Source organism: Gracilinanus agilis, chromosome 2 (genome assembly GCF_016433145.1).
Source record: "Gracilinanus agilis isolate LMUSP501 chromosome 2, AgileGrace, whole genome shotgun sequence".
Taxonomy (NCBI): domain Eukaryota; kingdom Metazoa; phylum Chordata; class Mammalia; order Didelphimorphia; family Didelphidae; genus Gracilinanus; species Gracilinanus agilis.
In genome coordinates this window covers 419083974-419346689 of record NC_058131.1, presented here as the reverse complement: position 1 = coordinate 419346689, position 262716 = coordinate 419083974, and the positions used below count along the sequence as shown (strand labels likewise).

Below are 262716 nucleotides of genomic sequence, written 5' to 3'. Positions count from 1 at the left end.
AGGGTATGTCCTTCAATTGGGGAATGGCTGAACAAACTGTGGTATATGCGGGTGATGGAATACTATTGTGCTAAAAGGAATAATAAACTGGAGAAGTTCCAGGTGAACTGGAGAGACCTCCGGGAACTGATGCAGAGCGAAAGGAGCAGAGCCAGAAGAACTCTATACACAGAGACTGACATTCTGTGGTAAAATCGAATGTAATGGACCTCTGAACCAGCAGCAATACAATGACCCCGGACAATTCTGAGGGATTTATGGTAAAGAAAGCTACCCACATTCAGAGGAAGGACTGCAGGAGAGGAAACATAAAAGAAAAACAACTGCTTGAACGCACGGGTCGGGGTGGACATGATTGAGGGTGTGGACTCGAAACTACCACACCAATGCAACTACCAACAATTTGGAAATTGGTCTTGATCAAGGACACATGACAAAACTAGTGGAAATGCGCATTGGCCATGTGTGGGGGGGTGTAGGAGGGGGGGTTGAAGGGGAAAGGTGGAGCATGAATCATGTAACCATGTTAAAAATGAATATTAATAAATGTTAAAAAAAAAAAAAGAAAGTGAAAGGGAGAGTAAAGAAAATCCAAAAGAAGGAGGAAGAAGTTGTGCTTCAATCTCTCAGTAATGAGACAAGCAAGGGAGACTTTGGCTCCAGATTGCAAGGGAGGGGCCTTTGTGGAGTCTCTGAGGTTAAGAAGGAAGCCCCTTACCAGCTCCTCCAGTCAGGTAGGAGAACACTTGAGTAGAAAACGTGGACATCATTGTTGATGAAGGGGCCAGAGCACTGTGGGGCTCATCAGATATCCTAGAGGATGAAGTGGAAGATGATTTGCAGAAGCAACCAGAGAAGGGCATAGGCTGAAAAACAGTGATGAGAAGGTAATTGAGATTGTAAGAAACACAGCCAAAGAGGATAGAGCACAATAGGAGAGCCCCACTTATTGGCTAGCAATTGAGAGGACCAAGAAGTGCTCATGGACTTTAAAATGAAGTAAGTTCTGTCAATAGTGGCTCAGAATCCTGTGGGGAGGAGAATATCAGCTAAAGTAACATCAGCCTGGATAGAAAAGCAGCAACAGAATTTCTTTACTTCTGTTACCATTCTAGATGAAAAACCCATTGTTAATAGAGAGAGCAAAGGGCTGCTGGAGACAGTGGTGCAGAAAGTGATTTGGGTGAAGGCTCCCAACAAGTCTTTGCCTTCTGCCGTGTACTGCATCAAGGACAAGATGACTGTTGAAGACAAGTACAGTTGGAGGGAATAGTATCTGGGCTTTATGCAGGATTTCAAAGAGAAAGACAGCCAAAAGCCTGATGTCGAGATCTATTATGTAGACCTGATGGGGGAGAAAGCTCACATCCAAGGAAACCTTCTGGCAGCTGTCCTACTGGTTTCATGGAAAGTGTAATGCAAGATTTCTTGCATTTGCAATATTACCCTAGGCAATCCTGTCAGTTAGCAAAATGGAACTCTGGCCTGGCAGATGCCATCCCAGTTGCCAACTGACAGTTGGTCTGTAACTATATAAGGCCCTGCAACCCAACCTTGGGGTTCTGATTTCCTTGACCTCACCCAGAAACCCAGCTCACCTGATCTTCCCCTTGGGGACCCTGGGAGGGTTTGAAGGGAGGTGGGTTGTGGAATGTGGGCAGGATTTAGTTTAGTGTAGCCTAGTGATTTAGGGACACCTCTAGAACAACTTAACATCATCATCTGTTTAGCTGGTGGAACAAATAACATCAAGCCAGAGTCTAGTTATTTCTGGCTGAGGGCTGGTTCCCTCAGCATGACCAGGCCTTCCTGGCCCATTGCCAACACTTGGCAGTTGCCTCTAGCAACAGCTTAACAAGACCTTAAACCCTCTTACCTTAATTTTCCCTTTCCAGTTTAAATAAATCCCTTAGCCTAAATCTGTGAGTCCCTGTAATTCCTTCAATTTCATCAAGGCCAAGGGGACTAAGGAGAGGAGAGAATATTGAGGAATTGAGGTTACTGTGAAGTGGAAGCTAATCCTCCATTGTAGCCAGGAAGCAGAGTCCCATTTCCTGCTGGGTTCTGCTCTCACCCAATAGGAAGACAGTAACTTCCGCAGGGAGGGGCCACCCACTCAACACCTTAAAGGAGCCTACAGTTGGCAGTGGAGATTCACTGGGCACCTCAGCTGAGGTTGCTCATTTCTCTTATCAACTAACTCCAAATTTCCTGCTAGTTTTAGTTACTGGCTCCCAGAGCCCTGGTGACTCACTTTTATTATCAGTATCATATTATCCATTACATTATTTTCCATTACAAAAGGGCTTAGGCAAAATGAAGACTTGAGTGGCAAATGAAGAAGCTTGATGAGGAAGCTCTCTTAAAGAAAATTCGTTCTAGTGATTGTTCCCTCTTTTAGTGGCCTTGCTTCAGGAGAAGCAGAAAACCCAGAAGACCTTAGTGACAGTGGGAAGAGTGTAACCCATAATACTATCACAAAAGTGAAGAAATTCCTTTCCTCTGGTACTGTAATATTAAAGAAAATTTCCTTCTGTTTTTTTTTCTTAAAAAATTAAAATAATAGGGGGCAGCTGGGTAGCTCAGTGGAATGAGAGCCAGGCCTAGAGCTGGGAGGTCCTAGGTTCAAATCTGGCCTCAGACACTTCCCAGCTGTGTGACCCTGGGCAAGTCACTTGACCCCCATTGCCCACCCTTACCACTCTTTCGCCTATGAGCCAATACACAGAAGTTAAGGGTTTAAAAAAAATTAAAATAATAGAAATAAGTGGTTCTTTCCCTAATATCATAAACCATATCGATCAAGAACCAAGAGCAAACAATATCTTTTAAGGCTTTCCCGTAAGATAAGGGACAAAGCAAAAATGTCTGTTACTACCATCATTTTCTGATATAGTGCTAGAAATGTTTATTATAGCAATAACTTAAAGATATGAAGTTGATGGAATGTGTCATGATGCCATGATAATCTGATTTTACTCATCATGATAATCTATTTGAAGAACACCAGAGATTCAACTAAAATTTAGTTGAAACAATAACTTTAGCAAAATAGGATATGTCAATCATTCCCTGTCCTGTGTATTATCAACAAAATAAGAGAACAAGAAGAGAAATTAAGTTCAAAATAATTATGAAATGTATAAAATACCAAAACACACAAGAATTATATGAATACACCTTTTACATGAAAATTCTCCAAAATGATTAGAGAGATAGTAATTGCTCCTGGTTACTATGATTGAAGCAGTATTTCCAAGGTCCTGCCATCTGGCTCTGGGGGCTTTGGCAACTAAGTAAAAGAAATAGCCAGAACTTGAGGACCCTATCACTCTGCTGGCTGTCGTCCTTCCTTTCTGAGATTTGTGGGTCCTTTTCTTCATTGCTACAGTCCTCAGTTCTATCTCATTGCTCCTCTCGTTTGCAATATCTCTCAAATACTCTCCTCTGACACTACAACCACTCTGGTACAACCCTATCAACTAACACTTGGACTACTACAAAAGTCTGCTGGTGTATCTACCTGTCTTAAGTCTCTCCCCACTCCTGTGCATCCTCCACTCTTGTCACCAAAATGATTTTCCTAAAATCATGTCACTCCCTTGATCAATAAACTCCAGTGGCTCCCTATCACTTCCAGTATCAAATACAAAATGCTCTGTTTGGTATTAAAAGTCCTTTATAACCCCTTCCCCTGTTGTATACACCTTGCCCATACAACCTTATACTTTCTTAACATCTGGCCTTCTGAGTGTTCTACTCAGGTCCAAGAATTTTTTCTGGCTATCCCTCTTGCCTAGAATGCTCTCCCTCTGCATCTCTGGCTAATAACTTCCTTGTCTTCCTTCTCAGATAAAAATCTTACTTTCTAGTAGTAGCTTTTTCTAATCTCAATTCTAATGCTTTCCTTCTGCTATTTCCTATTTATCCTGTATATAGCTTGTTTGTACATATTTATTTGCTTACTGTGTTCCTCTTAGATTATGAGCTCCTAGAGGACAGAGACTTTCTTTTGTATTTTCCTACATCTCAGTTTTGTATTTTCCTGTATCTCAGACACCAATTTAGTCTGGTTTCTTGCACATAATAGATGCTTAAGAAATGCTTACTGACTGACTCCAATTTTTGGCTCTCCTCCTAAAAATCCAGAGAGCTCTTAAGCAGATAGGTTCAAGGGATTACCCTAGAGACCTCAGCTGTGTTTCCAAGGTCTTCAGTGTCTCTGGTATATTTTAAATTTCTATTTTACACCCACACTCTATAACGCCACACTGCTCCCAAAAGGTCTCTTTTAGTTGTGGAAACTATTCTTGTTTTTTATTTTTGTTTGTTTTTCAAATTGATGCCTTCCTCTCACTCCCCCTCTCCCCCTTCCAAGACAGTTTAGGACAAGTAGACAGCTGCTTATTTCCACTATTCCCCTTAGCCTAGACAGCGTGCCACTATTCCTATCAGCCCCTCCCAAAGCATCTCTTAGATTTCATAACATTACTCATGTAATCTTTCTTTTTGTCTTTCCAGCTCTGCATTCTTCTTTCAGAGCTGGATGAGGTTATGTAAATTACCCCTGGATAGTTTCTCAAAGACCTCCAACAAGGAGTAGATGGGGGAGAGGGGCAAGGAATAGAGTCCAAGTAAAAGTAGCTCTTTGTTCTAAATGTATATGCAGAAAGACAATACAAAAGAGAAAGTGCATTACCAACACACACAAGATGTTATGAGAATTTTCAGAAGGTATATATCCCATGGGGAGGATTAGAAAGGAATCATATGAACTAGTTTGTTTTTTTAAACCCTTACCTTCCATCTTAGACTCAATACTGTGTATTGGTGCTAAGGCAGAAGAGTGGGAAGGGTTGGGCAATGGGGATTAAGTGTCTTGCCCAGGACCACAGAGCTAGGAAGTGTCTGAGGTCATTTGAACTCAGGACCTCCTATCTCTGGACCTGGCTCTGAATCCACTGAGCCACCTAGCTGCCCCTTTCCCTGGTTCTTGAAGGCTGGCTGGGATTGACTTTGTAAGGATATTCTATGGTGCTCTGTGAAGAAATATCGTTGTAACTTCTAGCACCTTTCTGCCAATGGGGTTTTTTTTCCCCCCTTGGGACCACTACCCTAGCCTTCGATTTAGAAGAACCCTATCTAATTTCCATTAGCCCCAGATGAGAGTATCATTGAATCCTTTTTCTCTTAACTCCCTGGAGAAAAGATTCAAGTCAAAAAGCTTCATTAATGAATTGAGGGAAAGAGAAACAGACAAAACAATTCCTTTTTCTAGGAAGAACAGACAAAGGGAACGTGATTGACAAGACGTGTCTTCCTTGGATTTTAGTATCCTTAAAACAGATCAAACTACAGCCAAAGGGATAAATCCGGCCACAGCTAAAGACGTTAAAAACATTTTTAGCTCACGGGCTGCACAAAAACAAGTGTCAGGCCAGGTTTGGTTTGTATAGCACCTGAAATGCCAAGCTGAGGAGTTCGTATTTTATCCTAATGGTCAGAAGAAACCAGGATCTATGAAGAGGTGAGTCACCGGGTCACACCTGTGCCTTGGGAAGAAGCGCGGATGATGCTGTTTGCACGCCGACTCCCCCATTAAACTGCGCTCTCTTTGAGTCTGGTCTATAGTAAGAGCTTAATAAATTCCTGTTGACTGACAATTATATCCACTCTCCAAAATGTCAATCTTTAACTATTTTGAACTTGTCTCCTCAGCAGAGGAAAGGCAGGTGGCAGTTTTTTTAGACAAAATATTATGCAAAAACAGCAGAGCTGGCGATACTCGCGGGTGATGTTTACGGCCTCCGGTCGAGATAGCGGGGTTGGTGATGTTCCTAGGCTGCCTCCCTCCCCACGTTCCTGCAGGGGCTCCCAAGCTCCCTCATGTCCCTGCCGCGAGCGACACTGAGCTCCAGTGTCTTTTTCCATTATCCGGGTCAGAGTTGCGGCTTCTTTTCCGAATGAATCTTGAGGGATACTAAGATTATATTTTAAAACAACAAATAACACCTTTAAAAAAAAAAGAAAAAACGAAACTCTCCAGTTACGGAAGCTTGAAGATTCTATTAGAGACCAAAGAGACGAGTTCACGAGCAGTGGCCGGTTAGCTCAGTTGGTTAGAGCGTGGTGCTAATAACGCCAAGGTCGCGGGTTCGATCCCCGTACGGGCCACAAAAACGGAAAAATTGATTTTTTTTTCTCCCCATTAAAAAAAGATTTTCCAGAACGCTACGAAAGGAAAAATGAACAACAAAAAGAAAATCTAAGGTATGTAGCGAACTTTAATTTAGAAGCAAAANGCTTAAAACCCTGCTGTCTTTTCCAGAATGATCTCCTCCAGTTCTAGCTTTGGACCCCTAGCCCGGGACCCAGATATAGGACTTACTTGCCCAGAGTTGCCTAAGTGTTCTCCTTTCTCAAAATCAGGGTGGGGTTCCTTGGTTAGATGAGAAGCCCAAACACACACGCACACAGACACGCACGCACACGCACACGCACACACACTACCCTCTCCCCCACCCCCGTGGTCATACTCTTGCAAAATCCAAATAATCCCGCTATGCAGGTATATTTTTCCCTAGAAATACCAGAATCAGAAAAAAGGATTTTTTTTAGAAAGGTATCAAGTCAGCAAGCATCTATTAAGTGACTGCTGTGTGCCAGACACTATGTTCCCAGTGCTAGGGATACAGAGAAAGGCAATAGACAGTCCCTGCTCTCAACACCGAGTTTTTCTTATACTTATCTTGTTTGTATGTAGTTGTTTGCATGTTGTCTCTCATTGATTGTAAGCTCTTTGAAGGCAGGGAATGTGTTTTACCCCTTTTTATGTCCCTAGAGCTTAGCACATAGTAGTCACTTAATAAAGATTGATTGATTTTATTAAAATCGTTACCTTCTGTCTTAGAATCAATACTGTATAGTGGTTCCAAGGCAGAAGAGAGGTAAGGACTGGGCAATGGGGCTTAAGTGACTTGCCCAAAGTTATGCAGCCAAGGTCACATTTGAACCCATGACTTCCCATCTGGCCTGGCTCTCTATCCACGGAATGCACTTGCTCTTCACACCCAGGAAATTGGCAAAGATGACAAAGTAAAGGAATACTTAATGTTGGAGAAGTTGAGGAAATTCAGGCATGCTGTGCATTGTTGGTGCAGCTGTGAATTGGTACAACCATTCTCTAGAATGCGGTTTGGAATTATGCAAATAAAGTCGCTATGCAAATAAAGGGGTGAAACTATACTCTTTGGCTCAGATATTATTACGTCGTTGTTAGGAATGTATTTTAAGGAGATCACTGACCAAAACTAGGTTCAGTATCCACCAAAAAATGTTTGTTCATAGGAGAATTTTTTTTTTGGTGGCATTAAAGAACTAGAAAAATTGCAGATACCCATCAGTTGGGGAAATGACAAAACAAATTATGGTACATGAGAGCCATCAAGGTGTTGGGAAATGGTAAATTTAACAGTTTCTTACGGGAGAAATGTATGCATATATGTATATTTTTTAATCTGCATTATTAACACTTTTTTAACTCTGAACTATTAACAAAACAGCCATGACTGGTAGTGTAGGATTCCTAAGGTGTAAATGCTCCAAATAAAAATTTAACAATCAGGGGCAGCTGGGTAGCTCAGTGGATTGAGAGCCAGGCCTAGAGACGGGAGGTCCTAGGTCCTAGGTTCAAATCTGGCCTCAGACACTTCCCAGCTGTGTGACCTTGGGCAAGTCACTTGACCCCCATTGCCTACCCTTACCCTCTTCCACCTATAAGTCAATACACACAAGTTAAGGGTTTAAAAAAAAAAATTTAACAATCAGCTCTTGCAGGCCTATTAGAACTGGCTCCATCATACCCTTGAATGTAAAGGAATATTATTGCGCTATAGGAAACCACTAGCATAATGAACAGAGAATCAACATACTACAGGAAACTGGTGCAGTGACATAAGCAGAGTCAGAAAAACAAAATATATAATGACTACTACAATGTAAATCCAAAGAACAACCACCACAAAGCAATTTTTTAAAATGAATGTTAGGAGTGGTGAGTAAAAAAAACATAAATGTTGAAAAATTATAAAGAAAAAGCTTGATATCAAAGAAGAGATATAAAAAGACACCTCCTGCATCTTTGTAGAGGTCTAGGTCTAAGGATGTGGAACACTGTATCACCTTTTTTCAATGTGTTGATCAGTTTTGTTTATTTTTTAAAAGTTTCTTTTTTTTTTTTAAATTTAGTTATTAGGGATATAGCTAAGAGGAGAAAGAAGGAGAAAAGGAATGGAGAGAAGTCTACGTGATAAATTAAATCAATAAAAATCTATTAAAATGTGTTTTCCTATATAGGAAATGTAGATATACTTTTAGATATAGGAAATATAGATGTACTTTTAGAAAGCTACTTCTTTTAAAAAGTACTGGTACTTTTTACAAGTAGCTTTCTAAAAGTAACTCTGTAAGTCCCTTTTAGAAATAAGTACCTTTATTTCTCCTACATCCCAATTATGAGAAGTAGAAAATTCTATTCCCATTTTTCTTTCTATACTAACATTTTTATATATTATATAAAATATAAATATAAATAATATAATTTTTTTAACATTACATCATCATACAGCTTCTTTTAATTACTCAAATAAATTTAACTTTCTAGATTTCTCTGGACTTTAGTTTTTGATTATCGGCATGCACTCAGATTTCCAGTCTTTTCTTCAGAAATACTTGAAGGTCTTCTATTCCATTAATGATCCCCCTTCCCTGTATATTATATCTAATTTTGCAGGGTTAGCTATTATAAGCCTATCTAATTTGGCTAGAATATTGCATTTCAAGACCTCCTTTGGTTTTTAGTAGAAACTTTCAGATCTTGTGTACCTGACATTGATCCCATGGTATATTAGCCATTTCTTTCTGAATGTTTATAGTATTTTTTCATTGATGTGATAGTTCTCTGTTTGTCTTTATTATTCCTGGAACTTTTCCTTTTGAAAGATTATTGATAGAATTTTTCTATCTTTACTTTGCCTTCTGATTCTAATAGATTTGGGCAGTTTTCATTTATGGTTTCTTGAAATACAATGGTCAAGCTTTTTATTTTAAAATCATGGTTTTCAGGGGTTCCAATGTTCTATTTTTGACCTGCTTTCTAGGTCAATTGTTTTTTATGTCAGATATCTGACGTTTTATCCTGTCTTCAATGTTTTTATTTTGTTCGATTATTTCTTGATGTCTTATGCGGCATCACTGATCTATGATTTGTCTATTCGAGTTTTCAGAGATTGCATTATTTGGATAAGGTTCACTTCTTTCTAAGTTACTTATTCTTCTCGTTTTGTCCTTCGGAGCTTTTTGTTTCATATTTTATATCCTGCTTCATTTCTTCTAGTTATTCATGTAATCTTTGTGGAAAATCCATGTCTTTGCTAACAGTTATTAGGGAGTTAAATTTGTAATAATTTCTGATACTCTTTGGTGTTTTCTTTGATTTACTTATATTTCCAACTTTAATTCTAGTTCCTCAATTGAGGCTTTTTGCCAGGGCCAAATTCTTCCCCTTCATACTTCCTTATACATTTCAGTAGGATGCTAAGTCTTAGTCTTGTCCTTGCCCCTGAGTGCTTGTTCTGATTTCTACCTCTTGGTACTGTGTTCCCTGGATCTCTTAGGTTTGGCATGATAAATCTTCAGGTTTTTCTGTAAAGTAAGGGGATAGGGAACTTTTCTTCTCTGTAGTCTTTAAAGTCAACAAGGATGAAGTTGATTTGAGAAAAGGCCATTAGTTTTGACAGCTAAGAGACTGTTAACTCTAACACCTGCCAGATTGGCTAATATGACAGAATAGGAAAATGACAATATTAGAGGGGATGTAGAAAAATCGTGACACTAATATACTGTTGGTAAAATTTGTGAACTGATCAAATGATTCTGGAGGACATTTTGGAATTATGCCCAAAGGACTATAAAACAGTCTATATCATTTACCCAGTAATATTTGTATTCCAGAAAGATTTTTTTGAAGGGGAAAAGGATCTATATGTACAAAAATTCTTTTTGTGGTGTCAAAGAATTGGAAATTGAGGAGATGTTCATTTAGGGAATGGCTGAACAAGTTGTTGTGGTATATGATTGTGATGGAAGACTATTGTGCTATAAAAATAATATATATAATTTCAGAAAAAAACTAGGAAGACTTATAAGAACTAATAGAGAGGCAGCTAGATAGCACAGTGGGAGCTCCAGGTCTAGAATCAGAAGGATCTCTGTTCAAATCTTGCCTCAGATACTTCCTAACTGTGTGACTGGGCAAGTCACTTAACCCCAATTGCCTATCTCCTACTGCTCTTCTGTCTTAGAATTGATATTTAGTGCTTAGACAGAAGGTGAAAGGTTAAAAAAGAAGAAGAAAAAACTAATACAAAGTAAAATGAGCAGAACCAGGAGAACATTGTACACAGTTACAATAATGTTATACAATGATCTACTGTGAATGATTCAGCTATTCTCAGCAATACAATAATCCAAGACAATTCCAAATAATTTATTATGAAAAATGCTATCCAGAGAGAGTACTGATGGAGTATGATTGCAAATCAAAACATACTTTTACAAATTTTCTTTATTTTTCTTGTTTTGAGGTTTGTTTTTTGGTAGGCTTTCTATTGTAACATAGCTAATAAAAAATGTTTTGTATGACTGAACATATATAATCTACATCAAACTGCTTGCCTTCTCAAGAAAGGAGGAGGAAGAGAAGAGAGAATTTGAAACTCAAAATCTGAAAAAAATGAATGTTAAAAATTGTTATTACATGTAATTGGAAAAAGTATCAAAACATTTTCATTTAAAAAAAAGAAATTTAGTAACTCTGGAGTATAAAGATTAAAAATAATAAAGACTGATATAATAATATAAATTAGTATTTTAATTAAAGCCATGCTAATAGATAAAGTCATTAGACCACACGCTTGTAAAAATTCAAAACTGCCGCCCCAGCCATTATTGTTACCTCCCGTCTCTTCCTGAGTCTGCTGGCCAAGAGCCGTAGCTAAAAGAAAGGAAGTTCCTCCTCACCCCGGGAGATTTAAACTGTCCTCTGCGTGGAGACATAGACGTCCCCACACCCAAAGAACAGGAAACGGAAACCCGTTGGAGCACGGGAAATGTAGTTTGATAGTTCCCAAGTGTCCATAGAAAATATATATATACTTTTAGATGGCATCTCCTAAATTTCACTTTTACAGGAGGGAGCAATTTCAGGTGAATGATGAGGTCAGAAACTAAATTGTAGAGAGTTAAGAAACAATTGAGGAGGCCGCTAAGTAGCCTTATTATCTTTTTGGGGTAAAAACCCAGAAGTGATATGACTGGATCAAAGGGCAGGAAGTCTTTTAAAGCCCTTTGGGCATAATTCCAAATTGCCATCCAGAATGGTTGGATCAATTCACAACTCCACCAGCAATGCAATTTTGCCACATCCCCTCCAACATTCATTACTCTTCCCTGCTGTCATTTTAGCTAATCTGTTAGGTGTGAAGTGGTACCTCAGAGTTGTTNAAATATAAATATAAATAATATAATTTTTTTAACATTACATCATCATACAGCTTCTTTTAATTACTCAAATAAATTTAACTTTCTAGATTTCTCTGGACTTTAGTTTTTGATTATCGGCATGCACTCAGATTTCCAGTCTTTTCTTCAGAAATACTTGAAGGTCTTCTATTCCATTAATGATCCCCCTTCCCTGTATATTATATCTAATTTTGCAGGGTTAGCTATTATAAGCCTATCTAATTTGGCTAGAATATTGCATTTCAAGACCTCCTTTGGTTTTTAGTAGAAACTTTCAGATCTTGTGTACCTGACATTGATCCCATGGTATATTAGCCATTTCTTTCTGAATGTTTATAGTATTTTTTCATTGATGTGATAGTTCTCTGTTTGTCTTTATTATTCCTGGAACTTTTCCTTTTGAAAGATTATTGATAGAATTTTTCTATCTTTACTTTGCCTTCTGATTCTAATAGATTTGGGCAGTTTTCATTTATGGTTTCTTGAAATACAATGGTCAAGCTTTTTATTTTAAAATCATGGTTTTCAGGGGTTCCAATGTTCTATTTTTGACCTGCTTTCTAGGTCAATTGTTTTTTATGTCAGATATCTGACGTTTTATCCTGTCTTCAATGTTTTTATTTTGTTCGATTATTTCTTGATGTCTTATGCGGCATCACTGATCTATGATTTGTCTATTCGAGTTTTCAGAGATTGCATTATTTGGATAAGGTTCACTTCTTTCTAAGTTACTTATTCTTCTCGTTTTGTCCTTCGGAGCTTTTTGTTTCATATTTTATATCCTGCTTCATTTCTTCTAGTTATTCATGTAATCTTTGTGGAAAATCCATGTCTTTGCTAACAGTTATTAGGGAGTTAAATTTGTAATAATTTCTGATACTCTTTGGTGTTTTCTTTGATTTACTTATATTTCCAACTTTAATTCTAGTTCCTCAATTGAGGCTTTTTGCCAGGGCCAAATTCTTCCCCTTCATACTTCCTTATACATTTCAGTAGGATGCTAAGTCTTAGTCTTGTCCTTGCCCCTGAGTGCTTGTTCTGATTTCTACCTCTTGGTACTGTGTTCCCTGGATCTCTTAGGTTTGGCATGATAAATCTTCAGGTTTTTCTGTAAAGTAAGGGGATAGGGAACTTTTCTTCTCTGTAGTCTTTAAAGTCAACAAGGATGAAGTTGATTTGAGAAAAGGCCATTAGTTTTGACAGCTAAGAGACTGTTAACTCTAACACCTGCCAGATTGGCTAATATGACAGAATAGGAAAATGACAATATTAGAGGGGATGTAGAAAAATCGTGACACTAATATACTGTTGGTAAAATTTGTGAACTGATCAAATGATTCTGGAGGACATTTTGGAATTATGCCCAAAGGACTATAAAACAGTCTATATCATTTACCCAGTAATATTTGTATTCCAGAAAGATTTTTTTGAAGGGGAAAAGGATCTATATGTACAAAAATTCTTTTTGTGGTGTCAAAGAATTGGAAATTGAGGAGATGTTCATTTAGGGAATGGCTGAACAAGTTGTTGTGGTATATGATTGTGATGGAAGACTATTGTGCTATAAAAATAATATATATAATTTCAGAAAAAAACTAGGAAGACTTATAAGAACTAATAGAGAGGCAGCTAGATAGCACAGTGGGAGCTCCAGGTCTAGAATCAGAAGGATCTCTGTTCAAATCTTGCCTCAGATACTTCCTAACTGTGTGACTGGGCAAGTCACTTAACCCCAATTGCCTATCTCCTACTGCTCTTCTGTCTTAGAATTGATATTTAGTGCTTAGACAGAAGGTGAAAGGTTAAAAAAGAAGAAGAAAAAACTAATACAAAGTAAAATGAGCAGAACCAGGAGAACATTGTACACAGTTACAATAATGTTATACAATGATCTACTGTGAATGATTCAGCTATTCTCAGCAATACAATAATCCAAGACAATTCCAAATAATTTATTATGAAAAATGCTATCCAGAGAGAGTACTGATGGAGTATGATTGCAAATCAAAACATACTTTTACAAATTTTCTTTATTTTTCTTGTTTTGAGGTTTGTTTTTTGGTAGGCTTTCTATTGTAACATAGCTAATAAAAAATGTTTTGTATGACTGAACATATATAATCTACATCAAACTGCTTGCCTTCTCAAGAAAGGAGGAGGAAGAGAAGAGAGAATTTGAAACTCAAAATCTGAAAAAAATGAATGTTAAAAATTGTTATTACATGTAATTGGAAAAAGTATCAAAACATTTTCATTTAAAAAAAAGAAATTTAGTAACTCTGGAGTATAAAGATTAAAAATAATAAAGACTGATATAATAATATAAATTAGTATTTTAATTAAAGCCATGCTAATAGATAAAGTCATTAGACCACACGCTTGTAAAAATTCAAAACTGCCGCCCCAGCCATTATTGTTACCTCCCGTCTCTTCCTGAGTCTGCTGGCCAAGAGCCGTAGCTAAAAGAAAGGAAGTTCCTCCTCACCCCGGGAGATTTAAACTGTCCTCTGCGTGGAGACATAGACGTCCCCACACCCAAAGAACAGGAAACGGAAACCCGTTGGAGCACGGGAAATGTAGTTTGATAGTTCCCAAGTGTCCATAGAAAATATATATATACTTTTAGATGGCATCTCCTAAATTTCACTTTTACAGGAGGGAGCAATTTCAGGTGAATGATGAGGTCAGAAACTAAATTGTAGAGAGTTAAGAAACAATTGAGGAGGCCGCTAAGTAGCCTTATTATCTTTTTGGGGTAAAAACCCAGAAGTGATATGACTGGATCAAAGGGCAGGAAGTCTTTTAAAGCCCTTTGGGCATAATTCCAAATTGCCATCCAGAATGGTTGGATCAATTCACAACTCCACCAGCAATGCAATTTTGCCACATCCCCTCCAACATTCATTACTCTTCCCTGCTGTCATTTTAGCTAATCTGTTAGGTGTGAAGTGGTACCTCAGAGTTGTTTTTATTTGCATTTCTCTAATTATGAGAGATTTAGAACACTTTTTCATGTGCTGATTGGTAGTTTTCTTATGGTTGCATTTTCTTATGGTTGCCTATTCATGTCCCTTGCCTATTTATCAATTGGGGAATGGTTTACTTTTTTGTACAATTGATTTAGCTCCTTATAAATTTGGGTAATTAGACCTTTGTCAGAGGTTTTTGGTATAAAGATTTTTTTCCCAAATTGTTGCTTCCCTTCTAATTTTGATTACATTCATTTTGTTTGTACAAACCCTTTTTAATTTAACATAATCAAAATTATTTATTTTGCATTTTGTAATATTTTCTAACTCTTGCTTGGTCTTAAAATCTTTCTTTCCCATAGATCTGACAAGTATACTATTCTATGTTCACCTAATTTGCTTATAGTTTCCTTCTTTATATTCAAGCCATTCATCCATTCTCAATTTATCTTGGTGTGGGGTGTGAGATGTTGATCTAAACCTAATCTCTCCCATACTGTTTTCCAATTTTCCCAGAAGTTTTTGTCAAATAGTGGATTTTTGTCCAAAAAGCTGGGCTCTTTGGGTTTATCATATACTGCCTTGCTAAGGTCATTTACCCTAAGTCTATTCCACTAATCCTCCCTTCTGTCTCTTAGCCAGTATCATATTGTCTTAATGACCACTGCTTGATAGTACAGTTTAAGATCTGGTACTGCTGGCTCCCCTCCACATTTTTTTTCATTATTTCTCTTGATATTCTTGATCTTTTGTTCTTCCAAATGAACTTTGTTATAGTTTTTTCTAATTCAGTAGAAAAGTTTCTTGGTAGTTTGATAGGTATGGCACTAAATAAGTAAATTAATTTGGGTAGGATTGTCATTTGTATAATGTTAGCTTGTTCTACCCATTTATTTTTCTCCATATATTTTTAACTCCAATTTTCCCAAGATTTCATTCACCCCTCTTACCTCTTTCTTATTTATTTTTTGTTTTGATTTATCTAGATCTGATAGAGGAAGGCTCAGGTCTCCCACTAGTAGAGTTTTATCATCTATTTTCTCCTTAAGCTCCTCCAATTTCTACTTTAGAAATTTGGATACTATACTATTTGGTGCATACATGTTGAGTACTGATATTTCCTCATTTTCTATAATGCCTTTTATCAGGATGTAATAACTTCCCTATCATCCGGAACCAGCCAGATCCAACTATGGGGTGTTTCGGGAAACAGCCACCTGAGAGACCATAGGGGGAGGGAGGGGAACCATGCACGCAAGAAGACAAGGAAGTCTAATGGAACATGGCCCGTTTATTGCTGGTAAAGGACAAGAATATATATGTTCAGAGTGAGGGGGTTGACGGTCGGGATGAAAGGAGAAAGGGACAAGTAGGTACGAAGCAGGAGCGTGGAAAAAGAACACGCAGTTATGTGGAAAATCTGGAGGACGTTTTGCAGCTATGCCTCCGCCCATGCGGGGCTCATAATCCATATCGTTCTAGAAGGGTTACTATTTTTATTTTATAGTCTTGGCTCCTAACACCCTATCTCTTTTTTTTTTTTTTAACATTTTTTTTAAACCCTTAACTTCTGTGTATTGACTCCTTGGTGGAAGAGTGGTAAGGGTGGGCAATGGGGGTCAAGTGACTTGCCCAGGGTCACACAACTGGGAAGTGTCTGAGGCCAGATTTGAACCTAGGACCTCCCATCTCTATGCCTGGCTCTCAATCCACTGAGCTACCCAGCTTCTCCTTCCCTATCTTTTTAAACTAGATCTATTTTTACTTTGGCTTTGTCAGATATCATGATTGCAATTCCTGCCTTCTTTTTCTCAGTTGATGTCCAATAGATTTTGTTCTAGCCTTTACTCTGTGTGTGTCTACCTGCCTCATGTGTGTTTCTTGTAGACAATGTATGGTAGGATTTTGATTTCTAATCCATTCTGCTATTTGCTTCTGTTTTATGGGTGAGTTTGTCCTATTCACATTCAGATTTATTATTACCAGCTGTGTATTCCCCAACATTTTGATTTCTTCTCCTTGTCCTGCCCTTTCTTCTTTCACTATTTCCTTCTAAAACAGTGTTTTGTTTTTAATCAGTCCTCCTAATCCCCACACTTATTTTACTTCCCTTTTTCACCCCTCCCTTCTTATTCACCTCTTATTTTTCTTTAGGGTCTTTTTGAGTTACCCCACACACACACACACACACTCTCCCTCCCTAATATTGCTTCCCTCCCCACCAGTTCATTTGTTACCCTTCTACTTCTCTATAGGGCACAAATCAATTCTCTGCCTCAATAGATCTTATTGTTCTTTCCTCTTTGAGTCAATTTCAATGCACATAAGACTTAAGTATTTCTTGTCTCCAACCTCTTTGCCCTTCTAGTGTATTGGTCTTCTCCCCTGCTCCCACCATGCACTTTTTTATGAAATATAAGTTTACCCCATTTTGTCTCTTTTCCCATTTCTCTTAATATTATCCTCTCTTTGTATCTCTAGTTTTATATATATTTATACATACATGTATATATCTTGACATTTCATCCTATATGGTTTGTCACTGTTCCCTCTAAGTATACTTCTTCTAGCTATCCTGATGATGATAATTTTTAAGAGTTATCAGTATCATCTTTCCTTATAGGAATACAAATCATTTGAACTTATTGGGTCCCTTAAAAAAAGTTTTGATATTTTTTGTTTTTTTCCCCCCCTCTCTTAATTAACTTTTGGTGATTCTCTTGAATTCTGTGTTTGGACATCATATTTTCTGTTTAAGTCCAGTCTTTTCTTTATGAATGCTTGGAAGTCATCTATTTTATTAAATAACCATACTTTCCCTTGCAAGAATATAGTCAGTTTTGCTGGGTAGTTGATTCTTGATGAGTTCTTGGGGTCTTCTTGCTCTTCATGCTTGGCTCTGGATTTTTGAGCTCTTCATGCTTAGCACATTCTTGGGCTTTTTATTCTTGGGCTTATTCTTAGTAGTTGTGGCTTTATGTGCGCTGAAGGTTCTCGGTGGTTTTTCAGCATCTATGGCTCTTCTGATTTTGGCTTCCTGATCCAGATTTTGGATTATGGTGAGATTCGAATTAGGATTCACATTCATGGTTTGAAGGCTCTAGTATTAGGTCTTAGGGTATTTTTAGCTAGGTGATAATTTTCTGCCTCCTTTCTATATTTCCCACTTTAATATCTCTATCTTGCTGTAAATAAAACTACTAATCAGCCTCATGGCTTGAGTTAATTTTATAAACAGCAACCACAACAATTTTTTCTAGCCATTATTACCTTTTTCAAACAAAATTTTTAATTATTACATTTGGCCACCCAATTTTAATTATTACAGATCATAAATGAAAAACAATGCCAAGAACTGATAAAATGTTACTGAAAAGTAAACTAATAAAACCTCATCAAACATATAAAGACTTTTAGAGGAATTGACAGATAGAAAGACTGCTATTGATTTCCTTATACGGAAGGATAAAGTGTCTTAAGTTGGAAGAAGAATGAGAATATCAGAAAAACAAACAAGCAAAAAACCCAACTATTCAACAATTTTCTGAAGGGAAAAATATCTACTTCTAACAGGTAAGACGCTAGTGCCATCAACTTGCTCACATCATCCTACCTGGTGATGATTGAAAAGACTAAAGAACTTTAAAGAACTTCTCCCCAAAATTTGAGGAGCAAATATTGGAGACAAATTGGTTTTTCTGGGTTGGATCTGATTTGAGTAAGTCTCTTAGTAATTTATCTTTAATATAAGAGCAAAATAAGACACCGGCGAGCTATTCAACAATTAGCAAAAGGAGATTTCTTTAGCAATAGTAGGATGATATAGTCAACAAAATATCCATTAAAGACATCTTAATGTGATTTGAGAAAGCAAAACTCCTTTACTTTTAATTTTCTGCTAGCCAAGTATTGGTGAGCATGCTTGGCCTTGTGGTTATTTTGTGCTCAAACAACCAGAAAGTGATGTCAACATTCTGAGCCTTTAGTCTTGAGCCAGTGAAGTCTTGAGACGATTTCAATACATTTTAAGGAAAAACTAGCCTAACTTGCATGCTAGAATGAGTTAAAATATTACTTCTACCACATAAGTCAATGGAGCATGGGAGAGCAAGGTCATTTTGACCAGTGACCAGATTAACTTGTGATTTCTCAGGGGAAAATAGAGAAATGGCTATCTATCTATCTATCTATATCTGACAATAATGTTAATGTTTTCTAATGTAATGTGTGCCTTGTCTGTAATTACCAATATTCATTGATTCATTTGCTAATTATAACATATTTTAAGTATGCTTATGTTTTCATCTTTTCTCATGTTCATGTTTATTTGATTTTATATTTGTATCGTATTGGTATTTTAGCTACGTTAGTCTATTAATTATCCACAATTTATTTGTGCATGTGTCACTGTTTCTACATATTTTTTTCATTTTGTTGGCCTAATGGTGCTAACTTTTGCATATTGTGACATATATATATATATATATATTTATATATATATATATATTTTAAATGAGTAAACAAAAATGTATTTATTAGGGGCAGCTGGGTAGCTCAGTGGAGTGAGAGTCAGACCTAGAGACAGGAGGTCCTAGGTTCAAATTTGGCCTCAGCCATTTCCCAGCTGTGTGACCCTGGGCAAGTCACTTGACCCCCCATTGCCCACCCTTACCAATCTTCCACCTATGAGACAATACACCGAAGTACAAGGGTTTAAAAAAAATGTATTTATTAAATTTATTTATTAAACAATTACTATGTTCAAGGCCTACATTCCATTCTTCAGTGATTTCTTAGGAAGTGAGTTTCCTTTTACTTAAGGTCTTTATTTTATATTTTATTTTCCTAATTACATATAATAACAATTTTCAGCATATGTTTTCCAAATTATAAGATTAAAATTGTCTCTCTCCCTCCCTTCCCTCCATCCTTTTGAAGATAGCAAGCAATTTGATCTGTTATGTATATTTGTTATGTTCCATGGATATGCTGATACCTTTGCATATATTATGTTCTGCATATAATTTAGACCTGTAGTCACCAAGTAGCTTGTCAAGCAACCTTTAATTGTGCTGTGTCTTTTGCATACATTGCTGAAGTACCTTTGCTGAGAATGGCATCTATGATAATAACCTTTACTCCCTTCTACATAATCTGTGGTCCTGCCACACCGACCTTCTGGCTGTTTTTCATACAAGTTTTTTCTCCTGACTTCTGCCTCCCATACCCAGAATTCTCTCCTTCCTTACTCCTGCCTCCTGGTTTAACTGTTTTTTTTTAAGATTCAGCTCAAAACCTACCTTCTGCAAGGAGCCTTTCCTGTCCCCAAACACTGTAGGTATCTTCTTCTCTGAGAGAAACTCTTGTTTATTATGTTTTATATTTATATATATATGTGTGTGTGTATATATATGTATATGTGTGTACATATATGTGTATATACACACATGTATGTTATATAAGTACACATGGTTATATATGGTTATATAAAGTATTTATATATTTTTTAATATATTTATTCAGTTGCTAATTATATATATATATCTTATATATATATATATATACATATATATATATATTTATGTATAGTTCAAGGCCTGAAGTCAGGAAGACTTAACCTCAAACACTAAACTAGCTGTGTGACCTGGGCAACCTTGTTTGCCTCAGTTTCCTTATTTGTAAAATGAGTTGGAGAAGGAAATAGAAAAGCACTCCAGTATCATTGCCAAGAAAACCTCAGATGGGGTCATGAAGAGTTGGACATAACAAACATCTGAACAAAAACAAAATATATGTGCTTGCATATAGTTGCTTTATGCTGTCTCCTTCTTTACAGCGTTAGCTTCTTTGTTTAGTTCTTTTTGGATTTTTTAAATTAAAATTAAAAATATTTTTCCATGCTTACATATTTCATTTTCTTTCACTCCCCCTGTCCTGGATCCAATAAGCATTTCCAATGGGTTATACAAATGTCATGACTTATTTCCATATTAATCATTTTTGCAATAGAGCAATCTTTTAAAACCAAAACCCCAAAACACATATATCCGTATAAACAAATAAGTCATTTGTTTTTCTTCTGTGTTTCTATTCCCACAGTTCTTTCTCTTGTTGTGGATATCAGAATGTTAGTTTCTTAATTGTATTCCCAAGAGTATAGCTCAGTGTATGACATGCAGTAGGTGCTTAATACATGCTTTGTGATTGGCTTATTATTACCTGGCCACTCCCCTCCCCTTCTCTGCACTTGCTGAGGACATTCCTCACTTTACCCAGCCCTCCTCCCAGCAGCCTAATGAGAGAGCTTCCTCTCTCCTCTGTGTGGGATAAGAGGGGATGGGGCGTGCTTTGCACTTGGTGTGGGGGAAGGGCCCATCACTTGGTTGGGGGTTAGGGGCAAGCATGGCAGTTGGTATGTGGAGTGGGGTGGGGAACCAGGCCTGGCACTCTGTCTCTAAAAGGTTCGCCATCACTGAGATAGAACAATAAGAGGCTGAAGAGATGCGGTCAGTGCTGAGAACTCTTGAAAATGATGAAGTTCCTATTGCTCTTCCATATTCTTTCAAAGAAGGCAGATGTTAAATCCAACATTTTTTAAAACATTATTCATTTTAACCACAATTAATAATTGTCTACTTGAAATAAAGATTTGCTTAATTTTGGTTTCATTATCATATAGAATGGGAATCCAGAGAAAAGGTTATCTGTGACATGCAGGTATACAAAAAAAAAGTAAAAGGGACAGACATTTTGATCTATCTAAATTGTAGGGATCCTATATCTATTGGGTGTTCAAGAACTACAAAAACAAGACTACGATTGAGTTTTAAACTATTTTTATAAATTCTCCAACAGAGTAACAAACCACAAGATCCTAAACTTCTTAATGCCCACCCCGACACAAATGAATTAAAACTAGTGTCACTGAGGCAGCTGGGTGGCTTAGTGGATAAAATCAGACCTAGAGTTGGGAAGACCTGGCTTCAAATCTTGCATCAGATACATTTTAGCTGTGTGACCTTGGGCAAGTCTCTTAACCCCCATTGCCTAGCCCTTACCCTTCTTCTGCCTTAGAACCAATACATAGTAGTGATTCTAAGAAAGAAGGTAAGGGTTTAAAAAAAAAAGAAAGAAAGAAAAGAAAACACTAGTGGCATTAGGGGAAAGAGGGTGGATAAATATAAGAATGCTTTAGGCAAGTTTATTTTGTCCTATTTTTCCTCTGCCAAACCCTATTTTGGAGCAAGGGGTACAGTGAATTAACTTAGAAAAAATCATGACCCAGAGCCATTTGAAGGGTGGAGTTGAAAAGGATATCATTTAGGATAGAACAGCTAGTTTTCTGCTAATCTAAACATTTCTTACCCCATAATCTATTAAAGTTTAGTATTTTATTCTATATTTTAGACAGAATTCAGTCTATATATCCATTATCCATCCCCAGGATGAAGGGGCTGGGACTCTTTCCAGGACACCAAAATTCAGAGGGCACAAAAGTGTCCTTCAGGGATGACTTCTGCTCTCTCCCAGTTGACCTCACTGACCAAACCTGCCCTAGGAGACAAAGGCCTTCCTTCTCCTTCCAGAAGCCTCTAGTAATTTCTCTCCTCTCTTAGTCCTCTTCTTTTCTCTCAACAACTGATATCTTTCCACATAGAAGCAGATTTTGAAATAACTGCAGCATCAAATAAACATTTTTTTCATCTATTATTCATTATTCTCTATGTTCCCAAGGGTTCAGAAGTCATTTGTAGCACCTCCTGACACTTCTCTTGAAAAAAATAGTTATGAGGATAGTCTTTTTATTTACCTGTATTTGTCTCATATTTTCATTTTATTACAGAAAAGGTAGCTGAGTTCCTGAGGTTGTGACCTTAGGCAAAGATCATATGAAAAGAATTTTATATTTCATCGTTTTTTTTCAGGCATTTTCAGCAGTGTTTTTGTGACCCTACTTGGGGGTTTTCTTGGTAAAGAAACTGGAGTAGTTTTCCCATTTCTTTCTCTAGCTCATTTTACAGATGAGGAAACTCAGGCAAATAGAGTTAAGTGAATTGCACAGGGTCACAGAACTAGTAAGTGTCTGAGGTCAGATTTGAATTCAGAAAAATGAGTCTTACTATTTCTCCGCCCAGCACTTTAATCCACTGAGCCACCTAGCTACCTGAATTAGTATTTATATATAGTCTAAGAATCATATCATTCTTGAGTACCTTCTGACCTCTGACTTCTTTTATGCAACACTACCACTTTTACTGAAGGACTGGTGATCCAATGGGGCAACAGATCATTTTGAACTTATAATCTGTTTGATAGGAGTAGAAGAAATTTTTAAGTAATGGTACTCAAGAATCAGAAAGGACTTTATAGGTAAATCTAGTCCAGTTTCCTCATTTTTCAGAAGAAGAAAGTAAAATGTGACTGTCTTGATGTGTGACTATCAGGGAGGCAAGAATAGATAACTCTAGTGTCTTCTCCTTGACCTTTCTCCAAAGAAAACTTTAGTTCTTGCCAGGAGAGAAACCAGAAGTGAGGCCAGAGGCTGGACACTTTGCTCTCCTCTAAGAGAGGACATACTAGGTTAGAAGCATATCTTTCTGATATATATTTTTTAATGTTTACATGTATATTGTCTTAATGCACAGTTTTACAGATTTCCTTATGCAAAGGTTTTGGGTTCATTTTCTTGGAAGCTCTGAAAGAAACTAAGAATACAGCTGACAGGGTATCATCATTTTACTTCAAACAGCATTTTTCATCAAATCTATGATTTCTAAAAAGTACACAAAAATTTGTACATAAAAGAAAAAGCCCCAAACAACCATAATGCATAATGTTTGATATGTGCAAATATTTTAAGGTGTTCTAAAGCATTTATAAGGTACTACTTTGTAATAATTATGGAATGTATTGCATTCCAAATAATTCAATGATTTAAAAAAAATTACAGTCTATGAAACTAATAGGCACACTCAATGCTGATGCTAGTGTGTATCTTGTGGTCTTTAAAATCCAGACTTAGATAGTTATTAGAAATAAACAACTGCTACCCTAATATTTAATCATTTTATAACCAGCCCACTTCCAGAATTTTGGCAAAATATCACACTGATATATATAAAATGAGAGTATGGCTAGGGTAGATCATTCACAAACCTAAGAGAGCAGAGCTCTACTGTTCTAATATCACTGGGGAAAAAAATCTCTTCTTTCAATGTCGTTTGCTCTCTTGTTCAAGAAATTCAAGGCAGTTTTCTTAGATAATTTCTTGTAATATGATGTCTAGGTTTATTTTATTTATTTATTTATTTGTTTTTGGTCATGGCTTTCAGGTAGTTCAGCAATTCTCAAATTTTCTCTCCTGGATCTATTTCCCAGGTCAGTTTTTTTTAATGAGAAATTTCATATTTTCTTCTATTTTTATATTTGTTTGATTTTGCTTTATTATTTCTTGATGTCTTGTGAAATCATTAGCTTCTACTTGCCCAATTCTAGTCTGGTTTTCATCCATGATCTTTTGATTCTCCTTTCTGATTTGGTCTATTCTACTTTTCATGGCACTCTTTTCATCATTGGACTTCTTTGCCTGTTCTTCCAGCAGGACAATTCTGGTTTTTATTCTCCTTATTACTTCATTTGATTTTTGTGTCTCTTTTTCCAGTTGGCCAATTTTGCCTTTGAAGCTGTTATTTTCTTTTTGCATTACTTTCATTTCTTTTTCCCACTTTTTTCCTATTTTTCTTCTGTCTTACTTGGTTCTTCAACTCCTTTTAGAATTCCTCCAGAGCTTGTAACCAGTCTCCTTTTTTTAGAGTTTGCATGTATTTGCTTGTTTCTCACCCTCTCCTGTTGTTTCTGGGTTTTTTTGCTCTTTTTCGCCATAGGAATTTTCCAAGGTCAAGAGCTTTCTTTGCTGCTGTTTACTTATTTTCCCACTTAAGTACTGGGAGTCCTGCAAGTTGCTCTTAGCAAAAAGAATTGACAATGGTAAGAAAACATTTTTTCCCTTTAATATTATTGGCAGCATAAAAATAGCAAAAAACATTGGATTTGGAAGTCTGAGGACCTGGTTTCAAATTCTGGTTTCAATATTTATTAATTGCATGATCTTGGGTAAGTCATTTATCCTCAGTTTCTTCACTTGAAGAATGAACTCGATTTGAAAAAGAATCCAAAAGAGAGGGTTGTATTGACTATCTTTTATATTTTAAAAATAATTTTATTTTTTTGTTTTGAATTTGATAAACATAAAAAAATTTGAACATTCCCATATACAAATTTAGCAGGAGAATGTCTGGTGACTGCCTGCCCTAGGAGCAAGTAAATTTGGAGAACCTACCTTTGGAAATAATTGATGACAGCCTCCTGGCTATTCTGCCAACAAGAGACTCTGTCTTCAGTCCTGGCACACCCTCTGGCTGTCTCCTACACCTAGAATACTTTCCTTCCTCCACTCTGCTCCAATTTCTGACCTTCCTGGCTTTCAAGTCCTACCTAAAAATCCCATTTTCTACAAGAAACCATCTTGCTTTGTATATGTGTTTCCATGTTGTCTTCCCAATTAAATTATAAGCTTCTTGAGAGCAGGGACTGTCTTTTCCTCTTTTTGTGTACCCAGCACTTAACACAGGACCTGGAACATTTCATTGTAGGCATTTAATAAGTTTTTATTCATTGATGGATTAATTGAATGGAGGAGTTTGACTCTATTCTTCAGAGAAGATATTTAATAACTAAACTTCATGTTTGAAGAAATGCCTTTTGACTGGCAGCTGACTCTGTACTGTAAAAAGTGGGATGGTTCTGATAATTTTGGAGCAAGGGACTTATAAGAAAACTGATGTTTTAAGAAAATTTGGAAATGTGTAGTATAGTTTGGAGAAGTAAGAAACCAGAGGCAAGGAATTCAGTTAGAGAGTTTTAAAAATCAAAGTATGAGATAATGAGGGTTTGGATTAGGGTAGTGGCAGTAGTTGTGAACCAGAAAGGTTAAATGCAAGAGACCTTTGGAGGACTAGAACCAACAGGACTTGGGATAGATAGGGAAGCAATTGGTTTTGAATTTGGCATGATGTGTTACTATAAAAGAAATAATTAAGTTGGGAGGGGTTATTCCTTCAAAGGGTAGTAAAATTTTTCCAAGAGCTATTTTAAGATTGAATAAGGTGTGAGCAAGGACCAAGCCTCATTCATCTTTGTATTTACCTCCTGACTTTGCACAGGTGGTGGATCTCTAATAAATTGATGCTTGTTGAATTGCTATTATCTTCAAAGTTCCTGGAAATCCTATAGGAGTTATCTGGGTTGAACATAAAAACCCAAAGTAACTATCTCCTTCACACTTCCACCTCCACACATGTCAGTAATTTCAGAATAAAACTCCACACAGGGTTGCTTATACAGGTAAATATTCCTGACGGCTGTGTTTTGTGTTTCTTTTGCTTTCTATCTTCCACAAGAAATTTTATCTTACTCTTCCATGTACATAAATATACAGAACATGTGCAATGTTATATACATAATTTATATGAATAAGTGTATAAATGAGTTATCGCTCTTAAAAGTCCTGGGGGAAAGGGTGTCAAATCTCTGGTCTGCCACCCACTAGCTGTATCATTGTGTTTCTCACTAACTTCTCGGAACTTCAGTTTCCTCATCTACAAAATGAACTAGATGGCAACGAGGCCCCTTCTTCCTCCAGAGTTAATTCTTTTAAGGGCCGATTGAAATTACCGACATTGATTGGTTAGCTGACCTGGCTAATTACATTTATGAGATGCACAAGATGTGATAAATATCCAACAGAGCCTCAGAGCAGCTACAAGAGGCCGTAACTACGAAGGCCTAGCGAATGGAGTGGAAAGCGACCCCCTCTTCCCCCCGCTATTCAGGGAACCTAGAAACCCAGGAACGCTCTAAAGAGACAGGTGCTTAGCAACAGAGAAAGAGTGGAGCCAACAGTCTGTAATGTGACTGCGCCTGGAAAGGCAGAAGCTGGGTGGGGCCACAATGAAGTCAAGCGTAGAGGGCGGGGGAGCAGAAAGGCTTGCGGGAGCGCAGAGATTGTGCGCGCGTGCGCAACTACCCTCCCGCCCTGCCGCCAGTCGATGGAAGCTGGGACCTTGGTGGTTGCCAGGGTGACAGCGATACAACATGGCGGCGGGACCTTGAGGCTCTCTACTGTAGGGGCTGTAGCTGAGGGTCGGCTTTTGGGGGATTGTGCCTCAGGGGACTCAGAAAGTGGAGAAGTCATCCTTCCCTCTCCACTTCCTCTTCTCTTTTTCCGCCTCCGCCTCTTTTCGGCGTGTGGTCCCCGGGCTATCTCAGCTTAATCCAACCTAGCCCAGCCCGGACTGGCTCGGCTCGGCCTGGCCCGGCCGAAGCTGAAGATGAAAAGTGAGTAAATGGAGCCTGGCGGTCGTGGGTGGGTGGTGTTGTTGCCGGGCCCGAGGAGGAGGCGGTCGGCAGGGCGCAGGTGTTCCGTGAGGGGCGAAGGCCCCGCTCCGCCTGACCAGGGGGTCCCGACTGATAGAGAAGACCAGCCACGGGGAGGCGCTAGGGTAAAAGGGGTGGGTGGGATGTGGAGCAGGTGAGGAGGTAGGGGTGGTGAGGCAGCCTTAATGGTATATTCCCATTAATTCAACCTTCACCCATTCTCTAAGTTCATGAAATTTAGAGCTGGAAGGGTCTCCCAAGATCGTTCTTGTCCAGTCCTCATTTTTTCTGATAGTGGGATCATGAAATTACAGATGAGGGGATTGAGGCCCGGAGAGGGCGAAGTGACGCGGCTGAGGGTGCTTGTGGCAGTAAATGCATAGCAGAGACATGATTCAAACCTGGTTCTCTTGATTTTGCTGTTTTTTCCACAACATATTTTTTTAAATTAAAGCCTACTATTTGCTGGTGCTGGGCTTGGTGCTGAAGGCAAATAGAAAAAATTCGACACAGCCTCTCCCTAATTGGGAGTTGCTAATCTTATATTTCTTGTTAAGGAATGACCCTTAAAAAGAATCTTTTAAAAAAAAAAACAGACCTCCCCCGCGCCCCCCATTTGTGGTGGTTTTAGGATTGGGTTCAGATTGGAGTGCATTGCATTTTCATCTAGTGGATAGAGGTGAGATGGAGAAGCTACCTAGGATGATTTTTGTTTTTGTTTTAATTTGTAAAACAATAGGCTTTTAGAACTGGAAGATTTCTAACAAATCATCTTTCCACCAACCATAAACTTTCTTTTCTTTCAACTTTGAACAACCCCCTTCCCTTCAGCTCTCTTTGAGTTAAATCTTTGTGTGTATCTGAAAGAGCCCTAGATGAACTTCAAAATTTCATAGAGGGAGAAACTGAACTGTCTATTAATTTTCTTTGACATTTTGTTTCTCTATATAGACTTATACAGAATGCTCTTGGAACATACAGAAATGTTAGTCATTTTATAAAGTGAAATCTCATTTTGAATTTTAATATATCTGTATAGTTTACTCTAGATTTCCATAGTACTTAATAAATGTTAATTGCTGCTATTTCATAGAAATAAGATTAAATTGTCAGCGTGGTTATACTTATTTAAATTTTTTTAAAAATCAGGTTCTTTGAAAATTTGTCATGGTATATGATATAACCTGAGTATTGAGTCAGATCATTCCATTCTTCAATCATAAAGGGGAAATGACTGTAGTTTTTTCCCCCCTTGGTTGTATATTGTTTACATCCTTCCTTTTAATACAATTAATTTCCATAGAGTATTTTATAATTTGTGGATCCAAAGTACTGGCACTCCTTCCACCAAAATAGTATTACAACATTAAGTTTCATAATAATAATAGCTGCCATTTATATAATGCTTCGTCTTCTGCAAATTACTTTGAATAAAAGTCATGATGCTTATTAAGATGATACTTTAAGGTTTATAAAGTCCTCAATGTACATTACTTAATTTGAGTCTTAGAACAACTTTGAGAAACAGATACTGTTGTTTCCATTTTTTACAGATGAGGAAATTGACTGCCAGAGATGATCACAGAATCAAATAATTTTAGAGTTAGAAGGAACTTGAGTAACTATCTTATTTCAATCTATACGTTTAAGGAGTCCCTGCTTTAAGACAAGTGAGAAATGTTCTTCTAGCCTCTGTTTAAAAATCTCTAGTGAAGGTGTACCTACTACCTCTCAAGGCAGCCCATTCCACTTATGGGACAACTGTTAGCATTAGGAGGTTTTTCCTGACATCAAACCTAAATTTTGCCCCTTTGTGACTTCCACCCCTTATTACTAGTTCTGCCTTTTTGAATCAGATAGAACAAGTCTAGTCCCTCTTATATGAAAACATCTCATATGCTTAAAGACAGCTATCTTGTGCAATATGAGTCTTCTTTTCTTTAGGTAATATAGTTATCCTCTTCAACTAATGCTTATATGGCATGAATTTGAAGTCCTTCACCATTCTGGTAGCCTCCCTTTGGATGCTTTTTAGCTTATCAAGTACCTTTTATATATTATAGTTCCCCAAACTGATCACACTATTCTAGATAAGGTTGCACCAGGGAAGAGTACAGAGGGCTATTATCTTATTTCTGAAAGCTAATGCTGGAGAATTCTCTTGATTGAGAGGAATAGGGGTCCAATGATTGTTAGTCAGATAGGGAGCTAAACCGAAAGCAATTTATTAGCATGCTATGGAAGGCTACTCTCTGAAAAGCAGCTTCGGTTTTTTAGGGGACAGAGTTTTTAATCTTTCATGTGCACTTTGAATACTTAGCCAATTGGCACCATTCTGCAGCAAATTATGGTAGATAAAGTGTTTCACAGGGAGTAGAGATAGTGGGGGGCAGTCAAGGAGAAAAGGGAAATGTTTGGAATGCAACTGGCTAGATTTATCAGAATAAGAAAATGGTTTTTGTTTAAGAGTTGGAGACAAATAGAAGCGATCAAAGACTTTTACAACAGTGTAAGTCCTTTTAGGACTTTTTTTTAGGACTTTTAGGAAACTGCAGAGTTTCTTATCCAAGACAAGTAATTTTTGTAGCAATGGATGGCTCTGTCTCCTTTACCATGGTTTGTTCCATTATATTTCTCCTTCATAGGAATTTGTAACTTTCTAACATAAGACTACCAGGTCATATAGTCAGAAAGTGTCTGAAGTCTGATTTGAACCCAGGTCCTTCTATTTCTAGGCCTGGCTCTCAATCTACTAAGCCACCTAGCTATCCCCTAAATTACATTTTTAGCAAACTGAATATTTCTTAGAAAATTAGAATATATGTTTTAATGTAAGAAACCACTGGTATGCCTCCCTTTGAGAACAACCAATGTTATTAAGCCACACTTTTCAAAGACATCATAAATGAGAGGGAAATTATTTAGATTTTAAAGGGATTCGACAAAAAGTTTCATGATTACTCAGGAACTTGGAGGGTTCTCACTGGGATATCCTTGTATAGTGGAAAAATCAATGATTCTGGAATCTCAAGATTTGAATTCAAATACCATCTTGGATACTTACAATTTGTATGTCTATAGGCAAATCACATAGCCTCCCTGAGCCTCAGTTTCCTTATCTGTAAAATTGTTTGAGTGGGGGGGGTTGGTTGGACTTGATGGCCTTTTTTGTCAAGGTATGGAAGATGTTGAAGAGGAAAAGCTGACAAAACTTGACTAATTGCATATGGGGGGAAGTGAAAAAGCGGAGAGTTGAGAGTGACAAGGATTGCAAACCTGGATGACTGGGATAATTGTGGTGTCTTTAAGGGAGAGGGAAGGTAGGATGAGAGGTAGATTTATTTATTTATTTATTGTGTTTTTTTTTTCCCCACTTTATTTATTTTAAAATATTTATGTTTACATGATTCATTTTCTTTCCCTCCTGTCTTCCCTACCAGAGCCAACAAGCAGCAATTCCACTTGTATAAATGGTGTCACTTAATATACCTATTTCCATATTATTAATTTTTGCTGTAGAATAATTTTTAAAAAACCTAGTCTCCAAATTACATACCCATACATACATCTGATAAGTGATGTCATGTTTTGCTTTTGCATTTCTTCTCCCATAGTTCTTTCTTTCAATGTAGATAGCATTCTTTTACATAAGTCTTTCAGGAGTATGCTGGCTTGTTGCATTGCTACTAGGAGCAAAATCCATTACATTGGTTTTTTCCACAATGTTTTACTTTCTGTGTATAATGTTCTTCTGGTTCTGCTTGTTTCATTTTGCATCAGTTCATTGAAGTTCTCCCAGTTCATATAAAAAGCTTCCAGATCATCAATCCTTATAGCACAATAGTATTCCATCACCATCATATACCACAATTTGTTCAGCCATTCCCCAATCGATTGACACCCCCCCCATTTTCCATTTTTTTGCCAGCACAATGAGTGCAGCTTTGAATATTTTTGTACAAGTATTTTTCCTTATTATCTCTTTGGGGTACAAACCCAGCAGTGGTATTGCTGGATCAAAGGGTATGCATTCTTTTAAAATTGCCTTCTAGAATGGCTGGATTAATTCAAACTCCACCAGCAATGCATTAGTGTCCCAATTTTGCCACACCCCCTCCAACATTTATTATTTTCCTTTACTGTCATATTGGCCAATTGGATAGGTGTGAGGTGGTGCCTCAGTGTTGTTTTGATTTGCATTTCTCTAATTATGAGAGATTTAGAACACTTTCATGTGCTTATTGATAATTTCTATTTCTTTATCTGAAAATTGCCTATTCATATCCCTTGGCCATTTGTCAATTGGGGAATGGCTAGATTTTTGTACAATTGATTTAGTTCCTTATAAATTTGAGAAATGAGGCCTTTGTCAGGTTTTGTTATAAAATTTTTTCCTCAGTTTGTTGATTCCCTTCTAATTTTGGTTATATTGGTTTTGTTTATACAGAAGCTTTTTAACTTAATATAATCAAAATTATTCATTTTACATTTTTTAGTGTTTTCTATCTCCTGGTTGGTCTTAAATTCCTTCCTTTCCCATAGATCTGACAGATAGACTATTCTATGTTCATCTAATTTATTTATGATTTCCCTCTTAATATTTAAGTCAATTACTTACTCTGAGTTAATCTTAGTTTAGGGTATAAGATATTGATCTAAGCCCAGTTTCTAGCAAACTGTTTTCCAATTTTCCCAGCAGTTTTTGTCAAATAGTGGGTTCTTGTCCCCAAAGCTGGGATCTTTGGGTTTATCAAACATGATCTTAATACTAGTCTATTCCATTGATCCTTCCTTCTATCTCTAAGCCAGTACCATATAGTTTTGTATAGTTTTGTATAGTTTGATATCTGGTAAAGCTAGGCCTCCATCTTTCACATTTTTTTTTCATTATTTCCCTTGATAATCTTGATCTTTTGATCTTCCAGATGAACTTTGTAATAATTTTTTCTAATTCTATAAAAAAGTGTTTTGGCATAAAAAGTTTGAATAGGTATAGCACTGAATAAATAAATTAATTTAGGTAGGATTGTCATTTTTATTATATTAGCTCATCCTCCCCATGAGCAATTAATATTTTCCAATTGTTTAGTACTAGTTTTATTTGTGTGAAGAGTGTTTTGTAGTTGTGTTCATATAATTCCTGAATTTGTCTTGGCAAGTAGATTCCCAGATATTTTATCTTGTCTAGAGTAATTTTAAATGTAGTTTCTCTTTTTAACTCTTTCTGCCACATTTTGTTGGAAACATAGGAGTGCTGATGATTTATGTGTGTTTATTTTGTACCTGCAACTTTGCTAAAGTTATCAATTGTTTCTACTAGTTTTTTAGTTGATTTTCTTAGATTCTCTAGATCATGTCATCTTGTCATCTGCAAAAAGTTTTGTTTTCTTATAGCCAACTTTGATCCCTTTAATTTCTTTTTCTTCTCTAATTGCTATTGTTAGCATTTCTAGTACAGTATTAAACAGTAGTGGTGATAATGGGCATCCTTGCTTCATTCCTGATCTTACAGGGAAGGCATCTAAATTATCCCCATTGCAGATGGTTTTAAATAAATACTGTTTATTATTTTGAGGAAAGGCCCTTCTATTCCTATACTTTCTGGTGTTTCAATAGGAATGGGTGTTGTATTTTGCCAAAGTCTATTGAGATAATCATGTGATTTCTATTTAGTTTGGTGGTTGATATAGTCAATTATGCAGATGGTTCATTAAAGATATTGATCTATAGTTTTCCTTCTCTGTTTTTGGTCTTTCTGGCTTGGGAATCAGTACCATATTTATATCATAAAAAGAATTTGGTAAGACTCCATCCTTGCCTATTTTGTCAAATAGTTTGTAGAGTATTGGGATTAATTGATCTTTAAATGTTTGATAGAATTCATTTGTAAACCCACCTGGCCCTGATGATTTTTTTCTTAGGGAGTTCTTTGATGGCTTGTTCAATTTTTTTTCTGATATGGGATTATTTAAGTATTCTATTTCCTCTTCTGTTAATCTAGGCAATTTATAGTTTTGTAAATATTTATCCATTTCACCTAGATTGCCATGTAATTGGGCAAAATAGTTCTTAATAATTACTTTAATTTCCTTTTCATTAGAGCTGAGATCACCCTTTTCATTCATGATACTGTTAATTTGGTTTGAGAGGTAGATTTAGAGGTAATTAATTCTTTTTTTTTTTTGTACATGTTGAGTTTGAGATTCTTATGAGATGTTGAACAGGGATTTGGTGATTCGGGATTAGTGCTTAGGAGAAAGATCAGGGCTCATTGTGTAGAGAAAGCAGTGCTCTTAGCTCTTCATGACTAATGGACCCATGGAGGCAAGAGCTGCCAATGCTGTGAAAAATGTTTGCCATAGCTTTGGTTCCTATTGTAATTGTGTTGAAAAGGAGCAGTGGAGTGAAATGGCTAGGCACTGTGGCCTTCATTTCCCCAAACTTTCTGGTCACCATGACTGTTGACCCTCCCAGCCCCTCTTAAAGATTTTGATGAAGAGTGAAGGGTGATGGCTACCTTAGCATGATACTGCCCAATATTTTTGCCACTTGATCCTATTCCGAACAACTATAGAAACATGATTTACTGGTACTTTCCTTTTTATGATTAGCAAACTTTTGTTCTCCTAATATTTGTGATTTATGATTGAGTTTCTACTGAAGTGAAATACTTTTTCCTTGCTGTTGTAGTTCAATTGTGTCAATTGGCTCCTAGGCAGAAGAGTGGTAAGGGTAGGCAATGGGGGTCAAGTGACTTGCCCAGGGTCACATAGCTGGGACCTCTCATCTCTAGGCCTGACTCTCAATTCACTGAGCTACCCAGCTGCCCCCTGTGTCTGACTCTTCATGAGATACTGGAATGTTTTGCCATTTCCTTCTCCAGGTTATTTTTACAGATGAGGGACTGAGGCAGGCAGGGTTAAGTAATTTTGTCCAAGGTCACACAGCTGGGTCTGAGGACAAATTTGAACTAAGGATGATAAGCCTGCCTAACTCTAGGTCTGTTGCTCTTGTTCACTGTAGCATCTTGATGTTTATTAAATATTTATTGAATTTCTTCAATTTTTACTTTAGGCTTTAAAAATATTTTTCCTTCAATTACATGTAAGATTTTTTAACATTCATTTAAAAAATTTTTGAGTTTCAAGTTCTCTCCCTTTGTGCCCTTCACCTTCCCTGAGATGGTAAGCAATTTTGATATCAGTTATACATATGAAATCTTGTAAAACTTATTTCTATATAGGTCATTTTGTGGAAGAAAACCAAAATTTTAAAAAATGACGAGAATGAAAGATATTATGTTTCAGTATGCATTCAGGCATCATAATTTCTTTCCCTAGAGGTAAATAACATTTTTCAACAAGGGTCTTTTGGAATTGTCTTGGATAACTGTATGGTTGAGAATAGCTAATTCATTCAAGGTTGATCAAACATTTGCTCTTACTGTATATAATGTTCTCTTGGTTTTGCTCACTTCATTTTGCATCCTTTCCAGGTTTTTCTGAAAGCATCCTGCTCATCATTTCTTATAGTGCAATAATATTCTATTATGACCATATACTACAACTTATTCAGCTTTTCTCTAATTGATGGACATCTCATCAGTTTCTTTGAACAAATATTCCCTCCCCCATTCCCTTTAAAAAAGTCTCTTTGGGATATAGACCTAATAGTGGTATTGTTGTATCAAAGGATATGCACAGTTTTATTGTTCTCCACAATGGTTGAATCAGTTCACAACTCCACCAACAGTTCATCAGTGTCCCAGTTTTCCCACATCCTCTCCAACATTTATCATTCCCTTTTCTGTCATATTAGTCAATCATATAAATGTGAAATAGTACCTCAGAGTTGTTTTAATTTGCATTTCTCTAATTAGTAGTTATTTAGAACATTTTTCATATGACTATAGATAGCTTTGATTTCTTCATCTAAAAACTTCCTGATCATATCCTTTCATCATTTATCAATTGGGGAATGATTTGTATTCTTATAAATTTGATTCATTTCTCTATTTATTTGAGAAATAAGGCTTTTATCAGAGAAATTTGTTATAAAATTTCTCCCCTCAGTTTTATTATGAAACTTGTCCACATATGATGGACATCTCCTCAGTTTCCAATTCTTTGCTACCATAGAGCTGCTATAAATATCTTTGAACAAATATGTCCTCCCCTGCTGTTCCCTCTAAAAAATACTTGATAGATGGATATCATCCCATCAAATTCAACTTACTCCCGGCCCTGTATCCATGTCCACCCCTTCCTGCCAGTATTAGTGATAAAATTCTTAAGTATCTTAAGTGCCTTAAGTATGTTAAATACCTTAAGTATCTCTTATAGATCTCTTAAGTATCCTAGTTATCACCTTCCCATGTAAGAATGTAATTAGTTTAACCATATCTTAAACATTAAATTCTTTTCTGTTTACCTTTTTATGTTTCTTTTGAGTTTTGAATTTGATTATTGAATTATCTTTTTAACTCTGCTCTTTTCCTCAGGAATGCCTGAAACAACTCCTATATTTCATTAAATGTCTATTGCTGTAGTATTATGCTTAGTTCCACTGAGTATGAATTCTTGATTGTAATCCTAGACCCTTTGCTTTGAAGAATATTATATTCCGTGCCGCCCTGTCCTTTAATGTAGAAGCTGCTATATCTAGTGTAATCCTAATTGTGGCTTCATGGTATTTGAATTTATTTTTCCTGACTACTTGCAATATTTTGTCCTTAGCCTGGGAGTTCTCAAATTTGGCTATAATAAATAGTCCTGGGAGTTTTAATTTTAGATCTCTTTCAGGAGGCGATTGATGGATTCTTTCAATTTCTATTTCCCCCTTTTTTTCAAGGGTAGTTCTCCCTGATAATTTTTTGTAATTTGTTGTCCAGGATCTTCTTTTGATTATGGCTTTCAGCTAGTCCAATAATTCTCTCTCTCCTGGATCTGTTTTTCACTTCATTTGTTTTTCCAATGAGATATTTCAAATTTTCTTCTTTTTTTTTGCTTCTTTTGACTTTGATTGTTCCTGATTCTTATGGAGTCATTAGTTTCCATTTGCCCAATTCTAATTTTTAGAGAGTTATTTTCTTAATTGAACTTTTGTAGTTGTTTTTCCATTTGACCAATTATATTTTTTAAGAAGTTGCTTTCTTCATTGGATTTTTGTGCCTCCTTTTTCATGGACCAATTCTAGTTTTTTGGGAGTTACTTTCTTCATTGAGTTTTAAAAATATCTTTTACCAGACTGTTGACGCTCTCATTTCTTTTTTCAGTTTCTCTTCTACCTCTCTTATTTGATTTTTTTTTTAAAACCCTTACCTTCTGTCTTGGAGCCAAGACAGAAGAGTGGTGAGGGTAGGCAGTGGGGGTCAAGTGACCCAGGGTCACACAGCTGGGAAGTGTCTGAGGTCAGATTTGAACCTAGGACCTCCTGTCTCTAGGCCTGGCTCTCAATCCACTGAGCTATCCAGCTGCTCCCTCTTATTTGATTTTTAAACTTCTTTTCAAAGTCTTTCTGGAGTTCTTTTTTGGGCCCAATACCCTTTTTGCACTTTCTGTAAAGGCTTTACATGTTTTTGTTTTGGCACTATTGCCCTCTTCTGAGTTTGTGTTTTCATCTTTCCTGTCATTAATGTAACTTTGTATGGTCAAATTTGTCCTTTATCTTTTGCTCATTTTTCCAGCTCCTCCCTTCCCCCCTTACCTCCAAAGACCTTGCCTCTCTTTTTGAAGTTCAGCTCTGTTCTTGGGGTGGGGAGGCTTTCCTTAGGTATTCCATGCATTGGATTGAGTTGGATTCTGTTCCCCAGCTTGCCAGTTTCCCTGAATGTACTTGTACTGGGCTGTTGTGGGATTATTTCCTGCATACTAACTATAACTGTTAGAATACTATGCTTCAGGGAACTTCAGTTCATCAGTGTGGGTTATTCTTCCACCAGTGTAGAACTTAACTTTTCTTATCACTTAGGAGATAGCCTTTGAGAGTTATTGTGGTCAAAAATTCATCTCTCTATGTTCAACTTAGCAATGAACTTTTGAACTTCGTGAGACTGGTCCTTAGGCCACAGGTACACCATTTTCCACCTAGATGGAGGCAGTATACTATATTTAAAGAGTAATGGATTTATATAGTTAGATGACCTGAGCTCAAATACCCTCTCTCATGTGACTTTGGGCAAATCTCTGTGGGTTTTGATTTTCTTATCTACAAAAAGGAGCAGTTTGTCCCCTATAAGCTATAAGGAAACTATATGAGGTCTCTTATACTTCCAAAGCTATGATTTTTAGAATGGGCTACTTTGGGAAATAGAATACTCCGCCCTGATTGTAAGTCTTTAAGCAAAAGCTCTAAGACCACTGGTCAGGAATAATGTTGTAGTTGGAATTCTTTTTTTAGGTATGGATTCAAGTAGGTGACCTTGAGGTGTCCCCATTAACTCTGAGATTTTATGACTCTGAGACTATGCTCAAAGCCTTTGCAGATTGGGAGGCCCTGCCAGACTTGGATTCTCAATTTACGGTTTTCAAGTGCTCAGGGTCACTTCCATGCTAGAATGAAACACCATTAGAGCAAGACTTTAGTGGAAAATGGAAAGATCTATCTAGATATATGTGTATGTGATTATCTAGTGTGAATATGCATTTTTATATATAGGTATCCCTTCCACATCATGACTTTCCCCATTGCAGTTTCAATATATTTTGGTTTGGCATAAGAAATTAAATGGGGGTGGGGTGGGGTGTATGAAGCTAAGATGGAAGAGAAGGTACATAAACTCACCTGATCTCTATTAAATTACCCTCCAAAAATTATGATAAAATGCCTCAAAATGAATTTTGGAGCAATACAACTCACAAAAGGTGGAGTGAAATATTTTTTTAGCCCAAAACAACTTAGAAGGCTGGCATGAAAGATCTAGTGCATTGGGGTAGAAGTGGAGTATAAAACAGCATATCAAGGCAGGTCCCACCATGGTAACAGGCCTTTCAGGTAGCTGAATCAGCAGCAAGGGCTTCTGGAGCTCTTAGCCACAGATGGTAGGAAGGATTGGACAATTGCTTTGAAGGAGATTACAGGGGTCTCTTTGGTGGCCCTGGTTCAAGATTCTTGTTACGTTGGCCAGATTGTAGTTTTAGGGTATGGTCTCAGGGTGAGGAGGATCACTAGCACACACCAGTACTTGTGGCCACAGGGAAGCAGGCGACTCAGGTCACAGTTCCAAGAGGGAAAAGAGTGGTTATGGTGGCTCACAGACCAGAGCACAGGTCAAGAGAATATTAAACACACCTCTCCTTTCTACTACTTTGGATGAACTGAAAGCAGATAGATTCCCACAGCCAGCTCTGAAGGCAGCTGTACAAAGAACCTGAAGCATGGAACGGTGCACCTTTCACCAGAGTTATAGAGCTCAACTCGAAGTTTTTTAAGTTAAAAGACAATAAAAAGACTGATAAATGAGCAAACAACAAAAAAAGAAGCTCAATATAGAAGTTGATGACAGGGAAGGCACAAACACAAACTCAGAACAAAGACAATCTTGTTACATCCAAAGCATCAAAAAACAATAGTAATGGTCTAAAGCCCCCCCAAAATTAATGGAGGAACTCAAAAAAGATTTTAAAACATCAAATAAAAGAAATAGAAGAAAAATTGAGAAAAGAAATGAGAATAATGTAGGAAAATCATGAAAAAAGTCAACAGCTTGGAAAAGGAGTCACAAAATACTGAAGCAATTAATACCTTAAAAACAAAATAGGTCAGTTGCTAAAAGGGGCACAAAAATACAGTGAAGAGAAGCACTTCTTAAGAAGCAGAATTGGCCAACTAGAAGAAGATATACAAAATACACTAGAAAAAAGGGTACAAAAACTCACTGAGGAAAAGAACCTTTTAAAAAGCAGAACTGGTCAAATGGAAAAAAGGTGGTAAAAAAGCTCACTCAAGAAAATCATGTCTTAAAAATTAGAACTAGACAAATGAAAGCTAATGATTCCTTGAAACATCAAGACAAATAGAGTCAAAAGAATGAAAAAATAGGAGAAAATGTGAAATATTTCTTTGGACAAACAACTGACCAGGAGATAAATAAATAAATAAATCCAGGAGAGATAATCTAAGAATTATTGGACTACCTGAAAGCCATGATCAAAAGCCATCACTTAAGACATCATCTTTTAAGAAATTATCAAGGAAAACTGCCTTCATATTCTAGAATCAGAAGGTAAAATAGAAATTTAAAGAATCCATTGATCACTTCCTAAAAGAGATCCCAAAATGAAAACTCCCAGGAATATTATAGTCAAATTCCAGAACTCTCAGGTCAAGTAGAAAATATTGCAAGCAGCCAAAAAAAGAAACAATTCAAATATCATTGAGCCACAGTTAGGATAACTCATTTAGCGGCTTCTACATGAAAGGATTGGATGGCCTGGAATATGATATTCCAGAGGGCAAAAGAGCTAGGTCTTAAGCCAATTATCACTTACCTATCAAAACTGAGCGTATACTAATAACATTGCAAACATCCAGGATTATTCTGAGGGACTTATGAGAAAGAATGCTATTCACATTTAGAGAAAGAACTGTGGGAACAGAAATGCAGAAGAAAATATGATTTATCACTTGTTTATATGGATATATGATTTGGGGTTTTGGTTTTAAAAGATTATTACAAAAATGAATAATAAGGAAGTAGGTTTTGAGTGATTATATATATATATATATATATATATATATATATATATATATATATATCTCCCAGTGGAATTGCTTGTCAACTTCGGGAGGGAGACTATGAATCATGTAACCATGGCTTTTTTTCTGTGTGACCTTGGGAAAGTCACTTAACCCTAATGGTCTAACCTTTATGCTGGTCTGCCTTGGAACCAATACTTAGTATCAATTCAAAGACAGAAGATAAGGGTTAAAAAAAAACATAAAACAATCAAAATGGCATTTTCCCATTAAAATATTCTTTAGGTTAAAAAAACTAAGATATTTGGATCAATGTTATAAGTTTATGTTGACAAATATGAAAAATCAATACTTCAACAGTGGTTTACATATCAATTTATTTTTGTTTGTAGAATATAAAGCAGTTGGCAAAATAGGAGAGGGAACATTTTCTGAAGTTATAAAGATGCAGAACATAAAAGATGGAAATTATTACGCATGTAAGCAGATGAAACAGCATTTTGAAAGGTAAGCAAAAATCAGAAAGTTCAAATAACTGTAAAGTAATGTCCAATGCATTTTATTGGAAAGCAAACATTTGTATTTGGTGATAGATAGCCAGATTCTTCAGGCAATGTAGAGTATGAGCTAATTTTGTTTTTATGATATATTAGATTTGTCACCCAGTTGGAGTATAGCAACTCTAATTTAAGAAGATAGACTCTTCAGAACATAAGGTATAACTCATTTTATGTAATAGATTTCTTCCTGAAAATCTCTGTGTAAGCTTTCTTTTGCAAATCAAATCTTTTCTGAAATACTTTTAGGAGTGTTTCCAGTTGAAAAGAACTCTATTATGAGCTCTTTCACAATTTGAAGAACCACAATAGGAATGGGGAATTACTTGTCTATGGATCAGATTTAGTCCATGACTTACTCTTATTTAGTTTATAAGTTGTAGCCCCGAGAATATTTCCCCACCGGTGCCATTATATCTCAGTTAGATGAAAACGCTAGATTTGATTGGGGGAGGGAAAAATGACTTTTAGATTAATTAAATACTTGTTTCATTGACACTTTTAAACATTTGTGAGAGGAGATAGTTTTAATTTCTCAACAAAGCTGTGGAAACTTTGATGCCTTTTTGATATTAAAGGGACTTTTAGGTCTAGGTAGTCAATTGAATATCTTTCCAAAGCTCCAAAATTAATTTCTGAAATTTAAGTGCTATCTTTATATTCTGGACAAATAAAATTTCAGAAGTCTAAGGAATATTAAACCTAAAAGGAGGAAAACAATTTCTTAATTCACAAGGAAAATATAGGATGGGTAAAATGGATACTTCAAAGCATAATAATAACTAACTGTCCATTTTCCAAATAAAAGATTACCTAATACTAATAAGTGTTAGTACTCAGCCTTTCTCTGTGACTTTCCTTCTTGTCTCTCTTGATATATATTTTTCTCTATATATCTTCTGTTTTTGTCATTCTTCTAGACTTCTCTCAACTGATCATAATACAGGGCTAAAGAACAGTAATGCTTTCTAGTCACCTAGAGTTCAGACTTTTTGAAACTTTAGCCATACCAGGCACAGCTCCAAGTAAGAAGAAAGAAAAAACAACTGAGAATCAAATTGTCAAAATATCTGTCTATTTTGTTGCTCATGTGAGGCCCTGAGTCAGCCATCCTGAGATCCTTAACCTATTGACTTAGAATTGTACATAAAATAAGATACAAAATGAAAGCAGGTGGTTACAGATACTAGCAAGTAGTGTCAGTCAGACATAGAACTATAAAAAGCAGAGAGAACTAAAAAAAGCACAGCACTCTGAGGCCATATAATAGTCTATAAATAGTGTTATATGTGTCACTCCTTCCCCAGTGCAAAAGACCCTGCCAACCTTCTAAGTTATCTTGGCTTGAAAAATTATTTCACCTCATCTTTTTTGTGGACTCTTACTCCAGTATTCAATTTGAGATGGCATATCAAAGTTGTTTGGAGCATAATTTGTTAGAAATTGAGCAGGTCAGTGTATATATGCCATCATGGTTGCCTCCCCCCAAATATCTAGACATATTTGGATATCTAGATATCTTTATGTCACATCTTGTACCTTGAATCCTTCACTTCTCCATCAGGAGATAGAGACCATGTATCTTCTGGAATTATGAGTGGGCATTATGTTGATTAGAATTCCTAGGTCTTTGAAAATTGTTTTTTTAAGGTATTTGTCGTAATTGCATAAATTGTTCTAGTTCTGTTCGCTTTATTCAATAAAAATTCATTTAAGCCTTCCTTGGTTTCTTAGAAGCTATCCCCTTTATAATTTCCTACAGTCCAATAGTATTTCATCATATTTGTATAGCATAACATGTTCATCCATTTCCCAATTGACATGCATCCCTTCATATTCCTATTCTTTACTAACTCAAAAGGAGATATACTTTTGCATACCCTTAGGTTTTTTGGCTTAGGATTAATCTATCTCTTAATGTACCTCACCTTGACTTTCCCCTTTTCTCCTTTCCCGACTATTTCTCTGTTGAATGAAATGTATTTCTGTGTCTGACTCTTGTGTGTGTGTGTGTGTGTGTGTGTGTGTGTGTGTGTGTGTGTATTCTTTGACCAGTTCAGATGAGAATGAGGTTGTATGGTTCAGAGGTCAGCTACCAACCTTTTCCTCCTTATTTGGATATACTTCTAATTGCACACTCCAATGATATAATTTTTTAAACTTTTCTTAACTTCTTCTCTCCCACCATTTGTTAATCTTCCCCTTTTTTTCCTTTCTTATTTTAAGATCATCAAAACATAACAACTATTCCCAGGCCTTCTGTCTAATTAGACTCCCTCTAATTACATCTCTGATGATCACAGGGTTCTGAGAGGACATTTGTATCATATCTCCATATTAGAATATAAATAATTTAGCTATGTTTAGTGGCTTATGATTGTTTTTATTTACCTTTTTATGTTTCTCTTAACCTAATGTGTTTGAACTTCAAAGCTTTTGCACATCTGGCCTTTTCATCAGGAACACTTAGAAGTCCTCTATTTCATTAAGGATTTATATTAAATTTTGCTGGATAGGTTATTCTTGGTTGTAAATCTATGTCTTTTCCCTTCTGGGAAATGTGGAGCCAGGATGGCAGAGTAAAGGCAGTGATTTGCCTGAGCACTCCCAAATTCCCCTTCAAATAACATTGAAGTAACATTTCAAAATGAATTCTGGAGCAACAGAACCAACAAAAGGATGGAGTGAAACAATGTTCTTTTCCAAGATAACTTAGAAGGAAAGATCTCTCTCACTGGGGTGAGAGTTAAAGTGCAGACCAGGCTGTGCCCTGGCAAACCAGCAGCAGGCCTTGAGAGCAACTAAATTGGTGGCAGGGGCAGCAGCTTCCATAGCTTTTATCCTATAGATGATAAAGGGGGTTGGAGAACTGATCAGAAGGGAACTTTGCTGGTACTGGGAACAATTTCTTTGTCGTACTGCCCATACTTAGCTCAGGGTTGCAGGGATAAGGCTAAACACTAGCCAGAATGGGGACCTTGGTCACAGTTCCATGGTGGAAAAGAGTACTTGTGGTCAATAATAAACGAGGGCATAGGCCAGGAGAGGAGTGAACACACTTCTTTTTAGATCATACCGCATTGGAAGAACTAAAAGCTTACAGACTCCTAGAACTAACTCAGAAAACAGCAGCATGAAAAATCTGGAGTTTGTGATAGTGTCCCCACCATGTTGGGAGTAGAGCCCAACTATCAAGAAATAGGCTGGAAAAAAATGAGCAAATAACAAAAAAAGTACCTGACTATGGGAATAGGGAAGATAAAAAATAAACTCAGAAGAAGACAACAGTATCAAAATAGCTACATGCAAAGCCTCAAAGAATAATGAAAATTGGCCTCAGGACCTGGAAGAGCTCATAATGAATTTTAAAAATTAATAAAAAAATTAATAAAAAATGTGAAAGAAGGTGGCTTAGCTTTTTCAGATCTCAAACAGTATTGGAAAGTGGTAATCATCAAAACAATCTGATGGCCTCAGACACTTAGTTGTGTAACCCCCAGTCGTCTAGCTTTTATCACTCTTCTGTTTGTATACCAATGCATAGTATGGATTCTAACTTGGAAGATAAGGGTTTAAACAAATAAATAAAATAACAACCAATCTGGTACTGGCTAAGAAATAGAGTAATGGATCAGTGGAGTAGATTAGGTATACAATACATAGTAGTAAATGATCAAAGTAATCTATTACATGATAAATGCAAAGATCTAAGTTTTTAAAATGCTGGGAAAACTGGAAAATAGTGTAGCAAAAATTAGATATAGACCAATATCTCAAAATTTAAAAGACAACCAGGTCAAAAAGGGTACACGACTAGATAACAAAGGGTTATACTATAAGCAAATTAGGCAGCATGGAATATATTTATCTGTCAAATATATGGAAAAAGGAGGAATTTAGGACCAAACAAGAGATAGAAAGCATTATATGATGTAAAATGAACAATTTTGATTGTTAAATTAGAAGGCGTGTGAGGGGGGTTATCAGATATATGAGGTGTGCTCTGGTGACCCCCACCTGACTGGAATATGTGGGCCAAAACTACTCACTCCCCCCTCCTACTGGGAAGATCTTTGGGGGTATAATTAGTAAGGGGGCTCCCCAAAATGGAAGGGTTGTTGAGGAGATGATAAAGGAATGTGTTAGGAGTTGTTTGAGACCTACATGGACTTTGTCCAGTACCCAGAGTCACTGATATAAGCTAAAGCCCTCCCAGTCCCTCCAAACAGTTCTCTCTCCAAGCTGGAATAAAATGTTCTTTTCCATCCTTCAGCCACCCAATACACCACCCACTCCCAAGTCACTGCTCCAAACTTTGACTAAAGTGACTAAACAGGGATTTATTTGAAGATAACAATATTCGGGATTCAGAGAAAGGGTTTGGGATTCAGGATGGAGGGTAAGGGTCAAGCTTCTTTATCTAGGCGAGTTTTTCTGGGGAGAGCAGTACTGGTTCTTTTCTGGTAGCTTTATCCATTAACTGCCTCAAGCCCCAATAACTCCTATCCACTAAACTAATTAACTAAACTGAGTTCCCTCATAACAGGGTTATGGATCAAGCAGGTTCTGGAAGGTCCCATGAGCCCGCTCCCCCCAGGAGTCCAGACTCTTTAGCTAAGACGGAATAACTGCTATATCAAAATCCTCTCAGTTGGTGAATGAAGTAGGCAGATCAGTTGTAGCAGTTGTAACATTCAAGGAAAGCCTCTATTTTGGGGGTTCAGGAGCACCAGATTCTCACTGGATCAATACCACCTACCTCCCTCACCCAACCAAGGTTAAGAGAGAAGTGTGTGGCAGTTGGAATCTCCTTCAGAATTCTCCTCTTCACTCTGGCCCCTCCCTAACGCTTATTTCTTCAAGATTCTTCTAGGCTTGTTCTGATTCCACCTCAGAGATACATGGCTTGCTTGGCTTTCTTTGCTTAAATTCAATCCATCTGTTACAAAGGTTTTTGCATAAATAAAACCAATGCAGCCAAGATGAGAAGGAAAGCAGAAAACTGGGCAGGGGGAGATAATTATAGCAAGTTTCTTTGATAAAGGCTTCATTTCTCAAATATATAGAGAAATGAGTCATATTTGTAAGAATACGAGTCAGTTGGTCAAAAGTTATGAATAGGCAGTTTTTGGACAAAGAAATCAAAGCTATCAGTAGTTATGTGAAGGAAATACTCTAAATCACTATTGGTTAGGGAAATACAAATTAAAACCAATTGAGGTACCAGATTGACTAATATGACAGAAAAGGAAATGGTGGAGGGAATATGAGAAAGTTGAGACACTAATACACTGTTGGTCAAATTGTAAAACTGATCCAGTCATTCTGGAGAGCAATTTGGAAACATGGCCAACTATACTACTCTTACCCAGCAATAGTACTCTGTGGTCTGTATCCCAAAGAGGTTTAAAAAAAAGGGTCTATTTTGTACAAAAATATTATAGAAGCTCTTTTTTGTGGTGGCAAAGAATTTTAAGTTGAGGGGATGCTCATCATTGGGGAATGCTTAAATAAATGTGGCATATGATTGTGATAGAATATGATAAGCTGAGGATTTTAGAAAAACCTGAAAAAGCTTATATGAACTGATGCAAAGTGAAGTGAGCAGAACCATTAAAACATTGTACATATTAGCAGTAATATTGCATGATTATGAATTGCGAATGACTAATTTCAATGATACAGGAATCAATGATACAGGGATACAATGATCAGGGACAGTCCCAAAGGAATCATGTTGAAAAATGTCATTTGCCTTAGAGAAAGAACTGATGGAGTCTGAATGAAGGTCAAAGCATATTTTAAAAATTTTCCTGTTTTTGCCTGTTTTCTTTCTTTCACGTCTAAAATGAAAATGTTTTCTTTAATTGCACTTGTATAACCTATATCAAATTACTTGTCTTCTCAATGATGGGGGAGGGAGAGAGGAAGAGAATTTGGAACTCAAAAAAAATTTTTTAAGTTAAAAAATGTTTTCATCCAATTGGAAAAAAATTTTTAAAAATAAAAGATAATAGATGTCTTGAAATATCATATCTAGACTTTTTTTGGTCATGGCGATCAGGTATTCTAATGATTCTCAATTTTTTTTCTCTTTGATCTGTTTTCCAAGTTATTGATTTATTTTTGCTATGAAATGCCCTCCATTTTTTCTTCCATCTTATAAAGTTATTGGCTTCTAATTGGTCCATCCTAGTTTTCAAGGAGTTTATTGCTTGGGCAACATTTTGTACCACTTATGCCACTTCTTTTCTGGTTCTTCCTTACCTCTTGTTTTTCATCCAGTCTTCTCCACTCCCTCCACTGGTCTCATATCCTTTATTAAAAAAAAAAACAAAACTTTTAACTCTTAAAAAATGAAAGCTTCTTGCTTAATTTCCTCTAGGAATTCTAATTGAATTCAGCCAACCTGTTTTCCTTTGAACCTTTGCATATAGATGTTTTAGTTATTCTCTTCTGTATTTGTGTCTTAGTGTTCCTGTTTTAATAATTTTTTATAGTAGGATTCTTTTTTGGTTTATTCATTATTCCATTTTACTTCATGACTTCAGACTTTATGTTATGATTGGGCTCTTTGTACTTCTGGAACTTGCTCCTTACTTGATACACAGACCAAGGCATCAGACCACTCCTCATTGTAGAATGCCACCTTTGGGTACTGGTCCCCTTCTCAGTACACCCAGAATCTGTTACCCAGGACTGGGTAGTGAGTGACAAAGCTGGAGGTTGACATTTGTTTCTGCACCCTTCATGAGGTCATGGTGCCCTGGTAGGGTTCTGGGACTTTGTCTTGCTCTGGTTCCTAGCTGCTTCTTGCACTACAGTATTCTATATGGCCTGCTTCTGGACAGACCACAAACTTGGCCAAGTGTCTACCAACTTCTTTTTCTGTCTCACTGTGCTGACCTGGTCTAGGAAAATAACTCACTGTGACTTTTTCTTGGACTTCCTGATCAGGATTCAGTCTGGAGCATTTTCTAGCATTTGGAGGTATTTGGTGGAGAGCTCACTGTAATAATAATACCTGTTATTTCACCACTTGGCTCCCAACTCTTAACATATCATTGTCTGATATTGAGTCATTTGATAGTGCCAAGGATCTGTTACGATTAAAAATGATAAAGACTGATATAAATATAGAAATTAGTATTTTAATTAAAGCCATGCTGAAAGGGATAAAGTCATTAGACCATGTGCTGGTAAGAATTAAAAACTGCCACCTCCATTTTGTTACCTTTCGTCTCTCCCCGAACCTGCTAGCTCAAGAGGACTTACTTTTGATTCTCCTCCCATTTAAACTGTCCTCTGCGTGGTGACGCAGGCATTCCCACGCCCAAAGAACCAGAACCGGAAACCTGTTGGACCACGGGAAATGTAGTTTGATAGTTCCCACATGTCCATAGAAAATATATATATACTTTTAAATGGCATCTCCCAAATTCCAATTACACAGATCTGAGTGGTAAGAATTTTCATTTCTGGTTCTTTAGTAGCTACATTGCTGAAGAGGTAGGGGCTGAAGCACATACAGAGGAAGTTCTCCATGGAGACACCAGCATGGCTGGTAATGGGGCGGGGTTTGGGTTGTTGCCCTTATGGTTCTTGTGTTTACTTGCCATTTGGTGGCAGTGGCTGGTGTTGGTGATAATGGGAACAGTGAACTTCTTTACCATAAAGAATGCTTATCTTGATGGCCAGAAAACAGAGGTCTAGTTGGAAAGTTCAGTTGGTGGTCTAGGGGGCACTGCTACAACAATAACAATCATCTCCTTCCCCTACCCCCCACCTTAGTTCCTGGGCAAAGGGGCTTAAATGTAAAATAACTGTTACAAACATTCATGTAGTCAAGTCATTTTCAGATGTTGCATAGCCATTGAAACAGGTCCCTATGCAGGACAGATAGTAGTAGTTGCTGGGCTTCGTTCCCACAATTTGCTGCTTGGTGCTGTGCATTTTATTGGACTGCTATTAATGCCAATGGGGAACTCCATAACTTCCAAACTTTTAAGGCCATCAACTGGACATTGGTGGAGAAAGGGATAGTAGAGAGAAAACTTGATCCTCTTTTCTGCTTCCATCCCCTGTCAAGCTCCTTCTCAGTAGTCCACCACTTGCTCTGACCACCAGCTTGACTGGGCTACTATTGGATTCTGTGACGATGAATTGGCTTTCTGGATTACATAGGTCCTGAGCTGTCATCCCAATACAATATATTTCCTGTTTGGCATCAGCTACTTCCAATGACCAGTGATAACTTTCAAATCGAAAAAGGATTTTAAATGGAATAATTTGAGATTGAAATTCAAATTGAAAATTGAAAAAATTATTCATACCTAATTTACTTTTCATTGACTCAATCAAGATATCTGGGTCTTCTGGTGATTAAATAGATCTGGTTTAGACTCTTACCTTTATACTTTCTAATTCAAAGATTATTCTGTTTGGAAGGGAAAACCAAAGCAAAATTGGAGTTGAACAGTTTAACTTTTCACTATTACAAATCATATATTAACATTAAATCCTCTGAAATTGTTTTTTTCTTACTAAATATTATGTTGTGGGATCTTACTCATTCTTTTTCTAGTCTTTTATTCTCTTAAAACTCAGAGCACATCAAATTATTCCTGATATTCCTTTCCTCTTATTTTTTATCACAAATTTCATGATGTTGTGGTCACTTGTCTCTAAAGTTCCCATTATTTCTTCTTCATCAGCCAATTCCTACTTTGTGGCATAGGATCATAGATTTAGAAGTAGTAGAAGGGATCTTAGAGGTGATTTAGGTCAGTGTTCTTATTTTGCACATAAGGAAACCAAGGCCCCAGAGAGGTTGATTAACTTGTCCAAGGTCACACATGACAGAATCACTATTTGAACCCAAAGCTCCAGACTCTAAATCACATCATTCTTTCTATTGTTAGGATATTGCAGAAGATATCTTTTTTTGTCTTGGAAGGGACTGAACTAGATTAGCTTTGAGATCCTATCCAGTTCTAAGCATGTATGACTCTTTCATCACCATAGGTTGTAAATTATATATAATATATATGTGTATGTTTTTAATATATATAATATGTATAGATATGTGTATATTATATACAATATGCACATGTGTATATGTGTGGGTACCTATCTATATACACACTTGTACATACATACATGTATATAAATAACATATATATGTGAACCTCCTTATCATAAAGAATACTTGTCTTGATGGCCAGAAAGCAGAGATCTAGCTGGAAGTTAAGAGTTGTTGTGGTCAAGAAATTCATCATTCTGTAGTGAACCTGGTAATGAACCAAACAACTAGTTTGGTTCTCAGCTAGCAGGTATACTGTCCATCACTGAGACCACTTTTACCCCTGCCTTTTTAGTTTGGTTTGCTGTGCTTTAGCTTGTATTCTACAAGTTAAGGCCATATTTTCACTAGGATTTTAGTTGAAGGAGAATATTGGTTTATAGAAAGATGGACTTTTGTGCCAAGGAGTAAATTACCATGTGCTTATTTTTGTATACATTTATGTATATTATGTATTGTTTCTTCCATAAATAATGTAAGCTCCTTGAGGACAGAGATTATTATTTAAAAATTTTTTAATGCAACTTTATTTTCACAATTACAGAGTATTCTTATTAACTATATACTAGTACAAAACTACTTGCCAGAAGTCTGGGAAGTGACAGTTTGATTCCATATCACAATTCGAGTTTTCTTAGGGACTGTTATGACATCTTTCTCTGGATAGAGAAATTCAAAAGGGCAAAGTGGTCCTACAACTCATTCAGAAGGATTTTTATGTGTGTTCTCACGCAACTTTATGTGTTTTCTCAGTATGTAGCAGTGTGTCTGATACACGTTAGGCACTTAACAAATGCTTGTTAGTTTTTAAAATCAATTTACTTTGCCCCTTTTACTACCCCTTTTCTTTCTTTGCTTAAGTAAGTGATTCAAAAATCTTCCCCTCCAATTTCCTAAGTAGCTTTCTTTTTTTTTCTTTTCCAAGAAGGTTTTCTTTGCTTTGCGTCTTTATTTCTCTTCACTTTCAGTTTATTTCTGAATTGTTTTCTGACTCATGGACTGCTATGTCCCTTCTTTATTTTCTGTTTCCTTATGAGAGCAAAGCCTTATAAGTACTAGATGTAAGAAATGAATTTAGGTCAGAGGTAAGAATCCTTAGTGAAGAATTAAAAAAACACAAACAATAGAGTAGAAAAACTAAATAGATGATGTAGGATCTCTTCAAAGAATTAGAAGCTATGACAGAGAAAATAGCAGATAGAAAAGTCCTGAAAAGGAAAACAATTTGACAGAAGTGAAGCAAAAGACAGTAATATTATTAAAAGAATATATGAAATTAAAAGAATATATGAATTCCATGCAGCTCAAAACAACTTAAATATTTTTTTTCTGAATTGAAGATAGTTTATTTTATTTTTTATTAATTAATTAATTTAGAATATTTTTCCATAGTTACATGATTCATGCTCTTTCCCTCCCCTTTTCCCTCCCCCCGCCTAGAGCCAAGGAGCAATTCCCACTGGGTTATACATGTATCATTGTTAAAAACCTATTTCCATATTATTAATATTTACAATAAGTGATTATTTAAAGTCAAAATCCCTGATCATATGCCTATCGAACCATGTGATCAATCATATAAAATAACTTATCTTGAAGACAGGATTTTCAGAGTTAAATTGAAGGTCATAGATTTCCCAGAAATTGACATGTTAAAAATCTTGAGTAGGAAATAACACAAGAAAACTGTCTATCTCTTCTATACCTTAAAAAAAAAAAAGCCATCTAGAACTTGAGTACTTAACTGACCAAAACAAAATCAGAAAAAAACCCAAACCTCTATGCTTCACATTTCAAGGTCTGTAGGGTTAAACTTCATAATTTCAATGACAAACTTTACAAATAGCCAGGAAAAAAAAACTTTCAAATATGAAGAAAAGGCCAGTTTGAATAATATTGAATTATTTTATATCTTTGAGAAATTGCAGGAGAAAGAAGACTGATAGTCCAAAAAAAAAGAGATAACTCAAAATGATGTATTTTGGAAACCTGGGCCTAATCATCAATGAAAAAAATGGATTATCAATAAAAGAGAGGCTTTTGATACATTTTTTAAATAAATAAAGTTGAATAATTTATTTAACTTTTAAATACCCAAACAATAGAAACACGAGAAAGTACAAGTAGCTTGATAAGGCTAAATTATGAAACCAATACTCTCATATTTATAGGTTATTGGTTTTGTTTCATTTTTTAAAAGGTTGATCTGTGGGGTAAAAGAAACAACAAAAGGAGATCATCAAGGGATCAAAAGGACCTCAGGGTTTAAAGATTTAAATGGAATTTAAAGGATCAAGAGAAGGAAAGGCAGAAGAGTTGAATTAGTTATCTTAGGGCTAAAACCTCTGAAGCCTTCCCTGTAAGTGAATCATGATCTTTTTTGGGGGAGGGGATAATAGAGAAGTAAGTTGCATTAATGGGGAGAGAGGAGGTACAATAATGTTCCCCTACCAGGTCCATAGAAAAACAGACATTCAGGGGTTAATAATTCCTATAGTCCAGTGTTGGGGAACATTTTTGAGACCAAGTGCCCAAAGTGCAACCTCAAGCAGTCTGAAGTTCCCCCTCCTCCACCCTTGCTTTACTCCAGACAGTGGAGGGAGGAAGTACTCACATTGGGTGGCTAGAAAGAAGGGCGTGGGATGCAGACAAAAAATGTCCTTTGCCAACATGGCTATATCGCTCAAAAAGTGGGAGAGTTGGGAAAACTGGGAGAATGTGGAATAAAAAGGGAAAGGAATTTTCTTATTCCACAAAGGGAAAGGAAAAAGTGTTACTATAGAACATTTCTATGGTAGTAATATATTTCTTCCATTGAGAGAGGGACATTATAAAGGTTTTGTCTGTGGAGTAATTTGCATATGAAAAATTGTGTCTGTATTGCCCTAAGAGAAAGGAAGAAAGGATTTTCAGGGATAGCCATCATCCAAAGGAGAGAGAGAGACAGATAGACATACAGACAGAGAGGAGGAGAGACAGAGAGAGAATGTGTATATGTGTATATGTGTGTGTGTGTGACATTCAGCCAAATCTGATAACATGGCTTTAGGAATGGAGTCACAGTCAGGGCAGGGGGCAGGGGTTAGGACTGGTCCTCAAAATGTGGAACTCTTGCCATACAACAATACTTCTATTCAATACAGTTTATTTCATGAATTGATATTTCTAAGAGTGAGGCATAGTAAAAGTTAGAGATAACTTCTCTATATAGATAACAGGCAATAACAGGTGAGATAGAAGTATGATGTGGACTGACAGTAGTCAGTAAGGGGTAGTTATAGGAACCAGACCCTGAAACTCTGAAATCTTGCATTTCTCACTAGTTAATACTGGTTAAACATCCGTGACAAAATCTGTAGTTTCATTATTAGTCAAGCATGAATTGTAGATTGTTCAATTATCTATTCTGTGTACTAAATCTGTAACATTCTATACTAGGCATCAGCTTTGTGTTCTTAGAAATAATTAACTATAGTGATCCTCCAATGTACCACATTCCATCTTCCCATCCCCATGTTCCCACTCTAGAAGGGGGCAGCAAGACCTCTCCCATGTTGACAAATGATGGCAAGGTGGACAATGGAGGAACACAGAACCTGCGCACTGGGGACTCTGGTATTCCAGAGAATCCCCCAATCTTGCTCGTGCTCCTTATTCTCTATGGCAACAAACCTCAAAACATACCTCCACCTGGGTTTGGAAAGGGAGATGCTAAGTTACTAGACCCCAGTAAATATGCCAACCCTGATCCATACGGTGTGGAAGCTGCCACTCCTTGCTGGAAGCTGTCATTCTACAATGGAAGCTGCCACTTTAGGGTAGAAGCTCCACTCCTTGGAGAAACCTGCCCACCCTACAGAGGAGCTACTACTATCAGGTCCAAAGAGGCTACTCTACTAGCCCCTGGGCTTGTCCATCAGTCCTAAGGCTACCTGATTAGCCCCCAGACTATTTCATCTGCTATTAGGCTATTATACCACCAAAAACCACTTCTACTTCAAATAAAATTCTTTTCTTACTTCTGGACTGAATGGAATTTGAATTTCCCATTCTTGGGTGAGACCCTGCTACAAACTTGGTTGTGTTTCTCCCACATCAAGTAGGTCACACTTGGTTCTTATGAGACTTTCTCCTCATGAGGGACATAAAGAGAAGAAAGAAACAAGTAGCCCATGGTTTGGAATATGAAATTCAGAATAGACTGGAAGAGAAGAGAAATATCAAGGAGAACATGAAACAGCAAAATAAAGTCACTTTAAAAGTTTAGTGGGAAAGCAAAGAAGAAAGATTTTTAATCATTTGTTCAACTCGACAGGGAAGAAGGGTCAGAAGAGAGGGAACAATTGATCTTACAGTTGACCCTTGCTATATCATGGTTCACTTACAATGGCTTCACTGTATCGCAGGTTTAAAAAAAAATCTTAATTCTGTATCATGGAGTTTTTGCTATATCGCAGAAATTTGTAGATGAATACTATACTATACACAATGGAAAAGCAGTACACCACTACTGCTTGTGCCAGTTTGCTAACATGAGATTGTACATGGCAAACTATTGGCTGATGGAGTGAAAGGTGACCAACCACAACATTATGTTCTGTATCCTGGGCGCTGATTGGCTCAGTGACTTTAGCATTGGTCTGTTTGCTCTCTTGCACCGTGCCCATATTTTCAGAAAGTGTTTAAGAGCATATGAAGTGTTTATAAGAGTGTGGGAAAGGTTAATAAGAATGTGGAAAAGGTTTATAGGCAAGTAGGAAGGGTTTTAAAAGCCTTAAAATATATATAAATAATAAAATAAATATAACTCCGCTACTTTGTGGATTTTCAGATTTTTCACCCATAGTGGGGATCTCTGGGATGTAACTTCTGTGATAGGTGAGGGACCACTGTATTTATCTTTTAGTAAACATTTTTTAAGCATCTCCTATGTACTAAGCACTCTATTAACTGCTGTGGATACAAAGATATAAGTGAAACAGTCTTTTCCCTCAAGGATCTTGCAATTTGAAGGAGATGACATATATTTCAAGATAGTTTTGATGGAGAAGGCCCTTGTTGCTGAGCAAGTAAACAAAGGATTCATATAGAAGATTTTACTTGAGTTAAGACTAGAAGTGATAATTAGGATTATAAGTGGCAAAGGTTAGGAAAGAATGCATTCCGGTTAGTGAAAAGGCATGGAGATGAGAGATGGAGTATTATAAAGAACAAGAAGAATGCCAATTTGAGTGGATCATAGTATGCATGAAGGGGAGTAATAAGTAATAATGCCAGGCAGCATGTTGGGGCTAGTTTGTGAGGGGTTTTAAATGTCAAACTGAAAAGTTTATATTTGATTCTAGGAGCAATAGGGAGTCACGAATATTTGAGTGCATCATGAGATCTGAGCTTTAGGATTGTTTCTTTTGCAGCTGAGGGAAGATGGCTTGGAGGGAAGAGAGAGGGCCTTTTGAGGCAGGATACCAGTTAAGAGACTATTGGAATAGTATAAGTGAGAGGTCACTTAATGAGCCTATAAACATTTATTAAGCACTGTTTTCCAGGCACTATGATACACTCTGGGAATACAAAGTAAGGTAAAAAAGACATTCCTTGCTCTCAGGGAACTGAGTTTAATGGGGGAAACAAGATGCAAACAACTCTGTCCAAACAAGCTACCTATGGATTAAATTGGAAATAATCAACAGAGAAAAGGACTGGCATTGAGAGATCAGGCAAGGCTTCTTGTAAAAGTTGGGTTCATAGCTGGACTATAAAGAAATATATAAAGGAATCTAAGAAACCCAGGAATCTGAGATGAGGAGGGAGAGCATTCCAGGCACTGGGGACAGCCAGTGAAAATGTCCCCTTGAGGTATAGAGAGTCTTGTTCAAGAGATAGTAAGGAGGCCAGTGCTACTGGATTGAAGAGTACATTTTGAGGAAATATGTATAAGAAAACTGGGAAGGAGTGAAGGCAGGTTCTGCTGGAAATTCTGAAGGTCTTTGCGTGCCACAGAAAGGATTTTATATTTGATCCTTTGGAGAGCCACTGGAGTTTATTGAATAGAGGAATAGGAGATTAAAATGATCAGACTTGAATTTTAGGAAGATCACCCCTGGCAGCGAGATCAATCTGCCAAACCAAGCTGCAATAGACATGAGGTGTGATAAGGGCTGGAAATAGGGTGGAGTCTGTGTCCCTGGAGACAAAGGGATTAAGTGTGATAAATATTTAGAGGTATAAGTAATAATATTTGTAACTGGTTGGATTTGTAGTATGAAGGAGAGTGAGACAAATAATTAAGGGTGAAAGAAAGAGAAATGAACAACTTTGGTCAATTCAAAAAACTTGGGATAAAGGCAGGTAAATGGGAGTGAGTGTAGGAAGAGCATCTGAGTACTAACATCAAAGAAATGGAAACTAATTGAAGTATAACCTTTATAATGAAAAATGGAATGAAAATTGAAAAAATGCTCAACATCACTAATAGAGGTGCAAATTAATGCAATTGGCACCTTTGAGCTGGGTTTGTACCCCAAAGAGATCATAGATAAAAAGACTTGTACAAAAATATTTATAGCTGCGCTCTTTGTGGTGGCAAAAAACTGGAAAACAAGGATATGTCCTTCAGTTGGGGAATGTCTGAACAAATTGTGATATATGCTGGTGATGGAATACTATTGTGCTCAAAGGAATAATAAACTGGAGGAATTCCATGGGAACTGGAAAGACCTCCAGGAATTGATGCAGAGTGAAAGTAGCAGAACTAGGAGAACATTGTACACAGAGACTGATATACTGTGGTACAATCGAATGTAATGGACTTCTATACTAGCAGTAATGCAATTACCCAGGACAATCTGGAGGGATTTATGGAAAAGAACGCTACCCACATTCAAAGGAAGAACTAAAAAAGTGGAAACACAGAAGAAAAACAACCGCTTTAACACATGGGTTGATGCGGACATGATTGGGGATGTAGATGAAACAATCACATCAATGTAACTATCAATAGTATGGAAATAAGTCTTGATTGATGACACATGTTAAAACCAGTGGAAATGTGCATTGGATGGGGGGGGCGCAAAGGGTGGGGTGAAGGGGAAAGTAAAAACATGAATCATGTAACCATGGAAAATTTTTCCCCCCCAAAAATAATAATTAAATAATTAAAAAACAACAACAACAAACAATTGGCACAAATAAAGTCAAGGAAATAGAATGTTTGGTTTTTTTTGGAGGATTATGGAGTTTTCCACTACTGGTGGAATAGAAAACTTGTGAGATTGTAGTATGCATGCAAATAAATGTCACAGGTACAAACATATGATCCAATAATTCCACTCTTGAGAAGTGCTAATAAAAACAGAAGAAGTGCTTGAAGATTTTCAGAGTACTGTTCAATGTAGATACCAAAAAAGGGTAAATAATCTAAGTGGAGAAATGATTGTATAAATTGTGTTATATTGATGTAATGGAAAACTGAAATCTAATTAAGGTGAACAAGTATTGAGGACCATGAGTAATTCTGGAAAAACCTTTATGAAATAATTCAAAGCAAAATATAAGCAGAAAAATAAAGTAAATATTATATCTGATTATATGGTGAAAAAGTAAATGAGAAAGGACAAAAAAACTCTGATGCAGCTTTACAGAGACTGATATTTTAAAATTGTATTATATCTTATATCTTATATATTTTATTTGAAATTGTATTATATCATATATAACTTTAATGGTCATTAAGTAAGCTTAATTTATTACTGATGTTCAGTCTCAAGTTTTAAATAAAACATTAGAGAATTCTAAAATAGAACAAAGAACTAATCCTTAGGAAATGCCTCTATCTCTCTTTTTCTCTCTGTCTTGGGTTCTTTTGTGCAACAAAAGCCCCCAAATTCTTCTGTGTAACCAAGGATAAACTTTAGTGTTTATCCAAAGCTCCATCAGTCTTAGTTTTCAGAGGTTAATGGTGAAAATAGGTGCATTTAACCATTCTTTAACTACAGTTGCCCTGTTATAGAAGAATTTAGAAGATAGTAATTGTGCCAGAAATAGCTCTTTTAAAAGAAGTTATGATCCTGTATATTTAATTATTCTTTAACAATATTATTTTAAAATATAAATCTAAGTTGTAAATTGTAGTGTTGTTTTTTTTTTTTTACCCACAAAATAGCATTGAGCAAGTGAACAATCTACGAGAAATACAAGCATTGAGGCGGCTGAATCCACACCCAAATATTCTTACATTGCATGAAGTTGTCTTGTAAGTATAATTGGTTTTATTTTTTCAGCTTTTTCTGTATTTTGATGCTTATAATTTAATCCTTCTTTAGCAGAAAGTAAATGTCAAGATTTTAAACTTGTTTGTTTGCTTAGAAAAACAATCATGCCTTTTTAAAAAACTCATACTCTTATTTAATTTGGACATTTAATGTGTACAACAGATGTCTGACTTCCGGAGCTGGATTTCACTTTATTAGGCAAACATATTCAACAACAACAACAAAAACCCCAAGGGAAATAACTAGTTTACTTAGAAAAAAATGTAGACCAGCAGTTGAAAATCCAGGAGACCCTAAGAATGACTTTGGAACTTAGGAACATGTTTTGAAATTGAATTTATACATTTACTTATTCATATGAGAAATATTAAGGGCCTGCTATGTGCAGAAATACTACTTGGCTTGGAAGTGATAAGAAGACTCTCTATATAAAACACAAACAAAAATACTTCCTGAACTCATGTAGTTTATGATCTAGTAATTCAATTGACAACTTAGTGGGAAAACATTATTGATTTATTTTAAAGATAAGACCTTTCCATTTCCTTTATGCAATTTGTTTACTGCATTAATGTTGTATAACAAAGCCCTTTAATTTCAAGGGAATTTTTATTCAATTCTAATTATGAGATGATGGTTTTAAAGTTTACCTGGTAGCCTAACATGCAGTGTAAAACATCTTTTTAGGAGGTCTGATAGGTCCAAATGTATTTCTAGGCACAAATATGACTTAAAGAAATTTGACTTCAATTTTCTGTTATCTACTTCAGTAAATGCATTGATAGAAAGTAGTCATAAATTCAGAGGCCAGGCTCCAACTAACTCTACCAAAATCTTGGCCCTTAAAACCTAGAAGGAATGCAAAGAAAATTTACCACCAAATTAGAGATCATTTTAAAGTGACATTTACCCTCTGGCTAACAACTTTGAAATAAGTTAGTTTTCTTGGGCAGTTTCATTATCCTTTGGCTGACAATGGACCACTCTAAGGGGTCCTTTTATAAAATATATATATATGCATATATATATATATATATATATATATATATATATATTTAAAGCTAAAATGTCCCTAAAGTAGGTTTAGGGTAATCCAGAAAAAATTAGTTTGAATATCTCCATCTATCCACTTTGAGGAAAATTGGAATTAAGGTGAAGTCAGGCAGTATTGAGTCATTATTGTGTTGCTCATAATTTTGCTGTGGCTGATACATGATTCCATTCTTTTCTCATTTTTCAAAACAATTTTATAGGTAAATTTTGATAGTGAAACCATAGTAAAACTCTTCTCTCTGTGTATACATTTATAACATTGATAGCTTATATTTGTCTTGTGTCTTAGAGTTCATAAAGTGTCTTCCTTACACTGTGCAGTAGGCAGATAGGTATTCTCACCATTTGACCAGAAAAGGAGAAGGACACTTGAAGCCAGGTTGTTTTTTTTTCCTGTTACAAGTCCAGTGCTCTATTCACTTCATCCTGTCCAAAAGCTGGTATTTTGAATTGGAATGGATTTTTGTTTCTTTCATTCTCCTCACTTAGTGCAGATGCTTCCTATTGGGGTTTTCTTTTCATTCTGCATTCTTGCTAATTTTATTTTTTTAAGATACAGCCTAACTATATGCCTTTTAGATATCCTCAAGGTTTTATGTCATTTTTTTAAACAGACTTTTAGAATTCTGCCTTGAACTAATAATCTCTTATTAGCATTTCAACTTAATTTTGTCTGCTTATGAATATTGGTTTAAAACAAAATCTTCCCTTTTAATCACTAAGCTGTTGTCTTTGTACAATGTGTAGGAGTGCCTTATGTTTACAAACTATGTTTAGAAATGAAATGAAGATTTGATTATACTTCCTGATGAGGAGAAAACAGAATAAAAAATGCTTTTTTCTTCAGTGACAGAAAAACTGGTTCTCTTGCACTAATATGTGAACTTATGGACATGAATATTTATGAGCTAATACGAGGTATGTTGACTAACTTGAAAGCCAATCTAAAGTCCTATTTTAAAGTATAGAGTTGTTAGACTAATTTAATGCTCTGGTTTTAAAAAAATCTTTATTTTGTAATGGTAGTGGTAACTAATGTTCAGTGCAGTGACATTGTACTCACTAACTCACTAGTGATTTCTCACTTGACAACTTGAGATGCTGTGATGATCATTTCAAAGCAAAGAAGCAAATAAACCATTAGAGAATCCCAGACAGATGTTAAAAAAAACCATGACATCCTAGGAGAGCTCTTAGACTTACAGAGTATATACTTGCTCTCATTTTTATTTTTATTTTATTATTTTTTAAAACCCTTACCTTCCATCTTGGAGTCAATGGGGTTAAGTGACTTGCCCAGGGTCACACAGTTAGGAAGTGTCTGAGGCCAGATTTGAACCCAGGACCTCCCATCTCTAGGCCTGACTCTCAATTCACTGAGCTACCCAGTCTGCCCCCTTTGCTCTTATTTTTAACAAGCTTGGTTATTGGTTTGTTTGTTTGTTTGTTTGTTTGTTTTTTTGGTTCATTAGAACCAGGAAAGGAAGGTTATTTGTAGAACCAGGCACAAATATAGGGAGTGACCACTGACTGCCCAATATTAAGACTAAAAAAAAAAAAAATTAAACCATTTTGGTATAAGAGACCAATGACTTAACTTAGCTCAGTGTCCTCTGAGATCATCACTGTGGTAAAATATAGAAATTAATATTTATAATAATGATTATCACCAAAAAAGATTATGTTCAACATGCTCTGTTTAAGAAGGTAGGAAAACAGGGAAGAAGTTTAAGAAGATTTTCATTTAAAATAATTTAAATTATAAAATGTTTTATGCTTAAAGGAGTAAGCCATATTTTATTTGAAAGTCTGCTTATGTGGAACACCTCTTTTCTTAGAAATGTCAGAAAAGTTAGGTGTTATAATACATTGCATTGAAACAAATCACACATGCCATTCAGAATATTTCTGTACATTTTGTCTGATATAAAATAGAATGAAGCATACAATCAATTTAAAAACACTCAATTTTATTTTCTTAGTTTGAATTACTTTTTATTATTCTCCTAGCTTATTGATAGTCTGCATTTCTGAAGCACACACTTTTAATAGTCAATTCTCAAAACTCAGATAGGAGGGAGAATTTCTGTGAAAATATATATACAGATATTCAAAGCAAATTAATTTTGAATTAAAAATCTTTTAACTCCCAAGAGCAAGAGAATGTACCTAATTGGAGAAATCGAATTTGAACCATCTCTCTACAGTCAGACATACTTGTAGAAAATGGAGAATTTTATAGCTTGGCATTCATCCTCTCTGCTTGTCTCTAAGTCCAGCCCCTCCTTCAAGGCCCTGTTGTTCAAGTCTTATTTCCTCCATGAAGCCTTCCTTGGCCATCCCAGTGCTTGATGATTACTCCTTTCTCTGAACTCCTCCTATAGCACTTACTGTCTCTGCCACTCATTTGATACTTAGCATTTCTGACCTTGCATTATCATTAATCTTTTTATGTATGTAGCCTATCTCCCTAACTGGATTGCAAGTACTTTTAAGGCAGGCACCATGCCTAATACCTCTTTTTGTAACTGCAGTGACTGATAGGTAATAGATCTTCATTATGTTTATTGATGTTGATGTCATATTGTAACGAGTCACTCCCTGCTGTCTTACAACAAATAGTTATTCTCTTATGTTTCTTTACAGCCTCTTAGATTATTGGATATGTTGGATGGTAAAGGATAAGTTAATTCTGAAATGGGAGAACAGTCACTCAATAAGTAAAGTATCTAGTAATATGTTTAATAGCATAGGAATATAAAGAATATAAAGAAAGTATAAGACTAGATTCTTGCTCTTAATGTATTTATAATCCTTGTTGAGGCAAAACTAAAATAAGGTGAAATAATAGACAGTTGCACTTGTGATGTAGAGGTAAGAGCACTTAGTTCAGTCAGGAGGCCTGATAAAACCAGCTTTGTCACTCGTTTGCTTTACTTGGGTAAGAATACATCTTTCAGTATCTTAGATTCTCAAACTATAAAATCAAGGAGTTCTGTTAGATGATCTGGAGGACCCTTCCAGCCCTGATTCTAATTGCTAAGCTTTGTGGTGCTAGCAATGAATACAATACAAGTTTGGAGGAACAAGAGAACATTTTGTGAATCTCAGTAGATGGAGAAGGTTTCCTAGAGGAGCAGGCATCTTGAGCTTGGGCCTTGAAAAAGGTGTTGCTTGATAAGGGAAAGAAGGGAAGAATGACATTCCAAGGGCTAGGAGAATAGCATTACTTTGGTAGGAATTTTGAGCTTTTATATGTCTTTCTTGAAAATCGAGAATGTAACAATCTAATTTCTTAAAATAAATATACCTTTCTGTGTTTGGATCTTTAATAAGATCTTTGTTAATTTGTAATGCCATTTCATTGCAAAACTCTCAATTTTCAGATAATTGTTCTTTTATATAATATTTTCCCCACACTTAGCTCCAAAAAGAATTATAATTGTATTATCTATATATTTGGGTTAACCTGGTTTCTTGCCTTTTGCAGCTCATATCAACTTTTGGAATCTGTCTTTGTATTATCCTCTTCTTCAACTTCCTTATGATCAGAAATCTCTAAAAATGGGATGGGTTGATCTGTAAACAGAGAGATGTTGTAAAGAAAATGCTTTGAGTAGATTTGAAACTAGGCCACCTCTGAGCCCCTTACTAGCTCTGATCATCTGTGACTTTAGGTCTTGGCTCTTAGCTAGCCTACACTAGTTTTCTAGCCTAAACTGGCTAAGAAACCCTTGGAATTGATTGGTGGTGGCTTTATAATGAGTCATATTACCCGAGTTCAATACTAGCTATCTTGTCCTGACTCATTTATAATTGACTCTTGCTGAGAATTTTCTTAGTCCTGCTTTACCAATTTACATATACTCTTTGCATAAGTTCCTAACCTAATATTATGTTCCTCCACAAAATTAATATAAGCAATACAGAAAGCCTAACAATCATAGGTCCTGTTATTTCTGGAATGAATAGCTCATAATTTTTTAGTATTTTATATTTTACAAAGCACTTTCCCTGCAACAATCCTTTGAGGATAGGTAATGAACATATTGCTTTTTTTTGGCTCCTAGATGCCAACAGATTATGTGTATTATCTGTAGTTTAAGTACACTGAGCCTCAACAAGTTTGTGATCTTTTCAACATCATACAGTTTGGGGGGCAGCTGGGTAGCTCATTGGATTGAGAGCCAGCCAGGCCTAGAGATGGGAGGTCCTAGGTTCAAATCTGACCTCAGACACTTCCTAGCTGTGTGACTCTGGGCAAGTCACTTAGCCCCTATTGCTTATCCCTTACCACTCTTCTGCCTTGGCACCAATAAATAGTATTGATTCTAAGATGGAAGGTAAGGGTTTAAAAAAAAAAGTTTAGCAAGTTAGCAAGTAGTGGAGCCAGGACTGAAGCCCAAGTCTTCTGACTTAAAAGTTCAATGATCGTTCTTCTACAGCTTGCTGCTTTTTACTGAAATTGCTCCCTCCAAAGTTATCAGTGATATCTCCTGCTAAGCTAATGACCTTTTCTTAGACCTCATCTTTCTTGACCTTTCACCCTCTTCTCCTTGACTTTTCTCTCTAGGTTTCCTGATCAGGATAAGATCAGGACAGAGAACTGATCTGTCCTGGTTCTCTTCCTACATGTACAATTGCTTCTTCTCAGTCTCCTTTGCTTGATCTTCATATAGGTCATACCTGCCCAGGGTGGGTATCCATCAAGACTCCATCCTGGTCTTTCTTCTCTCTCTAAGCTATTTTACATAATCATCTCCTCAGCTTCCATGGAATCCATTATTATCTTTTTGCAAATGATTTCTCAGATCTATATGCCCAGCACTAATCTCTTTCTAACCTCCAGGCTCAAAAGTATCCAGCTATCTATTAGACTTCTCAACTTGGATTTTGTATAGAATCAGGCTAAACCTAATTTCTGTTAGACTGCTTCCCAGAAGTTTTTGTCTGATAGTGAATGCTTACCGTATTAGGTGAGATCTTGGGGTTATCAAATATTAATCCTACTAGGTTATTTTGTCTCTGTGTGTGTTTTCCTGATTTATCCTATTAATCATCCTTTTGTTTTTTTAACAAGTACCAAATAATATTGATGATTAATAATAATTAATTAGCATTTACAAAGTGCTTTACAATATTATCTCATTTGATCCTCACAACAACCCTGGAAAGTAAGTGCTATTTATTTTTACCCCCATTTTATAGAAGAGGAAACTGAGGCAGGCAGAGGTGAAGTGACTTGCCCAGGGTCATTCAGCTGGTCAGTATTAGAAGCAAAATTTGAACTCAGGTCTTTGCCCACTCCAACTGTGCACTGTGCCATTTAGTTTCTTGATAATATAGTTTGCAATCTAGTACTGCTTGGCCCTTTTCCTTCCCATTTTTTTCATTATTCCCTTTGAGATGCTTGACTCTAAATGAAGTTTAGTTACCTTTTAAAAAACATTATTAAAAAACATTATTATTTTTTTTTAAACCCTTACCTTACATCTAAGAATAAATACTACGTATTGGCAGAAAGAAGAACAGAAAGGACTAGCCAATGGGGGTTAAGTGACTCGTCCAGAGTCACACAGCTGGGAAGTGTCTGAGGCTAGATTTGAACCCAGGACCTCCTGTCTCTAGGCCTGGCTCTTAATCCACTGAGTCACCCAGATGCTCCCTAGCTACCTTTTTAAAAGCTTTCATAATCCCCTGTTGAGATTCTCTCCATTTTATCTGGCATATGTCTTGTTTGTACATAGGTGTTTGCATATTGTCTCCTTCTATTATGAGGAGCTCCTTGAGAGCAGCCATGGTTTTTTCCTTTCTTTGTATCACAAGCACTTAGCACAGCACCTGGCATATAGTAGGTGCTTAATAATGCTTGTCGACTTGACCTTACAGAATGTACTATAGTTATATGACTATTTTAATAAATGGTAATGGTTCCAGAATTATTTGACTTTGAAAATTATTAGGCGATGATACTAGTGAGATCAATATCTTGTATTCATCTTTATATCTATCAGTGAGTATTGCTGTGGTTCATGTCCATGCAGATCATTCCTAATCTTGATCAGTTCTCTACCCAAGGATTGCTGCTTGTCATTGGAGTATGGTTGAAATAATAATAAATTGATCTCCACCATGGAAAAACAACTTAAAGTTCTGTCTTGGTGACATTGTGTCATTATTGATATCTTTGTATGTGTACATACAGTTCTGGGATGTAGGCCATAAAAGTAGTTTTTAATCATATATATATACTAAAAAGCATCAGTGGATGATACTATTTTCAAGTGGGCTTCTTTATGTTGTTGATCTGATTTAAAAAACACTGTGGAATACTTTTAATGCAAATTTTTTGCTGTAAAGTAACATCTGTAGCCACAAATAAATTAGCAGGGACAAGAGCTGATTGCATCTAAGTATTAGAACTAAAACATTTCATAATGGTACTATATTTTATTTGTTCCTGAATCCTCAAAATAGGGTTCTTCTATTATAGAAAGCTTGGTCCTTATTTTAGAAAAACTAACCAGGGAGTATTTGGACTGGAAAAGTGAGAATTTAGGGGAAACGGATTTCTCGTATTAAAATATCTAAAGAGAGAATGGAAGAGAACAAATATTCTGTGTAACCCAGTGAAGAACTAGTGGGTAGATGTTACAAGGAAGCACTTTGGGGTTCAACATAACGAAGAATCCTGTGAAATCAGAACTGAACAAGAGTAGAATGGGCAATTTTGCAGTTAGGGAAGACCACTTGAAGCTGAGGTTGGTAGAAGGGATGCACTGGTAAAAGTTGGACTGGATGACCTCTGAGAGTCTGATTCTAATCTAATAGTCAATAACTTGACCAGATGAGTTCCTTGAATATTTTATCCCCATTATAAATCTTCTTTATAACAGCTTGCTTTTCAAACCTCCATTTAGTTTTAATGGAGGAAATGAAGAGAAATACCCAAATGTAGTGCTTCTTCACCAATTATTAAAAACTAAAGGATGAAGAATTTGGCTTTTCTATTTCTTTCATAAAGATATAGTTTGTATAGCTAAAAAAGCTTTGATTTCTCTTTTAACTTTCTTTTTTATTCTGAATTTGACAGCACCAACAATTTCCAAATACAAAGAATAAAAAAAGTGGATTGTACATGAAACTGAATCTTCATTAACAGTCTTTTAAATATATATTACCATGTTAATTACAAAACTGTCTATTGCATTTTGCTTTGAACCTCCTATTCTTTTCTCTGGATTTTGAAGTGTTTCACTGGGGTTCTTATCATCTTGCTATTTTTAATATCTTTCTTCTATCAGTTGTTCCTACCTTTTTTCCAAAAACTAAACAACTTGTAAAAAATGTGTAGGTAAACAAAAATATGTGTAGGTAAAAAAAAATGACTCGTGTTCAAAAATATATTTGCCTCAATTTCATTACTTCTCTATCAAGATGTGGGAAATACATTTCACTGTAATAAGTCCTTTGACATTATAGTTGGTCATTGCATTGATTAAAATCTTTTTTCCAATATTAAAGTTATTGTCTAAATTGTTCTCTTCATTCTTCTCACTTCACTTTCCATTAGTTCATACAATTTTTCTCAGATTTCTCCAAATTTATCACTGTCATAATTTTTTATGTCATAACAATATTCTATGATCATAATTTGTTTAACTTCTCTCCACTTAATGGGATAGTGCTACTTCAAGTATTTTTGTATATGAGTCTTTCCCCTCTTTCTTTGATCTCTTTGAGGAGGTATATTCCTAGTAGTGGTATCTCTGGGTCAAAGAGTATGTGCAATTTAATGACTTTTTAGGTATTGTTTCAAATTTTTGTCTGTATTGGCACAACCAATTTATAATTCTAACTTTGGTGTGCTTGTCCTCCCACAACTCCTTCCATAATTTATAAATTTCCTTTCATTGGTAATTAAAAAAATAATTGGATGAATGTGAGGTATACTTCTAGTTGTTTTAGTGTGGATTTCTCCAATCATTAGTGATTTGTTGCATTTTTTTCCTTATAGTTATTGGTAGCTCAGATTTCATCCTTTGAGAATTGACTTCATATCCTTTGATCATTATCTATTGGGGAAAGATTCTTATTCATTTGCTTCATTTCTTTATCTTGACTATTATAACTTTATCAGATAAGCTTGCTGCAAAGATTTTTTCCCACAGCTAATTGTTTTACTTCTAATTAAAAAAATTTTTTTATTTGTGCAAAGTTTTTTCATTTCTGTAAAATTGTTTATTGCCTTTGATTTTCTCTATCCTTTATTTGATCAAGAACTCTTCCCCTACACATAGTTGTTAAAAAGTATTTCTTTTGGGGACAGGTAGGTGGTTCAATGGATTGAGAGTCTGGCCTGGAGATGGGAGGTCCTGAGTTCAAATATGAGCTTAGACACTTCTTAGCTGGGTGACCTGGGCAAGTCATTTAATTTTAATTCCCTAGCCTTTAGCACTCTTTTTTCTTGGAAATGATACTTAATATTGATTCTAAAAAAAAGGTAGTAATATCTTTGCTCTGGTCCTCTAATTTTTGATGTGATATTTTATTTCTAGGTGTATTCATGACTAATTTTCGATGTAATATTTTATACCTGGGTATATATACATGTGGATTTAAAAATTAATATTCAATAACTAAGTATCATATTTTTATAAAGTTTTATTAATAATAAACTAACATAAAAAGCTAACTAAAAGGGTACTAACCAGCCCGCTCCCAAGAGCAAAAGAGAAAGAACAAGTATAGCCTCAGAACTTATACAAAACGTGACCAGGCAAACATAGACAAAAGGAAAAGCATTATAGGTAATACAGAAAGGACGTTTGGGTAATGCAGTTTTAAGGGATTCAAGATATTTCTAACTATATATGCATTTAGGCTAACTTTGGTATATGTTGTGAGATGCTAATCTAAATCAATTTTATGCCTTACTAATTTACAAAAATTATTAAAGAATTTTTAGTTGAATCTTTAGGGCTAAGTAGGCCATGATATCATCTGCAGTTTATGAAATCATTATTTTTTTCCTTTGCCCATGTTTATTCCCTTAGTTTCTATTTTTGTCTTATTGCCATAGCTAACATTTCTAGCATTATTTAAAATAATACTGGTGATAATGGACATAATTGCTTTACCCTTGATTTTATTGGACAGATCTCTAGGATTTTTCTCTTACATATAATGCTCATGGTCTTGGTTTTAAATAGACACTATTCATTAGGGAAAGGTCTTTTCAGTCCTATGGTTTTTAGTGTTCTTAACAGAAATTTGTTCTATTTTGACAAAAGCTTTTTCTGTAACTGTTGAGATAATAAAATTTTTATTTTTGTTGTTATTATGGTCGGTTATGTGGATAGTTTTCCTTTTGAACCAACCAGTATCCATGGTATAAATTCAATATAGTGTATAATCTTTTAAAATGTTATTGTTGCCTCTTTGCTCATATTTTTTTAATATTTTTGTGTTGATATTTATTAGTGATTTTGGTCATTGTTTTTTCTTTCTCCATACTTCCTTTCTCTGATAGAGGGAACAAGAACTTATTTATATCATGGAAGGATACCTTTTTATATTTTTTTGTAAGGAGTTTATATAATATTGGAATTAATTACTCTTTGAATGCTTAATAGAATTCAGTTATAAATCCTTCTTGTCCTGGGAGGGTTTTTGTTTTTTATTTTTCCCGTGGCTTTAATTTATGGCTCCTTTGCTTTCTGTTTTTGTGATTGGGTTAAAGAAATTACTTTTTGTACTATTAATTTATTTTGTAGTTTTATAAATATTGATACATTTCTTTAATGTTACTCAGTTGCATATAGTTGGGCAGAGTAATATTTTCCTTCATTTCTTCATCATTTGTTGAGTTAATTTTTGATATTGCTAATTTGATTTTTCTCAGATTTGCTAATCAATTATCTTATCTATTTTAGTTTTTTACCAATTTTTCTATTTTGCTTTTAATTTTGCTAATCTTTTTGATTTTTTTAATTTCTATTTTGGTGATTTGTTATCGTAGTCGGTTTTATAAATTTGTTGCTCTTCTACTTTTAGTTGCATGAATAGTTTATTGATCTGATTTTGTTTTGTTTTGTTTTGTTTTATTTTGTTTTTGCTGACAAAAGTGATTAAAGGTTTAAATTTTCCCCATTGATTTGCGTTGTCTGCATCCAAGAAGTTAGTATATTGTCTCATTGTTGTCCTTTCATTGATGAAATAATATTTTGTTAATATGAATTGTTCTTTAACCTAACAATTCTTTATGATTAAATTATTTACTCCATTAAAATGTGAGTCCTTTCTTCTGTTGCAATTGAAATTAAGATAAACTGAAGCAATAAAGTTCCAAGCATGCTCATTTTATTGACAAGGCCAGCAAATGGGGTCTTTAGCTTCTCAACAAGCAAAAGACTGAAATGAGGATTGACTATTTTTATGGGTAACAGAGGAACATCCAAAAACTAGAAGGTGGCATGATAGATGAGGAAAACAGTATGATTTGTTACAAAGTTAGAATCGATGTGGGGGGCAATGTGATTGGCTGGAAATTTGGAATGCAAGGCTAGCAAAAGCTTCCTTTAATCACTCCCTGGTGGTGATCACTTGTCTGGCTACTTAGTGTCATAGAAATAACAGACTTGGCTTTCTTCACGGACAGCCAGTGTTGCAGAAATAACAGACCAGACTCCCTGGTATCCACATGCATCCTTCAAAGATAATAGATTTCCTTGACATTAGAATAGGAAAAATGATTAGTGAGTAAACTCAACTTCTAAACTTAACTCAGAGACAAATGAAATCTGACTTAAATAATTACACAAAATGTTGGTAGTGTGATAGAAAATGAAATCAATTATAGAATAAAATCAATTTGATTTTCTCAATTTTTGCTTCACAGGGCCTTTGCTAGTTGTGATATTTATTATGTTATTGCTAGCAAAGGGAATGTTTAGTATTTTTGCTTTGCTATAATTTGTCTAAGAGATTTTTATATCTTAGAACCTAGTTAATTTTCATAAAAGTTTTATACCTGGAAATATGATAAATGTGTGTGTTTATTTCACTTCCCATTTGGTAATTACTAAGAGATATCATTTCTAGTTTTTCTAAAGTTCTGTTCAGGTCCTTATCTCTTGTATTATTCATCTTTGTTAAATTTGTGTAGGCCTGAAAGAGAAACATTGAAGTAACTTAAAGTTTTGAAGGCTATTTATCTTGAAATTTAATTAACGTTTCTTTTAAGTACTTAGATGCTGTGTCAATGAAAAAATATAGTATTGCTATTACTTAATTACTTATGATGTCTTCAAGCATAGTATCACCTTTGTATTTGTTACTTTCAGTTGTCTGTTTTTATTATTACCTTGTCTGACATTATGATTACTACCTGCTTTTTTTTTTTTCAATTCATCTGTGCATAATAAATTCTGAGCCAGGCCCTCATTTTTAACTCTGTGTGAAACTGTTTTATGTATGTTTTTTTTAAATCTGCTCTTAGATTATTTTTCTTATCCCTTCCATCCTTTTTTATAGATGAGTTCCTCCCATTCATATTCATGGTTATAAGGGCTAATTGTGTATTTCTCTCTCTCATATCTTCCTATACTCTCCCCTCTCTTTGACTCCCTTCTCCTGACAGAGAAGAAGGTAGTAAAAGAGAAGGTGTGATTAGCACTACTAGGGATGCAAAGTTGATGTGATCTTCTCCACTTCCCCTCTTCTTTTTTTACCTTTACCCAAACCCATATCACTGGTTATTACCTTTCAGTCACCAGTTATGGCCCACCCTTTGAAGTTTACATTTATTTTGCTTATAATTATTGCCTCATTATTCTACTCTCCTTAAATCCTTAGCTTCTCTTTCATTGTCTCTAACTATTTCCCTGTTGTGTTTCATGTATTACTTCACCAAACTGTGTATATGTATTTGATTTTCCTTTTTTAGGTTCAGAAAAGAGTGATGCTCCCCATGTGGTTTCTGTTCCACATACCCCTTTATTTTTGTTGTCTTTTAGCACATCTCGATTATGAGAAATTTATAGTAAGTTTCCCCTTATTGCTTTAGAGTATTCTCTTTTCCTTTCTTTCCCTTTTAAAAAAATACTGTTTGAAAGAAAAATTTATTATCAGTACAGTTGAAAATGATAATGCTCAGAAAGTCAAGATACTATGAAATGCCAAGGGGAAAAAACCATGTATTCTCAAAGAGTGATCAAGTGCAAAGACAATAATATGTGGTCCCTCAAAAAACCTCTGAGTGGGATAAAATAAAAGCCTAAAAATTCTCCACTTATGAAAATAAACTGGAGTCAGAAAGCAAGAGTGAAGGAAGGTAGCAGTTTTTATTCCTTTCATGAAAATCTCTTTTCATGACAGCAAATGCAAATGCCTGGGTGCAAGAACAGATCTTTTATAGAAATCCTAATGCAAGACTTCCCCTTCCCTCCTCTGTCCAGCTTCCTTGTCTGGAGGTAAGACTTACATACTAATCGTGTAGGCTAGGCTCAAAGTACAGTGAAGTGAAATACCACAATATACACAAGGAGCGTTAACATCTCCAACACTCTCATGAGATAAGTAACTGAACTGCTAATTGCCCTTAAATCAGAAGCCTCTGTACTTTCTCAGGCTTGCCCTGGAATCCTCTAATTAAACTGTCAACAAACTACTCCTCCATATCCCCCTCTCAGCTGGGGTGCCAACTGGGTACCTTTACCCTGAGAATATGGGTTTGCAAGCTGAATATCATTCTGAAAATAATATATTCAATTCTTTCTCACTTACCTCCAAGCCTCCGAACATAATCCGATTATTGCAAATAGCTTCTCTGAATAAGTTGAAGATATTGCAATCAAATGTGGTCATTATGCCTTTCTTCAGGAATTGGGGTGGGGTGGAAAGCGCACTACTGGAGGGAGATTAGGACTGAAGATCTATTCAGAAGATAATTTTGACCTCTTTGCTAGTCTTAGGGTTAAGGTCACACAGCTAAGCCACATGAGCCCAATCAGTGCCCTGAGAAGTCTTCAACATTACAAAAACTTCTTTAGCTGCCCTCTTACTTACTTTGTTGTTTTGTTTTGTTTTTGGCTCTTCATCTTGCCTTGCCTATCATCTCTCCAATTCTTGTATTTTTCTTTCTGTTCCTGCTTTTGTGAATTAGCATCAAGGACTTTTATGTATTACATTTGTGCTTTTTGTCACTTACAGACTCTCTCTGTTTCTGACTATCCGTTTGTAAAATAGTTGTAAAACTATCTATTGGATCATAATTCTCGTAGTATTCTCCATTCATAATTCTATCCATGGCATCTGACATGCTTACCTTCCTCCTTTTTGCTCCTCACTCCCTTTGCTGGGAGGTAGACATGCTACAGATATGGAGGGTGCTAAAGTGCTCATCATTTTTGAAGCCTAAAATTCCCACCTCTTATATTTAGCTAAGAAGGCTGTGGCCAGATCATCCTTGCTACAGCAATAGCTGTTCTCCTGTGACTCATGGTGGGACTGCCAAGGGCAGGAGCCAGGGCATAAGTTATGCCAAATAGTTTTACCTCAACCATGGTACAACAAAGCCATAGTCTTCTCTACCCTACTCCTCTTATTTATCTTCTCTCCCTGTTAGAACATATAAACCTTTCATCATCTAGCTCAGTGATGGTATACCTTTTAGAGACCTTAGAGACTGAGTGCTCAAACTGTAACTTTCACACCTTATGTGAGGCCCCCACTTTACCCCAGACAGGGGAGGGAGGAAGCACTCCCCTAGGTTGCTGGGCAGAGGGGTGGGCCATAAGAGAAATATCCTCAGGCTCACATAGAGAGGGGGAAGGGAGCAGCCCCCTCCAGCATGTGTGCCATAGGTTCACCAACATGGATCTAGCCCCTTTCACCTGGTTTTATGTATTTACCTTTATCCATTCCTCTTGACTTTTTATATTTCAAAGTTTCTACTCAATTTAGTGCTTCATCAGGAATGCTTGAAAGTCTACTATTCCAGCAAAGGATTGGTTTCGTTTTTCTTCTCTCTCTATTTAGTTTTATAGGCCAAGTTTTTCTTGGTTATAAGTCTTTATCTTTTCCCACCTGGGATACTGTATTTCAGTATTTTCTCTCTTTTATATTAGCAACATAAGTCTTGTATGATCCTTGGAACTGGGTCTCTTTCTCTAGCTGCTTGCTGTATTTTTAATTTGACTAGAAGTTCTTGATTTAGACAAGGACATTTTTGGTAGTTTTTGTTTTTGGGTGGGTAGATTCTTTTCTTTTTTCACTTTGCTTTTTAGTCCTAATAAAGCTAGGAAATTTTATTTTATGATTTCTTGAAATATGGTATCTAAGATTTTTTTTGTTATGATTTTCAAAAAAATCCAAGGATTCATAAGCCAGTCTCTCCTTAACCTATTTGTACATACTATGTTCCAGGCACAATTTTTGAATTGTATTCTAATATTTCTTGTCTCAAGTTTTCTCTATTCATTTCAGGGAGCCTGCTATTTAGGTAAGGTTTTCTCATTTCTCTGCAAAACTATTCTCCTTCTAGTTCTTTCCTCAAGAGCTCTTATTTTATTTATAATTCTGCTTTTTATTTCTTGCGTAATTTCTTCCAGATACTCTTTGTGATCAAGCTATTTTTATTTTTTCTTCTTCTGAAACTTTTGCTTATAGGTATTGTGGGGTTGCTATTTTGTTCTGGATTTTTCTATTAGCATTTATAAAATTAAGAGTTCTTTATTTAAGTATTGTTAGTTTTCTGGTTTTATCAGGCTCATTTCATGATTTTGGACTGTGCCAGGGCTAGGGATCACTGTTCCCAAACTCTTAAATGTGGTGGTTGGGTCCTGACCTCTTACCTGGGTACTTGCCTTACCCTTTTGACCCGATTTCTCTTTCATAGATACTTGCCTTTAGCTTCCAGTTCCTCTAGCACCCCTGATTAGGATTCTGCATTGACTCAGTGGGCACTGCCATGGTCTTTCATTACCCCCAGGACTTCTATTCTTCTGTGATTTTTTCCAGTTGGAGTGCTACCCTGGGCTTTTGGTTTATTTACCTGGCTTCTGTTGGCTTCTGTACAACAGGGCCCTTCTTCCAGTTTTTGTAGTTTCAGGGATGGATTGAGGATCTTACTGATATTTCTCTTTGGATCTCTTGGACAGTATTCAATCCCCTGCTCGTTTTAGTTAATTGTTGGAGTAAAAGGAGAGAGCTGTGCTCTCTGCAACTTTTGACTTCACCAAAGTAAAAAGTGCTGTCTTTTTACTTTTTAATAGATTATTGCGATCTGGGGGTCCCACATTGGGACTGAGGGGTAGGATAGTATGAAGGGAGAAGAGATTGCCACACTGGCAAGCTTATAACAATTTAGATTTATTCCACCATGTTCCTCTATTAGGCTTCTGCTGTTCCAGTCTCTCAGCCAGAAGCAATGTGCATATTTACCTACTCTACCAAAGTAGCTCATTAAGAGAAGCAAATGGTCAACAATTTTGACTAGAGCAGTGATTCCCAAAGTGGGCGCCACCGCCCCCAGGTGGGTGCTGCAGCAATCCAGGGGAGCAGCGATGGCCACAAGTGCATTTGGGGGCGGTGAATAACTCTAAGGGGGCAGTGATAATATGTGACAGGGGGCGCTAAGTAATATTTTTTCTGGAAAGGGGGCTGTAGGCCAAAAAAATTGGGAACCACTGGACTAGAGCCTGGCCTCTGGACCCAGGGAGGAGATTTCTCTCTGCTTTCACATCATTATACTCAAAGTTACTCTTTCTCGCAGTTGTGCCCTTTTCATGACCTTTTTACAGGAATGTCAGGAGAAGAGGGGAAAAGAGTTTGGGGGGATTTAACCCCTTGGTTCCCATAGTCCCTCATAATAGATATTTTCAAATTTTTGAGACTACCATAATATGAAGAGTGTTGGTTTAATTCTTAACTAGTTTTCATATAAATTCTGGAAATATATTACAAGTAATTTGAAATACAGACATAGTATCACATTCAAATTAGTTACTGATGTTTTAAAATATTTAAATCATTTGTTAATGTTTTTTATGATCATTACTACTATTTTAATTATGCAAGAAAAAACAGAATCATTTAATACCAAAATAAGTTACAAACCAAAAATTCAGATTAACTAACATTTATTTGTACATGACCATGTTGGAATTAAAAAAATGAATACAAAACAGAACCCACATTCAAGGAGTTTATTACTTAAAGGGGGAAAATATGTAGACAATTAACATGAAGATGACTATAAAACTTTTACTTAGAGAGAACATGACATTTAGAATTCTCAGGTTAAAAATAGCTTTTTTTGTAGACATGGTACATTAATGACATGAATAATGTAACATTTCTTAAAGTAACAAGGAACCACACTCGTAAGTAGAACTTTATGTCAAAAAAGCTCATTTCAACTTTTGGACAAGACACTTTGAGCACTGCTGTTCTAAGGCACTGGTCCCATGATGATTAAAAACAAAACAAAAATAACTACTAAAGGATTAAACATTACAGTTGTTTTTATATCAGTTAAAACCCCTTTAATATAGATTATCAAACCTAAGTGAAAATACATTAAAAAAATGCAAATAAACATTTTAAATTTTTCATGATTTGGCGGGTTAAGAAATGAAAGATGGGATATGTGCTCTGATTTAAGATAAGCTAAACTGTTAGTGTCATAAATATCATTATTAATTAGAAGTCATGACTGAAAAATTGAAGTAAATACATTTGAATTTTAAATAACTTTGCCTAAATTTTACCTGTATTTTTGTTGTAAAGTTTACATAGCTTATATACTACACATAAATGCACAAAAATATGTTCTTTTGGAAGGAGGATGGATTTTTATTTAATATTCCTTCAAATTGTAAGCTCTTATTCTTATTTCAATAAAGATGTAATCATGTTGCTATGTTATGTCTCTTCTGCATAGGGAGAAGGCGTCCACTGTCAGAAAAGAAAATAATGAACTATATGTACCAGCTGTGTAAGTCTCTTGATCACATGCATAAGTAAGTGACTCAATTTACAAATATATTCACAAAAAAATTTTTTTATTCTTTTTTATTTGAACATTTTTATTTAATTAATTGATTTAGAATATTTTTCCATGGTTACATGATTTATGTTCTTTCCCTCCCCTTTTTCCATCCCCCTCCCGTAGCCAATGAGCAGTGCCACTGGGTTTTGTGTCGTTTTGCAAAAATTTTTATCATTCATTAAAAATATTTTAGATATTTGGATTAATTCTGTTTTCCCTTTTGTGTTGATACAGAAATGGAATATTTCACAGAGATGTGAAACCAGAAAACATATTAATAAAGGTAAGATGTTTTGTGTAAGAAAACTGTATTGGACTTGACAAAGAATTCAGACTTCTGTGTGTTATAGCCCAAAGTAATTGCTGGTGTATTCAATTTTCAGAAAATTTTAAATCTGAGAGAATTGAGCATTTAGATCTAGTTCAGTTCAGCAGCCTTTTACTAAGTGTCCATTATGTGTGGCAAGCAAATATTGGAGTAATGTAGAAATTTAAATATGGTACCTTACCACAAATAGCTTACAATCTAACAGGGTAGTAAGATACACAAAATTATATACTTGAATAGATTTATTATTTCATTGGTAGTATTAGTCCCTCCATACCTTCTCACCCTTTGCTATTTCATGGGTCACTCTGGCCAAAAAATTCTCTTGATGATCCATTCAGTATTTAGCCAGACTCATCCTTTGGCAGCAGATAGGCCTCTGTTCTCTAGTGTCTTCCCTTTTTAGATTATTTCTTATTTATCCTGAATTAGATGGAAGGTAAGGATTAAAAAAAAAGAAACCCAGAAGTCACTACTGAAATTTCTGCCAAGCATTCAAGATCACAGAAAACAGATAGCTGGAGGACTTTTTAATGATGTTGCTGCATAAAAAGTTAAAACAGCAACAAAAACAGTTCTGTGCTTGCCTAGTAGAATGCTACTAGGTACTAGATTTAGATAAAGTTTTGTCTTACCTAAGAGACCATGTCATCTTGAAGGTTATAGGCGGAGAATAGATTCTTTATTAGGAGTAGAAAATATAGGCGTTTACTACTAAGGCATACCAACTGATGAAAAACTTTTAATGTTAATTTGTATTATTGCATATATTTTTAGTTCGAGGCACTATATAGTGTATAGTAGATGAGCTGACTTCAGATCCAGAAAGAGCTAGGTTCAAGGCTGTGAAGAAGCTCATTAGTCAGATCTCCCTAAGTTACGGAGACTGTGCCAGCCTGCATTGGTAGGGAGAGTGACTTCATCTGGGCATTACCTACATTAATAAAATCATAGGTCCAGTCAATATCTCTAGTCTGAATGCCAGAAAAATCTCACTGTTTGGGACACATTAAAAATTTGTCTTGTGAATCACTTTGTATATGTTGCTGTGACATTTAAAAACTTTCAGTGGGTAATAACACCAAGTTGTGAGGGAAGTGAGGTGATTGTTGACTATTGGGTAGAGAGCCCAGTTTTCAAACCTGGCCTACAGTGTACAGATACCTTGTTGAAGTTATGAGGGAATCTATTGTTTTTGTGTGTATTTCATTGTTAGCATTCTAGGATGACTTTAAATATTTTAAAGATTGGAGGGTAATTGTAAATATCTATTTATAAGTCTGACAAATATAAACCCTATGTCATCAGTCAATAATAACAAGGTCAGTGACTTACAGTTGGCTTTTTTTAAGCCCTTACCTTCCATCTTGGTTCCAAGGCAGAAGAGTGGGTAAGGGCTAGGCATGGGAGTTAAATGACTTGCCCAGGGTCATTTGTAAGTGTCTAAGGTCAGATTTGAACTCAGGACCTTATTCCTCTAGGCCTGGCTCTCAATCTACTGAGCCACTTGGCTGCCCCTGTGATTTTTTTTTGGAATAAGTTTACATCTCAATAATTTTCACATTAATACATATTTGAAGATATTTTCATTAAAGAAGCTACAGAATAAGATATATTTCATTTGGGCTTTAAACGTTTATTTTTTCCTTGCAGCAGGATCTTCTGAAATTAGGTGACTTTGGGTCATGTAGAAGTGTTTATTCTAAGCAGCCATATACAGAATATATTTCTACTCGTTGGTACCGGGCCCCTGAGTGTCTCCTTACAGATGGATACTATAGCTACAAGATGGATATGTGGAGTGCTGGCTGTGTGTTTTATGAAATCATGAGGTAAAAATAATCAGATATAGTGTTTAAAAAGTAAAAAAAATTGCTGAACTAAAATAAAAATAATGCTAATAACATTTCTAATCCTTACAAAGTTTAGTTATATAATCAAAGGCTTGAACTAAGATGATCCTATCAAGCTCCTAAAATTCTGTGATTTTTAAATAAGCTAAATTTTAAGAACCTGGGTTAATTTTTGTAATTTGATTTCACTTTTTCTTTAGAAATGAATTTAAAATCAATTCTGTAGCTTGTTTTTGTTCTACACCAAACTAAAAATTTCCTTCTTTATTTTTCATCATTTTGATTCTTAAATACTAATCACTGATTTGCTTCCAAAAGGAAAATCACAGTTTGGGAGTTTATTTTTCTGTTGTTGGTTGCAGCTCTATCAAAGTGGCTCTGATTAATTTGATGCTCTGATTATTTTTTCTCAGGGGTAAGGAACCAGGTAAAGTAGTGAGTAGCCCCTGGTGTCAGAACTGGGTTGTCTGTGCCCATTAGCCATTGTGGGTTAACTCTTAGCCCCTGAGTCATCAGGACTGCTTTGGTTTGTATGTAGAGGGTTAGAAGTGATAAACAGAGAGAAGATAATAATATATTAGTACCCAAATGAGCCCAGATGCCCCTCAACCCCTCATTCCATTAAGGCTCTAAAATCATACCAGAAGGAACAGTGATAAAGAAAATGAGAATTTTCCATCCAGTTCAGACTGTACAAAGATAATCAGGATCCTGTGATCACCCTGAGAAAAAGACAAGCCAGGGCAGACATAAAGCAAAGAGCAAAAGTGCCCCCAACCCAGAAAAAAGGCAGGGCCAGACTGATCAATCAATCAATAAACATTGATTAAGTGCCTACCATGTGCCAGGCGCTCTGTTAAGCCCCAAAGGATACAAAAAGAGGCAAAATACAATCTGCCTTCATAGAGCTTACAATTTTAATGGGGAAGACAATATGCAAACTATATATAAAGCAAGCTACATAGAAGAGAAAGGAGAAATAATGAGAGAAGGCACTAGAATTGAGAGGTTAAAAAAAGGCTTCCTGTATAAGATGGGATTTTAGTTGGGATTTAAAGGAAGCCAGGGAGGACAGTATTTGGAGGGAAGAAAGGAGAACATTCCAGGCATGGAAGCAGCCAGAGGGACAGAGTATATTGTTTATGGAACACCCAGGAGGCTAGTGTCACTGAAGGGAAGAGTATGTGGGAAGGAGAAAGGAATAAGAAGCCTGGAATAGTATGAAGGATCTGGGGTTATGAATGGTTTTGTGAATGCCAAGTATTTGCTTCTGGAGATAATAGGAAGCCAATGGGGGTGGGGAGAAGAGGGGAGAGGAGAGGAGTCACATGGTCAGGTCTGTGTTTTAGAAAAATCACTTTAGTGGCTTAATAGAGGATAGATTGGAGTGGAGAGAGGTAAGAAAAGCTAACTCACTAGCAGGCTACTGCAGTACTCTGGATGTGATGTGATGGGAGTCTGTACTGGAGTGGTGGCTGTGTTAGAGAAGAAAAAGAAGCATATTTGAGAGATGTTGCCAAGGTGAAATTGACAGGCCTTGCTTGGCAACAGCTGGTAAGAGACTGAAGAATCCAGGATGAATTCTAGTTTGAGAGTCTGAGGGACTGGGGAAGATGGTTTGCCCTTTACAGTAATAGGGAAGGTAAAGGGGTGGGAGGGTTAGGTGGAAGCTAGTGATTTCAATTTTGGACTTTGGAGTTTTAGATGTTCTCTGCACGTCCAGCTCAAGATGTCTGGAAGGAGGCTGGAATATGAGATTGGAGGTCAGCAGAGAAGTTGGGGCAGGTTAGATAGGTTTGAGGATTATTAGTATAGAGATGGTAATTAAATCTGTGGGAGCTGATGAGATCAACAAGTGAAATAGTATAGAGGGAGAAGTGAAGAGGGCCCAGAAGAAAACTCTGAGGGACACCTATGGTAAGGGGGTATGATCTGGAGAAAGATCTAACAAAGGAGACAGAAGCAGTGGTCAAATAGGTAGGAGGAAAACCAAAAGAGAATGGTGCCTTGAAAACCTAGAGCAAAGAGAGTATCAAGGAGGAAAAGGCCACAGAAAGGTAAAAGAATGAGGATTGAGAAAAGGCCATTAGATTTGGCAGCTAAGATATCATTTAGTAATTTTGAAGAGAGCAGTTTCTGTGGAATGATAAGGTTGGAAGGATTCAAAAGAGAGAGAGAGACAAGAAGTACTTTTTATAGATGGCCTTTTCAAGAAGTTTAGCTACAGAGAGTAGAAGAGTTATATGGTGATAGTTAGCAAGGATAAAAGGATCAACCAAGGGATTTTTAGGATAGGGGAGATATAAAATATGAAACTTAGAGGAAGACAGATTACTTGGTGATAGTGGAAGGAGGAGAATGTGGAAGTGGCAGTGGGAAGCAAGGAGCATTCCAATTTCTACACCTTGACTGATGAGTGGAGGCGGATGAGTGGAGGTGCAGCCAGTGCTGGAAAAGGGTGGCCAGGGAGTTTATGTCATCAGGGAAAGCCAGGTTTCAGTGAGACATAATAGAAGGAAGGAGTGAGAGAGAGGAATAGATTTAAGATGAAGGGAAATTTGTTGACTATGGAACAGGCATTCCACAGAGCACAGTGGAAGGGCTGTAGAGTTAGGATCAAACTTTGGGGTGGAAGGGTTGAGGGGCATAGGAGTGAGCAGTTAGGTGGGAAGAGATGTGGAACAGGGTTCAGATAATGATTTACAGGAGTTCAGTGTCTCTGGAATGTGAATGACTTGACCAGGTTTGAGAAGGTTCACCAGTGAGCAGAGAGCACCACTCTTCCACCCTCAAAGGACAAACACAGCAAGAGATGGGAACCTTGATGTGAAAGGGAGGGTTGCTCTTTTTAGCTCTAGAAGTTCTAGTCATCCCAGTTAGGGGATTCAGCTGGCAGAAGGTAAAAAATGCCTTTTGCTGCTACAGATGGAAGTAGTTGCTTTGGGGTAGATGGAACATGCCCAGTCTGCTTTTCCTCAAGGGACACATGGCTTTCATCTGAACATGGAAGGTTCAGGGTGCTAGTTCACTTGTGGTCTGAGGTCTTCTCACCTGAGGAAACTGGCTGTGAGGCAGAAGCAGGAAGTGCCTGGTCTGGTCCCTGGCAGCCTTTTCTTCTGCTGGCAGGAGGAAACAAAGCACAATCGTGCTCAGGCAGCCTGCACTCAAGGCACAGAAGAAACGAGCCAGGGCAAGGTAGCCAATTAAAAAAGTGTACTCAATAGCTCTGTTTGGGGCCTGTCAGGTTTAGAACCAGCTCAGAGTTCAGAGCTATGCAAAGGAGCTAAGTCAAAACCCATGCTGAGCCATCAGAAGATGGGGCCACTTGGGACCAAGCAGGACCTGCAAATACCATCCTAGCATATGGGAAGAAGCAGAGTTTGACTCCCGCACAAAGCTCTAATTCAGAAACTGAGGCTAAAAATAGGAATAAGCAGAAGAAAATGCCAAATACATTGAAGAAGCATGGTGGCCTAGGGAAGGCCCAAAAGATAAGTCAAGAAAAGATAGTAAATCCCAAATAAAACAGGGAAAAGAATGTCTTGGACACAAGTACTCTTAAGAGTACCTAGAAGAGATGGAAGTAAAAAATACAAAATGTTATGTCATATAAGATGATAAGTAAGGAGAGAAGAATGACAAAGGGAATTAATGGCTTACGTTAGTTGGTAGTAAAGGATTGAAGAATCAAACTCTCAGAAGTTGAATTGGTCATACAGAAACTGTTTCAATAAGACAAGAAGAAATATTAAAACAAAATAAAAAGATTGGGACAAAAACCAAGAACATTTAAGATACTTAACTCTCTAAAAACAACTGTCCTGGGAAGTAGATTAAGGTGAGATCATCTAAGAGTCATCAGACTATCTGAAAATCATGACCACAGACAGAAACAGGGAGAAGAGAGGAAGAGGTGAGTAGAAGATAGTGATAAAGAGAAGATAAGATGGGGAAGGTACTTAACTTTAGGGAAGTTTGTACCCATTCAGAAGTTTGGTAATAGAATTACATAGTGGAATATAAGAACTATCATTTGTTAGTAGATTTTAAGATAATAGTTTCATATTTAGCAATCCAGAATTTAAAATGAGCATACCTTTTTAACCAAGAAAAACCAAAAAACCTCTGAAAAGCATAAACATTTGATTCTAAGCTATGCTTGTTTTGAGAATTAATTTCCCCTTTATTTTGGGGTTTTCTGACATTTTGCAGTCCAAATCCTTTCCCTCTCTCCTTCTGTACATTTTTAAAATGCTTCAGTGGCCCTTTTTTGTTGTTGTTGGCGACAGTATTGTTTGCTTTCTTCTCTGAAACTTGAAATAAGAAAAGACAATCCTCATAACAAGTAAGCTTAGGCAAGCAACATCTTTATGAGCCTTCACTTTTTGTTTGTATCCCCAGTGATACATAGTAAATTTTTTTTTTTATCCTGGGACTCCATTCTAGGAGCATAGGGCCACAACCAGTAGGCAATGGGACACACAGTCGCTCAGGGTCACCCAGCTGGGAAGTGTCTGAGCCCAGACTTGAACCTAGGACCTTTCGTCTCTAGGCCTGGCTCTCAATCCACTGAGCTAGCCCAGCTGCCCCTACTTTAGGTTGCAGTTTCTTTAGCAGATGTAGTTTTTACAGGGTGGGGTTGCTAGCCCCACGCCCAACCCTCCTCCTTTTTTCATCCGGGCTAGGGACCCCCCAACCCTCCTCCTTTTTTCATCCGGGCTAGGGACCGTCCTTGGCCGGACTTGAACCTAGGACCTCCAGTCTCTAGGCCTGGCTCTCAATCCACTGAGCCACTCAGCTGCCCCGATACATAGTAAATACTTAATGCTTTTTCTTTCATTGATTCATTCATTTGTCATAGAAACAGAGAAATAGGAAAATGTTTGTGTTCCTCCCAGCAGTCCAACTATAAGGAACACAGTGATTGTCATAGTGAGACAGGAATAGATTTGACTCTGGACCAACGCTGTATTTTAGTCAACTCACTTCTTACCTTTAAGAGGTAAGAGATTTGGGCTGGACACGATCAGTTACTGGAGAGACTGTGGCTTATTGATCTCTTGAGCCCTGGAGTTCTGAGCTGCAGTAGGCTATGCTGATTGGGTTTTCAAGCTAAGTTCAGTGTCACTAGTGAAGTTTCAGGATTGGGGACGAGGGGAGTACCTTATTGCCTGAGGAGGGTTGAGCTCACCCTCGTCAGAAATAAAATGAGCCAAAGTTTTTAGGTGGCAGGACTAGGCCCTCTGTATTTCCTGCCTAGGTGAGATAGAGAAACTCAGACTTAAAAAAACAACCCCCTTTTTTTTTTTTTTTTTTTTTTTTTAAATTTTTAAAAAGAGGCCTTAGATTTTTAGTTAGGGGATTTTTAGTCAAATCTGGGCTTTTATATTCTGAATACCTATGTGAACTTGGAAAAGTCACTAAGTTCCTTGAGTCTCAGTTTCTTCATCACCAGCAGACTGCTCCCCAATCACCTCCTTTCTTCATTCTTTCCCTATTTACCTAAGTTTCCACTATCTTCAAAAATCTACTACATTCCACTAGCACCTAAAATGACTGTCATGTCTCTTTTCCCTTTTTCAACCAATGACTTAGAAGGATCATTTATACTTGTTCCACTTCCTCTCGTACTCATTTCCATCTCTTTGCAATCCAATCTTATTATTCATTTTCAGAAATGATCAATTTGTGGATCTGTTTATATTTATGATACTGATTTGTTACAAAGGGGACAACTCAGTTTTTTTGGGTGAAGGAAAAGAGGTGTGGGGGAGAGGAATAATGATTGGTATGCTGAAAAGAAAGAAAAGAGCATTAAGAAACACAGAAGTGAGGTGTGAAGGAAGTTCAGAAAAAGATAGACACAGGACAGTTTGGGAACTGTCAAATTGAACTGTTAAATTTAAATCGAACTGTTAAATTTGCATATACAGTCCTATTTTTCTGTTTTTCTTTGTGTGTAAATATTCATGTTTGTCAAATTTGTAGTAATTGGAAAGAATTTTTTAAAAAAGGAACTCTTTCCCTCAAACCTCCCCCAACCCTCCCATCCTTCTAGTGATTATAAGCCTGGTACTTCTGGGAAACTAATTGTCCAGACAGCTTCTGGAGCTCTCTGCCAAAAATAAGTAATTAATTTTTCTTTTTTAAAAAGAGCTTATATTCTTAGATTCAAATTTAGTGGGTATATAGAAATAACATTTATCAAAGATTTTTCTGACTCCTTATTCTCAAGTCAGTGTGAGGATGGATTTCTTTAGATTTTATTCCTTGAAGATATCATCTGAAGATGGGAAGAACATACTTTCATTCTCCCTGATCCTATACTTGTGATCCTTTTTTTTCTTGAATCTAAATATAATATTATACTTATCACTATTAAATTTTGTCTTGTTTTAACCCAGTACTCTAGCTCATCAAGCAAAGCCTTTCTGGATCCTGACATTGTCATTCAGTGTTTTAGCTGTCTCTCACAGCTTTATGTTATTGGTTATTTTCTTTAAGTTAAAACATCATATATGTCCTCTACTCAGTAAACTCCAATAGCTCCTTTCAGGGATCAAATATAAACTTCTTTGTTTAAAATTTGGAGCCCTTCACAGCATAGTCTCATTTTATTTTTTCCAACTTTATTACGCTCCCCTTCAGGTATACTATGGGTCTAGCCAGGGATGTGATGATAATATTTGAACCAGCTCTCTGGGAGAAAAAAATAGGTGCGCAACACATTTTTAGCTTAACTTGCATTATAAGCATTTTCTCTATCCCTTTCCTAAGCCTAGATCATCAACAAAATAATAAATCAAGTCCTGATTTGTATTGTTTGCCAATTTCTGAGATATCAGAATACATGGAGAATTTAACTATTGGTGTTTTTTCTTTTAACCCTTACCTTCCATCTAAAGTAGAAGAGTGGTAAGGGTTATGCATTGGGGGTTAAGTGACTTGCCCAGAGTCATACAACTAGGAAATCTGAGGTCAGATTTTAACCTAGAACCTCCCATCTCTAGGCCTGGCTCTCAAGCCTTTGAGCCAACTAGCCACCTCTGAAAATTTAACCATTGGTTTTTGCAAGCAGGTATGAAAAGGTTCCAGCATCACCCTGAGTCCAGCCAGGCTGTCCTTACTATTCTTCATTCCAGTATACTACATCTCCTATTTCTGTACTTCTGCCTTGACTACTCTCCCTGTCTCTAATGCTCTCTTTTTCACTTTTGGCTCTTAGAATCCTTAGTTTTCCTCAAAACTTATCTCAAGTGCCACCTCCTATATGAAGCCTTTCTCCTTCAAAATTATCCTGTATCTATTTTGTATTTACCTGTGTGTGTGTACATACTGTCTCCTCTGGCTAGACTTTAAGGATTTCAAGGGCAAGAACTGGCTCATTTTTGTCTTTGTATCACTGGTATCTAATGTAGTGCATGACACATAGTAAGAGTTTAATAATTACTTGTTTATTGACTGTTCCTCATGCTTGAAATGTACTCTTTTCTTAACTCAGCCTCTTAGTCAGCAGGCATTTAAGCACTTATTTTGTACCAGACTCTATGCTTAGTATCACTAGTTTCTTTCAATTCTCTAGCTTCTTTTCAAGCTACTTCTCTTATGAGACCTTTCCTTTCCTGATTTCCCCAACTATTAGTGACTCCCTCCCACATATTAAATTACCGTGTATTTATTCTATAATATGTTTTGTATATTCTTAAGTGTGTACACATTATCCTCCTCAATAGAATATAAAATGTAAGATCCTTGAGGATAGTAACTGATTTTTTGTCCTTGTGTCTGTAAGGATTAAAATTTAATGGTTTGATGGGGGCAGCTGGGTAGCTCAGTGGAGTGAGAGTCAGGCCTAGAGAGAGGAGGTCCTAGGTTCAAACCCGGCCTCAGCCACTTCCCAGCTGTGTGACCCTGGGCAAGTCACTTGACCCCCATTGCCCACCCTTACCAATCTTCCACCTATGAGACAATACACCGAAGTACAAGGGTTTAAAAAAAATTTAATGGTTTGGCTAAAATATATGAACATTATAAATAATAGTGGTGGTTGCTGATTCAAAGTATTATTGCTCAAAGTTGAAATGGACTTTAATAGCTTTTATTTATAAAAGAAATGGAAAGAGTAAAAGCAGAGAAATACAAAAGGGTAGAGAAGACATTACCCTATCTAACTAAATATTGCTCTGGTGCTCTACTCAGCCAGGACTTGTTGACCTTCAACAGGAATTAAACTCTTTCCTGAAGACAGGAAGAGAAAGCCAGCTATCCATTCACCCAAGCTCCCTCTAAGAGGCAGGTCAAGACAATGACTCAAAGGAAGGTGACTCCTGAGGCCTACTTTCTTCCCTGAGCTGACCTTCTTAAAGCTGACTTTCCTCCTGAAGGCCAACTCCTTCTTGAAACTGACTTCCTTCCCTAGCCCCAAATTTAAGGCCTTTTATAGTGGGTTCTAGTCTCTTCCCCTTTTCACAGGGGCCAATCACAGCTTCCAAATTAACTAGCACTGTGTTTGTGGGAACCAGTTCTCACCTTGTGGAGGGATGAATACTCATCAAAAGGGTTCACAGATTCCTAGCTGATTGCGTTTCTGAGGGTTTGAATTCTCTAAGTGGTTTGTGAGCTCCTCTACCTAGTTCAAGCTTTTGTTTATTCAATCAAAAAGTAGACAAAGGAAAGTTAATCCTGTCTTCACAATCTAGTCAGGTACTAAATAGGAGTACTTAAGTTATTTTTAACCAAAGTGTTAGCTCCAACTAGGCAAAAAGAATAAGGGATTCCCTTTCACAAGTGTAAACTGAGAACAAAGAATTCCCTTTTACATGTCTCCCCAAAAGCACAGTCTATCACATCACTTGGCATGTAGCAAGTATTTAATAAGAGGCTTTTTTTCTTAATTTACACATTTAATGAATATGCCAGTTGTGCCTTTATTTAAGTCATTGATAAAAATATTACACAGCTTAAGGCCAAGCACAGAGCCCTTAAACCCTACACTATAAATCTTTTGTCAGGGGGCAGCTGGGAGGTTCAGTGGATTGAGAGCCAGACCTACAGACTGGAGGTTTAAACCTGGCCTCAGACACTTCCTAGCTATGTGACCCTGGGCAAGTCACTTAACCCCCATTGCCTATCCCTTACCACTCTTCTGCCTTGGAGCCCCAATACACAGTATTGACCCCAAGACGGAAGGTAAGGGTTTAAAAAAAAATTAAAAATCTTTTGCCAATTTGACATTGAACCCTAAGGATAACTCTTTGAATGTTCTTCATGAAGTAACACTTTTGTTAATTTTCTTTTACATTATTGTGAGGAAAACACTTATGTAAACCTTAAAGGCCAGTAGAGAAATGATAATTGGTTTTATTACTGATAACAGTGATAACATTTTATTCTATATTATCCTTGTCACTTGCAAATTGATTTTCTGGCAGAAGTCTTTAGACTAGACCCAAGCTGAATCTGCCCCTCAAAGAAAGAAAGCAGGGAATATTGGGGCAAGTGACAAAGATCACTATGGTGGTCTTCAAGCTGGTGAGGGGATACTGGGAAAAACTAGACCTAAGAATGCCCCAAATTACCTCTCTTGGTAATCCTTTTAGCAATTGAACATTGGGTGGCATGGAAGCATGGTAGAGTTTCAACTTTGGAATTGGGTTTCTTGGTGAGGGCCTTTATCACTTTGGTAAATAAACAAGATGAATTTGAGTGGAAGATGAGGGGACAGAATAACAGACAACTGTATGAAGATGGAAATTAAGGAAAATAAAAGGATGATTAAATGATTATTAAGAAATGGAGATTAAGGGAATATTAACTAGGGCTATTTTCTTAAGAAACGTATAAACAATAGTTATACTTTCTCTTGAACTTTGTTAGAGTTTGCCAAGTATGCTTTCATATGCTTTTATGTAATTTGATCTGAATAACAACCCTGTTGGGGGCAGCTGAGTGGCTCAGTGGATTGAGAGCCAGGCCTAGAGACTGGAGGTCCTAGGTTCAAGTCTGGCCTCGGACACTTCTAGCTGTGTGACCTTGGGCAAGTCACTTGACCCCTACTGCCCACCCTTACCACTCCTGGGCCAAGGACGGTCCCTAGCCCGGATGAAAAAAGGAGGAGGGTTGGGCGTGGGGCTAGCAACCCCACCCTGTAAAAAAACAAAAAAAACAAAAAAAACTACATCTGCTAAAGAAATTGCAACCTAAAGTAGGGGCGGCTGGGCTAGCTCAGTGGATTGAGAGTCAGGCCTAGAGACGAAAGGTCCTAGGTTCAAATCCGGCCTCAGATACTTCCCAGCTGGGTGACCCTGAGTGACTGTGTGACCCATTGCCTACTGGTTGTGGCCCTATGCTCCTAGAATGGAGTCCCAGGATAAAAAAAAAAAAAAAAAACCTGTTAGGTGATGTAGCAGGGTGGCCAAAGAACTGCCCCTCCAGCCAAGAATTTTTGGGTTCAGGCCCAGCCTCTGATACCTATTGCTTCTGTAACCCTTGGGAAGTCCTTTGACCTCTCTAAGATTATAAATTGCAGACCATCACTGGTAGAGGAAGTTTCCTTATTTTAAGAGTCCTCTATACTAATGAAATCTTAAGTCCTATTTAATAATTCCATGACACTAAACAACTGATTTTTATAGAGTACATAATGTTTTAACATTTTCTCTTTTTTGATCTTCACAACCTTTAAGTCTGGCAGTACAATCAAATGCTTGCTTTTTATATAAGGAGATTGAGGCTTAGTAATTAAGTGACTGTCATTGAAATTTAGTGTCAGACTGAGTTAAAATCCTAACTCTTCCATCTATTTGTGCAACCTTGTGCAAGTCAATTCTCTTTTCTGAGCTTTAGTTTTCTCATCCTTAAAATGAGACAGTTGACAATGTGGAATGAAATGAGCAGAACCAGGAGAGCATTGTACACAGTAACTGAAACAATGTGGCATGAGCAGATGTAATATATTTTGCTATTAATAGCAATGCAATGATCCAGGACAATTCTGTGGGACTTATGAGAAAGAACGCTATCCACATTGAGAGAAAGAATTGTGGGAGTAGAAATGCAGAAGAAAAACATATGCTTGATCACTTGTTTATTTGGGTATATGATTTGGGTTTTTGGTTTTAAAAGATTTAAAATGAATAATGTGGAAATAGGTATTGAGTGACATGTATAACCCAGTGGAATTGCTTGTCAGCTCAGGGAAGGGGGAGGGGGAGGGAAGAGGAGAAGGAAAGGACATGAATCATGTAACAATGGAAAAATATTTTTAAAATAAAATATTTTAAAAATTAGACAGTCAAATTTGATCAGGAATACTTAATTTGCGGTTCATTTAAAGAGGGAGTTAGATGAGTTTGCAATGGATGCTAGTTAATAGACATACCTATAAGGTCTATTCTTTTTCAGCATACAGAATTTGCAATTATTTAAAGAAACCAATTTTAAATGAAATTAAAGAGGAATTCTTTATTTAATGTAATTTCAGTGTTTCTCCTATTCTAGCAACAATACTATTTTGTTATATTCTTTCAGTTTGCAGCCTCTATTTCCTGGAGCTAATGAACTGGACCAAATCTCCAAAATCCATGATATTATTGGCACACCTCCTCAGAAAACTCTTAGCAAATTCAAACAGTAAGCATATGGTACCTTTTGCTTATGAACTTGTACATTAGATTTTTGAATTAAAAGCCTAATGTTATCAACTTCTATTCCTAGCACATTTCTTAGCTTTGCCCTAAGAGGAACGTGTAGAGGCAAAGAATCTCTTTGTTAATTTGCTTTTAGCTTTTTGATATATCCATTTTGTTGCTCTTACTATTACCAATGTTTTATAAAGACAACAATTCCTACTTATATAGGCATAGTTACTACATAGACTCTGTAATTTTAAGGGGTACACTAAAGGAAAGACTGACCAGTTTGGATGATAAGCATATTATTGAGGATTTTGGTTTATCAGGGGGGCCTTTGAAAGTCAGGGCCCTGTGTTTAAATGGTCTCCAGTGAATATTGTACTTTGAGACCCTCTCATGGAAATTGTTATATACATTCCAGTTATAAATATATGTCAACTTCGTGGAGTCTCTAGAAATAAACAATATTGAACATCTCAGCTTTACAAAACTTTAGAGCTACAAAAAATCTTAGATATCATCTTGTTCAACCTCCTCATTTTACAAAGGAGGAAACCAGAGGAACTTGAGAGACATTTATTCCTGAGGCTGATGAACCAAGATAATTATGGCTTAGGTAGCTACAGTTCTTTACCATGTTCAGTGGGCTTTCTTTACAACTTCGGGGCACAGAAGCTCAGGGGTGAGAGTGGGAGGGTAGGGAGAGAGGCAGAGCTAAAATTGGAAACCGGCTTATGATTCCTGTTTACTCTATAGTTGGTTCATTAAGCTGGATTACCATTGCATTTTGTGAAAGAGTGTGCCAGCATTTGATTAAAAATTATCTTTATAATTCCTTGACATCCTCAATATTATGATTCTAGTACAGTAAGAAGTTCTTGAGGGCAATGACCCATCCCTCAGTGTTTAGGATAGTGCTTGTTACATAATAAATACTTTAAAAATTGATCAAACAATGAATAGGCATTTATTAAGTGCTTACATCTTCCTTCAAAACAACTTAAAACTTGTTTTTGGATTGGGCCTTCAGCACTAGGATGGGAGCTAGACCTGTGTTTGAATTCTAATTCTGTTACAGATATGCTATGTGAACTAAAGTGCCTTTCCCTCTCTCTGCCACAATTTCTCTGTTTTGTAAAACAAGAGGGTTGGACTCGGTGATCTTTAATGTTCCTTCTAGTCTTATAACCTATAATTCTAATCTTTGCTGCCATGTTAAACCAATGCATTTATGAAGCTTCGACCATCTCTTGGGAGATGTGATAGCTTATCAGCTGAATCCTCTCAATGATGACACTGTTGTTTATTATCATTGGGCTTTTAACACAGGTCAAGAGCTATGAGTTTTGATTTTCCTTTTAAAAAGGGATCAGGAATCTCTCTGCTGACATCGACTTTGTCCCCTCAGAGCCTTTCTTTGATCTATGCAATGGTAGAATATGACCCAGATGAAAGAATCAGTGCCCACCAGGCACTGCAGCATTCTTACTTCCGAGAACAAAGGTAGGTATTTTCTTGGATACTGGGTCTGACTCCATTTATGGACCACTGCTGTGTTGCAGGGCCAGCAACCTTCAGGGGAGGGATGGTAGAGGATCGCAGATTAGCGATGATAGGGAGGGCGTACCATGAGTTGGACTAGAGTTCTCAGAGGTTCCTCCAACCTCTATGATTTTATTATTGGATTCCTGAGAATCAATGATTCTTTTGAGAGAAGCTATTAATGCAACTCATTTTAAGGGGACAAATGACCGCTCTGGATTTATTTGAGCATGATATTTCCTAAACACTTTTATTACACCTGACATTTGATATGCTTACTTGAAGCCTTTAAAAAATCTTACTCTGCCTCTCTTCAGGTAAACTAATCCCCAGAGCAGTGATGTGAATGTAAAGGGGCAGGGTATTTTCTGTGAGGCAAAAAGTTCTCTTGTTTCATATTGAATTAAATGACTTGGTGATTTTCTTCAATGGGTAGCAGAATGATATAACAAATACAAAAATGATGGAAACATACCTATTCCTAAAACTTTAGAAATACATTTGTTTTAGACAGTAGAAGGATGCTTCACATGTTTTAATTCTTATTTTAGATTACAATATACAAACTTTTAGCAACCTATAGCTTATTAATTTGCAGGTGGAAGCCAGTCTGTCATTAGCAACTTGTAGCAAATCCACATGTAGATAATAATTAGAGTTGAATGTGTTAGCTTAGAAAAAATTAATTATATATGTGTAGCATGACTCTGAAGTAATGATATTTCTTCTACCAGCAAAGGTGAAAGTCAGTTTCATCTTTTTGTCTACACTACACACGGATGCTTATCTAAGGTGTTATGTAATTGTATGGTGACCCACCTGAATGCGTTAACTTTCCTAGGGATACCTGAGCACATACATATATTATTATTAGATCTCTAATTCCATGGGTCAGACTATCACACTAAAATTGATGAATTGGGGAAAAATGATCTCTTAACAGTTGCTGACAGCAGGTAATTGAGGCAAAAATCTTAAGACAGGGAGAGCATTTAACCATGTTATCTATGTACACTGTTATGTAATAGAGGAACATTACCTTTTTATTCATCATAGGGTGGCAGAGAAGCAAGCTCTTGCAGCCCGCAGGAAAGCAGGAATGACAGAGCATACAGGAGAAGCGGAATCATTCAAGAACGTTTGGCAGATTACAAAGGAAGGTAAAAAGCAGGTAACACATTTTGTCATGTCTGATTGTTTAGATTCCTTCCTCCCCAATTAAGTCTTACCTTCTTGTCTTAGAATCAATACTAAATATCAGTTCCAAGAAAGAAGAGTAGTGGGGGCTAGACAACCGGGGTTAAATAACTTGCCCAGAATCATACAGCCAGTTTATATCTGAGACCAGATTTGATTCTAGGAACTCCGATGCTCTCTAGGCCCTGAGCCACCTAGCTTCCCAGAAGGATTTGTTTCTAATACATGTCTCTTCCCTGGGACCTAAGGATCTGGACTTGATGACTATTTCAATTTTTATTTTATTTTGAATATTTTCCTATAGTTACATATTTCATGTTCTTTCCCTCTCCCCCAAGTTCCCCTAGCCCCCCTGTAGCCGACACACAATTCCACTGGGTTTTACATGTATCATTGATCAAGACCTAATTCCATATTATTGATAGTTGGACTAGAGTTATTGTTTAGTGTCTACATCCCCATTAATATCCCCATCAGCCCATGTGTTCAAGCAGTTGTTTTTCTTCTGTGTTTCTCCTCCCACAGTTCTTCTTCTGAATGTGCCTAGTTTTCTTTCTCATAAGTCCCTCAGCCTTGCTCTGGATATTTGCATTGCTGCTAGTAGAGAAGTCCGTTATGTTCGATTGTACCACAGTGTATCTGTGTAGAATGTTCTCCTGGATCTGCTCCTTTCACTCTGCATCAGTTACTGGAGGTCATTCTAGTTCACATGGAATTCCTCCAGTTCTTTATTCCGTTGAGCACAGTAGTATTCCTTGATGACTATTTCAGAGATTAGTTGGGAGCAGGGCATATATGTAAATGAAGTGTTGGCTAAGGCAGCCAGCCTCTTTCTAATTAAGAGAAGTTTGACAGTTGTTATACCTGAATGATAGAGAACCATCATGCTACTAGGAGAGATGTTTCCAAGTTGCAAAGAAGAGGATGTTCAATTTGATCATCATTGCTGCTGAAAGTCCATCTGTTCAGTGGTTTTAATTCTCCTCTAGACTCTTCTGAAAGGAGCTTGCTTTGGCAGTATATGAATGAAAGCATTTATCTCCATCTTACCTCTTACAAAGTATTGTACTGTATGAACTCATATATAGTAGATGTGTAGCCACTAACATGAGTTTTTAATTTAGAAATATTGAAAGACTAAATTTGCAATGTGCTGAGTTTTACTATTGCCTGTAAGTGGCTTTAGCAAATGATGCTTCATATAATAGCTCATTTCTCTAGGCTTACAAAATGTTTTTTTTCCCAACAACACAGTGAAATAGTTGGTAACAAGTGTTATTATCCTTATTTCATAGGTGAGGAGACTGAAACCTAGAGGGGTAAAGACTTGGCCACAGACGAGATAAATGTTGGAGCTGAGATTCAGACATGGGACCCCCAATTTCAAGCACATCACTCTTTATATCATATTCTTTAATATTTTGCTGCCATTTCTGTTGTTTGCTCAATTTTAATAGCTCAGTAGCTCTGGCTTTTTTTTGTGAGCAAATATTCATGTTTGGTTAGTGGATATGTCCTTCCTCAGTCAGCTTTTTTAGAAACACAGAAACCCATGTTTGGAGTAGAGATCTAGAGGATGCAGTGGACTGAAAATTCAATATGACTTAACAATGTTTAGGGAAAAGCAGCAAAAAATGCTCCCAAATCTGGTAGTCCTTTCTGGAGATATAGGCCTGTATTTTCATGCTCATAAGGAGCTCTCAAGGAAACTGCTCCCAATGCAGATTAGCCCTTATTCTTTAACTTAGTCTTTTTTTTTTAAATCCTTACCTTCTGTCTTGGAATCAATATTGTGTATGGTTTCCAAGGCAGAAGAGTGGTAAGAGTTAGGCAATGGGTGTCGAGTGACTTGCCCAGGGTCACACAGCTAGGAAGTATCTGAGACAAGATTTGAATCTAGAACCTCTCATCTCTGAGCCTGGCTCTCAATCAGCCACCTGCCTGCCCCTCTTTTACTGAGTCCTAGAGAGCTGCCTACAGCTCTGAAAGGTTAAGGGACTTGCCCAGGGTCACACAATCAGTACTGCTCAGAAGCAGGACCCCCGACATATTGAGGCCATATCTAAGTATTAGCTACGCTGCTTTTTATAATCTGAGACTGTTCATAAATAGAGGCCTGTATAAAAGTGGTGATAACCCTGCTGTGCCCACCTTAGAGTGCATTTAAAGTATAATATTGGAGTCTGAATGCCTCATTTTAAGGAGAATATTGACAAAGTAGAGTATGACATGAATAAAGCAATGAAGATGGTGAATGGAGACCATGCACACTCCTTGTGCAATGCCTCTTTGCTTATTCTCCAACCCATGCCTTCCCATCTTGTGCTTATAATCGAGTTTTTGAAAGAGAAGACCGTGTTGACTTGATGACAGAATGTAGGAAGAAGCGAGGGGGAGGGAACAAGCACTTTTTGAGCAACTACTTTGTTCCAGGTGCTATGCTAAGTCCTTTACAAATACTTTCTTATTTCATTGTCACAACCACTGAGCTTCAAGCTTGCTTGTCAGTTTACTGGACAGCCCAGGTTGGTGTTCTTAATTCATTTTTCACCTACTCTAACCCTTCTTCCACACAGTTACCAAAGGGCAGTCCCAACCATATCCCTGTCTTATTCAGTAAACTCCACTGGCTCCCTATTACCACTCACATCAAATACAAACTATTCTCTATAGCTTTTAAAGCCATTTACAACCTGGTCCAACTTAGCTATCCAATATCACTATGCAATACACTCCTTCCTAGGCAGCTCAGAGGATAGAGCCCTGGGTCTGGAGTCAGGAAGGCCTGAGATCAAATCCAGTCTTAGACACCAATTGTGACCCTGGGGCAAGTCACTTATCTTCTGTTTACCTCAGTTTCTTCAGTGGTAAAATGTGAGTAGAGGTAAAATGGCTCAAGGCCTTGAAGCTAATTTGTAGTAGGGCTGGGCCTTGACTGCAGATCTTTTTCCTTCTAGTCCAGTGCTTTTGCTTTTAATTTTTTTATTCTAAATTTGACAGATACTAGTAAACATGAAAATTCCATACAAAGGACAAAGAGTACTATTATGAAAACTTTTTAAAAAGTATATAATAAATTCAACATGATTTCAGAGCTTATCTCCCTCTGAACCTCCTTCTGTTTTCTTCTGTGCATTTAAAAAAATACTTAAATGACCCTCTTTTATTTTGATATTTTTTCTTGGCATCATTATTATTCACCCTCTCTCTTCCCAAATAAAAATAAAATCCTCTGGTAACAAATAATTATAATTAAGGAAAACAAGTCCATACATTGACCATGTCTAAAAATGCCTATCTCCTTCTGTACCTCTAGTCCATTAAATCTCCTGTTAGGTAGCATGCCCCATTCTTAGCCCTCTCGAATCATAGTTGATTGTTGCATTGATTATAGTTCTTAAGTCTTTTAAAGTTGTTTTTTTTTTCCAAAAAGCTCTATTGTATAAAATTCTGGCTCTACTCACTGTACTCTGTGTTAGTTCATACATTACAAAACTTTCAGAGTTCTCTGAATTAATTGATTTCCATCTTTTTTACAGTACAATAATACTCTATTATATTCATATACAGAAAATTCTTGCTTTATGTATATAATAAAACCATTTTTACATGATGTGAATTTTCACATGGACATGGGGAAGGGAGAGAAGCAGGAAGAGGACAGTGTGGTGCACACAATTCAAGGAAATGAGGGGGAGAATTAGGAGGAAGAATATTAAGTGGGAGACAGAAACTTTGAGGGCTGGACATGAAGACAGACAGGAAAGAATGGGTGGCATGTAGGGGCCAAGGACAGACATGCAGTACCTGGGGTGGACTGACAGAAGAGACATATGGGTCTGACACAAGAGTGGACAGGTGGGCCGAATGAGGTAGGGCTCTCCTTTCTAGCACTAATGGTATTAAGCTAAGTCCTAGATCAGGCAGGGACCAAGATCTCTTATTCTTCTACTTTTGCTTGGAGGGTTGTTTTGTTGTTTTTTGTTTTGGTGGCAGAGTGGGAGATTGTAGAGTGGTAAGCCAAGGGGCAGGAGTGGAAAGAGAGAGAGCACAATACTATAAAATTAATATTAGGTGAGCTTTTTGGAGTGTGTATTTCTTTCAGAATTCTTTATGTAAAGTCAGATTTGTGTAATGCAAATTTATATAAAGTGAAATATATTCTATTTTGTATTTTTTCATTCTTTTGATTTTGTTTTATTGTTTCTTGTTGTCTCGTGAAGGCATTAGCTTCTATTTGCCCAATTCTAATGTTTAAATAATGAATTTCTTACATGATCTTTTGATCCTCTTTTTCCATTTGGTCCATTCTAGTTTTCATGGAACTCTTTTCTTCAATGGATTTTTATGCCTCTTTTTCCAGTTGATCAATTTTTCTTTTTAAATTATTATTTTCTTTTGCATTACTTTCATTTAATTTCCCCATTTTTCTTCAACCTATCTTTTATGAAATCTTTCAGCGCTTGAGACCAATTTCCTTTTTTTTTTTTTAGTTTTGCATGTTGTTGCTCGGATCTCACTGATCCCCATTGACTCTGTGTTTCACTGTCACCATTGAAATTTTCTAGGATTAGTGTTTTGCTCATTTTCCCTGCCTTTTTTTGTCCATTGAATAGGATTCTGAAAGCTGATGATTCTTCTATTATGCTGGCTTGTAGGGTTAGGCACATTTTGCCCTGGGGCTAGGTCTTCACCTGTGCAGCTTGAAAGGGCCCAGTGCTATGGACTTCTGGGCCTCACTGTAGGGTAGTGCCATGGCCTGGGACTTCAAGGGTTGTGTCTGGGGTGTGGGGTGCTCTGTTTCTGGTGTAGATTTGGTCCTAGGATCCTTAAGTTGGTCTATGCCTAGGTTTAGAACCTGGCACAGTAGGTGGGGGAAAGTGGTTATTCAGCACTCCTCTGTATGCAATTTTGCTTTCAGTTCCCCCTTATCCCATGAAAATCTCTGCCTACCTTTCAAGTTGTATTCAGTGTAAGAGCTCCCTTACTCTATCTTGCTATTGATTTTTAACTCATGTTATTTTGAGGTGCTTTTAAAAAAAAGATTGGTTTAGAAGGATCGTCAGAGCAGTTTCAGCTTTTGCTGCTACTAAGCTGCCATCTTCCATATTCTATTTTGTTCAGCTGTTCACAGGTGGGCATCCCCTTAGTTTCTAGTTCTTTGCTACAACAGAAGCTCATTTTTGTACAATGGAGTCCTTTCCTTCTTTCTTTGATCTCTGGGGGTAGAAACCTAATAGTGGTATTACTATAGTTTAATGATATTGGAATTATAGTTCAAAATTGCTTTTCACAATGGTTGGACCAATTCCCTACTCCCACAACAGTACAGTAGTATACTGTTCTTCAATAGTTGTCATTTCCCCTTTTTTGGATCATCTTTGCTAAGCTAATGGAGGCTAAATGGAAACCTCAGTTGTTTTAATTTGCATTTCTCTTATTGTTATAGTAATTTAGAGCATTTTTTCATTATTGTTGATAGCTTGCTTTCTTTTGGAAAATGACCTTTTCATATGCTTTGACTAGCTATTAAGGAATGACTCATAAATTTTACATATGCATATATCTGTCTATATACATATTTATTTATAAATCAGACCTTTTATCAAAAAAACTTGGTTCAAATATTTCCTCCCCAGTTTACTTCTGATTCTGATATTAACTGCATTGATTTTATTTGCACAGAATAGAAATACGTATATTCTTTTCTCATTCACTAATTGCCAGAGATCTGTCATTTCTAAATTTTCTAAAATCTCATTCAGGTCCTTAACTTCTTTCTTGTTTATTTTTTTGTTAGATTGAGCTAGGTCTAAAAGGAGTTGGTTGAGGGTCTGACCCAAACTATTATCATTTTTCTATTCCAGTAATTCAATTAATGTTTCCTTTATACATGCCATTTGGTAATATATTTTATTTCTTTCTTTATTTTTATAAAGCCCTTACCTTCCCATCTTGGAATCAATACTGTGTATTAGTTCCAAGGCAGAAGAGCAGTAAAGGCTAGGCAATGGGGATCAAGTGACTTGCTCAGGGTCACACACTTAGGAAGTATTTGAGGCCAGATTTGAATCTAGGATGTCCCATCTCTAGGCCTGGCTTTCAGTCCACTGAGCTAACCAGCTGCCCTGGTAATAAATTTTAAGTACTAATATTTATTTCTCACTTTCTATGGTTCCTTTTAGGACAATGTAGTTTCCCTGTTTATTTTTTCAATTCTGTTTTTATATTATTGCTTTATCTGACATCACAATAACTTCTCCTGCTTTTTAAAATTCACCTGGAGAACAGATTCTTTTCCAGAACCTTTTTTTTTAATGCAGTTTGTATCTCTAGGTTTCAAGTCTGTTTCTTGTAAACAATATATCTTCATTCTGCTCTTCTTATTTGTTTCATAGGTGAGTTCATCACATTCAAGTTCAGGGTTATGAATGTTAATTGGATTTGCTACATCATTTTCTTCTTAGATTTTTTTCCCTCTTTGACACTAGCTACCTCTATAGAAAAACAGGAAATGAAAAGAATGTGATCAATACTGGCGATCTACCACTGAAGCAATATATCTACATTCTACTGCTCTTCTTCTCTACCTCATCCTGATCCTGATCCCTACTTATTACTATTTCTTTCTTTCCTCCTAAGTCTCTCCTTCACAATCAACTTCTGAGGTTGAAATTTTATTTTGCTTGTGACTATTCCCTCTCTGGCTCTCCCCTCTTCTCCCTGTCCTCCCCATTTCTGTCTAATCTGTTTCAACATCAAACTCTTTGTGTATCTGTCTTATATTTCTGTTTTATTTCCTTTATCAGATTTGAGTGAGTTCCCCTACTTCCTGCTCTTTCCTTCATGTTGTACACTGTGAGCTCCTTGAGGGCAGAAACTATCTTTTGCTTCTTTTTTGTATCCTCTGCACTTAACACAGTGCACTTAATAAATGTTTACTTTGTATTGTATATTTTTCTTACATACCTCAGTTATAAAAAATAGTATATTCCACCCCTTTCTTTCTTCCCAAATGTATTCCTTCTTTTCTATGAAGTCCATTAAACAGGATAAACACATCCCCCTCCCCCCCAAGGAATCCCTTCATTGTCTTATTTTACTCTCTTTGGCAATCCTTGAGACATTAAGGTATGGAAGGGAGGGTACTTACTTCTCATTTTAAAGAGACAAGTTGGATAGGTATGAAAAGATAAGTTATACATAACAGATTTGTGGTTTTATATGTACAGTCCATTCTGTTTTGTGTTTCAAAATGCTAGTTGTTTTTGGTGGTTAAGTTCAGAATAAAGTGGGAAACCTCCCCAAAGTTTTACTCAGCTCTGGTCTTTTCATTAAGAATGAAAGTTCTGCGTTCCATTAAGGGTCCATTTCCCCTACCTCAGTCTTTCATGGTAAATTATTCTTGGTTTTAAGCCTTTATTATTCTCCTTTTTTTGAATATTATATTTCAAGATTTCCTCTTCATAGTTGTAGTTGTCAGGTCTTAGTGTGATTCTGACTGAGGTTACTTGGTATTTGAACTTTTTGTGGATTTTAGCATGGACATTCCTGGGAGTTTTCATTTGAGTTTTCTTTTTAGAAGGTGCCTATTTTATTCTTCCTTTTTTCACTTTGATTCTAGTCAATCTGGGCAAATTTTCATTTAAGATTTCTTGAAATATGGTAGTTAGTGGGTAGGGGTAGCATTTAAGCCATGATTTTAAGAATTTAATGATTGTTAAATTATTTCTTATTTTAATAACCATAACACATTTTCATGATTGGTTGTTTTTGATAATAGATATCTTAGGGTTTTTTGCTTGTTATTTTCATTCTTTTGATTTTGCCCTACTCTTATTGTCCAATGATGTCATTGATTTGTTTGATGTAGTCTAATTTATAGGAAGTCTATTACTTGGGTAAGAATTTCTACCTTTTTTTCTAAGTTATTTATTCTCCTTCAAGTTCTTTCTTATAGACCTCTTAATAAACAATTTCATTTTTTATCTCTTGCTTCATTTTTCTCAGACACTCTTATTGTTGCCAGGCCATTTTCATATTCTCTGAGGCTTGTAGTAGTTGTGGAATTACTTTCTTCTTCTGGGTTTTTCTCTGGGCTTAAAATATTATTTCTTCAGTGTTCTATATGTTATTCTGTTTACTCCTATCTCTAGTCTCAGTACCTGTTTTGGATTTCTTGCTAGAGCAAAGTCCTAACTATTCCAGCATTCTTCTATGTGATGGTCTGATACTATTTAGGTTTTTTTTTAAATTTTAAACATTTATTAATATTCATTTTTAACATGGTTACATGATTCATGCTCCTACTTTCCCCTTCACCCCTCGCATTCCCCCCACCCATGGCCGACACACATTTCCACTGGTTTTATCCTGTGTCCTTGATCAAGACCTATTTCCAAATTGTTGGTAGTTGCATTGGTGTGATAGTTTCGAGTCCACATCCTCAATCATGTCCACCCTGACCCTTGCGTTCAAGCAGCTATTTTTCTTATATGTTTCCTCTCCTGCAGTCCTTCCTCTGGATGTGGGTAGCGTTCTTTACCATAAATCCCTCAGAATTGTCCTGGGTTTTTGTATTGCTGCTGGTACAGAGGTCCATTACATTCGATTTTACCATAATATATCAGTCTCTGTGTACAGTGTTCTTCTGGCTCTGTTCCTTTCACTCTGCATCAGTTCCTGGAGGTCTTTCCAGTTCACCTGGAATTCCTCCAGTTTATTATTCCTTTTAGCACAATAGTATTCCATCACCAGCATATACCACAGTTTGTTCAGCCATTCCCCAATTGAAGGACATACCCTCCTTTTCCAGTTCTTCGCCACCACAAAAAGTGCAGCTATAAATATTTTCGTACAAGTCTGTTTATCTATGATCTCTTTGGGGTACAAACCCAACAATGGTATGGCTAAATCAAAGGGCAGGCATTCTTTTATAGCCCTTTGAACATAGCTCCAAATTGCTAGCCAGAATGGTTGGATCAGTTCACAACTCCACCAGCAATGCATCAATGTCCCAATTTTGCCACATCCCCTCCAGCATTCATTACTCTCCCCTTCTTTCATTTTAGCCAATCTGCTAGGTGTGAGGTGATACCTCAGAGTTGTTTTGATTTGCATTTCTCTAATTATTAGAGATTTAGAGCACTTTCTCATGTGCTTATTGATACTATTGATTTCTTTACCTGAAAATGGCCTATTCATGTCTCTTGCCCATTTATCAATTGGGGAATGGCTTGATTTTTTATACAATTGATTTAACTCCTTGTATATTTGAATAATTAGACCCCTGTCAGAGTTTTTTGTTATAAAGATTTTTTCCCAATTTGTTGTTTCCCTTCTGATTTTGACTATATTGTTTTTGTACAAAAGCTTTTTAGCTTAATATAATCAAAACCATTTAATTTACATTTTGTAATTTTCTCTAACTCTTGCTTGGTTTTAAATTCTTTCCTTTCCCAAAGATCTGACAAGTATACTATTCTGTGTTCACTTAATTTATTTATAGTTTCCCTCTTTATATTCAAGTCATTCACCCATTCTGAATTTATCTTGGTGTAAGGTGTGAGATGTTGATCTAAACCTAATCTCTCCCATATTGTTTTCCAATTTTCCCAACAGTTTTTGTCAAATAGTGGATTCATGTCCCAAAAGTTGGGCTCTTTGGGTTTATCATACACTGTCTTGCTGATGTCATTTACCCCAAGTCTATTCCACTGATCCTCCTCTCTGTCTCTTAGCCAGTACCATATTGTTTTGATGACTGCTGCTTTATAGTATAGTTTAATATCTGGTACTGCTAGGCCCCCTTCCTTCACATTTTTTTTCATTATTTCCCTTGATATTCTTGACCAAATGAAATTTGTTATAGTTTTTTCTAATTCAGTAAAGAAGTTTTTTGGTAGCTTGATAGGTATGGCGCTAAATAGGTAAATTAATTTGGGTAGAATGTTCATTTTTATTATGTTATGATACTATTTAGTTTTGATCCCAATCTTCTGGATTGCTCTTCCTAGCTTCCTCTTCCCCTGGCATGCCTTTATTCAGTGTGCTGACAGGTTTCAGGACTGTGGTCTTTAGGGCTCTTTGATGTGCATTATTTAGTAGTGCTGCAGACTTTTGGTGAATCAGTAAGCTAATAAGCTTACTGATTAAAGCTTTTACTTACTATGTGCCAGGCATTGTGCTAAGCATTGAAGACACAAGTAAAAACAAAAATAATCCCTGCCTGCAAGGAGCTTACATTCTTTTTTTTTTTTTTTTTTTTTTTAACTTTTAACCTTCTATCTTAGAAGGGTTCCAAAGCAGAAGAGCAACAAGGGCTAGGCAAGTGGGGTTAAGAGACTTGCCCAGGGTCATAGATCTAGGAAATGTCTGAGTTCAAATTTGCATCCAAGACCTCCCATCTCCAGGCCTGGCTTTCTATCCACAGAGCTACTTAGTTGCCCCTAAAAATTTTACATTTTAATGGGAGAAGACAACATATAAAAAGAATGCTGAAAAGTGTAGTGGTCAGAGGAGGCTGAGGAAGATACTCAGCACAGGGGCATGATGGAGAAGTCCAGATTGCAGCCTAATGAGAAATGAAGAGATATTTAGCTTGGCTGCCATCTTTAAATGGAAGTTCTGGGAGATGTTATCTATTCAGAAGGGAGGGACTACAGGAAGAAGGGTAATTCTAGGGCTGAAGTGATCTTTTAGGATTAAGAGTTTTCTGTTCTCAGGCATGATAAGAAGTTTGGATAGCAGCCAGTGGCAAGGGGGCAGCCTGGTCTGAGTATTGCCAACTCCTGATATGTGGTCAGAGAATTTTTGGTTTCTGACTTCCCTCTTTCCTCTTTGACCTTAGTCACAGGAGCACTCGAGGCTTTCTGTACTAGGTATAGAGCATCGTAAGCTTCAGCTGTGTTAGGACCGTGGTGGCAAACCTATGGCATGCATGCCAGAGAGGGCACATGCCCCAGCACAGAGTTCATTATTAGAAAGCCAGAGGGATGCGGGGCTGGGTCATTCCCCTCCCCTTCTCCATGCGTGCCTGAAGACATTTCTTTCATCATTCTCCCCTCTAAAAGGTTCGCCATCACTGCCCTACAAGGATCTGAGAACTGGTAAACATCTGACTTATTTACCTGTGCTCCCCTTGGCTTTTCTGGGAGAACCTCTCTGAGCCTGCAAGGTTTAGTGCTTATCATTTGTGATGTCCTGGGCTAGATGAAGATGCATAGTGTAGGCTGTCTTTGGATTTATTGATCTTTCATTGGTCTAGAATATGTGGGAGAGCAAGCTGCTTCTCTGACCATTCCCACAGCCCTCTTAAGTGTAAGTCCCAGAGCTTTTCCCATCATATTGTACTGTCTCATCTCATCTAGATATACAGATATTTTGGTTTAATGGTCAGTCATAGTCCATTTATAGACCCATCTGGCTTGAGTATATAAAAAAAAAAATCCTTACCTTCATCTTAAAATCAATACTGTGTATTGGTTTGAAGGTCAAAGAGCAGTAAGAACTAGGCAATGGGGGTTAAGTGATTTTCCCAGGGTCATACAGCTAGGAAGTGTCTGAGGCTAGATTTTGAACTCAGGACGTCCCACCTCTGGGCCTGGCTCTCTATCCACTGAGTCACCCCGCTGCTTCCCCTGCCTATGGGTATTTTTATTGAAACTAGGTATAAGACAAGTTAAAATAAAGGGCTCCATAATACTTCTAAAAAAGAAGGAACCAGTTATTTCATGGAACTATAAGATGTTACAACTTAAAAAGAAGGATCTTAGCAATAGATCATCTAGTTGAGTCCTTTCATTCTACAGACAAGGAAACTGCAGCTCAGAGACCAGAAGAGACTTGCCCAAGGCCACACAGCTAGTAAACAGTGGAAGAGTCAGGATTGAAATCCAGATTTCTTGATTCTTTCCAGGTCTCTTTTGCCCAAATTGTAGTAAAATGACTTTGTGTGTGTGTGTGTGTGTGTGTGTGTGTGTGTGTGTGTGTGTTTTTTAAACAGTATCTAAAGCAAGCTGAAGAGCACCCAGAAAGGCAGGGATCTACTTATCCTGTGGAACTACCCAAACTGAAGGTGCCTGGAGTAACCAACCTCTCATCCTACTCCAGCCCTACACTGCATGCTGTCCTTAGTGGCTCTGGGACAAATGGAAAAGTGCCTGTCTTAAAGCCTCTGAAATATATTGGAACAAACAAGAAGGTACTAGTTCTGACTTGCTCTTAACAAACTGTTCTCAGAGCCTGTGAGAGTTTTCACTTGAACATGTCTATAATTTCTTTAACAGACAGATACACAGAAGGACATTAAGTCTAACATGAAACAATACCATTTGCCCACGATAGAAAGGAAAAGTGGAGGATACTGAACAGCTTGTCTTATTTCCAGATACTTGGATTATAAAACCAGGCATGAATGGAAGCAGAGAAATGGAATCAACTATGCTTCTGGATGTAACAGAGGGGCTTTGGGGAGCAGACAAGTGACAGTGCCTTACCTGGAGGCTCCCTGAAGTGCTCTAGGACCTTCACGAGATAGGCACGAGATGGTTAAGGGTTATGTCTAGTCAGCACTTGTAGCTTTCCTGAAAAGACGTCAAATGTTTAGCAGATCAGAAATGCACTTTGTATTTTCACCTTCTAAATGCATGTATTGTATTTTCCACTTGAATGGATTTGTGAAAAGCACCAAATTCTAGGGGTTTTATTTCATTTTAGGGGGGGTTAAGACTTTTTTTGGAGGGAGGAGGGCATTTTGTAAACTTTTTATACAAAGTCAAAACAGGTAAAAAACGTTTTATATTGTTATTTATATCTTGGTTTTCTTGAATTGTGAGCTCTGTGCATTTCATAACTTCAGTCTGTTTGAAAATGTTATGTTATTAGAACATTACCAACAGGAAGAACTGAATAACTACAAAGCACTTGTGTGAATGTTTTATGGATTATGTTCTTGGAAATAACTGATTGTGATATTAAAGAATAAGCTATCCTATTTTTTAATTCTAAAGATAAACCTGTGTCCTTGTGAATCCCTTCAACCTTATTTTGTAGCTTCTGGTAACACAAAGTAATGAAAAGTGCCAGTCACAAGGACTTCCACAATGCTTCATTTTGTTTTATTTGATACATTCAAGGAAAAAACAAAACTTTCTCATGGAAATATGCATTGTTTCCTACTAAGGACTCAATCTGGCAACAATCGAGGTAAGTGCAATCATATAATCATTAAAAATGAATGTAGGTCTTCTTTCTGAAGATGCCCTAGTCCTCCAGCTTTGTCTGAGCACAACAGAATGGGCTTTTTCACACTGACCCTAAAAGCACACTCCCCCCCCTCCAAACAAAGGTAAAATACTTTGGTTCTTTCTTTAAAAACAAACCATAACTCAGGCAAACCAAGGCTCTGGCTTCCATGAAAGCGTGCTGTTATGATGAGGCCCAAGTGGGCTTCTGCTCAGGGGGGTAATCTGGGATGCAGGACAAAGAATCGTTGGGTGTTTCAGTTGAGTAGCTGAATGATGTTGCTTTTTGGTTATAATGTGTCAGTGACATTGTGGTGAAATTATGTTAGAGGGGGCAACACCATATGGTTTGTGCTTCTTCCTTGCTTCTCAACTAACTTGGTGGAAGCCAATACTTGGATGGCCATTTTTTTACATTTCAGCAGTGTTAGGCACGAAATGAAGCCTGGCACAAAATTTTCTCCCTTCTCATGCATGTCGAGAGCTCCACTGTAAAAAATACCAGTACCTTGTTATAATAATAGTACCTCTGATTTCTAGAACAGCAGTTTAGGGTTTACAAAGCACTTTCCTCAAAACTACGAGATGAGGTAAGTGGTACAAACATTTTATCCCCTTATCTAAGGAAAATGAGGCTGTGATCACTGAAATAACATAGAATTGGGACCTAAACATAGACCTTTTGACTGTATTTCCCACCTCACCAGAGCGACTGTTTTGCCCAAATTCCCAGATAAGAAATGGGATAGTTGATCCAGTTATCTTCTGACGTTTTTCTTAATAGAAATACTTAACTTGTATGCTGTTGGGATGTGGGAATGATTTCTTGGTCACAAATATTTTTTAAAATCTAAAACCTCTTAGGTCATTGTCTCCAGTTGTGCATCTTCACTTCCTGGGTTCTCTATGTTAATCCAAATCAAATACATACTTTTTCATAGTACCTTGAAACCTAGTCCATGGAAAATAATGCTTATTTGGAGATTCTCTATAGATTAAAACACTGGGAAGGAAGTTTGATAATCGTTGGATATAAATTACATTAAAAGAAAGAAATCAGTTCAGACAGATATGAATTAGAAGTTAGTTTTAACCCATCTTAGATTAATGCTCATTTCTACATAACACAAAAAGTTTTCTTATCTGGTTAATTGAAGGCAGAAGGTCAATAAAACAGGATAATTCATTGTGTTGTCTCATGCTCTGCAGGGCAAAAACTTGGGTTAACTTTGCTTTAAGGACAAGGATTCCCACAATGGTCCATTGTGCTGCTTTAGGTTTTGCTAAAACTTCAAACTACTAGGCAGGAAAACTTTTAGTGAATGTTGAAAAGGAACCAAATCATATACAAAAGAACCAAATATGCCATCAGCAGAAATTAAAAACTATTACAGGCTCCACATCCCAGAGCAGCATGAATTGTATTTAAATCATATGTGAAGAGGAGCTGATTGAAAATGTGATTTTAAAAAAAAAATCCCCTTTTAATTTGGATTGAAATATAAATTCATTTTTTCTATAACATTTATTTGAAATTTAGCAATAATGGTGGGGGAGCCTTAGAATAGAATTTCTGAAAATGTAGCTACAGGGGCCAAATATCCTTCACTGAAAACTCAGGATACTCAAGAATGAACATGGTGCATGGCATGGTGGATGAAGGGCTGGGCTTTGAGAACCTGGATTTGAATCTAGCCTCTGACATGTAATATAGTGTATATGTATGTGTTTTATAATTGTAGTGAAATTTGTTCCATTAAACAATTTAGGATGCTTTGAAGCTTATATGCATTTGGGAAGCGCAGGGCCCCCTTTTCTAGAACATAGAATCAGAACAAGAAATAGCCCTTTCACTTAGTAGTATTACAGTCATTAACTGTTTTCTCTGGTGAGACAATGAGACATGAGGGGATAGAGGAGACAGACAGGAACCATCTTTTTTTTAAGGCCCTCATGATATTCCCACCCATATATACATAATATATGTATATATAATATATAATAAAAGGGAAAATCTCAGTAATCTTTTCCATAAATTCTTGTTAGCTGATTAATAATAATAGCTACCACTTTAAGGTGTACCAAAATGCTTTACAAATGTATCATTTGATCCTCATGACAACCCTGGGATATAAGTGCTTTTATAATCCTTATTTTACAGTTGAGGAAACAGAGGCAATCAAGCTTGTGACTTGCCTGGGGTCACACAAGAAGGATCTTAAGGCATATTTGAACTGAAGGTCTTCTTCTCAACTCCAGTCCAGTAGTTCTTTTGTACCACCCAAATGCCTGATTGATCTCTCAAGGTTTATAAAGTACTTTCTTCATGCCCCTGTAAACCTATTAGCAGCACACCTATTAGCATCTTTATTTTACAGATTAGTAAAATGAGGAATAGAGTTAAAGAGTCACATAGGTAATCTGTCAGTGAAGGGACTCAAATACTTGATCATCTGACTCTTACTTTACTGTCTGTCCTTCATTACCTGGTCAGAGCTAGTCACTTTAATTAGAATGTCTAAGTCTTGGACTGTCTTGTGTGGGGAGAGGGGGGAAGTTTGAAGAATTCATTAGTTATGGATCCTGACCAGGCGTAGGCAGGGACATTACCTAGAGGTTCTTAGCTGGAAGGGCCTTCAGAGGCCACCTACTCTAGTCCCCTCATTTTACAGATGAAGAAATTGGGGCCCAGAAAGCCTAAATGACTTAATTGACCATTGTCATTTCACTACTAGGTGTTCTAATCAGGATTTGAACCCAAGTCCTCTCCAAATCCATATTGCCTTGAACCTGACAACAGCTGAATTCTTTAGGAAGTGGTTTAGGTTAATTTATTCTATGTTGGTCACTATCTAAAAATGTCATTTGAAATATTCACATTAGGTTTACTAAACCAGAGCCTAAGCACAGTGTCTGGCACATGGGAGGTGCTTAATAAACACTTGATTAGGAAAATTCTTATCCTTTGATATAAATGATATAAATCAAGAGTTCTTAATCTGGGGTCCACAGTGGGTCCATAAACTTTGTTGGGAAAAAATACTTTTATTTTCACTAACCTTTAATGGAAACATTTCCTTCAATGATTTGAAAACGTTATTCTGAGAAGGGGGCCACTGGGCTTCACCAGACTGCACAGTGGGATACATGATGCACAGAAAAGTTTAAAAATCCCTGATATAAGGAATGGTGTACAAAATCTTTATAAAAGATCTGTCACACTGTTAGAGAGATCCAATCAAAATGTTGTTAATTTGCAGGTGCTGGTATTCAAGAAACAGGCTTGACTGAAACCTGTCTACTGTTAGTTTTCAACAGACAAACTAGTTTCTGGGAAAAAAATGGCAGAGGGATGTACAAGAATTGCTCCCTGCGAGAGGCAACTCCTAAAGCTGTAGAAGGTAAACATTAGTTGTTATCCTTGACAGGTCCATTAAGATACCTTCTATATCTGATATTAGATCAAGGTTATCTTGTATGATAAAATGCTCCTCCAGATGAGAAGGTACCAGGTACTGGCATGAGGTGAAGAAAACGCCAGCTCTTCCCCAGGTAGGTGGATGTTGCCTTACTCATTCTGGCTCAACAACTGTCCTAGACACTTGCTAGCAGTAGGTCCATTTCCAGTTTGTAGTGACAAACAGCAACTACCTACAGCATCACCAGGTAGCAAAATTCGGTTGGCTACCCTTGGTCAAAACAGGTGTTCTCCTCCTGCTCACTGAATTCTATTGGTGCCTTCAGAGTAGCTAATGTGAGTTCTTCTGTGGACTTAGGATTACGAGATTTATAAATGGAAGCAACATCTAGTACTAAGCCCTCAGTTTGGAAGAAAATGAGGTCTAGAGATGTGGAATAATAACTTAGCCAAAGTAACAGCTGAGCTGGGTTCTTTCCCCTGTGATACTGCCCATATTCCATTATGGAATAAGCAGACCCCCAAATTTGTGATGTTTGTTAAGTCTGGAAGAAATCTTGCAAATCATCTCATTTTGCCCTCTCACTTGAGAGGTAGAGAAAATGAGGCAAAAAGAGAGGGAAATGACTTCTCCAGGGTTGCAGTGAGTGAATGAATAGCTGTCCAGGAACAGAACCCAGTATTTTTCCCACTACATTGCTTTCAAGTTCAATTCCACATCACTTACCCTCACTACTTCCTTTCACTTAACCTATTTTCAGAAACAGGACGGATTTCAGTGAGATCAGAGGGGTTTTGCCTAGTTCCAAATGAGAGATTTTATTTTTTAAAATTTCATTTTTAAACCCTGATCTTCTGTTTTAGCATTAATACTGTGTTTCAGTTCTAAGGCAGAACAATAAGGGCTAGGCAATGGAGGTTAAGTGACTTGCCCAGGGTCACATAGCCAGGTAGTATCTGAGGCCACATTTGAACCCAGGACTTCCTGTCTCTAGGCCTGGCCCTCAATCCACTGAGCCACCCAGCTGTTCTTAGAGAGATTTTAAATAAGAAAAATGGAAGAGTTTGCCCCTTGGGAAGAGTCCACTTAAAATAGTGGACTATAAATTATTTATAAACATTCCTGACCAACAAGATTCTAAAGGCATGTATTAGGTGTTTTATTCTAAAGCAATTCAAACTTGAGTCTGAAAGATCAAAAGAAAAGTTTTTTAAAAAAATAGGTCTCTTTCCCTCAGTCTCAGGCCTTTTCTTCCTATATCCTATTCTGATTTCCATAGCTTTACATCTAGATGTAAGCAATTTATTTATAAGACTGTTTATGCCTTTTACTGACCAAGAGTAATTATTTTTTCTCTCTGTGCTCAAAATGACTAAAATTTGTTTAGGTTAGATTTACTGTTGCAGGCATGTGACCTACTGTTGTAAAAACAGTGGTGCAGTATTTAGAGTGTTGGGTCTGGAGTCAAGAAGCCATGGTTTTAAATACAGCTCTGAAATGTACTTGTTATGACTCTGGACAAGTCATTTAACAACTCTGCCTTAGTTTCCTCAACTATAAAATGGACACCTACCTCCCAGGGTGGTTGAGAGAATCAAATATGATAATATATAAAATGCTTAGAATAGGGCCTGGCATATTAGTCACTTAAACAAATGTTATCCCCTTCTCCTTTTAAAATTGTAAGTACCAGGATGATAATATATAAGAAAGTTAAATGGCTGTATAAAAGAGGTTGGGATTAGATTTGTTTTGCAGCAGGGGCCAGAATTAGGACTGTCCCTTGGTGCAGTGGAATGGATATGAACTTTAGCTTAGTACTTTCCAGCATGAGAACTATCCCTCAATGGAAAAGGCTGAACTTCATGGTGGTCTATTATGAAACACTGAGACACACATCATGTTTTCAGCCTAACACTGTACATACTTACCTAGAAAGCTGCTTTTAAAGTTTTTACTGGTATGAACTGCAGCTCTCTTGGGACAGGGAGCAGTTTTATGAATAGAGAACTAGAAAATAGAGACTTGAACTAGTTGTTTCCAAAGGAAACTGATATGTTAACATTTTCAATCTGAATATGGTCTGTGGCAAGTAATATGCCACATCCTTCATCACCCAGAAGGAACTGTTTGTCATGATGCTGTACACTAGAGGCTTCAAATACAGGGCCAGCCTACAACACTTCTAAGTGCAGCTCAAATGGATTAAAATGTAATTGGGAAATATTTAACAAAATACATACAAATACAATAGAATATAGAGAATATCATACTTTAAAACTAAGCCAGTGTGCTGCAGCCTGCAGGAATCCTTATAGGAATCAATGGTCTCCATTTCTGAGTTTGACCCCGCTGCTGTATTATACTTAACCTACATAGTTTTCTCAAGAATATAATTTAAATAATTAGTGTTCATAAAACCACACAGTTAGCCAAAAGTTTCTTTAGTATTTAATATGCATGATTGTTGTCCTGGATGTCATTCGATTTCCACCTGTAATTTCCTACAAACGGACAGGAAATAATATGACAGAGATCCAAAATCCATCTAAGACATCATTCTGCTTGGTAGTTGAAAAACTTGAGTTGAGCAAGGGTTTTTTTTGGGGGGAGCGGGAAAGGGGCATACTTAAGATTTTCTTTAAATCGTTGGCAATCTTACGCTTCTTAAAATGGTGGTGTTGCTTGTGTCAAAGGACATCAAAGATGATTTGTCACATGGTACAAGCTACAAAATACCAAATAACCCAGGAGACATTCTTCTATTCCTCTTGTCTTTCATAGTAGCTCTTTACTAATGTATAGTAAAAATACTGTAATAGCCAGAAGCCAACTGTAATTGCCCTCCATCTGTAAAATAAACCCTGCAATACTTTGACTAAAAATGTCACACGCATTAAATTCTTACATAGCCTTCATTCCAATGTTTGGTTAGTAACGATGCTAAAATTTTGATGCTCTTCATTTTTAGCCTTGGATCTTCAGTAAGACAACAACAGTCGACTTTTTGCAGAAGTCCTAGGACTAAGAGTGACCAGTTTACCCACCCTGGAATGGAAGTCCAAGTTCCCACACAGGTGAGGGAGAACAGTAGGATGAGCTTGTTCAGTCACTATTTGGTCTATACACTTCTCCTTGAAGAGAAAGGGAGATTTAGGCAAATCTTTGGACTTTTGATCCATTAAGAGCAGTAGCGTACTTAGTTGTTAAAGGGAAACTTGAAATCCATCATCCCACACCCTTAAGAAGAGTGGCACTGATACAGTCACAAAGGCCTTTGCCCTGTTCCAAATTTTAAGGAATACAGTGTAGCACCACACATCCTGTATTTTTAATTCATGAAAATCCTTATTTCTTCTAGGTTATTTTCTTTTACTTAGGGTGATAAATGATCTTACTAACATCTAATCAAATACATGTTTCATAAGTTTTGTTGCTTTATGGTCTATGTTTTCACCAAATAAACACCCAAAAAGGTATAATTGTATAATGACTTTTTTTAATGAGAAATATTTTTCTACTTGGCAGTTGCTGGAGTGACAATATTTTTCTGGTGTATATCTTAAAAATATATTTGGAGAGAACCTGAGATAAAGGGTCACTTGTATCCAATTTAATTGGCTTAACAGAAAAAAAAAATTAGACCTGAGAAAGAACTAGACATCTTAGATCATATTATACTTAATCAGTATGAAAAGCACCTTTATCCTTAATCCTTAATCATGTTTAGATTTCTGTAAGATTTCTAAATGCAAATTGTCCTTATAGTTGTGATCTAATTTTTGATCTCATGAGACGTATGTAGATCTTTGCACATAAGGATTTATGTCAGAGGAATTGAATGGTGAGCTTAAAAAAAATACCACAAAGTCTGTGAAGATTCTATGTCATAACACACACAGAGTCATCCTGGTAGAAAAGGACAGAAGGAAGGTAGAGACTGAGATCTAGAGAATAAAGTCAGTATAGAATTAGTAGTTTTCATGAAAAGCTACAGTAAAATGGAAATGTAAAGGTCTGGAGAGGACATGGTGTTCAGGGAATAAAATAATTTTTAACCAAACATTTAATTCAACAAAAGTCTGGTTACATCAAAATTGAGTTAATTTAACAGAAAATAAACAGGCTGCATATTTAAAATAGTTTAATATTAATGTTTTTTCTGAGTTAGAAATATGATAATGAAAATTACTAGGTGAAAGCCATTCCCCCCAATCACTAAATTACATTTATACATATAATACAGAGATGATTGCAATTAGAAACATTATTATTAAAATAAAGGTTTAATAGATACAAAGGATTTCTTATCTCCACATCTTAGCATTGCTGGGAAGTCCATTTACCCATATTGAAAGTACTCTACTATCATTAAACTATTTTAAGTGCAATTTTAAAACAAATCTATGATTGCAGCATCCATCTTCCTGAATTATATACTGAAGTCAGAAAAATGACTCTCTGAGTGCATTCCAGGCTGTCTTCTTACCACCTCAAGTATAAAAAAAATCAGTGCAAAAAAACAAACAATGGTTAAGTACTATCTGATAACAATTGAACTCGAGGATATTTCTGTCCAAGAAACATTTTATTTTACACTATGTATATATATTATATATGTGTGTATATATATATAATATATATGTGTGTTTTAATTACATTGAACTTTAAGCAAGAAAACCTAGTTTCTCATTTTAACTGCATCGCCAAAGAATTGCTTTAAAACAGAAAATTCTCTGGGTAAGCAGCCAAGGAAATGACACTGGAAAAAAGGACCTATGATATTCCTCTTCTGTACCACACTATTATTCCCAGAATTCCAGGTTTACATTCGGCCATTTTAGAAATGTCGATGCTCTGTGGCTGAAGAGAGCAGCTCTTGGTGCCCTTGTCATTACTCCTTGTCCTGGGGTGGGTTTTGTTCGTAGAAGAGGGATGACTATACTACTGTTCCACTTGGAGAATTGGCCTGGTTTTGGGATGACAATAAACCCTGCAAACAAAGCAGTTTACATTAATCCAGCAAAAGTACCCAGCATTGAAGAACAAATTTACACTAGGATATTTTTCCAACTTCTTAATTAGCAGGTCAATTTTATATCAGTAACCACCATTTTATCAAATAATTCCATTTTTTTCATCAAGTTACATATTCCTTCACAGATCTTTAAATTCATAATTACTAAGTAACAAAACAAAATTTAACAAGCTCCCAAATCTATACATATCTAATACTTTTGATATAATTTTCCTGGGGAAAAGGAAAGAAATTGCTCATCTTTTGGGAGAAATTAAGATTAAGGCCCATGAAAGAGATAGCTGTCTTACAACAAAACTATCTGCTTTTTGTTCTCCAAAATAAGCCATTTCCTTCCTCTTCACCAGTAAGTGAACTGTTCACCAGTGAAATGAGATACGGGAGTAAATAGTTCACAACTGACCTCACAATTGAATGGGTAAAATGGAATAGAGGCAATCCCAGACATGTATTAATTGTAACTGTTTTCTCTTTTGAGAAGGAAAACACCATTCAAGCACATTTCAGAGTGTTTAGCAAATAACTGTGGATTTTTTTGACAGGGGAGGCAGATATAGAGGGTTTGTTTAATAGAGAACAAGCCAGTGGTTCTTCTTGGATAAAATAGGTTTTGGTGAATGTAAAAATAGGGCAATGAGTTCAAAAGCCAGTGCGAACCACTGAAGCATTAAGGGTTAGAACAGAAGATGGGCTTTTTGAAATAAAACTAATGGGATGGGATGCCCGAAACTCTTGCAAACCAATGGGACTGTGTGGCTCCAACTGTTCCAACACTAATCATGTTAATTTATAACAAACAGGGAGAAAACGAGACCCATGTTAAATTTCTCTAACTTCAGGTAGGTATCATTTTAGATAAACTTAAGCTTGTTAATCTCTCCCAAAATAAATGGCTACTACACTATTTTGGTATATGATGTACAGTTAGATCTTGATCTTTCACTTACTGAATTTAATGCTTTACTTTTTTAAGAGCATAGCACTCAAGTTGTATATTTTCCATTTTAGGCACATAAACTTAAGTGATTCTTAAATCCGGTCTGAAAAGTACTAAAGTAGTGTTTATAAGCTAAGACATTTTAAAGTGCACAGTACTTATTTCCCACATTTGGGATTTGTAGCAGATAAAAGGGCTAACTAAACCTGAACAACATTCATTGACAAAGTTACATGCACCTTATTCTAGGTAACCAGTGGGACTATAGTTATGCTACCACTTAAGTAATTTTATGTACAGATCATTTCTTACCTGAAAGTTAGGTTCCTGTAACTTAGAGATCCTTTAATCTAGACAAGACCAGGAAGCAAATACCAATTGGAATGTAGAATTTGACACCTCTTCAGAATCTATAGGAGCTCTTTTCCTCTCAGATCCAAGAACCCAGGAACCACTACTGAGAAAAGGAAAGAACCCTGTTCTGACTTCTAAACCAAAAGAACACATTTCTGGATTGGTGGTAGTGAGTCTCAAAACCTAGCCCAACTAAATTCTCTCCTGCTAACTCAGATCCACCAAGTCAGATGTGATGAAATCTATCAGGATAGGTGGATAAAGAAAGCTGCATTTTCTAGTTTCCCAACAAGCCTGGAGAAGGCTGGCTGGCTTCTAGAGGTGATGCAGAGAACATGGCTTTCTGAATTCTAACTACAGGAAGGTAATATATATATATATATGAAATGTACATTTAAGATAAAAAAATCTCCTCTATGAATCTCAGCACAGGAAGAGATCTTGGTCAATAGAAGGTGGAGGAAAAATGGTTTTAAGTGATCAGTGCAACCAAATCAAAGAACTGCATATATGCCCAAACAAAATAGCCTCAAGCAAGCCCCAAAGTAAACATCTGGCCAAGAATTTCCACAATAAAATGTTTCTGAAATAAGGAATACCTTAAGGAAATAATAAATTACATGTTCTTAGAGAATCTCTTGAGGATTTTAAGAAACATTTACTCAGAATATGGTATGGGAATTGTAGGATGTTTCCTGTTTGTGTACATATACATACATTTATACATGCAGGTGTGTATGTACATACACATACATATGTATGTAAAATTAAGGTCTTATGCTTGAAAGAAAAATGAATACACTATCAAAAATAGAGTTGTTTTAGAGATACTCTTATAAAGGAGAAGTGAGCCACTAGGCTAAAGGCAGACAGAAGCCTCCCTCCTTCAGCTGTTTAAGTTGTACTTGTAGCTGGCCTCCTCCCCCATCAGCATCCCTTTTCAAAGCAAGCTAAATCTGTTAAGCGCTTCAGGAAGAAGTGGATAAATCTATGTTAAGAGACACTCTGCTTCTGGGAAGAGAATTCTTTGAGAAAGGTGCCACCTAGCTGCCCACCCAGCACAAGAAGAGTACTCCCGAGTCAGCATTCTCCATTACAAGACATTACTATGCACCACTCCCAGGTCTCTTCCATTCTTGGAGCCCTGTTTGGTATCTACCTTCAATGCAGCTTATACCTTTTTCCTCAGAAACTAAAGTATTTTTGCATATCTCGTCACTTATCCTTATTGTTCTGTGAGAAAAATGTACAGAGGAGACAGACAGGCACCCAGGGACAGGATGGGCTGCATCTCCCATCCCCTTGGAATTTAGGAATGAGGAGACCAGGGTTTAAATTCTACCTCTGGGGAGCTGGTTGGTGCAGTGGAGAGTGAGGGCTGGACTTGAAGTCAGGAAGACCCTGAGGTCAAGTCCAGCCTCAGCCACTACTTACTAGCTAAGTGCCTCTGGGCAAATCACATGAGGCTATTAGCCTCATAAACAAACAAGCAAACAAACTAATTGATTCTGCCTCCTTATTTGTGAGCAAATTACTTAGCAAGTTAACCTCTCTCAGCCTCATTTCCCACCACTATAAAATAGGGATGTAAGTTACACATCATATGCATAGCAAAGTACCATCAAAGTGAGTTACTGCAAAAGGTAATCTAGGGATGACGATGAGAGCATTTATAGTGTTGCAAAGTGCTTTACACAGTCTCTCATTTGATCCTCGCCACTTCAGGGAGGCAGGAGCTATTAACTCATTTTACAGATGAAAACAAGGCTGAGAGTAGGTCTGTGTCTTACCAAGGCTCACATGGCTACGAAGTGTCGCTGGCAGAATTTGAACTCTGTATGCCACCCTGGACAGAACAGGATCTTCTAAGGCTTAGCCCTGCAAAGGACTTGAGAGATTCAGCCCAAGCTCTGACTCGAATGAGGCCCAAAGGCTTAAAAGGACGCACAGCCCAGGAGAAGAGGGAGTTTGTCCTAATTCCATTGACTTCTCTACACTAATAGATATTGACAAGAATTCATTTTTATAATACTTCAGTTTACTAGTGCTTTTCATTTCATCTCTTTAACAATGTCATGAAGGAAGGGGGGAGGACAGGATAGTTGGTCCCAATTTAGGACAGATGAAGAAACTGAGGCTCAAGAGATGAAATTACTTGCCTGAGGTCACCAAGCAATATCGTAATTAAGGTGCCATTAGCTAACTCCATTACCTGGTGCTTGACAGCCCTTCTCCTGCTACCTATCTTTCAAGAATTAGAATTCCTAGTGAATGTCAATTAGCAGAAGAGATTTTCTGGATAGGTGAGGATTATCCCGTGTTAAATAGGCAATGTGGTTCATTTTTAGAATGTACCTGTCTTTCATCTGCATATAATGTAACCCTGTAGTGTAATACAATTTCTATAAAAGATACAAGAGAGTGATAAGACTTAATTAAATCTTTGATATCAATAGGTAATTTTCTTCCTAAAGCCTTCTAATTGGTTAGCAGGTCAGAGAGAAACAAACACAAATAAACTTTATCTTTAATTTTAGTTGTTGCTGAGAGAAAAAATCCTAAACTCAAAATAAGATCCTGGATGCTTAAATCATTGAAGATAATAATAGCAATAATTATAATACTGTGCTCATCCTGTTTTAGCACAAATAATTTGATATAGTACTTTGAATAATAATTTAGTTTTGGTCCAGACCTAGTGATCTCCTTTGGAGGAGGAACATGCAGAAACAACTTTCATGAATGCAGACCAAGATCAGTAATGTCTGTGAATTAGTCTTTTAGAGAATTACCCAGGGAACTAACTGGTCACAGGATTACAGATTTAGAGTTGGAAAAGTTTTAGAGAGAACTGATTCCACCCCCACCCCATTTTAGAGATTAGGAAATTTGGGAAGGTCAAGGGTCAAGGTCACATGGCTATAATCTGAGATGGGAATTTGAACTGAGGTCTTCCTGGCTCTTCCTCTGGCACTGCACCAGTCTTCCCACAGCTCCTTTCAAGTTTCCATGGGTATAAGACTAAGAACTGATCACAATTACCATGAAGTAGGTGGCACAAATATTATTCCTATTTTACACATGAGGAAATGGGTTTAAAAAGGTTTAGATGCCCACAGACATAAGTGAATATTGCCAAGACATGAACACACACACTCAGAAGTCAATGCTCTTCTCACCATTTTGCTTTCATAGTATGCATATAATGGCAATATCCTTGGTTTTTTACTTTATTTTATTTAACCCTTACCTTCTGTCTTAGAATCAGTACTGTGTTCCAAGGCAGAAAAGCAGTAAGGGCTAGACGATGGGGGAGGTGGGGGTTAAGTGACTTGCCCAGGGTCACACAGCTGGGAAGTGTCTGGGGCCGGATTTGAACCTAGGACCTCCCATCTCTAGGCCTGGCTCTCAATCCACTGAGCCATCCAGCTGCCACCTCTTTTTTTTTTTTTTTTAAATCTTTGGTATTTTCATTACTGAAAGTTTTCAAAATAGAAGCTAAAGTCATCTTGTATAGGTTGAATTAGATGGTCTTTGAGATTCTCCGATTCTTTGATTTTAAAGTTTAGAACATTACTTATGTATATGTGGTATCTATTTCTTCACAGCATATATATATGTATATATGTGTATATACATACCCCTAGCAATTCCTAAAAAAAAGCACATACATTCTGAATATAAGAGCAAGTAAACAAAGGAATTGTGACAGTCACTAGTACTGTTCATGATACTAATCCTAAAGAATAAAAAAGTAGAAATTCAAAATGGCATAATTTTACCTGATGTTCAAGCAATGTCTATGGATTTTAAGGTGCCTATTGAAAACAAAAAGTGTTACCTAAAAGGGAAAGACCATGAGGATATGATGGTGAAACTGAACCCCCAACATGATTTCAAGATTAATCAGTGATAGTAAAGCTAGAGACAAGCCATCAAGATTACGAATCCCCCTGAAGATGGCATATTTCTTCCCTTTTTTCCTGCCCAATTTGTCATTTGTCTCAAGCATGCATATTATATCAGCTGATGATACAGCGATAATTTTCAGGAAAAACATTCATTATTGTCATGTATATACAAATTGGTTTAGGTCTTAGGGAATTAGGGGAGGATTGTGGAGAAGGCAGAAGAGTATAAAGACAAGAAAGAATGCTTCTCCTCCCAACAGTGCCTCTTATAAATTATGTGACCCTGGGCAGGTCACTTCTCTCTCTGAGCTTCAGAGTCTAAGTTCCTGCTGGCCATTTTTATATCTGAATCTCCATTCTCCAGCACTTAAAGCAAAGATCACTTACTAGATACTTGCTGATTAATACTAAGCTGCACCAAGTTAAATGTTTAACAAAGAGCTATGAAACTTTATAGGTAAAGATAATAGCTGTTAAGAGCAGAAAGAAAATGTATAAAGTACATCACTTAAAACATATACATCTATTTAACAATTCTTTTGCACGTCTACAAAATGTCAAACCCATTGGTACTACAAGGGATGCCTAGGAATGGTTTCTGCCTGCCTCACCCCCACCCCCACCCAACGACGTAGTCTTTTATATGTGCTTAGATATGCACAACAGTATGGTGAACAAGGAAGGTCCTTGAGTGCAGGGCCAGTTTAATTTTTGTCTTCATAGCCTAGGGTCTAGCCAAGTGCCTGGTGCATAGTAGGCACACACTTAATAAAATGATTGCTAACTGAATTGCACAATGGTATAGCACACACTGGATCTAGTCAGAATTGGATTGCAGTCTTGTCCCAGGATTTATTGTCTGGTGGCTACCTCCTTACCCCTTTCTGAAGATCAAATGAGAATACATTTGGTAAACTAGAAAACTGTTGGGCCAAGCTAAATCATTTGGGAAAAAGGACATAAAAAGGGGAGGTCATGCAAAGTACTTATTACAAATTCAACCAGTTTAACTAAGGAATAAAGTAACCAATATAAGACTTTTAAAGTACTCTGTATTTTGGGGGAGGGAATGTTACCAGAAACTTCATTTTAGATCACATTTTTAGTTTATATTAGTTTATATGAAAAGAACTTGATTTTGAGGCATGCTTAGCCATTAGCAACCAAATACTATATGAGAACATGGTAAATTTTAATTTTTCCAAATTTTAAAAGAAATAAAAAGAATTAGAAGACGCTAGAGTGAGCAACACATTTATAATTTTTGCCATAAATCAGATGTTGGGCATAATTTCTGTTTTCATTTCCCCTCTCTTCATTTGGACTACAAACCAAAAGTTTTGTGTTCTAGTACTCGCTCCACCAATATACTGCCTCAGTTTCCTCACCTGTAAAATAAGAACTAGATACTTTCTTAAAATCTTTCCCACTTTTGCCATTTTATGGGGCCTTTTCTAATTGTAGAAATGTTTAAATAATGTAAATATATCTTGATAGAGCTTCTGAGCCCAGAAATTTTATTTAAAAACAAATGCTAAAATGACTTAAATATTAATTTTACTGAATTCATACAATTTAAGATGTTAAGCTTATATATATAGTAAACTCTCAACCAAAATGCTACAGGAATGGGATGTTCTGTTTATTGAAGGTTAGGCAAAGGATTTCCTTGCTAAAAATCTTTTTAAAAAATGTGTTAGTCACAATGATGCCTTAGGAGAAAATACTTGGAACACTGGAAATCTAATCATGTGTCCTCATTTTGAGATGAGAAGCATGAGGCCCAGAGAAATTAGGCCACTCACCCACATGGTGTCCTATAATGTATTAGTGACAACAGGAGGAGAGGAGTGCACCTCCTAATTCACTACCCACATTATGTATCTCTGTGGAACTCTAATGCCTGGCATGTCATCTTTCTTGTAATATTTAAGGATCTTGCAGAACCTCAAAGTTATCCATCTAAACCAGTGGTTCTTTAAGCTTTTTAGCTCTTAGGGCAGCTGGGTGGCTCAGTAGATTGAGAGCCAGGCCTACAGACGGGAGGTCCTAGGTTCAAATATAGCCTCAGACCATTCTTAGCTGTGTGACCCTGGGCAAGTCACTTAACCCCCATTGCCTAGCCCCTACCACTTGGAACTAATACACAGTATTGATTCTAAGATGGAAGGTAAGGGTTTTTAAAAAAAAAAGATTTTTAGCTCTTAACAAAGATAGAATATTCTTTGTCACAAGGTACTATGGAACATTAAATGTTTAAGTTGGCAACAAAGAGTCCCAGTCAGTTTGTTATCACTACTTGGCCCTTGGGATGCCTCTGCTTTTTTTCCTTTCTCTTCACCCCTCAACCTCTTCTTGACTACCCTGGGGATCACAATGTCCACAGTGGCTTGGCACCTCCCCACAGAAGCTGGGTGGAGCAGGGGTTGGAGATTGAAGATTATGGAAATTGCACAGTGTGGGAGGAGCAGTTGTACACTCAGCAGAACTTGTGGCCCATCCTTTGAGAACCACTATGCCACCTGCAATGCCCATTGCACTTTATGTAGTTAAAAAAACAAAACACAAGAGGTTAGGATGAATTTATACACTCTAGGAGTCCTAGTCTGGTTTTATTTGCTTTCTGATAAATATGTTCTCATTTTCTTACTCTTGCTTGTTGGCAAATAGTGCCTCTATTCTGAAATTCTGAGTGTTCAGAGACAGTCAAAATTCTAAACATTTAAATTGTAGAATATTCAAACCCCTTAGGTATTAAATAGCTCTATAACCTCATTTTATGGAGGGAGAAAATGGGATCCTGATAGGGGCAGTAATATACCAGAACTAGAATCCAGGTTTCACAATTGGAATGAATACTTTGTTCTTTACATCTAAATTAGAATGAATGATAAATATGTACAAATCTGATAAAACATGATGCCATTTGCAAAACTCAATGTCACCTTGTATTTAAGTACTAAAAAAAAAAAAAAAAAACCCCACAAACTCTTTACCCTGTGCTGATATATACTAAAAACAAAACAAAAAACTCTTACCTTCTGTCTAAGAATCAATACTGTGTATTGGCTCTAAGGCAGAAGAGCAATCAGGGCTAGGTAATGGGGGTTAAGTGACTTGCCCAGGGTCACACAGCTAGGAAGTGGCTGAGGCCACATTTGAACCCAGGACCTCCGATCTCGAGGCCTAGATCTCAATCCACTGATTCACCTAGCTGCCTCCTAAAAATATATTTTTTTCAGGATAAAAAAAAACAACAACACACACACACACAAAAACTAATCGCATGGAACTTAAGTCACCTAAACAGAAAATGCTTTTATAAAAACCAGTAATCATAAGACAAATTTTGGACAAAACAAACATCTAAACACTAAAGCAGCTCTGATCACACTCCTCGCAATTCAGTGTTTATTAGGGATTATTATAAGCAAGGCCCCTTTGGTTACTGGTTTGGGGATAGACCCCAAACTGAAAAAGAATAGTCCTTGCTCTTGAGCTTATATTGTAATGAGGGAGGAATATGATACACAGTGTGATTGGGGAAAGGAAGCTTAAAATAAGTGCTTGAGGTAAATCTAATTTCAGGCTGGGCTGTTGTGGAAAGATTTCAAGGTTTTCTGAGAGCTAGAATTCTCAAAGATCCCCACTAACCAAAGAAGTATAGTCCTCTCTGCCATGGCCCCAAACCTATCTCCCCTCCCCTGTCTCATCTGACTGTTCTTATTAATATCCATACCACTTTATATCTTTCTTCTGACCTTACAGTAAGGTCACACTTTATTCCTGACTTCTGGATTTTAATATCCTGGAGGTATGGGCCATATCTTGATTATCTTTTATGTTATCCATATCACCCAGTAAACTAAACTGTACATTGAAGGCTAAATTGCCAACATGGCAAATAAATGAGCAATTTTAGAAGTTGTGCTAAGTTATGTAATACACCATGCCAAAACCAAAATTTATGGGGAAGTGCTTGGCAAAGGTACAGGGTATATATTTACCAACTGATGAGTAACCTTTCCATAGAACTATCTACAGCTCACCAAGGCCATACATAACAACAATGTAGGGTTTTAACTTTTACAAAGTGCTTTCTTCACATTAGTCTTAGGTGGGATAGATATCCTCATTTTACAGAAGAAACTAAAGCTCAGTTATTAAGTGGTGCTATTCCATTTTTCTCACCTTGCCTTTCACATGTCTAACTTAACCCTACTAGGTAAGAGGACCAGTATGGATTCAGTCTATTGTCCAAAGAGATCTGTGCTCCCAAATGAAACAAATTAAGCTAATTACCTAAATGCTTTGATTCCCTACTTTCCCTTGAGCAGATACAGTGAGAAACTAGGTAGCAATATTAGAAGGCTATTTCAAGAAATAGTTTTGTAACAAAACTTAAGTGTCACCCAAATCTTACCTCTGAACAGAGAGTTGCCAGCCTTTTTTTAGGAACTAATTTTTTAAGGATCTGAAAAAATTCTTTCCTCCATGGTCAAAAAACTCAGATGAACCTCTTCCCACTTAGGAAGTCTAAGCACCAAAACAGGGTGCAAATACAGTTATCTGTATTTTCATCTTCTCAAACCATTTCCAAATAGAATTGCTTTAGGGATTTCCAAAGCAGTTTTGTTCAGGTTTGATCTTTCCTCACAGTCCTACCAGAGCAGTGATCCTATATTTTCTAAGACTATGGCAGTGGAATTCAAGTCAAGTTGGGAAAGCTTTTAGCTTTAAGTCTAGTAGTGAACAGCATTTACCAAGGAAAGTCTTGAGGTTGGCTATAGGGTGACGAGTCTTTTGGCCACTGCAGTTCTTAAAGATCCAATAATAAGATATATTAGTTTATCAGTGTCTGCGAAATGAGGGTGCTAGTGGGGAGATCAAAACCAATGCAATTACAGATTCTTGAACTAAACCTATAAGTTAAGTGCTATTGGGTAGGGGGACAGATGTTTAAAAACACCTTACAGGCAACAAGCTGGCTATTCTAGACTCAGTATATCCAACTACAAACACTGCTGTCAGTGACTGGAATGCTGAAAAGAAAATAAGATGTGGGAACTTGAATATCTGAGCTTAAATCTGTATGGAACCAGAATGATAGGACTGTACCTATGGATTAGGTAAGACCTACCCTTAGAGGAGCTATGTACCTGAGAATATTTTTTCTGGTCTAAGATCTCCCAGGAAGACAATAAGAGATGGGCCACAACAGAAACTGGGCTGAATACTACTATTTAAATGAGCTTCTCAAGTTTATGATAAATGCTATGGTTTTAGATCACAAGGAGAAAAAACATTTCACCCCCGAGGATGGGGCAAACTTGGATTTTGCCACTTTTCCAAAGAAACAGGTCTTGAGACAGAAATAGAAGAGAGATTACAGCTGCCAAGTTTGAACCCAGTGTTATAGGAATTTTATGAAACTGAATAATGAAAATAAGGCGGAAATTTTATTTCCATGAAAGGTCATTCTTCTCTCCATGCTAGCCTTCCCTTACCTCAGTGGAATCTTTGATGGTGACTTGTGTGAGTGTAGGCCTGGAACTCCTGCATTGAAGCATTCAGGGATGGAGGTCCCAGGGTGCTGCCCAGTTCAATTATGTCTGTTGAGAGTGAGTGGACAACATTTCATAGCAAGATAACAGAAATAACTGTCTACAGTTTATTAAAACCATGAAAATGGGAATTCTCTCTTTACCCTATCTACACATTGGCTTCTAAAATAGAAATGTTTTCTAGTTTTTTTTAGGCAGTGGCTGCTTCTACTATAGTATGTATCTTGAAAAAAAGTGTCAAGCAAATTTAATTCAAGGCCATGTGAGAAGGAAAATAGAAGGAAATCCTCATAGGAAAAGAGCTCCTATAGAGTTAAAACCATCAAAATGTCCCCATTTCAGCTTTTGCGTGGCTGAAGAGAACCTAACCAACCATGCTTGGATTTGTAAAATCAAATACCAACACTGAACTTAGAACACAAGGTTATATATAGTTCAGGCTATAATCATGACAATTAAATTTAATATAACAGTTAAAAACATTGTAAGTAAAATAGATTTTTCTCTATTTGATTTCCACTGATAAAGGCACAAAAAAAACTTTGATACAATTTTGACAAGTTTTTTTTAAAGTAAATATATTAAAAAAATTCTAAATCAAACTAGGTGGTAGCAATGCTTGTGCCTATTTTTTTTATTGAACTCATAAGGGCTTTCATTTTACCTAGTGTGAAAAATTTTGGTTTTTTTTGGGGGGGGTTATGGGGAGGCTTACTCAGATTTTCAAGCTCAGATAGGAAAATGACTTGAAAATTATCTACATTTACAATTCATTCACACATTTTATTTAATGTCATAATACAGTGGACAACCCCAAAGTATTCTGTAATTATCAAGTATTTAGTAAGGTTCTTTAGCTGTAATAAAGACAGTTGAACAGCTAAAAAACAAAGCTGTGTGAAACAGAAACATGATTTTTTTTAAAAACTAAAAAAGTACCAACAATACTAGTATTATTAAAGCTTCATTAATTATTGCAACAGTTAAGAACTTAATTTACCAATATCTTATGTTAGAAAGGCTCTTTATGAAATTTATTCAAGTTGTCAAGAAATTGGATGAAAATGTAAAAAAAAAAAAGGAAATACATCTGAATGTACTTTTGATTTTCACTGTAAATATTAATACAGGTTTTATACAGTATCTCCATTAGCAGTCTTGAACAAACTCAAGAATACAGAAAAAAAATGCAGGAAGAATTTTGTATGTTAGATTCACATTCAAGCTGTGAGACAGCAATTTAGCGATGACCTGGATTTCATTTAACATATGCATTGAATAAAATATTCACAACACCAATTTAATAGCTTTCTCCTATGGCAGGGGCAAAGCATACAGTTTTAAAATAGGTTACCAAGTTTCAAAGGTCACAGTTGAATATAGGGGGAAATTCTGTAATTGCTGAGAGCCGGTGAGGTTATTAACCCTCCATCATCCTTTATCTATACCACAAGATCATGCTGTATTTTTGGTTTTAATTGAAGCAATACGTGTTTTACTCTGACACACATGATCATTATCAGTCCTGATTTAGCCTGATATGAAGGGTGTGAGGAAGGCATTGGCTTTTCTTCCCCCTCCCAATTATGTACACAAGGCTGCAGAAGTTCCAATTTTTTGTCACCAGATCATATGACAATGATTCATTTTAATTGTATTATGCCTAGGGCTTATACTGAAAATCTTATGTTGAGAAATAAAAATGACAACTAGGAATTTGAAATACCAACACTGAAAACATCACCTGTCAGGGAGAAATGCCCTTTTATAATAGAAAAACAGGCAAATTGCTCTTTCAAATTCACCAACAACACTTGTAGCATGAGGTACTTGGATATGGTTTAAGCACTTTGAGCAAAAACTCATACTGAAACATGATACTGTACCACATGCACCTTAAATCTGAAAACCTTGGAGTTCAAAAAGGTTGCTTATAGTTTTTCTCTGGATAATCCAACATTGTTTCATTTACAGAGTTCTGAAAGGAAGTTTATTTCTGCAGGTTTCCAGCCTGCCTTAATTAGCCCTTTGGCATTTTTCTGGTGATACTTGAAGCTTGCCTCAACATAGAAACCAAACCTATTTTTTCTTCCCAAAGTCAAGAGAGATCACAGGAAGTTGTGAACAGGAGAAAACTTCAATATCATTATAAATAAATGATGCTAATCAACTTGAGAGCAAATTCTCAAGGTTTTACTACATGCCGCAAGGAGCCAAATAGTTATTCCCTATCTCGGGCATTTTCTGCTAGACAACAGAAAGTAATTTAAATGAATTGCAAACATTTTCCTAGTATGAATTGTAGGTACATGTTTGTGTCAGTACACCCACAGAAAATTTATGCCCCCCCCCCTTATTTCTCAAAGGTGTTTGAGTTTTATTCTAAAGTGAAAAGTATGGGAAATCTTTGCTACAGCTTCCTATCCATCTTTTTTCTTCTTCTGAGCATCCTCTTAGTCCCAAGCAAAAGCTTCAAGGGGCAGTACTTATGTAATTTCTCTCCTTTAAAAAATGTCAAATTCTAATGCATATACAAAAACACATGGAAAGAAAGTGAAAAAACTTTCCCAAAAGTTTTAGTAAAATTGCAATTAAAATTGTTTTAAAATACTATTTTGCTATTCCTTTCAATGTCTTTTGGTTTTCCTTTCAAAACAAACTGAGGGAGATAAGGTGATGGAAACTTTTAATTTCCCTATTCCTTGCCATAAGAACCAAAGAGGATGGTTTAAGTTTTAATTGAACATAATACAGCCCAACTTCCAAGAAATCAGTCTTGCCAAATGTGCATGGTAAAAATCAGCATTAAGCTGGGATTATGGAAATAGTCAAATCACTCAAAAAAAATGAGACAAACGAAATGCCAAATTACTTCAAAAGTACCATTACTACTGGCCAGATATTGCTCCAAGCTCTAACGGACAATTTGTGGTTTTCTTACTTGGGGTTCACTCTTAGGTTAGAAACAAGCCATATTATCCTTATTTAAACTTAGTATTTCACTTAATTACCTGTGTTTTATTACCTCTTTGTATTTATAATCTGATCAGAAAAAAATGCCAACTGAACATGCTTTTCAACTGATTTCCTTCCTCTTTGCCAACTTGTGTTTTCATTTTCATATTTCAATCTAAAGAGATGTTCTAGGTCGTTAATGTGAAAGCCTTTGGGAAAATATCCAGTAAGGAAGCTCAAGGTTTAAAAACCTAGTAAAAAATTCACGAAAGCTACATAACATTCAATGTCTCCTAAGATTTAGGATCTACTCTGGCCCCTTAATGCTTTTGCAAACACTTTGAAAATGGTTAAAGGGTCACTCATTGCTTCTGTACAATTTGCAGAGCCAAATTAGTTCTGATCCTGGAGAATATTTTGTATTCTATCCTCCTTATTGGAGGAGTCATGCTTTAATAACTGTCAAAAAAATGGGGGCTACAAGTCAGAGGGAAAGGTTAGGACCACTTTGTGACCTTGTTATCTATCCACTATATTTGTTTCTCTTTGTAACCCCAGTGGCTGGTTCATAGTGTTTAATAAATACTTGCTGAATGACCCATTAAGAATCTACACTCCTGAGTCAGTTAGATTTATGCATAATAGAGAGGATCAGCCCACTATCCCTTTTCCTTCACTCTTATCCAGCCTACTAAAAGCACAAAGGAGGGAGAAAAGGTGATAGAGATTAAAACACAGTACACACAAGCTAGGTTGTTGAAGTTATTGCAATTTAAAGATATGCTTACTGGCAAAAAGGGAAGAAAACTTACAGAAGTAAAACTCCAAAATCCAAACACTCTATGGTAATGTATTTGAAAATTATGATTAAATTGAAATTTTAAGTGCTTTTTCTTTTTTTTGGAACATTCTCAGCCTGTTCCTTCTGGTATACATTCCTGGCAAAAGTCCTCTGCTCTGCCTGTGCCCTCATTCCTTATTCCCAAGGAGTAAAAATCCTGTTTATGTGCTAATGTTAGTTTTATTGCAGAGAAATAGAGCTTAAATGTCAATCTCCTTGAAGGTATAATCTAAATTATGCTAAGGATATATGCTATATTTATATCAATGTGCAATAATATGTTAGAATTTGAAAGACCAAGATAACTTCAGTATGAATAGGACTTACCTGTAATTAACAACTTTCCATAGTGAACAAATTACCCCAATCTTGAATTTTGAAACTGCATACTCAATGTCTCAGAAGCATTTGAAACAGGATTTCTAAGAATGTCTGTGCACAAAACTGCACACACGTGATATTTTTTCACATGATGTTATTAACTTACTTTTCTAACAACAAAATTTAGACTGATCTAAAGTTGAAGATCTGCTAAAATGTCTGTCGTTAGTTACCTACAAGGATCAGTTAACATTTAGGAACAAAGGACCATATTTTAAACAGGTAAGGCATTGATATTCCTCTCTTTCCTGGAACAACCATTCTGAGATGTGTAACAAAACAAAATACAATTGAAAAAGTGCTTTGTGGCTTTAATACAAAAGAATTACGTTTACTGTTTTAATTTTTGTTACATTTTTTTCTATTACAAAGTAATAGAAACAGACTTTTCATTAAGGAGTTTCATAAATATAAAGTTAATGGATCCAGCCATTTTGTGTGCAGAAAACTAGGCCTGGATGAAACATGATTCCAGCAAATTCTTTTAGAGTTGCAGGCAGCATCAGTGTAATGGCTACGACACATCATTCAGTTATATCTTGACTAAATAATTGAGATACAAATCATTAGATTTTTCACTTTTTGTAATTTCATTTGCTGTTTTAACTCTGGACTCATATACATTCTCATAATCTAGAGATTTAATGAAGTAGATCATACTATAACCACAAACCTTAATGCCAAGAATAAAAATTATCAAGGAGGAAGTTGTCATTTTGACAAAATATAATCAAAAAAGTCAAATTTTACCACTCTGAATATTGGGAGAGAAATACTTTAAGTAACTAATAAGGTACATCGTAAATTACAACCAAATACTATAGATTAAAGCAACACTTGGGTCCATTGTCTTCAGCATCAGAATTTTTATAAGAAAAATCTACCTAGCAACTATCCCCCCCTTATATTCATCAGTCAGTCAATTAATCAATCAATCAATCATATGAGCTCCAACATGGTAGTTCTGTTTATTTAGAAACAATATTAAAATGAGAGTCCTGAGAACTAATCTACTCACCAGTGTATAACACTCCTCTGGGTATCATAATATATAATAATTTAAAATAAACAGCCAAAACATCCCAAACCACAAATGACCTCAAATTCTGCCTGTTGCCTTTGGGTGTAAAAGCAAAATCCAAACGAGTTCAAAGTCAGTACTTTTAAGCCTTTGGGAGTATATTATTTTTTATAAAAACAAAGCTAAGAAGCTTGCCTGAGGCCTCTAAGTCTATGCTGGAGTTTCACCAAAAATACTTGCTTCTCCCTTTTTCCTCAGTTCCATCCTCCCACCCCCCCACCCCCACCCCCAAAAGAGCAGAGTATTGGGTACAAATTATCTTGGCTTATATGACAAAGAGGCACTTTTGATGACTGCCAGACTTCCTTGGGTCTATGATTCCTTTCACCTTACAGGCTCTTAAGTAGTACAGGATGCATACTTAGACCACCACTCTTTTCAGAATCTCAAGCAAAGTGCTACAAACCACTTCTTTGAAAAGATGTTTATTAAACAACTTTAATTCTGTCATAAAATGACTAAGATGGGTTTTAAAAATTAAGGCTCTTGTCTTTGGATGGATTGCCATAACAATGTAAAAAGAATATCAACACTGCTCAACGCTTTGTTCCTAAAGTTAAATTTTAGATAGATTCATAAACCACATTCAAGATCAAGTTGAAAAAAATTTGACTATAAATGACAATTAGTGACTTTGAAATGAACACACATTCTCTCATTAAGTGCATAATAGCCTAGTCAGTGAGTTTAAGCAAAACTACTTCAGTCAAAGCAGAAACTTTCAATTTAGCATTTTAAAATCACTGTTTTTCCACATTGCTGTGATTTTCCTAAAATCAAGAGTCTAATATAGGAACACTAACTGATCCGTAGGGCTCTATGTACTCCCAACAGGATAACTGTCTTGGCTGGTAATTTGTATATATTTTCCTTTTTTAATGTACTATGGTGAGATGTCAAATGATTCAGAATTACATGGCATGCAGTATCCAAAATTATGGCTCTGATGCATTTAGCTTTACATTAAGCATAAAGAAGTGTCATTCAACATTCATTTTATACCCCATCCCTCCCACAAGGGGGAAAAAAATCACTACCTATTCAAGTTCTAGATCTTGATGCAGCATTAAGGATTAAAACTTACCACTTTACCAGGCCTTGCCCATGTGCAAATAAATCCCTCCTGACAAGCAGTGACTATACAGTCTTCAAGAAAAATTAACACAGTCAGTCTTTCATGTGCTATCTTTTTACAGATAAGAGGCTCTAATAAGGGAACATCTTCCATTCGGGGGCACAGAGAAGTTCCCAAAGTTTTAGCTGGGTCCGTTTTGGTTTTAGTAACTAGGTTCAGTTTGTCACTACTCTTGCTAGATATATGTCCCATACTATGATTTCGCTTGTGATCTTTGTCATGGTGTCTTTCTTTCCGGTCATGTAGTGAGAGAGTTGCGAATTTGCTGACACCAGAGGCAATGGCACCGTCTAGGACGCTGCTTTTACTGCCAGCATTTGAGACCGCAGAGTGTGGAAGGCTGTTGGACCGTGGAAGAGGCGGGGGCACAGAATTTCCAGGCATTGTGATGCTGTTTCCATTGCTTCCTGGGTTGGTTCCACCACTTCCTGCAGGCGGACTCGTGGCATTCATGACATTTGTATGTGTCCTTGCTCTGGAGAGGGGTTGGTGGGGAAAAAGAATGTCTTCTGTAAGGTCCCATAAACAGAGTTGTGTATCTTGTCCTACTGAGCCAAACCTATATGTAACACTTACTGGGCGACTATCTGTAGAGTTCCTTTTTGATAACCTAGATTGCGTACTATTTGCTCGATCTCTGCCAAAATGAAGGAGGTCTTGGAAATCCTCATCGCTGCCACTAAATTCCATTGGGTCACTTTCTTCTACACTAGTAGTATATGGGTCAAATGCTACAACACTGACCCATGATTTATGTCCATGGCCTCTAGCTATTACTCGACAGTCCACAAAAGACCAAACTGTCACCAAGTCATCCTCTCCACCTGTTACAATATATTTTCCATCTGGGCTCCAACAAACACATAGTAGTCCTCCAAAGTAGCTTTTCATTGTACCGTGCAACTCCACTGAATCAAAGTTAAACACCCGGAGAAAGCCATCCTGGCTCACACATGCTAAGAACTTCCCGTCGGGGGAAAAAGCAAACTCATTCAGGGCACCTTCTCCCACTGTCCACTTAAGGAGAGGGTTTCTTGTGGACTTGCTCTTGCAAGTGTGTACTGCAAAGTTTTCTCCTTGCTTAAGTAGCTGGTAGTGTGGAGCTGTGGTACCACAAGTGTGTTCCACATTATATAAGTACATATTACCACTGGAATGAGCTACTAGGAAAAGGCTTTCCGAACCTGGCACCCATTTTACACAGGTTACTCTGGATTTGTCTATTAGTCTCTGTGAAAATAAAGCAGAAAACAAATGGCTATCAAAATGAGGAAATTTTAAACTTCAAAACTGTCTATTAAGAAAATGCATTTAAGATGCTCTGATATTAAAATAAGGTAAGACTTGAGTTTTTCCTCTTCCAAACAGGGAAACATTTCCCTTAGGTTAAAATCCTTCATTTAGACATTGTTATGACTTATACTACGAGTACATATATTATGGAGTACAATTTAATGACAATTTTACTCGCTTGCCTCATATGGATGGCAAGGAGCCACTTTGAACAACCCTGTTATCAAAAATATGAGGAACGGTGCAAAAGATTCATTACTTACTGGCTAAAGGACTTATCCTTTTCTTTTGACACTGTAACACTAAAAAATGTTATTGTCTCTTCTGTGCCACTAGTTCTTAAAATGATCAAATCTTAAGGTCAGTTGTTTTGATCAGGAGACCCATCAAGTCTCCAGCAATTTCCAAGCCACACATTCTTGTAACTAGTTGGAATTTCACAAATGCCATCTTGAGAATCTTGTGTTCTTGGAGTAAAGTTAGCACTCTGATCCTTGAGCTTTGGTTCTTTTGACCTTTTCAAATAAATGTCTGTCTACATTTTCACTAAGATGAAGAAGTAATTTGTTGTTCAATAAGTCTTTTTGGAAATGAAAACTGATCAATCAGCTATGATATTCTTTTGACCCTTTCAAATAAATGTCTGCATTTTTACTGAGATTAAGTAATTTCTTGTTCAATAGTTCTTTTTAGCTATTAAAATTAATTAATGGGTTATGGTGCAAGCTGCCAATAATAACAATCTGGCAAGGCAGATTTCTAAATTGATCATTCATTACATAACTGCAGGAAGTCTGAGAAAAGTCAATCTATACAGCAGGTTCCCTACCAACAGATGGTCTGAAGTTATGAAACAACATATATATTTCAAAATTGGGTTTGAACTACGATGTTCAAACATTCAATTTAAAATATGGAAATAAGAATGCATATTATCAACCTATGCACTAATAAAAAAAGACTCACAGAATGGTAAAAACCAGAGAAACCCTCAAGCACATTAACTCCAACCCTTTCATTTTACCGATGAGGAAATTGAGGCCATTAAACATGACTTTGAAATGATGGAGACACTTCTGACTCAGTACCTGTGATTCTTTGAGGACAGAAACTTAAAATTACATTGGAAAACAACACAACAGGAATCACATCATTCATTTTTAAAGGGATAAAGAAAAATAAAATACTAAACTAATAAGAAAAGTAGATATTACTTAATCTAGAACTCCTGTTGGAAGTTTTAGATTGATTTATGTGGGACAAAGTTCAACTGGTCTTCACCATATTGAGATCTTTTAATAGAAAACATTTTTAAGACTTAAAATGCCAAGGGTCTTCTGCTTCTTTCTACCAAGATCCATTATATTTATTCTCAACATTTAGGATAGAATCCATCAACAGAAATTCATACAATAAATATGACAATTAATAATTAGCTTAGGAAAATGTGAATTTTCAAATGCCACTGGGCCAATGAACACTGGATGGGGCCTTCTTATAACATCTGGTAATGTTACTTTTTTTTTTTTTTTAAACCCTTACCTTCCTTCCTGGAGTCAATACTGTGTATTGGCTCCAAGGCAGAAGAGTGGTAAGGGTAGGCAATGGGGGTCAAGTGACTTGCCCAGGGTCACATGGCTGGGAAGTGTCTGAGGCTAGATTTGAACCTAGGACCTCCCGTCTCTAGGCCTGGTTCTCAATCCACTGAGCTACCCAGCTGCCCCCGTAATGTTACTTTTTGCAGTCAATAAAAATATAAGCAGACAGTTTCAATATTTGCTCAGTGGGGAAAAAAGTTAATGTAGATAGATAAAAATAGTGAAAGGGTTTTCACAATTACTTCTAATAGGTTTGACTTTTCCTTTAGGAAATGTTAACTTCAAAGCTCCTGAAAAAAAAGCAGTATCTGTCATTTGACTCAACATTATTACTTCAAGTGATCATTATGGACATTTTTACTTTTATAGGAATAACAATGAAAACAACAGCAGAAAATTATAATAAATTTGCTTCCAGAAGCCCTTATCAGGTAACTCATTCATCTCTAAACTGGTCCTCTCATAGGACTTGGTAAGACATAGCAAATCAGAGCCTGCCCAATGTACCTGATGCCATAGGCCCTTAGGGATGCCACTGTTGGGGAAGATGACTCTATCAGATGATCTTGAAAGACTTGAGATTTATATTTATCTCTCTCTCTCTCTTTTTTTTTTTAAAGCCTTGCCTTCTGTCTTAGAACCAAGATAGAAAAGCAGTAAAGGCTAGGCAATAGGAAGTATCTGAGGTCGAATTTGAACCCAGGACTCCCATCTCTAGGCCTGGCTCTCAATCCACTGAGCTACTCAGCTGCCCCCTATATTTACCTCATTTCAGAACTTAACCTTATCTTAATTTGCCATGGGCAGCTAGGTGGCACAGAGGGTTGAGTGCCAAGTCTGGAGTCAGGAAGACTCATCTTTCTGGATGAGGAATGTCTTCCAGGAAGACAATCACTGGCAGTTTGACCTATGCAAGTCATTCCTCTGTTTCCCTTAATATACTAGAAAAGGAAATGGCAAATTACTCCAGTATTTTTGCCAAGAATAACTCTAATAGGGTCATGAAGATTCAGATATGACTGAAATGAATGAATAACAACTCTCTGTACTTTTTTGCTATAATGACTTCCCTTATCTACCCTTATTCTTACAGGTTATCTCATGTATTCTGGCTCTCCCTTGTCTCCCTCAATAACTAGACTTCATTGGCCTTATTTTTAAGAATGACTTTTCTTTTTCCTGCCCCATCTATCCCCAAATCTTTACCATTCTCAACCTTTGATTCCTCATCTCTAGAAGAACCTGATTATTTATTCCTCCATTCTTATTCTAGGGCTATTAGGTATCAATGGAAGGGGAAAAATATGTACAAAACCTGATTTTATTCACCACAATAATGTTAATCAACCTTAATTGGCCCTTACCACTAACAATCTGAGCCTACCCTTATTAATTTCTTCATTCCCTACATCTATTCCTAGTCTCTTTCCTCTTGTTCTCTCCCTCATATATATAGGATATTATTTACCTTCCTACTTCACTGAGCTGATGAGGCCATATTACATGATGGCCTTAGTACTTCTTCCATTCTTCAGAAAATTTCAAACTTATTTACCAACTCTCCTTTTCCTTGATCCCATCTCCTCTTTTTTTTTTTTTTTCAAATTTCACTGGAGCAGTAATCATTCCTCTTCCCTACTTCTAGTCCCAACTTTTTTATCAGTCTTCATTCTCCTCTAGCTCCTTTCTTATCTACCTAGGAACATTAAGCTTTCCCAGTTTTTATTTTTATCTTAATGGAAGCAATCCTTTGACTTTTCCAACTCATTCAACTACTATCCTCTCTTCCCCTTCAGAGCTGAACTCCTTGTAGCAATTGTCCATAGCTGATAACTCCATTGCCTTACTTCATTCTGCCTATTCAATCCATTAAAAGTCTGGTTACCTGGCCACCTGAAACCACTCTCAAAGGTCACCATTAGTCTTCTAATTACCAATCCAAGAGGTCATTCTTTAGTCCTTATTCCCTCTGATCCCTCTGGAGCTTTTGATACCAAAGTCCATTTTTACCTACTGGATTGTTTTTCTTCCTGCATATTAGAAACATCATATTTTCCTGGTTCTACTAATTCTTTTACTATTCCTTCTCTGGTAGGAGGAGAAAAGTAGTTCAGTGAACCGATCACTGAACCTCAAATTAGGAAGCCCTAAGTTCAAATTCAGTTTCAGGTGCTTACTACTGATTGTGTGACCTGAGGCAAGATTTGTATTTCCTCATCTGTAAAATGGGGATAATAACATCTACTTCCCAGAGTTATTGTGAAGCTCAAATGAGATAATATTTGTAAAGTGCCTTGTAAACCTTGAAGTACAGAGATGATGATCATCACCATCATAATATTGCTCATCTTCTCAAAAACCTTCTGAGGTTCCCTACTTCTTGATATTTAAGGCCCTCTGAAGTTTTGTCCCACTTTTTCTCAGCTTTATATTATTAATCTTTCTGTATATTATTACGCACTCAAGCCAAACTACACCTGTCTTTCAATTTTCAGAACCATGCTCACATTATTCTCTGTCTGAAGTTTTCTCCCTTTTCCCAAGCCTTTGAATTTCTGATATTGGCCCTAAAAGTGGAGTTACAACATATACCATCTAATTACCCAATCCATCTATTTTTTATTTCACTACTGAATTCCTAAAGCTACAGTTGTACCTTGCTATATCACAGTTCACTTATCATGGCTTCACTGTACTGCAGGTTTTAAAAAAATACACATCTAATTCTATATGGTGGAGTTTTCACTCTATCACAGAATTTTGTGGATGAATACCATACTGCATACAATGGAAATGTGGTACACCACTACTACTTGTGCAAGTTTGCCAATGTGAGATTGTACATGGCATACTAATGGCTGATGAAAGATGACCAACCACAGCACAGTGTTCTGTATCATGGACGCTGATTGGCTCAGTGGCATCAGTCTGTTTGCTCTCCTGCTACTTCACAGATTGTCACCTATTGCGGGGGATGTCTGGAACATAATTCCCATGCTAGGTGAGGGATCACTGTATTATTAAAATAAAAAGCTACTTCATGTAGAAACCTCCTTGCTAAATATGTTTGTACCTCTATTATTTACCATCTTTTAGGTAACCAAACTTGAGATTATAGTTGAAGCTTCCCTTTCTTCCATCTATGGTGTATATAGGAAACATTTTCCTAGAACCTCACCTGGGACCTTCTTCTCCCACTTATTTTCCTAATTATTTTATAATCTAATTATTTGTTTTATATACTATAACTAGATTAAATTGAACTCTCCTTGAGGGCAGAGGTCACATGTTCTCTAAACTTATGGAACCCAATGTCTACCATAATACCCTGTACAAAGCTGATGCTTAATAAATGTTTTTTAAGTTGAATGGCTCTGGGGGGTAGTTAAGGATCACAATTTTATAAGGATCAAAAGGGTCCTTTTATAAGAACCTAAAGGTTAATGACTTACTAAAGGTATAAAATTCAATTAAATTTCATAAAAGGAAAAGGGAAGGAAATAAGCATTTATGTAGCACTTAATATGGGCCAAGGACTGAGTTAAGTGCTTTTTAGAAATATCTCATTTGATTCTCACAGCTCTAAGAGGCAGATAAATTATTTTCCCTCCTTGTTTTACAGTTGAAGAAACCGAGGCAAATGGAATTTTAAGTATTTAAGGCCAGATATGAACTCAGGTTTTCCTGATTCCAAGTCCAGCACGCTATCCACTATGCTACCTTGTTGCCTCTTATGAGTTTTTATTTACTATGTGCAAGGCATTGTATTAGACGCTGAGAAAAAAAGGAAAAAATAAAAGAATCCCTGGCTTAGAGGAGTTTATATTCTAGGGCAGTGATGGGAAAACTTTTTAAAGAGCGAGGCGAAAGGAAAGGAAATGCTCATCTGTCAGTCTGTTTCTAAGGCAACTCTTTCAAAGTTTCATTGTATTGTATCCTACTCATTGTACTCATCAGATATGGAATAATGTCACCCAGCAAGATAGAACATTTTGGGGGGCTGCATTTGGCCCACAGACTGTAGTTTGCCCATCACTGGTCTAGAGGATTGATAGGAAATAATAGCAAGTATAAGGAAAAGTATATAAAACAAGGGAACATAAGAAGTAGATATGAAAGAGGAAGGGAAAATCAGGCAAGTGTTGAAAAGGGGTGGCATCTAGGTTGAACTTAAAAAAATAATTTCTGAAAGGCAGAGTTTACATAAAAGTAGTGTGTGCTAGGCCTGTGTGTGTATGGAGGGAAAACAACTAATTGTAAATATATTCAACAGAAAGAAGGAATATCAAATCAAGACTGTCTTGAACACAGAATTTCATAAAGGAGAAGCATATGAGATGACTGGAAAGGCACATAAGATTATTTAAAGTCTTAATGTCAAGTTAAAGAAGTATACTTGATCCTATAATCAATGATGAAGCCTCTCAAAGTTTTTGAGCAAGGGAGTGAAATAATTAGACCAATGCCTAAGAAAGATTATTTTGGCAACTATGTGGAGGATGGATTAGAAAGGAAAAGAGACTACAGTTGGCCTAATTAGGAATTCTATAATAATAATGAGAAGAAATAATGAAAGCTTAAGTTAAAATGCTGTCTGTATGAGTGAAGAGAAGGGGAAATAGATCTATTTCCCCCCCAATAAATCACAATATTATTCTAGGATCTTTTAATCATTAATTTATATGCCAGTGTGGCAGTTTGTTCTTCCCTATGCTAATTTTTGTACAATTAATCTAAGATTAAAAATATATAGGGTTTTTTTTATTATTAAAGGAGTGGTCTATTGTGGGTAGACGAGACTAGGAAATGTGGAATAAACCACAAAAACTTTCCATAAAAAAATTTTAATTAGCATAAATTAATACAGTAATTATGAGATGCTATAGCTACTATATATTAATATTTTAAATTATAGTTATTTTAAAATATTATAGTTAACCAAGTCAGTTGCTTGAGATTTTAGCCACTATTAGATTTTTTGCTAATTATAGCTTTTATCTCAAAATAAACAAATGTCAGTTTTAAAAGGTTAAATAATGTCTCAAAAATGAGTTATAAAAGTATGAACACTTATCACAAACCGCTGTCCTTCAAAGTAATCTTTTTAAGGAATCACATTACATAATGTACCCACTAACTGTTTAAAAACTGTATACCAAAGCATTTTTTATGTAAAGTTCATTTAGTCATGTTCAAGGCTGTAATAACATAGGGTATGTTATAACTATCACTTCCTTTTCCAGAAGTGTGTTGTTACAATAAGTTGAAGAGATATTTTTCCAGAGGTTGAGACTATGATAAAATTATAGATAGAAATTAGATATTTTTGGGGCTGGGGTTTATGCCTGTGATTTCATTGGTATAGGATCACAGTAAAGAGAATCCTTCACCTAATTTAGATTGGCCCCTGCTCTGCAGTTTATAATCCCTGAGAGAAATTATGTGATTTGCCCAGGATTGGAGAACTAGTACATAGAAAGTAAGACTTGAATCCAGGTCTTCCATATTTTGAAGACAGCTTCATTCATTATAATATCACACTATATCTCAGGTATTTTTGAAATATCCAAAACAGACTATAACAATTTCTATGCTGAGAAAGGATCAAGTACTTAGGAGTTTCTTTGGTTTGGCATCAGTTAAAAACTGAGTCATAATTTGATGATGATGATGATGATAACTGATAAGGTGATGATGAATGACACTTTAGCTCTTTTCTTGGAGGGTGGGGGGGGGGGGAATGACATTTATCTAAATCCTGACTCTAGACCTTATTCTAATATATAGGTTCCTAAATGGAATTCTAAAATTTACCCATACACACAAGGGAGCCTGAAAGTTCCCCAGACCAAAGAATGCATGCCCTGTGATGGAGTTTTTCCCCAGCAGCTTAATGATTTTTATTTTAGAAGAAAAAAAAGTTTTGACCTCCTTTTCATCCTCTATGGCCAAAAAAAAGTACATCTCTTAAGCTACTTTTCAGTTTTTTTTAAATCTTCATGAAAAAGATATTTTAAAACTGAAAGGAAGAACCCAAAGGTTTATCTTGTTTGAGGATTCTTGAGTATTATTTGCTGCTCAGTTTCCCAAGGAATAAGCCCACAGCAATAATTAGAGGGTAATACTATAAGGCAGATGTCATTCTTGAGATATCTCTATGCTACTTGTGAATATCTAATCAAAAATTTCAAGTGTCTTCAGCTAAATGGAAGAGCCAAGAAAGAAATTGAGGAAATGTTAAGAGAACCAAGCTGCATCCCTTACAGGGATGGTCCTTTGAGAGAAAGGCAAAACTCCATGTTGTGGCCAAGGTGGTTTGCAAGGAAGTTAGTTTTCCATTTTTTCTTGGAAAGAGAGAACTCTGAAAAGAACATTTCTGAGATTTGCTTCAATTCCTTGGTTAGGAATATCATGAGCCCAGTTCTTCCACCAGGGCCTTAGAGAAGATGTTTTCTTTCTGATGTCTTTTTGTGAAACTTACACACAGGGGAACCTAAATGTTCGCCTAATTAAAGACTGAATGTCCTGTGACTTATTTTTGACACTAAGTTTAAAACTGTGTTTGTGGTTGGGTTGTTGGTTTAATAATGCAATTTGTTGACAAGTTTCAAACCTTGTTGCCAAACCCCACTGATAGAATGGTGTCGAGTCTGATGTTCAACCTAAGGGTGACATCTACTGGCTATGGATGGCGAGCATGAGCCAATATTACAGCAGTTGCATGTTCACTAGTCTATGGGTAAAAAAAATTATTTACCTCTGATCAAAAACCTTTCCTATATAGACTGTGTAAACATGCCTGCTCTAAATGCTGATGAAAGATAGGGCTGTGGCAAGAAATTCTCCTATAAGGAAAATAAAGAACTCTATTGGTGCTTTAAGAGGTAATGGGACCTTTGGCAGAATGAGTCAGGACTAGATGACCTGCCAGACAAGGTCTAATAGGCAACTTAGGCAGGGGATAAGTTTAGTCAGGGATGCCTGTTAAGGAAGAGGAGGACAAGCAAGTGTAAATAGGTTTAGTTAGGCAAGGTAGAAAGTGAATGTGGTTAAAAGGCACTCAGAAGAAGAACTAATAAATGGTAACACTCAAGCTAATCTCTGCTCTTCTGGCAGGCAGTCCATTTTCTGTGGAATTTTATTTCCTTCTGAGTTAGGCAGTTCTAAATTAAAGATATTTCCTTGCTTTTGCTTCAATTTCATCCTCTATATAATGTGTATGTGCGCGCACGTGCACAAACACACACTCTTATCAACTTCATAAGATTCTTGTGAAAATCAAATAAGGTACACTTGAAAGTGCCTTAAAAAAAAATATAAAGCCTTTAAATCCCTGGATTTGGAGTCACAGGTCTTGGGTTTGAATCCTGGTTCTGCCACTTACTACCTGGGTAGTGACGCCCTGCTCTGAGGGGGTTGGATTAGATGACTTCTGAGGTCTCTTCTAGCTACAAAAATCTATGCAAAGGAATATTTTTTAGCATTCTTTAAACACCTTGCTGATTCTGTAACTCACAGTAATAAAAGCTAAATAAAATATTCCATTTTAAGTTATAACTGTCAAACTGGTATTGTCATAGGGAAACACATGGAATTTTGAAGAGTCACATCTCAAGTAGAGGCAGCAAGGTATAGTGGAGAGAACTAGTCATGGGAATAAGACTTGGAAAAATCACCTAAACTCTCAGGGCTACACGCAATTTTCTAAAACTATAAACTGCAGTGAAGGTACAGAACTGCACTGATATCCAGATTTGGACCAATATATTATCTGAAGTCTTCATCTAGGACTTTTCCTATTTCAATAAAATCAGATGTCTAGTTCAAATAGGCCCTTTGTGTAACAGTACATTTATAAAATCGTATGCATAAAATGAAATTTAGTAACCACTCTAGACTAGAGAAGGGTCTGCTTGATAAAGACCTATGTCGCTATACCCAAAATCATCTAAACTCTTTGCCCTTCAAAACTCTTTGTATCCCCTTATCCCTAACTATACAGATCCTTTATTTTTCTCTAAGGGTAAAATAAGAAACTCTTTAATTCACTGAGGAAGCAACCACCAGAGAAGACTTATTAAGAAGTTTTACAGGTTCTCCCTACTCACTATTGTACTTTATGACTCTACTTATTTCTATGAAATCACTTAAAATTTAAAACAATCTATTACGACTCAGAGTTGTCATGTCTCCCCAGAATGTATTTTACACATTTCTAGAAAGCCTGTTTCTTTAATGTTTTCTTCCCAGGCAATGAGACTTTCTTAACTGAGTCAGGTTGAGCCATTCATAAAAAAAACAAACAAACAAAAAAAAACACCTATATCTATATCTAAAAATTGCCCTTTATTGCTAATTAATGGATATAAGATGTATAAAATTAGAATTTCAATATTGCTGAATACCATGTATATACCACAAAAACTATAGGAAAAAAGTGTTGAAAGGGCTATTTTTATTGGAATCTTTTTCTAAACAAGCATGTGTGTGCTTGTGTGTTTTACTTTTTTTTTTTTTTTGGAACAAGAATATGTATTCTGGATAATCAATGTATATGTGTATCAATATATTTATTGTATTTATATTAAATATACAAGGATTTTTAAAAATGCTTAATTGATAATGTACTTTTCTTCCAAGGAATATGAGTATTATCACTGTCTCTCCTATTATTCCCCCCCCCCCCAGAGAAGCGATAAAAAACATGATTTAATTAAGTGTCTTCCCCAATGCACATCTCATGTGTCAGAAACAGGAAATAGAAAACACGAGGTTCCTGGTTTTTTCATCACTCAAGCTTACCTTACTTTTTCATTTGGCAGTGAAACTAGGTGAAAAGGGCAAAGAGAAGAAAGTAAAATAGTTAAAATATATATAATCATGCTATTTCATAAAACCTTAGAGTTGGACAGAAGTTTGAGATCATCTAGTCCAATCCCTATCTGAAGTACAATTTTTTTCTGATGGGGGTAAGGCAAGAATAGTCGAAATAACTCCTCCATAAAATTTGTAGATGATTAGTAAATCTGATTGCTAACTTCAACCTACTATAATTCATGAGCCCTAAGACATGTTTCTGGATTGACTACACAAGCATATCGAATTCTTTTCAAAACACAATTTAACATATTGTCATAATATTAGTAAAAGTTGTCATGTGATCTAATTAAAATTGCCAGAATTTCTAACCTTGCCAAAAGCAATATGTTAACAGTGTTTTCAGGAGTAGGGCCATACAACTTTGGGTCAGTTAATGCCAGTCTAAGGTATAGCATTTAAACAGCCTAAGGCAAAAGTCATCAAAATCTTTATTATCCTCTAAAAATTTCCAATAATATGAATAATTCCAATTTTCAATATTCTAAGTAAATATTTTCTTAAGTAAACGAATTTAAAATGTATGATGACTGAATTTTTTTTCTTGAAGCAAGAGACCCATAAAAACAAATAAAATACCATTAACCAAAAAAATAGGCAAGACTCAAGAATGTAATTTAAAATATAAATGTTGGTATTTCTATGGTAAATCAGCTCACAAAGTATAAAGAGACCCCTCCAAAAAATAAAAAAAGGAATGAGTTCTTTAAAGATGTTCTTATAAGCTGAAACAGAGTAGTTACTTACTTCCTCATTAAATAGTTTGCTAGTTTCTTTTTTGATTGGGTCTATGAGCTGCACTTGGCCTGCAGAAAAGCCCACCAGTAGAGAGACACTTTCTGCTGTGGCTGTTAGATGGTTGAAGTCATGACACGTAGGCTGTGTTCCTTTGTATATCCTTTTATCTATTGGTTTACTCAAGTCAGCAGCCTGAGAAAGAAAAAGAAAAACACATAAGATAAACATCAAATTGAAGTGCAACTGTCAAGTTACAATAGTCAACTAACATTTATTAAGTGATTGTAATGTGTGAAGCACTCTATAGATAAAGGTCCTTGCCCTCTAAAATTCTGCCAGATTTTTCTTTTTTTTTAATCCTTACCTTCTGTCTTAGAAGCCATACTAAGTGCTGGTTCCAAGGCAAGAAAGTGATAAGGGTTAGGTGACTGGGATTAAGTGACTTGCCCAGGATGACAAAGCTAGGAAGTGTTTGAGTCCACTAAGATACCACAGTGTCTGCACATTTTCTCTCTCTCTCTCTCTCTCTCTCTCTCTCTCTCTCTCTCTCTCTCTCTCTCTCTCTCTTTCTCTCTCTCTCTAAATTGATGTATGTATGTATGTATTTTAAGCTAGGATATTACTTGCATAAAGTTTAAACTTTAAAAATACATGATCAACCTTTGATTATCCAAATGTGAATTATATTATAGCTGCAAATTTTAAATCTATACTGGGCTCTTTTATCATTTGTCAGTGAGTATATTCAAGGAATTAATTCATTTTAACAGCCTAAGCAAAATATGCTTAAGGAGTTTAAACTATTGCAAAAATTTCTTTCACTAATTCAAACTTGGTGAATTAAATCTCTACATGTATGGGTTATTTTCATCTTAACCATTTTTCAAAGTCCAAGTAAAAATCTAGCTCTCCATGAAGCTTTCTTTAATTGAAGTCGTCAATAAAGACCTTCCTACCTTGAAGATCTCATTTAGAACTTGTTATGAAATTGTTTAATGCACTTTATACAATTCTGTAACAGTTATACCCTTCTTATCCAACTACTAGAACCATTAAGCTACCTATGGTCTTACCTTTGTTCCTTCTTCAGTGCGTAACACAATGTTGCACAGTCTGCATTTCATAAATGCACGGAAAAATCTATTAAGCACCCTCTTAATGTGCATACCCTAGAAGTCAAATATGATGGTCCTGACCCCCTAAAACATACTTGTGTGAAGAATCAAATACTCCCTTTAAATTTTAATTATTCCACCTATCTTTTCCCTACCATTTAAACAAGTATGAATCCAAAGAAACACTGAAGTGTATCAAACTTATAGAATACTATGACCAAGGATGCCCAGTAATCAGAATGTAGACATCAAAAGGAATCAGATCCTTCTACTTAAGAGTTTACATTCTATCAGGAGGAATAAGCCCTGAAGAAAGTTAAGCATACTACAAGGTTTGGAATGACTGATGCAAAAGAAGGGATAAAGTACTCTAGGAATGTGTATGGTGGGAAAGAAAGCTTGGGATAGGGAATGGAAAACAAGGAAATGCCAAGCAGGTCTGGAAGAAGTGGTGTGAGAGCAGAGCATTGAAGGAAGAAAGTATCAGAAAAACTGAACAGGCTATTTATAAATTCTCATTAAAAAAAAAAAACCAACTACTTGGACCACATGGACTCAAAAATGAATTAATTACATAAAATTTTTTTGATCAAAAACCAAGTTAATAGGGACAGCTAGGATGCTCAGTGAATAGAAAGCCAGCCTGGGGATGGGAGGTCTTGGGTTCAAATGTGACCTCACTTCCAAGCTGTTTGACTCTAAGCAAATCACTTAACCCCAATTGCCTACCCTTACTATACTTCTGCCTTGGAAATATTTAGTATTAATTCTAAGACAGAAGGTATGGTTTAAAAAAACAAGTAATCCAATGCTATAAAAACCTTTTAAAAAGAGAAAAAAATACTCTCTACAAAACAGATCCATATGGGCTAATTCCTCAATCCAGAGAAAGACAAAGCAGAATTTGGAGAAACTTAGAACCACAGACTAGTTCATCTCTCTGACTCTTGGTTTCCTAATTTACAAAATGAGGTAATTATACTTATCCTACCTTTGTAACAAGAAAGGTTTGAAGAAAGTGCTTTGTGAATTAAAAAGCGCCAGAATTGTGATTCATGCTTTACCACATCTTACAATGTTTACAGGTATAATTTGTTCAATACTTCAACAGATCTGTGATTTCAGTAACAAAGGGTACTTCCTCCAAAAATGGAGCTCTCAACCTGTCTATGCATGCCTTCTCAATCCTAAATGACTATTGTTCACATCTTAATCCTGTAATCTCAAAGTGCTGAGGGCCTTCCTCCAGTTTTATTAATGTTTCATGAATATTAAATGAAGCATATAGACTGCCATATCAGTTATCCCTGCCACAGGGAGACCAAAAGAGTCCAGGAAATTTTCAAACATTTAACTTTCTACCAAATCAAGAGAGATGACTTCTAAGGGCACATGGACCCAGTCTAAAAAAATCTTACCAAAAAGTAGTAAATTATGATGAGCAACATTATATCATAAAGCAAAAAGAAGTAGCAAAGGCTAAAACTGTTTCTAAAGAAACTTGGCAATTCCAACTAAGCAAAGTCATCTCAAGGGCACTTGATGACAACTGTAGGCTAACATCCTAAAAATTGGCAAAGATGAAAAGATGGGAAGATGGAAAGATTATGGGAAGACAGACACAGTGGTCCACTTTTAGTAGAACTCTGAATCAGTATAAATACAGAGGAAAGCAATTTAGAATTATTCAAATAAAGTGACTAAAATGTCTATATCCTTTGACCCTGAGATTTTGCTACTAGGTTTAGACCTTGAAGAACTCTCTGAAATTTTCCATATATACTCAAATATGTAGGGCAGCAGTTTTGGTGATTGCAAAGAACTGGAAACAAAGTAAATAACCACCGATTGGAAAATGGCTAAACGAATTGTGGCACGTGAACAGAATGTTATAAAAAGTAGAGAAGTATGGAAAGAAGCTATACATGAACTAATGCAGAGAGAAGTAAGCAGACCCAAGAAAACAATATACACAATGATTCTAAATATAAATATAAGCAGAAAGAACCACAGTTAAAAAATTAAGTGAATGTGGCAAAATAACAAAGAACAAGCATGACACCAAAGAAAATATGTGGGAAAATAACCCACCCCATACAGAAGTGAAAGGCCCATGAGTGCTGCAGTAGGTTACAAGTATTTTTAAACTTTTAAAATATATTATCAGTTATGCAGATCTCCCCATTTTTTATTTTAAACATTTTAATACACTTTTCTCCATTAAGAATTGTGTGAAATCATCACATTTTTTCCCCTGACATCACAGTCTATGATAAGGCGATTTAAAGAGGAAGCAGAAAAACAAAAATGAGGAAGGAGCTTGATTGGCAATTATTTATTTATGTGGGGTGGGGGTAGATATGTGCTAAAGTTGATACAATTGTGAAGGCACTGAGAGACCAATCAATGTACCAGATATCTGAAAAGGGAGGAAGATACTTAAATTGTGGGGAAACTTTGCATTTAATTACTGAAGATAAAGGTGTCTCACATAGAACATTCCTGACTACCAACATATATGCCTACTCTCATTTAGACAAAATATTTAGTAGTTTCACCTATACATGCAATTGAGGACAACCCGAAGTACAGACATTAGTAGGTAATATGGTCTTTCACAAACAATAGTTGACAATGGATTACAACTTTAATATCTTAAAATTAACAGAAAGATTATAGAGAAGATCCTATTGTATTTATTTGTTGAATATGAAAAAAAAACCATTAGATTTTACAAGATGCCTCCCATCCATATATAAAAAAAATTCAAGATTCCCAGAAAAAAATCCTTTCAATGACCATATGACAAATAAGCATCAGGCAAGGCATAAAAACAAATGTATGTTTGCCAAAATTATTCAGCACTGAGATGAAGCAGATTCAGAAATTAGTCCAAGATTCCCTTTGGATGCCAGGGTTCTCTATATCCTCCTATTATGGATGACATTATGTTGACTGCATCAAACTCCCATTTTTTTTTAACATTTTTCAATGTTTTATTATTCACATGCCTGAATTTTAAAGAAAAATTATTGATATATTAGGTTGATAATGTTGATTTTAGTCATAGAAAATTGTATTTTGATTTTAGCACCATTGTTAACTTTGCTTCTAATACAGGAGAAGAGATTAATTTTTGTTAAGAATTATTACTAAGGCACTGTTTTCAGCTGCAGGTCTTTTAATCAATCTGTCTCTAAAATGGCAATGACATTTCTAATCCTATGCTGGTTCCACCCACACAATCCCTTCTTCACTCAATTTCCTCAGTTCAAAATAGCTGCATCTAGAATTTGCTTAATAGGCATTAGATATATTTAAAACAAGCTAACACTTATAAAAAAGATAGGATATGTAAAAATCTAAGGTGTGATATATTTGCTAAGCAGAACAGAGTGAGCAAGAAAACCATTTCATGTTACAAATTAAAACAACAGGAACAAGAAAAACACTAGAACAAACCATGTTTAATGAAATTATAATAAAGGCTTTTCTGACAATAGAGGGACTTGGAGTTGTCAGGATGCTAATAAGAACTGAAGCTGAATTAGATGAGTTCTAAGATCTCCATATTATAAGGAGGGTGTATGTGTGTCCCCTCCCCCAATGAGTGGAGAGAAATATGGGAAGAGAAGCAAGGGTAGATAGTGATAGTCATGTCAAAAAAAAAAAGAGCAAGCACCATGAAGCATTTTAAAAATCAAGCTCAAAGGAATACAAACAAGCATGGTAGTGTTTAGACCAGTGATGGGCAAGCTTTTTAAAGAGGGGGCCAAAGGAAAGGAAACGCTCATCTGTCAGTCTGTTTCTAAGGCAACTCTTTCAAAGTTTCATTGTATTGTACCCTACTCAATGTATTCATCAGATTAAGAATAATGCCATGCGGCCGGATAGAACATTTCAGGCCCCCCCCCAATCTGGCCCGCGGGCCGTAGTTTGCCCATCACTGGTTTAGACCATCATATTGAGCATAATATATACTTTTTATGACCTTTGTAGAAGATTCAATTTCATATGAAAATGTTGTAGCAGAATAGCAGTACTAATTTTTAAAAGTTGCCAAAAATTTATTCTAATTTTTTAAAAAAAGATCCCTTCCAAATATAAGAACCTATTGATTACTATCTATTATACTTGGATCACAATGTCAAAGGCCTAATAGTATACAATCAAAAACATAAATAAAAGTTTTTGGGGGGGAGGAGGACAAAAATAGATGTTAATTTTTCTTCTCTTTCTATGACTAAAATCTACATTATTAACCTAGTATATATATCAACAATTTTTCTTTAAAATTCAGGTATGTGAATAATAAAACATTGAAATCTGTTAAAAATGGGAGTTTGATGCAGTCAACATAATATCATCCATAAGAGGAGGATGCCATCCAAAGGGAATCTTGGACTAATTTCTGAGTCTGCTTCATCTCAGTGCTGAATAATTTGGGCGCTTTCCAAATGTGAGAGGGGAAAATTGGGAAGTATTATGGTTGGACTAGATATTTAAGGTTTGGTCACCAGAAATTGATTAACTCGATTTTGAAATAAAACAGACCCAAGTTAGGATGACTTTTATGGTGGTTTATTTACAATTAGAAGGTTGAAGGTAGGGAAAATAGCTAAAAATAGTAGGGAAATTGAGAGAAACTCTGGCCTGAACCAGAGGCCCAAACCAGGTAGGGATTCAGAGGCCCCAAAAGAGGGGCACAGAGGTTAATTAAACAAGGCTTCTAGCCTCAAGGCCTCCTCTAAGAAGAGAGGCCTTCCTAAGGCTAGAGCCTCTAGAAATGCCAAGGGAAGAGAGAGTCATCCCAACTTACCCATATGACAATTCAAAGGGAAGCAGTCTGAGGTCTCACCAGAGCTCCTTCAATACCAACTTCAAAGCACCACCAGCTCTCCACAGGAAGATTCCATCATATTTAAAAGATAGCATCTTTCGTCACTTCCTGTGTCCACCCTCCAGTTTCATGTGGATATGTCATTTACTATCACATGTAGGTCACAGACAGACCTCCCCCTCCTCACTTAATTCTAAGTTGGGTGGGGTGACATTATTTCTGGTGGCTAAAAGTCTAAAGAATGAATGAGAGCAAACTAATTCCATTTACACACAAAGAATATGCCAGATTGTTTAATTTATAAAATGGGACTAATGCCCACCTACTTCACAGTTATTTTATTAGCAATAAACAAATATTTAAACACCCACTTGCCAGGTAGAGTGTAGGCTCTGGAGATAACAAAAGAAAAAATTCAATAGCCTTTGCCTTCAAAGGGCTTACATTATATACAGGACATGTACATATACGAGGATATACATGGAATAAATACAAAATAAATGTAAGGTAGCTTTAAAGTACAAAGAAGAAGGGCACAAACAGCTAAGTATGGGGAAAATGAGGAAAGGCTTCAAAGAGAAGATACAGACCTTGAACTGAGGAAATTGGGAATCTATAGTGATATACAAATTTCCTAGGACAAATATTTTGAACTATTTTCATTTTATAACATCGGTAGTTATGTCTATACTTCTGTGCACACTAGGCTGACATCTGATCTAAAACAAGACAGTGGATTGTATTAATTCTGTCACAATTATGAGTTCTCTGTCAACTGAGTGCGAGATTTTGTGCTATACACAACTGTTGTGTTATTCTCTTAACACTGTATTTTTAACTTTAATTAATTAAAAGTTGTGACAAACATCAATGACCATTAGAGATACTGCAGCAGCTAGTGGTTTCAGTAAGTCAAGTGTTCCCACAATGAAACAGGATCAAGGGAAAGTATGGTCAAAAATGAAAAATAGCACTAATACCTGACAAACTATTACTGAAAAATCAAACAAGTAAAGACATTCAGAGAGATCTTGCAACTGGAGGGTTTGTTACTGATTTCTCTACAAGGAGGTGAAGGCTTAGTTAAGTTGAAAGAACAGCAAGAGGGCACTGTTTAAAAAATTACTATCTATTGATATGAAGAAAAACACTTGTTTTTCTAGGCTTTTTCTATAGAGTACTGACAATTGGAAAAAAGAACATTTTACTTGATGAAGCTCATTTTTTCACTCAAGGATATACTAAAGCTGTTACCAGAAAAAGTCTAGGCAAACCTATACAATCTTTACCCTAAAAAAATTGTAGAATATCAAATTCCCCAAAATGTTTTTGGTATTTTGGGATTTTAGTGGGCCTCAATGTCATTCTCTATTGATGAATAGAAAATATGCTGATATATTGAGGAGTAGAATTATTCTGTAATTATACAAATTCCTTAAAGGAGACATAAAACATAGTAGCACAGTCTAGTAGTATGACATGCCACAAAAGGTTAATAATTGTATACAAGAGAACTCGAAGCTCATTATCTTTTCCCCTAAATCCTCCCCCAGGGCACTACCACCTTGCCAGTCTCTAGAAGCTTGCAACCTAAGTGTCATCTTGAACTATCTCACGGCCTATCCCTCCCCATATCCAATTTGTTGCCAAGGCCTGTCAATTTCACCTTTACAACATCTCTCAAATATAACTTCTCTGAAATAGCTTGCTGGTAGGCCAGCCTGCCTCAAGTCTCCCCCCACTCTAATCCATTCTCCATTCAGCCACTAATGGTATTTTCCTAAAAAACAGGTTCACTCAAGTCATTTTCCTTCCCCACTCCACGTCCAAATACAGTCTGATCCAGTGACATAGTCCACCCAGTGGTTTCAAGAAAGACACCCCACTTCCATTCTAGACATTTGTTACTGTCCCCCAGACCTGGAATACTCTTCCTCCTATTTCTATCTCCTGGTTTCCTCCAAGTCCTTATTAAATCCCATCTTCTATCCAAAGATTTTCCAAACCCCTCTTGATTCTAGTTAATTATTTTTAATTATTTTTAAATTTTATTTTTATTTTTAATTTTTAAAATTCTCTTCATAGTTTATAAACTTTTGCTTATTGCTTCTCCCTTTAGATCAGGGGTCAGCAACATATGGCTCTTTTGAGGACCAGATATGGCTCTTTCTGCAGGAGCCAGAAAGTCAATTTTTTTTCAGGCGCTGTTACAGAAACGCACACTGTGAGCACTGTACAGCCCTCACGAAATTACATTTTAAAAAATGTGGCATTTATGGCTCTCACGGCCAAAAAGGTTGCCGACCCCTCCTTTAGATTGTGATCTCCTTAGGGGATGGAGCTGTCTTCTGCCTCTCTTTGTATCCTCAGGGCTTATTATACAAAGCAGCATATAGTAGATGCTTAATGTTTACTGACTGGTCCATCCTTAAGCAAAATAACTTTGGCTATGTGGATAATGGGTTGGAGTGGGGGAAAATCTGGGGCAGGAAACGAAAGTGTGTAGCTGTTGCAATAGTCCAGTCAAGAAGTGATGAGGACCTGAACACTAAGGCTGCAGCTATATGACCTGTGAGAGATGGTATGAAGGTAAAAAAAAAAAAAAGTTCTAACACCCAAAAAAGAAACAAAGTGTTTAGAATGGAGGACCCCAAAATTGTGAGCCTCAGTAACTAGAAGTAAAGTGGTGTAGTATCTTCTTCAACAAGAAATTCAGGTAGTTCAGAAAAAAATGGGTTTGGAAAGGAAAAATCTATTTTGGAAATATTCAATCTGAGATATCCACGGCTAGTGTGAAATGTTCAAAAGGCAGTTATATATAGAGAGATCTGGGAATCCTCTACGTAGAAATGTCAAATCTGTTAGATGAATAAAAATTACATAAATTGTAATACACCATACATAAGGTATTATATGACATTCAAAAGTAACATTAAATAATTTCCACAACTGAAAAAACTGCATAGTACTTAGCCTTAGCCTACCTTAGAGACTTGTCAAAAGTCACAACAGGAATTGTGCTTCCAAGATTTTGTTTTAAAGCACTAGAAAACATCTTTTCCCACCTGGATTCCATTACCAAATAGTGATCTCCCCCCTACTCCCATACATAGAAGCATAGGATGTCAGAGCTGGTAGGGATCTTAAGGATTTGCTAGTCCAAACCTATCATTTAATAAAAGAGGAAAACGAGGACCAGAAAGGAGATTTATCTGAGTTTGCATAAAGTGGAGAAATTAGTAATAAAACCCAATTTCATCATACTCACATCATCTGAGTCCTATTCCAACTTTTTCTGTAAAAAGGAATTCTTTATTCCTTTTTTAATTTAATGGGGGACCTGGAAGTCCTCTTAACATAGAGATGTATAGGGAATAACAAGCCCATAGTGACAGGAAGTAGGAACTGGGCCCCTGCTGGGCCAGTGTGAGTTGGTTGGCCTGTCAGCTGCTGACAGTTGGGGGGGTGAGAATGGGGGGAAGTTGCTGACAGTTAGGGCTGGAAGTTGCAGGTAAATTGGCTGATGGGGGTGAGTTGTTGGGGGGGGGGGTCGGTTGTTGTTGGTGATTAGTTGGTGGTCAGCATTTAGTTGCTGAAATATAAAGGCGGGCCTGAGATTACTGAGAAGATTTTGGTTTTAGCCTTTAGAGGGCTTTTTGACTTTTGGTTTTGGCTGTTAGGTTTTTTCCCTCTTCCTTGAACTTTTTTGAAGGTCTTCATTGACAGACCTAGTTGGGGTTGGATTAAACACTTTGATTGGGCTGGATTGGGTTGGAACTTTGTGGAGTGGTTGTTATTAGCAGTAGTTACAGGTAGTTATGGGTAGTTTTAAAATAACTAGTATAGAAATTAGGACATTTCTTTCTCTACCTCTTTCCTATATTTCCCTCCTTTACTATATTCATTTTACTTATTATATTATTTTACTATCTCTGTTTTACTAAAACTAAATTGTTAATTGTTAAAAGCTGCTAGAAGTTTTTGTTTCTCTGGCTTAAAGGGATATTAATTTACAATTCTACTATATTCTCATTAACACTTAAATTATTAAAAGCTACTCTCTTATTTTGTCAAAAACCCCTATTTTAACCCTTACATTTCCACTATATCATACTGTATTTCATGGATAAGGTATGGACGGGGCAGCTATAATTCTAAACTCCTTAAAGGAAATTTCCAAAGACAATATCTTCTTTTCAGAAACATTTATGAGAGATTTAATAAAAAAAGATCTCTCTGTTGATTCTTTATTTTCATACGCAATGCATAGCCCAAACTTGTACTGGGCATACCAGACATGCCCCTGTCTTTGCTAAGGTAAACAAATACTTAGGGTGTAGCTCCTTATCACACTTCTGATATTTGCAACTGGACCCAATTCCCTGTCACCTATATTATAGAGCTTCTCTCATTTTTAAGGTAGGAGTAATATTGTTAAAGAAAACTCATGAGAAGAAAGAAATTTTCTCTGGCAATAATCAAGAAAGAGCTTTCATCACAATATGTAAAATTAATTACACACTGGAAAAAGTGATTTAAGACAGTTTTTAATTTAAAAAGAGGGGGAAAAGACTATCTCTCTTGGAAATTCTAATTCCAGTTCTCAAAGATTCTTTGATATTTTAAATTTTTAATTATATTGTTTCAGCAATTTTTATAAAGGGGAAGGGGAAGAGCTTTTACATAGAGCCTTCTGTGTGCCAGACACTGTGGTAAATATTTTACAAATATTATCTCATTTGATCCTCATGACAACTCTCTGAGGCAGATGTTGTTATCCCTGTTTTACAATTTAGGAAACCAAGATAAATAAATGTTAAATGGTTTGCCCAGGGACATAGAGCTATAAGGTGTCTGAAGCCAGATTTGAACACAGGTCTTTTTCAATCCAGGTCAAGCACTCTATCCACTGTGCAAACTAGCAGTAAGAAAACATTATAACATGAACTTATAGAACCTTTGCTCTACTTATTTAATCAACAAGTATTTAAGTACCTACTATGTGCCAGTCACTGGGGATTCAAGTATAGAGAACAAAATAATCTCCCCTTTCAAGAAGCTTTCATGAGGGAGATGTGTGTGTGTGTGTCCAACAAATACATAAAGAATAAAATTAGAGTAGGGAACAAAAATAAATATGAAGTAGTTAAATACAAGATCCTTTTGAGAAGAACATTAGCAACTTGTTAAGAAAGGTTTCATTTGGAAGATGGTATCAGTTATAATTTGATAGAAAAGAAGTTATAACTTGAGAGAAGTCTGAGGCAACGGTGAGGGTAACGTCTTCAAGCATCAAGCATGGAGATAGAATATCATTAATGTTCAACGAGGCTGGAAAGATAGGTTGGGGCAAGCTTGTGAAGGGGCTTAAAAGCTAGCAAAGGAAGTTTATATTTGAAGCCAATGGAGTCTGAGTAGGGGGCTGACATGGTAAGATCTGGACTTAAAGGGGTCCGTTAGGCTTCAGTACAATGCATGGACTCCCAAATTTTAAACCAAAGACCTATCTTTTTCCTTCTTTTGACATATATATCTATCCATTAAAATGAGGACAGAATAGATCTGGGTCTAGGGGTAGGTAGACATTTGTGGTACAAATATGCCAGGGGACAGAAAAAAAGTATCTCAGAATATTAAAAAATATAAATTTGTGTAATTCTTAAAATTTTTTCCTTTTTTAAACTTCTAGTCAAGATGGAAATGTGAAATGAAATATACTACCTAAATACCTACTTAAATAAAAAACTGAAATTCACATGATAGTAATTATGAAACTACCTCCTCCAACTCTATATTTGAATCCTCTTTAATAATAATAATGTGGAAAATAAATAAATAAAGGAAAATAATAAATGTTGGAGGGGATGTGGCAAAATTGGGATACTAATGCATTGCTGGTGGAGTTGTGAACTGATCCAACCATTCCAGAGGGCAATGAAATAAGCAGAACCAGAAAAAACTTTGTACAAAGTAACAATAATATTGTGGAATGACCAAATGAGATAGACTTAGCTAATCTCAACAATACAATGATCCAGGGCAATTAGGAGGGACTTATGAAAAAGAATACTATCCACCTCCAGAGAAAGAACTGTTGGAGTAGGAATGCAGATGAAAGAATATGATTTTTTACTTGAAAGAAAATGATTTTCCACTTGCTTATTTGGGTATATGTTTTAGGTTTTGCTTTTATAAGATTATTCACTTATGTTTTGCATGATAATACATATACAACACAGACTGAATTGTTTGCCAGCTCCAAGAGAGGGGAAGAAGGGAGACAATTTGGATTATATAATTTTAGAAAACTTGGAAATTTGTTATTACATGTAATTGGTAATAAATAAGTAAATAATTTTTAAAGCCCATTAATAGAATGGAGGACTTTCAAGTATTTCTGATAAAAAAAAAAAGTTGAGAGTTGAATAGGCTTGAAGTATATACAAGATAGCCCAGAATAGGAATTCTTAACGTTTTTTGTGTCATAGCCCTGTAGCAGGTTGGAGTAGTCTTTGGAAAAGCATGTTTTTAATGTATAAAATTCAAAGGATTACAAAGGAAACAAATTACAACAAAAAAAAAATTTTTAAATACTTTTTTTTGGGCGGCAGCACCATGAAGGCCTCGGGCACCCTGAGAGAGTATAAGGTAGTTGGACGATGCCTCCCTACTCCCAAGAGCCCAGTGCCGCCTCTTTATCGAATGCGGATCTTTGCTCCTAATCATGTGGTAGCAAAGTCCAGGTTCTGGTACTTTGTTTCCCAGCTGAAGAAGATGAAGAAGTCTTCTGGAGAAATCGTTTATTGTGGACAGGTCTTCGAAGAAAAGTCCCCTCTTAGGGTGAAAAACTTTGGCATCTGGTTGCGCTATGATTCCAGGAGTGGGACCCACAACATGTACAGGGAGTACAGGGACCTGACCACTGCTGGTGCTGTCACTCAATGCTATCGAGATATAGGAGCCCGTCACCGTGCCCGGGCCCACTCCATCCAGATCATGAAAGTGGAAGAAATTCCTGCCCGCAAGTGCCGCCGACCTGCGGTCAAGCAGTTCCACGACTCCAAAATCAAGTTCCCTCTGCCCCACAGAGTCCTGCGCCGCCAGCACAAACCACGTTTTACTACCAAGAGGCCCAACACTTTCTTCTAAATGCAGAGACAAGGAGCTACATGTTTTATTTGACTCGTTTAAATAAATTTCTCAATTGGAAACCCCCCCCCAAAATACTTTTTTTTAAAAACAACCTTAGTCCAGAGAAACCTAAAAGGGAGAATTTATTTTGAATAATTGGAATAAGCTGTATGACAGTATAGTGCTAACACTCTCGTGGAGGAAAAATAATTGTCCCTTTAGAATCATAATATCTTCAAATGATACTGAGGGAGTTAAATAAGAAAAACAGAGACCTTTGAAGTGGAGTTTCAATAATAGAGGCTTTTTTTTAATTATAAAGAAAATTTAATCAGTGTGTAGGTTTTTAGGGTATTGTATATTAATTTTTTTTAAATAATTTAAATTTAAATAATTTTTTTTAAATTTATTTTTACTGTTATGCAAAACACTTCCATATTGGTCATTGTTGTAACAGCAAACACATCCATAATTAAAACTCTAAAATAAAACATTAAATACACTGATGTGAAAGACAACCCCCAACAATTCTTTCTCTGAAGTGGATACCATTTCCTCATCATAAGTCTTTCAGAATTGTCCGAGATCATTGTACTGCTAAAAGAAGCCACATTTTCACAGATAATTGTACAATATTGCTGTTATTGTGTACAATGTTCTCCCAGATCTGCTTATTTCATTCTACATCAGCTCCTGCAAATTTTTCCAGCTTTTTCTGAACTCAATTTGCTTATAATTTCTTATAGTACAACAGTATTCCATTACCAACATGTACCACAATTTGTTCAGCCATTCCCCAACTGATGGAAATCCCCTCAATTTCCAATTCTTTGCCACTACAAAGAGTTGCTATATTTTTGTATAAGTAGGCCCTCCCCCCTCCTTTTTTTAATCTCTTTGAGATACAGACCCAGTAAGCATTATGCCCTTTGGGCATAGTTCCAAACTGCCTTCCAGAGTGGTTGGATCAGTTTACAACCCCACCAACAATGTATTAGTGCCCCAATTCTGCCATAACATTTGCCACTTTCCTTTATTGCCATATTGACTAACCTGATGGTGTGAGGTGGTACCTCAGTGTTGTTTTAATGTGCATTTCTCTAAGAGTGATTTAGAACATTTTTTCATATAATTATGACTGATTTCTTCATCTGAAAATTGCTTGTTCATATCATTTGTCAATTGGGGAATGGCTTTATACTAGAGGTTTTAAAATGGGCAAGAAAAGGGAGGGTAAAAGGAATATACTACTATAAAAAGGAAGAAGGAAGTACCTAAGAAAAATAATATTTGAGGAAAGCATGGTGGGAGACAATGAAGAATGAAATTCATCTGAAACAAAGGAAGGTTGATAACATAATTTGATTTGTAAACACATACAATTCAACAGAGAAACAAGCAGAGCTGGGGATACGGGGTGTGCCAAGAAGGAAAAGCCAGAAACAAAAGAAACTTCATGATGCTGAAAAGACTAAAAGGGGGGAAAGGAAAGTAAAAAAAAAATTGCACCAATGTTCTCTTACATGAGATTCACAGTCACCTGAGAGATCAACCTAGCAATCAACAGAGGAGAAAAACCAAATGAAGAAATCTGAATGCTTATTATCAAAGACCATGACATGTTAGTTAAAAAGCAATCTATTAAATCAATACCATTTTCCAAAATGTAGGGCACTGCCTCATATCCTAAATAGCACTGAGAGGATGCTGAGAGGGAGAAGGCAAGAATGATGCAATAGCTATAATTACTAGATATTTAAAAGTATAATTTCTGTACTTTTTTCCAATAAAAAACAAAGTTTCATAAACATAAGACTAATCGTGCTAAGAAAATTATCAGTTCTTTTGTGAGAAGTATATTGGCTACAGAACAACTTTTTTGTTGTTATTTAAAAAGCAGGTGAGGGTGTACATAACAAATGACAGACATTTGACTGTTAGGCATCTATCCCAAGGAAGTCAATGTCAAAAAGGTTCTATGTAGCTGTACTTTTGTGGTAGTAAAGAGTTGTAAACAAAATAGAACCTCTGTGACTGAGAAATGGCTAATCAAATTGTAGTTACACGAGTCTAACGGAATATCTATTTCTGTGTTGTAAAAAATGGCCATTAATACAGGAACATGGAAAGGCTGATGAACTAATATGAAGTTAAGTAGGCAGAAGCAGGATAATATACACAATGACTATAACAAAATAAATGGAAAGAACAACAAAACAATCAGAACTGAGTATTATAAGTTATAAAAATTAAACTTGGATCCAAAGAAGAGACACAAAAAGGTACTTCCACTTTTCATAGGCTTGAAATACTGAATATAATTGTCGGTCTCTTCTGATATGCTGGCTAGTCTTGCAAAACTTTTTCCCCCTTTGGATTCCTTCTTTACTGCCTATAATTATGCCTATGTCTTCCCATCCTTCAAAGAAATTCTTACTTATTTCTACCATTGTGCCAGCCATTATCCTTTAAACTCTTCTCTGGTTGTAGCTAAATTCCTGGAGAAAAAGACATACAAAGGAGAGTTGAACAAAGAAACTACACAAAATTGCATGTGGAAATACATTAAACTCAACATGGAAAATGGTGGGGACAGGGAAAATGATGGGCAAGGAGGCTTTAAGAGAAAAGGCAGGGTAGGGGAGAGAAAAATAAAAAAAAATTCAACTTTAAAGGGTAGAACATGAAGGGAAATATTTAAGAAAAAAGGATAACCAATTATCTAGATTCCACAGTGAAGTTGAAGCAATTTTTTTCAATTATGGATCAATAATATTTATCATATCACTTTCTTTTTAATTACCTTTTTTGAAAAGGGAAGGGGAAACAAGAATATTCAAATAACAGTCATAGCCCTGAATGGGAATGGGAAGAATACATCTATTAAAATTTAGAAGAGAATAATAGACTGGATTAAGTGGTAAAATTAAAAAATATGCTGTTCACAAGAAATACTCTTGAAACTAAGATGTAAACTAATGAGTCAAATGATGAGCTGAAGCATAATATGTTATGCTTCAAGTAAAATTTTAAAAGCTGCAGTAGTAACCACGATCTCAGTCAGAGCAGGAATAAAAACAGGCACAATTAAGAGAGATAGACAGGAAATAAACTTTTCTACTCTAAGTACCAGGCACTGAATTAGCAATGTATTTAATGACATAGCAATAAACCTTAAAGGAAAAGTTAATCAAATAGGAGAGAAAAAGTGATAGTAAAATTTTAGCCATTGAAGATCTTAATATATACCTTTTTCAGGTCTAGACAAAACTAACAATAAAATCTGAACAGAATTTTTAACGTTAGGTATGACAGATTTCTGGTGATTATTTAAAGGGAGAAGAATGGGGAATACATTTTATTACTAAAGTGAGTCACAGCACTTTTATCAAAATTGGCCATGTGACAGGCCATAAAAGTTCCAGGAATAAATCCATTAAATACATCCTTTTCTGAACACTTTGCTATAGCTATATCTACATACAAAACCAGAAAGCATTTTTAAGAATGTTTAAAACTGTTAATGTTAAACAAAGTTTAAAGATTTAAACTCAACTGGGGACTAAATAATAAATCCTACTTAGAGATCAACAAAGCTGAAAGAAAAAAATCCCATTTTACATGACAGCCTTTTTAGATACCTAGAGATGCAACAACAAAAAACCAAATGGAACTGTTAACTGGAAGAGCAGCAGGACAAAATAAACTGTCAAGAAATCATTAGCTTTTCTACATATTACAACAAAACCTATCAGGAAGAGATAGAGAAATTCCATTTGAAATAAATACAGAATGTATAAAATACTTATATATCATCAATCAAGACAAAAACAGGAAATTCATGAAGGTTCTTTAAAATCATATCAGCTGACCAGAGTGGTGAAGGATAAAGGCCACAATATATCAAGAAAGGCTGAAGGAATAGGTTTAGCTTTGAAAAGGGATGAATTAGTGGTAGGGGGTAAATGATCATCCTCTCAAATATCTGGAGGGTATTATATGGAAAGGGGAATAAACTTACCATGTGTGGGTACACAGAATAAAGCAAGGACTTAAGGTATATGCAGGGTCTGAGAATAGACATTACAGGAAGACACTGCAGGGCAGGGGTGTATATAGGTATAAGTATTCAAGGAGGACTTGGTGTGAGGGTTTACTAAGCCTTTTTCAAGGCTGCTCATCCACCTTTGGTGTCCACCTTATACTCTCTGCTCTCATCCGTGTTGTTCCAAGAAGCTGGAGTATGTGCTGTGGCCACACCCTGGTAAAACCATCTCAAGCAAATGGATTAAACCAGGCAGAGGGTAACTGACAGGCCCCAAACCCATTTGTGAGTTAGGGGGACATGTCTATCCAAGCATGTGAAGACTTTTCCTGGCAGAAAGGGTAGATGAAAACAATTTGTTCCACTGGTCATGAGAGTGGCTTATACAAGCATTGTGGAGCACTTAAGAACTTGGTCATCTAACTTTTGTCTTGCCACTGGACTTTGATGACTCTGGAAGAGAGAATGAGACTGACAATGCTGTGCAACTGACTCACTTAAATCCAATTCATGCACAAGTCAAGATATCACTACATAATGTCATTGGTCCTCTTCAAAAATGAAAGACCAACAACAACAGGAAGGAAGATTTATATTTACTATAAAGAATTAATTATATGGACAAACTAAAAATAGGATGAGCTGTCTCATAAAGTAGTGATCTTCCCATCATCTAAGATATGAAGGCATAGAAGCTAGACAACCATTTAAAATCAAAGGCTTTAGCTTTATGAGCAGTTAGTGTATAGAGTCAAGCCTGGAGATGGAAGATCTTGGGTTCAAATTTGGCCTTAGACTTTTTCTGGTTGCATGTCTCTGGGCAAGTCATTTAAATGCAACTGCACAGCCTTTATCAATCTTTAATCTTAGAATTGATACCTGTCCAAGACAGAAGGTAAAGGTTTAAAAAAAAAAAAAAAGCAGAGGCTTTAGAACAAGAAGTGACCTTTGGAGGTCATCTAATCCAACCCTGTCATTTTACCACTGAGGAAACTGAAGCCAGAGATATTAATTTACCTGCCCAATGTCACAGAAATAGATAAGGAGCAGAGTTGGCTCTGTTTTTTCACTGCACTACAGGAGAGATTCATGCTTCAGATACAGGAAATGAGTTAAAAGATCTAAGATTCTATATGTCACTTTATAACTATAGTACAATGACACATTACAGTGAAACTCTGGTTAGAAAACTATTAAATAATGCTCACTTATATGTTAAAAATTCATAGAAAATTCCGAGAATCTACTAACACTGGCCTATTTATTTGTAAATAAAAACTCTTACCTTCTGTATTAGAATCAATACTATGTATTAGTTCCAAGGAAGAAGAGAAGTAAGGGCTAGGCAATGGGATTTAAGTGACTTGCCCAGGGTCACGTAGCTAGGAAGTGGCTAAGGCCAGACTTGAACCTAGGCCCTCCCATCTCTAGGCCTGACTCTCAATCCACTGAGCTACCCAGTTGCCTCCCAAATTGGCCTATTTAAAGTAGCCTTACTTCTTAAAAATTAACTACCAGTAGGGTGGAGCTTTACAGTTTGTGTTTTACATTTATTATCCCATTTGAATCTCATGAAATTTGGTAAGATAGTTTTTACCATTTTACATTGGGATTCAGAAAGGTTGTGACAACTCATGGCCAAGTACTTTTTCTGAATAATGCTGCCTTTTAGCTGCATATCTGAAACTGAAGGAGAAAATATGTTATGAAGTAGAAACAGTAGGAGTAGAGGAAAAGGGCAGAAAAACTAAAGGGAAATATATAAGTTAAGGTCAATTAAAGAAACTTTCCTAAAAAGATCATAACAGCACCAGAGTAGGGCAGGAAGTCAAAGAATCACAGCCTTCAGTTTTTGCTAGTGCTAATTTTAATCTTTTGTTCACAAACTAAAGAGGAAGTAGTCTACTACTTTCAAGAGGGTTCCTGATAATACTACTAAACTATACAGTAGCAACAAGTGGTCAAAGCCCCAAATGATTATTCAAATGTACCCTGAAAGTATGCTTTTTTCCAGTACTGTGAAGGTAACAGTGGAGCAACTCTGGCTATCCACTTGTCATCTGTGACCAATCATCTTTTCATTCTGTCATGTAATTATTAGATGACATCCTTTACAAAACCCTGCTCTTCAAAATTCCTCTTTGTTTAAATGTTCATTCAACTTTTCATTGTATGATACTCATCTTTAGTCCTTAAGAGGCAGTGGTGTTCCAGGTGGCACTGCCATATAGCAAGTTGGTAAAAAATGTTGGTACTGAAAAGTTTGGCATCTGCTGTTATGGGAAATTTATGTCAATAAAAGTGCTATGCAATTTACTAAAAGGAATCCAAGTCCCTCTTCCTTTCCGACTCTGGTCCAGCTTACTATCCATATTTATTATTATCTCCAAAATAAATCCTGTTGGACAAAATCCAAAGGGTGTCCATTCAAATGCATGTTGGAATTTAGGCAATAGACATTCTTCATCCATTAAATTTTTATCGTGCATCTGGACAGGCCAAACTCCTCTGAGTGATGGCAGATCTTTCCAAAAAACTATCTGATATCTTGGGGCTTGATTTAATCAACACATATCTGTTCACAGGAGTACATCAAGGATTTTACATATCATTCTTAGTCTCATCTCTGTGCTGGTTTTTCTCCATTACAACAACAAATACTTTTGGTGAGCATACATATCTCTTTTTATGCCATGCCTGATGCTATTATCAGAGTCATTGAATAAAGTTATTTTGTTATCACTAAGAAAAATGTCAATTTTTTAAAAAGCACCCATCAAATAATTTGACATGAAAAGCCAGCATGTTTCATAATATGAGTGTCCTCTGTTATACCCCTATATTTTTTATTGCTTTCACACAAATTTCCAAATCTTTCCTTTTAATGGATTTTTAAAAGTCAAGTTGCTTACAACTTGAAAAGATGAATGTAGCTTCTTATTCTTATTACTTGGATACAAACAATTATTTGAATGTTCATTTTTAGGTAGTGCTCATAGGTCTTACATTTTATCCTAATTGACTGAGTTTCATCAGTGTCTAATACAGTGGTTCCCAAACTTTTTTTGGCTACCGCTCCCTTTCCAAAAAAAATATTACTTAGCCCCCTGGAAAATAATTTTTTTTTATTTTAATAGCAATTAATAAGGCATCACGGCCCCCCTGGATTGCTGCAGCACCCACCAGGGGGCAGTAGCGCCCACTTTGGGAATCACTGGTCTAAAACAATCTTTATTTGTAGCATTTTTATTTTCTTAAATTCATCAATATTTAAGATTTCTCTTGATTTAACACTGTCACCATTGGTAACCAATCTTCCCTAATATATTATTCATAGTTAACCAATGAGAATTTTAAATTACATTTGTGGCTTCCTCTGTTTTCAATACCAAATAGGAAAATTTTAGTTTCTGAATCAACTGATCACAAAGATCTTCAAACAACACTTAAGGCTGTTTTGTATATGATTCACCAAGCAATATTTTACCATGTGAGTAGTTTCAGGAAGCACCAATATCTCTCAAACAAAATGACTGACACTTATCAATTCAAAAAACAAAATCATTTTGATGTCACAGATTTGGTTTTTGAAGAAGCTTTTTATTAAAAGAATCTATTTTTCAATGGAAAATTTGTTTTGCTTGCCATTGTTCTAATTATCCACTCTTAGATACCATTTCAACCTTTCTGCAACTGAAGTATTTGTATAAAGTAAATACAAGTCTTGTTTTATATAATTGTATTTATCTTGCAAACTTTGTCCATGTTATCTCTTCCAAAATGTTAAATTCATTTGGGCTAGGATTTTCATTTTTGTCTTTTTACCTCTACTAGAATTCCTAGTATATAACAGATAATTAATGCCATTTTATTAACTTATTTATTTTCCAGTATTAGCAATGCTTGTAAATTCCAATTATATAATGGATCTGAATTTTCTACTTTGTGTTTCTGCAATTCTACTTAAACTGATTTCAGGAAGTAAAACACAGTACATAAAGAATTGACCTCTAAGTCAGGAAACCTGGGGTCAAGTCCTCTGGAGAAAATACTAGTTCTTTTTAAAATTTTACTTTTTTAAAAAAACTCTTACCTTCCATCTTAGAATTAATACTGCGTATTGGTTCCAAGGCAGAAGAGTGGTAAGGGCTAGGCAATGGGGTTAAGTGACTTGCCCAAGGTCACATAGCTAGGAAGTATCTGAGGCAAGATGTGAACCTAGGACCTCCTTGTCTCTGGGCCTGGCTCTCAATCTACTGAGCCACCCAGCTGCCCCTGAAAATACTAGTTCTGCAACAATTGCTTGATGCCCTCCAAGAAACTCTCTGAAATAATAAACAAACAAATAAGTAGGTACTAATCTTTAATAAAAGTGTCCCTAAGCCAAATGAAATCATAGGTCTAGTTCCTCTTATTGCAAAAGAAGTCTCTATTTTTGCTTATACTAGGTTTCAAATATTCCAGTAAATTTTAATATCAAACTTTTTACATATTTACTCATCATGAGGATATTATTTTTCTTTAATAATAAAAAAAAGTTTAAGACAAATATAAATTTAATTGCTAACATTTCAGACTATTTTCTTTAATCATTAATTTTAATTTTTAAAAGCTAGTGTTTTTTGGAAACCAGTTAATTGCTCTGTACTCATCAGAAAGAATGATGTTGAGAAATATAACAGGTTAACATGGTACTTTTTTTTTACCTTTTACACAGGTTGCTTAACTTCAAGTTTGCACACTTTACTGCAATACAATTGGTCTGTATCATGAACCTATGTTGACTCAGTACTAGAGCATGCCTATATCAAGGATTCAATAAGTTTGACCCTGATCTGATTCTTCATGACCCCTTTCGGGGTTTTCTTGCTAAAGATATTATAGTAGTTTGAAATTTCCTTCTCTAGCTCATTTTACAGATGAGGGAATTGAGGGTTAAGTGACTTGTCCACAGTGTCTAAGGCCTAAATTCAACAGTTCTTCCTAACTGCATATCTTGTACTTTATTCACTGTGCCACCTAGCTGCCCATCATTACTGATTAGAGAAATTGCAAATTAAAACATTAATTATGAGGTACCACCTCACACCTATTAGATTGGCTAATATAAACAAAAAAGGAAAATGACAAATGTTGGAGGGAATGTGGAAAAATAAGGACACTAATGCATTGTTGGTGGGTGGAATTGTGAACTGATCAAACCATTCTGGAGAGCAAATTGGAACTATGCTTTAAGGGTTATAAAACTTTGATTAAGGTAGAAGGGAAAGGAGTTATTTTAAAAAAACCAACAACTCTTACCTTAATCCAAGTCATTCCCTAATTGATAAATGGGCAAAGGATATGAATAGGTAGTTTTCGGATGAAGAAATCAAAGCCATCAATAATCATGAAAAAAATGTTCTAAATCCCTCTTCATTAGAGAAATGCACATTAAAGCAACTCTGAGGTACCACCTTACACCTAGCAGATTGAACAATATGATAGTAAAGGAAAATAATAAATGTTGGAGGGACACTAATGCATTGCTGGTGGAGTTGTGAATTGATTCAACCATTCTGGAGGACAATTTGGAATAATGCTCAAAGGGCTATAAAAGAATGCATACCCTTTGATCCAACAATACCATTACTGGGTCTGTATATCCCAAAGAGATAAAAACAAATGGGAAAGGACCTATTTATACAAAAATATTTATAGCTGCTCTTTTTGTAGTGGCAAAGAATTGGAAATTAAAAGGATGTCTCACAATGGGGAATGGCTAAACAAAACGTTGTATATGATAGTGATAGAATACTATTGTGCTATAGGGAATGATGAACAGGATGATGTCGAAAAGAACTGGAAAGACCTATGTGAACTGATGCAGAGTGAAATGAGCCAAACCAGGAGAACATTATACACAGTACCTGAAATATTGTGGAACGATGAAATGTGATAGATTTTGCTACTAACAGCAATACAGTGACCCAGGACAATTTTGAAGGACTTACAAAAAAGAATGCCATCCACCTCCAAAGAAAGAACTGTTGGAGTCAGAATGCAGATGAAAGATGACTATTTGGGTATATGACTTGGGATTTTGGTTTTATAAGATTATTCAACTACAAAAATGAGTACCATGGAAATGTGTTTTGCTTGATAATACATGTATAACCCAGAGTGAATTGCTTGTCAATTCCCTGGGGGAGGGAGATGGAGACAATATGAATCATAACTTTGGAATGTGGAACTGGGCTATTAAAATAAAATTTTAAAATAAAAAATAAAAGTAAAAGAAAGAGAAAGAGAAAAAATTTTAATTCTTATCCTAAGAGTGGCAAGGGCTAGGCAATTGGGGGTAAGTGACTTGACCAAAAAGTATCTGAGGCCATATCTGAATCCAGGTCTTCCCAACTTCCCAACTCCAAACCTGGTGCTCTATCTACTCTGCTGCTTCACTGTTCCAGAAAAAGAATTTATAAGTACAAAACTATTTTAGCAGCTCTTTTTGTGGTGGTAAGGAATTAGAAATTGAAGGGATGCTCATTGTCTGGGGAATAGCTGAATAAGTTGAGTATTATTATGATAAAATACTATTGTGCTGTAAGAAATGATGAGCAGGATTTCAAAAAGCCTGGGAAGATTTTCACAAACTGATGCAAAGTAGAATAAGCAGAACCAGGATAGCATTGTACACAGTAACAGCAATATTGCATGATGGTCAACTGTAAATGACTTAGTTGTTCTTAACAATAATCTAAGACAATTCCAAAGGATTTATATGTTGAAAGATGCTATTCATCTCCAGTGAAAGGAGAGATGGAGTTTAAATACAGATTGAAGCATACTTTTTCTTTTCTTTTCTTTTTTTGGGGGGGGTCTCCAATTTCTTTTACAACATAGCTAATATGGAAATGTTTTGAATTATTACATATGTATCATCCATATTGAATTGCTTGTCCTCTCAAGGAGGGTAAAGGAAAGAGGGAGAGAATTTGGAACTCAAAATTTTAAAAAGAATGTTAAAAAAATATTTTTACATGTAATTGAGAAAAAAATTAAATGTTAAAAATTTTTTGAAAAAAGAATGGTAACACTGAAGAGTAAAGGAATACCAATCATATTAATTTGGCCACAATAAGAAGCAAAGTTTGTAAAAAGGGGAGAGAAGGAACTTAAGATTAAATTTAGACTTCAAACTAAAGGCAACCCAGAGATAAAGAATATTACTAAGGGAAAATTATATGGTAAAATTTCATCTACTTTCTGACATTCACATGGCCACCACTCACCTGGAAAATTATAAAAGTTTCATAACTTTCTTTCTTTCTCTTTCCTCCAATCTACCCTTCATATGGTAGCTATTGGGAATATTATGGATTTGGAGGTTTAATTAAGAGACTGGTGACTGAGGACAGAAGGAGAGATGCTGCCAGACCACAGTCTGAAACCCATCTTAGAACTGTGAGCCTTTAAAGGTTCCTGCTAGAATTCTGAGGTACTGAAAAGTGTTGGATTGGCCAACTGTCATTGTCTCAGGATCTTATCTTGGGCCCTGGAGGCTGACTTTTTCCTGGCTCTTCTTGTATTTCCTGTGAAAACTTGGGAATACCAGATTGGCAGTTGGGAAAGTGAGAACATGACAGTTTGGCAGTGGCTAGAGTAAGGAGACTGATAGAAAGAAAAGCTTTTTCTCTGATCCTTGTAAAACAGCAGAGTTGAAGACAGGCACTGGGCCAAATCCAGGCTGGGAAGCCATCCCTGCCTAAACTAGACTCAACCTTGACTAGGCTGGCAGTGCAAAAGTGACTGGAAGAACATTTTGAAGACAATATTTTAAAGAATATATATTTTATAAGGATATTAGAAATAGGTTTATATAGATAGAAATTGGGTTTAGTTAGAGATAAGAAGACAGAGCAGGTCTGAGAATTCCCAAATGCAACTGATTCCCGTGAGAGGCCTTGAGTTGGGTATGGTTTGAGTTAGTCCCCTTTTTTTGACTTAGGAATTCCTATCCATGATTCCTTTTACAACTATCCTTATATTCCTTCAAACCTTTAAGATATTAAAGAGAGGTTTACTTTGTACATCCATCTCTTAGACGTTTTACTGCCAGCAAATTTTACTAGGCCTGAAACCTATCAACTGCTCACCTCAACTATAAGGTCTCAACTTCAACTGAAGGCCAGCTGGCCCTTTCCTTATCAACAACAACTTACAGAGATAAATAGTTTCAAATTATTCTCAACAGACTGTGTTTCAAAATATCCATAACAATCTGGTGAGCTGAAAAGGAAGAACCTACAAACCTGATACAATCTAGGCTCCATTTTTAACTGTCAGGCATTGTGACAAGGCCAAAGAGCTAGGCCTCAAATTTTAAAAGGGGAAAACTATTTTACTGGCAGTACCAGAGGAGTGGCCATAGTGGGGGAAGAAGGGGAGGGGTGTAGGGGTTGGGGAAGCACTGTTTGCTGACACAGGCACCGCCAAGTCAGATAGCTACTTTTCCAGCTTATAAAGCCCTGCAGTTTGCAGGTGAACCTCTCACAACAAAATGTAGTTGAATTTTTTTTAGATCTGGGACTTATTCCTGGACTGTTCATATACACTATCCCACTGTACATCAAAGGGATAGTGGTACCTCAATTTATGATGGCAATTTTGCCTGTCACTTTATTTGATCTCACTGCATACCTGCCATCAGTGGTATGCTTAATAGTAATCCTGTGTATGGTGAAGAGGATGAGTATCTTCCTCTTTGACCACTGGAAAATACTGATTATAAGGCAAATAGCAGTCAATTAATTGAAACTAAGGGTTACTTATCTGAAAAGCAAATTAAATAGGACTGAAACAGAGAATGAAGAGCTAGTTAAGAAACAAGGGGCAATAAAGCTTGAGAGAGAAACCGAGGCACTGGAAAGTAGTCCATCGCATTTATTCCCACTGAGGGAGGTACCAATTTTTACCCCTGAGCATCAGATAATTAATTTGAGGCTTCACAAGGGATTTGCTCAGAGTGATATAGATGCTTTTAAGAAAGAGACTCCAAGTTTTGAAGAGCCTATCACTGTTGTAAAAAAAATTAAGAAAACTGTAAAACAATATGACCCACTTAATAAATGATACATGTAAAACCCAGTGGAATTGTGTATCAGCTACAGGGTGGGGGAGGGGAGGGGAGGCTTGGGGGAGAGGGAAAGAACATGAAACATGTAACTATGGGAAAATATTCAAAAATAAAATACAATAAAATAAAAAACAATATGACCCAAATTACGTTGATTTTGACATTCTTTTAGACCAGTGATGGGCAAACTATGGTCCACGGGCCAGGTGTGGCCCCCTGAAATGTTCTATCCAGCTACAGGACATTATTCCTAATCTGACGAATACAATGAGTAGGATACAATACAATGAAACTTCAAAAGAGTTGCCTTAGAAACAGACTGACAGATGAGCATTTCCTTTCCTTTGGCCCCCTCTTTAAAGTTCGCCCATCACTGTTTTAGATGAACTTTTAACAAAACAAGAGAAACAAAAGATTATTACAGAGACAAACCAGAACCTGAATATATCTAACTGGCTGGAACAAGTTTCTCACTGGGAACCATTAATTTTCTGGATATAGAGAATTAGTAAGAGCACGTGAAGCGATAATCCAAACTATGAAGGACTCCAAGAGAACGGGAACATGGTCCAAATTTGAAAGGATTAGGCAGGAAGTAGGAGAGACACCATCCACATTCCTGGATAGTTATTGACTTGGCAGAGAGATGGATCAGTTTGGATATATGTAGAGATAGGGATGTCAGCCATATTAGAAGACAATTTGTGAAGAATGCATGCCCTGTAGTCTGTAATTATTTTGGTTCTAACTGTCCACACAGGGATGAAATGAAGTTTGATGAACTGAGACTGTAGCTACTTATGTTTTTCAGAAAGATAAGGATAAGCAGGAGGATGAAAAGAGATAATACAGGACCTAAAAAGAGAAGTTAAAGAATTAAAACAGTAATTGAACAAAGCTCACCTACAAGAAAAGACAATGGTAGTGGTTAGAGAATTTAGAACACCCAGATCAGTCTAAAACTCACCAAGAGAGTTCAACAATTAAGTCCCTCTTTGTTACTTGTGTGGGAGGCCAGGTCACATGATGTGGGATTGTCGCTCATGGGGACAGGTGTTTCGACAAAACTTTAGGAATTATGGTGGAAATTTTGGGGGGAAACAGAGGCAGAGGTTTCAATGGACACAGAGATACTAGCTATAGAAACTTTGGGTTTAATAACAATTACAATAGTGCATATCAATCTGAAAGACCAAATTACCCAAACCAATACAGCGATAGGTATTTCCAAAGGTCAGCACAAGCCCCAGATATGGAAGCTATGCAGAATTATATCAAATCAGGAGATAGACGTAAATATTCACAAGTAGTGAATGGTAACCCCCAGAAGAAGATTTACAGAAGGGACCATAGGTTGAAGGTTTCCTAGTGGAGAGAGACTATGATTGATTAAAAAACCTAAATACCACATAGTAGGAAATAATACAAGAGATTAAACACTGTGTTTTAATCTAATAAGCAATGTACTGATCAGATCCATTGATAGCCTTCAGAGATAAACCCCAAAATACAATTGAATTAAACATACTGAATTTAGAATCCTCAAATTCAAAGTACTCCTTGAACACAGTCTTTCTCCTCAGAGCAAGTTACCAGGGTTCCAACAGACCTAAGACATAGCAAAGAAGTCCATACCAATAGCTGCAACTCCTGAACTTGTGACAAGAAACTTACCACTAGTGGACTTACCCAGTAAACCCTGACTGCCCAGAAAATCCCAGTTCAAAGGTCAGTTAGATGGAATATAGGGCATTGAGAATTTCACCACTGTCTGTGGAGGGATTATATTTATGATTTTTAAGCTGCTATCACTAATATCTCATTATACTTCAGTAACAAGACATACACCCACTTAAGTGGTTTAAAAAAAAGTTAACAGTTAAAGAAATCTAAAGAGGCCACTGGAACAAAGTCAAACAATTTTACCTTTATCCACAAATAAAGACAGCACAGAAACTAATCACATCCCTACATAAACTGATTCAAGCCCTCCCCTGCCACCTCCAGGATAGGTCCTCGAACCCCATACTCAAAACTCCAGGACAAGAGTCCTGATTCCTAGCCAGGGCTTCAGCTCCTGGGTTACAGCCAGCAGCCCCTGAGATGTGGAAAGTGACATAGCCTGGGAGACTGAAATGTGAAGACTGGCGACTGGGAGAGAAAGGACCCCAACATGGACCAGAAAGGCTGCTGAGATGTGCCTGAGTCAGAAAGTACTGCGCTTGCGCATGCATGAGCATGGAAACCAACTTTAAAAAAAAGAAGAAGCATTTCTAAAAGAAAGATACAGATCTGAGTAGGAAATGGAGTTTGCAAATACCCTAACTAAGCAAGAGAAATCATATCAAGAAGGCAACAGGTATGGGGGCAGCTGGGTAGCTCAGTGGATTGAGAGTCAGGCCTAGAGACGGGAGGTCCTAGGTTCAAATCTGACCTCAGACACTTCCCAGTTGTGTGACCGTGGGCAAGTCACTTAATCCCCATTGCCCACCCTTACCACTCTTCTGCCTTAGAGCCAATACACAGAAGTTAAGGGTTTTAAATAAAAAATTTAAAAAAAAAAAAAAAAAAAAGAAAGAAAGAAGGCAACACGTGAAGAGACTTCAGTCAACATGTCTGCAGGTGAAGATGTTAATTAAGAATGAGAAGACAAAGATCAAGGTGAAATCAATGGCAATGGCAACAACAACTGCATAAGGACAAGGTCAACAACAACAGGAAGAGGATAACAGAATGGCTATGGACACTAACTGTAAGAACATTGAGCTGACATGAATAACACACTAAGAACACATTGCCACAATCAACATAGAACACTAAGAAACAAGTTGGAACAAGAAGACAGAAGATGATGTTGTCTTGCATCTAAATGACAGATGGGACTTGTGTAACACAGAGATTTGTATACAGAACAGATTTGGGTATATCAGTAAAATATAGGACACACATAACATGATTTGCAACACTACATAACTCAGTAATTAAAATGCATGATAATATAAATACATGGGAGGTAATCAACTTATAGTAGAAGTATTGCAATAGGTATGAAAAATCTGAAAATCTAGGGATAACACCAAAGTTCCATGTTCCTTACCATCCACAAAGCTCTGGACAGGTTGAGAGAATGAATAGGGAAGTAAAATCTACGATTGGGAAATTATGTACAGAGACTCACTTGAAGTGGCTGGAAATACTACCTATATAGCTTTATTCTACTTAAGAACTAGACCAAGAGGGGACTTACACATTTCTGATCATGTCACTCCTCTATTCAAAAACTTTCAGTAATTTCCTACTACCTTCAGTATAAAAACAAACACCTTACGCTGGCCCTTAAGGGCCTGCACAATGTACCAATCAAGCCTTCTCTGACATTACTTCCCTTTACACACTTGATGTTCTAGTCAAACTGGACTACTAGCCTTAAAACTCCAACTCAATAAGCCACATTCTGCAGTCATGCATTTTTGCACTGACTGACCGTCCCTCATGCCATCTCACATGGAATGTGTGGCCTACTCACCTCTACCTTTCAAAATCCTTATCTTTCTTCAATCCAAAGCCCAGGTGATACTTGCATCCTTTTGCCTTCCCTGACTTGGCCAATTGGTAGGGTTCTCTCTTCCCTCTTTTCCTCCCTGAAATATTTCTATAGCACTTAACTGTGCTATTTCTTAACATGGCCTCATTTGGTCCTTGTCATCTTATGCTTTATTATATTTATTTAGGTACATGTTATTATATTCCTTCCCAGTGAATTTAAAGTTCCTTTGGGCCAGAACTGTTTCATTTTTGTCTTTGAAAAGTAACCCCATAACGATATATTCTTACATGTTGAAAAACCACTTCAGAGTATAAATATCAAATCTAACATATCTAAAGCATTTCTAAAACATCCTCAATAAGTGGTTACCCCTGCCTCCCTTTGAAGACTTTCTTTGTTTGAATGTCATAGAAGTCTTGAAACTCCTAAAGCAGGCCCTATCCATTTCTGGACAATTAGTTCAGGTTATTTCAAACTAAATGTGGCTCTTCTTCACTAGCTTCTTAAAGCAAGTCTTAAAGAAAGTGGAACAAATCTAATCCCTCTTCTATGTATCAATTCTTCAAATATTTGAAGGGATCATGACCCATTTGCTTATTAGTCTTTTTATCACATGTCCAGTTTTTTTATTAGAATAGAACAGAAAGGGATCCTCCAAATGCGGTTAATATATAAAGTCCAGCCAAATTAGAACAAGAATCCTCTCTATAATATCTTCAAAACGTTTTGCCTCTGTTAAAACCACTATTAATCAAGGGTGAACTCTAACTCTTAATGTAGATCATTATAATTTGTATAACCAAAATAGCTAGGAGATTTTTTACATATATTAACCCAAAATTGGCTTCTTTGCTATTGTTCTTATTTCTGCCCTCTGGGATCAAGAAAGCAAATCTAATCTCTCCCAATGAGACAATCTTTTAGGTAATTTAAAACATGTATCACCTTTTCTCCAAGTTTCTTCTCCAAGTTAAAGAACTATAGTTCCTTCAACTAATACAGCATGACTTGAAGGTACTAGATTATTCTGATTGTTGTGGATTTACAGCTCCCCCCATTACTGAGATTCCTAAAATTTGGAATTCAGAAGTAAACACAAAATTCTAGATTTTTATCTAGCCTGATTAGGGGAGAGTACAGTATGTAATTTTCTTATTTCTAAATGCTATATGCTTCTCCCTAATGTAGTCTAAGATCACATTAAATTTTGTGGCTGCCAATTCATAGCATTGTTTCATACTGGTCTTGGAGTCCACTAAAAACCTGAGATCATTGTCAAAAACTTTTCCAAAACCAAACTTTTGTTAGGCCAAAGTATACACAGGAAGGTGGAGCCAAGATAATGGGAGTAAAAGGAAGCAGTGCAAAAAGTTCTCCCACCTCCCACCCCCAAATATAGATCTAGAAAATGTACTAGACCAAGACCTGATAGAGAAATCTAAGACAAGGTCACAAATCATTTGTCCAGCCCAAGTAGACATCAGAACATAGACAGAGATGTGTATATTTGATGAGAAATGGTCATACGGAGGCTTCTAATGCCCAGGTAGAAACTGTACGAAAGGACAAGAGGAGATTCCAGATCCATATTAGGGCACCTTGATGGAGATAGGGACCAAGTGAAGTTTGTTACCCACTATACTATTCTGGGTCCCATATGCAGGGTGAACCTGGAACTGTACCCCAGGGTATTGTTCTTGAGTTAGGAGGCCCTAGGCAAAATACAGAAAAAGAAGCAGATTCAGAAGCAAGCAGTAGCAGTGTGGCTCTTAAGTTTGCAAAGGGATAACCAAAACAGGGTAACAATCCCAGACCCATGGAACACCTACAGTTTTGTTACTCTGAACCAACAGTGGTACCCAGTGGGCTGATAGTGGCTGAGCCCAACAGATATCTATTTAGACTCAAACTCAGATCAGGAACTTGCAGAGCTCAGACCATGGAAGCAGCAAACCGACTTTAGCCTGTATAAGATTACTTTGAAAGGGCTGAAAACTGGCAGGTCCCCAACATGAGCTGTTCCTGAGATGAAACAGTATAATCACCAATATCCTAAGTAAGGAACAGGACCAGTACAGACCTGTTAGAACATCAAATCCGATGAATAGAAGAACAAAAAAACTAATTGTACCATAAAAGACCATTATGATAACAGGAGTTATTAAGAAACAAACCCAGAAGAAAATGACTCTGAAACATCTACAAGCATGCCTCAAAGAAAAATTGCATGAGTACAAATTCAACTAGAATTTCTGGAAGAAATGATTCAAGTATTAAAAGTTTTTGTCAATGAAATGTGTGCAATAGAGGAAAAAATTGTAAAAGAATTGGAAAGGCAATTAACAGTTTGGGACAAGAGGTATAAAATCTTGCCCAAACAATAAACTTCCTGAAAATTAGGAGGAACCAAATAGAAGCTGAAGACTCCATATCAAACAAGAAAATATAAAGGAGAAAGACGAGAAGTATTTATTAAGTTACATGTCAAGCACAATGCCAAGTGCTTTCCAAGTATTATCTCATTTGATCCTTAAAACAACCTCGTGAGGTAGTATTATTAGAATCTCTATTTTACAGCTGAGGAAACTAAACTGACATAAGTTAAACAACCCACACAAGGTCACAGAGCTACTGAGTATCTGAGGCTGGGTTTGAACTAGGGTATTCTGCACGTCAGGCCCAAAGCTTTATCTGCTGTGCCACCTAACCGTCTATGTAAGATATCTTATAGTAAAAACAACAAATCTAGAAAATACACTGAGAAGAAAAAATTTAAGAATCATTAGACTACCTAAATATCATAATCAAAACAAGAGCCTAACTTATTTCAAGAAATCTTAAAAAGAAAACTCCCCAGAGGTCAATGTAAAAGTAGAGAAGAATTCATTAGTCGCTTTAAGAAAGCCCTGAATGAAATGTCTAGGAACATCAACAGCCCAAATCCAAAGTTTCCAGGTCAAAAAAAAAAAATACTGCAATCATAACTTAGCAGCCTTTCTAAGGAGAGAAAAGCTTGGAATATGACACTGTAGAAGGCTTAGAGCCAATAACAACTTATCCAGTAAAACTGAACATAATAAGAAGGGGAAAAAATGGAATTTTAATGAAATAGTGGACTTCTAAGGCTTCCTGATGAAAAGACCAGAGCTGTACATAGGACTTAAAAGAAACATAAAAAGGTAAACATGAATGAAGAAAAAGAACTAAGTATAGGTGAAATGTTCACATTCTAATATGGAGAAATGATACATGTGTACTTACTTTACCCTATTATTAGAGATCATATAGAAACTAATTAGACAGAAGGCATTGGAGTGATTCTGTTAATATCTAGATGACCTTAAGAGAAGAAAGGAAAGGGGAGAAAACAGACAAATTGCAGGGGTAAGGGGAAAGGAAGGAAAGGAATGTTAGGGAAAGTTATCCAACATAATTGAGATGTGCAACTGGATAACTATGTAAAAAGGAGAGTGGCTGACACTTGAATCTCACTCTCATCTTAGGTCAAAAGAAGGGAAGAATACACACATAGCTATGAAAAAATACATTTTGCTCAACAGAAAAATGGCAAAAGAGGGAATTAATAGAAGGACTTAATCTTAAGCAAAAGAGATCTTAAGGATAAGCAAAAGTATTTTCAGCTCTTTTTGAGGTTGCAAAGAATCTGAAGGGGTGTCAATAAAATGAAGTATGGCTGACTGAATTACAGAATATAAATACAATGGATTACTATTGTGCTATAAGAAATTATGAAGGAGATAGTTTCGGAGAAACCTAGGAAAGACTTGTATGAAAATGCAGAGTGAAGTGAACAGAACCAGAAAAACAATTTATACAACAGCAATATGATAAAGACAAACAACTTTGAAAGAATTAGGAACTCTTATCACTGTAATATTCAACCACAACTGTAGAAATCTAATGATGAAACACGCTAACCACCTCCAGATAGTTGAAAAACTCAGAGTGCAGACAGAATGAGACTTTTTGTTTGGCTGAGTTTTTTTAATATGGCTGACATACAATCAAGTAAAACAAATGATTACATGTTTTAAGAGCAGTTTTGTTTTTTCTTTCATTCTCAATCTGGGAAGAGAAGGTGGATTTCTAAATTATTTTTAAAAACATAGACATGTAATTTAAAAATAGAAATAAAAAGTATGCACAAATAGGATTAATGAGATTCTGTACATTTGTAAAAATGTAAAAGAAAAGAAAAGAACTCAAAAGCAGTACAATTGTCCCTCACTATATCACGGTTTACTTATCGCAGTTTCACTGTATCATGGTTTTTTGTTTTTTTTTTTTTAACCTAATTCTGTATTGCAGAGTTTTCACTATATTGTGAGATTCTGTGGATGAATACTGTATTACCGCTTGCACAAGTTTGCAACCATGAGATTGTACACATCACACTATTGGTTGATGGAATGAAAGGCGACCAACCACAGTGTTGTGTTCTATATCCTGTATCCTGGGTGCTGATAAGACTCAGTGAATGTAGCATTGATCTATTTGCTCTCCCACACTGTACCCATACATCCACCATCTCTCCTTGTCCACTTCATGTCAATTTCTGATTGCTGCATATGGTGTCGCTCTGTGATGTTATGTTTCTGTGAAGTTTTCATATGTTTGAATTTATTTCAAGCCCTATGCCACCCAAACATTCTGTACCTTCTAAGGCTTCTGGCAGTGAACTTCACAGATTTTCACCTATCACAGGGGTCTCTGGAACATAACTCCATGATAGGTAAGGAATTACTGTACATTACATTTATCCCTATTCAGTTTTAACTTAAATACAATCCATCCGTGGCCAAAAGCCCTATCTTTCTCATATGCTGTCATAGTCCACAAAGTCAAATTCTGTCCTTTGACACAGCTTTTTAGTCAGTTATTCAATTCCCAAATGCTCCCCTACTTACAGCTGAAAATAGTAACATTAACATAAGTGCTCCTATATATTCTTCAGTTTCCCATCTAGCATTTCACTAATCCCTAGAGATTCTTTCCAGGATTCATGTGGTTGTATCACACCTTCCCACTTGAATTACCAGAAGACGTAGTAGTTATTAGAACTGTCAAGTCTTAGAAGTAATATACTGATTATACATTCTGGGGAGACAGTATAGTTCTGAACTGGACATGTCAAACATCTTTTAAATCCCTTACAAACTATCTCCATCTTTTCTTTCAAATATATGCAGCTCTTGCAACTTTAACAAGCAGTTTTTCCACTCTGAACAAAAAGGAACAGCTGAAGAAGATAAAATTCTAGAAAGTCTAAATTAATGAGGATTGTTGAGAGTAGCAGTAGCTCAAGATCCAGATGCTCATGCTCAGATAATTACATGCCACAATGCACCTGCCCATCCTCTGAAGGTAAGAAAGGTAGTGACTAAATGTTTTTGAATACCACAAATACAAAATGTAGTGGGTTTAGATTGTAGCATGAGGATTTTGATTCAAAAAAGATTTTCCCGTGAAAGTTCTTATATATGGTTAGTTATTTCTTCTATTAAAAAATTTTTACTAAAGTAAAATAATATAAATTTATTTACAAACTAAATAAATTAACTATTGTAGATAAAAATTATATTTTATAATAAATTTAAAATTTTAATAGTTGATTCATCCATCTGTTGGAAATGGTTTGGTTTTGGTCATTCATCTAGCTTGTTCCAATTCTGGAGTTTTATGATACTTCACTTGCCATATGGGTAGCTAGATGACAAAATGATAGTGTCAAGCCTGGAGCCAGGAAGACTCTTCTTCCTGGGTTCAAAACTGGCCTCAGACACTTCATTGCTGTGCAAGTCATTTAACCCGTTTGCCTCAGTTTCACTCCAGTGTCTATGCCAAGAAAACCCCCAAAACAGGGTTATAAAGAGTGTGATACATTTCAGATATGACTGAAATGATTAGAAAAACTAAAATAACATGCAAATATGCATTTTAAACATGAGGAAAGAAAAAATCAAATTGTTCTATAAATATTTATTCCCAAACTTACTATGTTTGGTCTAATTCTTCTATGACTACTGAGAAATCACAAATTCCCTGAGACGTTGTTTAACTTAAAATGGAAATGAAAAATCTTTGCCCTGTTTACTCTCTGGGGTATGAGAAAAACACTTTCAATATGAAAAATATATAAATTACTGTTTTGATGTGAAAGGTGTAAGACGTTTAAAAAAAAAGAGTATATTGTCCATTGTCACATCACAAATCAATGATAAAATCTGTACTAAAACATAGATTTTTCCAAATGTGAGAAGTATTGTCATCTAAGTACATCAAGAGTTATATCTTTTTTACAAAGCTTTGAATGGGTGGAACTCCAAATTATGTTCAATAATTGCCTAAGAGCAAAACAACAGGCCAAGAACAAATCAGGGAAAATTCCCTAGAAACATTGTAATTTCTGAGTCTCAGATGTTTTTTCTAACCTACTTTCTTAAAGTAAAAAACAAGTTATTTAGCACATTCTAGTGCTGAATACTACTTTGGTGACTGGAAGAGAGTGAGACTGAAAACTTGGTGCAACTCTGACTCTCTTAAATCACCCCATTAAGTCCCTGATCCTTTTTGAAAATAAAGGACATGGGGAAGCTAGGTGGCTCAGTAAATTGAGAGCCAGGCACAGAGACAGGAGGGTCCAAATTTGACCACAGACACTTCCTAGCTGTGTGACCCTAGGCAAGTCACTTAACCCCCCCATTGCTGAAGCCTTACTGCTCTTCTGCCTTAGAAGTGATTCTAAAACAGAAGGTAAGGGTTAAAAAAACAAAAAACAACTTAATTTGCTTTAAACTTGAATCAAATGTAAATGACACTTTTTATAAGGAGATATAATTCTATGAAATATAGCTATTAAAAATCAACAACATCCTTCTTTCTGTAATCCAGATTTGAGCATATTACCCTATTATGAGCTTAACATTTGACCCACGTCAGCTACAACAGGCAGTACTAAATGGAGGGGGGTAGGCAGAGATTGTAAAGTGGTGGTAGTCTTAAAGGCCAAGTGATCAAGCTAGGGAGAGTTAATTCTGCTTGCACCTTTACTAAACACAGGCAACATCTTTAAGGAACTTTTATTTATTAAGCAGACTGTTGTTAGGACATTTTAAATTTCAGGGTGACTTCCTCTTCCACTTGGATACAAAAATGCTCACTAAATGCCAAGTACAGGATAAACAAATGTAAAAGCAAAGATAATTCTTGCCCTCATCATGCTTAGGGAACTGAAAGTAGTACTGTCAGACTAAACCTTTACTTAGAAAGATAAATAACTAAAAAAGTTAGCTCAACAAAAAAATAAAGCTATGTCTAAACTATTTTATGATTACCTAGTTTGGGGATTTTTATATCACTGTTTCAGTCTATTATTAGAAAATGTATTTAACTCTGTAGCATCTGCCCTTATAGTTCTGCCACTCTTTGATTATATATGTCCACCTATCTCCTGATTGCAGCGTTGCCCGTATGTTTTTCTCCACTGGAAGTTGTTGATTACTTTGTTTTCCTTTCTATGCTTTTTTGCCACTTCCCATTCTCAATCAATCAAGATGACTGTATTTACCTGGCTAGCAAGGAAGCACTTCAAGCCTGTGAAACTTTCTTCCTCATCTATACTTAAAGTAATTAGTACAATAGCAATAGGGGAAATGGTTTTAGATGAAAGATTTTAGGTATCTATAAACACTCATGTAACCACGAGTACTCCAAATGTCAGAACTCTGCCCTTTCTTTAAAAAAAATTTTTTGTATTGATATTTTGCTTTTATGTTGTCTATATTTTATTCTTTAATCCCTTTTTCCTCTCCCAGAGAGCCAACCCAGCAAAGAATATTTTAAAAAGAAAAAAAAGGAAGACAAGCTTAGGAAAATTGATCAATACATAGGGGGAAAAAAAAGCAATCTTCCAAACCAATGGGCACCTCTACAAAGAGAGTAGAGGAAGATATTGTCTCATAATATATTCTTTAAGGCATTTGTTCTTTATGATTTTGCAACACTTTTTTTATTGTTTTGTAGTTATTGTTCTCTGTTTACATCTTAGTAGTCACTGTGTATATTGTTTTTCTGATTCTGCTTACTAAGTTTTGTATTAATTCTTTCTATGCTTCTCCGTATTTATGATATTCATAGTTTCTTACAGCACCATAAACACTACATTTATGTACCACAATTTGTTTTGCCATTCCCCAATTTAATGGGCATCTACTTTATTTCCAGTTTTGTTACCCCTACAAGTGCTGTGAGATTTCTAATCTTGTATCTCCAACCACCTCTCACAGGCATCTCAAAATGAATGTCCAGTAGACACCTTAAACTCAACATATCCGACACTGAACTCATTATCTAGTGTGTTCCTTCTGCTAATTATTTCCCATTGATTTATATAGCTTGTTTGTTTGCATGTTGACTCCTCCATTAGAATGTAAGATTTTGCCCTTTTGCCTTTATTTGTATGTCCAGCTCTTATGCACACTGTTTAGCACAAAAGAGGCACTTAGTAAATGCTTATGACTTCTACATATATGTGAGTGTATATGGAGCCTTCCTTTTTGTCAATGATCTCTTATAGGCATATGCTAACAGTGGAATCTTTGGGTCAAAAGGTATGGACATTTGAATCATATTATCTGCCCAATTCCAAATTGTTTTACTCTGCCCTTACCTTACTAAATTATATCTATCTTGACATTCTCAGTATAAATGGAAGTAAAAGATTAAAGTAAATTGAATTTAGATAGCAAGACAACTTCCAGGTTCTCTTTGGAAAGGCTGATAAAGAAAATGGCAAAGTCGACTTTATGGTGAACTCAATTTATGGAAATATTTGGTCATCTTGTATTGTTGTTCTCAGAATGAAGACAAGCTATAAGACTACAATGGTAGTTGTAGGTAATTGTCATTTAAGGGCCAAAATCTGTTGCAAAGGCTTTGGGGGGGGGGGGGGTACAGGGCGGAGAAGCCTGAGGAAGAATTTCTTGTAAATATCCTCCAAATTACTGAATAACTTCAAAGCAAAAGCAAGTCTGGAGAATAAGAGTAAAGTATGCATTAGAAAATATGGCGAGGCGGAAATAGAAGAGCTCAAAGATTTCTAAACTACATTGAAGTTTCATGACTTCTTCAAGATACATGTCAGTTGAGAATGATGAGAGGTTATGAGAAATATCACCTCATAGGGCACTTAGTTATTAGCACAATGGAAAATGCCAGGCCTGGAGTTGGGAGGGCCTATGTTCAAATCTGGCCTCAAACACTTCCTAGCTCTATGATCCCAGGTAAATCACTTAACTCCAATTGCCTAGCTTTTGCTCCTCTTCTGTCTTAAAACTGATACTAAGACAGTAGGTAAAGGTTAAAAAAATAATAAAAGTTATCACCTCATAAAATGACAATTAGTGGAAGAAAAAACAAAAACAGAAAATATGATAGGAAACTAAATTAAGTCAAATTATCCCCAAAATATTTAAGGATAAAACTGGAAACATAATGGGAAAAAAAGAATACAGAGGGTAAAAATCAACCAAGGCTTTTATAACAAATTATTTCCTCTATCAAAAACAGTGGTGTTACTATTTTTGAACTCTAAAATTACAATCTCTGGCATGCTGCATGAGGGCACAGAAATGGTATTAAAAGACAACAAAAAGAGGAAGAGTAGCTACCACATATTAAATGATACATTGTATATAAATATGCATTGCATACTACATATAATTCAGTAAAGTGAAGCTGAATAAACTTAATAAATATGTATAGATACATCTCGACAAATTTATAGGAAATATCCATATTCATTTATCTTCTCTTATGTATATATAATATAGAATAAATATCATTTTATATCATATTTATTTACAAATAAACCTTTTTCTTCTCCTATCCAGTGAGTTTTCCATTGTAAAATTAAGTAAAACAAAATGAAAAATCCAACATTTTCACAAAATCAGTCAACATATCAACTGTGTTTATCAGTATGTGTTACAGTCCACATCAAAAGCCCCTTATTTCTTCAAGAAAGGGAGGTATATTGTCTCATCTTTTCTCCAGTCTAACATTAATGTTAGACTGATACTACACAGTATCTAGTTTCATCTTTTTTTTCTGCTTTTATTGCTATTGTCACTAAGTCTCCTGTTTTCCTGTTTCTGCTTACTTTTTTCTGCTGTAGTTCATAAGTTTTCTCATATTTACTGAATTTTCCATATTCTTCATTTCTTATGGTACATTTAATTTAATACATATATAAGATATAACTATATAACATACATAATATATACTTATATATAACATATACTTATATATTATGTGCTTGTTCTAGTTAACAGAATAGTGTAACATAAGTTGTTCATCTTTTGTTTTCAAAGAGGGCCAAGGACATCACAAGGTAATATCTTGACTTGTGTGTAAACTGGATATAAATGAGGCAGAGCTGCACAAAGTCCTCAGCCTAACTCTCTCTTCCATCATTGGAAAGTAGCAAGAGTAAAGTCAGGATGAGACTGGTGATAGCTCAGGAGGCAGTGGATGCAGTGGATGACCTTGGCTTCTTTGATATCTAACCAAGTTCTAAGCTTTCCTCAGAACCTGCTTCAACCACTTTCATGGCCATGGAAACAAACTGTTCTCATCTATCCCTTACACTGGGGGAATGTATTCACGTGCCTGAGGTATACATTCCCCTAATTCACCAATTGGTTTGAGGACTGTCAATTACCCTCAACCTGGTTTAGCCTGCCTGCTGAGATTATTTGCCAGAGTACAGTTGCTATACATGCTACAACTCATGCTACAACTTCTTGGAGCCATAAATTGAGAATTGGGTGTCAGGTGAACACCAAAGGAGGAAAGTAACCCTGAAAAACATTCAGCAAGCCCTCACACCAGAAGTACCAGTCTTCCCTGAATACCCCAAGCACCATATGTTCTTAAAATATACTTATACACACACATACAAATAAGATGGCACAGTTTTGTGCTATTAGAAATGAGGAATATGAAGAATTCAAAAGACAAGGGAAAGCAAAGGAACTGATGCAGAAAAGGAAAACAACAGATAGAACGACTATAATATAAGCAGAAAAAAATAAAACTAAACTAGATACTGTGTAGTTGAAATGATTAAGGCTAAAGTAGAGAAGAGTGAAACAATACATTCCCTGTCTCCCTTCCTTGGAGAGGTACCTGAGAGATACAGATGTGGAAAAAAATCTATTCTAATAAATGAAGTTGATGTGTTAATTGATTTCAAGGAAATATTTGTTTTGTTTTTTAAAATTCTGTTACAAGGGAAAGATCACTGGGCAAAGGAAAGGTGTATTTGTAAATAAATCTGATATAACCAAAGATATACATTTTTATAAACTTAATGATTATTTTAAAAAGATGGGAGAAAATGTAATATTTATATCAAGAATATTAAAGCGACTTTCTAGAAAAAAAAGAACACTAGCAAGATACTTTTGATTACATTAAAATAAAAGATCTGTACAAAAATGTAGATTGCAGAAAATATTATTATGATAGATAAAATGTTGACAACTAAAATATTAATGAAGCTGTTAAAATTTTACAAAAAAAAGTGCCTAGTCCTTAACAGATAATGAAAGAACATGTATGGATAATTTTAAAAGAAATACAAACTGTTGGAAATTATTTGAAAGAAATGTTTAAAATCGTTAATAATCAGAGAGGTAAGTTAAAATGACTATAAGGTGCCACCTTATGCTCACATTGACCAAAATAATTCAAAGCAATGAAATCCAGTGCTGGCAAGGGGATAAAGAAACTGATGGACTTCTTCCTCAATGATGGAATCACAAAGTAGTAAAATCTTTTAAGAAAGCAATCCGACTGTAAAAGTTTTAAAAAAATTATACCTTTTGACCTATGAATTCCATTTGGGAATATCCCTGAAAGTACTGATTAAAAAAAAAAAGGTGACCACATCAATAAAACATTTTTAAACACAAAGGAAAGATTTTATCAGCATTACTTGTAAATGCAAAAAACGGGAAGTGGCCTAATAGAGGAATGGTTAAATTAACTTCAGTACATTAATACAATAATAAGCCATAATGCAATTAGGCTTGAAAGTAAGAAGAATATTAAAAAGGTGGAAAAATGATTTTATAAAGAGTGGAAAAAATGCCAAGTAAGAAAAAAAAGAACCAGAAAAATGTAGTACCAAATGACAGAAAAGTACAAGGAAATGGACAAAAATGTCCTAATGTGGACTAAAAGGGAGTATCTGAAAAATGTATAAAATTTTATTAAAATTCATTTATTTAAATGTAAATAGATGCAATATAAGCTTAATTAGCCATTTTATGTTTAATATTAAATTTGTAAAATTCACTTAAATTTTAAAAAAATTTTAAAATTAATAACTATAAGGGAAGGACAACCACTTACTTCTTTACTCATTTGAAGGATAAAGAGAGAAAAAGAACTTCCAATGTTTATTAAAATGTCATTCTGAGGGGGCAGCTGGGTAGCTCAGTGGATTGAGAGCTAGGCCTACAGGCAGGAGATCCTATGTTCAAATATGGCCTCAGACACTTCCCAGCTATGTGACCCTAGGCAAGTCACTTGACCCCCATTGCCTACCCTTACCACTCTTCTGCCTTAGAGCCAATACACATTATTGGCTTCAAGATGGAAGGTAAGGGTTAAAAAAAAAAAATTTTTTTTTAATGTCATTCTGAGAAACACTGAACAAACAATAAAAAAAGAGAGGTCTCACAAATGTTATAGAACCTACATAGTCAAATGAGTACCATTACTTGAGTTATTGGAGGCTATATACTATACTCATTCCAAAAATGCTGCCATGCTCAAAATATTTTTGATACTATTCAAAGTTACATTTTTTAAAAGTATGGTCGAATAATAGGAAAGATACTGGACTAAGAGATTTTGGTGATACCATCTTAATGATCTCATACATGCAATTTTTACCCCAGGCCTAAGTTTCTTCATCTGTAAAATGAAGAAGCTGGATCAAATGATCCTTAAGGTCCTTTCCAGATTTAGCATTCTAAGAAAATAAATTATCTAATTCTAAATATTACCTGAAGTCATTTTGAAAAAAAAAAAAAAGCCTAAAAATAGTATTACCATCTTGATCACCTAATGTGTCCTATTTGGGTACATTACATTTAGGTACAGTAACATAAGCATTATTCATTACTATTTTGCAAACAGAAAGACAATAAAAAGTTGTACTTGGCCAATGCTATATAAAGCACCTAGAACTGAGTATGTGACCATTAATCATACTATTTCAAAAAAATTTTTGAGTCAGTTACAAGTCATGACTAAACAATTAAAAAGAAAATCTTAAAAAGTTAAGTTTTTAAGTTATGCTACTTAATACATCTATTAGTAGACATGGAAAAGCACTCTACTGTACAAAGGCACAAGAATATCTAAATTTTCAAAATAAACTTTAAACTGAGGAAGTTTTGCAAATGAAGGGATGGATTCACAGTATTAAATCCTTTGATATAATATATCTTGAGTGAACCTGAAATCTTTCCCAGTTCTATGGTTCTAATTATCCAATTTCCCCACCTGCATTGTAAAAATTAATCAATCAGATGAAATTACTAATAAAATACTTGCTATATTCTTATTATATTCAGTAGATGACAGTTTTCAAATATAATACATAGATTTAAAAGCTTTTTCAAAAGGGCTAGGTTAAAAAAAAAAACAATGTTGTTATATCATAGATTCTCAAGACATGTAAGGTCCCCTAGATTTCAACTAATTCAACCAATAAAGATAAGAAATCCATTCTACTTCTCCCAACAAATAATCATTCAGTCTGTCTCACTTCTTGTATGACCTTTTACAAGTTTCTTCAACCTTTATGGGCCTCAGTTTCCTCATATGAGTAGTTAGTTCAAATGATCTCTAAGGTCCCATATAGCTCAAAATTTATGATCCTCTAGATATCTCCAGTGATGAGATTAATAAAGTAGCCCATATCACTTTTTACACAGCTCCATTCATCAGTATTTTTTAATGGATTCAACAGTGCCCAAATATGCAAAATGCCTATACAGTACAGAAATGACACAAACTCAAATACTTATGATAAAAAAAGTAAGTATGATTAAGTGTAAAGGAGGGGCCCAAGTAAAATGCTCTAAGAAACTTAAGATAAGAATTTGCTTTAAGCGAATGTGGAGATCTGGGGAAGACTGAAGTGAAGAGTGAAACTTGGAAGGTACAAAGATGTGGGAATGGGAGAGGAGGGGAAGATTTACATTCCAAGTATGAAGCATTACATGATCACAGAACTTAGTACAATTTAGTTGATATAAAGAATTGGAACTTGAGAGTCAGGCCCAGAGATGGGAGGTCCTAGGTTCAAATTTGCCCTCAGACACTTCCTAGCTATATGACCCTGAGCAAGTCACTTAATCCCCACTGCCTACCCTTTATCGCTCTTCTGTCTTGGAACCAATACACAGTATTGATTCTAAAACAAAAGGTAAGGGTTAAAAAAAATGGAACTATATTATGTATAGCCTAGACTAGGTTAGTGAAGTATTGGCATGCATGTAGAGTCAGCACTAGGGGAGGAGGACATTTTTTTGCATGACCCGCCCCTCTTATCCAGCCATTCTCTGGGTAATATAAGGAGTTCACAGGCAGCTTAAAGTTGCAGTCTGGGCATGCAAACTTGAAAACCTTCGTCAATGCTGGCCTAGACTGTGCTAGGATAAGGACTAGGAAATAGAAAATCAAAACAAATACTGTCAATAAAAAAATTTTTATTTCTGTATAAAACCATAGTTAACATTTAACTTTAACTAATAATGTCACTATGGCATGACTGGTTGTTCTTCATAGTTGAAGAGGACCAAAATGATATCACTCTGTCAGGGTCAATGTACAGGGTCTGACTGTGGCTGATTAGACCAATACAAGCTCAGAAAGTTCTTCTATCTGTCAGAGACAAATAGCCCATATGAACATTCGGGTTGGGGGTGTTAAAAGAGCTGAGACCTATTGCTACTATATAATGGCTATGTCACTTAAACCTCTCAAATGCTCCAAGTATCTCGCTTTAAGACTGTAAATTGTAAAGAGGGTACTTATTTGTACAGGTAGAATTTCTTCATTAGCTCAATGAAATAACAATGAAATGAAGTCCAGTTTCAATTCTCATCTGAATGTACAAATAAGGTATTATGATTTTAAATGGATTTATATCAAAGCCCCGCTTAAAATTTACTGGATTTCAAAGGAGGAATCCTCACTATAAAATGTCACAATTCTTCTAAATCTTCTTGAATCAGAGTATTTACTAGGCCACCTAGATAAATAAAATTTCATTCATGGTTTTTGGTAAAATTGTTTAGTCTCAGGGCAGCAAAATGGTTCAGTGGATAGAGAGCCAGGCTTAGAAAAGGGAAGTTCTGGGTTCAAATTTGACCTCAGAAACTTCCTAGCTGGGTGACCCTGGGCAAGTATTACTTAACTCCAATTGCCTGGCCCTTACTGCTCTTCTGCCTTGGAACTGATGCTTAGCATCAATTCTAAGACAGAAGGTAAAACTATTTAATCTCTAGCTTTTGAAAAATAGCCAGTATTTAAATCAGATTTTACTCAACTCACAAATCCAATAAAACGAACATTTCTTCTGAACTTAATTTATTATCTACTTTAGATCAGATATGAAAACACATCTCCAACATAATCCCCAAACTTCATTTCAGAGCAAATAATTTTAAAATAATTTCTTCAAGTTTTGTCAGCTAGCTTAGTTGATAATGTGCTACTAACAAGTTAAAAAAAAAAAGACTGATTACAGTTTTTATTACCCATTCTGGCTTTAAAAAATTTTTTTCAGTCATTTTCAGTTTTGTCCGACTCTTCATGATCTCATTTGGATTTTTTGTTTTTGGCAAAGATTCTGGGGTGGTTTGCTATTTTCTTCTCCAGCTCATTGTATAGATGAGGAAATTGAGGCAAATGGGATTAAGTGACCTGCACACACCTAATCTTGAGGCCAGATTTGAATTCAGGAAGACAAGTCTTACTGACTCTAGTCCTAGCATTCAACCCAACACTCTGCCACCTAGTTGTCCTAGCAGTTTAAAAAAAAAAGTAGCCAGTATTTAAATAAGACTTTAAGTCAATCTATAAAATTCCTTTCCCACATAGGTGAAAAGGCTAACAATACATTACTGAGAATTTTTGTTTATTGTTCAGTCATATCCAACTCTTCATGATTCCTTTCAAGGTTTTCTTGCAAAGACATGGAGTGTTTGCTTTGCCATTTCATTTTCTAGCTCATTTTACCGATGAGGAAACTGAAGCAAACAGGGTTATATGACTTGCCCAGGGTCATGCAGCTAGCTAAGTATCTGAAACCTGATTTGAACCCAAGAAGAGGAGTCTTCCTAATTCCAGGTCCTGCACTCTTATCCACTGTGCCACCTAGCTACCCATCACAGAGAATACTGAGCATAAAAAGAAAGCCTAATATTAAAATTGTGGTGTATTTATACCTGAGAATGGGGGACTGGAAGCAGGTGAAAGATGGAAGAATTATATACAGAGATAAATTAGAAAGGGGGGGAGAAGTTTTTCAGACTATAAAGACAGTGTATTACTGGACATAACCAAGATCCATAAAACTTCATAAACCTTAAACAAAATTAACTAACTCTAAGATATTCTGCTGTGGGGAGTGCTTTCCAATTTAAATGAACTAAGTTTTTTAAAAGTAGGAACAATTTCACACTCACTGCCACAAAAGTGATTGTGGTTGATGTTACCTTTCAGTCATTAAGTCATGTCTGACCCTTCATGACCCTGTATGGGGTTTGACTCTGAGATGCCATTTTCTTTTCCAGTAGATTAAAAGAGGTTAAATGACTTGCTCTGGGTCACACAGCTAGTGAGTGTCTGAGGCTAGATTTAAAATCAGGGCTTCCTACTCCAGGCCCAGTGCTCTACCACTGAGTCGCTTGGCTGCTTCCACAAAGTTGAATCTGACCTAAGCAAAAAACAGTTCCAAAAAGCATTGGGGTAAATTAATGAATGAAAGAAGAAGTGTGATTACTAAAGGTAAGGAGAGATTTAACTTCTAAGATTACTATCAGGGAAGCCAAAAAATATCACTTCAAGTTGATGTGAAATACAGATCTAGAAGGAAGTAGGTATGGGCCAGGGTGGCAATTCCTTTTTGTCCCTGTTGGTGACAATGATAATGAGCAAAATGAATAACCAAGATGAAAATAGCAAAATGAAGATGAGAGGAAGGATGCAGATGATGCATCAAGTATTCTTGACCTAGAGTTAGAGTTTAAAAATACATATTTTTTATGGTTTCTTTTATTTTAATTTAATTTACAATTTTAATTTTAATTACAATAATCCCATGTATTATGTTTTATGCATTTAAAAACATTATTCTGAAGGGCAGCTAGCAGACTCAGTGAATAAAGAGCCAGACAGAGAAGGGAGGTACTGGGTTCAAATCCAGCCTCAGACATTTCCTAGCTGTGTGACTTGGACAAGTCACTGCCCAGCCCTTATTGATCTTCTGCCTTGAAACCAATATTAAGCATTGATTCTAAGACAGAAGACAAAGGTTTTAAAAAACACATCATTCTGAGAAGGGGTCCATAGGCTTAATAACCAAAGGAGTTCATAATGCAAAAATGACCTAGAAATTCATTCTAAAATAAACAAAATTCTACAAATACCCCCTTCAAAGTATGGAAGGAAAGCTGTAGTTTGGAAAAAGTTGAGGAATAATTATAATTGCAATTCTTTAAAACTGTACATCAATTTTATGATAAAAAAATACAATTGTCCTCTATTTCACAACTATGTACTCTTAATTATCTATACTACTTTAGGTGAGGAAAGGAAGTATAGATTCCAGAAAACATTCACAAAGAACACAATGGGTATTTTCCATATATAATAGGGCAGAAAAAAAGAAATGTAAAGTAACACTGGGGAATTTCTAGTATGTACAACTCTCCCTTTTAAACCTAGAATAAATTCAATATGTAAATTTCATACCTATCCTACTTGCCTGAGTCTTTTCTGATCTTGTTCTCATTTGTACAATTTTTTAAAACATGCTTTAAATATCCTAATTTTTTCTCTACTCTTTTGGAGGGGAGGGTGTACACTGTCCCCCACCTTCCTCCTCAATTTGGGGAATAAAAAATAAATCAAAAAATGCCAAAACTCTTGTAATATACATGAATAGTAAGGCAAAACAATGGTCATGTCAAAAAATGTGTATCTTTATTTTAAACCTTGAGCCCATTACTCCTGTCAATCACGTGATCAGTTCTCTGGTTGGTTATCACACTGATTAGAGTTAGAGTGGAAGGCAGATTAAGGGAAACAATGGTCAGTGACAAAACAGGCTCTAACAGAGGGGAGAGAGGGAAAAATTTGAAGGGATAGATAAGAACAGAATGGAGGGAAATACACAATTAGCAATCATAACTATAAGTGTGACTTTGATGAACTCATCTATCAATGGATGAGGTTAACAGAGTGGATTAGAAATCAGAATCCAACATGTTGTTTATAAGAAACACTTGAAACAAAAAGATACACATAGAAATAAAATAAAGGAGTTGAAGCAAGCAAAATCTGTTTTGCTTCAGATTAAGTAAAAACAAAAATAAACCTAAATAAAAGAGAAAAACTGGGAAATGATCTTTTACTAAAAGATACCTAGGAGGCAATGAATTAATATCAATATGAACACATCCACATACACCTCAAATGGTGCCAAATTCTTACAAGAAAAGTTAAATGAGTTACAGAAGGAACTGGTAAAATTATAAGAGTGGAGAAACTCAATTTCCCTTCTCAGTCCCATAAAGATCTAACCACAAAATAAACAAGAAAGTTAAGGAAATAATTAGAATTTTAGTTAAGTTAAATATGATAGATCTCTGGGGAATACTGAATGGGAGCAAAAAGTATAGCTATTTCTCATCTTTGCAAGAGACCTTCACAAAAATTGACTGTAATTTGAATAAAAAAAAACTATGTGGCTCAGTGAATAAAAGAGCTGGGCTTGGAGCTAGGAAGCCCAGAGTTTAAATATGACCTCATACCCTTACTAGCTGTATGGCCCTGGGCAAGCAATTTAACCTTTTTCCCTTAATCTACTAGAGAAGGAAATGGCAAACCACTCCAATATCTTTGTCAATAAAACTCCAAGGACAGCCTTGTAGTCCACAGGGTCATGAAGAATCAAACACAACTGAACAAAAGAAACATTAACTGCATCTTTTACTGACCATAATGCAATAAAAATTACATTTGATAAATATCCTTTTAAGTATAGGTTGGAAATTAATTGGAAACTAAATAACTTAATCCTAAAGAATGAGTGGGTCAAAGAACAAATTATAGGAACAATATTTTACAAAAGGTAATGAGAATACCAAAATCTGTGAGATCCAGTCAAAGCATCCCACAATACTTAGGGGAAATTTTATATCTCTAAATATTTATACAAAGAGCATATCAATAGAACAGGGATGCAATTTTTAAAAAGTTAGAAACCCAACAAATTTAAAAACCTCCTATTAAATGCCAAAACAGAAATCCTGAAAATCTAAGAGCAGATGAACAAAATTGAAAGTAAAAGCAAAGAACATTAAACCAAGAATAAAACTAGGAGCAAGGATTTTTGAAAAAAAAAAAATCAAGTCATCAGTTAATTTGATTTTTAAAAAAGGAAACTAAATTCCCAACATTAAAAACAAAAAAAGTAAATTCACAACCAATGAATGAAAGCAATTAAGAGCTATTTTTCTCAATTATATGCCAATAAAATTGACAATCTAAATGAAATAGATTAATATTTACAAAAATATAAACTACCCAGATTAAGAGAACAGGAAATAGAATATTTAAATAACTATATCTTGGGAAAAGAAATTAAACAAATGATAAACGAACTCTCTAAGAAAAAAACAATCCAATAGCAGATGGCTTTACAAGTATATTCTACCTAACATTTAAAAAACAATTTTAATACTATACAAACTGTTTCAGAAACTCGTTAAAGAAGTCCTATGACGAAATATGCTTTTCACACCTAAGCTAGGTGAAGAATCAAAATAGAGAAAGAAAACTATAGATAAAATCATCTTAAAGAATATTAACTTTTAATAAATATTAAAGTTTATTTTTAAGTGTTTTAAATAAAATACTAGAAGGTGATTATAGCAATATATCACAAAGATCATACATACAGTATGACCAAGCTAGATGTATGTCAAGAATGCATGGCTGGTTCAATATTAGGAAAACTGTAAGCATAATTGACCATATTAATAATGAAAATCATATGATGCATAAATATAACACCCATTCTTATTCCCAGAAAGCATAGGAATAAATGGAGCTTTCCTAAAAATGATAAGCAGTATAGTTTCTATCTAAAATCAAGAGCAAACTGTCATGGGAATAAGCTAAAAGTCTTTCCAACAGGATCAGGGAAGGATGCCCATTATTACCACTATTATTTAATAATACTGTATAGAAATGCTAGCTATAGCAATAAGAGAAAAGAAAGAAGTCAAAGGAATTAAAATAGATAATAAGGAAACAAAACTATCATTCTTTGCAGTCAATATGATGATATACTTAGGGAACGCTAATGAACCAACTAAAAACTAGTTGAAACAATAAACATCTTTAGCAAAGTTGCAGGATATAAAACAAACCCACATAAAGTATCAGCATTTCTTCTTTCTTTCTTTCTTTTTTTTTAAATACTTACCTTCTGCCTTAGAATCAATATTGTGTATTGGTTGCAAGGCAGAAGAGTGGTAAGGGTTAGGCAATGAGGGTTGGGTGACTTGCCCAGGGTCACACAGCTAGAAAGTGTCTGAGGCCATATTTGAACCTAGGATCTCCTGTCTCTAGGCCTGGCTCTCTATTCACTGAGCCACCAACCTGACCTGGAGCACCAACATTTCTGTAAAATACCAACAAAGTACAAAAGGAAGGGATAGAAAGAGAAAATGAAAATAACCACAGACAGCATAAAATACTTGGGAGTTTATGTGCCAAAATATACACAGGAACTATATGAACACAACTACAAAACAATCTTCATACAAATAAAGACAAATCTAAATGAAAGGCAAAAATATTATTTTTAATTAAAAAAAATTTTTTTGCAAGTAAGAAAGAACATTTCAAAAGGTGGCAAACTATCACAACAAATTGTAGCCAGAACTTTTCCCCTTACAGTATGAAACCAAACCTGTCAATTCATCTACCATAATAATCTGATAAAACAAATATGATATGTAACATGAAAATACTACCTAAATTAATTTCTGTATTCGGTGCCATGGTTACTAAAGACCTGCTTTATGGAGCTAGAAAAAAATAACAAAATTCATGTGCAGGAGAAACAAGAGTATCAAGAAAATCAATGAAGAAAGAGGTCCTAGCAGTACAAGCTATACTACAACTTGTAATCATCAAAACAATTTAGTATTGCATAAGATGTAGAAAGGTTAATCAGTGTAACAGATTAGGTACACAATATACAGAAGCAAAAAACCTCAGTGCTTGATAAACTCAAAGATGTCCACTACTGGGATGAGAATTTGCCCTTGACAAACACTGATTAGAATACTGGAAAGAAGACTCAGAAAAACTAGATATAAATCAACATTGGACACTATATATACCAAGATAAGCTCAAAATGGCTACATGATTTAGATATAAATGGTGACATCATAAGCCAATTAATGGAGCATGGAAGAAATTACCTGTCAAATCTATGGATAGGGGAAGAGTGCATGAACAAACAAGATGGATTCATGGGAGGTAAAATGGATAATTTTGATTACACAAAATTAAAAATTTTTGCACAAACAAAACCAACATACCTAATATTAGTAAAGACAGATCTCATTTCTGACATACAGAGGGAAATAAGTCAAATTTATATTAGCATATATTATCCAATGATAAATAATCAAAGAATATGAATAGACGGTTTTCAGAGGAAAAAAATCCCAAGTTATCAATAAACACATAAAAATATGCTCTAAATAACTAATAATTAGATAAATGAAAATTAAAACAGCTTATCTTACTGCCATCATATTGGCTAAGATGACCAAAAAAAAAATGGAAAATGACAGATTTTGGAGGAGCTCTGGGAAAATATTTACACCAATGTACTATTGGTGGAGCTATGAACTAGTCCAAAGTATTCTGAAAAGCAATTTGGAACTCTGATTCAGCAATACTGATACTAGATCTGATACTACCCCAGAGTCCCAAAAAATGGGGGGGGGGGGGAAGGACACATGAACAAAGATATTTATAGCAGCCCCTTTTGTGGTGGCAAAGAACTAGAAACTGAGGAGTTGCTGATCAAATGGAGAATGACCGAACAAGTTATGGTGTATTAATGGGGCAGGATGATGTTGGTCCTGTTGTTTTTGAAGAGGACTAATGACATTATGGGGTGATGCCTTGACTCCTGCATGAACTGGATTCAAGTGAGGCAGACTTGCACAGTTATCCATCTTACTCTCTTCTTTTAGAGCCATTGGAAATCTAGTGGCAAGATATGACTGGTGATGGCCTGGGGTGCAGTGTGATCTTCGCATCTTCAATGTCTGACCATGCCTAAACAATGCACAGCACCTGCTTCAGCTGCCTTTAGGGGCATTGGAACAAACTGTCCTCATTTGCCCATTCCATTGAGGGAACTCTAAGGAGTATGGGTATTTAAGGGGTACTAGCAGTTCTGATATGAGGGCTTGCTTAGCCCTTTTCAGGGTTGCTCATTCACCTTTGGTGTCCACCTCATTTCTATAACTCCAAGAAGCATGCACACTGGCCACACCCTAGCAAAACACCTGGACAGATAGGCTAAACCAGATTGAGGATAAACTGATAGGCCACAAACCCAATGTGAATAATTCAATGGAATACTATTGTGCTGTAAGAATCATGTAGGGGGATGGTTTCTCAAAAATCTAAGACAACTCATATGAACAAATGAAGTGGGCAGAACCAAGAGAACAATTTAAACAGCAATACTGTAAAGGAAATCAACTTGGAAAGTTGATCAACACAATGGCCAGCCACTCCAAAGGGCTCATAGGAGCTGATAGCCTCAAAGTAAAGACTAAAACGTATTTTCTTCTTTCTTTTTCTTTTCTTTTTTTTTTTTTTTTTGATGTGGCTAGTGCAGGATTTTTTTTTTACCTGACTGTATGTTCATAATAAGTTTTGTTTTTCGAGTGTGGAAGGAAAATAGAATATGGAATTTAAAATAAAATAGAATTTTTTAAAAAATCATCTTACTGTCTGAAAGTCATGACAAAAAAAATAAGCCTTTGGTGTCCACCTCATTTCTATAACTCCAAGAAGCATGCACACTTGAAATATATATATATTTCAAGAACTTAAGAGTTCAGAGCTTAACTTAACAGTTAACTGTTCAGAGCTCTTAGAACCAAAGAGAAAGTAGAAATTCCACTAATCACATTCTAAAAGAACATTCCCCCCCCCCCCCCCCTCCACTGAAAAAGTCTCAGGGACATTACAGCCAAAGCCAAGGCTTCTACAATCAGAAGAAAAAAAAAAATAAGAAAAGCAGCCAAAAAAGAAAAATTCAAGTCCTGAGAAGTTACAATAAGAAACATCAATGATTCAGTGGCCATCAGTATAAAGGAGCAGAGATCTTAGAATTAAGATACCGTGAAAAAATAAAATCTAAGCTAACAAAGAAGAATAATTAACCCAGAAAAACTGAATATAATTCTAACAGGAGAAAAAAATGACCTTCTAAGCATTCCTGATGAAAAGCTGAGAGCTAAAGAGAAACTTTGAATATAAGCACAAGAGAAACACAAAAATGTAAACATGAATAAGCAACAAATAACTAAAAAAAATAAAATGTTTACAATTAGAAATTGGGAGATGATAACTATATCCCATATTATAGAGTCAGGAGATTAACAGTGATTCAACAAAGAGGACTGAGAAAGAGGAAGGCTGAAGTGAGTATCCAGGAAGAAGAGGATCAAAAAATAGATGAAGAAACCCCAAGAAGTTTGAAGACTGAAAAAAGGTCATTATATTTAATAGTAAAGAATTCACTAGCAACCTTAGAGACTGAACAGTTTTAGATTAGTGGTGGTGCAGGAGGCTAGACTGAATGGGTTTGAGATGTAATTGAGTAGCACAGGAAATATTGATATGAAACATTACAATAATTTGGAATAAAGAATGAGACAACAATAGTTTGAGGGTATAACGGGCACTGAAGAGTTTTTAAGTATGTTTATAGGTGTGGAGGAAGGAGTAGAGGTAAGATATCAGACAAACTCCTGAAAGACAAGGGAGAGGATAGAATCAATGATAGATGATGGAGGTTAGGACTGGCAAGAAGAGTTTCCTCTTCTTCAGCGAGGAGAATAAAGAAAAGATGATAAAGTACGTGAGTTAACAACAGAGGCATCTATATCCTCAGTAGTTACTAAGGAAGAGAAATCCACGACACAATGGAAAGACCACTGAATTTGTTATCAGAGGACCTGGGTTCAAATCCTAACTATGTCAATTTATTAACTGTATGATGGGAACAAATCACTTAACATTGTTGGGTCTCAATTTCTTGACCTATAAAATAAGCTATTTGGACTAGATGACCTCTCAGTTCTTTTAGCTCTAAATCTTGGGATCTCCTAAAAAGAGAGGTAGGAAAAGCATTGGGATCTCCTGAAGAGACAGTATAGAATAGCTACTTGAGGGAGTCAGAAAGAATAAAAAAATACGTTTTTTTTCTGCAGCAAAAAGGAGGCTGGGGTAATAAAGAATGAGGATTTATAATGAACTTATTTTGTGCCAGATAACTTTACAAATATTATCTTATTTGATCTTAAAAGTAATTCTATGAGATAGATGCTATTATTGCCCCCATTTTACAGTTGAGGAAACGGAGGCAAACAAGTGGTGAAGTGATCTCTAAATCCAGGCTCTGCCAGCAGAAGGCCTACTTGAGATCAGAAAACATGAGTCTGGTGAAATGGGTCAAACAGTGATGCTACTCCCTCTAGCCACGTTTAAGAATAGGAGTGAGAAAGGCAGAGTGGGAAATGATGCGGGGTTGAAGACTGTCAGGAAAGAGATGGCAGAACAAAAGGAAAGACTTTTAAAACCCTTAATAACCTGACCCCTTCCAATCTTTCTAGTTTTGTTCTTTACTCTCTTCCCTATTTTCTATAATCCAGTAAATACTGGCCTACTTACTGTTTATCTCCTGACTTCATGTATTTAAAAAAAAACCATTACTTTCTGCCTTGGTATCAATTCTAAGACAGAAGAGGGGCAAGGGCTAGGCAATTGGGATGAAGTGACTTGCCCAGGGAAAAAGAGCTAGGCAGTGTCTAAGACTAGATCTGAATCTAGGACCTCCCATTTCAGGCCTGGCCCCACAACCACCTAGCTGCCCCTCCATATATTTTTAATGGCTTTCCCCTGGGCCTGGAATGGTTTTCCTTCTCACCTCCAATTCCTGGATTCCTTTCCTTCCTATTTTCAGCTAAAAATCCATCTCCTGCAAAAGTCCTTTCCTGGTACCACTGTATAACTCTAGTGCCTTTCTTCTGAGATCACCTCCAATTTGCACAACATGTAACCTTGCATGAACATAGGTGTTTGCATATTGTCTCCCCCATTAGAATTCTTGAGTCATAGGTGGATGACAGTGCATAGTTAAACTGGTTGGTCAACTACAAGGTCATGACTGAACAAAGGAAAAGAAGGCAGAGACAGGGTGAGGAAGAGGAAAAGAAAGAAGGAATGGAGGTTAGAGAGGATAAAGGGGTTTAGGAATTAGAGGGAGAGATAGATTAGGATTAGGATCAGATATGACAATACCCTCAGAACTAGCAAATAATGCACAAAAAAGAGGAAGTTTTCCCCAAGAAATACCAAGCAGAAATCATTAAATTTAATGAACTATAAACTGCAGAAAAGAAAATAACTCAATAGCCTCGTTATTTATTTTCCATTCCAAGCAATCTGAATTTTACATTTCCATGAAATTGGCAAATTTGGAAGCTATCACCAGACTCCTAAAAATCTGCTAATAAATCGTGACCCTTGCCTAAGGCTTTGACCAGAATATAAGATTTAATACCAATTTCCCAAATTAATTTTGTAATAATAAGATTTTAAGATGGAGTTTCGGACTTTATATCCTTATGCTTAGTAACACACTGGCTGATATAATCAGGGAAGTTCCCTATTTCCTCTTGTCTGCCTCCTAGGTACTAAGAATCCTATGATATCATTAATATTCTATCTCTGTCTTCTTTCTCTTGTCTCTCTTATATACTCTCTCCCCTCTCTTCTCTTTCTGTTTCTCTCTCCCTTTCTTTCTGTCTCCTCTCTCCACCCTTCTTTTCTCCCCTTTCCTGTTCCCTCCCCTTCTCTCTCCAAGGTCAAAGAACCCAAGATAATATTTTTTAAAATCCTAAGCCTAATTTAAATGATCCAGTGATCCTGCCTCAGACACCTGCTACCATTGAAACAAAAAGCCTTAGATTTGAAAGATATATTTGGGGGCATTTGGTAAAATTTAAAAAAAAAAAAATAAGGAAAGCAGGATTGAGATATTCCTTCATTATTTTGCAACAAGGTATTGGGAATTTTGCAATTTATTAAGGAATAAATCATACATATCACATAAAAATGAATGGGAGAGAGCAAAGGTAATCCTAGTAATTATTTATCAATAGGATCCCTCACTGCCTTAGAATGACAGAATCCTAAAGAGGCCTTAGAAGTTATCTAGTTACACCCAAAGAAGGAATTCCTCTTCAGCATCCTTGTAAGTGCCAATGTCTTCTCTGCTTAAAAATTTCCAAAGAAAGGAAGCTCATGACTTAATAAGCAAGGGAGCTAGGTCTATTCTAGGGGCAACATCAACTGTGGGAGTGTTATAGCTGCTACTTTATTCCAACTCCAAATTTGTCCTTGGGAGCTAAATCTGAAGCTGCTTTCATTGCAGGTAGCTAAAATCACACCCCTATCAAAATTGAAGAGACAATGGGCTTTAGGTCTTTAAAAAAAAGCAACAGTAAAATTTATGATAAACTTGAAGCATGTATTGTAAACTGATCTTCATGCTAGATTAGTATAAGTTATAACTTTTGAAGCATTTTAAGGTGTACAAAGGACTTTACACATTATATCATTTGATCCTTTAAACAACTGTGTGAAGGTAAGTGCTATTGTCCCCATTTAATAGATAAGAAAACTGAGGCCAAGAAAGAGAAGGCAGCTATTAAGCATCTGAGGCAGAATTCAAATTCAAGTCTTCTGACTTCTGGTCGTGAACTCCATCCACTATTCCACTTAGGTGCCTCAAAAGCCTACTAACATGGAGTTTTAGAGTTGAACTTCCCACCCAATGCAGGAATCACTAAAAAATGAACATCTATTGGTAAGACTCTTTTAAAAACATTTATTCATATTCCTTAGGATGTTTTATACAATATTATAGATGGAGCCTTAGCTTTTCATAATTTTAGGGAGTTGATCAGGATCACACAGCCTATCTATCTATCTATCTATCTATCTATCTATCTATCTATCTATCTATCTATCTATCTATCTATCTATCAGAAAAGATATGCTCCATCATGCTGCCTCTATCTAAAAGTAGAGTCAAAACAGAAGACATTCCCTTACTGATGCTATGCTGATAATAAATTTTACCATCAGACATTAAATATGCAAAATTGTCTATTTTAAAGTTTAAATGATCATTATTTGATTTATTAGAAACAGCAAAGTTTATGAATACTTTTTCCTAAAGCTTAACTATTATCTAAAATAAATATGTATATTTAAATTTTTTTCATTTTAATTATTATGAACTTGACGAACTTCAACAAACATAAACATTTCCTTATACAAAGATGAGGAGAAAAGACCATAGTGAATCCCTGTTACAGGTTGTATAAGATTTTTTTGGAGGGAGGATATATTTTTAAGTTAAAATTGTAATTCCAACTCTATACTGCTTGTCCGTGTCTATCATGTTACTTCTGCTCTCTTATTTTTAAAGTTTATGCCTTACTAAAGTATGGTGCAACATTACAAAACCCAAGTATACTTAACAAACCCATTTTTATACAAATCTAATGCTCAGAGATAAAAATTAATCTAAAGAAAATTTTCCCAAAGGTATGCTGTTAGCTATTCATTAGACATTAATCTGATAGGAACTATAGCATAATAGGAAATAGTATATAAAATTAGTTTGAGACAAGCTACTCTATTTCCTTTATTTTTTTAAACCCTTAGCTTCCGTCTTAGAATCAATATTGTGTATTGGTTCCAAGGCAGAAAAGTGGTAAGAGTTAGGCAATGGGGGTTAAGTGACTTGCCCAGGGTCACATAGCTAGGAAGTGTCTGAGGCCAGATTTGAACCTAGGACCTCCCATCTTTAGGCCTGGCTCTCAATCCACTGAGCCACCCAGCTGCCCCCTAATCAATTTACTTTTTGATGAAATTCCATTATTTCATTTTCTCTCATTCTACAACTTTCAAGTTCAAAGTCAATTTGCTATCTCTCAATACTATAAAAATGTAAGCTAATTTGAAAAATTATTATATATAACTATAAATTGTTTTAAGCACTGATTCAGTATCATGTTACTACTGAGTAAATTTTTTTAATTTAAAATAACTAATAAAAGAAGATATCTTTAATCAAAGTGGTTAATTTACATAATACTTCTTCTGAAGTAAGAAATTATTTTAGAGCTCATTTCAACACAGTCAGAAGATTATCATTTGCTACAGTTCCAGGGCCCTATTTCCAATAAATATGCTTTGATTTGGGCCTAATCAAAACAGTCTGGGAAATTCTAATTTCATTTTCAGTTATACCTGCCATATTAAATTTGCTTCTATTCCACTACTTCTGAGTTTAAAATAACTTAGTTTTTAATGTAAATACTAGTAACGTACACACACAAAAATAAAAATCTATATACAAGTTATATATATCTAAAGTCAGTGACTGATTCCTACTTATATTACCAATCAATAAGCATTTATTAAGTATCTATTATGAGATAGGTATTCTAAACTCTAAGGATACAAAGTCAGAAGTGACAGATTCTCTACTAACCAGAAGATATGTACATATATAAAAAACATATATAGAACAAATATAAAATGAATACAAGATAGTTGTGGGAATGGAGACATAAGCAGCTGGGGATGGATGAGTGCATAAAGAAAGGCTTTATGTAGAAAGTGGTGCTTGGCTTGAAAGAAATGAGGAATTCCAAGAGGCCACTGTGAGGAAGGAGTGCATTCTAGACATGAGGCATAGCCAATGCAATGTCAAAAAGATGAAAGATACATGAAAACAGCAAGGAGGCCAGTACAGCTGGACTGGAAAGTGTGGGAGGGGTATAAAGTATAAGAAGGTTGTAAAGAAAGGAAGAAGGTATGTTATACAGAGTTTCAACTGCCAAGCAGTAAAGTTTATAGATCTAAGAGGTAAATGGGAGTCCCTGAAGTTTACTTAAAGAGTCACAGTCAGACCTGCCCTTTAGGAAAATCATTCTGGAGGTTATGTGAAGTAAGAAGTGGAATAGGGATAGTCTTTAGGTAAAAACACCAAATAAAATGCTACTGAAGAAGTGAAGACTACACATAAAAGTCTATAGAACAGGGGGAAACATGAGAGATGTATTGTACAGAGAAAAGAAGTTTCAAGAAAGAGCATTTAGAAATCATTCACAGTTAGTGTGCATGACATGGATGATGAACCAGGGAAAAAAGGTGAGAAGGAAAGACCAAACAACTAGAACTAAAAAAGAGCAGTATCATGAAAATCTAGAGTACTTTCAGGAACTACACAATATCTAGAACATAGAAAGTGATTAATAAAATTCTTGATGATTGATTGAAAAGAGAAAGTAGACAGCAGGAGAGGGAAATCAACAGTATCAATGCTGCCAAGAAAATGAGAAGTCATTAGATTTACTTAGTAAGAGATCTTTGGTTAACTTCAGAGACCATTTTAGTTGGGTCAGAAACTAGGCTGAAAAGGGTTCAGAAAAGAGAGAAGTAGTAGAGGTAAGAAAATGGTGTTTTCAAAGAATCTGATTAAGAAAGGTAGAGAGAGATAGAGGACAGAGAGTAATAGGATGGCAGATTTAGTGGAAAATTTCTAAGGATAGGAAAAACCTGGGCATATTTGTGGGCAGCAAGAAACAGTCAATAGTACAAGATTGAAAAACTCTTATTCTAAATTTGTAAAATAACTGCCTAGCCAACCCTTCTCATGAAAATTATGCCCTAAGTTCAGAGGTGTTTTAATATTTCATTCAATTACTAACACAAGGTTTGGCTTAGTTTAAAAATAAAGTTTTAGTTGTCATAAAAATGGGCTAAAGTTATTCCTTAATAATACATCATATGCCAGTTTATCATCCATGAAAATGTCAGTATATTAGCACCAAGATCTTCATAAACTCTGCTAAATATTAGTCAATGTTTCAAGTGTTCAAAAATACTCTACTTCTAAAATTTTGATTAATCTATCAAAACTGAAAATTCTAGATCTGAATAAATGCTGGACATTTTAGATCCTTTGTAGAAAGGATCAATTATCCAAATAATTCAAAGTATTAAACCAGTTTCTTTTAAAGAATATTTTTAAATCTTAATAAACTGACAAAAGAGCTTGACCCAGATAGAAGAAAAAGTGGTGAAATGTCAAGTATGTTAGATGTGTAATCAGGAGTCTGAGATTCAAATTTTGCCTCAGATATTTACCAGCTATCTATTGCCAGGGGCAAGTCGCTATACCCAGGGAACATCAGTGTTCCCATCTGGAAAATTGGGTATCAATCATACTTTATAACGCACAGGGTTGTTCCAAGGAAAGCACTTTGAAAATTTTGAAGTACTACATAAATGTTGATAACTATATAGAAACATGAAATAAGCTGCAAATTCAGATAATTAAGCAGAAATTTGTTATTTTACAATGATTGTAATTGAAATGAAATTTCATGAAATGAAATGCCCCACAAAATAGTATGTGGAGAGCTAAATAAAAGAAATATTCTAAATTAGCATCAAAATATAAGTATGTTCATGTAGGGAAGGGAAGGAGGTGGAGAAAGGAATAAACATTTACATAGTGCTTACTCTGAGGCCTTATCTGAACTCAGGTCTTCCAGAGTTCAGGTCCAGTGCTCTATTCACTGCACCACAACCAGCTTCTATTTTTTGCAAAAGCAACTTCTATTTTAAAAAAATTACTTAAGAACTTTTAAGGACAGTTTTGCACAACTTTCTTTAGTATTGCCACTCTGTAAGAAAGGTTAGTATCACCCTTAATAAGAACTATCACTGAAAATATCATTCTTGATCATAGACCCTTTTTTATGATGTAAACCAAGACTGATTAGATCAGGTTTCCTACTAGAGAGCTTCAGAAAGAGAAGTTTCAAAGAGTGAAAAAAAAGCTAACACCTAAAGTAACAAGCTATTTTAATTGATACCAGTTTAAATTAAAATTAAGATTTGTCTCTTTTTTTGTGCTTTGTATCTAAAAAATACATTTTAGCAATTAAAACTTTGAAACTATTTGACAAGAAAGCTGATCCTTATAGTCCTGGAATCAAAATCAAGATGGCAGTTTCCTGTTTGAATATTACTCTTCATATTTGTAACCTTTCCACTTATTGTCTCTGAGAACTTCACAGTATTTTAACAGTATAAACTCATTGTGTGCAATATGTTCACAACTACTCATCTTTTACTACTCATTTTTTTTTAAGGAAGAGGGGTTATAAGCGAAACAACTTGGGAGGCAGCTGGGTAGCTCAGTGGATTGAGAGCCAGGCCTGGAGCTGCAAGGTCCTAGGTTCAAACCTGGCCTCAGACACTTCCCAGCCATGTGACCCTGGGCAAGTCACTTGATCCCCACTGCCTACCCTTACCACTCTTCTGCCTTAGAGCCAATACACAGTACTGACTCCAAGACATAAAGTAAGGGTTTAAAAAAAAAAGTAAGTGAAACAACTTGGCAAAGATCATCCAACAAGTCAGTGACAAAGCTGGGAACAAGACTGAAGTAATGGTTTTTCCCCAACTGACTTTTTTTCAGTATTTTCCATCACATTCTGACCACAATCAGAAACACTACCAAAAACATTTCAGATAAATTAGCATACCCACCACATGACCTGCAATACTGAAATGAAAAAATACCGTACTTGTATATAATGCATTTATTTGCAGAATTATTTCCTCCTTATTGATTATTTGAATATTTGAAAATAACTAATAATAAAAATGAGCATTTATCAAATTTGTTTCATAATCTTGCACGGATTATATGTAGAAAGTCCACTATTTTCTCTTCTAATAGCAAATTCAAAGATCTATTTTGAAAGGACAAGAGGTATATAGTAACATAAATGAAAGCTCTAACAAATTGTTTTTTTTTTTTTAAGGAGAACATGCTTGAGGATGATTGTATGATCTAAAGAAAAGTAATTCTTTACATTACTTGCCATGAAAAGGAGGGGAGTAAATGAAGTAGCTTTTCAGACCTTCATGGTTTAAGGTCTGACTTCTCTGACAGGAATAGTTCTAATACTCTCATGCTGAACTCTTATCACCAGCCAAAATAATAAAGCTGACTTGGTTCCTCAATGTAAATCTTAGCCTATCCATAGACTAGAAATAGGCAAGATACAACCTTTAATGATCTTTCCTAGGGAAAGATTCGCTTCCATGCATTCTATCGCTGGAGACAGCGACAGCTGCCCTCCCTACAATGCTTGGAAATAGAAAGTGTTAACACCCGAGCCACAGACTTGACTCCTAGGAAGTGCGGCAGCAGGTGGATCAGCCCCCAGTCGCCGAGCCCCCACCCGCGTCCAAGAGGCTCCTTTCGGACTTCGAGCAGAATCCTGCTTCTCAGCACGGGTTCCACTTGACTTACAATCCTCACCCAATCACCCCGTGTCTCTTATCTTCTTGGAGAAGGGGGAACCCCACAAGCTCTCAGTCCGGCAGGGGCAGGCGCAACCCCCACCCCCTAGCCCCTTTCCCAGGGACTCCGCAGGCCCTTCTCCATGCTTGTCACCCAACCTGACAGAGCTGGGGTGGAGGAGGGTGGGGTGAGGAGAGGCGGACACCTGAAGGGGGGGGGGGGGTTGGCTCCCAGGACCGGTCGCGACTCCTTCCCCCAGCGCCAGACCCACAAACCCCTCCGTACCCTACACACCCCCTTTCTCTCCATCTCCCCCCTCAAACCCCTCGCCGAAGCGCAGAGGTGAGGAACTCTCAAGTGGAGTTGCCGGCCCACTCCGAAGTGAAGCCACCGCCGCCGCCGCCTCCTCCCCGGGTCGGGTCACGTCACCCAGTCCTGTCCCGTCCCCCGCCGCCCGCGCTGGTGTCGCTGCCCCTACCCCCAGCCCCAGTGGGCCCCGGCGCCGGCTGGGTCAGTACCTTGCGGACCCCCTTGTAGATGTAGAAGTAGAGCTCCCGGCCCACATTGAAGCAGAGGCGGTCGCCGTTGCCAGACTGGTCGTTAAGGTTGACGAAGGAGACGCGCACGGGGTTGGACCCCTGCGAGTTGAAGGGCACCCGGTTGGGCCGGCTGTACTCCGAATGAGGCAGCAGCTTGTAAAGACCTTCCCGGGTGGTGAACTGGGTCTTAATCTCGTTCATCTCCTTCCCTCCTCCCTCCGTCGCCATCTTGGAAAGCAGCGTTCATCCTGCCCCAAGTGCCCGGATTACAACCACTGCGCAGGCGCCGTGCTTTACTTTCCCAGAGGCTCCCCCCTCCTCCTCTTTCACCCCGCCTTCCTTCTCACCCTCCCACTCTGGTTGCTCCCAACCGAGTGTGGCAGAGACGGGGAGAAGGGAGGGCTTGTTTATAGCTCGTTTGCGCAGGCGCGACCACCTCCCGGGCTCAGCTTGACATCCGCTGGCTGTCCCAGACTTAGTCGTGGGCTCCGGCCCGGGCGTCCGGGTATCCGAGAGCCGCTGCCACCGCCACCGGCGAGGTGAGGGGCCCCGGGTGGGGGGGAGGCCGAGCCACTGCTGTCGCCTCAGCGCAGACCAGACCGGGGTTGGAGGTAGGAGTGATGCTGGGTAGGAAAGGCCGAGGCTGGGACAGAAGCCGTTAGGGAACTGGAGCGAGGGAGGCCGCTGGAGCCTAGCTCCCGACTGGCCTGAAGGGACCGGGATCTGCCAGTGTCTCTGCCTGCACCCGAGTAGAAAGGCGAGCGCCCTGGATTTGGAATCAGGAACTCTCGAACTGTGTAGTACTTGGTGACCTTGACGACCCAGTCACTTTTCAGTCTGGGTCAGGTGAGATGCTCTCGAGAGGAAGACACCTCTGACACCACTTGATCTCTGACCACTTTCACTTAATTTCAAACCCTTTAAAACATTTTTTTCCCCTTTGGACCGGACCTTCTATGATTTTTATTACTGTAAAGAATTCTTGGTGAGGACACTCCCTCTACCTATGCGAATCTGCAACTGCCCTGTGTTTATTGACTTATTAAAGAGTTGCCTGTGGCATTGTCAGTTTTAAATGACTTGGCCAGGGTCTCACAGCCAGTGGGAGTCAGAAAGGGAGTTAAGGCCAGATCTTTTTAACCTTATTTCATTTCTTGCTGTAGGCATTTAAATGCTTGTTGCTTGCTAATTGCCTTTCAACCTGTAAATTTCATTAATTCTGATGATAACTAGCATTTATCTGACTCTTTAAAGTTTGCAAAGTGCTTTATGTATATTATCTCATTTTATGCTCACAACCAGGAGAGGTAGATGCTATCTGAAACAGACAGAGATTATGACCTGCTTAAGGCCACACAGCTAGAAAGTATTTGACACAGGATTTGGACTAAGGTTTTCCTGACTCCAGGTCCAAGACTTAACCATTGCACCACCTAGTTTCCTTAGTCTTCCATTGGAACGATCTGATGGTCCCCTTTGACACTCTGGTGAAGTCTATGGACTACTTCTTAAAATATTTTTTAAATGCATAAAATAAAATACATAAGATTACAAAGAAAACCAATTATTTGAAATAGTTATCAAAACAAATTTGAAAAGAAAAATGAGTTTGGGCTCCTCTCTGCTGTTTATCCCTTGTTCAAACTCCTTGAGTTGGGAGGATGATTAATGAATCATGAATTTTTGGGCTCTATATTTGAGGAAAGGCCTGTAAAAAGCTGGCTTTTGTCTTGAAATGGCCAAGTAGAATGGGAAGGGACTGTAAATCATTCCAGAGGAGGAATGGTTGAACCAATTAAGAATATGTAGATTGGAGACAATTTATAGAACATGATAGATGGCTGTCTTCAGTTACTTAAAGGGAAAGATGTGGCATATGGGAAAGCAGTACTCAGTGTTTTCTTTAAATCATCCCCAAGCTGCTTCCCAAAACAAAGACCCATCTTTTTTTTTTAACACAAACATTATTTTAGCTGAGGCATGAAGTATTCTGAAGAATAAAGTTAAAGTTCACAAAGGGAAATGGTAAAGCTCTTGTTTGACCTAAAGAGGACATATATCTACTGGGAATTGGCATAAATATTATCAGAGAAATGTCCAGAAAAGACCATGGATGTCACTTGGCAAGAGCAAAGGATCTAGAGGAAAATATACTCTGCTAGACTCCCAGTCTCCTTGGTTGGCCTGCTTGTGGAGGATCTGGTTGAGAATCACTCAATTGACAGTTTTGCCTTTCACCTGAAAGTTTATTTAACTTGTTAAAACATTAGAGAGTTGTTAACACATTAGAGAAAGAATAAAAAATAAACTGGATGCCCAATTCCTGAATGTTTTATTATTACTCTGGGTTCATGAGTATTTCTTCTTTTGAATTTTAGCCTCTACTACCTGAAATAAACCTTTAAATTATCTAATTGTTCAGCATTAGTCAGAAGAGATACATTCATTTCTAGAGGAATGTATATAACTATAACCATGAATTGTTGTCAATAAAATGTAAAAAGTAATTTCTTTTATAGAGACATGGACAATAACTAGAAAGCCAGCCTTAAAATCCAAAAGATCTGGTTTCAGCTTTGACATAAGTTGACTTTGTGACCCTAAACAAGTTACCACATATTTATATGCCATCTTCTCCACTGTGTGAGCTCCTTGAGAGAATGGACTGTCTTTTGCCTTTCTTCAAATCTCTAGAACTCAGCACAGTGCTTGGCACATTGTAGGTGCTTAATAAATACTTGATAACAACTTAACTTCTTAGTATCCCAGGCAACTAATACTATTAAGCTGCCAAGCAGTTATCCATCTATAATCAGTCAGTAAGCATTTATTAAAATACCTACTCTGCCAGGAATGAGGTGGATGCTGGCAATGCAAAGACATAAATTAAATAATCCTTATCCCTTTTTTTAATCCTTACTTTTTTCTCAGAATTGGTATGAGTTCCAAAGAAGAGTAGCAAGGGTTAGGTTATTGGGGTTAAGTGACTTGCCCAGGGTCACACAGCTAGGTAGTTTCTGAGTTCAGATTTGAACCCAGGACCTCCTGTTTCTAGCTTTGTTTGTGTATCCACTAAGCCACCTAGGTACCCCAATAGGCCTTACTCTTAAGAAACTTACATTCTCTCAAGGGAGATGAAGTATACATTTAATGCGTACAAAACAAATGCCAGGTAATTTTGAAGGAAAAGCCTTAGGAACTGGCAGTCAGGAAAAGCTTCATGGTATTTCAACCGATCTAATAGGCAGGAGGTAAGAAGGGAGTACATTCCAGAAATGCAGGTGGGGAACAATATGCAGAGGTAAAGAAGCAGAAGATAGAATATTGTATTTGGGCAAAAGTGCTCAAAGCAAGGCCAATTTGGCTGGTCTGAAGAGTACACAAAGCTCCCCTTCATATACATATTAATAATAAAGCTGGAAAGGTAGATTGGAGGCATGTTTTGAAGGATTTCAAATACCAAACAAAGCAATTTATTTTTTATCCCAGGGCAGTAGGAAGCCACTAAAGTTTTTTGAGCAGGGAAGTTGTATTAGTTATACCTTGCTTCAATAACGTCACTTCAGCAGTGAAGGATAAGTTGGAAATGAAGCAAGGAGACCAAGTTAGAATTCAGTAGTCCAAGTGAGAGGTGAGGAGGCCCTGATGAGGGTGGTTATTTAGTAAGAGAAAAGAAATGTTAAGAGATGTTTTAGAGATAGAATTGAGAAGACTTAACCACTTGTTGTGTATGTGAGGTAAAAGAGTGAGTCTGCAGAGATGTCTTAGAGTGTCTGGAAGTGTGGTGATGCACTCAGCAGAAAGGGAGAAGTTTGGAAGAGTGAATTCGGGGTAGGGGAGAATAATAAATAATAAATTCTATTATGGATATATTATATTTGAGAGGCTGATAGAAAAATTGAAAAAATATGCAAAAACCCATAGATAGCGCAAATCTGGTGTTCCAGATAGTATAGCTGGATATATACATCTGGGAATCAGCTCTGTAGACATAACAGCTAAATCAGTAGTCCCTTCTTTCTTCACTCCTAAAATAAAAAAAGTCTCTCCTTTGTAAATAACTAAACATTGTCTCATTGACCATGTCTAAAAAAATGATGTCTTATTCTGTACCTGTAATACATCACCTCTGGTCAAGAGATGGGAAGCATGTTTTATCTTCAGACTCTAGAGTTGCTTTTGGCCATTGTGTTGATCAGAACTCTTAAATCTTTCATAAGCTGTTTTTCTTTACAATATACACTGACTATGTAAATTGTTCTCCTGATTTCTGCTCAGTTCACACAAGTTCTCCCACATTTTATGAATCCATCCTATTTCTTATGACACAATAGTATTCTATCATTCTTCTGTACTATAGTTTGTTCCATTCCCCAGTTGATGGGCATCCTTTTGGTTTCCACTTTTATTAACTACACCAAAAAATGTAGCTATTAATATCATTGTACATATGCATTCTTTCTCTTTTTCTTGTATCTCTTTGGGGTATAAACCTAATAATGACTCAAAAGAAATACAGTTAGAGACTATGGGGATTCCACATTCATCTCTAGAATGGCCATGCCTATTCACAGTGCTGCATTCATGTGCCTCCATTTGTGTAAATTACTTCTAACAATTATCATTTTTCTTTCTTGTCACTTTTGCAATCTAATAAATTTGAAGTAGACAGCTATAGATATATACAATGAGAATTCTTATTTAGAATGATGATCCTAAGGCACTGACATTTTGGATCTTCCAAAAAGGTTTCAGTTATACTCATAATATTCTTAGTAGTTTAGGAAACTGTAGTAATAAAATAAAATTTCAAAGGCAAAAGTTGACCAAGGATTCTCTAATCAACCCTTAGTTAACCAGAAATTCAATTATTTAGAACCCTCAAAAGAAATGTATAATGTTGAAGCCCTGCATCCCACCCCTTTTTAAATAATCTGTTCTTTAGTTCTTTTTCTGTGAATTCTCATATACTAAATTAAATTCAATAAACATTTAAGTGCCTACTATTTATCAGGGATTGTGCTAAACTTTGAGGATACAAATAGTAAGAAGACAGCCCCTGACCTCAAGGATCATACAATCTAATGGGGGAAGACAACACACAAAAGGAAGCTGTAAATGGGAAAAGATACAAGGAGGTACCTGGCATAGGGGCATGACTCATGTTCCCTGGAGTCCAAACCAAGTAAAAATGCTAATGAAAATGGAATGTTAACTGGAAAGTTCAGATCCCAGTTCTCTATAAAGGAATGCTTTGGAAGGAGTTTAATGTTCCAACCTCTAGCCCTCTGATCTGAGAGGAGAGGAGACAGAGAGAATTGAGAAGGTACTGATGATCCACAGCAGAATCACTCAGCATGATGAGTTTTCAGGTGATCAGCTTATCCTTTGTGTGCCATGATGGAAGTAAGGGAGTTTGGAAGAAGGTGGATTTAGGGGCAGGGTATTATGTATTAAGATCTGTGATATGTGTTTCAACTAAAACTGATCCATACTCACTAATCCTGTGAGTCTCACTCTATCTCACCCAAATGAGCTTCTTTGGAGTCCAAACCAAGCAGAGCTCTTCTCATAGTTTTGATTTCTATGTTGATGACTAAATTGTGCTCCCTTGACCTCTCATTTGAGCTTCAATTGCTTAGCATCTCAAACTCAACATGTGTAAAACAATTTTCCTCTACAAACCATTTTCTCTGGATTTCCCTTTTTCTCTTTGTGATTACTAAGCTTGCCAACTAGGTAATATATAGCTGGAATAATGGTAAAGAAGTTAGTTACTTCTTTTGGTATTATTTCTTTTAGGTATAGACCAGGGGTCGTCAACTTATGGCTCTTTCTGCAGGAGCCATAAAGTCAATTTTTTTCCAGGCACTGTTCCAGGAGCACACACTGTGAGCACTGTACAGCTCTCAAGAAATTACATTTTAAAAAATGTGGCATTTATGGCTCTCACAGCCAAAAAGGTTGCCAACCCCTGGTATAGACTCTGTCATCGTTCCAGTAATCCATGCTCTGCATTGGTAGTCTCCAAAGTGGTTGGCCATAACCTGATCCCATTGGGTTTGAGATCAACCATTTAATGGATGGAAAGATGGGTCACATCCTACTCTCATTGTTGGAGTTGCTTACAAAATAAAACTTGCCCTTAATTTTTCAACATTCCCCCATACGAACCCCTTTCTCCATTATACAAGTTCACAACCTTCCCCCTCAGCAGCAGCTATGCAGGTGTCACTGGGAAACCCTCACACATGAACACAAAGACAACGCATTTCATGGGTTTAGCAGATGCCCCTTGGGGACTAGGGCTTGAGGGAGTCTGAGTGGGCCAGTAACCAGAAAAAATTTTCTCTCCCATTGTGTTCATTTTGAGTAAAGTGAGTCTCACAGGTTGAGTGAGCATGGATCATTTGCTCAGTTTCAGGATACATCAGAGATGTCATTATATTAGCTTTTCCCTTAAATACAACCCTCTTCCAAACTTCCTATTTCTTTCATGGGCATGGATATCTTTTTATTAACACAGGTTCACAACTCAGTATCATACTTACTTCCTACTCTCATTCATCTAATAATCTTCTCTATTTATACAACTGCTACTCTAGTTCAGTCCCACTTTACCACATACTTGCACTATTATAATAGCTTCCTAATTTGTCTCCTTCCCTCAGTTCTCTCCCCAGACCAATCTACCACATAACTGTGAAACTTTCCTAAAGCAAAGATCTGACTTTGTCCACTATGCAGTAAACCCAGTAGCTCCTTATTGACTCCAGGATCAAATATTATTTTATCTTTATCTCACCTTTTAAAAATTTCTACTTTTGTGTTTTATAATGTGCATAATATTAGTAGAATAACACGTGTCATAATTTATAAATAACTAAAGTACTTATCTGGATGTGTACTCAAATTTTTTTTTTACTAATAGAAGTGTGTGGTCAAGAAAGTTTGGAGACTAATTCACCAAGTTTCATCCATACTGCCTCTAAAGTCTATCTGGCATCTGTACCCCCACTTCCCTTCCTATTATGACTGTGCTAAACCAGATTTTTATCACCTTATATATATATGAATTATTACTGTAGTCTTCCTATCTTCATTATCTTATACTTTTAATCCATCTTATTAGTGATGAGAAAATTAATCATCTGAAAATAATGCCACTACTTTATATTGTACATATAACGATCCACTCACATTCAAAACCATTCAGTGGTTCTTAATTTCCCACAGGATAAATACTAAAACCTTTAGCCTGATGATTAAGATCCTTCACAACTGGACCTCAGTCTCCACTACTCCCATACACAAAACCTTGAAAGGAAATAGTAGCTGCTCATATTTCGATACCCTTTATGGTTTTTTAAGAGCACTTTGCTCACAACCATGTGATATGAAATGCAAGTATTCTTATCCTCATTTTATGGGAAAAAAACATGAAAAATAAAGAAGGCTAAGAAATTAAGTGACCTGACTAATTTGAACGTAGCTATTCAATTAATCAATTCATTGTTCTTTCTACTACATTATAGTCTGATTTTCCTGCTGTTTGAGTCTTAGCTTTCTCTGCCTGTGATGATCACATTTATCCTTTTCTCTTCTTTAAATACTGTATTTCAAGGCACAAACCCTGTCCACCTCCTTCACAAAAACATTATCCTACTCTTCGATGAGATTATCCATTCTCTATACCCTGGGATCCTTATTGCAAGTAGCACACATTTGGCACTTAGCCTATGAAGGCAAAGCTTTTTTGTTTTATAATATTTTCCATTTATCTTTTTGTATACCTATCTTGTATTCTCAACTAAAAGTCCTTCTTTTAAGGATAGGGGTCTCTTTGTAACCCCAGTGACTGCCAGTATTCCTCCTATGTTCTTAGTGCTGAGTATATGTTTGTTGATGATGCTAAAGGATAACCACATATATAGCACATTACCATTTAATAAAGGAAAATTGTGTCTAGGTCACATTTCTCATTCCAGGTTTAGAGACTGATATTATTTTAAAGAGAGAAATTTCATGAAGGTATTTATGATAATGTGAGGGGGGGGAAAAACCTCTGTGAAATAATTTTTAAAGTGGCTAGATATAATTCTCATGCTTCATTGTGGCCCAGAGGTGATCACAGCTGGAAAGGCTTCAAGTTTAGACCTATTAATTAACTTTGTCAGTCATCTCAGGACCAGCTCAAGTTCAGAAAGGTTCATCACCAGAGGACTGGTTACCAAAGGATGAATTTGTTCAGCTATAACAACTTATGACCAATATTCTGTAAGGCCTAGAAGGTGGTTGTGATTTTTACCAATGGAAATTGCAGTAGCAAAGGAACTATAGAAAAAGAGATGTTCCAACAATTACAACAATGTAAATAGAGATAAGAGTAAGAAAACCTAAAGCAATGCTGTGGAATTATAAAGTTCAAGCCTAACCACAAAGAAGAGATATGAGAATGCATATATTGCCCTCCCTTCTTTACAGAACTCTGAGTATGTATACTACATATAATGCTAGACTTGGTTGATGAATTGGTTAATTTTGATGAACTTTTTTCTTCTTGTAGTCTTTGTTATAAGGAATAGCTCTCTGGAGAAGGCAAAGAAGAGGAATATATTAGGAAATGAAGATGATATAAGAAACAAAATACATCCAAAAATTGTTTTTTAAAGATGTATAAATTCCAAAGGATCCATAGTGAAAAATGCCATCTACCTCCAGAAGGAGAGAACTGATGAACTCCGAATGCAGATTGAAGCATACTTTTTAAACTTTATTTTTCTTGTATGTGTGTATTTTCCTTTGCAACATAACTAATATGGAAATGTTTTGCATGACTTCACATGTATAACTGATATAATATTGTTTGCTTCTTCAATGGGTGGGGGAGAGAATTTGGAACTCAATTTTTATAAGCAAATGTTTAAAAAAAGTATATGTAATTGAGAAATATTTAATAAAATAAAAATGTATTTAAAAAAATATATTTCTATCTTTAGGGTCAGTTTTTTTGGTTCTAGTTCTAATTTTAATTGACTCACTGTATGATCTAACCAACTTTTCAGATTCATCTCGCTAAAATGAAGTTATTTTTCTATCATGATGACTTACTGTATGGCACACCTTGCAGTATGATACATAGAAAGAGTCCTGGACTTGAGGATACAACACCTGAGTTATAATCCTAGCTTTGTCACTTACAATCTATATAATCTTTTTGTTTGTTTGCTTTGAGAAAGGGTTCTGAGTCTGTCCCAGTCTGGAAGTACAATGGCCACTCACAGGCCCAACCTCACTGCTGGTCAATGAGGAAACTTTGACCTGGGTTGTTTCATCTCTCCTTAGACCACCCTAGGGGCCCTGTGCTCCCAGGCACCTACCATATTGATGCCAGATTTAGTATGGACACTCAGGTGTCATTAGCTTCACTGTAACTCAGGACTCCAAAACTTAAGCAATATACCAGCCTCAGGAGAGATGTGCAGATGATGTGATCCTAAACAAGTCTCACTTCTCTGGCCTTCAGTTTCCTTATCTGTAAAATTAAAGAATTGGTCTACTTCCATGTTTTCTTCCTATTCTAGATCTAGGAGTCTGTGATCATCAGTATTATAATGCTATACTATACATTTGGCAGTGCATTACAGTGCATCTTCATTACTGTGTTGGGACATATTTATTTTTTTGTTCTAGATTATTAGATCATTTGATACATTATGGTATTTATAAAAGCAGAATCTTGTAAACATTTTTATTAAATATTAAATAATTAAATATTTATTAAATGAATAAAGTATAGATTCATTTTCTTTTGAATAAGCACTTCATATTTTCATGAACTGAAGTGGAGCCAGCCAGAAAAATAATACATACAATGACCACAACCTAATATAAAGGAAAAGATCACTAAAAAGACCTGAAACTGAGTTAAAAAAAAAAAACCCAATAATTATCTGGGAAGACAAATAATAGACTATACTTACCTCTGTTCTGCAAATAAAGGTGTAGGAATACTAGAGCAGAATGTATTTTCAGAGGAGGTCACTGTATAGGGTATCTTTGCTTAAATATTTTCTTTATTACAAGGAAAAGTTCAATTCTGGAATCATGGGGAGAGAATATTTCCAGAAATTACTGTAATTAAAAAAAACAAACATCAAAACTTACTTTAAAAAGAAAGAAGAAAATAAGCCCTTCTAGGAAGGGAAGAATAGTTTTTGTGAATCAGAATACTCAGTGTACATTAAACATCTGTGTTTAAAATCCATCATCATAGGAAAACTTCATGAAAGATTGTCTATTTGTAATATTATTTATTGTAATTTTTTAAGTTAAATACCAAATGCTAAACTATTATTATAGTTTCAGAAATAGAGATAAATCCAACAAAATAATATAATAAATTAGTAGGTAAAATAAATGACAGGATCAGCCAATCAACAAACATTTAAGAACCTACTATGAACCAGGACTTGTTCTAGGCATTAGATACTTGTTCAAAGAATGAAACAATCTCTACCCTTAAAGAGCTTACATTCTGAGGGGGAAATAACATATACATATATCCATACATATGTGTATATACACACACAATATGTGGTGAATAAAGACAAATTGTACAAAGAAGTTTGGAAGAGAGGGTGTTAGTAATTGGGGGGATCCAGAAGAACTTTAAGAAGAAGATATTTCTTGAGCTTTCTTAAAGAAAGAAAGGGAATCTCTGGGACAGAAATGAGAAATGAGAAGGGAGGGCATTCCAGTGATATACGACTTCTGGAGCTAAGACAGGGCATTATGTAAGAATATAGAGGCCAATTTGAGTGGATTATAGAGTGTAGGTGGGGGAGTAATGTCCAGTGATACTAGAAAGATAATTTGGGCCCAAGTCATGAAGGACATTAAATTGAATGGAATGAATGGAAGGGCAGCTAGGTGGCTCTTTGGATTAAGAGCCAACCCTAGAGACAGGAGATCCTGGGTTCAAATTTGTCCTCAGGCACTTTCTAGTTCTCTGACCCTGGGCAAGACCCTTAACCCCTGTTGCCTAGCCTGTAGTGTTCTTCTGCCTTGGAACCAATACACAGTACTGATTCAAAGTCAGAATGCAAGGGTTTAAAAAAATTTGAATGAAGCGATTTATATTAATTGGGAAAATCATATGGTCAGATCTTAAAGAAAATCACTTTGGAAGCATTCAGAAGAAGTGTAGAGCAGACTAGAGTTGAAAGAGACAAGGTAAGAGGAGACTTATTACAATAATCAAAGCAAGAATTGATTAGGGTTCAAACTAAGACAGCTGTGTGAGTGGAGAAGAGGCCAAATGTGTGATATGTGGATGTAGGAACAGCAAGATTGGACAACTAAAGTGGATATGTCAAGATTAAAGAATAGTGCTGAGATTATGAGCATCCAAGACCGGATGGACGGTAGAGCTTTTAACAAAAATAAGAAAGTTTTAGAAGGGAAGAATTTGGGGGGAAAGACAATGAGTTCAGTATAGGGTGTTTTGAGTTTGCTATGTCTCTGGGACATTCGATTTGAAATGTCCAGTAGGCAATTGATGGTTCAGAACTGACTAGCACAGGGAGTCATCTGCATAGAGAGTTAAAGCTATGGAAACCAATGAGATTACCAAGAAAGTCAGTCAGTCAGCATGCACCTATTATGGGCCAGGCACTTTGTTAAGCACTTAGGTTGCAAATAAAATAAAAATCAAATGAAAATAGGTCCCTAATCTTAGGGAACTCACAGTCCAATGAGGATGACAACATACAAACAAGTATGTACCAACAAGATATAGAATAATTAGTGATAATTGACAGAGTGAAGGCACTACCATTAAGTAGGATTAGGAAAGGTTTCTTGTAGAAAGTAGAGTATTAGTTGGATCTTGAAAGAAGCTAGGGAGGTGTCACTATTGAAATTAAGGTAAACTGAGCCTTGTATTCCAAGCATGATTAATTTATTAGCTCAGTACAAATTTGCCAGTAAGTATATCAACCTCCTTAAGCAATCTAAGACCCCAATGATTTCTGAGAGATCATTTTTATAAACAAAAGGAGGAGCATCCAAAAAGTAGAAAGCAACATAAATGAGATGGACAATATAATTGTTTACAAAGTCAGGAGCATCATAGGGCTTGGGGAAAAACAATATGATGACTGTTAATTGGGAATGTGGGACTACCAACAACCTCTCCTTCCATCTTGCCTCTTAAGAAATTCTGATTTGATTTAGTACACCTGCAAGAATAACAAATAGGGTTGGATGGAAGAATCAAATGAGGGTTTTTTCATGATTGGGGAGACATGGGCATGTTTGTATGCATTAGGGAATGAGTCAGTTTGTAGGCATTAGGGAATTCTCTCCATTAGGGAAGAAATGAAAAATAAATGAGAGAGTGAGGATGAGATGACAGAAATCTGTTGAAGGATATAGGATGGAATGGGCTCACTTGAGGAAGTAAAGAGGTTAAATTTGGTAAGGAGTAAAGCTACCTCTTCATGTGAGGCAGAAGTTGAAGGAGGAGATCACACAGAAGGCATCTGAATGATAGGAGATGAGGAAGAGAGAAGAAAAAACTCATGGCAAATGCACCCAATTTTTTTTCTGTAAAATGTGAGGCATGGTTCTCAGCTGAGAGGTTGGGAGGAAGAGGAGGAGGAGTCATGAAAAGATTTGGAACACCTGCTAGAGAGAGTGGGCTAGTGAGTTTATCAGGCGAGTATAGGCTTACCTAGTATCACTGAGGGCCGAGTTGAGGTTGTATAACAAATTTAAAAGAAGCCATGGAAGTTAGTGGGCAGATTGAGGAAGGAGAGATTTCCAGGCATGGAGGACAGTTAAGAAAAATGACCAGGGACTGGAGATGGACTAATTTGTGTGAGAAACATTGAGGAAATCAGGTTCACTGGATGACAGAACAAGTAGGGATGAATAGGCTATAAGAAGATTGGAAAAGTAGGAGGGGGGCCAAGTTATGAAGAGCTTTGAGTGACAAACAGAAGATTTTATGTGTTCAAACATAAAACATTTATTGGTTCAACAAGAGGGGTTGGGGTGGGGAGCAGGCTGGAGTTAACAGAACGGAAGGTGATATGGTCAAAACTTTACTTCAAGAAGATTCATTTGAAAGTTCAGTGGAAGTTGAACTGGAATGGGGAGAGATGAGGCAAGCAGACCAATCAAAAGCTTTTACAATAGTCCAGGCATGAGGTGATGAGGCCTTGTAACAGTCATGTCAGTGTCAGAGGAGAGAAGGGGAAGAAAGTGAGAGATGTTACAAGGATAGAAAAGATAGTACTTGGAGGCAGGTAGGGGGCTCAGTGGATTGAGAGCCAGGCCTCAAGATGGGAAGTCCTGGATTCAAATTTGCCCTCAGATACTTCCTAGCTGTGTGACCCTGGGCAAGTCACTTAGTCCCATTGCCTATCCCTTACCACTCTTCTGCTTTGCAACCAATGCACAGTATTGATTCTAAGATGGAAGGTAAAGGTTTAAAAAAGAGAAAAAGGAAAAAAATAGTATTAACAATTTATTACATATGAGGAGTGAGAGAGATAAAGGAGTTGAAGATGATACCTAGATAGTGAGCTGGAGTGACTCAGACAATGATGTTACTTCCAACAATAATAGGGGAGTTAGAAAGAGGAGAGGTGGGGGGAGGAAAAAGATCCATAATGAATTCAAGTTTTGTGTATGTGAAGTTTGAGATGTCTTCAGGACATCCAAGTCAAGATGTTTAATAGGCACTTGGAAGTGTGAAACTGGAATGCAAGAGAAAGGTTATATAAATAAATATGGAAATAGATCTGGAAATCATTAGTATAGAAATGATAATTGAATCCATGAGAATTGATCAGGCAGCTGATGGCACAGTGGGTAGAATGCTGGGCCCAAAGTAAGGAAGACTTGAGTTCAAGCTAGTCTCAGTTTCCTCAATTATAAAATGGGGCTTATAATAATAGTACTTACCACTGGGTTGTTATGAGAATCAAAGGAGATAATATTTGTCAGAATACTTAGCACAGTGCCTGACACATAGTAGGCACTATATAAATATTTATTCTCTTCATTTCCCCTCCCTGATAAGATCACCAAGTAAAATAGTATAGAGGAAGAAGAGAAGTCCTAGGAGTGTGTCATAGGGTGAGACACTCACAAGAAGGTATGACCTGAGTGAAGACTGTAAAAAGGACAATAGATTTGGAAATAAGGAAATCATTGTTAACTTTGGAGAGAATAGTTTGAGTTTAATGATGAGGTTGGAAGCCAGACTGAAAATCTAAGAAGACAGTGAAAGGAGAAGAAAGTGGAAGCACTAATTATATGCCTTTCTCAAGCAATTTAGCCATAAAAGGGAGGAAAAGTAGGGGAGGATGGAAGGGATGGAATGATTTCAATTTTTTTCAGTCAAATTTGAAGCAAGGCTCTCAGCTGAGAAGGTACAGCTAGGAGAGTGACCAGAAGGGATGAAAAGGTTTGGAAAAGACCCCAGAGTGAGTAGGATGATGAATTGGTTAGGGAGGTGTAAAAGGATTGCTTTGCTACAGGGAGGACTAAATTGAGATTCTGTAGTAAATTTATAGAAACTAGTCAGCCCAATTTCATGATTTTCTCCAGCTTAGTTTAGTAGCATGTGCATAGGGGAAATGGACTCAAGAGAAAGGGACAATGTTAAATTGAACTGGTTTACCAAAGGGTCATGTTGGAGAAGGTTAGAGAGTGTAGCCAGTGTAAAAATGATCATCTGGGGAAGAATTGAGAGTGTAGCCAGTGTAAAAATGATCATCTGGGGAAGAATTAAGAGATGAAGAGATTCAAGGTCATGATGAGGACAAAGAACAGGGTTTGAGGTTTCTGGGCTGAAGCTGAGATGGATAAAAACATACTGGACTCAGATAAGGAAATTTCAGAGTTCCTAAAAAAGGAAGTAGAATCCTTGTGGGTGATGACAAGATTAAGGAGATTACCATCTCTATGAGTAGCTTCAGTGGGCTGGAGGAGTCTTGGGACATATATAAGTAGAAGAACTGGGATTGTAAGATGTTTGAGGTAGCATCAAAGCTCCCATACATTGTTATGATTAAAATTCTTTCAGGAGACTGATTTTGGATAAGAAATATTAGTTTATTTATTATACAGTTTATTGATTAGGCCAGTATCATAACCAATAAAGTGACATTGGTCAAAGGCCCTCTCAAATGACCAGTGACCACAAAGCTCCATCAGCCAGATCAATAAATAGTTTTAGAAGCTCATTATTCAGCCCCTCCCTAAACATTCCAAGATATTTCTGATTTGTAAATAGCTAATTAGGTAGTGATACATCAAACTATTCACCCTGACCCATTTCCATGTCATAGTGAACACACACATTTATTAACCAAATTCTGTTCAAAGGAAAGACCTTCTTTGGGATTCTTAAGGACAAAGAAAATTCAAAAAGCAGCAGACTAGATAGAATCTCTGACCTAGGACCTAGACACAGACATACAGAGTAATTACAAGAATTGGTTAGGACCTTCCTAATCCAGGGCCATGGCATAGGTATTAATACAGTATATGAAAAATAAATTCACAGTATTCAAGTCCCATAGATAAGGGTAGGAGCTGGGGAGAAGAAAGAGACAGTGAGCCAGGCACTGAACTGTTTGAGGAAAGGAGAATATCCTGCAGGTCAATAGTAGAATCTTGAGTAGGTGGCAAATATAGATTGAGTAAATCTCAATGGAGGAAAGGTTACTTTGTGATGGAAATTGAGTCTGAAATGGTAACAGATAGCAAGGAGTATTCCAACTCACTCATTCCAACTTATTCCAACTGAGTATCAGTGAAAATACAATCAGGGCTGGAAAGTGAGATCAAGGAAGGTGGGTGATCAGGAGGCAACTAGGTTTCAGTGAGTAGAAAGGTGGAAGAAACAAGAAAGGGAAAGACTTTGGATGAAATTAGGTTTGTTACTTATGGATCAGGCATTCCAAAGATCAAAGTGGAGGAGGTTGATAGCTTTATAGTGGGACATTAGCAAGGGGATTGGGTTGAAGAGTAGAAGAAAAACTGGGAGAAAGTACAACCCCAGAAAGGAGAGAATATCCAGGAGATATGTGTGATCAACAGAATCAAATGCAGCAGAGAAAGATCAGAATTAAGACAAGAAATTTCATGTCAGCTACGGGGGTTGGGGTGGAAGGGGCACTTGGGGGTGGGGAGGGTTGAGAAGAGGGAAAGAACATGAATCATGTAACCATGGGAAAATATTCTAAATAAAATTAATTAATTTTAAAAAAGAATTAAAAATAAAGTCATCGTATGAAATGGCTTCAAGTCTAAAAAAATAAAAGAATTGAGACAAGACCCTCAGAGTTGGCAAGTAAGACATCCCTAAAGGGGACAGCTATAGGTGGCTCAGTGGATTGAGAGCCAGACCCAGAGATGAGAGGTCCTGGGTTCAGATCTGACCACAGACACTTCCTAACTGTGTCACTTTATCCCCATTCCCTAGCCCTTTCTGCTCTTCTGCCTTGGAGCCAATACACAATATTGATTCTAAAACAGAAAGTATGGGTTAAAAAAAAAGACATCATTGATATTTTTTAGAAAGGACAGTTTCAGGTAAGTGATGAAGACTGTAATCAAATGGCCAAGGGTAGAGTAAGTGAATGAGTGAAAGAGAAAAAAGAAAGAAGAGGCCATGAGTATATATAACTTTTTCAAGGGATTTGGCTGGAAAAGGGGAGAAAAATGTAGAATGATAGCTTGAAGACATCAAAGGGTAGAATGAAGGTTTTTTTTTAAGGATGGGGAGGGGTAGAGACATATTCAGAGGCAATTAGGAAAGACCCATTAGTTAGGGAGAGGTTGAAGATACAAGAGAGAGCTTGAGGATCCCACTCCAGTAGTCTCCTGGAGAAGGAATAGAATTAGGAGAGAAGGGTAATTTCTTTGTTAGAGGCTGGAGGAAAAGGAAAGAGGGAAATGATGTCAAGGGATTTCAAAAGGAAGACAACAGAGTTCATGTTGAATTTTCTCAATTTTCTCAGCAAAGAAGAGACAAGGTCCAGAGTTAATTAAGGGACAGGGGAAGGGAAAGTTTGAGAGGCCTGAAAAGGGAAGTCTTGAATTGCTTCTGTGGGAGTTAGGTAATCAGTTAATGAAGAATATAAGAACCACCTTTCTATAATAGTGAGAGCATAGTAGAAATATGATTATATGAATTTGCAATGTTTTCAGCAGCATTGTGAGACTTCTTTGTTTAATGTCTTGAAAGTAGGAAGGAAGGAAAAGGAAGATGAAAGTAATCCATGGCTAAGGTTTGGCAAGAGTAGAGAGGCAATAAAACAAAGAACAAATCCCTTTATTAGAGAGGACACTGTGGAGTTGAAAAATGGCTGAACTATTGAGTTGAAAATTGGAGAGAGGGAGGAAAGTAAAGTCAGCCAGGTTAATGAGCTGAGAAAGTACTGAGGGGATCTAGGGATTGGAAGTCTTGATGACAGGCAAGAAAAGGATTAAGAAGGGTGAAGGATGAAATAATAGGAGGTATAATCAGGGAATATTGTCATTCAGTTGTATCTGACTCTTTATGGCCTTGTGTGGGTTTTCCTGGCAAAATTATTGGAGTGGTTTGCCATTTCCTTTTCCAGTAATTTAAGGCAAACAGAAACTACGTAACTTGTCTACTGTCACATAGCTAGTGAGTGTCTGAGACTAGATTTGAGCTCAGACCTTGTGTTCTATCCATTGAGCCATCTAGCTGCCTCACATGTAGTTAATGGTAAGCTCAAATGTATGTCAATCCATATGTGTAGCTAAGGTTAGATAAAGCTGCAGCTCTTGGTGGTTTAAAAGGCTGAAGAATTTGGAGGTTAGGAATTTTGAGGGAGCATCTATATGGATATTAAAGACCCTAAAGAAAGGACAGGAGATGGAGAGTAGAAGATAATGAACCATCTGCCAAACTTGAAAAAGGAAAGGAAATGACCTAGGGTCTGTATATTAAAGACACCATAATATAGATTGGGTAGAAATTTTTTATTGAAATAGGAAAATATCAGTAGTACCAAGTCCTTGTGTATTATTTATTCCAGTCTTAGAGATGAGACTAAAAGATGGGCCCCTACACCAAAATGAATAAGGAAAAATGGAGTGAAAAAAAGAATTAGTTATCACAAGACTGACATTATTTCACTCACACAACTAGCTGAATTATTTATCTCTTATAAGACCTAAACTAGGTCATCTCTTCTTTGTGTATTTTTGACATATGTGTCAATGTGTATTCAGATTCGGATGCATTTTATAAGGATTGTGTGTCATTAAAAAAAAATACTCAGGCATCCCAACTCTCTTAATCCATTTGTATAAAATGTTGACAGCATTTAAAAATAGTATCATCAACATTAACTGTAATATTTTTCTTAGGCAAGAACAGAAATGGTAACACTTAATGATTTAAGAAGCAATTCTTGATTTATCTTTTAGATCTAGAAGTCATAAACAAGGTCAAGGGCCAAAGAAGGAAAGAAAGGAGGGTGTATAAATGATGTATTGTGTTGAAGGTGTATCAATTGCTGTTTCCTGTTTACTAAGGAATAACTCTTTTATTACAATGTCCAAGATGTGTAACATTACAAAGCTATTGTAATAAATAAAATTTAATCTTGGAGGCTTTTTACTAAATTCATAAATATTTATTGGTAAAGAGAAAGGAACAGGAGAAGAAGAGAATGCCAGCCTAACTACCCAATGGCTGCCGATGAATTGCTTCTCTTTCATCAGGTCCTAGATTCCTAATGGGCCCTGGTTCATTTCACAAAAGCAGCAAGTGGGGCCCAGCTAATCACATGGTCAGGCCAGACAAATTAAGGCCCTCCAAGGAGAGTTAAGGAAGGAACTGGAGACAAAAGGGTAAGCTCCTGATTGTCCTGGCTCTTATATCTTGCCCATGCCATTTACCCTACTCAGCTTTTGATTGGATAATTGGGGTCATGTTTTCTAACGTCCAGGCAGGTAATCACTCCATGCAGGGGGTTTCCATCAGCTCCTTCTGAAAGTCAGAAACTGCACTGTCACTCTTTAATATTATTAATTTAAAAAACATACATTAAGTACATAACTATATGCAAGGTGCTAAGTGCCAGGGATACAAAGATAAAAATTAACAGACTCTTCCCTCAAGACATACAAGTAATTCCCTTGAGTATACAAGTAAACAAATGTGAGGTATAGACAAAGAAATTTCAATGGGAGCTAGTGTTAATGACTAGGAAGATCAGGAAAAATGATACCTGAACTGTAATGTGAAGGAAGTTAGGAATTTTGGAGGGACAACTAGGTGATGCAGTGGATAGAGTGTCCAGGCCTGGAGTCAGGAAGACTCATCTTTCTGAGTTCAAATCTGGCTTCCAACACTAACGGTATGACCCTAGGCAAGTCACTTAAGTTTCCTCATCTGTATAATGAGTTTGAGAAGGAAATGGCAAATGACTTTAATATCTTTGCCAAGAGACCCCTAATGGGGTTCTGAAGAGGCAGACATGACTAAAAATGACCAAACAACAAAAAGAATTCTAAAAGAAGAATGTAAATTGAAGATGTAGGGGATTTATACAAAGGCACAGAGAAGGAATATCATGAATGGGGAACAGGAAGCAAGCCAATTTGACTGGAATCGAGAATGTAAGGAGAGAAGATATATAAAATTCAATTCTGTCCCCAACAGTGCTCTAAAACTATAGGTTGGTTTGATCTCCAAAAATAAATAAATACATAAATGAAATTGCTGAATGGTTGCCAATCTATATTGATAAAGTTCTCTCAGAAGGAGTTCTCTAGACCAAAATCACAGATTCAGGCAAAAAAAAAAAGTATAGAAATAATAGACAATCATGTGAATTTCCTAGGAGTATTCAGTACTATAATGAAGGCAGATATTAATCTACAGGTTAGGGATTGGCTAAGCATGATGTGGAAAAGACAAAGGGGCTTAAGGAAAGCTGATAGTTCATTACTGAACTATGTCAACCATAGATAAGGTCAAGGTTGTGATAATAGGAAAAGGAGAATAAGACAAATGTAATGAGCTGGGAATGGGGAGACTGAAGAGTAAGTGTAGACACAATGAGACAGAAGAAGAGTTTAAAGGAGAAGAGAAAAGAATTTCAGAGTTATGGATCATGAAGATGGAACATTTTATGTGTGATGATTAAGATCAAGAGTGTGTACTTGAGATGGAGTAAAGATGGAATTCTTGAACATTTGAGAGAACCAACCAATTAATTTCAAAGAGATTTCTGGCTATACGCTACTATAAATTGGAAAACAATGGAATTTGGGGCTATGTGGCAGGAAGTAAGATGCAGGGATGACTCATCAAGTTAGAAATTCATTTTAATACCTACCATTTGGGGGACAAAAATATCCCCTTGGATACTAAAAGGTCAGAGCGAGGTAGAGAATTGAAAGACTTCCTTGAAATAATTTTGTTTTTCCTTTGACTCCCCAATATCATTGTAAGAAAGGCAGGAAACATGCATTGGATTTCTTTGATAGCGTCACATAGTAGGCAAACTAGTCAAATTAAATTAATGTATTTCACCTCTATTTTTCCTCTCCCTGTTCTCGCACTATACTACCCTTCACTTTCATGTTTTCCATTCAATCATATATAAACAGTGATGATCACTCCTCCTTCTCTTATCATATTCTATCTCCAATGCAAAACTCTCCCTTTTGGAGGCATTTAACTCCTTTAGACAATTTCTATTCCCTTCTAGAAATGGTAGCTGCTCATTTTCTTCTTTTGTCACATGTTTGCCTGATTTTTTACCCTATCTCTTGACCATTTCCCTATAGTTTAGTAATAGACTACCCTGTACAAGTACCAAACTTACAGTCTTAAAGGATCTTTGTACAAGTATCTTTCAAAAAAGAATGTTACCAAATTCAGTAGCACTAGGGAGATAAAGCATATTCTCTAGAGAGGAACTAGCTTCTGAGGAATTTTATCAGTTAGATGAATGCCATGTAATTATAACAATCAAACTTGGCCCCCGAGAAGAACTGAGAAAAAAATACCTCTCTACTTTGCCAAAGTGGGGGACTATGAGTATAGAATATTGCAGATATTGTCAGACCCAGTTGATGTTTAATTGGTTTTGCTGAACTACTTTTATTTTTCCTTTCTTTTCAAATCTTGTAACAAGGATGATTCATTAGGAAGGGAAGAGGAAGGGTTGTGTGCAAAAATAAATGTGAGGTAAAAATAAAAGGCATCAATAAAAATAAGATTTTTTAAAAGGTTCAGTTAGCTGCCATAGAACTAGATGACTTAAAAGAACTAAGGAAACAATATCTTTGAGCAGCTATAGAGGTGAGCATTAATAGATTTTTTTTCCATCAGTGCATTGTACTGTTCTTTAAAAGTATGAAATTCTAATTACACTATTTAAATCTCTTATCCATTGTTTAATACTTTTTCATATTTTTTCCTTCTAAATCTTATTTCATTGAAATGTACAAAGCAAGGCCAGAAAAGTGAAAATGAGAGGAAACCATTTCAATGCTGTATGAGTAGTTATTATGTGTAGAAAACAAAATGAACTTTATAAAGTCTAAAGAAGAACAAAAGAATGTATTCTCTGCTTAAGAAGTTGTCAGCTAAGACCAATTATGTGTGTGTCTGTCTATATATAGATACATGGCTCACATGGTTATAAAGAGATGATCTAAGGTCTGGGCCTACCTCTCTGGAAAGCTGGAGCAGCAGAGTTGGAGGGATGGAGTAGGGTGGGGAAGCTAGCACAATTGAAGATACTGACCTTTTGAGCTGGGTGCTCTCGCCTAAATCCAAAAGACATACTCGGCTAGAATTGTATTTATCTGCCACCTCTAAAACATCTCTAGTCTAGAGGTACAATTTGGGGGGGATTCATAAAGAAAGTTGCTTCCTTTATTACTCTTAAGGGGAAGGAAATCCCTTAGCTGTTACTTGTCAGCTTAGCCCCTTCCCACCAAATGCTGGTTACACAAAACACCACTACAAATAGCAACTAGGGAGTAAACCCCTTTATCCAAGTAAGAAAAACAAATAGAAATTGAAGAAGTTCTGCAGATTAAACTATATCCCAAAACATACAAGAATAAATGAGCTTTTCAGTTGGATATGTGATAAAATCTCAGCTCAAAGTAAGAAAAAATTCTCACCCAGAAGCCTCTCAGTAGTCTCTAGAGTTGTAAGCCCTGGAGATCAAGGAGTATGATGGGGCCCAGTTTCCTTCTCATATAAGTCTATGATTTCAAAGGCCTTAGTGCAAAAGCTCATACCATTCAAAAGTTTTTTTCTTCCATTTTCTTGAGGGTCTTAACTGAATATGTCTGCAACGAACTGAAGTCCCTTAAGTCTACAGATATCCCTTTCCAACATCACAACTTTAATTAAGTGGAAATTTGGGGAGAGTTTTGCAGAAGCTTCAGATGATTCTCAAAGGTCATTAGATGACACAGAAAAAGCTTAGAAACTCAAAAATGTATAAAATAGCCCATGATCAAATACTTAACCTAAATTTTACTAAATACCAAAATAGGTTCTGTACCTTGCCAAATAAAATAAAATAAATATCCCATATAAGAAAAAGAAAAAATTCAGACTTCTCTGGTGCAAAGAGAGGGTAAAAAAAATTTTACTCAGATTTTCCACATCAGAGAGGTTGCTGTACCCTTAACCACTCCCCACCACCAGATAAGGAAGGAATACCTATATAAACATATATATATATAAACATGTTTACACATATTTCCCCAATTAAACTATTGTCTTATCCTCTTCAAAAGATTTTTGATTCCTTCTGATTTGTCTACTTTTGTTTGCATTTTCTCTTACCCAGCTCCATAAGCTCTAATTTCTCTGCTGTTTATACTCCTATTTGAAGTGAAAGCAATTTGCTGTTACTTCTTCACATTCTTTCCTAATTTCTTTTTAAAAACTTTCTTTTAACAATTTTAAATTTAACAAACATTGAATAAAACGAACATTTTTATATACATAGTAGAACAATAAGAAGTCCATAGATACTGGATAGTGCAACTGACTGAGCTCTTGGCCTGGAGTCACAAAGGTCTAAGTCCAGATTCAGCCTCGGATACTTAAAAGATATGTGACTGAGCAAGTCATTTAAATTCTGTTTGCCAAAGTTTCTGCTAAATGGGTATAATAATAGCATCTACTTCCCAGCATTGTTGTGAGAATCAAATGAGATAATTTAAAGTGCTTAGCTATAGAAATATTTATTATTATTATTACATGAAATCTCTATTATGTATATCTTTATTATATTATGTATAATAGAATATCAAAAAAGTGTAGTTTTCAAAGTTGTCCTATTTTTCTGTTTCTTTCTGGTCTTCCTTTTGCTTTCTTCTGTGCTTTTAAAAAATGCTTCAATAATTCTCTTTTAAAAAAATATTTTTTATCTACTCTAAATCATCCCAACTTTCTTCCTTCTTTTTCCAGTTGGAAAAAAAAAGAGGGTGCTATTGTGACCAATATGCATAGTCAAGCAAAACAAATTCCCACATTGGCTATGTCTGAAAACATATGTCTTATACTATTTGAATTCATCACTTCCACGTGAGGAAGTGAGTTGGCCCTCTCAAATTGTAATTGTCCATTGCATTGATCAGACTCATTAGTTATTCCAAAGTTATTTTTATTTACAATACTATTGTTGTGTAAATAGTTCTTCTGCTTCTGCTTACTTCCCTCTCCATCACTTTATACAAGTCTCCCTAAATTCCTCTGAAACTTTTCCTTTTGTTATTTCTTATGACACTATAATATTCCATGAGATTTATCTAATGTAATTTGTTCAGTCATTTCCTAATTAATGAGGATTTATTTCCAGCTGTTTCTTTTAGCAAATAGCGGCTAAAAGGTTTTACATATAATATATACATTAAATGTTCTACTAATGAGTTCAAAATACTACAAAATGGAGTATATAGTCAAACCTCTTATCACATAGGGTACTCACACCTCTATGTAGGGATGTCAAACATCAAACTTATCTCTGTTTTTGACTCACTCACTCCAGCATGCTTGAACACTAACAGGACTAAGTTCCCAGAGACAGACTACCACCACATAGTTACCTTCAAGTTCTCTCAGGTTCTTAGGAGTATAACCTTGTTAAGGAGAAATACACTTTCCCTACATTCTCCACTTTTAGCTATTATACAATATATGATACAATGCATTTTCTGTCAACACAACCACAAAGTTATTACTTAGTACATGAAATTTACATAACCCATCTTTCATAATCATGACCCTTTTAGCTCTCAAATAGAATCATTTAAAAGCCCTTCATAGATACAGCAGTTAAGATGGCGGCAGAATAAGGAGCAGCTGCTTGATCTCTCCTAACCGAAGCATACAGGACTCCTCAAGGGGACATAAAAACAAGTCCAGACGAATGAAGGTACCCCACAACAGGGCGCAGCATTGAAGGTACGTGGAATTGGGGCATTTCCACGCTATAAAGGGGTGAAACAGCTCTCACTAAAACGCGAGAGGAAGAAGCCCCTCCCCCACTCCCCACACCACATATAGCACCAAGGCCAGTGCACAAGAGTGAAAGCAGGTTTGGGGCACCCATTAAGTCACTGGCAGCTCCAGGGCTTGTTCCTGAGAGCAGCAAGACTTAGGACCCCAAGAGGCTAAAGAACAGGCACAGACTTTCCTGAGCGCTGGCGAGGGTGAAGGCATTGCCCTAGGTGCGGACTAGGATCTTGAGGGCAGGCTTGGACCTCTAGTGGGGACCCTGTGCAGATGGGAGCTCGGCTGTGGAAGCAGCCCCTGAGACTGCTGAAGGAGCCTCAGACAGAGGGGAAGACCAGGGAAGACCAGGAGGCTCGACCCCAAGAACAACAAGACCTGAGACCTTGGGAGCCTAGAGAGCGCAGACAGACCCTGAGTGTGAGGATAAAGCGCAGAAGGCGCAGGTCTAACAACAATGGCAAGCCAAAATTGGAAACCCCAGAAGAGAAAGACTACCAAGAAGAATTCTGTAACACTCAACAACTTTTACACAGAGAAAATCCAGACAACAGAGGAGAACAAACAAGTAATCATATCCAAACCTTCCCAAAATAATGAAAACTGGTCACAAGCTATTGAAGAGTTCAAATCTGAGATGATGAGAAAGATGGAAGAGATCTGGCAAGAAAATAACAGTTTAAAAGGCAGAATTTTGCAATTGGAAAGTGAGGTAAGTCAACTGAAGACCAGAAATGACCAGATTGAAAAGGAAAACCAGTTTCTAAAGGCTAGAATTGAGCAATTAAAAGATAATGATCTCTCAAGACAGCAAGAACAAATAAAACAAAGTCAAAAGACTGATAAAATAGAAGGAAACATGAAATATCTCAATGAGAAAGTGACAGACCAAGAAAACCAGTCTAGAAGAGACAATTTGAGAATCATTGGTCTTCCTGAAAAGGCAGAAATTAATAGAAACTTGGACTCCATACTAAAAGAAATTATTCAGAAAAATTGCCCTGAAGTCGTACAACAAGAGGGCAATATAGACATTGAAAGGATCCATAGATCACCCTCTACACTAGACCCAGAAAAGACAACACCCAGGAATATAATAGCCAAATTCAAGAGCTTCCAAGTAAAAGAAAAAAAATCTTACAAGAAGCCAGAAAGAGACAATTCATATATCAAGGAGCACCAATCAGGATCACACAGGATCTGGAAGCCTCCACGCTAAAAGACCCCAAGGCTTGGAATATGATATTCAGAAAGGCAAGAGAGCTGGGCCTTCAACCACAGATCAACTACCCATCAAAACTGACTATATACTTCCAGGGGAAAGTATGGGCATTCAACAAAATTGAAGATTTCCAAGTATTTGCACAGAAAAGACCAGGACTAAATGGAAAGTTTGATATCCAACTACAAAAATCAAGAGAAACATGAAAAGGTAAATAAGAAACAGAGGGGAAAGAAAGAAAACTCATAATTTTTTAAAATTTGCCTCTTTAAGGGCTTCAATAAGATCTAATTATCTGTATTCCTATATGGAGAAATGCTATGTATAATTCTCTGTAGTGAACTCTATTCACTATTATAGTATTCACTATTATAGCAATCAGAAGAATAATTCATAGTGAGAGGGTGGAATACTAAATGGTCTAAGATGACATGGGGGTGGGAAAGAGGAGGGTGAATAGTAGGGGACACCAAGAGAAACTTGAGTGAATAAGAAAAATAGGATATTCTATTATACACAAAGAGGGCATGGGAAGGGGAGGGGACAAATACTAGTATAAGAAGGAGAGGAAGAGAGCATTAAGAGGTAATATTTAAACCTTACTCTCAGTGTAATCAACTTGAATATAAAGAGGGAAACTATAAATAAGTTAAATGAACACAAAATAGTATACCTGTCAGATCTCTGGGAAAGGAAAGATTTTAAAACCAAGCAAGAGTTAGAGAAAATTACAAAATGTAAATTAAATGGTTTTGATTATATTAAGCTAAAAAGCTTTTGTATAAACAAAGACAATGTAGTCAAAATCAGAAGGGAAACAACAAATTGGGAAAAAATCTTTATAACAAAAAACTCTGATAGGGGTCTAATTACTCAAATATACAAGGAGTTAAATCAATTGTATAAAAAAATCAAGCCATTCCCCAATTGATAAGTGGGCAAGAGACATGAATAGGCAATTTTCAGGTAAAGAAATCAAAAGTATCAATAAGCACATGAGAAAGTGTTCTAAATCTCTAATAATTAGAGAAATGCAAATCAAAACAACTCTGAAGTATCACCTCACACCTAGCAGATTGGCTAAAATGAAAGAAGGGGAGAGTAATGAATGCTGGAGGGGATGTGGCAAAATTGGGACATTAATGCATTGCTGGTGGAGTTGTGAACTGATCCAACCATTCTGGCTGGCAATTTGGAACTATGCTCAAAGGGCTATAAAAGAATTCCTGCCCTTTGATTCAGCCATACCATTATTGGGTTTGTACCCGAAAGAGATCAGAAATAAACAGACTTGTACGAAAATATTTATAGCTGCGCTTTTTATGGTGGCAAAGAACTGGAAAAGGAGGGTATGTCCTTCAATTGGGGAATGGCTGAACAAATTGTGGTATATGCTGGTGATGGAATACTACTGTGCTCAAAGAAATAATAAATTGGAGGAATTCCATGTGAACTGGAAAGACCTCCAGGAACTGATGCAGAGTGAAAGGAGCAGAGCCAGAAGAACACTGTACACAGAGACTGATATACTTTGGTAAAATCGAATGTAATGGACTTCTGTACCAGCAGAAAGCAATGACACAGGACAATTTCAAGGGATTTATGGTAAAGAATGCTACCCACATTCAGAGGAAGAACTGCAGGAGAGGAAACATATAAGAAAAACAACTGCTTGAACACATGGGTTGAGGCGGACATGATTGGGGATGTAGACTCGAAACTACCACACCAATGCAACTATCAACAATTTGGAAATAGGTCTTGATCAAGGACACATGTCAAAACTAGTGGAAATGTGTGTCGGCCATGGGTGGGGAGAGCGCGGGGGGTGAAGGGGAAAGTAGGAGCATGAATCATGTAACCATGTTAAAAATGAATATTAATAAATGTTTAAAAAAATAAAATAAAATAAAATATGTCAATAAAAAATGCTATGTAAAAAAAAAAAAAAAGCCCTTCATAACCTAGCCCAGTGATAGGCAACCTTTTGAGTTTGGTGTGTCAAAATTCACCAAAAAAAAGAGCATAACTGGGGTGGGGGGAGGGGAAGGTGTCACTTTGAGAAAAAAAACATAATTTCACAATATTTATTGTTTAAATAACAAAAACGTATAATTGTAATATACAACTGTATTTAATAAACCAAAATAGGTAAATTAATATAGGTAGAATTGCCATCTATAGTACACAAAGTGTCTACACTGTATACACTACATCAAACATTTCATCCTCAGCATGCAGCCCCATACTTCTCTGTATGCAGTCACATGAGGCCATGTGTCATCGAAAATGGCTACTTGTGTCAGTGCTGACACACGTGTCATAGGTTTGCCATCTCCGACCTACCCCCTTCTTGCTTTTTCAGGTTTCTTATACCTTGCTGCCTCCTACCTCCAAATACTCTACACTAGATACCAATATAAATATTTGCAATTCAATTCCTTCCCTCAAAATCATAGCTCACCACATTTTCTCTCTCAAATTGATAGTTCTTTTAAAATCATACTTCAGTCTCTAAATATTTATATGTTTATTGTTTATATGTTTAGTCACGTCCAACTCTTTATGACTCTATATGGGGTTTTCTTGGCATACTGGAATAGTTTGTCATTTCTTTCTCCAGTAGATTAAGGCAAACCGAGGTTAAATGAGTTGACCATTTAATAAAGGAGTTGACCACATAGCTAGTAAATATCTGAGTCTGAATCTGAACTCAAGTTTTTCTGACCCCAGACTCAGTGCGCTATCCACTGAGCCACATAGTTACCCAACAATATTTATATGATTCCTGATTTTTTTTGTGTCACTTTCATTAGTTAATTCAGTGTCATATTAAAATGTATCTGGAGAAACAAAAGCTCCTCAAGACTCTTTTGTAATCAGAGGTCTAAAGGCTTAGACTGTTGACATAATTTCTCGTTCATCTGAGAGCAAAACAGCCATGAGGAATTCTAGGTATTCTCTGATGCACGGCTCATGGACCATGCTTGGGAACTAGCTGAATTAATTCCAACTTCCTCAGTTAATATCCTTCTGCTACAGCTAAATAAATCTCCTTTTGTTAACCATCAAATGACCTGAGTGTCTCCTTTCATTGTACTATTGAATGTAAACTACCAAAGGACCGAGGACTGGCCTGACTCAGGTTTTAGTCCTGACACCAGTGTCCTTACCTGGGTCTAATCCAAGTGATTTTGTGGAAACTTGAAATGGACCTCCTTCTGGCCATGATCATTTAGGGGTTTGTATTGCGTGGTGAGGAGGAGTTCTCTAACTGGTTCCTGAGTGGATGTATAAACAGGACAACATGCTCCTCCTTTCCCCTCTTTATTTTAGCTTCAAAGCATGAAGACTGTTCTAAACTGCCTGGAGGGTCAAGTCACAGGTATCTTTTCCCTATTTGGCCACAAACTGTGTGGACATGACTATCTTTGTTTCTTTGACTTCCAGAGGAATTTGATTGTCAATTTGATTCTTTGTAAGCAGATCAAGGAGAACAACGAACACAGTAATAGCAGTGATCAGTGATCAACTGGGAAAGACTTTTGCTACTCTTGATACATTACATTGATCTGGGACCGTTCTGAAGGACTTATGAAAAGGAATGATATCCACTTCCAGAGGAAGAACTTTTGGAGTCAGAATGCAGATCAAAGTATACGATTTTTTACTTTAGTTTATTAGTGTTTTTATTTGGAGGTTTTGGTTTTAAATGAGTATTCTCTCACAACAATGACCAATGTGGAAGTGTGTTTTACATTATATATATATAAAATCAAATTGCTTACTATCTCCAGGAGGAGGGAGCAAAGGGAGGGAGGGAGAGAGATAATTTGGATCTTATGATCAGAAAATGTATGTTGAAAATTATTTTTATATATAATTTGGAAAATAAAATATTTTTTTAAAAACTGGAGACTCTTTGCTGCTTAAATGTAGCTGACCAGGAACCTGAATAACATTGACTTGATGGTACCCCAGCCAGGCCTATAGCACAAATGATGTAATTAGTGACTTCATTTCTAATATTGCCTTCTGCTATCTGAATATAGTTTCTACCTAGGCATGATGTGAGGTAGATTGTCTTTGCTCCGTATTTTATACATATCTTCAGAATCCTTGCAGGTTGAGCAGATGCCAGGTGGAGGGTGTATTGCAAGTGGCACTTGCTATTTTTTTCAGTTATACAAAGAATGCTTCTCCCCCAAAAAATATTTGAAATAAAGATAGTCAGCAAACAAACAAACAAAAAATTCTTTTTAGAATAACTATTCCAAGGTTGGAGGGTTCAAGTGACCTTATGAGGTTGGTAGATCTAGAAATTCTACCAGTAGTTAGAGTTAAACCAATGGAGGCAAAAACTGGAGTACCATTTTCGAAATAGGAGTAGAGAAAATAATTCAATAAACAGATCAGAAAGGAAAGTCACCTGAGGGAAGAAAACTTCATGAAGTAAACTCCACTGTAGCTAAAGACTCAATAGAGGCAGAACCTGTGGGGCCACCTGAGCTGCACGAAATGTGAACTTTATTAGGACTCTACAAAAAGGACTTTGAGGTGTAGGAATTGTACTCCTTTGCTTCATTGTACCTCACTAACATCTTTATGTTTGTGACCACTATTCCTATGGATCTCAATGTATCTATGGGACAATGAGCTTTAGGTTTGGGGAGAATGTTTCATACTAAGTGTTCTTTCAGTACCTTCTTAATAAATCAGTTAATGGAGTAGAGCTAGCTAATTGTTAAGCAGATAGGTAAGGACTTGTAAGCAACAGCAAATATAAAACTCAGTCCCTCAAGGTTACTTATCCATAAAACACTAGGGATCCCAAACCATAAGGGAAAGTTAGAGGAATGACCTATTATGTGCAAATACATAAGACACAAAGTTCTCAAAAGAGTCCATGAAAAAAATTCAGAAACATGAAGCCTTCAAATAATCCATACCCCAACAACCCAGAAACTTAATATACTTGGAGGGCTGGGGGGGCAGGGCTGCTGACAAACACTCCCCCATTCTCCTTGGGCCTGCACTGTCAGACTAACTCATTGTAATAGCAAGAAAGAGATTAGCAAATTCCAGAACTCCTGGGAGTCACATGACTCCAGTCTTCTAGTTATGGTCCTGGGAGAATGAACTTGCTATTGAGGACATCTTTACCTTGAAAGAGACCAGTGCTTGAACAGTTGAACTCAAGATCTCCTAATCTTTTGGGAACTCTGAAACTCAGTATTACCTACAACGTAACACCAAAGGCTGGGAAAATCTATTCTCCAGAACTCTAGTCTCTGTCCTATGTTCAGAAAAAGGAGAAAAAAAAAAAAAAAAAGGGCAGAAGGCACCCAGGAACTGAATATCCAGGAACATTTTTTCTCAGGCTCACCACATACTTCTGCATTGAATGATGGGAAAAGGAGAAATATCCTCTCCATCTTCTCCTCCCCAACCCCTAACCCCTTTGCTGCATCACAGTCTAGAAGTTCATCTGAAAAAGAGCTGAGCCATGATAATAAATAGACCAATGAAAAAGGGAGGTCCTTTTGACAAATCTGCCCCTGCCCCTACCCATCTCAGTCACCAAACACTTGGAAACCAATCAAAGGATTCCCTTTGCTCTCTGAAGAAAGTGCTGAGCCATGTCCATATCCTTGGGAGGTGCCCTTCAGACAAATATCAGTGTCCTATGATCTTAAGTTGTCAAGTTGACTGGGGTTAAGAATTTTGGTGGGGGGGGGGAAGGAGAAGATAATCAAATTGAATAGAGACTCTTCATCAAACCCCCTCATAGCCAATAAATATATCACATGTACAATGTTATACATTATTTTGCTTATATATGTGTGTATATATGTATACATACAAAGACATCATCATTGTAAAATATTATACTAAAAAAAAAAAAAGAAAAGCCACTATTTTAAATTTTCCTTATTATACAGTCATTGTGGAAAGGTCTTTATCTACAACCACAAGATTATGTTGCAAATTGATAACAGTCATTTAATACCTTATAAGAAAGTTAATTCTTTCAATTTCATGGTGGCCCTCCTCTGCATAATTCAATACTGGTCCTCATTCCTCCTTTGGAAATGCATCACTGTTATTGATTATGTACTCCATTCTACAAAGGATGTTCCTGGGCATTGATTTTTTTTTAGTGTCTTATAATTGAAATATGCTGGTTTACTTAAATAATCAAAGCAAGAGAGAAAAATGTTTATTAAGAAAACATTCAAGGTCAGACTGAATTTTCACATCAGACAATGGAAAACATTTGATTTTATCTAGGTTGAGGGTAGGTTAAGAAAATAAACAATGCTGTGTGTAGCTTGAAGTTCTGATACTTCATTGTATCTAGAGCATATTTTTTAAAGACCAGACTATTTAATCCCAACTAATGTATTAATGTTCTTCACATGAAAATTAAGACAATTCCAAATAGACAGAAGGCAAAATACTAGTATTAATACTCTAGCTGTGAAAATAAACTTGGTGTTGAGGAAATCTTATCCTTCTAAGACTCAGTGCCTGGATGGTTGATTTTAAGAACTCCAGATCTCTTGGGAACTCTGGAATTCAAGCATTGCCTAGAAAGAAGCTCCAAAGGCTGGGAAAATCCATTTTCCAGAACTCTAGTCTCTGACTTATGTTGAGAAAAGGAAACAGAAAGGCTGAAGGCAGCCAGGAATTGGATATCCAGACCACTTAGCATTTCATTATTTCCTCTACTTCCTTGTTCTCAGTTCCAATCATGTCATGTATGTTAATTAGGTGACCACTATCTTATACATTATTATATCTATTTTAATCCTTCTAAGTGCTGGTCACAGAATAGATTCTCAGAAAAGTAATTAGTCCTGACAAATTTGTTGGGTTGGCGATTAGCAGGGCTATTAGCATTTAGCAGGGTTAAAGAGAAATAACTTCTAGAGCATGAGAGAGCATGAGAACCCTCAGAGAGAGAATTTTAACCCACTATCTTCCTGAATGTCTGATCCCACCAGACCAAAGTCAAATTGAGTGGGAGAAAGACACTAGAAACTGAGGAAGAAGCAAAAGGTATGGAGGGTGAGCTTGTATACAGGAACTCCTCTCTGAAGGAGAGAAGTCCTTTATAGAAATCAGCAGCTTTTGTTGTTTGAAAAATAAGGAAGAGAAAAAAGAAAAAACAAGATTATTGCTTGAGGGACATGTGTAACAGTAAATTCTTGACAGTAACTCCTTGGGGTAACTTTTGGGGTCTTAAGGAGATAGGCTAATAGTTATCTGGAAATCTCTGGAACCCCTTCTGGTAAGATAATGATCATCTTATCAGGAAGGGTTCCTAAGTTTGTTCTCAGTCCAGGCCCTGTTGGGACAGTTAGGGCAGGGTTCAGTTGGTAGGTCCCTATTTCTCAAGTTTGGCTTCTATTCCCAAAGGATTATTGTTATTTATCAAAAAGCCCTGGAAAAAATGGAGGTTTGAGCAAATCCAACCAATTATTAGAGTCAGTATTCTTTTCACTTTCTCAAGAGCATGGTTCAAATATGATCCTGAAGTAAATGGAATCTCTAATAGGTTAAGCCAGAGCTCCCAGACAAAGGTGTAGTCTGGAGTTCATTACAACTGTTCAAAAACATAAAGAAAATAAAAAATCAAAGATACTCTAAAAAAAGGGGGATATAACCAATTTCCTCTTAACTATAGGCAGATTTGTGAGCCGCAATTATCAGTTTAATATAGAATAAAGTTTATAGATTAAAATGAGTAACCTGGCAAAATAATAGAAAATAATCAACTTCTTTCCAGGGGCAGCTAGTAGTGCAGTGGACAGAGCATAAAGCCTACAAGTCAGGGAGGCTTCTCTTCCTAAATTAAATCTGGCCTTAGACATTTACTAGCTGTTTAACCCTGGTCAATCACTTCACTCTGTTTGCCTCCGTTTCCTCATGAGCTGAAAAAAGAAATAGCAAACCACTCCAGTATCTTTGCCAAGAAAACCCCAAATGAGGTCATAGAGTCAGACATGATTGAAATGATTGAATAGCAACTCTTAGTTAAACCTTTCCTGATTCCCTCCAGTGAAAATTAGATTTTCCTACACTGCTTGACCTTGATCTCTCCTTTATCTCATCACATTCTATCTTATGTCATATTATTTTTATACGTTGTATAAATTGCAAGCTTTTGAGGACAGGGCTTTTTTAATCTTCATTTTATCTGCCACCTAGCATGATGCCTTACTATGTTGCAGGAGACTTTGGACAAAGAGTCGCAGAGCCACAGAGTGAGAGCAGTTAATAAAACTTTATTATTACTCACAAGGATAGGGGAGGACAGACACCAACAAGAAAGAGCCCAGGTATTCAGATCCCATCACCTCTAGCTCCCAGTCTAGGGAAGCACTTAATACAAAGGCTTCTGAATGTGGAATTATGCTTTCCCACTCTAGGTTTAGTTAAAGACCTAGAATCTCTTAGAGTTCAATTTTATATATATATTTCAAGCTATTATATTTATATTTATTTTAGAAAAAGAGCCTGCATGACACCAATAGTACAGACACTTCATTGTTATCTAAAGGACCATTAAAGTAAAGATGTTTTCTTAATTGTCTAAGAAGGAGTAAGGAACGAGGTACAGGAACATAGGAACATAATCCTAATTGTGCCAACCCAGCAAGAGGCTTGTAGGAGTTTGGTGATCCCAGTCTCTTATTTTATTAGCTTGGCATACATATGTATCCGGAAGGGTTGGATCTGTACCTGTCAAAATTATTTTCACCAGACAACATTTAAACAAAGTAAGTACCTAATAGATATTCACTGAATTGAAAATATTCATTCATCTTCTCTATAGAGATTTTCCCTCTCCTGACTAAGTTAGATCAACTTTTTTGACCAAACATGCTTTATCTTATATATCAAACATTTCCTCCACTATACCTCACTTTCTTGGTTCTTTCATTTCTCTGACTTTTTTCTTTGTTTTCTTTGCTATATCATCAAAATCTAATTCTAACTGTGGATATACCCTAAGGTTCTGTCCTTAGCCCTCTTTTTTCTATACACACTTTTTCATGGTGACCTCATTAACTTCCATGATTTCAATGATTATCTTATACAAATTTATATATTTTAGTCTTTTTCCTGAGCTCTGGTCCCTTATTACTAATTTCCATATCACACTCAGTGTCACATATACATCTCAAACTCAACATATCTAAAACAGAACTCATCTTTCCCCCAAAAAACTTTTTGAACTTCCTTATTTTCTGTAGAGGGTACCACCAACATTATATTCACCTAGGGTCTCAATTTCAAGATTATCTTGAACTCCTCACTTTCCTTCATTCCAAATATCCAATCAGTTTCTGTGTCTTATCAATTTAACCTTTATAAAATTTCTGAAAGGAAAATAGCTCTTAAATATATCTTTTTTTCATATATGTACTTTCATATATATATATATATAAAGAATTCATCCAAATTGGAAAAGAAAATAAGAAAAGAATATTGATTACTTTTAAAAATATAGATCAAAGTATCAGTGAACCGGAAATAGCAAAGATGGAATAAGAAAAAACATTTTTTTTAAAATAACATTTTATTTTTCCCCGATTACATGTAAAAACTATTTTAATATTCATTTTCTTTGAAATTTTGAGTTCCAAAATTTTTTCCTCCTTCCCACCTTGCCTCTTTCCCATCCCTAACTCTCTGAGATGATAAGTAATCTGATAAAGAGTTTATGTGTGCAGTCATGTAAAACATTTTCATATTAGTCATTGTGTGGAAAAGATATCAAACAAAAAAGAAGAAAGAAAATGAAATATGATACGTTTCAGGTTGCATTCAGACACTATCAGTTCTTTCTTAGAGGATAGATGGTATTTTTCATCATCATAAGTGTCTTGGATCACTGCATTGTTGAAAATAACTAGGACAGTGATGGCAACCTTTTAGAGACCAAGTACACAAACTAAACTCACACTGCATGTGAGCTCCCTGTCTTGCCCCAGACAGGAGAGGTGGGGGGAAGCACTCCCATTGGGCTTCTGGGTAGAGGTACGGGTGATATGAGAAATATCCTCAGGCATCTATGGAGAGGGGGAGGAGAGCAGCCCCCCCCCCTGCCCCCAGCACTTGTGCCATAGGTTCATCAACATAGAACTAGCTCATTCACAGTTGTTTATCAAAAAAATATTGCTGGCACTGTTTACAGTGTTTTTCTGGTTTTGCTCTCTTCACTTTGCATCAGTCATATAATTCTTGCCAGTTTTTTTTCTAAGAGCATCCTGCTCAGCATTTCTTATAGCACAATAGCATTCCATCGCAATAGTATATCACACTTACTTCTCAGTTAATGAACAACCCTTCAATTTCCATTTCTTTTCCAACACAAAAAAAGCTATAATAAATATTTTTGAACATTTGTCTCAGAGAAACATTCTCAAGTGAATCATAAAATACACACAAAAAAATTCAAGGAATTTCAGAGTTGAAAGAGGCTTCAGTTGCCATCTATTTCAATGCAATCTGAAAAATAAGTCTTTTGTACAATATGCTCAGTAAATGGTCACCCAGCCTTTGTATAAAAACTGCCAATGAGGGATAATCTACTTCCTCCTGAGGCAATAGCTCTAATAACTAAGAAGTTTTTCCTTATATCAACCTAAATTGATCTCTTTGTGATTCTCACCCATTGCTCTTGATTCTGCCTTTTGAGGCTGAACAGAATGATACTAAAACCTCTTCTACATGCCGGCCCATTTGAAGATAGCTATAATGTCCTCCCTGGGGCTTCTTTTCACTAAGCTAAAAATTCCCAGTTCCTTCAACTAATCATCATGTAGAATGTTGTTGAGGCCCTTTGCCATTGTGGTTGCTATCTTCTGGATATTATCCAGCTTGTCAATGTCCTTCCTAAACTATAAAGCCCATAATGAAACATAATAATCCAGATATGGTCTAACTGTCACAAAGTACATCAGAATTATCATCTACCCCCCTCAACTGGGGAACGGCTGAACAAATTGTGGTATATGATGGTGATGGAATACTATTGTGCTGTAAAGAATGAAGAACAGAATGATTTCAGAAAGAGTTAGAAAGACCGATGTGAACTGATACAGAGTGCAGAACCAGGAGAACATTATATATAGTAATTGAAATATTGTGGAATGATCAAATGTGATAGACTTGAGGAAGACTGGGTAGCTCAGTGGATTGAGAGTCAGACCTAGAGACGGGAGGTCCTAGGTTCAAATCTGGCCTCAGACACTTCCCAGCTGTGTGACCCTGGGCAAGTCACTTGACCCCCATTGCCTATTCTTATCACTCTTCTGCCTTGGAGTTGACTCCAAGATGGAAGGTAAGGGTTTAAAAAAAATAAAAAAATTTTTAAAAATGTGATAGACTTGACTACTAACAGCAATACAATGGTCTAGGACAGTGAGGGGTAAACTACTGCCAGCGGGCCAGATGCAGCCCCCTGAAATGTTCTATCCAGCCACATGACATTATTCCTAAATCTGACAAATACAATGAGTAGGATACAATACAATGAATCTTGAAAAGAGCTGTCTTAGAAACAGACTGATGGATGAACATTTCCTTTCCTTTGGCTCCCTCTTTAAAAAGCTTGCCCATCATCGGTCTGGGACAATTCTGAGGGCCTCAAAAAAGAATGCTATTCACCTCCAGAGAAAAAATTGTTGGAGCATAAAAGCAGATGAAAACATATAATTTATCACTTGTTTATTTGGGTATATAATTTGGGGTTTGGGTTTCCTAAGATTATTCACTTACAAAATTAATAATATGGAAATGTGTTTTGCCTGATAATATATGTATAACCCAGATTGAATTGCTCCTCAACTCTGGGAGGGGGGTGGGAATAAGGGAAGGAGACAACATGAATCATATAACTTTGAAAAACTTGTGGAAATATGTTATTAAAGTAAAATAAAGATAAAACATGAAAAAAGTAAAAAGGATTATCACCTACCCACTAAAAAATCATTTATTCATTCATTTATATAAACATTTATTATCTTTCCTTCCAATCCTTTGTCCATATGAACAATTGAAAAACAAACCAAAAAAACCCCTCTCATAATAAACATATGTTCCAGCAAAACAAAGTCCTACATGAACCATATCCAGAAATGTCTGCCTCATGCTGGACTTTAAGTCCATTATCTCTGGCAGGATATGGATGGCATATTCATCTTCAGTCCTCTAGAATTATGGCTTATTACTTTATTACTCTGAATTCTAAAGTCTTTCAAAGTTATTTTTCTGTATAGTGATATCATTGTGTTAATTGCTCTCTTAGATCTGCTTTGTCACTCTGAATCAGATTATAAAGAGACAGGAGGGATGTACAGGAACACCACGGACTGCTTCAGCCCAGGAACATGCCACCTGGAGTATTTCAGTGCCCAGGGAAAGGCTATATGCATTAGGGCAACAGGAAGTCCCAGACCCATACTAGGGCACTGTGATGAGTCAGGTGCAAATAGGCAGCTTGTCATTCAGTTCCAGGATGTCCAAAAGGCAAAGGATATGTGCTTACAGACAAGCATAATTTTCTTCTCAAAAGTGAGTATAAAAATGGATCTTTAATGAAATAGAGGTCTTCCAAGCATTCCTGATGAAAATAGCAGAGATGTCTAGAAACTTTGAAGTTCAAATATGGTATTTAAGAGAAACATAAAAATGTAAACAGAAATGAACAAATGATAGAAGACAAGGATAAATTGTGTACACTCAAATATAGGGAGATGATTTGTGTCCTCTCTCATCACTTATATCATCAGAGGTCATAGAGAGAGTTCAAATTAGGCAAGTGGTTCTGTAATATTTTGATGATTTGATTTGAAGATTTAATAAAATCTTGATGATTTAAGAAAAAAAATGGAAAGAAAGAAAGGGAAAGAGGAACATACTGAGGAGAAAGGGAAAGGAAGGTTAGGATCAATTATTACATAATCAGAAAATGCAAGTAGAATTTTACCCAAACAAGAAGGATGTGCAGGGGAGTGACTGACACTTGGATCTCCCTCATATCTTAATAGATTAAAAGAAGGAAAGAATGCATACAAAGTTAGGTACTGAAATAAATACATTTCACTCAGGAAATTGGAAGTAAAGGAAAGAAAGGGGAGAGGAAATTAGAGGAAGTGGTAGATTAAGGGAAGAATTAGTCTTAAGTAAAGCACACTGGAAGTATGTGTAGAGTATTTAAAATTCTTTTAAGAGAATGGGACTTCGAAGGAGTGCAATTAATGAACAAGTTGCATATATAAATGTGAAAGAATACTATTATGTTGAACACAGTGTAACTGACCAACCAAGATTCCAAAGGACTATTATGATGTTACATTGATGATCCACCTCCTGACAGAAAGGTGAAGGACTCGGAATGCAAAATGAAACCAATTCTTTTTTTGGACCTGACCAGTGTGGGTAGTTGTTTTGATTGACTATACATGTTTGTAATGGATTTTTTTTTGGCTTATGTTTTCAATTGGGAGGGAGAAGGTTTAGGTAGGAAGATCAGAAAGAAGATTTTTGTCTAGTTAAAACAAAGAAAATACTTTTTAAAATGAAGAAAAATGGGAAAAGGCTTCAATGTGAAAACAAAGAAGAGAAAGGAGAAAGAAGAGGCACAGAAAAACCTTTACCTGTGCCTGGATGTTGGAAGGTGGAAGAATGTGCCAAAAAAATAAATGGAAAGACAGACTTCTGAACACTTAGAGCTAATAAATAGATACAACGTTCTTACCAACAAGGAAGGATTTTAGTTTTTTTGTTGTTGTTTTTGCTTTGTCTGATAGCACAAATGCAATTTCTGCTTTCTTTTGTATTCATTTGATTCATAGTAAGTTTTGTTGTTTCAGACCCTCATTTTTACTCTGTAATTTTTTTTTAAGGTGTTTCTTTTAAGCAACAGATTGTGGGGTTTTATTTTCTTATCTAATCCACCATTCTTTTTTTTTATTGAATTGTTTACACCATTCAAATGTAGTTATAAGAGTTAGGTTTATATTTCACCATTTGCCTCTGATGCCATTTTTTTCTCAAAATTTGCATTTGTGTTTCTCTTCTTCCAAAAAGAATATTTTGACTTTTCAATTTTAGCTGAATCTTTTTTTTTTTTAATCTTTGCCTTGTACCTTAGAATCAATACTATGTATTAGTTCCAAGGCAGAAGAGCAGTAAAAGCTAGGCATTGGGGATTAAGTGACTTGCCCAGGGTCACAGAGCTAGAAAGTGACTGAGGCCAGATTTGAACCTAGGACCTTCCATCTCTAGGCCTGGCTTTCAATCCACTGAGCCACCTCACAAAATCTACTGAGCCAGCTAGCTACTCCCCTAGCTGTATCTACTTTCAGACAGTTGTATTACCAGAGGTTTTCTTTCCCTCATGCTCAAACTCAGTCCCTCTCTCATTTGTTACTCCTTCCCCTAGTTTTGCTTAACATGTTAATTCATATTACTTTTTTCCTTTTATCTAGTTATATAACCCTCTCACCTCTGTCTTTTTCTTTTTACTTCATTGAATAATCAAGTAAAACTCCCCCTTTTCTTTCTCTTCAATTTGCTTTGTTTGTTAGTTTTTCTTCCCTGAATCTTTTTCTTAAAAAAAAAAATTCTTTCTGTCTTTTCTAGGCTTTGACTCTAGCTTTTATACTTTTTTATTTCTTCTCATAAGTCTTTTAAGTTACCTATTTTGAGTTTCCTCTTCTAAACATTTTCTATAGTTATTTCCTTATAGATCTTAGCCTCTCGCCCACTCTTCCTTTGTTTCTTTCTTTCTTTCTTTCTTTCTTTCTTTCTTTCTTTCTTTCTTTCTTAACCCCTTACCTTCCATCTTGGAGTCAATACTATGTATTGGCTCCAAGGCAGAAGAGTGGTAAGGGTAGGCAATGGGGGTCAAGTGACTTGCCCAGGGTCACACAGTTGGGAAGTGTCTGAGGTCACATTTGAACCTAGGTCCTCCTGTCTCTAGGCCTGGGTCTCAATCCACTGAGCCACCCAGCTGCCCCACCCACCCACTCTTTCTGTTGTAGTGCATTTTTAGAAATAGCAGTTACTGAAAACAACAGTATTGCCCCTTGATATGAATTTTCTTCTGTCACTGATTATAGATAGCAAAAGAAATCCACTTAGGTCTGGTTTTCTTTGCAGGAAAAATTAAAATCCTTATTTTTAATTGACATTTTATTGAATTTTACATTTTATTTTATGTATCTTTTTTTTTATTAATGGTTAGGCTCAATATGTCACTTTGGATTGTGTCTTGAGCTTCTTTGATCTTTGGAATACATTATTCCATTCCTTCCTTTAGTTTATTATTGATGATGAATGGTCTTATGTTATTTGAATTTCTTTCTCCTTTTATTTGAAGTAGGTTCTCTTGGTTGTATAATAATTAAAATTAAATTATGAGACTGTTAGTAACTTTAGTAGCTTTATCACATCAAAGTTATGATAGTAAAGAGAGGGAAATGTAGGAAAGAGGTAGAGAGTTGCCTAGCCTACCACCCTATGTGCTGGTCTGATGGAATTAAGATCACCACTGATAGGAGTTCTCACTCAGGTTCCAATCTTCAGCCAGAAGAGCACAAGAGTCTCTGAATGGAGCCTTGGTCTCACCTTTATAAACAGTTTTCTTCACCCGCTAGCTCTCACTTATCATATCTCAGGAAGCAATCAAAGTTCCCTAATTTGCCTGGCACCGCCCATGGGGGCAGTGCCTGTAGAATCAGTCTCCTGTCTTGTTGGTTTCAACTTCCTTTCTCTGAGGGCCTGTCTATCCCTGGCACACCTCAATGGTAAATGCTGGTTGATTGCATCAAAACAAAGGGAGAGGAATTCCCTTCTCACAATTGCTTATAAAATTTGTTTGTCATTGGAGTTGTTAAATTTAACTACTGCTTCTTGGAGTTTGTAGTTTGCTGCATAGGTTTGTTTTTCCCCTCCTGGAGATGATCTGTATATTATTTTTATTAGTTCTTTGGTTTTTGTGTGTGTTTAAAAGTTCCACTTATTCTAATTTGCAATCTTGGTGTCATCTTCTCTCCCTCACCCCATATATCTAATCAGTTCCCAAATTTTGTCTTTTCTCCCTCTATAATATCTTTTGCATTGATTTCTTCTCTCTACTAACACAATTACCATTGTTCAAGTCTTTATCACATTTCTTCTGGATTATTGTAGTAGCCTTCTTTTTAAAAATATTTTTATTTATATCTTAATTAAATTAATATTTCTTTATAAAATTAATATTTTTATTAAAACTAATTGATGTCAATTGGTTAAATAGAACTAGGGAACTAGTCCCTGGTGGCTAAAAATAAGGAAAATACACCCAGAATAGAGATTCAAGCTAATATCATATCATATCATATCCAAAATCCTGAGGGGAAGATGTATCTTGCCTCATTCACTAAACATAAAACCAGAGTATTACACTTTAATTTGTGAAAGAGAAGAAGAAAGGTAACTGTTAATGTCTGATACACACTCTAGATTTTGGAACAGTAGATCTGAAAAAGGTTTAGAAAAAGAATTGAAGGACTGGTAATTCTCAAAAATTAAAATTTGAAGCTAAAGTGAAATCATTTCAATGAGAAGGGGAAAATGGAAATGATATAGAGACCACTGTGGATCCAGTGGAAACTCTCCAATTAATTCAGATTTTAAGAGATATATATAGAAAATAGAAGTAAGGTAGATAATGGAAGATGAATTTTTAAAGTATTACATAGAGAAATTTCCAAGAAGATAATGAGAGGTTGTGTTTGAAATCAGTTGCTATTCACCACCTCAAAAAGAAATGTGCCTAGTACAGTTTAAGAAACAACAGGAGATAGGGAAGATTTTTCTACAAGGAACTGTGTCAGAAAAAAAAATAGCACAGGACCATATTACCAGTTCCCTGTTTCTGTTTACATTGTGCTTCTCTCAAGCTTTTGTTCCCTACTCCCTACTCTGGGATTCATGAGTCAGGCTCTACAGAGTGTTTGCTATAGAGACAGAAAGTGACAAGTATGGTACTACTACCAAAGATCTCCACTAGCCACTTAAGCATCTGTCTTTGCCTCTCAGAGTCTCACCTCAGCAATAGTTCACCCAGCCCCAGTGATCAAGGCAAGACAGATCAGTCAGAACCAGATGAAAGAGGAGCTGCAATACCAACTGGAATAAAAGAAAAGGCGCTTTCTGCAAGCACTCTGAATGAAAGTCTGTGTATAAGCCCACCTACCCTTCCAAATATTCAGAAATGCATCAAATAAATTAAAAACAAAACCAAGAAACAAAATAAAGGAAAGGAAAAAAATTTCCATCCCACTCCCCCAGCCTCAGGGTATCCACAGGAAAAAAAGAAGTAGAAAACAGATAAAATGAGCAAGCAAAAAACCTTCTCCAAAAGTGAACATACTACAGAGTAAGAGAATGCCATTATTAAAATGGTATGGAAATGAAAGGAATACTTAAAATAATCATTTGGCTTTGCTCAAGATTCTATTCTTCTCCTGGGATTCCTGATCCTATGGAACCTTGACATAACAACAATGCTTTGCAACTATAGATAATCCAGAGAACTAGCAACTGCCAGATGCATGCAGACCAGGAAGCCATTTCAGGGACTTTCCAGATAATGCAACTGTTGTTCCAAAACAACCCACCAACTCTGTTTCCAGAGAGCCCCCAAGCCCTATTCTAGGAATTGACTGTTGAAACCCTTCCCCTCTTGAACTATATGGTTTTGAGCAATAAAAGCTAGCTAGCCCCTGTAGCTGGTAGGCTTCTTTCTTAGGATACCATTCTGCTGAGAAGCAAAAACAGTCTGTGCCTCTGGTTCTGTGTCTCTCTCTCACTCAGTTCAACTCTGCTCTATGGGGTCATTCACCCAGGAAGGTATAGGCTGACAATAGTAATTAAAATTAGAACTCGTGAAATAGAATGAAATGATCACAATAAACTTTAGAGATGATAGAAAACTTAATCAAAGAATCAAGTAAAAGAATAAGGAACAAAAGATGAACTCAATAAAAACTCAAAAGAAATATCTATACCTTAGAATAGAAGTTTGGAAATGTTATATAAACAGTGAACACCCTAAAAAAAGAATGAAGGACGCAACTCAAAAATATCCAACGGTACATTAAGAACTATTAGAGAAAAGTTGTCAGTAAAGTCAAGACAACGAAATTAGAATATCATATGAGATATTTACAATAAAAAGCATGACCTAAAAATGTTGACCTAGGATACAAAGTCTGGAGGCTTTATAGAAAGTCATGATGAAACAAAAAACTTTAAAACTATATTTTAAGAAATTTCAAAATAAAATTAACATTAGAAATTAAATTGCCTGGAAATATTAGAACCAGAAGACAAAGAATAGATCTAGGTAGGAAAGTCAATAGAGTGCCAGGCCTAGAGTCAGGAGGACCCGAGTTCAAATTTGACCTCAGAGAATTGGTGGCTGTGTGACCCTGGGAAAGTCACCTAACCTTTGTTTGCCTTCATTCCCTCATCTGTTAAAAAATGAAGATAATAACACCTACTTCCCAGGGTTATTTTGAGGCTCAAATGAGATGGTAATTGTAAAGCACTTAAAGCATAGTGCCTGGTACAGAGTAAGTGCAATATAAACAGATATAATTAGCTATTATTATTTTATCAATAGAATGCAAAGGCAACCACCAGAGAAGAATTCTACATTTAACGTGCACAGAAATATTGTTGTTAATCTCCAATCAAACAGAAAATATAGCAAATAGCTGGGAAGAGGTCTAGGTCAGAATCATATAGGAATATGCATCACTAACAACAAAAAAATGAAATATGATATACTTAAAAGTAAGAAAAGTGATTTGTCTTTAATAATCCTAAAAGGGAAAAAAAATAGGCCAAGAGATAACGTGGTGCAGAGGAAAGAGCACTGGATTTAAAGTTAAAAGTTCTTGGTTTTAATATTGACTCTGCATCTTACTATATGTGTGACAATGATAAAGTTACTTAAACTCTTCAAGCCTCAATATCTCATCTATAAGATGAAGGGAATGAACTAGATGACCTCTAAGGTCTCTCTCAGCTTTAATTCTCAGATCCTATGAATATTAACAGAATTAATGATTTCTAAGCATTATTGTTGAGAAATATCAGAGCTAAGTAGAGTCTTTGAAATGCAAATGAACCAGATGAAAGAAACTTAAGAAAGGTAAGCAAATTTGAATAATTCAAAAGGGATTAATGATGACTCATGAAATGACAATTGTTACTCCAGAGTACTATCTTGTCCAAAGGTTATTGAGAGAACAAAGATCTGGACTTTTCAAAAAGAAAAAAAAGAAAAAATTCTCCAGAGAAGAGAACGGAAATAAGAAGGAGGAACTTAGAATTTCTTGTATTTGGTACCTGTTGATAAAGTTCAGTCTCACACAGAAATGGGAAATGGGGAAGAGTGGGGCTTTCAGGAACTGAATTTTTTAAATTTCTTTTTTTTTTTTTACCAATTATATGTAATAACAAATTTCTACACAAGTTTTTCTAAATTATATGATCAAATTTATCTCCCTATTCTTCAGTCTGGGTTATACACATATTGTGCAAAACATATTTCCATATCATTCGTTTTTGTGAGTAATCTTATAAAACCCAAACCCTAAAATATAAACCCAAATAAATGATTGAAAAATTGAATGCTTTCATTTGCATTCCTACTCCAACAGTTTGTTCTCTGGAGGCAGATAGCATTCTTTTTCTTAAGTCCCTCAGAATTGTCCTGAATCATTGAATTGCTAATAATAACTAAGTCTATCATGGTTGATCATTCCACAATATTGCTGTTACTATATACAGTGTTTTCCTGGTTTTGCTTATTTCACTCTGCAACAATCCATGAAGATCTTTCCAGCTTTTTCTGAGTTCATCCTGTTCATCATTCCTTAGAGCACAATAATATTCCATTACCATCATATACCAAAATTTGTTCAGCCATTCCCCAATTGATGGACATTCTTTTAATTTCCAAATCTTTGCCATCACAAATAGGAATTGAATACTTCTATGACCTGGGAAAAGGAACACTAAAATAAATTATAGTAATAGAAGCACAATAAACTTAGACAAGTGATTGGGCTAAGATAGGGAGGGAGAAAAAGGCTATTTAAATGTTAGGTTAGGGGGCAGCTGGGTAGCTCAGTGGATTGGGAGTCAGGCCTAGAGATGGGAGGTCCTAGGTTCAAATTCGGCCTCAGACACTTCCCAGCTGTGTGACCCTGGGCAAGTCACTTGACCCCCATTGCCCACCCTTACCAAAGCCAATACGTAGAAGTTAAGGGTTTAAAAAAAAATAAATGTTAGGATAGCACTGGGGAAAGAATTACTAAAACAAAACAAACTTGTAAAACAAACTTGAAAGTGGTCATTGCAAACAATATAAAGTATCTGTATGTAAAAAATAGGGGTGATTTTTTTGGGTACTTTTTCCTCTTTTTAACAAAAGGAAAAAATGTTCTTTAGAATTTGATGGAGGGAAAAAACAAAATTGACAATCATAATAGTGAATGTGAATGGGATGAATTCACTCAAAAAATGGATAGGAGGGGGGGCAGCTGGGTAGCTCAGTGGAGTGAGAGTCAGGCCTAGAGACAGGAGGTCCTAGGTTCAAATCCGACCTCAGCCACTTCCCAGCTGTGTGACCCTGGGCAAGTCACTTGACCCCCATTGCCCACCCTTACCAATCTTCCACCTATGAGACAATACACCGAAGTACAAGGGTTAAAAAAAAAATGGATAGGGGAATCATAATAGATTAAAATAGAAAGCCAATAATTTACTTCAAGTGAGGAATACAATTAAAACAAAGATGTATATAAATTTAAAACAAGACTTTGGGATATGATTTATTAGCCTTCAACTGATTCTAAGAAAGCAAGAATGACAATCATGATCTTATACAAGGCAATGATAAAAATAAATGTGGTTAAAACAGATAAGCAAAAGCAGCTGGGGAAGTTAGGTGGCACAGTGGATAAAGTGCCTAAAATCAGGAAAACTCATCTTTCTGAGTTCATATCTGGTCTCAGACATTTACTAGCTTTGTGACCCTGGGCAAGTCTCCAAATAGAATATGAATTGGTAATGATGGTGTAGTGCTCCAAATATTTTGATTTGTTAATGATATTGTATTGATTGTATCATATACTAAATCATTATGTTCCTTAATGAGATCCATAATAATTTTTTAAAGTTTTCCCTTACTTTATATTGGCTCTTTTTGTGTTGGCAAAGAATTGGAAACTCAAGGATATCCCTAATTGGGGAATGGCTGAATAAAAGGTGGTATATGATGGTGATGGAATACTTTTTATGCTGTAAGGAATGATGAACAGGATGACTTCAGAAAGAGCTAGAAAGGGGGATAGCTGAATGGGCAGCTGAGCTAGGCCCAAAGACAGGAGGTCCTGGGTTCAAATTTGGTCTCAGGCACTTCTTAACTGTGTGACCCTGGGCAAGTCACTTAACCCCCATTGCCTAGCCCTTACCACTCTTCTACCTTAGAACCAATACACAGTATTGATTCTAAGATGGAAGGTAAGGGTTTAAAAAAAAAGAAAAAGCTGGAAAGACTTGCATGGATTGATGCAGAGTGAAATAAGCAGAACCAGGAGAACATTATACACAGTAACTGCAACACTGCGGAACAATCAAATGTGATAGACTTTGCTACTAACAACGATCCAGGACAATTCTGAGGGACTTACAACAAAGAATGCTATCCACCTCCAGAGAAAGAACTGTTGGAGTAGAAAAGAAGATAAAAGCATATGATTTATCATTTGTTTATTTGGGTATGTGATTTGGGGTGTTGGTTTTATAAGATTATTTCCTTACAAAAATGACTAATATAGATGTTTTCCATGATAATACATGTATAACCCAGATTGAATTGCTTGTCAGATCTGGGAGGGGGGACAGAATAAGGGAGGAAACAATATGGATCATATAACTTTAGAAAACTTATGTGGAAATTTGTTATTAAAATAAAAAATTGGGGGGGCAGCTGGGTAGCTCAGTGAATTGAGAGTCAGGCCTAGAGATGGGAGGTCCTAGGTTTAAATCTGGCCTCAGACACTTCCCAGCTATGAGACCCTGGGCAAGTCACTTGACCCCCATTGCCTACCGTTACTTAAGGTTAAGGGTTTAAAAAAAATAAAAAATAAAATATAAAAATAAAATAATTTTTTAAAATTTTCCCTTACTCCCTTCATAAGAAAAAATAAGAGGATAAAAATTATCTGTTGTCTACTGTTGAAGCTATTTAATGTGCTTCATGGATAGCCCCTATGAGCTAAATAAAATTATATATTTTTTAAAAGTGAGTGAAAATTATCAGACTAAGAATTCTGAGGGAACATTAGAGTGGACTGGAAAAAAATTTTAATATTTTGTGCATTGAAAATAATTTAAATGCTAATAGTAACTACTGAAATTTAGTTTTTTTTGGATTATATTTCATATTAAGTTTTGAAAAATATTCAATTTCTTTTCTCCATACACACATATACACATAAATCTCAGTGGTAACCTGTAGACTTCAATGATAAATGTCCAAAGGATGTGAACAGATAGTTTTCAAAATGAGATTATCAAGAAGCACTTGAAGCAAAATTCTTAATCTCCCTAGTAATCAAAGAGATAAAAATTAAAGTAACTTAGAGGTGCTAGCACACTTGGCAAAAATAATTATAATTAATAGACCTCAATGGTAATAGGGTTATGGAAAAACAGCTCTACTCCTTTATTATTGTCGAAATTACAAATTTGTAGAATCTTTCAGGTGAGCAATCTTGGCAATTTTCAGGAAAGGTTTTGAAAATAAAAATCTCCTTAGACCCAATAATTTATCTGTTAGTACTGCATTCTGATAGTGTTGCTTAAGAAGGGAGGGATGGGGGAGACAGAGAGAGAGACAGACAGACAGACAGAGACAGAGACAGAGACAGAGACAGAGACAGAGACAGAGACAGAGACAGAAGGAGGGAGATGGGAAAGGGGTAGGAGAGGCTAGAGGGAAAGGGAGAAGAGAGGAGATAAGTGGGAAGAAGGGAGTGACTTCATTCAAAATTGTTCATATCAAGTAATCAACCTATAAATATTTTTTTAAAAGATTAAAGAAAGGGGGGGCAGCCAGGTGGCTCAGTGAGATTGAGAGCCAAGCCTAGAGATGGGAGGTCCTGGATTCAAATTTGAACTCAGACACTTCCTATTTGAGTGATCCTGGGCAAGTCACTTGACTCCCATTGCCTAGCCCTTACCACTCTTCTGCCTTGTAACCAATACACAGTATTGATTTTAAGATGGAAGGTGAGGATTTAAAAAAGAAGATTAAAAAAAGAATAGATCAGAATGAACTGATGTTGATGAAGAAAACTAAGTTTAAAAAAAATAACAATAGCTAACATTTATATAGCACTTACTATCTGCCAGGCACTGTGCTAAGTACTTTACAATTATTAATTCATTTGATATTTGAAATAATTCTAGGAGTTAGGTACTATAATTATCTCTATTTGATAGATGAGGAAACTGAGGCAAACAGAATTAACCCAGGATCACAAAGCTAATAAATATTTGAGGCTAGATTGAATTTATCTCGAAACTCTAAGCCCAGCACTCTTTCCACTCAGTTCCTAGTTGCCAAGTTTTTTAACTGAATGATTTAATTTAAATAAAAATTTAATTTAAATGAAAAAAGGATAAAAAAACAGGACCACTGTTTGGAGTGAAGGGGTTAATAACTAATGATGGCAAGGGGCCAAATCTGCTCATATCTTATTTTGTTTGTTTTCTTTGACAAGGAGAATGATCTCTGGACTGATGAAGAGAGAACAAAAATGACTAATAAGGAATTGATACCCAAGATATACAAGGAGATGGTGAGAGAGTACCTGACAGCCCTTCGCAAATTCAGGTCTCCTGATTCAGATGAAATACAGCCTTGGGTACTGAAATAAGTGGCAAATGTTATTGTTGAGCAATTGTCAGTGATATTTGAAAGGTCATGGGTATTGGGAGAGATACCGAGGGAAATTGCCTCAGACCCAGATATTGTTTTATGATTTGTTGGAATGCAGTCTCTGAATTTGTTTGAGGGGGATGTCCATGGGTAATCAGAAGTTTATATTAGTTAAAGGAGACTATATGATCCTACTTCAGAGAGACTTGAGACAGATAATTCATCCTATAAATAGAATTAGAGAAACTGGGTTTTTAAAACTGATTTAGATTTAAAAATAGAATTAGAGGAATTAGGTTTAAAAACTAAGTGTTCTGGACTCTACTTAACTGATGGTTGTTCTGTTTTCCAAAAAGACCTAAGAGCCTGTAGATCCTTCTCATTATAGATAGAATGTAGCTGATGTTTTTTTCCCCTAGTTTGATAACTGGGTATGTGAAGAATCTGACTTTCTCACTAAAAGAGGAAAAACTTGGCCAATTGGCTACAAACTAAAAGAAAGATGGCTGAGCCTGTTCCCCTTAGGAATGGAGGTAGCATCTTAACTAAAGACTCCAGCTGAAGACCAGAAGCTTACAGAAGAGAGAAACCAGCAATCAATTCACCTAGCAGAAATGCCCTGGAATGACCATGAGACAAATAGAGTAAGACTAAGCCAAGACCATATAGGCACCAGGGACCTTAAGATCAGCAAGGAGCAGGTTTGGAAGAGAGCAATGGAACTGTGACTCAGTGTTCAGTGGGAACAGCACAGTGAAATAACCTGATGATATTGGCACCCTTCTGCAATATTGGAGGTATAGTATGCTTTTCTACTGGGGCACACCCACTGGATGATATGGGCATTTAAAAGAGAATGTGTCGCAGAGAAGTCTTAGAGGGAAATGTTATGCTCCTTTTCTTAATATGCAATTTCATCAAATGTCTTTGCTTTGAATGTGTCTTCCAGCCACCTAGTAAAAGAAAATACATCAGTGGGTGCTCATCACCGGTGACTTTGAGTGGATGAAAACCAATAGGGTACCTTCAACATGGCTTAGCATTTCTGAGAACCTGACATGTTAGAAGGAAGTGCTCCAGGTGTCACCCATTTGCCAGAGACCAGAGAGTGAACTTCTATTCCTTGGGTAGACCAGCATATTTGCATAGACCCTTGTATCTGACTCATACCTTTTTTAACCTCCGAGACAGTAGGAGCTGAGGGAGAGTTTAGTGATTTTAGAGAGTGTAGTGAGAGTTCTTGGGCCCCAAGTTTCTGGACTCTGAGTGCCTGGACCCAGCTGTGGAGAGATAGTGACCGAAGCATGTAACAGCTTACATGTTCTCAGCCGTGTGGTTCTAGGAGAGGAGAACAACGCAGTAGTAGGAATTCTTAATTTTCAACCTCTGAAGAGAGAAAGGGAATTCCTGGGCAGAGCCAACCTAGGCTTTCATCTCTAAAAACCCTAAGTCTGAGAGCTTCTGGACCCAACCTTAGATAAAAAGATGGGGGAGTTTCTGGTCAGTGCCAGCCTCGTGGGGAGAAGACGATTTTGTAGGTGGCCCAAGGAGCAGGAAGAATAGCAAAGGTCTAAAACCATGATATGAGAGAACAAAAGACCTGAACTTTGCCTCCTATATCTGAGATAAAAACCACAGAAGCCATATGGAAGAAGTTAGTCAATGGAAACATCATAAAGTTCCATGATCTATATGCCTTGTCCATAGAGATGGTGAGGAAGAAAATGGGAGAGAGTTAGATCAATGTAGATTATAAAATATTGAAGAAAATCATTCAGGTATATGTTTGGGGGTTTTGGTTTTATAAGATTATTCACTTGCAAAAATGAACAATACAGAAATATGTTTTGCATGTTAATACATGTATAATTCAGATTGAATTGCTTGTCAGCTCTGAGAAGGGGGAAGGGAAGGTGGGAAAGAGAAAATTTGATCATATAACTTCAGAAAAATTATGTGGAAATTTGTTATTACATATAACCAGGAAAAAATAAATAAACTCACAAATATTGAACAAGAGAACTGATACAAGTCTACCATGCCACAAATTTAAGATGTTCTGGACTATTTGAATAGTGGAGAGAGAAGAAATAGACTTCAACCAAGGAATGAAGTTTGCAATGAGGTTGGAGCTAGAAAGTGTTTGGAATGTCGTTTTATGATATTGCTTTTTTGCTATGAATTATTGTAATGTAATTAAACTGTTCATTTCATTACAGAGCTCCAGAGTTGGAATTTTTTGCTATGAATTATTGTAATGTAATTAAACTGTTCATTTCATTATGACCATCAAGGCTTGAAAATATAGAATCATAAAGGCAGACCTATGGCACACATGGCAGAGAGGGCATGCAGAGCCCTCGCTGTGGGCACACAAGCTATAACCCACCAGAATTTGTTACTAGAAAGGCAGAGGAGGAGGGGTATGGAGGGGCACAGCACATGGTCTCTGGGAGCATGGCATGGCACTGGGTCTCTAAAATGTTCACCATCACCGATCTAGAACAAGAAGGAATAGGAGGGAGTCAGCAATGGGAGGAGGGAAGAACCATGAATAAAAGATCATAATTGACACAAACTTGTAAATAAAGAGCTCAGGATATCTGCTGCCATGGAGACAGAGTACTGAATGATGGAGAGCCTTATTATCTAGGACCCTGGCTATTGACAGAATCTAGGGAATTAAATTTTTTATGTCACATTCTACTTTATATCATATTTGACATGTGTCTCATCCTCTCTATTAGACTGTAAGCCCCTTGAAAATAGACATTATTATTAGAGCATTTTGGAACTATGCTCCAAGGACTCTAAAACTGTATGTACCCTTTGATCCAGTAATACCACTAACTAGGTCTGCATCCCAAAGAGATTTTTTAGAAAAGGGGAAAGGACCTGTTTGTATAAAAATATTTTTGAAGCTCTTTTTGTGGTAACAAATAATTGGAACTTGAGAGGATGTCCATCAACTAGGGAATGGCTGAATAACTTGTGATATATTATTGTAATGGAATATTATTATGCTGAAAGAAATGAAAAGAGAATGATTTGGGGAAAATCTGGAAAGACTTACATGAACTGATGCAGAGTGAAGTGAGTAGAACCAGAAAAGCATTGTACACAGTAACAGCAATATTGTATGATGATCAACTGTGAACAACTTAGTTATTCTCAGCAATGCAGTGATCCAAGACAATCCCAGAGATTCAAGATGAAAAAAATGCCAATTGCCTCCAGAGAAAGAACTGATAGAATCTGAATGCAGAACCAAACATTCTATACTTCACTTTCTTCTTTTTTTTTCTGTTTGAGATCTCACAAAATGACTAATATGGAAAAATGTTTTATATGATTGCACATGAAAAACCTTTATCAGATTGCTTACTGTCTCAGGGAGGAGGAAGAAGTGGAAGAAAGGGAGGGTGGGAAGGAGGGAATTTAGAAGTCAAAGTTTTTGAATGTTAATTGTTTTTATGTGTAATCAGAGAAAAATAAATTATTATTTTAAAAAGGAAAATACTTATTTTTCTTCCAGGTATAGAACCTTGCCCATATAGGTGCTTAATAAATTCATGTTGAATTGAATTGTATAGGTGGAAAGAGTATCCAGACTCCTTAAATAATGGATCCAACAAAGTCAAATATGCTAATTAATATCATGCAAATTGAGATATGAGTGCTAAAAGAATACAGAGCTAGAGACTGATCAAGGTTGGGTAGAGTTATTCAGGGAAGTCTTAAAATAACTATCAAGGATAATAGATTCAGCTACTTAATATGGAGTGAGTAGACTGAAAAATATTTAATTGATGTTCTTTTTAAGAATATGTTATCATATGATTTTTCACTTGTTTATTTGGGTATATGTTTGGGGGTTTTGGTTTTATATGGTTAGTCACAGGAGGTCCTAGGTTCAAACCCGGCCTCAGCCACTTCCCAGCTGTGTGACCCTGGGCAAGTCACTTGACCCCCATTGCCCACCCTTACCAATCTTCCACCTATGAGATAATACACCGAAGTACAAGGGTTTAAAAAAAATAAAAATATATGGTTAGTCACAAAAATTAACAATATGGAAATATATTTTGCATGATAATACACGTATAACCCAGATTGAATTGCTTGCCAGCTCTGAGAGGAGGAGAGGAAAATAAGGAGGGAGACAGTTTGGATCATATAACTTCAGAAAACTTGTGTGGAAATTTTTTATTACAAGTAATTGGTAAAAAATTAAATTTAATTAAAATTTCAAAATTAAAAAAAGAATATGGTTGTCATCTCCCAAAGTTCTCCTCCAATAGAACACTCATTTGTAACTCAGTTGTACAGTTAAGCAAATCAGACACATTAACCATGTTTTTACAACACACACCTCATTTTGTCCCTATAATCTATCATTTTGCTATCAAAAGGAGGGATGCATATTTCACCAAAAGTTCAATTAAGTCACAATTGAGAGCAAGTAGATTATTATTTTTTTAAAATAACTCTTACTTTCTGTCTTAGAATCAATATTAAGTTATTAGTTCCAAGGCAGAAGAATGATAAAGGGTAGGCAACTGAGATTAAGTAACTTGCCCTAGGGTCACACAGCTGGGAAGTGACTGAGGCCAGATTTGACCCCAGGACCTCCTAGCTCCAGGTCTGGCTCTCTATCCACGGAGCCACCTAGTTGCTCAAGATGAGTAGTTTCTTAAGACATTCAAGTATACTTCCATCTCATTCCTTAGAAAAGTTAATTAATTTTTCATTAGTATACTGATTTACCCATTAGAAAAAGCCTCACTATCAAAAGGTATATTTGTTAAGCACTTAGCAGAATTCTGAGCACAAACTAGGTGTTTAATAAATGCCTGTTCTCTTCCTTTCCCTGTCTCATAGCCATGTTCACAGAAAAACCTTCATTTTGTCCTATGTTCTATGAATTTTCCAGAGTCTGAGTGCTCTGAGTAGGGGTCTGTCTAGATACTGTAAGACCAAACAAAGTATATTATCAATGTGTTCTAGAAATAAATGTTGACATTTAAGAAGGGTCATGACCCCATCACAGAGCTTCAAAGGACAGAAAATAAGATTTTAAAGAATATATATATATACATATATATATATGTGTGTATATATATATATATATATATATATATATATATATATATACTCCCTCAACTACATGTTTTCTACAGAGCTTTAGATGGACTAAATATTAAGGGTCCCTAAATCATCTTCACCAACTAGCTCAGTCCTTGTGTGAATTTTCTCTCTAAAACCACCCTTACTGTGGAACATTTCAGCAACCTTACCTGGAATGCTCTCCTTTTATTTCCTCTATATCTTCTAGCCTTTAAATTCAGCTCAAAAATCACTTCTTCCATAAAACATTCCCTTTGATAGCAATCGAGAAAATCATTTGGATGTATCTGTGATTTCATTGATGGGGTTATTACTTCCACTGATACACACAGATCAATACTTCTGTTTCTCATTCTTTGGATTTGTAGCCCTTGCTCTTCTCTAAACCCACTCGGTAATCTAGAAGCTGTCTTTTATGTCTCACATATATCAGTGCAATGCTTGGACTATCCACATGTTTTCATTAGCCCCTACCCCATGTCTACTCCACCTTTTTTTTGTCACATAAGTGTAATAACCCTCTAATTATTTTCTTCTTTTCCTTCAATGAGAAGCAGGCTTTGGTTACCTGGTAGAGAATAAGAGAGGAACTTTGCAATTAAAGATATAAAAGAGAAGGAGGACATTCCAGAACAGATGAGATGTGGAGGGGAAAGAGGAGGAGAAGAAAGAAGAGAAGAAGAAGAAGAAGAAGAAGAAGAAGAAGAAGAAGAAGAAGAAGAAGAAGAAGAAGAAGAAGAAGAAGAAGAAGAAGAAGAAGAAGAAG

General features: G+C 36.3%; 3 protein-coding genes, 1 non-coding gene and 1 pseudogene across 11 annotated transcripts; 4 read left to right on the top strand and 1 right to left on the bottom strand.

Moving 5' to 3' along the window:
* LOC123233874 overlaps positions 1 to 5984 on the top strand; it is a 12077-nt pseudogene extending 6093 nt beyond the window's left edge.
* Positions 5985 to 6100: 116 nt separating this feature from the next.
* TRNAI-AAU lies at positions 6101 to 6174 on the top strand. The gene has a single exon. It is a non-coding gene; the product is annotated as a tRNA-Ile (tRNA).
* A 20692-nt stretch (positions 6175 to 26866) lies between these two features.
* MOK (MOK protein kinase) lies at positions 26867 to 104616 on the top strand. The gene is made up of 13 exons (XM_044664620.1): positions 26867 to 26945; positions 40073 to 40187; positions 57481 to 57570; positions 59490 to 59560; positions 75588 to 75666; positions 75930 to 75978; positions 77677 to 77855; positions 89406 to 89507; positions 90839 to 91012; positions 92108 to 92222; positions 99416 to 99421; positions 104253 to 104450; positions 104536 to 104616. Exons 1-13 carry the CDS (start codon positions 26939 to 26941, stop codon positions 104614 to 104616), a joined length of 1266 nt encoding a protein of 421 aa, XP_044520555.1. The 5' UTR covers positions 26867 to 26938.
* On the bottom strand, positions 46381 to 207245 carry WDR20 (WD repeat domain 20). Of its 8 annotated transcripts, XM_044664615.1 has the most exons (5): positions 206997 to 207245; positions 143624 to 143806; positions 131058 to 132338; positions 104746 to 104832; positions 46381 to 46553 (listed from the first exon to the last, which is right to left on the bottom strand). In XM_044664615.1, exons 1-4 carry the CDS (start codon positions 207243 to 207245, stop codon positions 104815 to 104817), a joined length of 1731 nt encoding a protein of 576 aa, XP_044520550.1. In that variant the 3' UTR covers positions 46381 to 46553; positions 104746 to 104814. The 8 variants fall into 8 exon arrangements, with proteins under 8 accessions (XP_044520550.1, XP_044520546.1, XP_044520548.1 ...); XM_044664611.1 differs by lacking the exons at positions 46381 to 46553; positions 104746 to 104832 and adding an exon at positions 113562 to 113904; XM_044664613.1 differs by lacking the exons at positions 46381 to 46553; positions 104746 to 104832 and adding an exon at positions 126634 to 126693.
* Positions 156179 to 156783, top strand: LOC123237604 (60S ribosomal protein L18a-like). The gene has a single exon (XM_044664621.1). The coding sequence runs from the start codon at positions 156185 to 156187 to the stop codon at positions 156716 to 156718; it is 534 nt and encodes a 177-aa protein (XP_044520556.1). The 5' UTR covers positions 156179 to 156184; the 3' UTR covers positions 156719 to 156783.
* Positions 207246 to 262716: the final 55471 nt, after the last annotated feature.

Coding starts and splice junctions, on each gene's coding strand:
- MOK (XM_044664620.1), top strand. Junction 77,856..89,405: donor GTGTTTTATGAAATCATGAG/GTAAAAATAATC, acceptor ATATTCTTTCAG/TTTGCAGCCTCTATTTCCTG. Junction 89,508..90,838: donor ACTCTTAGCAAATTCAAACA/GTAAGCATATGG, acceptor CTTTTAACACAG/GTCAAGAGCTATGAGTTTTG.
- LOC123237604 (XM_044664621.1), top strand. CDS start 156,185: ATGAAGGCCTCGGGCACCCTGAGAGAGTATAAGGTAGTTGGACGATGC.
- WDR20 (XM_044664612.1), bottom strand. CDS start 207,245: ATGGCGACGGAGGGAGGAGGGAAGGAGATGAACGAGATTAAGACCCAG. Junction 143,807..206,996: donor TCTACAAGGGGGTCCGCAAG/GTACTGACCCAG, acceptor TTTCTTTCTCAG/GCTGCTGACTTGAGTAAACC. Junction 128,130..131,057: donor GGGCAAGGCCTGGTAAAGTG/GTAAGTTTTAAT, acceptor TTTTTTTGACAG/TTATTAAAGCATGACTCCTC.